This window comes from Rousettus aegyptiacus, unplaced genomic scaffold (genome assembly GCF_014176215.1).
Source record: "Rousettus aegyptiacus isolate mRouAeg1 unplaced genomic scaffold, mRouAeg1.p scaffold_m13_p_11, whole genome shotgun sequence".
Lineage (NCBI taxonomy): Eukaryota > Metazoa > Chordata > Mammalia > Chiroptera > Pteropodidae > Rousettus > Rousettus aegyptiacus.
Window position 1 is genome coordinate 95,280,759 of NW_023416286.1, and position 288,358 is coordinate 95,569,116.

The window sequence follows — 288,358 nt, forward strand, 5'->3', positions numbered from 1 at the left end:
CCACCGTGCTGGGGGAACAGGCTCCACAAAGATGGCGCGCCCCCCGAGGTCACTGCAGGCTTCCCTAGAAATGCGAGCTAATCTGTGCCCCCCCCCCAAAAAAAAATCGGGAGAGTGCTGCGATCGGAGAGTGTGGGTGCCCCCGCTCCCCCCCGGTAAGAGCCCCGAGGGTGCCTTCCCGGCCGGGCTGCCTTCCCCACGTCGGCCAAGGTTTAATGGCTGTGAATGCCCGGGCGATGCACACTCACGTGTGCACACTTGTTTCTCTGAGCATGTTCCGTTAAAGAGGAGGCGCTCTGGTTAACGACATGCGTGCTGAGGAATCTGGACTGGACAGGACTGAATTTCGTAATTTCTGTAGAAACGGTTGAAAAGCAGGTGACCGATGAGCATCCGGGGTGCGGAGACAGACAAAGGCAACACGAAACTCCTATGGTGACAGGCCACGGTAGAGTAGAGAGGCACACGGAATCTGTCCAAGCGTTGAAGGAAGAAAATATGCCAATTTTATGGCCTTGCTTCCAAAAATCATACACGAGGACTGATTATCTGAGGGTAGCGTGAACTTGATACATGAACTTCACAAAGATTAATATATACCGATCTCTCCTCCATGAATATAGATGCAAGTCTTAAAATGTCAGCATATCAAATACAATAACATATGATACTACGCCAGAAATGTAAATATCCCAATCCAAAAGAAAAAAAAGGCTCGATTACACCAGTAATAAATATCTTATTAATGAGATATTAAAAAATTAATACGCAGCTTTGCTGAAAGTATAGGAAAATAGAAGCCTGTGTTCACAAGCATCGGGCTTTTAATTGATACAACTTTTTAGAGAGTGACTGAGAATTATTTACCAAAAAAGAGGCTTTAAAATGCGCATCTGTATTAACCTAGTCGGGGCTTATAATTTATCATGAGGAAAACTAAATAATTTTTACAAACAAAAGTTTCTAAAGCTTCCTGCATTCATTGTCTGTCAAGAGAATATCAAACACTATAAAAATATTTTATAACTTTTTAACTTTTCATTTTAACTCACAATAAAAAGGATGATTACATATTATTTCCCAGCGATTTGTAGGACTTAGCTTCCTTGCACTAACCAAAAAAAGCTATATATTTAAACCTTTTAAGCATGATGTTTATGGAAAAATCCTTCCATTAATCCTTAATAAATCTAACAATTCACATTTGGGAGATATAATTAAATATCTCCCACATATCCAATTAAATAATTAGATATAAATAAAAAAGACTTTTTTTCCACTCCAGAAACGCTCTCCACAAAAGTAGGAAAAAAACCCAAGACAATTGCATTGCTGAATAGGAATTAAGCCGGGATGTGACGTGTGTTGCAGATGATTTGCTGAGGGATTGCAAGGACAGAAAGAAATCGAACTTTTCACGTGGTCAAGGAGATGCAGCCCCTTCCACTCACATTCCCGAGATTAAAACAACAACAACGACAACTCGTCCTCGAGCTGGACATTCGACAGTGCCATCTGCCACACAGTTCATCCTAGATTCACCTGGTAATGGGGGTGACCATCCGCGTTAGCTGAGTGGCCTTATCCAAGGAAAAGTAAACTTCTGACGTCTTTATGACGAGAGGGGGCTTTGCCGCTCGGGCAGTTGCCCCTGGGAGTTAGGTGCCCGCCCTCTGCAGGTGTGGGGTCAGGGGGAGGGGAGCTCTGGCCCCCACCATTGCTAAGAAAGACATCCGGGGGCATCAAAGCCAGAGGCTTATGTAAAGATTCACGTCTCGATGAGGCAGAGAAAGAATTTACAACTCCACATTTTCTAAAGAAAACATTTTAAGGGAGGAGGCCATTCTCTTTCCCAGTTTGTGCCAAAATTACGTTCATTTGTATTCATTCTTACACGAGCTGGTTATTGGTATGCTGTGGACTTTCTTTCTTAGAGGATTTTAAAGGGCCTGACAAATACAGGCTCACATTAGCAACCTTTCCAAATTATTTTTTCTTGGCAAGTTATCTTTTCACATTAATACTAACCTTATCTCCTCTCAAATTAAATTGCAAAGAAGAAACCAGAGATTTAATAGATGTTTTTACATCTCTATGGCCCCGTGAAGAATCAAAAACAGTTTCTGTAATGTATGTTTAATTGTAAAAATCTTATTATTTCCTATTTTAGCTACCCGTACTTCTCAGAAAAGCAGGCCCCAACTTAGAACTATCACTTATTTCAATACGGAGCATCAGATGTGAAGTAAACAATTCTTTAACTGGCTAAAGAACAGGGGTAAAAAAACGTCCAGATCCGAGTCAGCGGAGGGTGGGTAACACCTCGGGACGACCCGAGCACACGTGGCCGCTCACGCGGATCGCCAGTTAAACATGTGTCCGGCAGAGTCTCCCCCTCGCATCCCGGTGGGGCAGAACTCACTACACACGCGGGGCCAGACCAGGCTCAAGCGCTGAGTCTCGAATTCTGCTTTAATTCTAACCGATGCCTAGGTTTGTTCGGCTGTCAAGAAATGAAATGTACGCATCACGGTATTCTCCGTAATGCATTTTAATTACGGCGGCTACTGCATGTTAAGACCTTTCTGGTCGTAAACTTTCGCAGACAGCCAGGCTGTCCCAGCTGCACAGTCGGCATGCAAAGCGGTCGTCCCGATTTTACAGACGAGCAAAGAGGAGGCAGCGTGTCAACAGCGCACGGGCACAAAGCTGTCGTCGCGAATGCAGAAGACGCCGCACAGCCGTCCGCCGAGGCATCGCCGCGCCGGGAGGAAGTCGGGACCGCGACGCCTGGCAGGATGGGCGGCCGTGCCCGGAGAGGCCGTGCCCTCCGAGGCTCGGCGGCGCGAGCGCGGAAGAGGAAACAGGCCGCGCTCACGCTTCGCACGTTCGAATCGTAAATGCAAATCTCGTTCGTCATGTCGCAGGATCGCAGTGGCCGAGCCTCGGTTTCCTGCAAAATCAGAACATTAAGTATTTGCCCCCCTGTCCTTAGGACGAGGGGCTGATCTGAGGATAAAATCCTTTACAGTGCTTTGCAAACTGATCAGGGCTCGGTAAGAGAGCACGTGTTATCACGGACCAAGAGAGAACAATTCCGCTGCCTGATCCAAGACTACAAAAAGCTTAATAAAGCAAACAGAACTGCAATTGAGCTTATTTCCAGCTCAGATTTTTTAAAAAGTAAAACGGCTTTGCAGAGATGTTTTCTCCTCTTCCGTTAGGAAAAGAGCGATAACGGAACAAATCCCTCCTCCTGTCCACGTGTGCGCCACGGCCACGAGAACGTCGGAGTCGAAGGTGAGAGAATGCAGACGATGCTGCCCACCCAACACTCGCTCCCAGCAAGAAGTCCCCGACGCATGTTTCCAAACTCCCAACTCATCGAACACCCCGTCTTTCAAACATCCAGCAGTGTGCTGCACGATGAGCTTTCGGCACGCACCGGGGAGCCTTTCAAAGCCCCCGAATAAACGCGGCTCGTCTGGACGCTTGGATCTCATCCCGTCCGTGGGCCCCCCCCCACCCCCCACCCCCCGGCGTTGGGAAACTTCTCACACGCAGCAGCGGCGAGAACCGCCTGTAACGACCGCCCCGGACTTAATGAGGCGAGGCCTTGCTGGTCCGCGTCCCGGCCCGTCTTCGCCAGCGTTGAAAGACGGTCCCGTCATTCCGGCTTCACCCTAACTTTAACCTGGCGCACACCTGACGTGCCCAGATCACTCAAAGAAATGCGGGCTTTTCAGCTCAGCGCCACATTCGCCCGGATGCTAACACTTCTTTCTGCAACTCACTCTATGTCAGTTTAATATTCACTATTTAAAATAAAACGTTTCCAAACTCTGTCCTTGGTATTTTAATAGCGCCTCTATATTTGCTTGGTTCAAGTTCAGGCAACAGGGTACCTGTACTTCCTGGGGAAGGGGGACTTCATGCAAAAAAAAAAAATCTCGACATGACACACGACGTAAAATAAACACGTCTTACATTCGCGGCTGATCCCGAAGGAATTGAAGGGGAGTCCTCAGAGGCTGGCAACGGCACCGAATCAGGACCACGCAGACAGAAGAAAGCCCCGAGGGTAACAGACACCATGCAAGGCAGCGGCAAAGCTGGGTGTCCGCCCGAGCTGACGGCACCTAAGCTCTTTCGACAAAGGGGAGGCGAGAGGAGCCGGTGTGAGCGCTGCCCGCAGCCCCGGCTCGTCCGGGGTCCGGACACGGCGGGGGGTGGGGGGAGCCCCAAGGCCGGGCCACGAAGCGCCACGTGCCCCTCGGGCACGGCAGCCGGGTGCCTGAAACGCAGGCACCCACGGGAGGCCGGGGTCGCCGTGCGAGGGAGCCCCGAGCGTCCAGACGCCTGCTCAGAGGACGGCCACGCCACTTCGGGTGTCAGACTTGACACGGGACAAAAACCAACTGATAAGGCACAAATAACTAAATGAGACTATGCAATAACATGATGCATGATGAGCGACTACACACGCTAGTAAAATAACACAAAAGTATGAGAAACGGGACTTTATGTGAAATTATGTATCAATTATTGGCTTTTCTTTCCATAAAGGCTAGTGTTTAAAGAACATAATTAGTGATAACAGGACTAATTAGTCTGTGAAAAAAATAAAGCTATATTTTGCAGTATTTCTTTCTCTCCTGATACAGAAATTTGTTTTAACCCTTTAACCTTGTTAGACACTTAAAGTTTGTAAGCTACATTTTGGTATATTCTTTACGTTTAATAACCTAGTAACGATGCTACATTAGTATATTCTTTACATTTAATAACAAAGTAACAATGACGTTTTTCTTTCTGACCCACGATACAGAAGGAAGGTTATTCTGTTTCCGTCAGTAGCAACTCAGGGCCTCTCCTGCCTTTTCTGCGGTCACAGTGAATCCAGACAAACAAACTCAGCTGGACGGAAGTTCCTGTCAAGGGCACTTGTCTGATTCCTGGCGTCGGCGCCCCGCGCCGACACACGCCAAATCCCTCTCATCGAAGCGTGAGTGCCACACACCCAGGAGTGGACTTGACGGAGGCCGTCTCGTTTCCTCGGGGGAATTCGCTTCCGGCGCCCGGGGACGCCCACCCCCCACCCCCCACCCCCCACCCCCCACGTCCACATCCGCAGGCCCGATTTGTCAGCCGGACCTCCGCATCTATAAACTCATCACACAGACTATCCACATCTCGAATGCCAACTGTTTGTGTACGTTCCAAAGCGCATTGGATGTCGTCGGCGGTTAAAAACCTCTTGCCCCAGGGGGAAAAAAAAACGGTTTTAAAACACAGCTGTAACCTGGATCAGAGAAACTGAAGTTGGTTTCCAAGTGTTTTATGGTTTTAAGGAACAAATTTAGATTGTCCTGTTTAACCTGGCTGCCCCTTTCTTGTAAATTTTTTTCAGATCTGAGGTGATGGGAACATTTCCAGGGGCCAAGAGACCATAGAGAGAGGTGGCGATCCCAGAATTACATCGAGGGGTGATCCGGGGGACTTACAGACAGCGGCGTCTTCGGGCAGCAGGGTGGTGAGGCTTGGAGCCCAGGGCGCAGGGCTGACCCAGGCGGCTCGGAGCCCCGTGGCCCGTGCCTGGGAAGAGCTCACGTTCCAGAGCAGCCAGGAGCTTAATGCGCTTACCAATCCAGGTAAGAACATTCGTCTCAGGTGACGCGCGCCCACTCCGCCCGGGGAGAGCCGCTGGCCAGCTGGCCCTACGACGGCAGACGGAGTCAGTCGACTGCAGTCAGTTCGCGTCTTCCTAGAAACCTTACGGTCCTCGGAGATCATCTACCGGTGTTGGAGAAACAGCCTGGGAGTCTGACTTCCGGCCGTGTGGCCGTTTGCACACGCAGTGTGTCGATGCTAGAGGGAGGCATCGGTCGCTCTCCACGCTTTGGTCGCCGACCATCTTTTCTGTGGCCAGCAACCCCGGCGAGCGGCCTGCAGGCTCCGGCATGAGGCCAAAGCTCGTGAAGCGCTTCTGCGCACTCCGAGGAAGCTGCACATGGAGCCGAGCTCTTCAGTGTGAAGGACTCACAGTCACAGGTAAGCAGAACACGCAGCTCTCAGCAGCGCCGTCAGCATGGGTGACGCCACGGCATGGTCACGGGCCGGAGCTTCGCAGACTCGGCAAATCCGGCCGGCCCCCACCATCGCGCCGCCTGCCGAGTGCGCCGAGACCAGCGGGGCTCACCTCGCACGCGAACGGACCGGCCATCCGCGGCTGCGTCGAACCTTCGTGGGCAGCGAGGATCACTTTGAGACGAGTGTTCAGATCCACACGCCTGGGGGAAACCTCCTCTCTCACCGCTGCCTTGGCCTCGCCACGGCGGGACGAGCGCTCGCCGAGCCGGCCGCGTCCGCCCGCGGCGCACGGACCCAGCACCCCTGCAGCCAGGACGCGCCTCGTTCGCCCGCCCCCAGCCCCCCGCGTTTCAGCTGCACCCCCAAACCCAGAAAGGCGGCTTTACTCCGCCTCGTCGCCGCGTCCGTTGGTGACAGGCGCTAATTCGGAACCTCCCACGGTCCAGGCCGCGCCCTCGCCAGCGTCTGCCGCGTGGGACGGGCCGCTGCCCGACGCGCCTCTACATCCCTCCGCGGCCAGGCCCGGGTCCCAGTCCCCCCGCATCCCGGCTGGCACGCTCTGTTCCGGTCACGCGGCTCACGGACCCGGGACCTTCCACCTGCCCCGACAACAGCGCGGGGGTCCAGCCGTCTTGTCCGGTCCCGCCTGGGCCGTGCGGGCGCTGCTACTGTGACCACTGTCATCTGCGCTGTCGTAAAACGTGGCCACAGGAGTTACAGCGGTGAAACCAAACCGCCGTAATCCCAGCGCGAAGCACGGCAGCTCGCCTGCAGACGGGGCAGGGACAGGACGCCACCCCGATGGCCGTCTGTCTCGCTGGGCGCGCCGCGCCTGCGGGTGCCCCGCCAGGCGGACGGTGGGCTGTGGGCGTCAGCGGTCACAGGTAAAGGGCGACAGTGACCACGGAAGAACATGGGGAGAAACTGCGCCCGTCCACCCCACGCAAGATCGCCGTGGCTTCCAGCCCCTGATGTCAGGCTGCCATGAAGGATTCTGCTTTTCCCCGGACTTCCATAGTTGTCACCTCAAACTGGGACCTTGAACATCCTGGGAAGGAATTTCCCAGGACGTGGGATTTACATTTCTAAAACCAAGACAGCTCTGGGAAAACCGGGAAGGGCGATCCCGACTTCCCGCGTGAGTGGAACGCAGTCGGACGTGTCTTGCACAGTTTTCAATGTGTTTGCTACAGTGTGGAGTCCCCGAGCCAACCTCCGACAGCAAAGAATGTGGACGCTTGGTCGGAGGCAGGTCACAATGTTGCAAAACACACCCTCAGGGGGCGCTTCCCAGTCCCTCAGCTTCGCCCCCCGCCCGCCCCCCGCTCTCCCCGGGTCGGGCCCGCCCGCCGCGCCCCTGCCGTCCGGGGGCTTCCGTGCCGCGTCAGGAGGCTGGTGGCGGCTCAGCGGCCACTGCGCTGGGCCATGCTGCTGCCCGTTCACGGGCCCCGACGGGCCGCCGTCTGTCCACCACGTGCCCCTCAACCGCGTTTTCTTCGCTGTCACACGGTCGGAGCAGAAGATCCTAAGAGGCTGTGCGTGTGTCCTCGGAGGGTTACGGGCTGGGACGAAATTCTGACACCTTGCAGGAGGCGGTGGGCGTGGGTCCCCAAATCGAAATCGCAGGACATTTTCCGAACTCTCCCGCCGTCATCTCGGAACAAGCGTATGGCCGACAGAAGCCTCGAGAATTCCGAAAGCGCCTGCCCCTGCCTCTCACCCTCCCGGAGCCTTTCCCAAGCACTCAGGCTCTTCCCCAAGGCTAAACGCCGGCGGATGAACACTGAGGTTTCGGCGTCACAGAGCAGGGCTGCTTCAGTCGGCCTGGGGGGGAAAGTCACCACAAAACACACGCACTCGCAATGTGTCCTCGCCGAGACGGTCTGTATCCGGCTCGGTTACCCCATGACGATGGCCTGGTCAGCTGCGTCCTCTCAAGGGGCACAGCTTGGAAGTCGCACCAGCAGAGACGGCCCAGCAGCGATCAATAGACGAGAGGTCTGAGGAACAGACGGAAGAGACTCCAGCTGGGATGGCTTGTCGACAAGCTTAATAAATCATTAAGTAATTAGTTCACACAGAAAACGTTCGGGTTTTCACGTGTTAATCATTCTCGCCTCGGACTTTGCTGTGGAACCTGCCATGCTTCGGCAATCTGGATGCAGCGCAGAGGTTATGCTGGGAAATATAGGATCCAACGTGCGTCAGGAGAATTTCAAACAGCGAGTCGATACCGTTTTCGCACAGAAATATTTCCAGTGTTTTCTACTGCTGATACGTTTGCGCATTTTGCTGACCACTGTAAATGCGAGTGTTTAAACTATAAGAGTTCAGAGTTCCTTGAATTCTTTCAGAACACAGAACACTATCTTATTTTTCTCACCCTTTTAATTCACCGTGTGTCCAATTTTCAACTGACTCAGGCTTTTCCGAGACCCGGCATTAACGGACAGCAGAGTGATGCCGAGGGCATGTTTTTCTCGTTCTGGGTTTGGCGATGAGATAAAGCACGTGCCCGCTTGGCCGTGCGAGTCGCCTCGGACACGTATGAACGTCACGCATCCGTGTGATCGAGCCCAGCGTGGGCGGAATTACAGCTGCGCAACGAATCGAAGGTTAAAAAAAAACAACAAAACCTTCAAGAAATTAAACGAGGCCAACATCAAAGTGCTTTGTGTGTGAAACCAAGAACAAAGAGAACTATATGAAAATAAAAAAAGTATAACTCGGAAGGTGAGGGTTACCATTAGAAGCCGCACGCCGTGGCATGGGTGTGACTCGCCCGTCTGTGGACGGCGCCTCTGCCCGTCATCCCCCGCTCACGGCCTGGGCCCCTGGCCCTTGCTCGCTGTCATCGCGAAAACCTTCTGATGTCGTTGGCACTGGTGAGCCAGGCCTCGCCCCCCTCTGGCAGGGCCGGCTGGCACTGTGCCGTTCAACTGCTGCCGGGGTCCTGCTCGAAAAATAAAGCCGTCTCTGTTGGACGCATTTTCATAGCCGCTTGGGTAATTTTAATGTGTTTCCTGAGGCATGGGACATTTATGTTGTCAGAACAACAGTTTTATGTGATTTGTACAAGAGCTCTTTATGGCTTTTCAAAATGATTCTAAAAGCCAAAAGGATTTTAGTCCGAGTGATGGGTAAATGGGCCCAGTATGAGAAAGTGACTATCAAGAGAGTATTTTCACTTGTGAATGTAATTATTTTAACTTTGATAAGGTCTAATCTGCTAGTTTTTAAGCAAAAAACTAGAACTGGCCATAAGATTATAGCCTGTAAATAAGTGATACATTTAGAACCTGGAAATAAGCATTGGGGTATAAGACCACATCCCGCCTGAAGCAAACTTGTCATTGTTGACGGGCCCTCACCTGCCTGACTTTGCTGGATCCTCACAGTACCCTGGAGGTGTATTTAGGAAGAAAACATACTTTCATTTTTGTTCCACGGATGAGGAGCCTGAGGTTCTGGTAGGATCGAAACTTGAGCAGAATCCTTACAATCTTTGCTTGAGCTCTCTAGGGTCGCATAGCATGACAATAATTCCATAAATACCCACAATTCTATAGTTCGGAGGGGAGGAAGCTGATCCCTTTCCGCAAGATGATCTTGAGGGAAAAATCACTCGACCCTCCAGAACGAATCTCTCTTTGATAGTTACGAGCAGGCATCGGGGAGAAGCGCCCGGAAGTCGGGGCAAAGCCGTGGAGGGAGACAGATGCTCCTGATTCCAGCTCAGAAGAGTCTTATTCGAGTAGAACTATTATCACCAAGAGTTCGTAAGCTGTAAGAGCGGGCAGGCGATGGGGTGTTTGCTGCGGTCCAAACGTCTGTGTCTTGCACAAACCTCTCTGGTGAAATGTTAAGCCCGAGGTGATGGCGCTTGGAGGTGGGGCCTTCTGCAGGTGACGGGGGGCGGGGGGTGGGGGCTGAGCCCCATGCATGGAGTTCGTGCTCTGGGACACACCTAACACTCCCTCCGCTGCGTGTGCGTCGCTTAGGGCCTCCCCTGGGGAACTGAAACGCCTCCTTCGTTACCCCCACGTGCCACTACAGGCTCGAGTCCACTTCTGGGAGCTCGGTTTTGCTTCCCTGAGTCACTCGACGATTGTCGTACTGGTTAATTTCAGTAGGTTTGTGCATTCGTGTATTGATGTTGTAGGCAAATTCCTCTTCTTGACTTAGTTACATATGTATGTCTTGGCTTTAATTCACCATGATGGTCTTACACAAATTTGGAAAGAAGTGTTTTTCAAATTCCAGAATATTTCTTGTAACTGTTTTCCTTGAAACTGCACTGAAGTTAACTATTTCGAGGGGATAGTGTTCTTTATAACAAAGTCTCTGGTCTATTGCACAAGTATCAGACCATATTGCTTATGATCTTACATCTATTTTCCTCCAGAAAGACTTACATAATTTTCTTCAGATTAATCCTGATTGTCGTTACTGTTATTAGTAGTCTACATAGAAGTATTTAGTTACATTTTTTTTGTTGTTGTTTACTAATTTAGTCATTTATGGTATATAGAAAAGTTACCAAATTTATTTTTTCTTCATTTAATCTAAATACCATACCAAATGCTTTTAAAATTTTTATTTTGAAGATTTTAAAAAATTTTTAAATGTAGACAATCCACTAAACAATAGAGCTTTTTAAAATCTGTCATTCTAACATTATACAGATGTGCGTGTGTAAGCTCTCTCACACAATGTCAAGTAGGAGAAGTATCATAATGTTCCCTTTTCTTGTCTTTAATGGAAATATTTCAAAAAACTTGCTATCATTTAATGTATTTTTTGGTAAATAGATTTGAAAGCTGCCATTTTCATCTATATAAATATGTATAAATTCCTGATGACTTTTACCTAATACATTTTCTGTATCTATTGGAAAAATAATATAATTTTCACCTTCAAAACACTAATGTATGGATTATATTTTTAATTTTCAATTACTAAAAAAAAAACATACTTTTTATGATACATTATTTCATGACACATTATTACGCACTATTTCTATAAAATATACTGTTAGGATCACTTGAATAATTTGTAATATGTATAGATTGTTTTTTGAAGTTTTGGTGAAATGTTCACATGAAACCATCTGAAATTGATGACTGTAGTTACAGCTGAGAGTAAAGGCATGAAGAAGTTAATTTTATTACCATTTTATAATTTTATTAGATATTAATTTAATTTTCTTTGCGACTGTTATGATTTTATATAAAATTATTAGTTTTATTTAAAATAATGCTAAAAAGTTGTTGAAATTGATTAAGGTTTTGTCACATCTCTACCCTTTAGAATGTGTACCTTTGCATTTATACATATTTATCTCCTTTAATTTTCCAGTTTTTCTAGGTATTTATATTTATCCGCTATATTATTTTTTGAACAAATGAACTTCCGGGATCATTGGTTTTTATTATTACTTCTTTGTTTCTTATCTGATCAATTTACCTTGTTTCTTTCTTTCCTTCAATTTGCCTTAGGTCAGGTGTTTCATTGAATTCATAACTCATTGGTCATTAATATTTTTTTCTCCTTGACTGCAACCTTTTAATACCCATTTATGTAATATTTAAACACAATCCTACTTGTTTTTATATGTAGGCTCTTCATTATCATTTTATTCTTTAAAATGCTGTGTTTTAATATTTTTTGAATCCATAATTTATTTAGAAGTCACTTTATTCACATTTCAAGACATGTGGTTTGTGCTATTTTAAATCAATGACTTTTAAATCTATTGCTTTGTGACAAAAAACAAGTTTGTTTTATTGATTCTCGAGATTTGTCCCTCATAAATATCCACAGAAATGACGATATCTTGTTAAATTTATAATTCGGGTTTTCTACATGCATGCTGTTTTGATATACATTTTTCGCTTCTGAGAGAAGTTTCCTGGAACGTTTTCTACCATCTTGTATGTCTGTCAGAGCCGTCTTACAGATTTTCAGATTGCTCTTCATAGTCGTCTTTCCTGCGGTGTGACTTACGCCCCATAAAACGCGCCCCCTTACGCGCGCTCCCCGCGAGCCCTGACAGACGAGTGCGTCGTTGGCCCCCTCTGCTCCCCGCGCCCCGACGGCGGCGGCCCCCGGGCCCCGCGCCTCCAGCCCGAGCGCGGCCCGCCCTCGTGTGCGGGGCGCCGGGCGCACTCGCCGTCACCGTTAACCGCCGCTCCTGCCGCCGCTTCCGCCCGGCGAACCCGGGCGCCGGCCGCGCCTCCGCGTGTGCGTGTGTGCGCGTGTGTGCGCGTGCAGCCCCCCGCACGCGGGTGTGCCGCGTGCTGCTAACTCACCCTTCGGCGGACATTTGGGCTTTCCCCGGTCGTTGGCTGCTGTGAACGGGTATCACGATTATTTCAGAAGACTCTGCCGTTTGGGCCCCGGTCGTCCCGGGAGGCGGGTGGTCACATTTCCCGCGGTGGTTTCGCTGCCGTCCGGCCGTTAGGACAGCGAGCTCGGCACGGGCTCCGACAGGGTCCCGCCCATCCCTTTCCGTGGGCTGATGGTCGCGCCTTTGCCCTGGCCTTTTCCGGTCACCTCCCAGCCCATGGGGGCCTGCAGACGCCCCGGGAGAGAGCCTCGGAAAGCGGAAGCCAGGCCCATCGCAGGTCGGCCGTTCCGAGGTTGAACTGCCGTCTCCACCGCCAGAAGAGAGGTTATTCTGACGATGGCTTTGCTGTTGACATTTATCCTTTTTTCGTTGTTCATTGATTTTGTAAAAAAAACAACCAGAGGCCTCCCCGGGAGCGGGCTGCCACAGAGCACGAGCGGAGTGGCCCCTGCCGCGCACCTCCTTCCCGCCCTCGGTGCACGGGTCGGGCCCGCCGGACACTCCTAAGTCACATGCACCGTGTCACTGGCCTGTGGACGTGCGGATGCATCAGTTAATACCCATCCTCCATTCCTGGTTCTCATGCCTGTGGCCCACCACGGCGAACCCTCTGATGGGGCACGCATGTGTGCAGACGAAATGCGGGATCTTGTAAAATGTGCACTGTTCGGAGTCGGTTCGTTTTTAATTCACGCAAATGGCAGTGTGATAGTTCTCATTCCAGCCCTGTTTTTAACCAGCTCCGTGGTTGTAGCGTCTGATCACATCGCGCTGTGCGCACACAGTCTGTTTATTCTGAGGACCGCCTAGCATTGCCTGTTTTCCATCCCTTTCGATTTATCCAGAGGGACGAAATGAGCCGTTCCCTGCCGCACGAACAACGTGTTGGTAACTGTCCGTACGAACCTTGCCTTCTGCATGCACTTGAGATGATTCGCTGAGCTCTGCACTCAGACCACATGGTCAGGCCGGTGCATTTAATTTGACTATGTACATACGTACTTGATTTGACTAAACCGGGACAGACTGCCCTCTGCGATACGTGTGGCGTAGTTTCAGGTCATCGCCTGAGCGTGGGGCATTCTTCCTCGTCAGCACGTTCGGTCCTGCTCCGACTGATGCTGACATTTGCTCTCGTTTGCATTTCCCTGGATTGAGTTTGTTAATTTCTAAGAGACAGACGGACCAACGCCAACGTGGCTTCCAGACATACGGACTTTCAAACGTCCTATACATCTGTCTAGTGTGTTCGCTCCTTCGAGCCAGTATTTCTAACAATATTACCACATTTCAGTAGTACGGCTCTCAAAAGTCAGGTTAGTTAACATCGTTCTCAACACGGTAAACTAGGAACGGGAATTTTTCTTAAATGGTTTCAGTAAGTTCACGAAACCAGTCGGGAAGAGGTTAAAAGCTACTCTCTGACCACGGAGCTCTGTTCCCAGGCCTCTGTCTCGTGACTGGTTTTGTGTCAGGGCCACAGGAACAGGGTGCAGACCGAGAAGCCGGCAGGTGTGAAGGGATTGGTGAGACACCTTGGGGCAGGTGTGAAGCTCTGTCCTCCTGGGCAGCAAGTGTCGACTGCGGCCTCCCTGATCGGGCTGCAGCGCGGCGTGAGCGCCTCGCACATCGGGCCCGGCGTGGGCCGCCACCGCCCCCGTTCGGCCCTCGGAGTGGACTCGTGCGGCTGATCCGGGCTGTGCCGACGCTCGGTCCTCGGTCACCACGCTCCCTCGCGGCACTAGCGGGTAGAGAGTGCAGATCCGTATGTCCCAGAGATCACAGAAGCGGCATGCTTTGTGCAGACCCATCTTACAAACGAGCACAAAGAGATCGAAGACAGCGATGCCTTGGTCCTGCCCTGTTTGAGAGTCAACGCGACTCTCGCTGCTCTGCGCGATGCCGTGTTACTCATCCTCGTTTAACTCTGAGAAGGAAAAAATCGACTTGTTTGACTAACGCCAGGAAGTGTTTCTCCCTGTCCTTAACGGAATTATGATTTATCTTAACCTGACAGATTTAGGTCTGACCTTCAGCCTTGGAAATGTAGCTGTAATTGTTTTCAGCCCACAGCAGTCTCCAGGACAACGCTCCCCAACGGTGTTTTTTATTGAGCAGCTGCAAGCAATGGCAAAATTCACCTTACACGTGAAACGCCACGATCCGCCCCCCTAGCCACACACAGGCGTATGCACGCGCGCACGCTCACACACACACACGGTCAGCCAGGGCTGGGATAGAATCTGAGGTCTCATGTGGGCAAGGGGCTGCGTCTAGTCTCACTCATACGGTTGTTGGAGGGATCCACGTCTTTTCGGGGGTGCTGGAGTGAGGGCCTTAGCTTCCAGCTAGCCGCTGGCTGGAGTCTGCCCTGAATTCCTCGTCGTGTGTGGCCTGTCTCCACAGAGCGACCTGTTTTCTCAAAGCCAGCAAGGGAGGGAGTCGGGTGGCAAGACGCAAGGGCCAGCCTCACGTCCCACACTTGCGGGAGCGACAACCCACCCCTTTTGAAACCTTCTGCTGGTCACGAACAGCACAGGCCCCGTCCGGGCTCAAGACGCAAGTGGAGATCACATGAGGGCACAGACGTGGGGGGGGGGGGTGAGGGGTCACTGTGCTGTCTGTCAGCCACTAAAGGGACAGCTGAGTGATAAGAAAAATCACGCCTAAGAATCGAGATGACGTACTAAGATACAATCACAACATGCTTTAGATTAGATATAGTTTAACAAATGGTTTGTAATAAAATATCCCTCTTTGAAAACAGAACGTTTCAAATACCCATTTAAACAGTATATTCAATAGTATTCCTGCAATTATATTTCTCTGTTATTCAGCATTAATTTGAACTAACACATATGCAGCATAATGATTATCAATAATTATGAACTGATCCTTTAAGTTGCAAAAGAATTCTTGATTTGTTCAGAAAACAATATTGATTCGTATAGTGTTAGCATGGACTTATTATTATTGAATGATTATCGAAAATTGCCCATTACTAATACCCGATGACACACTAAGCCGTTAAACACACAGTGGGACTTCCTCACCGATCTCGATCTTGAAAATGACACAGAAAAAGTTTGCAGTTAAGGGAGAAAGTGATGTCATTTGTACTTTTCCAATTCCTCTTTCTCAGAAAATCAGCACAAGATAAATCATTTATTACATTAAAAGCCCAAATTAATCGATCTTGTAGTAAGTGTGTGTGTGTGTGTGTGTGTATTCCGATAGCATGTTGGAAAAATATTTTGATTACTCAACTTTTAACTTGTCTTTGCTCACCTGAATAATCGGTATTCTCAATAGATATGGAATTGTTTTTTCTTTTTCAAGCATTTCTCTGGAATGGTAAAACCGCCACTGACCTGTTTCATTGGGACATGTTAAGAACTAGCCCTGCAGAAGAGGGAAGGGCGTAAACGAAGCCGAAGCATTTCTCTGGTTTGCCAAGGCACTGCGGCTCCAGCTCCACAGAAACATGAAAGCAAGCCTCAGAACTCCAGTTTAAGCCCCTCGTCACTCATAATTAGCAAGTCAGTGGGGATCTTGAACTCCTACTTGAAGTGACAAATGTCGAGTGCCATCTAATTTTACATATGAATTCTAGCGATGCCGACAGATGGGGTCCTTCGACTTCCATGCGAATTGCTCCACTTATAATTTATATTAGTTTCACATCCAAAAGTACGAAAACAGAAAGGGCCGACAGACAGGAACGTTCTCTAGAAAAAAGTCACCGGCGAAATGTTTTTATTGTTTGTTATTTTGCTTTAAATCATTCACAAACCAAGAATCTCTAAAATCTCAAATTTAAAATGGTTTGAAGTTTTTTTTGAAGCAGCAGCAGTTAATGATCTATTCTAGCAAACTGATACATCTTTTAAAAACTGACGGCATCCTATAATCTTAGAGCTGGGGTGACACTGGAGATATTTATTCCTCCACCTTAATATTAATGCTAAAGAAACCAAGAGCCAGAACACGCAACGGCCTGAGGTCACACAGGTCATGTATCCCAGAGGCGAGATTGACCCTTTGCATCCGCTTGGAATGTCACAAACGTCTCAAGAGGGAAGGTAAGAGGCTTCCACTTTTAGAAAGTTAAAAACAAATTATCGTCGAGAACAGAGTAAATGCATCTGATACGTCCAGAAACAGTAGGAAAGTCTTTGCATTTGCCATCAGGGGAGGGAAGTTCTATCGCTTATCTGATGTTACTCCGCGCAGTAGGAGGGAGCCACGGGAGATGGAAGCTGCGGGGTCCTTCGAGACTGACACACGGTGGGTGCGTGTGCGGTGTGCGTGCGTGCACGTGTGTGTATGTGCGGGTGTGTGTGCAGGTGTGCGCGCGTGTGTGCGGTGTGCGTGTGTACACACGTGTGTGAAACGCGGCCAGCTCCCTGGAGCTCCCCAGAGCTGCCCAGGCGAAAGTCCAGTTCAGACCCCAACGGCCGGCCCGGCAGCTCCCTCCGCGCTGCCCCCCGGGACGGCGCCCGGGTCCCGAGCTGGGCCAGCAGGTCTGGGCGGAGGGGGGCCGGAGGGGCCGCGCTGGCCGCGTCCTGCCGCCTCGCCACGTGTCGGCTCAGCGGGGCTCTGGGTGCGCGGCGGGGCGCGGGGCGCACTGTCCGCCGCGGGGGGGCGCGGGGCGCACTGTCGGCCGCGGGGGGGCGCGGGGCGCACTGTCGGCCGCGGGGGGGGCGCGGGGCGCACTGTCCGCCGCGGGGGGGCCGCGGGGCGCACTGTCGGCCGCTGGTGTGTGGCGCTTGGACGCAACGTCGGCCGCGGGGGGGCGCGGGGCGCACTGTCGGCCGCGGGGGGGCGCGGGGCGCACTGTCGGCCGCGGGGGGGCGCGGGGCGCACTGTCCGCCGCGGGGGGGCGCGGGGCGCACTGTCCACCGCGGGGGCCCCGCGGCCGCCACTGCCCCGCTCCCCGCCGATTCAAAAATGCACAGTGGCCACGGACTGACCCTTCCGGGCCCAGGGCGATCACGTCATCACCCGGATTCTCTTCGTCCTGCTCTCCACAGCTCGCCCCTCCCTCCCTGGAGAAGTTTCCCTCCACCCTCTGGAGACCCGGCCAGCAGACGCAGACCAACCGGAGGGGGCACGCGGACGGTCCGGGGCCCTCGGGGTTGCCAGGAGACCGGACGGGGGGCCCGGCCGCGCGCAGGGGCCCCGCTCGGCTCAGGCCGCACGTGGGAACCGCCGAGGCGGGGGGCTTCGCGGCCGGGGACTCACGGGGACAGCGGCCCGGGAGGCGAGGGCGGGGTTCGCTCCGAAGCCCTGGGGTCTGGCGGCGGGAGCGTCCCCCGCTCCTGGCACGGGGAGGGGTCGCCTCTCAGGGGATTTGCAGCACATCCGGGGAAGAAGAGCCGGGGGGAAGGTCGGGGCGCCCTTCCTGCTTCCGGCCCCCAGACTCCTTCAGCTTAATAGTCACTACGCCGCTCTGCCGCGTGGTGGGGGTGCCGAGTCCTGAACCCCGTTACTCCCTTCCACCTCGCCCCTTCCTTCCTTCCTTCCTTCCTTCCTTCCTTCCTTCCTTCCTTCCTTCCTTCCTTCCTTCCTTTTTTTCCTTCTTTCCCTTGAAGCTCCCTTTTTTCTTTTTTAATTGTTAAGCAATAATTATTTCTTAGCTTATAAGCTACATGACCTTTGGTTTATTACATATTCGGTCATTGATGACTGTGAGCATTCTACGACTTTTTCAACAATGCGCGGCCATCAGGACTCTCACTCCCCCCAGACACCCTCGGAGTTGGGTGCGGGGCATGCGGTGTGTCCGGGAGACACGCACGTTTCTTTGCGACCGGTCACACGTCCTTGGTGACGGAGGGCAGCAGGACAGGCCACTCCCCAGTCCGGCTCTTGGCGTTAGGATCACTTTCAGCCGATTATGCTGAGAACCCGCAGCTACGGAAGGAGCTCCGGAAACAGAGGAGTCGCCTCTCCCCAAGGACGCTGATTTCTGTGAGATCTCAGTTGTGTGTCTCCTTTTGCGTCAGGAAGAGGAAACGACTCTTACAGGGGGTTGGGGGGGGCGGGTTCCTGCCTTGAGTCTGCTCGGCCACCACGCCCACTGCCGGTCCTCAGCCTGTCACCGGGGCAGGTGCTCTCCCGGTCACCCCGCCGCCGGCTTCCCACCCCCACGCCTCCCGCTCTCGTATCTGTTAGGCTGGCCGGGGCCTGCCTGGAGGCTTCCCAGTTTGACATGGGAATCCGGACATGGGCCACCCTAAAGCCCTGGCGCCACCGCCCTAATCCGGACACTCCCCATGCTGTACCCCACCCCCACATAACCCGATAAAACTACGCCCTCCCGTCCCACCTTCTCCCTCTGGGGACCAGTGAACCTCGCCCGGGAGCGCTCTCCCAATAAGGCTTGCTTTAAAAACCTTACAGTATCCACGTTAAAAGGAAGATGTTTGTTTTCTCTTGTTAAACTGTTTTTTATTACAGGGGTTTCAACCAAGTACTCAGAAGAATAAAGAACAAATTGTTTTTCCCTCCCCACGATAAACCCTTCTCCCCACTGCACGTGGCTACTAGAGGTTCATGTGTCTTTCTTTGAACACGTTTATTACACAGACATGCACACATTCACTTGCACACTCAGACTTGCACACACAGGCCCACATGCATAGACACACACATGCACACACGTGCACACATGTTCACAGACACACATGCATGCACACAGGCACACACAGATACACATGGTGCACGTGCATGCATGCACACGTGCACATGTACATGCTCGCACACATGCACACGTGCACACATGCGTGCGGACACACGCATGCACACAAGTGCACGCGTGTGCACACATGTGCACACCGACACACATGCATGCACACAGGCACACACAGATACATATGGCGCACGTGCATGCTTGCACACATGCACGCACGGGCAGAGACACGTGCACACAGACACACATGTACACACATGCACATACATGCACACACGTGCACGCGTGCACACAGACACACATGCATGCACACAGGCACACACAGATACACACGGCACACGTGCATGCATGCACAGGTGCACATGTACACGCTTGCACACGTGCACACGGACACACATGTACACACATGCACATGCGTGAGCACGTGCACACAGTCGCACACACACACACACGCACGCAATGCTGTTTAAACAGTGCTCTGCAGCCTTCGAGACCGAGCGGGCTACTTTGCCGCACATTGTCTTTCTCACACGTGTTCCTTTACTTCACACTTCTCACAGAAACTGGTGATTATCGGAAAAACTCCTAGATAGAGTGATCCCCTCATAACACTGTCTGGTCATTTAAAATTCTCTTCTTTTTCAAGAACCGTTGCTAATGAGATATCTTAAAGGAATTTCGATTTGCGATGTTTCACAAACAGCCGGCTCCATTCCTGCAGAATTGGTCAGCGGCCCATTTTTCAAACTGCTAACGCAGAGTTAATTAGTTACTGGATTTAGCCGATTTGGGAGCTATCAGCAGAAATCGTCTCACTGTTTTAAGACCTCCTCTGAACTTGCAGACAAATAAATTAGAAACCAAACGTCTTTATGCAATGCGCGCAGCGCACCCCACCCCCGTTCTGTTTTCCAAATAAGCACCCCCCTCCGTTTTTCATTAACGCTATAAAAATAGCGCGTTATTTCGTGGCAGGAGACTCTCCCCCGAGGCCCCGTCACGCCCTGAGCGCGCCTCCGGCTGGCCCGCCGGTCTCGCGGGCCCTGGGCAGAGGCGGGGCGCGCTCGGGGGCTCTGCGCTGCGGACATCCGCGCGGACCTCGTGCTGCAGGAGGCGGCACCTGACGGAGGGAACCGGGGCGCTCAGGCGGCTTCGTTCGCGGGAGGAGAGTCCGTCAGGCCGTGGGGCGCGGGTGGCTCCAGACAGCACAAGGCAGGGGCGCGCCCCGCTCAGCTCGCCTACGGCGGGGCGGCCCGGCGGGTCCTGCGCAGGGTGCGCGGGTCCCCTGACTGAGGGTCTCCGTGCACCTGTGCGTCCTGACTCAGGGTGGGGGGGGGGTCAGGCTGGGGCTGCAAGGGGAGAGGACTTTCCCATCCATTTACAGATCGTTTCTCCTGCAGGTGTGACGAGTGTCCAGAGGCCATTAGACCTACAGGGCATGGTTAATCCGCAGTCTGCCCAGTCGGCCATTTCTGCAGCCCCCCCCCCCCCCCCCACTGCATGTTCCGGATGCTCCCTCGCTTACCCGCACCGAGCCGCCTCGGAGCCGGGGGCCCATCGCAGCCCGCCCGCGCGGGTCTTGGAGGGGTTGTGCCGACTGCCTTGACCAGGCCCCTCCGGTGGCTACCAGAAGCCACCCGCGAGCCAGCCGAGGTGGCCTCCACACAGCCGAGGCAACGTGGCAGGTTTCTTCTCGAGCACACAGAACCGCTGCGGCCCCGAGCACGCGCCAAGCCTCTCCCGTGCGCCCCACATTCTAACGGCCACGTCGGCCAGGCGAACACGCCCGGCTGCGGCCAGTCCGGACACGGAAAACGCCCCGACCACGCACGCGGGGAGGCGCGTTCCCTAATGCACCCGCCGAAGAGTTTGAGGTGGCAGGGTTCGTTTCTGCTTCCAACTCCCGTACCTAAGAAGAACGAACTGCATCGTGTAATCTCATCTTCTCCCGCGGAGGCTAAGCGTGGCTGTTGGCGAGGTGCGGGAAGAGCGGGACGCGCCTTGTGAGCGCGGCGGTGGAGGCGAGAGCGGCGATCGCGGCCCCGTTCGCCGCCTCCTGTCCCCCCCCCTCCCCGGGTCCCCCCCCCAGCACTGGCGAGGCACCTGCCGCCGTGACCGCGGACGCATCTGTTGCTGTGACCACGGACACACCTGATGCCACCTCGGCGCGCACACCCGTTGCCATGGCGTGGACGCACCTGACGCCGTGACCGTGGGCGCACCTGACGCTGCACGGTGGCCGCACCTGACGTCACCTCGGCGCGCGCACCCGTTGCCGTGACCGCGGACGCACCTGACGCCGTGACCGCGGACGCACCTGACGCCGCACGGCAGACGGTACCATGACGCGTCTCCACGCCACAGAACGCGCGCCACCGGCGTGACTGATGAAACTCGGGACTCCGGGTGGTGACGTGTCAGAGCGGGTTCACCCGCTGTCACGAATGTCGCATCTGGAGGGGGTGCTGACAAAGCGAAGGCTGCGTGTCGGGGGGCGCTGGGGGGTATATGGGAAACCTCTCTACGGCTCTGCCTCTCAGTTTTGCTGTGAACCTGTAAAAAAATAACATCTTTAAAAGATATCACATTTATGCGAGTGACACGAGGGCAGCTTCCCGAACATTTTTCCTGAGCTCCGACTTCCAGGTCAGTCTTTTATTACTGTCAAAGTCTCGCGTGTCTGGGGGACAGGCCCCCGCGCACGTGCGCCCTCTGGCTCTGCCGAGTCGCCGCGTCAGGTGCAGAGGAGCTCCGTGAGCCCCCGGCGCCCCGACATCCGGCACGGCACGGTAAACCGAGGAAGGTGGGAAGAGGCGTGGCAGGAGGCGTGTGACAGACCAGCGCCCCCCCCCCCCCCCCCGCCCCAGACAGACGCATCGGGCCCTGGGTTTGGGCGAGGGCGGCCGAGGGCAGCCTGACGCGAAGGCCGAGGGTGGCCAGCCGGTGACCCTGAGGGCGCCTCGCGACCCTCACCCACGCAAGCGAACGCCCTGCCCCGGGGGTGACTGCGGGGTTCAGGCGCATGTCGTGCGGTGAGACCACTACGTTCAGCGCATAGGAGAGCGGATGGGGGTCCATCCGGCTTCCGGACAACAGCTGCTTTCTCACAAGCCGCGGAAAAACGACCCCCTGGGGACCTGGGGACTGAACCTCCGCCGTGCGCTTGGCCGGGCACGCACGTCTTGGCCGGTCCCTGAGAGTTGGGGAATGGTGTCACCATTCACGGGTGAGGCGACTGAGTCACAGACGGCTCCAGTCACCTAGTATTACTGTATAAAGCAGTGGCAACACCTCATAATTCTATGTCTGTCTGTCTGTCTCTCTCTCGTTGATTTTGCCCATAACGCGTTTACTCACGCATACCTACGCCTGCTAAAATGAAGAGATCTGAGAGCAATGCCTGTCTTTCTGTTATAGCTCAGAACAGTAATATTTGTTAGAAACATCATAAAGTTTTCATCATAAAGTGCTCTCTTGAATATTTCAAGTGTTGCAGCAGCCCCATGGTGCGATTTGTGCAGATTTTTATTTCCCTGTTAGATATTTAAAAAATTGAAGTAATCTTTGCCAATGTATATGTTTATTAGAAAAAGGAGCCAGGTTTTGAAAGCTCCATGACCTTTTTGCCTTTCCCACTACCGAAGTTGCTGTTACAGTTAGAACATCTCACTTTGACTTTTCCACATTGCCCTCTGCTTATGGGTCAACCAGATGTCTCTTCTAGATAGATAGATCATAGATAGATAGATAGATAGATAGATAGATAGATAGATAGATAGATAGATAATAAATGGAGAATAGGTAAATCTCGGTGGAAGAATTCCATAAAGTTTGTGCAGCTACTCTTCCCTCGAGGGGTTAAAGTAGAACTCTCTTCCTTACGCGTGGGCTGTGTTTACCGACTTCCTTCTGAAGTGGGTAGAATGGGAAGAGGAGAGAATCCTCCTCCAGTGGTGAACCCCCACAGCGCCGCCTCGGCCAGGGACTGAGTCGGCGTCGACGGCGATAAGCCACCGCGGTGGTCCGTACCCCTGACGCGATGTGACGAAAGGCGCCGTCCCCCTGGGGCCCTCATTCCTCAACGACCACAGTCTCTGCATAACCGTGAGGAAAACTGACAAGTCTCGACTGAGAGACATCCGACCAGCTGTCCTCAACACGGTCAAGGTCGTCAAAACAAAATCCGAGACGCTGTCAGAGCCGAGAAGAGCCTGAGGAGCACGAGAACCAAGCGTAACGTATTGTCCTGTGAGAGACCATCAGGCAAAGACTAAGAGACTCTGAATGCGGTGTGGGCGGTGATTCAGACGTATTGACGATGCTTCAACGGGTGTGACGAATGTGCCACCTAATGCAAGAAGCTGACGCCGGGAGGCCACACGCCACACGCCCCGTGGGGGCTGCGGGCTGGACAGGGCACCCAGGGGCTGTGGGGGGCAGGCCTTGCGGTATGAAGCGGTTGGGGACCCGGTTCCACAGGGAGGCAGGATTGTCCTGTTTGACTTAATCCAGCCTGTCCGGGAAACAGGACCCAGCGCTCAGAGATGAGCAGGGACCACTTGGTCCATTTCATAAGGACGGTCGTGTGGCCAGGGGACTTCCTTTGCAGAAACGCAGAGCAGCGAGGAACTTAGGCCCCTCAAGACCTGCCCTCCCCCCCGAAAATCAAAGCAGCGGGTAATGCTGATTTAGGCTTCGCGACGGTATATATGTGACATCTCTGTTACCTTTACATCGTATGTTCAAACTTCAAATTTCCTTGAAAAACAGTGAGCTGTGATGATCAGGGAGAGCCCAATGTCAGTCCGGGTCGAGCGGAAAGGCTGCCGGGCGCAGGGCGTGGTTGGTGAGAACCCCAGGCCCCGTGGGACTCGGGGCTGCGCCTCGGGGTGTCGGCTCTGGGCCGCTCGCCCCTGCACCCGCCACCGGCCCGGGCCCTGGGGAAGGATGAACGCCCTTCGCCCCCGCCAGGTCAGTTACCAGCGGGGGGACCTGGTCAGGTCCTTTACCCGCCTCAGGCCTGGGCCGCCTGACCCGGGCGCGGGTGCAGCAGCGGCACCAGCGTGCCCGGTGGTGACGAGATTAAAGTCGCAGGCGCCGGGCGCCGCCCCGCATCCGCCACGCGCCCTCCGTTCCTCTCTTCGGGGTGTCTGCGGACTCAACATGAAGCCCAGTCTTCGTACTGACTCTCGAATCGCATCTCACCCGGCGGAACGTTGGTCTATACCCGCCTTTCGGTCCTGTACCCGCGAGTACTTCGCTCGAGCTTGACCCCCGTCCGCGTTTTCAGGGAGTCGCCGCTTCTCCCCCAGACGTCGTCGTCCATCTCTGCGGACCCCGCCTCGCCGCCGGCACCGGCTCCATCCTCTGCGGACTCGGCGCGGGCTTCCGGGCGCCCCCGCCTGCTACCCGCACCACGAGACGCGCCGGGTCCCCAGGGTGCGTCCGCAGCTGCCCACACCCCCGACTCCGCCACCCCGAACCCCTGCCTCCCCCGCCGCCCCCGGCAACGACCGCTGCGCCCCCCGCCCCCGGGCTGCGCCCCCAGCTCCGCTCGGCCGAGGGCTGCGCGGAGGGCGCCCCGGCCCCCAGCGGGCAGGGCCCAGGCGGCCACCTCTCGGCTGCAGGCGGGGACAGTGGCCCCCACGGGCGGCTTCGGGGCCACCCCCACCTTGATTCCGAACCCCAGCCCCACGCTTCGCCCGTCCTTACTCCACGCGCATTACCGCTCTCGCTGTCTGAACGGCTAATGAACTTAATTCATTACACGTCGCGATGCGTCGGTGTAGAATCGCCTAATTAACGAGTTCGATTAACAGAGAAAATCTAGTGTGTCCGAGCCCGCGACGGGTCGGCGGAGGAGGTCAGCACGGGGCCGAAACGGGGGCGACTCGGGGGCCCTACAGCGAGGGCTCGGTCCGGCCGGGGTCGGGGAGGCGCCCCAGCCCTCGTCCCCTACCCTGCCCGCCCGGGGTGGGGGGCCCAGGTCTCCCCGCACAGGGGTGGGGTGTCTCCCCGCACAGTGGAGGGGGCGGGTCTCCCCGCACAGTGGGGGGGCAGGGTCTCCCCGCACAGTGGGGGGGGCGGGGTCTCCCCGCACAGTGGGGTGTGGGGGGCCGGGTCTGCCCACCCGGGGTGGGGGGCTGGGTCTCCCCGCACAGTGGGGAGCCGGGTCTCCCCGCACAGTGGGGGGGGCAGGGTCTCCCCGCACAGGGGCGTGGGGGGCCGGGTCTCCCCGCAGAGGCGGGGGGAGGGGCGGGGTCTGCCCTGAACCGCAGGCGCAGGGGAAACCGCCGCACACAGCGGGTCCCTCGGGAAGCGACGCTCTCCTGGCCTCACTCACGCCGTCTTTACGAACATATGCATGTTTCAGTAGCGGCGCCCGTCAGCCTTCAGCTCCCCAGGCTCCTCTGGCTGTCCTGCAACCGCGCTATTCATTAGGATCCTTGTGCATGGTATAATTTATCCGTTTGTCTTGACTCCTTTACTTCCATGGTCTCTCTCATTTAAGAATCGTGGATAAAATCTTGGTGAGATGTGTGGGACAATCTTTCGATGGCGGCGCCGGCAAAGCCCTGTGTTCCGGACATTCCTGACGGGTCCTCGTCCAGCCCGTGCCCCCTTCCCTGCTCCGGTGTCAGGTCCGTTTGCATCGCGGCCACCGACAGCTCTGCCTGCTCCGGGCCTCCTGTGCGTGGACTCTGCCCGCGCTCCTTTGTTCTGGTCATTCTGGCGCTCGGTCTATTTTCGAAGGCATTTATCCATGCTGTTACGTATATTATAGAGGTTTGTTCTTTTTATTAATGTATAGTGTTTAATTTAGAAATATGCCGCAATGTGTCCAGTCTCCTGCCAGCGGACCCCTGTGTCATTTCTACTTTGGGGGCATTACGAGAAGTGAAATGCACTGAGCAGCACTCTCTGACCCGTCTTTCGGCCACACACACGCCCGGGCCTCCAGCAGCGAGGGCAGAGGGCCGGACTGCGTCCCTGGCTCCCAAAAGACAGCTTTACACTCCTCTAGGTGCTCGAGGCCCACGAAGATCTCTTAGTGAGGTGCATTATACCCACCAATACTTAACACACTAAAAAGTAGATTCCGGTTTTCATTTCGGGGGCACGTACTCAGAAGTGGGGCTGCCGGATCACACGGTCCCTCGTTTCTAATTTTTTGAAGACCTCGTACAGCTTTCCGTGGTGACTCCGCCCTTCCACGCTCCCGCCGACGGCGCCCGGGGCTCCGACTTCTCCAGGTCCTCACGAACGCGCCTTTGTTTGCGGGTGGCAGCCTCATGGCGTGAGGCGGAGTTTCACTGCATTTCTGACTTGCATTCCCTCGATGGCGAGTGAGGTTGAGCATCTTTTCACGTACCTGGCGGCTATCTGCATGTCTTCTTGGGAGAAATGTCTGTGCAAATCTTTTGCTCATGTTTAACCAGATCACATTCCAATAAAAATAGAGAAAAAGTTAAAAGGAGCGCTTCCTTCCCAGAGTTTCCTAACAGCGATGAAGTCGAGTGCGCTCATAATTAAAACGAACAATCGCATTGCAAGCAGGTTTGGAAGTATGGGAGCTGCACAGCAGCTCATCAAAGGAGATGCGCAGCGGCCACCACGGGCTTCCAGAACGCATCGTCCCTCGGTGACCAGAGATTCCCGTGCTGCGCTCAGGCAGCGCGCTCACCGCACAGAGCTCTCCGAGGCGGTTTCACTGCCTGCAATCAGCCGCCTTGAGCTGGGAAGGTGGAAGGTGACAGTTTCAGAGAGCGGTAACTCCTTCTGACTCTGCTGCTGAGTTTGATGGTCGATTTGTGTTGGTCACAGAGGTTAAGTTTCTGTTGTGTGTCTGAGACTAAAAAAATCATTGAATGCTAGAATAATAAGTAATGTGAATCACAGTCGGGCTATGAGCAAGTTACAAATTAGTCAGACTCTAACGCGTTAGAAACTTGTGTTTATTTCAGCGACACAGTTCGCTAGTGGTTGGCTCTGCCCAGTTTCCTTGACCTGTCATTACGCGGTGCCTGTCTTCATCTTCGAAGCTCAAAGACCCGCCTTCTGCAACCCGCAGCGTTCAGAGACGGGAGCCAGACTTTGATAGCAATTCTGTAGCTCTCTAAATATTAGTTTTTATTTCTAGATATTTTTATTTCTACAGTTGTTTGTTTTCTAAGCATGAGTAGTGATACGAAAACTGGGCTTAAGTCATGTTTGCTAAAATCCATTGTAATATATAGCACCTTTGCAAATCCTGCGCATATTTTTAATCCTAACTTCATTTTTGGGGAAATATAATAACCATTTAACTTTAAATTGTACTTCAAAGCACATGAATAAAAGGGTCCACATTTAGACATTGTGCGATTGTACAAAATCTGCTTTTCTAGCTGTGAGGGAGACAGTGGGGGGGAGGGGGAGAGAGCACACGCACGGGCTAACGGCTGTGAGCACGGAGGAAGAGCGGGGCCCCAGGGACCCCGACGGCCTGCAGGAGGTGACAGGCAGGGACCGGGCCTGCGCAGGGAGCGCGGACCCGAGACCCGACAGCTGACGTCTAGACAATGGACTTCCGTCGCTCCCGGCCGCTGAGTCCACGAAGGAGGACACAGACCCGGGCGCGCGCCCCTCGCGCTCGGCCAGTGGGGAGGACGCTTAGAAGGGCCGTTCGGACGGCGCGTGTCGGTCTCCGGGACGCAGGCGACGTGGCCGCTGGCCACCGAGTCACGTGCTCGTGCGGGACTGCAGACAGCTGGCGGCTGGCCACGGCGACCCGAGGCCGGGCCGGGAGCCTGACGGGGCAGGAGCCGACCGCCTGTGAACTTACAGTTACTGTCCGCGAGCCTGGCACGGAGCTCTTGGGGGGGCAGCAGCCACGAGCTCCCCCGAAAACGTCCCCTGAGAGAGCCCCCGCCAGGGGCTGCCGGTGAAAACCCGTCGGCCCCCTGGGTGGGCCCTCGCCCTCGCTGGCCGGCTTCATCCGGAGGCCCCGGCAAGGGCAGGGAGGGGACGTCCGAGCCACCGGCGACGGCGGCCCATGTGGACAGGCGTCGGCACGCAGCGCCCCTGCACCCCTCGCTCTGCGAGGCTAAAACCCCCCCACACCCGGCCGGCTCCTTTCCGGACCCCTATCTAAACACCCCTGAGGGCCAACGTCCCACCGGAACCGACCGGGCGGCTTTCCATCGCAGGGTGTCGGTCTGGGTTCTGGAGCGGAGACGCTTTCACGCAGGAGAGATTTGATACTGCACAGGACCCAGTTTCATCACCTGCCGGAGACCGGTACAGGGCATGACCCCCGAGATCACGCCCCGTCCCGGGGGACGATCTGCAGAGAGGGTTCGCCGAGGCCGCGCAGGGAGGCAAGGCTGCCTGCGCCCCGGTGGACGGCTTGGGCCTGCGACCTGCACTCGGCGTGCGACGGGGGATTTTTTTCTCTGAGTGTCAAAGCACGAGTGGTCTAAGAAAACATTAAAACACGACCACAGCACATTTTTAGTGTTTTGGTAACAAAACATGTACCAATGTTTCGACTCAACGAAAAACTCCAGATTATTTTTCACTTGACGTCAATCAATTATCCCTTTTGGTGCAAATGCAACTAGATATTTGTGTCACCACGAGTCAATAGTAGTTTTTCTATAAAGTGTATCGAATATGTTTTCTTTTAAATTTTCTTGATTTTCTATTATAAATGATATTTCAAATTTGTCAAATGTATCCATCTAAACACTGCTCTTGTCTGAGTTACTTTGCCAGACTTATGAAAGCTTTTCATTCTAATCACTGTTAATATACTTAATTAAATGTATTTGTACCTTTCAAAATGAGACTTCATTGCTAAATATTCAGAAATCACTAATTTTCATAACAACTCACGGAAAGTTTAAACAATTTCTCTAAGAATAAATGAGTACAATTTGTATCAAATTGGAATATATCATACCACCTTCAACCTGGAACAAAATCCAATCAAGGAAAATGAGTCAATAACAAATCAAAGAATTATTCACTAGGTGAGAGGACTCGGTGCCTGATTTTAATAGCCAGTATTGCATTTCTATTGTAAACTATGAATAATGTTAGTACAAATGTTGAAATTCAATGCTTGGGTTTTTCTGATTCTACAAAAAAAAAAAAAAGGTGATAAATTCAGAAACACCCCATTCTACAAGGAGAAGGCGTAAGGGAGAGCTCGACTTTGGACGCTTTTGCTCAAGCAGAGCTTCCACGTCCGTTCAAACTCCCGTTTCCGGCATTCTCCTCGAAGTCTCAGCCGCACCCCATCTCACGCACCCTCCCGGGGCGTGCGGCGCAGGGCGCCTCCAACGTCAGACCCGCTCACACGCTCGTCGAGGGGCAGGGCAGGCGCGGCTGCCGGGCACGGGCGAGGAGCTGCCCGCTGCCCCGCGCCGAGCGAGGCTTCCCGCACGGCTGTCCGCAGCGGGAGCCGCCCGGGCTGCGTGCTGCACTCGGGCAGCGCTGGGCGCACCCAGCTGCTGAGCCCCCGAGAATGATGAGGCTGAGGCAGAGCGAAGCTCTTAGCTTCAGGGATCGTTAGTCAATTTACACGTCAATATCCACGTGTGGCTAGTAACCGTCCAGACGGGGCGGTCACGGCTCAGTCTAGGCTTCGCCCTCACGGGCCTCGGGGACGGTGTTTTCACACTGCCTTTCCTTGGTCAGCTGACACCTGTCTGTGCGCCGTCATGCACACATACTCACGCACACACACTCACACGCACACACATGCACACGCACACTCACGCACGCACACTCACACACACTCACGCGCACACGCACACGTGCACACACGTACACACATGCACACACAAACACACGCGCACACATGCACACACACACGTGCTTTCTCTGATATCGCATCATTTTATCCTAATGTAATGCATTGTTATATTTTAAAGTCTATACTGACCACCCATCATACTCTACTAAAAATTGCTTTTATATTTCAAGAGTCGATAAAGGCTTTAAAATTTTTTTTTAAAGCTGCGAATACAACCTTCTGGATTAAAGTATAAGAGCGTTTGCAGCCTGCCTGTGTTTAGTACAAAGGACCTATGAGGTCTGAGTTTCCCAAACTTGATTCCCTTAAAAACATCCCTGCCTGGGAGATGTAGAAAGTCTTCGTGTCCTGGCAAGTTACTGCCACGCTGCAGTTGGAAGACAGTGCTCGGTGCCCTCCGTGACGGCCCGTGTGAGAGGCCTCCTTGGACTCCGGCACTGTGTTCTCTCTGAGGAACGGGAGGACGTTCCTGTGGCCGTGACCCCGGAAACAGAGCGGGTCCCTCCTTGCGGTTGGGTCGCTAGGGTCAGAACCGAAGGCAAAGGCCACCGTGACGAGCCCGCTCTCTTTCTCGCTTCCTCCCCTTCCAACCTCTGGCTCCTCTGTATTTTCCCCAATTTGTATACCTACTACGGTCAACCTCTTAACTGTGCAAATAGACGGAAAATATCACAAACAGCCCCGTTGCCGTGATGCGGTAAATTCTCGGTTTTTCGGGATGGATCACTCGCGGTAAAGGCACAGGGGTGAGGTGGGCTTGGGCACCCCGACCCTCCCCAGCACACCACACGGCATTTAGCTCTTCCCTCCGCCTGGGTGGCCTTGGCTAACCACCGCTGCTGGACCGAAGGGCGCCGTCTCGAATTTTTCCCGGGACACGGTGACGACTAATTTGCAAACAGATGCACCTAGATGACTTCGGGTGAGTACAATTCTTCTTTGTTCCATTGTGAGCGCACATGCTAATAACGGCCACCTCAGAACATCTCCAATCAAGTCGAAGGGAAACAAAGCGCAGACGCGAGAGGGACTGGGAAGTCGCCCCGCACGCCCAGGGGAGGAGCCAGCGCCCTTTCGCAGAAGGACACGCGGAGAGTCGCAGCGTTCCGGGGCGCAGGGAGCCACCACGTCGCCCACGTCCGCCCCCTCCCGAGGCCGGGGCCACGTTTTAGCTGTGACCCTGCGCGTCACACGACAGCGACAATAAAACGCATGTTCCCGAGGGCGGAACGGCCCGACCGCCGGGAGCCGGCGAGGCCCGTCAGCGGCCGGCGCACTGTGCGCTGTGGACAAGGCAGTTACGACCGTAACCCTGAGCAGAAGGGAAAAGGGAGCAAAGGAAACGGGGCGGGGGAAGAATCACAACCCCTCGGAAGGGCGGCAACGACTTCAGTGTGTCCGACACGATACTGACCATAACGGGAGGCCCCGCCCTGCCCGAGAGGACGCGGCCGGCCGCGCAGGCCCCTACGCGGCACCGAGCACAGCGGGCTGGGCTGGGCTGGGCGCCCAGAGGAGAGGCCCGGATTCGCCGCGCGCGAAGCGAGCCTCGCTGCCTCGCACTGTTTATTGATTTTTCTGCTTTCGGCTTTTTATGCCACTTAGCTAGTACACGGTTAATTATTCTCCGATAGCTTGGGAGCACATGATGATTTATTTTCAAAGAATGCTGACGTATGGTGTGCGTCTAAAGTATAATGTCTTTAGAGTTGATAAAGGAGCATATTTATTCAAAGGTCCAGAGGTTTATAGTCACTCAGCTCCTAATTACCCCACAAACGGATCTTGTGCAATGCGCATTTTTAATCTATCACCGCTGAGGCTAGAGCATAAAACAGTCCAAACTATTTATTTGGCTTTGAACTATGTGTTGAAATGACTTAAAAAAAAAAAAAAAAAGAACGCTCCGATAATACCGATAAAACGCAACGCCTCCCCCCGGACTGCCCTGCCAAAGCCATCGGTTCCGTGTGTCTGGTTTTCGAGACACCCTTCCTTTTCAGGGGTGAGTGTGCTAACCCAAGCCTGCCACTAACGTCACTTAAAGTAATCTGGAAAAACACAGAAAGCACTATTTGTGGCTAATGACTCGTCACTGAGATTTCAAGCACTCACCAGGTTCCGGAAACTGAGCTCGGAAATCCGCGTACGGAACCCACTGGGTTCGGTTTACCTGGTGCTGACGATACAGGTGTGTGTCTACCCAGAGTGCATTCCTCACGCTTTTCATCTTTTGAAGTGTCTCTTTTTGGATCCGGTGTTTGTACAATCGATTCTTCCCACATACAAAATGTCTCTTAACTAACCCCACATCTATAGCGTGGCATTGAGTCGTAGGGCCTCTGGCCGGAGTTATCACACATGCCTGATGCTGTTTCTAACAAGCGCCCGACGCCTCTCCATGAAGAAAGATCGCAGGCGCCTGTCCCCCCGTCGCGGGGCTGGGCGTTTGCTGCTTTCTGCCCAGGCAGACGCGCGCGGGCCCGGCGAGCAGCGCACCTGGCCCCCGAGAGGACCCTTCCCGCGAGGCTGTCGGGAAGGAGGGGGCTGGGCTGGCTGCCGGCTCGCGAAGGCGACTCGGTTCTCCGAGGACAAAGCTCGGCGGGCGGAAGTTCCGGCACGACGCTCGTCGCCGAATCGAGAAACCTTCGCGGCCTCGCTAGTCGCAGCTGCTCGTCGCCTTCCCTCGTCCGGCGGAAAGCGGGGCCCCGGCCCCTCCTTGCCGCACAGCCCCCCGAGGCGCCAGGGCAACGGCCCGGCCCTCACGCTCACGGCAGGTCTCACGCCGCTGCGCGCCCGTCACACTCAGGGGCCCCTCGGGCCGCTGCTGCCTGGGCCCCTCGGCACGGCGAGGCTCTGCCGCGCTCACAGCCCCGATGGCCTCCGCCGCTGCGCGACAAACCCCTCCTCTGCGTCCCACACGCCCCTCGTCTCCCCGAGACGCGACGGAGCAGCAGCCACTGCCCACCGGCCGCGGCCGCTCACGACCTCGGGGACTCCGCGGAGGCAGAGACCCCTCTCCAGCCCCCGCGACAGCGGCCGGCCGGGCCCGCAGCGGCGACACAGGCTCCTCCCAGCGGGGTAGGGGCTCACTGCAGCAGCACCCCCGCCGCTCGGCCCCGGCGCCCCGCCGCAGTCCAGACCTGGGGCCCACGGGCCCCGGCGTCCCTCTCCGTCTGGCCCGGTCTGCCCAGCCTCGCCGGAGTCTGAGCCAAGACGGCCGGGTGTCCGCTCCCTGTGGCGCCGGCTCTGCGGGCCTCGCACGGCCACACGCGATGGCCACGGCCCCCGCTTGCATCTAAAGTGGCTCGGTGCTTCCTTCCGACGCGGAACAGGGCGGCCTCGCCGGCGAGAAGCTCTTTGCAGAGAACGTGAAACACCTAATTCAGCTCTGGCGAGGCCGCAGTCCCCAAGGGCCCCCGTTCCAAGTGGGACAACAACTGTACTACACGCTGGACCCCCCACCCCACCCCACCTCGGGGGCGCCGAGCCGGGAAGAGAAACGGGCCACGGGACGCAGCGCAGAGAAGTCCCGAGCCCGCAGGGAGGGGGAGCCCGAAGGCCGCGGAGCCCAGCTCTGCTCTCGCCGGGCTGTGGAGCGTCGCAGCCTCCTCGGTGATAACGAGACACTCGCCGCCGCCTTTGGGGGAGACCTCCCGTTGCTTGTTCACGTCTGGTTTCATTTCCATGAGAAGCTAGATTTATCGCCGCAAAATAGTCTCGTTTGTTTGCTTTGAGGCAAGAAGTAAACCTTCCACGGGGGATCCTGGAGTGGAACCCCAGTTTGTTGGACTAATACCCCCCTTTCCACGCGACTCCACACCCCGCTCCGCGTGCTTCCGATCCGCAAGGGGACGGGGAGCGGAGCAGGCCGCCCCGACATGCCGCTGGGGGTGTGTGGGACGCAGGGTCCCCACCCCGGCGCAGCGATCATGTCGATCTGCAGACTCTCCAAAAGCGGCCGTGGAGAGCCCGGCTCTCTCTGAACGGCCCTGATCGCCCCGAGGACAGATGCTCCGAGAGGAGCCGGTCGCCGGGAACGTTCGCTGGTGGTTTCATCGACCAAGGAGGACGAACTCTCATCACGGGCGGCGGGACCAGAGGTCGGCGCCTCACGTGGACGCGCTCTATCGCCAGCTGTCCTCCCGGCCAGGCTTCGGGGGCCCACTCGTCTCCCCTAGAAATTCCTTCCCCTCCACGAGGAGCCTGCGGCCCCCTCTGCTCCCCCTACTGAGACGCTAAGCAAGCCTGAATTCTAACCCCCCTCAGGGAGCTACTCATTTGTCCTGGGCGTCTCCCAGGTGTGCGAGAGGTATACCTGTGCCTGTTAACCGACACGTGTCTGCTTTCCTCTTGCTAATCTGTCTCCTACCGCACGGTCTCAGCTAAGAACTCAGAGGGTAGAGAAATAACTGTTTTTCCTCTCTACAAAATAAAGAGAATTTTAAAAATGACAATTATTGGTACCTTTGGAAAATAATCTGACCTTTTGTTTCGATACTGTTTAATGGAATATGAAGTTTAAAGGGGGAAATGATTCTTTCCAATCTGAACCACCCACATTTCATTAACGCACCCACAAACCGATTGCTACGCACAAAGGCTCACTCCTCAGAACACACGGCCCCAGCCTGCAATTCTAAGAGGTGATGAGCTAGGGGGTAGGGGAGAAATGAGAGAGAGAGAGAGGTTTAGAAGGGTAACACTGAAATGTGCTAATAAAAAAGCTGCAAAATTATATTATCGTTTAGCATTTGATGTATAAGATGTAGAGACAATCAACATTCGTAAATACAGCCTCAGAAAGTACTTACCCAGAGAAAAGCTCGCAATGGAAATCGCGTTCTCTGAGGCTAATTGATTTCTCGTTCTCCGTCTCCTGACGCGTCAGAAGGTCATAACGAACAACACACACTGCCCGAGGACGGAGCTGCAGCCGCCATCTGAGTGGGTCTGAGTGACCCCTGGTGTACGACCCGGACGTGGAAGCCCCCACCCACGGGGACTTGGTGCTGAAACACTGCTGGTGAGCACCCGTTTAACATCTAAGTAAAAAACCAACATTTCAAACTCCGAGAGCATGAATTCATCGTCGGTGTTCCTGATTCACATTGTGCAATTTCCATTAAAACATCTAGATACACAAAAAATATGAAAACTGAGAGAGAACCTTAAACTCACTTGGCAGCTCATGCCATCTGGCTTTAGCTTCATCGGTCAATGCGTTTCCCAAAGCCCCCCGCAGGTGCACCCCGGATGCCCGCGGAGGCGATCGCGACACTGTTCTGGTGTTTGCGCACCTGTACTCACCGCACGGGGCTTCCGTCAGGACGCACGCGCGCACACGCACACACACGCACGCACACACGCACGCACACACACACACGCACACCACTCCCGTGAATGCACTCTAGGTCAATTAAAAACAAGTAACATAAATAAAAACCTTTATTAAAACTGCCGCTCAGACAGGGAGACCCTCGCTCGGCTCTGCGTCTTCCCCCGGGCGCTCCCCGTCTGCCTTTCCCCTGCCACGGGAAAAGCCCTCAGGGACGGTGCCTGGGTGCCGTCCACCTGGGCTCGCGGCCACCCGCTTGTGGGCGCCATCGGCCCTCGCAGACCGTTTTCGCCGGCACCACCGAGGCCCTCTGTGTAGCAGGACCAGAGGCCCAGGGACTTTTCTTGCTTTCTCCTGTTACACAAGTTAAACGCGATCACTGTAGAATCTTTAAAACGGGCAGATAAGCCAAATGACAAAAATAAAACTCCCTCGCAATTCTGATTACACGTACTATTAGGTAATTCCCTCTGGCTCATCTAAAACTTAAGGGTGAAGTTCTTTTCTTATTGTTAAATATTTTGTTGCAGCATCATTTTTGATATCAGGGTAATATAGGGACAGGATCCCTCACATTATCAATACCATACTTTTGAAAATACACTTTCTATTTTTTTTTACTATAAACAGCACTATAAGGAACATCGTTGCAGGTGAATAATCACATCTCTGGGTCGCGTTTTTCTTCGTGGACCTCTCATAAATTTTGTTGTAGTTCACTTCTCAGCAGCTCTCAGGAATGGTGGTCGCTCCCCCAGAAACACTCTTCCTCTCATTTTGATAGCCAGGTATGCTTACGTATTTTTTTAATGACTGTTTTTTCTCTTCTATAAATACAGCCTCTACTACCAAACCATATGCAAGGCTGATTCGACATTCAAAAATCAATTACCATAATTATTGACAGGCCAATAAAGAAAAAATCATGTTTTCATATCAGCAGATGCAGAAAAATTAGTTGACAAAACCCAACGCCCATTTAGGATTAAAAAAATAATAACAAAACTCCCAGCCAACTAGATGCAGGAGATAACATCCACAACTTGTTAAAGAACATCTACAAGAAACTCATAGCTAACGTAACACTTAACGGTGAAAATGCGCTGTCTTTTCATGCAGATCAGAAACAAGGCAAGGACGTCCCCTCTCAGACTCTCATTCAACGCAGTATCAAATAGGTTAGCCAACCTGGTAAGAAAAGAAGAGGAAATAAAGAGACGGCCCCGCGGATGGAGGGAATCGAGCTGTCCCTGCGTGCATTGCCTGGCATGGCCGCCCGTGCAGACATCCCCAAGCGCCAACGCGGACCCAGGAAGCCAGGGGCAGCCCAGCGGGGCCGCGAATGCCAGCCAATTGCCGTCCCACACGCCGCAAGTAACGACCGGAATCCGGATGAAAAACACGATGCCATTTAGCTTACTACCCGCGAAATGGAATACTTACGTATAAATCTAACAAAATATACAAAGTCTATATGCAGAGATCTGCAAGACTCCAACGAGAAAAGATCAAAAAGAGCTGACTAAAGGGAGGGCTAATCCATGGGATGGATCGAAAGACTCGGTACTGGGAAGACGGCCATTCTCCTCAGCTTAGTCCTTAGATCCGATGCGGCCCCAATCGAACCGCCAGGCGGTTATTTTGCGGCTATCAACAAACTGATGCTAATGTTTGTGTGGAGAGAAAAGAGACCCAGAATGGCCGAGGCCGTATTGAAGGAGAAGAACGCAGTCAGAGGACCCCGCGCTGACATCGAAACCGACTGCAAAGGTACAGCGATCAAGACAGTGTGACAGCGGCAAAGACGAGAGAAATAGGTCCACGGGACTGAACAGAGGTCCTGGCAGTGACCCGTGCAGATACGGCCGACCGATCTGTGACAGAGAAGCAAAGACAACACGACGGGTGGTCTGAGCCGGTCCTGTCAACAAGCAGGGTTTGAACCACTGGACAATTACATGGAAAAGAAAAAGAAAGAATCTAGACGCAGAACTAACAACTTCGGTAAAAATTACCTCAGAGGCATCGCAGATCTAAACGTAAAGTACACGGTTAAAAACTCCCAGTAGGAAACACTGGAGAAAATACAGGTGACCTTCAGTCTGTCCATGACTTTGAGGTTCACCACCAAAAGCATGAGCCATAAAAAAAAAATTAAATGGTAATAAAACGAATAATTCAATTTAAAATGCAAAGAAAATGTGTGAACAGAGTCTATCGAGGAAGAAACACAGATGGTAAATAGTATCTAGGAAAAGATGATCAACGACTCATTATTCGTGAATAGCAAATTCAGACAATGAGACGTCACCGCGCAGCAGAATGCGGAAGCCCGAGACGCTGCCACACGAAATGCGGGCCAGGAAGTGGAGCAGGAGAAACGCCACCTCGCGCTGTGGAGGGCGAGGCACGGCGGGCCGCTCCGAAGACGGGCCGGCGAGTCCTCGGCGGACGAAACGCCCTCCTGCCGCGGGACCCCGCGCCCCCCCTGCGCCCCCCGCTCAGAGGAGCCGAGACGCACGTCCGCACCGAGCCTGCACGCGGGGCCGGTCATCGCCGAGGGCCGGCGCGCAGCCCGCGGTCCACCCGCCAGCGACACTGCCCAGGGCTGGGTGGACGTGAGCTACGAAGCCGCGCGCACACGTGGAGGAAGCGACTGAGTGACGAAAGCCAGCAGGGAGGGGTCGCGTGCCGCACGATTCCGCCCAAATGACATTCCGGGAAAGAAACGGCTCCAGGGGAAGGACAGACGCCCGCGAGCGGCCTGCGCGGCCCTCGTCCTCGCGACGTCCCGCAGGGGAGAGGCGGCTCACGCCCGGCAGCAGTGGCGTGTCCCACGCGAGCCCCTCGCCGGCCGCAGGAAGCTACGGGACGCGAACCCTCGACACGGGTGGCCGGCCCACGCGCGACCCGCAGGCGACGCCGCGAGCCCCGTTCTGAGGGCGACGGGGCCGGGAGGCGAGGTGACGAGCCGGTCACCGGGCTCGGAGCGCTGTGGCCAGGGGCCGCCATCGCCGCCCGCCCTGGGCGGCTCCTCCGCGCGGCGACCGTGAGCCCAGCACCGGGCGCGAACGCCCAGGCGTCTCCGCAGCGAAGGGCCGCGTTTCTCGACTGCGGCTGCTAAGGAACACGCAGCAAAGGGCTCCGATTTCTGATACTTCAGGGTAAGTATACATATGTGCACACATACGTGTAAAACGTACAACACAGAGGTAACATAGGAGTTACATGTATGTACACATCTATTCGTTTTGTGGCTTTGGGGGTTTTTTGGTTCAGTACTCCACAGAATATCGGCTAATTGATTCACAGACCGACTTCCAGTGCAGAGATAACTGGGTGAAATACCAGAGGTGATTACTTACGTACGTGTACATGTGCGTGTGGGTGTGTGCACACACACACACATACACACCGAGGGGTGGCGGTGAGGGAGGAGCAGCCCAGCATGGATTTCCTAAGCGCCTTGAGATTCAAAAATTCCATTATGGCTTTGACCGACTACTTTTCTTTTGCATGGAATTACAAAATAATCATATTCAAACAAATAGTGTTCTAATGACTATACTTCCGAATGATTTCTTTTATGGTTTTAATACTCATTCGTACCAAGAGCTACGGCTGGCTTGGGAATGGTTTTAATCAAACGCGACGTGAACGGAGGCCGGTGAACGGCGTCACCAGGTGTCCAGGAGGCGGGCAGGGCTGTGGTCGCGGACTCCTGGAGGCCGCATCTCCCACCGCTGCTCTGGCCCACGCTAAGATACCGCTCCGTGCCACCCCATGGGAGTCCTCAGGCCCTCGGTCACTGAGGTCCCTGCAAGGGGACCTCCTGAGCGTTCGCATGCAGGTAACTTATGAGAAACTCTCCTTAGCGCAGGCTCTGGTCCAGCAGGTCTGAGGAGGAGCTTTTGATCCTGCATCTCATAAGGCGCTCCCGGTAGGGCGGACGGGGAAATTTGAACTTTAGGTCCTCGGTGAAAGATGCAGCTTTCCTCCACGTACCTCGAAATTCAGGTTCAACTTGGCGTCCTGTGGTTTATTCCCTAAACTACTCTCCGGTGATGTGGATGCAACTGGACCAGAGACCAGATACTAAAGAGAAACTCTCCAGCCTCCTTCAGAAAATGGGCAGGTAATGCAAATCTGTGAAGCCGCCAGACCTAGTGTATTAGGAAGTCTCGAGTGAATGCCACAGAAAGATGTAACAATAACAACTGTTTACAAACCTGGTAACAGATCCCCAAAATCCATGAGGCAAAATCTGCCAGAGTCAAGAAGACATACTTTATTCAACAACTGTACTTTGATATGTTTATGTTCCCGTATCAGTAATGGATAACACAATAAGATGAGAAATCAGGAAAGATAAAAATGTAGATTGTGAAACTTGATCTAAATCACGCCTACAGAGCACTCGACAAACAGCAGCCCGGGGGGATGCTTTCAAACCACGCACAGAACACCCCCCAGTACAGGTCGTAGGCGGGGCCTCAAAACAAGTCTCGCCAAGTTCAAGATTAGAAGAATAAACAGTCCGGTCTCCAGCTGCAGCAGAATCAAACCAGAACTCAACAACAGTAACTGCAACAACAAACATGGGAAATATCTAAATGTTTAATATTCAAATATCACATTTCCACCCAGTCTACGGATCAAAGAAGTCAGAAGGTAAATTTAAAAATATTTTGCCATGAAATGAAAATAGAACATATCAAAATTTATGGAACGCTGTGAAAGCCATGCTTCGAAGAAGATATACGGTTGTTAAGTCTAATACAAAGAAAAAAGAAAGATCTGAAACAAAGTTTCTTCCATAATTAAGAAGAAAAAAACAAATTAATAGGTCTTATTTGACGTGGTGGTTATATGGGTGCGTCATGCATCAAACTCACTGAAATCTGTATGTAGAGCACATGTATCTTATTCAGTGCAAAATATGCCTCACCACTATTTGTTTAGAAAACACCCACGAAGAGTCTGATGAATGAAGCGCTGACCGTGATGGAGTCGCGGGAGCCGGGGTCACAGCCGGTGACCCGCTCATCAGAGCGGCAGGGACCCCCCCCCGGCACCCTTGATTCTTGCCGCGGGTGCACAGAATCCCTCGTTTTCCCCCCTATTTCTAGCTTGCTGCGTACATTTTATACGGCATCTCTTTTCCTTATCTCGTATCTTGAAGGGTTTTCTTCTTTGTTTTATCTAGATGAGATCCTCATCTTTCAATCAGAAAGTTTTGCTATCAAACGATTTAGATTATGCGACGGAAATTAACCTCAGATTACAAATGCAGGGAAACAGTGAAAATTTACTACGTCTGCAAGTGTCCAAGGCCTGTTTGGGTAGACAGGGGACGTTTGGTTTATCCGGCTGGTGCCTCTCTGGACTCGCTTGGAATATGAGAACGAGTCTGATGAAAACAGCTCCCCTTTATCAAGACGTTTTTATACGGCTGGCGATAAGCTCTGTGCCTGAAAGACTTCATGTCCTTTAGTCCTCCAGGAATTTTTTAATGAATATAATTATATGTCCACATTACAAATTTGGAAAACGAACCTTGGAAAGTCTAACTTTTTTGCCAGCCATAATGCTAGTAAGAGGTTGAACTGAATTTTGGAATCGACTCCCTGTCTCCAAAGCTCATGTTCTAGAAATAATTTAATAAAATAACTCTATGTGATCGCTGTGTCTCTTTTCTACATGCAGCACAACAAAAGTCTTCATCACGTGATTTCTAGAAAGGACGATGGGGCGGGTGGCCCATCACTTTGAAAACACCTTTCGTTAAGGAGCTGAGCCTGGAGCTCCATCCAGGCAAGCGTAAGAATTTGATCCAGGCGCCCCTGGCTATAAAGAGGCCACTCGACATTCGAGGACCGCGCGGCCCCAGGTTCCTGCTGAAGAACAGTGCGGGGTAAGGAGGCGGCGGCCCTGCAAAAGGCTTAAAGAGCTGAGCTCGGCCCCTGAGGAGAACGCAGCGATCCGTGAACCGAAACGCCGCGTGAACACGGAGTCTGCGTGGCGTGCTCACTGCCTCGTGGACGAAACTCCCCGGCCCCGCGTCCCCGGCGGCCCTTGCACACAGCAGGTGCCGATTCCATGTTTTGGGTGAAATAATGAACAAATGAGGCGGCGAGAGAAACGTACAGAAACACGAGGGCGTCCGACTCAGAGCTCGGGGCGCACGGGCGGCGGACCCTCTCCGTGGAGAGGTGCCGTCCCCCGACCTTCACCGAGGGGCTGCGCGTTATCGCCAGGACGCGCCGCCCCGCACCTGTCAGCACTGCCGACGTCCAGAAGGGCGACCAGGGCCCTGGCGGGAGGCTGTGGAGCAGCAGAAGCGCTCGTTGGTCTCCGGGGAAAACGCGGAACTGGAAGGATGCGGCCCGGGCCTCACACGCCGGCACGTCCCGCCCTGCGACTCGGGGACCGAGCGCCCGGCCGCCTCCTCGACAGGCGTGAGAGGGGCTCGCCTCCCCGTGAAACCCCGTGTGCGGATGTTGACAGCGACGCCGCTCGTAATTACTAGAAACGAGAAGCAGTCGAGGTGTTCTACGTCTTCAACCGAATGAATACAGAGGCAGTTACACCCTCGCACAACGCAAAATCACTCGGCAACAATAAAAAAAGGGCCATCGAGCCACGAAAAGCCACACGTGGCAGCTCGAGTCATCCCGCGCGTTAAAGCAGGTCGGTCTGGGAAGGCGACAGCTGCACAAGTCCAGTGGGACACTCTGGAGGGGGACAGGGGAGGTGCGTCCGCGGAGTCCACGGTGCGGAGGGCTGAACCGGCGCCGCGCGGGCGGCTTTCGGGGCGGCTTTTGGGGCGGCGACGTCCTTCTGTACGGCGCCTGCCGCGGCGAGCGGATGACGTCGTTACGCTTTTGTCAAAACTCACGCACCTTCGTAGCCCGAAGTTATCGTGATGGACGCAAAACTTAAAAGAAAAAACCGGGGGGCAGGCGGAGCCTGGGAAGGGAGCAGAGTCCGACGAGAGACCCGGACGCTGTCACGACGGGGGGCGGGGGGGACGACTTCCCGGACGCGGGCAGAGGAAGGGCGTCCGCTGGCGCCACTTGTCCGGGAGACCGGGACCCACGGCGTGGCCCCGAACCCCGTCACTGGCGACACAGTCGTCCCCCCCGGCAGGCGCGTCCGCGGCAGTCGAACAGATGAGTCCGTCAGACGGATGAAGGGAAGCGGGCTGTTTTCTCACACCTGGAGCGTGAGCTCACAGGTGAGCGGGGAGGGGAGGCTGCCCGGGCCCGTGCGTCGGCCTCTGAGGGCCGCAGACACCGTGTGGCCCCACGCCTAGCCTGAGCCAGACACGGAACGCGCCGGAGGCGAGGGGACACCTCGCAGACACCGCGCGGGGACGAGGTCCGTGTCCCAGGGGCGCGGGTGCAGCCGCGAACGCTCCGCACGGCCAGCGCGGGAACGGGCTGAGACAAATAAAGGAGACAAAGCAGCAGCCTGTGACCCGGAGGACAAAACACACACCCCCGAGTCTGAAACGGTGCAGCGAGAGGGCCTGACCGCGCATCAGGGAGGGAAGACAAAGTGCTCACGCGGCAAGCGCCCACGACTCCTCCGTTTGCAAGAAAAGCATGCTGAGCCCTCGCGCACGCTGAGCCCTCGCGCACGCTGAGCCCTGGTGCACGCTGAGCCCTCACGCACGCTGAGCCCTCGCGCACGCTGGGCCCTCGCGCATACTGAGCCCTCGAGCACCCTGAGCCCTCGCGCACGCTGGGCCCTCGCGCATACTGAGCCCTCGAGCAGCAGCTTCTCTCGGGAGGATGGAGCAGACGTGGCCGGCGGAGGAGGAGCTGTGTGGCAGGGACAGGTGCCCGACGGCCCGGCCAGCGGGCCAAGGTCAACGCCAGCAGTGCGAACTCACACCGATCGCACGTTCCCTGGACAGGACGAGGTGAAAACGTCACCTCACCTCTGTGAACTTTATCTCAGAGACCCATCGCCTCGGCCTAATCGTAAGGAAACACCAAGCAAATCCCCATCGACGGAACTTCACGGAATACCTGAGTGGCGCTCCTGACATGGTCCAGGTCATCGAAAACGGGAAGTCTGAGAAGCTGCCAAAGACGTGAGGGGCCGGGAGGCGGGGCACGGGGAGGGGGTCCCCCAACGGGAGCTCGATGGGCAGAGACCTCAGTAAAATGCAGACGCTCGAACCAACGATCTGTCACCCCTGGGTCTTCAACTGGAATGAATATTCCAGAACAACGGAGGACGATGGTAACTGGGGAAGCTGGGTGAGGGGCGTATGGGAACTCTACTTACTGTCTCTGTAATTTTTATGTAAATGTAAAACTGCCCTAAAGTGATGTTTATTTAAATGCACGATCTGTAATTCTTTCCATCGAAAACAAAAACCGATAAGTAGTAAGCGCTAACATTTCCAAAACCCTCACTCTTCCTCCTGTATTTGAGGATCCCATTGGCCGTGGCAAGTGGACTTCTGTCTGTCTGTCTGTCTGTCTGTCTGTTTCTCTCTCTCACACACACAGACACACACACCACAAAATTATCTCAGTGATGTGTGTGATGTTCAGTTAACTGAGTCCAAATCACGTTACCCGCCTAAACGGTTTGCAAACGACAATGTCACATGACTCTGTCAGAATCCCTCCCATGGCCAGCCTTGCAAAACGCACACAGACCCGGGGCCCGGCCACCCCGTCCTCCGGCTTTCGCTGTGACGGAGTCGGGAGGCCCGGGAAGGACGCTGGGTCCACGCTGAGAGATAACGCCTCCTCTTCACAGGACCGAACGGCAGAGAGAATTTCACAGCCCCGACTCCCTGGGTGGATGCGATGCACCGTCGAGAAACGCCCTGGAGCAGGCCAGCTAACGGACAACGTGCTTGCGGGCTGCGTCCGGGCCCTGGCGGCAGCCAGACTCCTGGCGCCCGACCCTGCGGCAGCCCCCCTGAGCTGTCGCGAGAGAAGACAGATGGAGAGGACCCCCCCCCCACCCCGGTCTGGTGTCGCCACTGCGGGGGGCTGAGGAACCAGGGAGCTGCCCGCCCCTTGCGCGGTGCCCCGGCCGGGGACCCTCCCCCGGCCGCCGCCCACGCCCTTGGCTCCTGCCGCTGACTCTGCTCAGAGCAGCCCTGCTCGGCTCGCGGGCCCGCTGCAGGCTGGGCGCCTTGGCAAGCCTCGGGTTAAACGCGGCTTCTGGATTTTAAGCTTGTCCCAATCGCCTCCCAAACCAGACAGAAATACTCCCCACTTTTCCTTCACGAACGGTGCGGACCTGATCCTCGTGCCTCCCACAACTGAGTTCATCACCGTGTTTGACGACCTGCCCCGTCGAACGGCAAGCTCACCAAGGCCGTGGTGCGACGCCACTCATTTGTGTATCCCCGATAAATGACACGCCAAGTCGTGGTTAGATTAACGAAGGGAGGAAATAAACAAACGGGCTTGTCCATCCATGCGCTGGGTTTTCATCTTTATGTTTCTATCTGTTCAAATATTCTTGATAATGAAAGTATTGCCCATAACCGCTTTTAACAGGAGGAAATAAAACGACTTCTCTTTGGCCTTCACACTCATTTCGTCCAGCACATCCCCTTGTTCACCACACACGTGCACAGACGTGCACACATATGCACACGCATGTGCCGACCTCTGAATAAACAAAATGGACTTGCTTCCCTATCTCGGTGATACCGGCATGTAGCAGTAACACCTGCATGCAATAACACCTGTCTTTTTGGATCCAAATCAAGGCCATTTACTTGCTCATTCATCAATTACAGACAGATAGAGATTCTGTCATATTTAATCTGTAGATCTTCTGAATACAGACACATTATTCTGAGTAATGCATCTACTTCAATAAACTACTATTAGACCAATAATTCGGTGTCTCATGCACTTCATGAAATGCGATGTTTTGCACACTTCACATCTTATTCTCAAAACAACAAAAATTACTAAACCAAGTAAGAAGAAAAATATTTTCCATAAATGTTCCATGTATTTCAAATAATATATAATTTTAAAAAGTTTCAATACAACAGAATGATCTGGACTTTTAGATGCTTTAATCTGTTTAACTATTACCAGTATTTTAAAATAAAAATGTCATACAGTACACCTACTATAGTTGATGTAAACTAAAATATGTATAACCTACCGTAATTCATTTTCATTAAATTTTAACTACAAATTATTTTAGATAAATCGATCATCCAAAAAGTCACTAGATTCTAACATTAATACTATCTCTGAACTTAAAAACATGCTAAAACCTGAATAAGATGCTATAACTGTTCATTGAAAACAGAAATAAAGATAAGATTTACTTGACCTCGATGTCACTTTCGCGGCATTTAGAAGGCTGTCTCTGTGAAACTTTAGATATCCTTAGGCCTTCTTACCAGACTCCGGAATGATTAATGATGCATTAAGTGCACAGCCCGTCGAATCCGGCGGCAACACGGCCGCGCGGGAGACACGCGTCCCCCGGGGCCGTGGCACTGCCCGCCGCGTCCGAGGGTCCTGTCACCTGACGTGCAGCGCTGACGTGCCACCGTGGCGAGGGCCGGGACGAAGTCACTGCGCGAGGAGACGCCGGTCCCGGGCAGACGCCCTTGAACGAAGGCGGCGGGACGAAGGCCCCGTCGCCCGCGGAGACGGGGGCCTCGCCGGGAGCCGGCACAGCGCCCGGGGGCGTCACCCGCCCCGTGCCAGACGGGACGCCAGACGGCGCCGCCTGCCCGTGCGCCGTGCCCGGCTACGGGGCGGGAACGGAAGGGCGCCGGGGACTTCAGGAGCGGCTGCACGCGCAGCTGTGAGTGTGAGATCGGGGCGTCCGGCCGGGCCGCACGGCCGTGAGCGCGGCGGAGAATTCCCACGGGCGAGACGGGCCCCCACGCGGCTCGCGGGCGCGGGGCACGGCGAGGACCTGGAGTCCAAAGACGACAACACCTTCGGCTGACGCCGAACAAATAGGTTCATAACTGCTGTAAGACGACCCGGCTCTTACCGTGAGGTGGAATTAGAACGACTCAAAAACAGCAGCAAACCAACCTCCACACTGGTGATGTGCGGACGGGCGGGAAGGCGTGGTTACCAGACAGCCGGGTGCAGAATCGGCTTCGAACCCCTTCCTGTGAAACCCCTTCAAACACGTTAGTCGTGTGTGCGTGTGCGTGTGTGGTGTGTGTTTGCGTGTGTGCATGTGTGTGCGCGTGCGTGTGGGTGGTGTGTGTTTGCGTGTGTGCATGTGTGTGAGCGTGCGTGTGGGCGTGCGTGTGGGCGCGGGCGCGCGTGCACTCCCTGGAGTAATCCTGGAAGGATGCACCTCGGGTGTGTTCATTGTCACTGGCTGGTCAGGAGAGGAAGGAGGCAGCTGATAAAACGCGGAGAGCCCGGCTCAGGCGAGCACCGCCCTCTCCCCTGCTGCCGGAGCGCTCCAGCTCGCGCGCCTTCCCGCAGCTCCCTCCCGCACCTCGCGGCCTCTCCAGCGGCATCTGTTGGCTCCTGGCCCGCCGGCCCACGGCCTAACCTCTGTAGCTGTGCGGGGGTCTCAGGGCTGCGTCAAGGGCTTGTCGCGCACGGTCAGAGCTCGGCCTTTGCATAGCGACCCGCTGAGCGGGCGCTGTCCCCTGCCTACAGCCTCGGGGTGCCCCCCCCCCCCGTCTCTATTCGAGAATCCCATATGGTGCTGATAACGTCACGGTCGGTCGTGGGTTCTGCAGAAACGAGCGACCTGTAAGGCCAGTGGTTCCTCCCCGCCCCACCCGAGTCAGGAGGCGAAGGCATCACGCGCCCCGTGGACGCTGTGCACGTACACGAACTGCAGCACATCCCGCCGGAGCGAGCTCGCGCACGGAGCGGTCAGCCCCACGCGCCCGCTGGCCCAGCGCGCTCCGCCCTCTAGATAAAGTCGTCCGAGCCTCGAATCCCTGGCGGGGGCCGCTTCCTGCCTCGGTTAGCGGAATTAACACTAAATTTGCTTCCTTGATTCTATTTATTTGTATTTTTCCTATTTATCGAACACTATGCAAATAATTCTATTTTAAATAATTAAAATAGACATTACCTAAAAATTTTAAAGTAAGTAAACGAGGGCTATTTTTGCATCACTCAAAGGAGTCACTGATGTTACTTTAAAGTCTCTCGTGTATTCAAATTACTGTTTTGATACTTAAAATTTGAACTATGTAAGGTTTCTCTAGGGAAGATGGATTGGGGATAGATTCTTTTAGGTGAATATGTTTTTTCGGTACTTGAAGATTCACAATTTAAGAACCAAAAAAAAATTAATGATTTAGATGAAAGCCTGCCCCTTTCTAGTCCAAACTACGAACTCTTTATCCTCAGTACAGACATTATTCTCTGTCTGTACTATGATTAAACGATGCCCCTAAAGGCAAGTGTGAAACACACTCGGGCCGCTTGTAACACGACCACCGGCTAAGTGGCTTCTAAATAAAACAGCCATTGCCGTCTGGCCGGTGACTGACAGGGAGCAAAGTCAGTGCCCCCTGCACACGCGTGTGAGCAGCCTCCCTAACTCCCGGACTTCCCCAGCAGGTCCAGGTCCCAGAGATAATGCTCACTCGCTGTTGGTAAATAGGAGTGGCCGAAAGGTTTTAGAATTAGAATAATTTACGCTGAAATGATATCATGCCGCTGTCACGATGCTGCCAGAAATGAGGCGGACACGCAAATATCTGACTCGAGAGAAAATTATTCCCTTCCTCTCCACACATTTTGAAAAAGACTAATTTTCATACTCGGTCCTCAAAACAGAGTACCCAATTATCTCCTTTTCCAAAGAGAGGGAGTTAGCAGATCAAACTTCAAAGGCTCTCTCTTCTAATCTTCTCCAAGGCCGGGTAATTTTGCAACACAAAGACCTCGGGGCTTTCAACTCCTTGAGAGAAGGGAGGCCCCCTCTCTCGACTTAAAAGGTGATTTATCAGGCAAGAAAAAGGAAGTGACCAGGCACTTGTGCCCGCACCCACACGCCCAGCCCGCTGTCTCACCTCCCACGGGGACCTAACCGGCATCAGGCCGGCCCTGACCTCAGCGGCAGGCAACAGGAAACGTTCCACCGATGGTTAAGAACGGCGTAACCGTGACAGCTCCTTGGCGATGCTTTTCTAACTCTCCGTGGTCGCGAAGGAAAGAATCCGAAGGTCACGATCAAACTTATGGGACTCTTGGCACCGATTTTGGCCAGATACTTAGTGACATTTTTACAAAGCACACGGGTAAACGGAGTGGCATGTTGGCGATCGGTTTCTCTTCCTCCTCGCGGAGAGGCAATCGCGGTTGGCGAGACGTAAACTCTCAGGTAGGAGCAGCAGAAATGGGAGTCTGCGTTAGCCGTCGCGCCTCGGAGAATGGGGAGTTGGGCACATTTTATAGAATGATGTTGAACATCAGTTACAGTCTTTTAAAAACTGAATTAACTCCATGCTTAGTCCATGAACTGAGGTGCAGAGCTGACCCGAAGTAAAGCGTTTTCTGAACTCGGCAGAGCGCGCGCGAGCAGTCGTGGCCTCTAGCGACATCCCGCGCTCCGTCCGCCCCCAGACATCTGCCCCGTGAAGCCTGTGACTCACCCCGACAGGTGTGAAGGAGACGTCCTCAAGATGCTTAGTAGGAGCCTCTCTAAATCCTTCTTAATTAACGTCTGATTTCTATCATGAGCCAAAAATTATTTAATTACTTACAACAAAATAAAAGGCTTTTTGAGGATTAAAACTCTACTTTGTAATCATGCCCTTGTCCTTGCTCTTCAAGGTCGTCAATTCGTGGTTCTGTCTTTACAGCAGATGCTGAGTTCACAGATGCAGCGTGAGCGTCTGGCCCTGCTGGTCACAGCCCCGGCTTTGCTCTGGGCTTGGTGTGGGACTCTCCTACACTCCCTTTTCTCCTCAAATGCCCTGCCCGGTTTGGGTGCTAAGGCACATGACCATTTTGTGCATCAGGTGTGGTTCCTAGATCAACTGAGGTGAGAGCTGAAATACAAACATTCGAGCGTGTCGAGACCTGTGTGTGCGTGAGCATCCCCGAAGATCACGGCTCTTTCTGCTTCAGGGGCAAAGAGTATCACAGCGAAACCCTGGGCTTCAGTTATGGGACCGGGCACAGTTTTAAGTCTTGTAAGACAAGCTAGTTCCCATCAATAAGTTCCCTCTCCATTTCCCAGTACTCCTTGCTAGTAAATGAACAGATTGAGCTCAAACAAACAAACAGAAACCACGTAATGATTCCAGAGATCCAGAGATAAAATTAGTCTGGGAAAATCTAGGACAAAATGTCAATTAGATTGAGCATTCTTCTCTTCTCGAATGAACGTCTGGGAGCAGTCCAGAAATATGACTAAATTGTACTTTCCTCTCTTTAAATGTTACGCTGGAGGAAGAGAGAAAGTCTAATAAAACCAGGCTTCCCAGCGGTTTCAGGAGACGGACCCTCAGAACAATTACTGGTTTTCACTGGGGTCGGCTACACTCTCTGCATCTCAAACTTCTCATTCGGCAAGATATTCTCTCTCGAAATTGTTTAAATAATTTTAAACTACACGAAATTTTTTTACTGAGAATTTCTTCTTCCAAAATCTCAAGATAGCCAAATCTACTTTCCCTCGACCTTTTAAATTAATCTGCTACACAGGTCACACTCCACACACAGGTGGTGACCAATGAGTCGTGACCATCCCGCCCTAGGGGGTGTTAGGCGTCTGAAACGGTAATATTGGGGGTCCTCTAGTATTTTTTAAAGTTTAACAAAATTATGTTGCACTTGAAAAGTCATTATCAACCCACTAACATTTCCAATGGCTGATACATACTGCTTAAAAGTTCTGGAAATGTATATGTATTTGATTAAAACGACAAAAAGGTCACTTAAGAAAAAATCATATTCGATAGGTAAAAATTTAGCAAAATATAGGTTTCGAGCGCGCCGAGCCACGTCAGCAAAACCCAGAGCTACCCCCGTGGCCCCGCGAAGAGCCTGCGCTGTGCAATGGGGTGCAGTCCCTTTATTCCGTGAATGTGGCAAATTACGAGCAGTACTTTCCCGATGTAGCATCCGGCTTAACTGTTTGAGGCACCTACTCATAACCTTGCCATGTTACATGCTGACGAACACGTTCCTGTCAGATACCTGTCACTGTCGCAGATAACTGTTGACTCTTTTTTAAGCACTTTGAAATGCCATGAGAAGAATAAGAACTAACAGTAACTTGAGGCTCTCGACAGATTATCGTGCATTTAACTATTTCTGAAGCTGTTCTCCAAACCATCATTCTTCCCATGGATGAACTACCGCAGTTCTTCGAACTGTTAAATGTTGTTACTGGACAAAAAGCTGAGCCCACGGCAGCTCGGTGCCTGGGAGAAGGTGGCTTCGGAGCCGCTCCCTTGGCCATCGCTAGCCTTGGGGACACTCGCCTCTCCTCCCCCCCAGGACAGCTGAAGAGGAACGAGTGTGCCCAAAAGCACCCAGGGAATCGTGACTCCTAAATCGGCTGTTTCTATGCAAAGTGCTTTGGCCTTTTTCTGAGGTACCTTATCAGGACGTCCTAATTAACTTCAATTTGCAAATCATAGTTGACTCTAATTTGCAAATCTTATGTATTAATGTGAGTCAAGAATAGTTAATATTAAGTGTTGACTAATTAGGCTACAAAAGTAACAGAAGAGCCATCAGCTCGGTGTTTATTAACACAAAGAACACCGGGAAACGGCGTGGTCTCAGCGGAACGATGAACGAACGGCTTCACGCACACCGGAGGAGAGCGGAGAAATCCCAAACCCCCATCGGAATAAACCCCCTCAGGAGACTGTTTTGTCTTACGCCCGACACAGGTGCGGTCCGCCAGGCCGGCGCCCGGCGGCATCTCACGACGTGACCACGTCCCGAGGTCGTAGCTCGGGTCTTACTGGTAAGAGGCTGTGGCCCTCTCATTCCTACTAACAAAACGCCCGCGAATGTCCCCCTCTGACACATTTTACACATCTAAACAACGAGGTCGTTTCGAGCGACGGGATCGGCCGTCGTGCATTTGTCATTTACCGATCGCTCGCTCCCCGCGCAGGGCGGGGGTCTGGGCGGCGGACGAGGCCTGCTGGACGGCTCACTGCTGCCTTCCTCCCTCTCCCGGATCACGAAACGCTCGAAGGGCGAGATGCTCTGTTATTCTGCGTTGGACTCCCCCGCGGCCTGGCACGGTTCTGGAGGGGGGCAAACGCACAATAAACGCCTAAGGAAAGGTGAAGAGGGAAGGAGTGGGCGAGGGAGGTACAGACAGAACATTCGGCCAAGGTCCCAGCGACGCCGGGAATTCAGCGGACGACCGTGTGACCCCGCAGGGCGCGCGCCGAGCCCGGCCGCCCTCGTGCGCTCTGTGGGCGTCCGCCACCAGCCCCACCGTGTGCGCGCCGGCCGCAGCCGATGCGCCCTCTGGGGGAGTCGCTGCCCACGGGGAGGCCACGAGCGTGTGGGGTCAGGGGGCACATGGCGAAAATGTGGGCTGATTGGTTGTTTTGGTGTTTCATCGAGGAGTGCAATAATATCTCCCAAACTCTGAAAACTAAACTGTGAAATCGATACATGGGAGATTACTTTGGAAGAGCATCTTGCAGACAAAAATTTTTTTTTCCAGGCAGAAAGAGAAATAATAGTGATCTGAGAGTTACCGAATAGAGAGTACACTTATTCCCTGAGTTCTCTGGAAATTCTGGTAAAAACTGTTTCATTTCTGTATTTCAGATTCCTAGAGAGTGAATCCTGTAGTGTGACACAGGCTAATTTCACGATATTCCCATTGTCAAGAGCTAGTGAAAGATGAATTCAGGAATTAAGAGCAGAACAAAAAAAAAAAATTAATTCATAAGACAGAGACAAGGTGGATATTTTTGGGAAAAAATATTAAGAGTCTTGAAGAAGAAAAGTCACAGCAGTCTCATTTCCTCCGAGGTATCAGAGTCATCGCTCCGACGAAAGGTGAGGAAAGAGAGAGCCCTGCCCCGTGCACGAGGGGCTGAGGCCATAGATTCCGGCAAGGAGGTACCGCTGACCGAGCTGAAAGCACGAGCCTGTGTCTCCTCGACCCCGCTGACACCGCAGTGCGCCTACTTAGCCGAGCACGTGCCGAGCGGCTCAGGACTCGGCAGCAAGAGCATCTCTGCCCTCACGCAGCTCAGGCTCCAGCGGGGAGCGGGGGCCTGCCCCGACGACCGGGGAGAGTGTGCGCAGGAACGACGCCTCGGTTGCGGCAGTTTGAAAAACCGAAATTATTCAGACCATTTCTAGACAAGGCATCTGAGAGATTCTGCAAGATTACGAGCACTGCTGAACACTGAGTGGAAAATTTAGAAAGGGACTGGCCACCCAGGCACAGAGATGCACGCACACGCAGCCCATGTGCACACGCGGCCCATGCACACGCACACGCGGCCCATGCGCACACGCACATGCAGCCCATGCGCACACGCACACGCGGCCCACACACACGCGGCCCACGCGCACACACAGACGCACACACACGCACGCGCAGTCCACGCACACGCGGCCCATGCGCACACGCACATGCAGCCCATGCGCACACGCACACGCGGCCCATGCGCACACGCGGCCCACGCACACGCATGCGCACGCAGGCATCTCAGGAGCAGCGCGTGTGCACCACGTGGCCTGCCGCTTCCTCCCCCGGGGCCCTTAGGGATTTCTGACACTTTACCAAGGGCGCCGCTGCCCCCCCACGCGCCCGGGCGCCACTCGGGACCCTCCCCCGGCCCCTGCCAATGTGACCACGAGACGCAGTGAGCGACGGCCCCGTCACCAGCTTAGAGCCAGATAGAGGAAAAGGTCAGTCTGCACGGTGACCTCAGGGCAGGCAGAGCGAATTGGCAGGCGCGTCAGGATCTGCGCAGAAGGCAGGTGCCGCCGCGTGTCTGGCAAAAGCAGCTCTATCAGAACGGAAACGACGACAGTGTTAACGTCGGCGACGGCCGGCTTCCACTGAGGTCTCCGTGCGTATACCGGAATTTCATTTGACTCTCGCAGTGAGCCTCCGGGCTGGGTCCGCGTTATTAACCCATTCCTAAACACAGAAACGAAATGAGGGCGACCTGCCGCTGCCCGCACGTGCGGGGGGGGGGGGGGCGCCTCGCGGTCGGCGCCTGACTCGGCTGCGGCACACGCTGGCCGAAGCCTCATCGCGCCCTGAACACCGTCGAGAGCAGAGCCCCTCATCTCACTAACGGGACGTGAGTACATGCTGCTCCCTTGATGTGTTTCACGTACCACGGTCACTGTCTTAGGCTGGAGTTTTAACAGATTCCGTTGTGATACACTGTAACCCTCTAAGCCCCATTTAAACAAATTTCTTTTCTCAACACACTTGCCCGCTGTGGGTTTCAGGATCCTGGTCCCCTAGGTTGTTTTGGAACGACGGTCGCGAGCGCGACATTCCTCAGAGCCCAGAGCAGCGACACCCGTCCCCTGGCTGTGTTCGGCGCGCCCGACGAGGCGGGCACCGCCCGACGCACGCGCTGCCTCCGTGGCTGAGGACGGGGTCGCCGGGGCCGGACGCCCACTTTGCTGCCAGGCCACGCCTACCAAACACCTCCAGTCTGGCACTCACAGAGCGATGCTCATTTCACATCTGCTCTATGACGTAATGTTTCAGCGTGACCCTCATTTGACTGTTGTATTATTTTAAATCCTCGTAGAGCTCACGCACGGGTTAGTTTACAATCGATTGACAGGATGCGGCCAAGTGCAGACGAGATCAGAAGAGACCGATCTTCTGCGTTGACGAGGGGACGAGCCCAGAGCTGGACCCCGACATTTCGGCACGTCTGTGGGCAGTGGGTCAGCCCATCCGCTGCCCGTGGACCCCACCCCACCCCCTCACCCCTGCCGCACACATGCGATTCCTTCTCTGTCCTTTTCGGGAAGCTATTTGTTGACTTATCATTGAATGAATAAAAAAAAATATATCGATAGAATGATCTGTGGCATTCAGTTCTGGATCGACACTGTACTACGTGGACTCAGAAAAATCCCTAGTCTGTATCTATACCAGAAACCACTAAAGTATGCTGTCCTCAGTCTAAATGCTTCTGTCACCCCATCGGGCACCCCCCTTCAGAGCTATAACGTGCAGAGAGCCTCGCTGTGATTTCCGGCTGTACGGTTGGAGGCCATCAACGTATTCTGTGAAGAACACAATCTTCGGGCTCCTTAGCACAGAGGCGGGCAGACACACCCTCGTTTTAACTCACTCTACCTGGGTGCCGAAGTCCTCGTTGGTCACCTGGGTTTAAGTGTGATGGTCACGCGCGTTAACTGGCAGGTCGGACGGACAAGTTTGCTCTAATTCATTGTAACTAATACAGTCGGCTTTTAAAGGCCAAATGATCATTTTAAAGGCAGATTATGTTTTTGCCCATATGTGTTCAGGCAAATTACACAGTTCTGGAATACTGAGAGTATGATTTCTTATTCATCTTATACACATCACTCATGAAATGGAAAACGGTTTACATTCTGTCTGTCATATTGGTTCGTTTTTCTATTCTTCCTAAAATAATAGAAGTTACACAATCCTTCCACCATCAGGCTTATGCTGTGTGTGTCCCTAGACCTGGCAGATCTGCCCCAGGTCTCGGGTTACACACCAAGAACCCTCCAGGGCCCCGCGGGCCCCCCTCCTTCGGTCGGGTCACCCTAATATCATTTCTCCTCGCGTGGCCGTTTGCTAACATTTCCTACTCCACCAATTACGGGCCATCGGTAAGTAGTTTGAACCATTTTGTCTCATGTCTTGCATCTCCAGAGTGATTTATATTTCTGAGAGCGAGAGTTGTTAAAAAAAATCAGTGTTCTCTGCACTATTATGTATTTGAGAAGTACTTGACTGATTCCATTAAAATAAATATATGTATGAATTCATAACCTACAGTTTAGTCTTACTCATTCTGAGTATTACTAACTCTCAAGTATGTTTATTCTCACTGATTCACTTGGAGGCATTGAAATAATTATTCATAAAATTAAGAGGTAACTCTAGCCTCTGCGAATCCTTTAAAATGGATCCAATTGCATCTTTGAAATGTTTGTTTCTCTCTCTAGACAATCATGACTCACTTGACAAAAACACGTTTGAGAAACGTGACATTTGCTGCTTTTATCACTGCATGTGCGTCACAGAGCGCTCGGCATGCATGTGGACGGACGGCCCGCTGCCCCTGGACTATAAACCGGCACGGCATGTCACTGGACTGAGGACTAGGTTGTCACACGGTGGCAAGTGTTTGTGTATCTTAACAGAGCGAAGGCGCAGCAAAATTCTGGTATAAAAGATGAAAACTGGGGAGCAGGGGAGTCAGGGAGCTGGGGAGTCGGGGAGCTGGGGAGTCGGGCAGGGCTTCTGCCAGGTCTCGATAAGCAAGTGGGTCCTAATGGAGCTCGCCCCTGGGTGGGCGGTGCGGGGAAGGGCATGTACCTCGGCGGAAGCTGATCCAGGAGAAGGACAGTGGTTCACAGCGAGCAGCCTGCGAGCAGGGTGGCTGTGGCCAACACTCCTTACATCTCCAATCTCACTGGACTCGGGCAGCGTCTGGGGGCGGAGGGCTCGTGCCGGGGGAGGCTGGGGGAGGCGGCCCCGGGCACGGCGACAGATCCAGGCGAGGGCCGTGGGGGGCGGGCACAGAGGAGCCCGCGCGGCTGGCTGCGTGTTCTGTCCCCGAGAGGCACAACGGCAGCAAGGCGGAATGCAGAAGGCCAGGCGGACGGCGATGCCCAGGACCCTGTGGGAAACACGGGCTCTGCCGCGGGGGGCTTCGCAGAGGCCGTGCACCCGAGTCCCGGAGGACGAGCGGGAACGTGGCCAGAGCTGCTGCAGCCGGGCGTGCGGCCGCTGTGCCTGCGCGTCGGGGTGGAGACCCCGGCGCCTCCTCACGGACGCCTCGGCTGGACGCGACCCGCTCGACAGGAGAAAGCTCTCGACGCCCGGGCGGGAGGCAAACGGCCTCCAACGCCATGCGAGCTGCAGACCACTGACCCCGAGGGAACAAGCAGCACGACTCACGCCAAGGGCAACGGGGGAAGGAAACGCGGGCGCCTGACCGGGGCAGCGCGCCTCGCGGGTCGACGGCGACTTCTCGGACAGCGCAAACGACACGGCATCTCCTCCGAGCACAGGGCACTGAAGGCCTGTAGGGGTCACGGCGGCGCTTGTCCCCCGTCCCGTGACCTTGAACGAGTCTTTCGGCTCTAGCTCGGGTTCCAGTCTGCTGGGCGAGGCTCCTGCCCGCCGCCTACCGCCGGGGGGTCCCCGCGACCCAGAAGGGTAACACCCAGCACAACGGGTGGGCGTCGCGGTGGCTCTAATGCCACGCCATCTACTGTCTGTACCCGGGACGTCAGGAAGCCATTCCAAGAGCGCCTCGGAGGGGCGCGGCGGGAAGCGGCCGCCCTGCGCCCCCCGCCCCCCGCCCTCTGCCCTCCGGCCTCCGGCCTCCGCCCCCCGCCCCGGGCCAGGCAGGACAGCGGCGCCAACAGTCCCTGTGACCACGAAAAGAAATCCCCGCGGGGCCCGAGCCAGCGCGGACGCCGGGCCTCGAACGTGCTGCGCGTGGAGGAGACAGAAAATGCCCACGACCCCCAGGCTCTCACACGCAGAGCGGCGGAGAGGAGCCCCGCCGCCTGCCCCGCCTGACGCGGCCGCACGGCTGGCCCCGCCGCGGCCACACGCACGTCACCCGCTTGCAGCGGGAGTTTTCGGCCTGGTGTCCGGAGGAGGCGGTTGGGGCAACGTCCTCAGCCTCGGCTCTGTGGGGAGAGCGGGGAGCCCTCCTCCTGCTTTGCTGTTTAATCCCCCCAAGGCTGACAGCTCCGGCCCCCGCCACCTCCCCACCACCACCGTGGCTGGACGCCCCGCAGGGAAAGCAGCCGCCAGGCAGGGGACCTCTGGCTGAAGGACCGACCGGGTTAGGAGGTGATTTGCTCAGAAGCCTTCTTTCCCGGCTCACTAAAGTCAAACCCTTCCCTCCCCCCGATCGCCTTAAACTGTTTACGCTCTGAAATTCAGATTCGGGGACGGGCAGACAGGAAGCTGCTCCTCCGCCCCGCCCTCCGCAGCCCCCCCCCCAGCTGTCCCCTCTCCAGAGCCTGGCCCAGGGGTCGCCCCCCTCCCCTCACAGCCTGAGCCGGTGGAGGCGGACTTGTCCGTGTGGAAAGGGAGTCCCCGCTGCGCAGGAAAGTGGACGTGGGCTGGGGCCGCCCTCCGCCCCAGCGCAGAGATTAAAGTCGCCGCCAAAGTCCGCACAGCTGAGCATGGCTGGAAAAGGCTGGAAACGTGCGTTTTAAAATCATTTACGAAATAAAGGGAATTCAAGCACATGGGGTTGAGGACGCTGTAGGCCTTTGGGGAACCGGTGCCAGGGCCCCCTCGGATGCCTTTGGCCGCCCTCGGGGAAACCTGCCCCCGGGCCCCGCGGGGGAGGGGCGGCCACGGAACCAGTGCCCCGAAACGACGGGACATAACGTCCGTGCGGGAAGGAAGCGCGGGGCCTCCCGTGGGACCAAGCTGCAGGATGCCTCGGAGCAGCCCGGCTCCGCTGCCTCTCCCCGCGCCGCCCCTCGTCACAGCCGGGCCGGAGGGCTGGCGCCCGGGCACCCCTGCACGTCGGCGTCACCTGCGCCGTGCAACACGACAGCCGTGCCCCCGGTCACACGCCTCCCACCTTCCTGGAGAGCACCGCGCGAATGGACCGAGCACGTCCCTCAGCCTGTCGAGCAGACGGACGCACGGGAAGGCATGCGGTCAGCAGCCCACGGCCACGGGCAGAGCGCAGAGGGCAGTGTGGCTCCAGGGCCCACCCCCCTCGCTTTCCAGGGGTGAGCGGCGGACGGCGGGCCGTGGACGGTCGTGAGCGGGGGAGGGCGGGCCGTGGACGGTCGTGAGCGGGGGAGGGCGGGCCGTGCGGATGGCGCCCGGCCCGCAGGCTGGCCCTGGGCTGTGGCCGAGCCTCTGCTCTCTCGGCCTGTTGCGCTCCGCACTTAGCTGGTGACCCGTCAACGCCGGGGGCGGGTAAAGCGTTCGTGGGTCCATGCGAAGAGGGGCCTCCGTGGTGAGGCTGGCGTCGGAAGGCCAGGCCCAGCAGGTGCCACAGTGCGTGGCGGACCCGACAGGACCCCACAGCGTGAGGAGGGTATTTATTAACCTCAGGGGACCCCACAGCGTGAGGAGGGCATTTATTAACCTCAGGGGACCCCACAGCATGAGGAGAGTATTTATTAACCTCAGGGGACCCCACAGCATGAGGAGGGTATTTATTAATCTCAGGGGACCCCACAGCGTGAGGAGGGTATTTATTAATCACAGGTGCACGACTTTCTACTGCGACATCCGTGTGCCCTATCACACGCTTGCCACCCGAAGTCCGGTCTCCATCACCTTGCGCTTGACCTCCTTTACCCTCTCATTTTAACGACACAGAGAACCTTGGACTATTGGTACAGTGGCTTAAGGGGCAATAAATTAATTTAACCATCTCGACTTGTTCTGATTTAGTATTAGGGTCTAACAATGCATAGCGAACTGGTGGATCAAAAATATTTACACACACACACACACGTGCACACAGGTATTACTGTATGCCCAATCGGCATGGAGAAATGGTATGCTTATCTATCATCTATCTTTCAATCAATCACCTATTTATCTACCTACCTATTATTTATCGACTATAGATGTATCTATTTGGCCGTGGATGTGCAGTTGTATGTACATTACCTGACATGTATGAAGTCTTCAGTGTAGCACGTATAACATACGTGCACCTTATGTTAACACTAAGAAAAAGTAGATAATAGGAAAATATTTAGGAAAAGTCCTTGAAATTTCTGACAATTAGAACACTGGCCATCTCTCATTCGGATTTGGATGACTGGAAGGGGTTGCGTTTGTAAGAAAGAGCACACTCGGCAAGTACGTGATAAATGACAAAGGGTCACTGACAGCGGCAGGTGTTTTTTAAGCTAGTTGCTTCCTTTATTTAAAGTTATTGCATAAAGTCATATTTTATTCTTAGGTGCAGCCTGTTATGAGCTGTAAGTCAAAACGACACGCTGAAAATGTGTCCAAAGGTTAATTACAAATGAATGCTTCCAAAAATATAAGAAATGACCGACTGAAGGTCATCTGTGTGTTTCTATACAGTGGGCTAAAAACGGAGAGGAGGCTAGTCTCGAATTGGAGGGACGCGAATGCAAATCGGGTGACGGCCGTTCGTGAGCCTCCACTTTCCGTCACTGACAACGAGGGCGACGCCTCGACCCCCGCTTTCCAAAAATGGCAAGGAGATTAATTAGTGCTCCCGAAGAATTTATAATGCCGTGGCTCGGGGACAGGTGAAAACCAGCATCTCCCTCCGCAAGCCTTATTTAATTTGAATGACAAAGAAATATACATAGTTGCGTTTTTTTTAACTGTAACTTCTCTTTATAATGACTGAGTAAGTGAAGGATGATTCGGAAACGACTCCGCTGATCTTTTCATTCTCCATGAAAGCAGGTTTTCTCTCCCCTTGCCTTTTAGCCTGGAGAACTCCGATATGCAGCCTGGCTTTCTCTCAGCGGCGAGGGGAAAGCAAGTGTGTCGGAAGGAGTATCAGAAGGAGCCGGAGCCACCGTCGCGTTGAAGGTGGCCGAGCGCCGATCGCAGGCCCTAGCGAGCTGACGTCGAGACTGGGACTCTGCGTCTCCGGGAATCCCACGGTCCGCAGACGTCGGCTGGGCAGGGACGACCCGCAGCCGTGGGACACGGGGCTCCCGGTTCGCCCGGCTTCACGGGGGCCTGAGAAGCCGCGCTGCCCCGGCGCAGGCTGGGCCCCCGCTGCTCCGTGGGGCCACAGTGTGAGGAAGACCGAGGAGGGGAATGCAACGGTGTCCAAGCCGGAGTCCTTCCGATCCACCCCGGGAGCTTTCTAAACACGCAGACTCCTGATGCTGGCCGGCGCCTCCAAATTTCCGGGGGTGCAATCTAACACACACTGTTTCCAGCGCACCTCGACTCACAGGTATAAAAGCCAGCGAGCAACTGGAACCATTTTATTTAGAGCTATTGAGTCAGGGAGCCAAGGGTTGAGTCAAGTCCTCACTGGGTTTCGTGAGCTCGGAGGCTCAGCCTCGGTGCCCGTCTGTGGTCACCTCCTGGATGTGTGCCTGTGGCACCGTGGGGGGCAGCTTTCGCGCTCCCAGAGGACGGCGGCCCCAGAGGAAAGGCATTGGGGGCGGCCAGCCGCCCGAAAGCACAGGCTCCTGAGTCTGTCACCTGCACTGACCACGGGCAGGCCCCAAACCCTCCCGGCCCCCGCGCCTCCCAGAAGGCCAGAGTCGATGACTGCGTGCGAGGCACCTGGGGGAAACGGTACGTTTTAAATGCCACCAATTTTTTTTTTCCCCTAAACCTATGATCAGATGCTATTAAGAGGTTTTAGGTCAATACAAGGATGGCCTTTCGAACAATGTTTTCCTAAAGCAGCATGTTCTCTTTTGATGACCAGTTACTCCACTCCCCAGGGGGACTGGACTACAGGCCGGGCACCCTGTGCATCAGGGTGTTTCCCGTGAGGGCCGGGACTGGAGGGGCAGACAAGGGGCATTTCTAATGGCCCGGAGGGGCGGAGCCTGAGGCCTCTCTTCAAATCCGTGGCCAAGCTGGTCCTCCTCGACCGGCCGGTGTCCTGCTGTCCAGACTCGACTGCTCACAGGACCCCACGCTCCAAACAAAAGCAGGAGGAGAGGACCAGCCCAGCTCGTCCTGGTGACTGGCAGCTGCCCACACTGACTCTAAGACTTCGGAGTAAATACTTCACTGAAACTTAACTGCTACGCATAAGTTTGATTTGCTTAAGCCTTCTACTTGCATCTTAAAATGCAAACAATACTCATGATAATAATAACAAACATAAACGATGCGATTTTACAATACTTTTGAAATAGCGATTTATCACGCAATAAGCCTTTATCCCTATAGGATGTATTTATGGGGTTCTTTCAGAAGCCGAGTACTGAAACTTCTGTGTCCTAGTGATGTCAAAAAAAAAAAAAAAGGAGGAGGAAAATTAGAGGAAGGAAGGAAACTGAAAATAACACACAATTGAAGCTGCATTTTATGGTTTTTTTCCCATCTTGGGTAATATTATAATAATCATTGCTCAATTATAACTTTCCAGTGACATGTTTTGTTTCAGAAACTAGAAAATCAAGAGAAACTAGCTTGAATAATTATAAAAATAAGTGCGCAAATAAAACGACATTTTTTTCTATAAAAGGGAGAATTTTTTTAATGCCCACTGTTCACAAAGAAATAAAAAATGAAAAATCTTACATTGCACTAATAGATATCAAAATTCAAGGGGCTTTTGACAATATGTTTTTAAAAACCTTGTGAACTAGAAATATTTCTTCTAGAATTTATTTAAGGAAATAATAATAGATGTGTACAAAATAATGTTACAAGATAATATTTTAAGTGCTATTAAAAATGAAATGTGCAATAATATTTACTAAAAATTATGGCATATATAGAGAATAGAATGTTATACCTTTATTAATTAATTAAAATAGTAAATGAAATTATTAAATGAACTTAAAATTATCTTGAACTATAAAAATTATTAACGGAAAATGGTTAAATGATATTTTTAGAGGACAAAGCAATCTTCATGACAGAATCTGCTGCATCGACACAGACTGTCAGAACGAATAAATGTAAAGGGAAAATGCACAGAGAAATGCCAACGGAGATGGTCTCTGCCGGGCGTGCTGACCCTTGTGTGTGTTTCCTGAAACGAGCGTGCATTTTACAAGGGGTGCGGAGCCTGCTGCCTGCCTTTGCTCGATGCAGGAGGAGAGTGTCCCTATGTGGCACGTGGCATCTCTAGTCCACATCTGTGCCGTCTGCACCAGTAAGTTCGACCCAGAAAAGGAGCAAACAAAACTGGCTTCGTAACCGCTGCACGTCCCGTTAGCTTCCGACCCGTGAGGTTTCTGACGTGGGCGCCGGTGTCGGCTGCAGCTCTTCCCACTGGAATGCCGGGGCCCCCGAGCGCTCAGCGGCCGCGGGGCACCGGTCATGGCAAGCGCCTTTCAGCCAGCGGGCGCCGACAGACCTTGCGGCAAACGCTCCCAGAACTCCTCCCTCCCTGAGGAACCGAAGTCATCAGGGCCGCGGCCACGTATGCGGCCTGGGCGACACGAGCCAGCGAGATCCTCCTCCCCGGTGGCGGGATCGGGCCTTGTCATCGGTCCCCAGCCCTGGGGCGGACCTCGAGGGAGCCGCCGTGGTCGTGGGGCAGGATGCAGGGGCTCAGACGTCTAGCGACCTCAGCGGCGTGTGTTACGGCGAAGGCGCTAGTGGCCCCGTCTCCCTGGGGACATGCCGGCTGCACAGCCCGAGGCTTCCCACCTGCGAAGCGCCCTCAAAACCTGGGCTCACAGGGAGGCGCAGCCGCCAGCAGCAGCTGCACTGTACGTTTAAATCGTGGTGCGCTCTGGGGCGACCGAGGAAGTGTGTCCAGCACTCGGCATCACGGATACGGGGACATGGGGCCGAGTTTCATAACCCACAGGTCCAATCCGGCCGTGTGGATTTGCCTCGGACTGATACTTCTACTCTGTATCTACGATCCAGGGACAAAACACGAAACTGCTGATTATAATACCAAAATAAATGCCACCAACTCTGACATCGTAGAGATCGTTACGTAGGAAAGTCTGGAGTGGAGAGGAGAGGAAAAGGTTAGAAAGACATTGATTTCTTCTTTTTACTTAGTGATTCTGATGTACACACTCTTAAGTAGATCGAATGAGAAATAAAAAATTAAGTATTTTTAAATAAGAAATATAACCAATGAAATACTAAAAATAATGCCCCAAACCAACCACAGAAAGGGAGAGAGAATTAGGCAGAAGTCGCATAATTTCTGCATTGTTCACTGAGAGTTTTTAGAAGCCATCTAAAATTACTTATAAAGAAATCGAGGTACACACATGGTATACAGAATTGTATTATCAGAAAACAGCAAAACGAAACAAAAATAATTAAAGATGAGACGAGTCAAGAAGAACTAACTTTCGTTTCTGATTATATTGTGATAGCTCTGTGAATTGTAAATCATAGTATTACACTGGTTTTATAATTGTATGTGTAATTTATTACTTATAGGTTATGTGAAAATGTATATTTTATATGTAAATGTAATTTATGATATGGATTAAATTGCGGTAGGGAAACAGCATGGGAGCCGAGAGGGCTCGCGAGACCCGACCTCCCGAGCTCCAGATGCGTGAGCTTTGACAGCGAGAACTGTCCGTGTGAAGGCGGCCGGCAGACGCGCCCCGCGTCTCCGAGGACACCCGGCTCCGCTGGCACACGCTGCGTGGGAGCCGAGTCGGGGAGCCTCGAAGAGGGGCCGCTGGCTTCCAGTCGCCAGGGCGCGGGGGCCGCGGGCCGCCCAGCGCGGCTCCTCACCGCCAGGCGGGCCTGCCCGGCCCCCGCCCCCGCCCCGGCCCCCGCCCCGGCCCCGGCCCCCGCCCCGGCCCCCGCCCCGGCCCCGGCCCCAGCCCCGGCCCCGGCCCCGGCCCCGCCGCAGCCCCGGGCTCCCCACCCCTCCGCCCCAGGCTCGCTCTCGCTTCGCCCACGACTGCCGAGCAGGTCGACGCCGCCGTCCAGACCACAGCACGACGCTCGGCCTTCCCGTCACCTCTCACGTCTCCCCTCGCTCTGCAGGGACGTGATAAACGATAGAAAATGTCACCTTCGTCTGAAGCTCAACCCTCGCGAAGTCCGGCGTCCTGCTGCCCTGGGCCAACGTCAGCGCAGCTGCCCGACCGTCCGGCCCCGAACGCTCGCCTGAGCCTCCGAGAACCCGCGTCCCCCACACCGAAGCCGGCAGCAGGAACATTCCGTAAGCTGCGTCACGACATGAACGCAGCTGATTCTCTTGATTCCCACACTCCCAGGCCTGTCTGAAGGGAACGGCTCCATCCGGGAACTGGATCCTGACCCTCGGGGCCCTCCAGAGCCGGCCGGGACGTCCTGGCAGTAACTCTAACGTCTCTCGTGGGTGGATGGATGGACAGGGTGCTACACAGCTAGATGTGAATCCTGTTTTAGGAATTTATTCATAGCAACACCTAGACTAGTGCTTGACCAGCTATGTGGGTGCCGTGACCTGGTCACAAATACAATGACCTGCTGAAGAATACTGATCCAACAGCATATCCCTCTCTCCCGAGTCAACTTTTCCTCCTAAATAAATGTTTTGACCCTGACATCGTCCTCCATTTACGGTCTCATTTCTCTATCCCCATTTACAGGAAAATCTCTCGACGACTGTAATTCCTTTACCCCTGTTCTTTCTCCCACGTAAGTCGGGCTCTTGTTCCCAACATCACATCCAAACTGCTCTGTGTCGGGATCTCCGGCCCCCCACGCCGGGCAGTCAGAAGGTCGACCTGCAGGCCTCCGGTCGCCTCCCCAGGGCTGACGGCAACTCCCCGCTCTGAACCGCTGTCCTCGGGTCGCCTGACGGCAACTCCCCGCTCTGAACCGCTGTCCTCGGGTCGCCTGACGGCAACTCCCCGCTCTGAACCGCTGTCCTCGGGTCGCCTGACGGCAACTCCCCGCTCTGAACCGCTGTCCTCGGGTCGCCTGACGGCAACTCCCCGCTCTGAACCGCTGTCCTCGGGTCGCCTGCGACCGTCGGGGTGGCCGCTCGGCTTTCCTCCCTCCTTGGCCTGGCCTCTCCTCGTCAGGGTCTCCCACTGACTCCTCATTGACCTGGCTTCTTAATTTGGGGGAGCCTCAGGCCGACGTCCTTGGACCTTTTCACCACAGAAACTGACTCCTTTGAAATGAGCTCATCCAATTGCTTGGCCTTAAAGACCAGTTACATACTGAATGCTCCCAAGCTCACATCTCCAGCCCAGACTCCTCGAGCGCTAGACGTCAGTTAGAAGCCTCAGCAACCGGCAAGTCTCTGCGTCCCGTTTGGATGGAGCCAAAACTGCGGAGTGGCCCTGATCCTCATCTCTGTCTCGTACGTCACATCTGATTCTTCAGCAAATTGTGTCATCGAAGTCATCTCTCAAATGGAGACCGAGGAAGGGTCGAGGGCAGCTTCCCCGTCTGTTCACAGGGAGCACGTGACCACAAGAAATCCTTCAGATCTGAGCCATTGGGAACATTTGCCGCTGCATCGTAGGCGATAAAAATGTCAGGCATTGAAACCAAGCAAAAAAATAGTAAGATAAAACAGGAGTTATAAAAGACGATTTTGATAGAATTGGATACATTTTAATACGAACTGAATCTCAGATAACGTTAAGTTATTAATGATAACTTTTGCTTTGCGGTGTCGGCATTGCGGTTCCGTGGGAGAACGTCCTTTCTGTCTTGAGGGATGCATGCGACATGTCATGGGGTTTACGAGTTACGCTGAGATGATTCGTCCATATGTGTTCTGTGTGTGATGAGTGCACACATGCATGCGAGTGTGTGCATATGAAGAAAGCCAAACGCACATGGAAAGATGTCATGAATACGTGAACATAGGTGGAGGGTATATACAGGAATCATCGTAACATTCTTCTACCTTTTCTAGGTGTTTAATTTTTTTTTCCAAAATAAAGAGTTAGAGGACAATGGGTACAGAATTCAACTATTTCTGGAAACACCATGACCGACCACAACGGTCAAAGGCTTCGCCGGCTCTAGCCGAACGCACAGTAAGAGCCCCCCTCGTCCCTAAATAATCCATTCACGCCAACCGTCTTTCAGAAACATGAACCGCATGATGCGACACCTTTGCTCAGACCCCCCAGCCACGGAGGCCATGTTCACGATCACGAAACCCAGCACGATCTGACCGCCGCCAGCCCCCGGCCGCCTCTGCGACCGAACCTCCTACCGCTAAAGCCACAGTGGTCACCTCCTTCTCCTGGAATACACCTGCCACACTCACTTCGCAGACACTTTGGAAACAGACAAACTGATTCCCCTGGGACATCGGTTACAGCAGATACGTTTTGGGTGACATGTTCTCAGGATCCAATAATAATAGTTGTCAAATCGAGTTTAAACAGGTGTGTTAATAGTTTTCATTACGAGCCTTTCAGGAAAACTCCATTCAGAGAAGTCGTCACGATTCCTGAATTCAATATAGCTGAAAAGTACATGTGGTGTTTTTTGGAAAGACCAGACATTGGGGCCATTAAAACAAAGTTTACGGCGAGCATCTGTGAGCAACATCAGGACCCGCAACCCCCCACCCCTGCCCCTCCCCTCTATATCCACACCCCCCCTAAAATCTGGGGCGTCTGGGCGCCTGGGTTTGCCTCCTCCCGAGCCCTTCTTCACGGTGAATCCAGACCAGCCTAAGGGTGCGGCCTCCGAGAGTGCTAATTACGGCCGTCACTTTAAGCCGCACACACAGATACGGTTTCTAAACTCAAGCACCCTCTCTCCATTCCACAGGCGGGAGGGGGGACTTGTGCATTGAGACTTGACTCAGAGAAACGGCCCGTGTCCGCCTGGCAGATGGGTCGGCGTGCACCGTAACCCCCTCCCACCTCAGGGAGCTTCCCGAGCCTTCTGGAACTGGTCCGGGAACGCCGGCCAGAGTTGGAAGGCTCTGATGTTGTCCGCCACAGATCCTGCCCCTTGGCAGAGAAGTGGCACCTTCTCTGTGGGATGCCAAAGGCCTCCCTGAACTTCTACGCGAAGCCCCCACCATCACGTCATGGAGCCCCACCCTCACGGCACAGGACGAGGCCAACGGAATTGAGATACTCTTCACGAGGCTCATCAAAAAATGTGTAGAGAACTGTTCCCTGGAAAAAACAACTGAATTAGGGCAAATTATACTAAGATGTCCCGACTGGACTTGCCCCTCCGGGAAATGTAAATCTGAGTTATGGCCGTGCCACATCTGACTCGTACTGATATAATCGGTCTGGGGGCCAGCGAGTAGGTGACTCAAGGGTGCTTCAGGACGTTGAGGCTGACGGTGCACCCCCAGACGTCAAAGGGCTCTCACGTGCCTCGGTCTGCCCGTGGCTCCTGACTCCCCGTATCCCCCGAGATACTGGTCCCCCAGCCTCCTCACTCAGTTCTGGAAATTCTCCCGAGTTGGGTTCAAGGTCCAGGGGGAATTACAGCGTCTGAGCTAAAACGAGGAGCTTCCTTCCCTTTAACGAGCAGTACTGTGGGCGTGAGAATTCTCTTCCTGGTAATGACCCAGGTTCCGTGCGGACACTACGCTCGGTGCGGCCGGGACCCACGCGGTTCAACGTGCCCGGATTCCGCGCCCGCGACTCCGCCGGAGGTGGCAGCGCGCGACTTGGAATGGCTCTAGGCACAAAGAGTCGCGCGTTTCTGCATCTTCTTCAGAGATGATTGTGCGATGACAGTTTGATTCTTCAGACCTGCCCAAGGGTAACACTGTCTTGTTGTTACTTTTATTTAAGTAGCAATTTTGCCCGATCATGTGGGTTGGATTCTTTTTTCTGGCAACGCCTGGTCCCTCAACCTTATTTGAGTATCTCTTCCTCTTTCCTTTCCATTTGCCTTTATTTTGAAGGCTTGGGAGAACATGTTTTAAGGAAAACGTACTGAATGAAGGCGTCCGGATCGACTCTATCTCAGAAAAGAAACACAAACGGACGCGGACGTCAAGGTCATTGAAAGGAAACCTCAGTCTTCGGAGCGCATCAGTTCCTCGGTGGAGACTTCCGTTCGGAGCCGCCGAGCGCCGGGGCATCTGTGTCCTGGTCCTTTTAACCTGTGAGAGGGTGAGGAAGGTGACGCTTTCTGCCTTGGCTCACGGACGACACTTCCCTACCAACGCAGCAAATCTATGCAGCGCCACTGAGGAAACCGTTAAGAAATGCTAAAAGCGTCGAAGATAAGGCAAAGCCATGAAACCGAGCCTCGGCCAAGCCAAGAGGACAGGCCACCGCTCCCCCCCGAGGCCCAGCGTCCGGCTCCCGGGACTGTCGGCGGCACCGTGAGAATCCGCTGCCCTCACGGGCGACAGAAACTGACACCGAGCGAGTGCGGCGAGCGCGGCCGGCCGACGGGCCCCCCACCGACCCGAGGTGCCCCGCGCCACGCTTCGGGGCGTCTGCGGCACCCGCATTCGCTGCCTTCCTTCCCTGCCTGTCTGGGCACCAGGGTCAGGAAGCCCAGGGCCCTCGTGCCCGGAACCCCCCTCCAGCAGCGCCCCAGAGGCTGCGGGCCTTCCGGCGGGGCACGGCACCCCCGGAAAGCACCACGCCCTCGCTACTCGGGTCACGCGCAGCGATGTCCGGCTTTCCTCGCGTTCTCGTCCGTCCCGAGGGTTTCTTAAGGACCGACCTCGCTGTCGTCATCAGAATGTGGCCCCTCTCCTGGCCCCCGCCTGACACAGGAAAGGGGGTGAGAAGTAAACCCTCACGCAGGGAACGCACGCATCCACCTGCATCAGCCCCCTGGGCCAGAGGACTTAAGACCCTGCAGTTGCAAATGGTCCTGCACCAGGCGGCAGAAAAAAATTAGAATCTACATTGCCGGCCTCGTATCATATCTGAAACTTGTTTTTCCAAATCAACACGTAGTTGAAGCTATCCAAGTACAAGAAAACAGGACTCTCTGCATGAGAATAGTCAGAAACAACAAACAAAAGAATAAAATCTACCAAAAGATACTGGTTTATCAGTAGGGATTATTAGTAAAATATTCTTGCTATATGAAAATAAATAAAACATGAGCTTAAAAACGATCGAAGGCTATGGCCACGCCACCCTGAAGAAGCCCAATCCCATCTGATCTCCAAAACTACGCAGAGTCAGGCCTGGTTAGTACTTGGATGGGAGACCACCTGGGAAGACCAGGTGCTGTGGGCGTAAAAATTAAAAAATAAAGGGTTGTAAGTTGACAAAGTCCCTGGAATCTGTGAGGTCAACTAAGAGTTGCTACACCTAAAAAAATAATAATAATAAAAAAATAAAAATAAATAAATATCTTAGGGAATAATGATGACATAGCAGGTTAGAAAACTTACAACAATAAATTATTAGAGTAATTAGCATAAAATGACATAGTAGATAGAAACAGAAAATAAAAAATCAAAATACAACCTTAAAAATAAAAACTGAAAAGATGGGGTCAAAACTATATTAGACACAGATAAAGATGAAATTGATGAATTATAAGACACATAAGAAAAAAAATTATCAAGACAGCAAAAGAAAAAAGAAGAAAAAATCCGAGATAGAATTTGAGCGTGCATGTGTGTCTAAATATTTATATGAATGTGCATAAATGTGTGAATGTGTGTGCGTGTGTGTGTGTGTAAAATATCTGACCACAATAACAAAAATCAGGACAGAGATAAATAAAAACCACCTTGAGAAAGGGAGAGCTAGTAAATTAGAAGTTAGTAAGTTAAAAGTACATGCTTGAGAGGAAGTAGTAAAAGTAAAAATAGAGGTTGTAGCTTTTAAAGTAGCAGAGCGAAAATGATGTAAGAATCATTCCAAAGGACAGTGGGCGGGGGGGAGAAATGCAGAACAAGTAAAACTGGATTAAAGCGCCTAACAGTACTACGACTAATGGTGTATTTAAACCCAAACTATCACAAGTAACAGTCAACAGAATAAAAGTTTCAGCTAAATAACAAAAATTCTCAGACTGGATAAAAATATTTCCACCTTCGTGCTGTTTACAAGTGACACATTTAAACAAATATATCCAAAATTGGAGAGTAAACAAAAAAAGAAGAAAAACATCCACATTATGAACGATAACACTATTGCATCTGCAGTAATAGCATTCAAAATTGACTTTAATGCAGTCAGAATGACAGCTATTTCTGCTATAACATATGTATTCCGAAAAGTAAAAGCACTGTGGAAAATCATACAATTAAAAAACACACACACAGAAAACACGGGGCTTACGGCGAAATGGACATGAGGCCAACCAATCATAAACTGGGTCAGCGAAACACACAATAACATTTGAGAATCTAATAAAAGCGGTAGCACATTTTTACACATGTTAAAATATTGAGAATTACATAAAAACTATTATAACTATTAATTTGAAAAAGACAAGATCTGCTTATAGAAATAGACAGTGGAAGAATTACAGTTTGTGAATGGCGTGAGGTGGTGGGAGGGAGGTTATCGAAATTAGAAGAAGAAATGAAAAAAACTCGCCAATGTGGAAGGGCACGGACGGTAGACGGCTGACGTGCGTGTGTGCATGTGTGTGTGTGTGGGGGGGTGTGTGTATGTCTGTGTGTGTTACAGTGTATGTGTGTGTGGTGTGTGCGTTACTGTGTGTGTGGGTGTGTGTGTGTGTCTGTGTGTGTGTCTGTGTGTGTTACTGTGTGTGTGGTGTGTGTGTGTGGTGTGTGTGTCCGTGTTATTGTGTGTGTGGTGTGTGTGTGTGTTATTGTGTGTGTGGTGTGTGTGTGTGTCATTGTGTGTGGTGCGTGTGTCTGTGTGTCTGTGTGTGTTACTGTGTGTGTGGTGTGTGTGTCCGTGTTATTGTGTGTGTGGTGTGTGTGTGTGTTACAGTGTATGTGTGTGTGGTGTGTGTTATTGTGTGTGTTATTGTGTTATTGTGTGTGTTATTGCGTGTGTGTGTCTGTGTGTTACTGTGTGTGTGGTGTGTGTGTGTCTGTGTGTGTTACTGTGTGTGTGTGTGGTGTGTGTGTCTGTGTTATTGTGTGTGTGGTGTGTGTGTGTCTGTGTGTGTTTTTGTGTGTGTGTGTCTGTGTGTGTTACTGTGTATGTGTGTGTGGTGTTTGTTATTGTGTGCGTTATTGTGTGTGTGTGGTGTGTGTGTCTGTGTGTGTTACAGTGTATGTGTGTGTGGTGTGTGTGTTATTGTGTGTGTTATTGCGTGTGTGTGTCTGTGTTACTGTGTGTGTGGTGTGTGTGTGTCTGTGTGTTACTGTGTGTGTGGGTGTGTGTGTGTGTCTGTGTGTGTGTCTGTGTGTGTTATTGTGTGTGTGTGGTGCGTGTGTCTGTGTGTGTTACTGTGTGTGTGGTGTGTGTGTGTGGTGTGTGTGTCCGTGTTATTGTGTGTGTGTGGTGTGTGGTGTGTGTTATTGTGTGTGTTATTGTGTGTGTTATTGTGTGTGTGTGTCTGTGTGTTACTGTGTGTGTGGTGTGTGTGTCTGTGTGTGTTACTGTGTGTGTGTGTGGTGTGTGTGTCTGTGTTATTGTGTGTGTGGTGTGTGTGTGTCTGTGTGTGTTACTGTGTGTGTGTGTCTGTGTGTGTTACTGTGTGTGTGTGTGGTGTTTGTTATTGTGTGCGTTATTGTGTGTGTGTGGTGTGTGTGTCTGTGTGTGTTACTGTGTGTGTGGTGTGTGTGTGTGTGGTGTGTGTGTCCGTGTTATTGTGTGTGTGGTGTGTGTGTGTGTCTGTGTGTGTTACAGTGTATGTGTGTGTGGTGTGTGTGTTATTGTGTGTGTTATTGCGTGTGTGTGTCTGTGTTACTGTGTGTGTGGTGTGTGTGTTATTGTGTGTGTGTGTCTGTGTGTTACCGTTTATGTGTGTGTGTGGTGTGTGTGTGTCTGTGTGTGTTTTTGTGTGTGTGTGTCTGTGTGTGTTACTGTGTGTGTTACAGTGTATGTGTGTGTGGTGTGTGTGTTATTGTGTGTGTGTGCGCCTGTGTGTGTTACTGTGTATGTGTGTGGTGTGTGTGTTATTGTGTGTGTTATTGTGTGTGTGTGTCTGTGTGTTACCGTTTATGTGTGTGTGTGGTGTGTGTGTTATTGTGTGTTATTGTGTGTGTGTGCGTGTGTCTGTGTGTGTTACTGTGGCTTTGCTCAGCTCGGTGCAGTTTTATTCATTCACCCAATGCTTGTCAGGGACAAAAATCACACCAGTAAGAGTGAAATCCGCATTTTCTTCAAATCGTCTGCTAATATATCCATTGTGTTTGAAAATACTCAAGTTCTCAAAACAAGCACTGAAGCAGAACTAACTATGCTATCTCAAAAGAATCACTGCAAATGAAAGAAAGATTACAGTGAGAGATTTTACCACCATTCTCACAGTACTTGGTTTTTAAAAAGACAAAAAAAAAAGAGCTAAGTGTACAGAACACTGAGTCAATATGATTATTGCATATGCCATAATCAAAAGGTATAAAACACCGCAGCCAGGGAATAAACATTCTATTCAAGGACATGGAGACTCTTTAGAAAGATGGACCACATGTTGGGCTGTAAAACGACTATCAACAAATTTCAAAAAGCAGACATTCTACAAGGTATGTTCTCTTGCTATCATGTAATTATGATATGAAATAGATAACTAGACAATATAATAAAATAACTAGAAAATCATCATGTACTTGCAAATTTAGAAATACATTTCTTAATAAGCCATAGGTTAAAGAAGAAATAATTTTCTTCTGATGAAAATATACAAATCAATACTCCTTTCATGCACCAAATAAGTAGAAGACACATAACCTTAAATATATAACATCGGTAATGGAAAAACAGCTAATAAACTAAGTATTCTTATCAAAGTAAGAAAAAATAAATAAACATGAGTGGAAAATAATGAAATAGAAAACAAAACACTATTCAGGGAATAAACAAAGGAGAAATATTTTCAAAGTTGACAAAACTGATGATACTGTCAACAAATAAAATTAGAGGAGGCAAAAGTGAAGTCAGGAATCAAAAAACAGGACATCTTGACACATCCGGCAGATCACACAGAGATAGTGAGATATTATAAGCAACTTTACTTCAAGAAATTTGAATCATTAGAAGTAATCGATTCCTAGAGAAACACAACTCCAAAAACCTCGCTACAGAAGAAAGAGACTCTGAATATTCCTAAAATTATTAACAGAAAGGAGACACCGAAAACCTCCCCCCCCACACACACACAGACACTCGCACCCCCAACGCTGAGCTTCAGGCTCACAGCAGGCGGTTCTGGGGTCGTGAGCAAAGCTTATCTGAAGTGACTTTTAATCAGAGATCTGAAATACTCAGAATCATGTTCAAATGTTAATCAATAGAATGACATTCTATTCCTGGTGAAATAACAAAATATGAAGATAATAAACAGACCTACAGTTAACTTATAAATGTGACATCGGCACAAATCAAAAAGACGACAAACTTTTTCTGGCCCAGACAAGGACAACTTGATTCTAAAGTTTATATGGAGAAGAAAGCATGGGAAAATATCTAGAAAAATCCTAAAGAAAAGCCACGAGACAAGACTTGCCCTACAAGATACATAAACGTACTGCCAAGGCTTCATAATCAAAGCAGATGTGCACTACCTGTAAAAAGAGGCAAACCGGTAGTAGAGAAAAAAAAAAAAAAACAGAAATGGATCAAAATGCACTCGGAAATTCATTGTGTAATACAAGTGGCATCTCAAAGCAGATGTTTGCTGAAACATAATACCGAGTTCATTGCCCACAGCATATACGAAATTCAGCCTCAGAGAGATTAGCTAAATAAACGTAAGACACGAACCTGATTCTGAGGTGGCGACTTCAGTGAAAGCAAGCATTGTGAATGTTCTCAAACCCCCGCATGACAGCGCGCGACCAGAGAGCAAAACGCACAAGGGTAACAGCAGCAGAACGCCCGTCCCGCACTTACTGTAAACGCGCATGAGCAAGTGGGTCCCAGAGCCCCGGAACCCAGCGAGCGAGGGGCGGCCACGGAAGCTGTGACCCCCGCACCGCGTGCGACCCGTGGGCAGGGAGGGGACCAGGCGGCAGGGGCGTCTGGGGGCCCCGAGCGCGCGGGGCCCTAGGACGGCCACGCGACGCGAACAGGAGGCGAGTCGGCCGACTGCGGAGGAAGTCTGCGGTTTTTCTAAGTGAGACTTTGGGGGGAAAATCGTTTAAAAATTAAAAATGTAACACATTTAACTTTGGGTGAAGAACACACAATACAGATATGACGTATTATTGAATTGTATACTTGAAACCTGTACGATTTTATTAACCTATGTCACCCCAATAAAATTAAATAAAGTATTTTCTTCAAAAGAAGGAATAATACAGAACGGCGAGAGAAGAGCCTTCCAGACAGCCGGAGCTGTCACTGGAGGGGCTGAGCTGGCGGCACCGCGACCCTGCTGCTGTGGCCTGCGACCTCCCCGGCTGCCGCGCTCAGCAGGGGCGGGCGGGTCCCAGAGCAGGTGCCGCCGGCACAGGTGGCAGTGAGCGCAGGCGCCCAGCGCAGAGGGCGGCCCCCCGACGGGCTTCCTGCACCGAGGCTGTCTGGGTCTCAAAGTGCCAGATGGTCTCTCTCTAACTTAAGCACAGTACGGAGTGTGCATTAACACGCGTGCGCCTTCTGGCTTTACAGCCCACGAGTCTAAAGCCCTGCCACGCCCAGCTCCTGGGGCCCGAGTGTCAGCCATCATTTCTAAACGGGAAAACAGCTCTGGCTCGGAATTATCCCCCTGAATGGCTCGGCCTTACCTTCCCCTGCGACAACAGACATGTCCCTTCCCCCCTCAGGAGGCCAGGGGCCCAGAATCGCGCTGCCGGTGCTCGCGCTCCCCGCGAAGGCTCCTTCCCGCCTCGCCCCAGCCTCCGGCGGTCGCTGCCTGTCACTCCGACCTCTGTCCCCTGCCACGTGGCCTTTGCCCTTGTGTTCCATCTCCGTGTTTCTGCCTCCAAATCTCTCTCTTCGTAGAGACGCCTGTCATCGGGTTGGGGGCCCGGGGTCTCATTGTTTCACTCCAAATATGAATTTGTTAGTCTAGTCTAAGTCAACATTTCTTACAACATTTCTTGTCATGTTCAGAAAGTATGTTTCTATAATCGACTCCTGACATTTTATTATCGATTCTGCTTCCCACCCACCATCTCTTTCCGGTTTTAAGGGCCCCGACTTTGTCAGGCCCAGTGGGAGGCAGCGTCCCACCTCCCACCATGGAGTAGAAATGGAGATTCCCCCTCGCTCTCTGCCCAGGAGCTGAGACCTGGGACGGAGGACCGGTCCCGCAGATGTCCTCCATGTGGGGCCACAGGTTCGTTGTCCGTGAGAGCAATGGTCTGGCAGCTGTGGTCCACTGGTGTCCGAAGATTTCAGGGCCAGGTGGAGTCTGGGGATGATGCTGGGGCACGGGACAAACACACGTAGGCGCAGCTGGCTGTCACTTGGACGGCACACAACATGTCACAAAAAGGTACCTCGGTAGGACAGCTCAGAGGAAATAATCACTAGGTCCACTGGGAGACTGGAGAGAAAACTTAACAAGGCAGAACATTGAAGAGCAGAATTTTGATAGAGAAGAGAGAATATTTACAAAGCTATTTTCTTAACAGATCCTCAATTTTTTTTTTCTGTTAGGAAAAGTCGCTAGGATATTAAAATTAGCCCAGCAAGCTGCCTACGATATTTGATGACTTGAGTATATCAACTTTTGATACTGATTATCAGAAATTAAACCTTTTTCTTAATACATTTATTAAACATTTTATACTATAGTGTGCCTGTGATTCGAAGGGAAAATAAACACGGAAGGACCGTGAATGCTGAATTCTCTGGATGCTTATATTCCGTTAATTTCAGCTACCTCGGGGACATGTTCAACGTTATCCACTGCTTTTCTGTTCGGGCTCTAGGGACGTGATCCTGGATTGTAATTTTTAAGGATGTGAATGCCCTCATCATTCCTGCATCTCCTCTGGAATCAGGACGCAGCCTTTCCCAGAGTTAAGTACCAATGATCATGTTCACGACAGGTGGGCCATAAAACCCCACGTCTCCCATTAGAAAGAAGAGAGTAAGGTCACAAACTCCAAAACATCATTGATTCTCTCTGCTCCTAGCCGAAGCCAAGCCCAGAGCGCCAGTCAGAACTGCCGCTCTTGAATTTCAATCATCGTTCTTCGCTCCAGCCATCAGGCTCTCGTCGTTAACGGCAATTGCTGAGTCCCGGCATCTGCTTGCTTTGTATTAGGGTAGGGATCCCGATTTGCAATGCGATGCTTCCCCACTGGTTATGCACAGCCATAAGCCGTCCCTCCAAGAGAATTTATCAAAATCACCATTATTTATCACTTATTGTCAAGTATACCATCCCTCACTGCACTGAAGATTTGTTCCAGATGAATAATTCAAACTCTGTAACCCGCATTTTGCATAACTCATAACTGACTACAGTTTTATTTGCTCTTACACTGCGATGATCGTAGCTCACACATGCTCGGCTCACCGCAGGAATTCTGTAACATCGCGAGCTCCCAGGAACCTTGTTTTGTGTGAGGAACCACGAAGTCTGCTGGGATCGATACAGGACTAAAATCAGAGCTCATGACTGACGGAGGGCACCAGACGAGGAAGGGACAGGCAGACGAGCCTCTGGGGCCCCAGGGCCACACGCTCCCACCCAACACGCACGGACGTGGGGTCGCGGGATACGGCCTCGCATCTTCAGGTACCAGCGAACCCGAGGACACCAGGCAGGGGACGACCGGGCAGGGGACCAGAGCAGTGGCGGGGGAATAATGGGGAAAAAGGACAGACAAGGAGGAAACCCCGACGGCAGCAGCAAGCCGGACAGTGGTGCCGAGGCTCCTAGGGCGAACTTCACGTCCTTCTGAACCGACAGGAGGAGCCAGAAAGATCTCGGGCTAAAATCCTAGTGACCGCCGTGGTGCGGAACAGGACGGACGCGGAGGTGCTCGGCGCGCGTGAACGGCCCCGATTCTCAGGGTTATTTAATGTCGCTTACGCTGAGTGTCTCTCCTCTATCAAGTAGTGACAGCAACCGCTATCTTTCCTAAGTCACAAAACACCTAACGATTTAACAAAAGTTGTGTAAGGCACCATCAACCACCCGTGACTCGCATCTTAACGTCACTGATGGGCCCCATGGACTCCGCGGGCAGGTGCCGTCTTCGCGTCCTGGTGGACGCCTCCCCCTGCCGCCCAGGGCGGGCATCCGCTTCGGGTCTGCCCAGCAGCGGCCCAGCCCTCGGGGACGGCCACCTGCTCCCTGCAGAAGCGGTGCGCCCCTCGGCCCGACCCACGGGTCCCGCCCAAGACCTTTACGCTCCAACGGGCTCAGCGTCTCAGCCCTGGCGGGTTGGGGCGGGAGCGAGCACCTGCCCACACAGGAAGCACCTGCCCGCCCCGGAAGCGAGCACCGGCCCGCTCCGGAAGGGAGCCCCTGCCCGCCCCGGAAGTGGGCCCCTGTGCTCCCCGGAAGCAAGCCCCTGCGCGCCCCAGAAGGGAGCCCCTGCCTACACAGGAAGACAGCACCTCCCTGCACAGGAAGCGAGCCCCTGCCCGCACCGGAAGGGAGCCCCTGCCCGCCCCGGAAGCACCCGCCCGCCCAGGAAGCGAGCCCCTGCCCGCCCCGGAAGCCCCCGCCCGCCCAGGAAGCGAGCCCCTGCCCACCCCGGAAGCACCCGTCCGCCCCGGAAGCGGGCCCCTGCGCACCCCGGAAGGGAGCCCCTGCCGCCCCGGAAGCGGGCCCCTGCCCACGCAGCCCATCGCAGCGTCTGCCCTGCCCGCAGCCAAGGAAGACCGCCGGCTGGCCTCCGCGGCGAGGTACGGAGCGGGGGCCTTGGAGACTTGCAGGACGCGGGCTGCACGCCGTGCGCGCGGAGCGGATCCACTGTGGGGAGGGAAGGGTGCTGGCGCTCAGGGCGGGATGAGGAAATCACCTCGACTCTGTGTCATCGAGGGGAGGGTCTGTGTGCATCTGTAAGAAGTTTAACATCATATTTCCTGGTACAATTTATAATTTTCTCTTTAAAAAAAAGATTCTGTATTTTAAATGCAGCTTTTGGTTCATAGCAAAATCGAGGGGAGCGCGCAGGGAGGGTGCAGATGCGTCCGGCGCGAGCCACAGCCCCCCAGACGTGGCTCTACCGAAAATAGGTTAATTCGGTTATTACCATTCAGTATTTACCTCCTCTGAAAATGTAAAGCCCTCACAGATTTGTCTTATCTCCTGCCCTGGTACTTTTCCATACTTTCTGCATTAACAGAAATAAATTATCTTCATAGGACTTTTCAATAACATAAACTAAAAAAAAAAAAAAAATCAAACTTTTTATTTCCGAGCACTGCATTTACTTATCTATGTTTATGCTTCAAGAATTTTCTTCCTCAAAAACTCCCTGAAGAAGTCAAGAACACACCCCGCTGCTTCCTTACGCCCGGTCAGCTGCTGGCCGGACACAGAAGCATCCTAAGCCAGGGCTAACTTAAAAATACGTTCACGGTGTCAGAGTTTATTCTTACACAGTTTAAGCTGGAAAAGATTTTACAAGGAGGTGAGTTAGACTAAAGCTGATACAAAGACCACAGTTGTTCACTACGATTAAAAAGGAAGCACACAATACGCTCTTTCCTTCTTTCCTTTCATTTTGCGTGGCCTTCGCTTCCTTAACATGTCTACGTCTCCCTCAGATTTACCTCAGAGAAGCACTTTTTTATGAAGAAAAACTGGAATCCCTTTCTGAGCATTTTCTTCGTAAATCACAAAAGACTCTTGAAAACTTAAAACAGAATCAACGACCATTTCCTTCGGTTATTGTAAAATTTCTTCAAATTCTGTTTAGATGTCACCTTTACGTCGAAGCCTCTCCCAGACGCTCCGGGACACTGCCCTGCTCGCCACGCAGCATCCACGACCCGAAGCCAGGCTGAGCTGCACTGCCTCGTGGTCCTCACGTGTGCATTTATTCACCACAACCTCCCAGGATAGTTTTGTGTAAAACTACGTCCAAAATCTAACCATATAATAGATTGTCAATCAACACCTGCCAATTGGTTATTCTTTCTATTGACATGCGTATTGAAGATGGCTTTGTCAATTATTGAAAGGCAGCGTACATTTAAAATACAGCAGATAAAACGTTGCTCCCAAGAGAAAAGCCAGGCCTTCTCAGAAGAACGTTTTAGCAGGAAGTTAACAGTAACCTTGGCTGCCAACCTGAAACACTGTGAAATTATAAACCCTACCTCTCCAGGAGAAATTAAGCTGGCATCTTTATATAGCAAGATCCTTCTGGTACTTGTGTTGCTAAATGTATTTCGAGAGTTCATTTCTGCTCTAGTGAAGCCAGATTTCTGGTTCTGATAAGAAAACGCCAGTTTGAACTTTTGTGTAGTTGAATAATACAAGAGGGATGTCAGAAAAACTAAAATCGCGGGAGTGCTGACTCAAGAAGAAAGAGAATGTATGAATAAAACGATGACCCCTGATAAGATTTAAACAGTAATTATATAACACTTCCCACACAGTGTCTGATGGCCTCAAAGATGGATTCAACACAGCAGTATAAGAAACACATAGTTCCCAATTTAGGCGGAATTAAAAGACCCTCCCCCCCCCCACCTTCAATGAGGGAGTTTGGCTATTGTTTGGAAATGCTGAGGGGTTCTGTGGTCAGTTTTTATAAGCACGGAATGACATCCGAAACCCAGGTGTGTCAGATCTTAGCACTCAGAACGTAATTTGATCTGTCTGTGCTCTGAAGGTCTTCTATTTCTTAATCTATCATGAAATGAAAGGAGCAAAACAATGGCTCATGATTATTGTGTAGTTGCTTCTACTTTTATAAACTTTAGGTTTTTTAAATTTGTGAGGTTTTTTTAAGAAAACCATAAATATTATATTTTGATTGTGACTTGTGTTTTTAACATTTTAGAATGCTTTCTTTGTTCTAAGCAGTGCTGTTCAGCTCAAATATAACCTTATTTGATTATAAGATCATGACTTTTACTAATTTACCTTATTTTCTATCACCTAGCTCAATTGATCTAGTCATTAATTTGTATCTGCTTGGTGTGTGTTTGCCCATCCATGATTTTTATCCTTTTTGAGTCACTCTGTTTCAAGTGTCTCATATGACTTCACAGACAGGTTTTTTGATTGTTCTTCATTTGCATTTATATGTTGTTCTTACATTTGTTACGTAATTATTTTCATCTTTGTGTTGTATAGATTTAAAAACTAACCATGCAGACTGTTTCCTCGGGGTATTATGTTTATGAGAACGTGTTCGTGTTTATGTACAGATATATAGATTATGCGTCTATATTTTTCTTGTATGAATAAGAATTTGACTCCACGAGTCAGTCTCCGTTCCCCGCTAGGTGCATCCGGCAACAGCTGCCGTCTCTTATCTCTTTCCAGTGAGACCTGCACTGCTTGTGTTTCTGATTTTTCTATCTGCTTCTTCCTGACCTCCGCCAGCGACAGCTGTACTTCTTCTCAGGGTTTCCCCATCTCTCCCTAGTATTCTGCATTCCTACCTTGTGTTCTTACTTCATACATTCAGAATTAAAGAAAAAAAATTACTAGCATCTTTTAAATTTCTTGTGACGTGCTTAGGCACAATTTATAATTACTTGTTAATATATTTTTCTGGTCAGATTTCTTTCTTTGGCATTGCATAGTTTTCAACACACACACAAAAATACCCCCGCGTATAACCTAGAGAGAATTCTGTGTGTGCGCACCAGAACACATACACGAGACTGCGTGACATCGCGTGTTAGCCATAGAAACAGGAGCATCGGCACCAGGGGCCTGCGGTGGGAGGATGGAAATGGAATCACTCGTGGAGAGAAAGGGTCCCGCCCTGGCTGGAGAAATACCACGCACGGGCCTGGGACCTGGGGGAGCAGGGAACGGGCTCCCGTGACAAAAGGAAGGGGTTTGGAAACGTGCGGGACAAGACGGGGCGTCCTGGCCACACTTCTGAGTGGCAGCGAAGTGATGTGGGTGGGAGAGCTGTCCTCGGGGACAAGCGGACATGGGCAAGGGACAGTAAATACACGGGGCCCTTCAGAAACAGAGGAAAACAAAACCGAACCAATCAGAATAGAAAATCCTTACCCATGCCTCAGTCTCGAATACATAAAACGTTACAAAAGATTTCAAATTACAGAAAACAAAACAAACAAAAACCAGACAGCCTCTACATAAAAAAATTAAAAGGGGGCGCTCGGAGTAGCTGATGCTGAAGAAAACCTCACCGAAATGTCAAACGGAAAAAGCGGAACAGCGCGAGTCACCCTCGCTGGGATTTGGTATCTTTACACAAGCAGTTGCGTATGTCAAACACACACACACGCACGTCCAATCAGAAATTTAAAACCTGAGGCATAAACAGACAAGACAGCAAAATATGAATCGAGAGTCACCTGAACTCAGGAAAGAAATTGAAGGGAAAATCTGTCATGTTTCGAAATAAAAATAAGTTAGAAATTCCCCCAAAGAAAAAGGCAAACGGACGTGGAGAAATACATATCTGAAGGATCGAAGAGGAAGTTGATATAAGAGAGAAGATAAAACCCAGTTATAATCAGAGTCTTCACAGTGCATACAAAACACTGTAAATGACTGTATGAAACGAATCCGTTAAAACTTAAAAAAAATTAAAGAATACAGGAATTTTCGTATTCGCGAAGCATCTACACTGACTTTGAACGCGGCAGGATTCACGCAGGGCTAGTCACTGGCCACGCAGCCCCCGTGTGCCTGGGGCTGAGGCTGTCACTGGATCTCAGCTCTCCCCAGCTCCGATGCTGTTCCAGAAACCCTCAGGGCCCTGCACCGGGGAGCCCCGAGTCACACCTGGGGCGCCTTGAGTCACACCTGGGAAGCCCTGGTTCACACTGGGGAGCCCTGGATCACACCGGGGAGCCCTGAGTCACACCTGAGTCACACCCGGGGCGCCTTGAGTCACACCTGGGAAGCCCTGGTTCACACTGGGGAGCCCTGGATCACACCGGGGAGCCCAGGTCACACCCAGGGAGCCCTGAGTCACACCCGGGGCACCTTGAGTCACACCTGGGGCGCCTTGAGTCACACCTGGGAAGCCCTGGTTCACACTGGGGAGCCCTGGATCACACCGGGGAGCCCAGGTCACACCCAGGGAGCCCTGAGTCACACCCGAGTCACACCCGGGGGCTCACGCGGGTAGTTCCCACACGTCTCAGAGCTCGGCTCCCTGAAGCAAATACAGCCGTGGGCTCCTCTATATTTTGCCTCCATAATTTATGTTTACATATTTGTTTTAATAAATCCTCCAAGGAATCACTTTCGATAAGACACAAAATGCTTAAGTTTAGCTTATCGAATACGACTTTTTCAATTTTGCTCCAAGTCGGCACTTACGTAAGCCAGGGTCCCTTGGGGGGGTCGTCACGGTAAGTGAGGAGAGAGCGCACCTCATGAGGTTTTTACGGAAGGCTGCCTCCTGAGTAAATCTCCCGACATTTTTTAATTCCCCCCCTAACGGCAGGAGTAAACCAGACAGGCGGCTCCCAGTCACAGTTATCCCTGGACTGAAAGATTTCAACATCGTCCCGGAAATCTGTGCACTCGGTCGGCTGAACTGTTAATTATCTCAGCTCCGTTCTCACTAAGGCCCCCAAATTCGTGCACCTGCCCCACGTGCCCCGACCTTAGACAAGGCCAACCACTCCAACTATATCTAGCCAGGCATCAGAGACAAATCGCATGTCTTTGGAGCTACTTTCCTACAGAGTTACGTTTTTTTCCCCTAAGCGTCGCTGTTTTCAGAATCGTCCCTCGAGCCTTCATCGTTCCTGTTTTCCACTTCGAACCACTGCCCGCCTTCACCGCAGGCCAGTTTCTCCCCAGTTCTCGTCAGTCGTCATCCGGCCTCGCTTGGGACCTCGGGGGGACGTGGACGGCTCCCGCCAGGGCGGCGGGCGCCCCTGGCTCTCCCTGCCTCTCCGAGGTTTGCAGGGCCTCGTTCCACAGAGCGGGGCGGCCGCTCCCCAGCACCGAATGCGGTGCTGCAGACACTGAGGGGGCCATAGGCCGTCCCCGCCTGCTCCGGAGAAGCCCATCTGGCGGCGGAACGCGGAGACGGACCCGAAGGCGGAACCTGAACCGCGACGCGGTCCGCGCGCCTCTCCGACCGCGAAGAGGGCGCCTCGCCGGGAAGAGCGTCCCGGGAGGCGGCGCGGGGCCCCGTCCGGCGACCCAGGCGGGGCGGGCTGTGCTGCTGCTGCTGGACGCTGCCCGCCTGTCAGCGCGGCTCGGCCACACGTCCGGCTGCCGGGGCCGCCGCGAGCCGCCCCCAGGCCCAGCAGCACCAGCCGCCGCCTTCGGGGCCGCGCCCGAGGCGGCCGAGGCGCCCCGACTCCGCGCCGCGTGCACACCCCGGGCCCCCGGCTCGGCTCGCGGACGGCCCTGGGGAGAGGCAGCTGGGGCGGCGGGGGGCGCGAGGGGCGGAGACCGGCGGGCGCAGAGACTCCACGTGGAGGGGGAGAGGACGGTGACCTCACGTCACAGTGGCAGACAGACAGACGCCACGTGGATAGAACAAACTCGAACCGTTGGTTTCTGCGTTTACTCACTTATCAGTCCGTCTTACAGCGAATGGACTTTTTTTTCTAAATACACCACATTGATTGTGAACTAATGATGCTGCAGCCGCCTCTGGAGCGACGGCCCCACTGTCCCCGCTGCCGACGAGCAGAGCCCACTCGGGCCAGGCGAGCACCTCAGCCTGCCCGGGCCAGGACTCGCCACAGCCCCGGAAGGCGGGGCCCGGACTCCGGCCTCCGGACCACGGGTCCAATGTCCAGAAGGCCGAGCGGCCGGTGTGCTCAGCTGTTCCCCTAGTCATTCCCAAGGGCGTGAGGTTTAACAGGACTGCGACAGAGCTGGCTGGGCGAGCCCACTGGGCGCAATCTGGAGAGTGTCCAATTTTGAATTTGAGGAAATTTGACAAGTCGTGCTTTTGAAATGGTGCCGAGAATTCTGAGCCGTTGCAGATGCGGGGGTGGGGGGGGGGGTCGGGGGTTGGCAATCAGCGTGGGTTCACCCTGTGCTCAAACTGGTTCCATTAGAGGGCGTTTCGCTTCGGGTCGAAGAACCTATCAATGACATTAATCCGGACTGACTGGAATTCTCCATTTAACTTCCCCTTTTTGAAATGCAGTTGACCACAGGTAACTGAAACCCTTTTTGAAATGCAGTTGACCACAGGTAACTGAAACTATGGAATGTGACCCACACACGAAGAGGGACGACCATATTTGATAAGAGGTTAATACCCAAAATGTCTAACACACTCGTAATCCAAGAGAAAAAAGATTTGTATTTAAAAAAAGAACAGAGAAGCTTCGAATAGACGTTTTCCCAAAGACACACAGATGGCCAGCAGGCACGTAAAAGATGTTCGAGAGTATCAGTCATCAGAGAAATGTAAATCGAAGCCACCCTGGGACGCCCCTTCGCACCTGCCACAACGGCTGTCATCCAAGAGACAAGAGGCGACAAGAGTGGCTGCTGGCGAGGTGCGGAGGAGAGAGACCCCGGGGCACCTGTGGGGGGCTGCACGCTGGTGCGCCCCCATGGAGACAGCCTGGAGGGACCCCCGCGACCCAGCAACGCCCCTTCCGGCGTGTGTCTGAGAACAGGGGCTTGGCGAGGTCTCGGCCCCGCCATGTCCACTGCGAAGTTATCCTGACAGCCAGACGTGGAGGCGCCCCGAGTGGCGAAGGGTTTGAAAAAAATGATGTATACACGATGGAATATTGTTCAGACATAAAACGGAAAAAAATCTGCCATCTGTGACGGCACAGATGGACCTCAGGGACCGGATACGGAGTGAACAAGTCAGGCAGAGAAAGACAGGTACTGTGCGATCTCACGTGTATATGTAACACACACACACGCACACACACTCCTAGACACACGGAACAGGCTGGCGGAGGTGGTGGGTGGGGTTGGGGGAAGTGGGTAAAAGCGGTCGAAATAAACAAGTTCTGGCTATTTTACTTAATAATACCATGTTATATATTTAAAAGTTGCTGAGAGACTAAATCTTGAAAGATCTTATCGCAAGAAAAAAGTCGTAACCGTGTGGAGATGGACGTTAACTAGACTGGTTTTGCTGATCATTCTGCATATATCAAGTCATGTCGTACACATGAATCTAATACAAAGTTATATGTCAATCACATATCAATTCAGAAAAAGTGTAGTTTCTTATTCTCATAATCTTTTACTTAATCTTCTTTGCACATACATGCTACATTCGATCCTGGAGTAACACACTCTGATCATGAATTCCGTGGTTTCTGCAAGAGGTCATGTCCATAGGCAAAGGCTCTCAGCGGAACGCCAGTGTCCCTGACTGTGAGAGACGGCCCCACACATTCTGCTTGCTTTGGGACCTGACATCGCACCGGACACGGGATGGCTCTTCTGTCCGCCACCTAAACGGTGCCCTCAGGGTTTCCGAGGCCGTGTCCAGACCTCCAGGCTCAGTCCCCGTCACATGGATGAGGCTCAGACGCGGTCGCAGAGCAGGGAGGCGGCCACCACCGTGCTCATGACAGCCCGGGCCCTGGAGAAGGACAGTTGTCACCTGCCCAAGGGACCGGGGACCTTTAAAGAATGAGGAAAAGTGTCCTCTAAAGGACAGGGACTGATAGCTGCATTCAGTGCAACGTGTTAAAAGAACATGACAAAAAGGAATTTCAAAGAAAGAAACGAGGACATTAGAAGAGTAATTAAATTTGAGCATAAAGCCCATGACTGACGTTAATAAATAATAGTCGTAAAAATGATTGAAATCAAAATGAAACATTTCTTGGAAGATTAACTAGTGGAACCAGGCCACGCTAAGAGGATGGGGCTGGGCAGGGGGATCATGTGACCTGGGCCCTGACCACGAATGATTCATCTGGAAACCGCTACAAAATTCTCTGTAGAATCACGTGAAGCGTAACACTTCCCCTAGGGCTAGAAGCACAGTCGCCTCCTGAAGGTCCACTCAGAGCTGCAGCAGCGCAGTCCTGCTGGGTTCTGCCGCAGTGACGAACGATCCCCAAGTCGCTGTGGTTCAGAGAACGGAAACCGGTTTCTCACTTGCACTGAGCGGTGACCGCTCTGCGGGAGCCACCGGCCTGGGGGCGGGAGCGGCCCATGCCTCCTGCCCCAGGCGCGGCCTCCCGCAGGGACACTGAGGTGGCTCCCGGCTCCCGGGGCGACCTTCACGCTGCTTTGTGCCCCAGAGGCGATGCCTCCCGTGCCCCGGAGCAGGGGGTCTGGGGGACAAAGGCCCAGGCTGTGGGGCCCGGGGCGGCGGCAGACGCCCTAAGACAATGCCGCCTCCGGCCTGGTGGCGCGCTGAGGCCCCGAGAACGTGAGCTGGGTGTCCTGAGTTCCCATCCCTCAGTACCGACGGACAGGTACCGACGGACAGGTAACTACACGCGCATCAGGCCCGGCGGGAAAGCCGACCCCAGCTGCGTCTCCGCATGACCCCCTCGGGGACGCGAAGGGGCCCCCGCGTTCGCAGCGGGGCGAGGACGCGCGACGGCAGCGGTCCGTGCCCGCAGAGCCGGGAGCCGCAGACGCCGGCACGGAGATGCCGCCCCGCCCCGCCCCGCACGCGCCCCGCCCCGCACGCCCCGCCCCCCGCACACCCCGCCCCGCACGCGCCACGCTCCCCCGCCCCCCCGCACGCCCCGCCCCACCCCGCACGCCCCGCCCCGCCCGCACGCGCCCCTCCCCCCGCACGCCCCGCCCCGCACGCGCCCCGCTCCCCCCAGGGCCGGCGCGGGCCGTCGGCAGCGCGCGTGCGGGGAGCGCGCTCGGCCTCCTTGGCGCGCGCGTGGCCCGCGGTCCGCCCGCCCTCGGGGGCGCGCGAGGACGCGAGGTGCGGGGAGGGCCCCGCGTCCAGACGCCCCCCGCGAGCCCGTGGCGATCCGGGGCGCGGGTCCAGGCGCGGCCAGACCGGTGGCCGCGGGGCCCGGGTCAGGGCGGGGCGGGGGGGCCGCGAGCCCCGCCGAGGCTCGGGCGTCTCGGGCGCGGGGCGGACGGCGGCGGCGGCTTTCACTCTCCCCGAGCCGGGGCGGCCCGGCCCCCGTCCCGAGCAGCGACCGTTTCTCTCAACGCGTCTTTTTCTGAAACGGGCGAGAGACTGACAGTGGGGCGCGCGGGCCGCCCTGGGGCGCCGCCGTGGTTTCGTGCAGGGCCCGCCGCACTTCCAACGCTCGGGGGTGCGCGGGGGCCCGGACGCCGCCCCCCGCTCCGTGCGGCTGCGGAGGCGGCCGCCCAGCACCGCCAGCAGGTGCGCCCCGCCCCCCGGAACCGCCCGGCCCCGTTCGCGCTGCGGCTCCAGGGCTCCGAAAACCCCCTTTACCACGTTCGGCCAGTTGGAAACCAGGAAAAGCAGCGGCGGCTCGAAGCGGTTCGCTCGGGGCGGGGGGCCCTTAGGGGCGGGGGGCCCCTAGGGGCAGAGGGCGCGGAGCGCAGACGTGCAGGGCCCCGGCCCCGAGCGCACAGTGAGCCCCTGGGAGCCAGGGGCCGCCCGATCCCGCCCGCAGCTGGCCTCCGACCGTCGAATTAAGCTCTGGGAAAGGACGTGCTTCGTGCTCTAAAAGGTCAGTTTGCAGCTGGCATTTTGATGGACGCCCGGGGTGAGCGCAAACGCGGGCGTGGCTGGAACCGGCCCGGTGACGCGGGTCCCCTGACTGGGGGACGGACACGCGGCCCCAGGTGTCCCCGGCCCGCGGCCGATCCCTGGTTCTGTCATGAGGTTGCGCTGTGCCCTTTGCGTATGGGTCCCCTGCTCGGAGTTCGAGTCTTCTTGTCTGAAACTGGAGAATTCAATCGGGCGATTCTCGGACTCCACGTTTCCGGAATAAGATCAGAGAAACCTGTTCTCTGGCCTCCCTTGTGCCAAATGCTCTATTTTGTTGCTGCCCACGTGTCATGTGAATTACCGCTCCAAGCCTCCCTGTCAAGGTGCATTTTTATTCTGTTAATGAAGAAAAGGCAGCTCAAACGAGGCAATTTCAGGGTCAAAACTCGAATGTCACTTAACTAAAATTCAGGCTCAAAGATTGGCACCCTTTTTAGGAACCCCAGGTGCTAAAAAAGGCACAGCATTTTAGACGGGGACCACGGGGGAGAGACGGGGGTGGGGAAGGCAACCAACTGTGGGGACGGGGCACGAAAGGCGGTCCTCGACGGGCACTGCAGTGTCCAGGACAGACACGGGTCACTTCGTGAGCAGCAAGAGGCAGAGGCTTAGCAGTCCTGTAGCTGCACAGTCGAAGGAAGGCCCAGGACCTCGGAGGGCCCACGCGGGCTGACGGGGTTCCACAGACGTGAGCGTGAAAGCGCTGGGAAGGGCGAGTGCCGCACAGCCTCCCGGGAGGGGAAGGTGTTCAGTAAGATGCGCTCTGCAAAGGGCAAGTCATCTCGCAGGCGAGCTGAGACAGACCCCACTCTGATTTAAGAACCGGCATGTCCCCGTATCGATGGCCTAAGAACAGCTCACTTACGCGTCACAGCAAAGCGAGGGGTGCACTGCCTGCAGCACGAGGACCCCGAAACCCCCCTTTCCTTTTTCTCTCCCATTTACATCACGGCCTTTACCAGATGCAAAAAGCGTCACAGAAAACTTCTGCTTCCGTTTCTGGCTCCATGAACAGACGTGAGCATCTCCGTAGGACCGGCTAGGTGACATCCACCCACAGAAAACCGGTCACAGCCTCTCTGCGGAAGACGCTCGTGGCTCAGCGGGTAGGAGTAGACAACGGCTCTGAGGAGCAAATAGGAGTGAGATCGAATTGTCGGTTCTGATGTTTCATTTTCATGAAGAATTCTGCATCCGCGTCTCTGCCTCGTGGCGCGAGGGGTCCGCTCCACGGCCTCTGGCTTGAGTGTGGCCACGTCACCTGCCATGGCTGAGGCGCTACTGCTGACGTGATACGAACACAGCCTAAACTGTGCCGGGAGGTCAGGCTGGCGTCACCCTGAGCTGGGCGACGCCCCAGGAGCGGCTGCCCCGCAGCGTGGGCTGCGGAAGGAGCCCCGGGAGCACGGGTCACGGGGCTGGCGGGGCCGGAGCCCGAATCACGGCCGCCGTCGGGTCGGCAGTGCGGCTGCCCCAGGGGAGCCGAAGGCCCGCACGGCCTACACGCCCCAGGGCCGTGGGGAGGGTTTGATACACACCAGGGGAGGACACAGACTGGTACCAGAAGTGGGTGTTGCCGTCAAAATCTACGACACGCGGCACTGGCCTTGGGACGCACTGAAGCGAGTTGAGAGCCTTTGGTCGGCGACGGGAAAGCGGTGTGTGTTGGCAGCGGGGGAAATGTGGGCGAAGTGTCCACTCTGGTCACTGGAAGGTGAAAAATGTGCTGAATGACTAAGTGGCGCAGGACGAGACTGCACGGCGCTGTGTTCTCCGTGAGAGCGAAAGGTTCTGAGTGGCGTTTGATAAGTTCCTGCAAGACGAGATGAGCTCTGAAAAGAAGTGACCTTGTAGGCAAATTTAGAAAGAAAGTCGAGACCCATAGTGATTCCACGACTCTCAAGGCTGAAATGTAAGACGATTTCTTACCGTGCCAGAGTTGTGTGTATTACAATGCAACCTCACGACAAAGACCAAGCTACGGGTGTGGCCCTCGGAGCACATGGCTCAGGCCCCTGGAGGAGGCTCTGCCCAGTGTCAGCCCTGCGGGACCCGAGAGAGTCCCGGGACAGACTCGCAGAGACCAGATATGCCCCAAGGGCCACCATGAGTCTAGAGAAAGGGCAGATCTTCCTGTCCCGTGGTTACTCTTGCAACTATAATCAATCCATCCACCTACCCACCTTCTATCCAATACATACATATGTGCGTAAATAGTGTGAGTGTACATTTGCATAAAATGCTTTCTTTTCTCCCTCGTGTTGATGATAGGTACAATCTCCTTCGCTACTGGTTTTCTTACCCGTATTTAAATGTACACATTGCACGTGGTGTGTTTTATGCCAGACAAGTACAGGGATGTTGTACGATGGTAACGTTTGATCTCCTGGCATCTTTCTGTGTGAAAGTCATTTACTCTAATTTAATAATTTAATACTCGTACGTATGTCCTTAGAACAGACTGGTATTGAAGCTATTTGTAAATTATACTGAAGCGAGCACCACTGGGCTCTTCCTCAGAAGAAGTGTTTGTATGTTTTAAAACCACCACTACCAGGTGCGCAGAAGCATGGACAGTAATTCGGGACCTCTAAACACCCATAAACGGCCCAGCGGAATCTGCGACCTCAGGCCAGGCACACAGCTGTCAAGGTTACTGTCCCTCAGAGAGAATAATAAAGTTAGTTTTATCAATTCATAGGGGCAACTTATTATCGACAAGTTTTTAAAGGTCCACTTCATTTCATACAAAAGGTTAAGTTTCATACAAATGATTAAGTTTCGAGGCATTATAATGACTTAAAGCTCTGGAAAAAAAACGAGTGTGTGAAGGCAAACGTGCGAGTCCCTGGGCATTTATCCCTGCTGAATGACAAGAACTCGCCAAGCGCAGTCCTCTGGAAGTGTTCCCTTGCCTTTTACCATTAAATGTTTCCTGTCAGGTACAGATCACCAGTGAAAGTCGGGTAATTATAGATTGCCAGAACTGAGAAAGATGATTGCCATTTTACTAAAGTAATATAATCTACCTGAGGAGATTTTGATGCCCATCATAAATGTCTCAGATACGAATCACAGAAAATAAGGACCAGGGACTCTCAGGGGAGCAAGCCTGAGCACATTCAGATCACACGTTACGACACACCCGGGTCAAGAGGCTCCTGTCTTAGTGTGGGCGTGAGAATGCAGCGTGAGCGACTCCTTCCTTCCAGCCGCCTGTGGCCGAGGCCACGAAACGTGAAGGGAGCTGAAGCAGCCCGAGGGTCTCGGGTCTCGGGGTGCTACGCTTTCCGCCTCCGCGGGGGGTCAGCTAGATCCGCTCTTCTCCCCAGAATCACACATCGCAACAGAAAATCCACCTGTTTCAATTTTAGATGAGATGTTAAAAAATGGATTTCACTTCTGATTGAAGAATTTTTGGCACTCATTTAAACCTCCAGGTAGCAACCAAAACCACGCAAAGATATCCCACAAATTCAGGCCAGTGCTTTCTAAGAATAAAGGTACCCTAAAGCAATATGTTTTAAATCATCTATTAACTTAAAACAAAAAAAGTCCTGTAATATTGCACAGAAGTTGATATGTTAGTAGTTTCCAGAGATTGAGATGTTATTATAATGAAAACGGCATTACTGAGAGAATTCAGACACACTGGTACACAGACACCCTTATGTGTTTTAGGAGCTAAATCATACATCACCCAAATCAGCCATTTCAGAAACAAAAATAAAGAAAAACTGATGATTATTTTTAATTTTAATTTTTGTTTCTTGCACTTTGTTTACTACATTATTTTTTTGCCTAACCTTTGATAGAAACCCTAGAGCAAAATTACGATCTCAGGGGATTGCTCAAAAATTTACGTAATATATATTTTCATTACTGTTAGAGTAAAACTCCATTTATGTATGGTCTTTATAGCTTCATAATTGTGTTTCCATAAAAATACATTTAAGTTTTCAAATATTATGAACACAATTCTTTTTAGAAATTGTTGCCTATGTTTCATCTTCTGCGTTCAATATAATTGCACCAAAAACAGCTGGCTGGACACACAATGAAAACTGGATATTTCAACAGAGCATATTTAGCGTATGGAACTGCCAAATGGTTTGGGGTCAGCAGAAGATAAGGGGGGTTGGGGTTATCTGGGGAGCGGCACCACCAGGAAGTCGCTGGTTCCCGCGTCGCCTGGTGACTCTGCGGGCGAGAATTTACCCAAAGGAGCTGAAATCTGGGTGAGAGAGAGAGAGAGAGAGAGAGAGAGACCTGCCTACCCTCGCCCGCCAGACGCCGCTGGCGCGAGCCGAGCGGTAGAAACCGCCACGTGGGAGGATGGACGGATGAAGGAAATGCCGTCCCGACACACCGTGGAATATTACTCGGCCTTAAAAAATGAGAGAAGGAACAAAAAGAACAAACTAATCGAAAAAAGACTCACAAATACAGAGAGAGAACATGGAGGCGGCGAGGAGGCCTCGCGCCAGGTGCAATAAGCCGGACGCCGGAGGACTGACGGCACACGGTCCCGTTTACACGTGGCGTCTACGACGGTCAGAGTCGGGGGGGGGGGGTGGATGGAGAGAGGCCAGGGCCTGGGGGCAGGGAGCGGGGGGCGCAGGGTGCGAAGGCTCCGTCACACCCGACAGGCCGAATCTGGAGGTCACCGCCCGGCGCGGTGAGAGCCGGTCGCGGGCTTAAAACCTGCGAACACGTGGGTCGCGTGTTACATCCTCACGAACAAATGAGTCATGGAAACAAAGCGGGTGGAGGAGCCTCTCGGCTCACGGGTGCGTCCGTGGCCCTGACCATGGGCATGGTTTTGCGGGTCTGCACGTATCCCCAGACCCAGACCAGTGTGTATCGAATATGCCTCCACCTGTCTCTGTGCCTGCCTGTCTGTCTCTGTCTGTCTGTCTTATCACTCACTCCATCGCACCTCGGAAAAGTGGTCTTAAAAAAAGGCGCGTTCCCTTTCGTGAAGGAAATTGAAACATCAAAGTCAAGGACAGAAGCAACAGTTGCTGCTACATGAATTAAGAGCATTTGGGCCTTTTTATTATCTAATAAATAACTTTATCCTCAAATAGAAATATTATCACGTAATAAATAATTTTATCCTCCAAAAGGAGGGGAATGCGACGTTCCCTGCTGAGCGTCCGTCGTGAACCAACTTCCCAGACACGGCGACTGTACTGAACAGAAAAGCGACGTGAGCAGCCGCGGCTCACCCAGGGTGGATGACCCGCCCCAGCCGGGAACTCCCGGGACCCAGGCGCCGCCTCCCACCCGTGAAATCCAGAGACGGGAACCCAGTCTTCGTCCTGGCCCTCCGTTACGCCTCCTCCCTGAGCACCGACGTCCCCGTTTGCAGGAAGAACACCGCTACGTGGCGACCGCTCTAATGGAAATGAACTGGCCTGCCTCAGTCAGGAGCGGACCGAATACATTAAAAGGCAGAGTGAGTGTGTGTGTGTGTGTGTGTGTGTGTGTGTGTTCACACACAAGCGCTAGTGCCAATGCGTTCAAACGGGAGACCCGAGATGGGCGACTGGATACCACTAGTCAAATAAGGAATTTGAAAATGTAGATACTGATAAAAAAGCTGCATGCAGAGCTACCATCCTGGGAAACAGGTGTCACACGCACTGTGTCTTGGGAACGTGATCATTTTAGGGCAAAACAGCGCGTGCCAGTCGCTTCCCAGCAGCGAGGACGCTCGCCGGCAGCTCCCTCTGCTCCACGCCCACCGACCTCGAGGAACGGAGGGTCTCACCCCCGGGAACCAAAGCGGAATACTGCTCTTAAGGAAAAATCTCATGATATTGTAATTTTGTGGCTTTGTTTTGTTTTGCTTTTTGTTTTTTTTTTAAAACAAAAAATATAAGTCACGTTTTATATCATCCTCTGGGAATGATGCCTCTGTACATTAGTCCCTCTGAGAAAACGTAAAGTGATTATTAAAAAGCCAGGTTGAATTTAATTGTTTGTAGAAAAACAATGGAAGCTCATGAAATTCACAGAAAATATCACATTCAAAGAAAAAAGAGAGTAAATCAAAGCTAATTTAATGTGAATTCTAAGATCTTGAAACAGTCACTGTTTTCCCTTAACTTTCTTTTGTTAGATATATTTTTTCTTCTCTTAAAAATCAGTAGTAAAGTACATGTAGAGGCGTACCCCATGCATGTTTCTGAAAGTACATGGTAATGCTGTTTGTGTAAATCATATTTCAGGGGCAGAAGAGACATGTTTGAAGCCTCTTTTTAGTTTATCTGTGTAAAACAAAGTTTGTTTTACTATGAGCCACCACTCTCTTATAGTAAGATTTTCTACAGCAGATTTTCCTAAGTGAAAGAGTCAGATGGTATGAGAGAAGCTTAACGTTCCCAAACACGAAAACTGTCTTATCTGCGCTACGATTTTTGAGATTCGTTGACTGTATGTTTGAGCCGTGGACCTTGTTAGCACGGGGCCCCCTTGCGAGAAAAGCAAGACTCGGGAAATGAGAACACACTGGAGGAAACGCAAACGGTTTCATCTAGTAACTGTTGCAATCATAGTAACTGTTGCGATCAAGGCGAAGCTCATAAACCATCAGCTTTGAGAAGAGGTAACGGAAATAATAAATCGATACATTTTCTTCCACAAAGACACCAGCCCCATTCGCCACTTAGGTGTTGTAGAGCTGCACTGTGATTATAAGTTACTTAATGGCTGCTTTTCTACTCTATTTGTTCATTCGTTTATAAAGAAGCAGGGGATTTTAGAGTCACAAGGCACTGAGGAGGAGAAGCATCAAAGATCCCTTAGAATGGAAAACATGAACGGCACTAACGGGCCGGACACCAAAGCCCTTGACCTTGCTCACTGCACTTGCTGCTGCGTCAGTGAAAGAAACAAGGGGGGTGCTGTGAGCCCCACAGGAAACAGCGGGGTGTCCGGTGGCTGAAAGAGTAAATGTCACCATCCTCAAAGAGACAGTAGAGACCCAGGTGTGACCCAACAGGTAGAATGATGAAGTACAAGTAGTCTCAACTAAAAAGATAAAGAGCAGTCCCCGAGCCGTCTCGGAACCAATCGCTTAAGAAAGGAGACAGCCTCCTCGCAGCTCACCAGCAAATAAATCAGGGTCAGAAAGCGCGACTCAGCGTGAGGGAATCTGGCCACGTTAAATTCGGGGAAGCCTCGTTCCAGGCAGGCGGGAGCGAGCGAGGAAGGCGGCCTTGCGGCCCTGGGGACGACGGGCATCCAGCAGCTGGCGACCGCAGAATGTGCAAGCCTTTCCTTCCGTTCCTCCTTGTGATTCTTAATGGCAAGTGTCATAAAGTCAGCAGGACAGATAAGAGGTATAAATGCAGACGGATTAAAAACAGGCCCAGTACTGAGACGGCTGTTTCTGCTCTTTGGGGCTTCAGAAGCTACGAAGAATTTGGACAAAAATAGATGACAAATCATGCAAACGTTTCTAAATCGTGTGCATGTTTATTCAGATCCTTAATAATAATATAACATGCTTAAATTACAAATTATAATTTGCGAAGCATTTTGATGGATTATCTTATAGTTAATAATTGTGTATAATTTTACTGAGGGCTTACTACATGCCAAGTTTCCTGTTTAGCACCTTAGACGCATTAATTCATTTAATTGTAAAAGTGCATGAGGTTGAAATTTTTTAATCATGTCAACTTTTCAAATAAGGATGCTGGATGAGAGACATAACCGTGGACTGCCACGTCCTGGGTCTTGGAACGCGAGGCTGCCTGATGCCCGGCCACAGATGCCCACCTCCATGCCAGCGTTTTCCAAACATAACCCTTTCTCCTTCCTGTTATTCTGTTTTATTTTTATTGACATGCCGAATGAGACCCACTAGGCTAATTTTATGAGCCACTAGTCTGATTCGTTGTTCGAGAAATCCTGCAATAAGCAATATGCTTAACTGTTGAGATGTTGAGGATTGAGGAAATGCTTTCATATATCATATCTCAATTTATTCTCACAACACGGCTTGGAAGAAGATCAAGGAGGTCGGAACACTGGATCCCCACGCCCGCCTGCGCCGGGGCGCCCCAGCTGGTGCCGGAATCAGGACTGAAGGCCGGGCGCTGGCCCAGGATTCTCGTCCCCTCTTCCCCACGCAGGTCCAGCCGCGGCCCCCACCGACCTGGGCCACGGCCCCCGGGGTCTCCAGGGCTCCTTCCCTCCAAGACGCCATTCCGCACAGAGCAGCCTCGGCGACTCGGGCAAACCGGGCTCAAGTCCCGCCAACCCTCGGCTCACAACTCTTCAGCTGGTACAGGCAGGGCATGTCCTGGAAGGCACAGGTGACCTGGCACACAGCACGCGGCCTGTCTCCATCTCTGTCTCTCTGTCTGTCTGTCCGTCTCTGTCTGTCTCCCTCCTCTGCATTTGGTTAGCCGCTTTCCTGGCTGGGGTACGTTTGGGAGAGAACTCATTGTATATAACTGTAATTTAAACTCCCTTGATGTCCAGACGGATGTAACGCGTACTGGGGAGAGGGATGTTGGGAAGCGATTTAGCCTGAGACTCAGGACAGAGCTGGGAAACAGTGCCAAGCCTGGTCGGAAGAGACCGTCTGCATTTTATGGGCCATCTTAGCGCGACAAGAGTGAGGGCTGTGTGTGGAGGCCGGTCCCTCGCCACAGGGCCCGGAAGCGTCCATCGTATGCAGGAAGAAAACATTAGAACTTATCTTCTGCATTTATTTTTTTCCAAATAAAGTGATGCTCGCTGCTTCCCACGTGGGTCGGGCGGGGAGCCAGCGGCGCCTGCAGCCGGCAGAGCCCACACTGTCCCGAGAGGCCGCGGGGCGGCCCCGCCTCGTCCTCGCCTTCAAGGTCCACTGTGCCGAGTGGCAGCGTCTTCCTCGCCCTGCCCAGGCGTCCCAGCACGGCCAGGGCCCACCTGCCCGAGAGCCCAGTCCGGACGGAGCTTCCTGGTCGCTCCAGCACAGGTGCACAGCCCGTCCGCCAGGTGTACCGGGCCCTGCCCTTCAGGCTCCTCCCGTGACCGCGAGCCTCCCCCTCCCCCTCCCCCAGCTTCCTCACTGTCAGCAACGCGTGGGCGCCACGCCCTGCACTACACTCCTCCGTCGGTCTGTCTGTCCGTCTGTCCGCGCGGGCAGAGAGGACACGTCTCCTCTGCCGTTCGCGGAGCCACAGTGCGCCCGCCTGGGCACGGTTCTCGGCACTTTCTCTTATTGCGAGAACAAAGGAAGCCACATTTTATGTGTTGCGAATTGGTAAAAATCGACGCTATGACTTAATTTCCCTGACCTCGCCTGGCTGGGTGGAACACTCTTCAGAGCGCTCTCTGTCTATACTTCACCCGAACTCGGGAACGTATATTTTTTAAGTTCAAATTTTTAAAGATGAAAAAAATCATTTTCTGTGTCTCATTCAAAAAATTTTTTTTCTTTTTCCTTATTTATTTATTTTTAACGTTTTATTTTCCGCCCTCCGCCATCCCCTCTGGTAACCACTAGTCCCCTGTCCACATGCATGAGTCCGTCTGTCTGTCCGGGTCACGTGTCGCTTTTAGGTTTATATCCCACGTAGAAGTGACATGTGACTTCCGACCTTTTCTGTCTGGTTCCTTCGCTCACACGATTATCTCAAGGGCGTCGCCGGAACCGGCGCACGCACCCGCTGTCACATCTAGATGGCCACCCTGAGTGCCGCGTCCACCCGTCCCTTGAAAAGCCGGGGACACGGTGCTGATGATGCGGGGCCTGCCACAGCTCTGCTCCTCTGCCCCCAAGTTCTCCCGCGAACCCCGATCGCTCGCCACCCCGATGGCCATATTACCATCCCCCCCACGGCGGAGAAAACCACTTCCCGCGTTGGCGGAACAGACATTCCCGGGACAGCGGGGCAGCGCGCAGCACGCGGCCCCCAGTGGCACACGCGGCCCCCCGGGAACGGCCCCCCGGCGGCCCCCCGCCCTGCGCCCCGGCCGGCGCCCCGGCTGCTCCGGTGGACGCGCCTCTGGCCTTGCCCGCCCTGGAGCCTCCGGGGGCCACGTCGCCCCTCTCTCCACCGTCTCTACCTCCCTGAACCCCCGCCCCCCGCGCCCCACGTCTTCCCCAGCACAACGCCGCGAAGGCCCCGACACCGCGGAACACCCCCCCCGGACTCCACGCTGAGGTCCAGGCTTCGGGGAGCCAGACCCGCGCATCGGGGCCCCCTCCGGGTGTCACGTCTCTGATAAAGACGTAAACTGAGTCACCAGCGCGCGCCCCCCGAGTTCCCCCGCCCTCGCCCCCCAGGCTGGCCCGGACCAAGGCCCTGGGCTGCGGCCCGGCCCCACCCCCCCACCCTGGTGCGGGGGGCCCCGGGGCGCGACGCTGTGACGGGCCCGGGGGCGGCGCTGGCTGCGCCCCGAGCGGGCGGCCCCGGCCCATTCCCTGCTCCCCCGAACCCGCCCTCCGACCGGCGACCTCGCGCCCGTCTCACCCCTGTCGCTGCGCGTGCGCTCGGGGGGCGCGGCCGCCTGTGCCGCCCGCGTCCTGACCCGCGTCCTGACCCGCGTCCTGACCCGCGGCCGCCCGGGCTGCGGCTCAGGCCCCGGGGGCAGGACCCCCGGCCTGCTGGGGGGCCACGTGGCCCCCGGCACATCCGACTGGGGCGTGCGACGGCCTGACACGTTCCGAGCGCGCCGGGCCCCCCCGGCCAGGTGGGCAGGTGGACCAGGTGGGCCAGGTGGGCCAGGTGGGCAGGTGCCGCTCGGCGTCCGACTCTCCCTTCCGAGGCTGCCCACTCCGGCCCGCCGCGCCGTCCTGACAGCGGCTTGCCAAGATTTAACCTTTAATTAACCGTCGTGACTTTGATAGTTCGTACTTCCCCTGTTATTGCACAGAGGGAGTTGACGCCGCGTGGGGTTTTGTCCGTGGAAACCCGTCTGGAAAGGCTCTCTTACGGTTTAGAGAAATGGGCGGGGCGAGGGGGGCGGGGCGAGGACGACGGGCAGGTGAGCCCCTGCCTCGCGCCCTGCACTCCCCGGCTTCTCCTCTCCGCTGCGCTCCGCTGTCTTGAAGCGAGCGCAGAATCCTCCTGGGTCAAGCCAGGAGTTTTCTGGAAGAGGCTCGAAAGCTCAGCAAGGCGGCAAATACCCACTCGAACACGAATTCGGTCGACTCTTCAAGTGATGGTGACGCAGCAGTGACAACCTTACCACTCACCTGAGTGCTCAGATTTTCTCCTATTTGGAGGAGAGCTTGTTTGCTAATTTGCAAAAGGGCACTTCTCAGAAAATAAGCGATCGCATTTACATAATACCCATGAAAAATAATTTTAAATTGTGTCTCGGATAGAACAAAGTTATAATCATGTTTTGAGAGCCTCGAATCTCTATGAAAACCAATAAAAATAAATGTTGCAGAATAATTAGAAAATAGGACCGTAATTTATAGTCTTTATTTTCCACTGAAATCTAAATTCACTTATTGAATCTAATTGCTCAGCATTATCACCCCGAGCTGTAAAATATTTACAGCAGTCTAGAACGTAGGAAAATTCCACGTCACAAATGTATTTGCTATAGCAGGATTTTTCAGTATCACTGAAATGAAATATTAATGTGTATCTATACTATATATTTATGCATACAATGTATACAGGTATATAACACAATAATACCCCTTGGGGAACCTAAATGTCCAGTATCCAGATCTCTATCCGGATCACAGCAAAGAAAAAAATGAGAAAAGTGGAACTTTTGAATAATTATAACTGATACTACAAAGTGTGTGTACTAAAATGTATATATACTTTGCTAATTGAGAAAGTCTTCATTTGTAGACGCTAATCTGATCCTCTTACATGTAGAATATTCAAAAGAAAAGGCTTAAATTTAATTATTGTCACATAAGCTTTTTGAGGTAGTTGGTCTCACAGAATTTTGCCATGAGCCATTTCCCCCACTTGTTTCTGCGAACTCAAACGAGACGAATACAAACAGGTCCTCTGCAAGGTACGTAAAGGTCAGACTACTGAAGGCGAGAGCTAAAGCCAGCGGGGGCCAGAGAGAAACAGCACGTCTCCGACAGGGAAACTGATTCAAATGGCGGGGCTTCTCCATGGCCGGAAGGCTGAGACATACCCTTAAATCGCCAGTGATAGTATCAGCCCAGAATCTCATGCCCTGCAAAACTACCTTTCCATAATAGGGGTGAAACAGAGACGTTTTTAGGGAACAACTGAGGAGAACCCAGCTAATGAACTCTGCCCTCTAAGAAACGGTGAAGGAAGCTCACCAAGTTAGAGGACAGTGGAGGGAAGAGCAAATCTTCAGGAGCGAATGGGCATCGTTAACGTGATGGGTAAAAATATAAAAATAAAAATGTTTAACACGCATTATACCAAATATGTTAACTACAAACATGTTAATGTGCACATATTGCTTATTAAAATAATTTATATATTATTTAGTGATGCATAATTATTATGTAAAATAAAAACATAAAGATGATTTTATATTCTTAACATATTTAAATACATATACCTTTTAAAAGCAAAAAGGATAATCTTGCTATGGGACTGGGGTGTCTATAAATGTAATAAACCTGATAGCCCTGGCATAGTGAATGACGAGGAACCGTGTTGACTAGGACACACATATAGAAAACACAGAAAACAAACTGTAAAAAGTAACACTAGAACAATGCATGTCAGTAACTCCATTAAATAATAATGAGTATATAATTACATGTGTGTATGTATATAATGCTGTTTTGATTAAAAACAAAGTTGATCACACTGGTTAAAGAGTAAGAACCAACCATACGGTACCTACAAAAAACACATTTTAAATATAAGACATTACGCAAATATATTGCTTGAAAGTAAATGAATAAAAATGTATATTCTTACTTAAACAGTAAGAATAAGAAGGTGGGCCTTATTAATACAGATAAAACAGACTATCATGAACTTAGTATTAACTATAAATGGGCCATTTCTTAATGGTAACATTATCGATCCATCAGGAAGACAGAGCAATCATGAAATATATACTCAAAATAAGAGTTTTGAAATATGTAAAAGGATAAACTTATAGAAAGAAAAGAGGCAGGATCCCACAATCACAGTCGGAGATTTTAACATCCACTCAGCAATTTGTAAGTAAATCAGTAAAGACATAGAAGATATTTAAAAAAGAGAACTATTAACTACCTTAAGCTGACCGTCATGCATAAAGCCCCGCACCTCAGAACTGCGGAACGCAGAACAAACATTATTTTCAAGTGCACGTGTCACAGTCACAAAGACAGACCCATGCAGATGAGCTATAAAATAAGTCTCAGTAAATTCCAACAAACCAAAACCATACAATGTATGTTCTCAGGCAGCAACGCAAGACGGAAATCAATAACAATAAAATAGATAGAAAACCCCTAAATCTTTGGAACTTAAACACTGTACTCCTAAATAATCATTAAAACATCGGCGACTTATAGTCAATAATCCAAAAAAAACAGGATAAAATTATAAGAAAACATTTAACTAGAAAGAAATCAAAAAACAGGAAAACGGGAGCAAAGGCCAGACGACAAAGCATAGAAGTTGTACTGCAAGTGGCTCGTCAGACCGTGCCGTGTCAGGAACAAGGAGACACGTGAACGACCGAAACGGCTACAGCACGGATTGTGAGGCTGGATGAGGAGCAGCGCTCGGCCACCTACGGCCTGCAAAAGACACACTTGGAATATGAGGACACATCTAGTCTAAAGTGAAAGACAAGGAGAAGATACCCCGGGCGAAAACGACGTCTCTGTGAGCTGGATGGAGGAGCTCTGCGAATACCAGGAAAAAGTACACGTATTTCAGGGAACGGAGTATTATCAGGACCACGAAGGTCATTTCACAATGAGGAAGCCGTCAACTCATTTAGCCAGAAGACGTAATGATTCTAGATGTTTAGGCACCAAATGACAGGGTCCTTACGCGGAAGAAAACAAAGAATGCTCGAACACCTCGGCACCCCTCGCTCCCCCAGTAAGGGACAGGACAGCGAACTCACCTCATGAGGCTTCAGGAAACAAACACTGTAACATGCATTTAAAGAGCACTTTACTCGAAAAACGGCAGAGAACACGTTCTCCTCCAATGTACATGAAGCATTTACCACGGCGGAACATGTTCCGGGCTATAAAAAGTCATAATAAAATTGTAAGGATTAAACTCCGATAAAACTTTTTCTTTAAATACAATAGAATTCAATTAGAAATCTATGGCAGAAAAATATCTTGAAAGTATCCAAGTACTTGAAAACTAAACACAGGACAGAAAAATATCATAAATCATTTTGTATCTAATAAAGAAATATATGTTTAAAAACCTTCTCACAAAGAAAACTCCAGGTTTGTGAATTCTGCAGAACATTAGAAAAATAAAATTAATTCTAAGATGCCAGTACTGATAAATGTGTTCATCAAGGTTGTAGGATATAAGATCGATATATAAAATCAATTGAATGTCTGTGTACTAACAACAAAAATTTAGAAACTGAAATTTAAAAATCAATATAATTTACAATAACATCAAATAATAATATTGAGGAAAATTCCAGCAAAAACAATCTATACACTGAAAACTGTAAAACGCTGCAAAGAGAAATTAAGGAAGATAGAAATAAATGAAGATATACGCCATCTTCATGATTTAAAAAGCTCACTATGACTATGATATCAATTTTCTCAAATAAATCTGTGAATTAAATGTAATCAAAATCCTTCACAGGCTTTACATAAAATTTGACAATTTTATAATGAATTTACATGAAAATGCAAATGACACAGATCAGGAAAAAAACCTTGAGTAAAACCAAGTTGAAGGATACGCATTATCTGAATTCCAGTATTACAGACCTACGGGAATAAGACTGTAGAATATTGGTTTTGAGCAGCCCAAACAGATCAATGAAACAGAACAGAGAATCCAAAACTAGGTCCACACATGGTCGGTTGATTTTCAACACAGCTAACGATGGTTTTATCAAACTGCTGGAACTCTGGAATTCACATGTAAAGACCGCCAAGACTTAGACCTCTACATTGTACGTATGTAAAAATTAACTCAAAATTAACCATAGACCTAAGTGTAAAACTTAAAAATACACAATTTCTAGAAGAATGCATAAAAGAACATATTTGTGACCTTGGGGTAAGAACAAATTTCTTAAATGGTTAGTAAAAGCATAAATCTTAAAATATTGGCAATTAAACTTCATCAAAATAAACATATCTTTTGTTCCTCAAAAGATTTCATATGAATATAAAAGAGCAAACTAGAAAAATGGAAAGAAATAGTCTTATAACTCAATAAACAGAATACAGACAACCCGATAAAATGGGCAAAATATTTGAACAGATACTTAAAAACTAGAACATGTGAATGGCTAACAAGCTCATAAAAATGCTCACCATGATGACACGAGGGATACAGACAAGACGCATAATAAAATAGCGATACACACCCACTAAAATGGCTGATTAAAAAGACCAGCGGTAACAAGTGATGGTAAGAACACCGTGCTCTCGAAGGAGGAATTCTTTTGCAATGCTTGCAAAAATTAGAATGATACATCTTTGGCAAACTCTGTAGTGGTTTCTTAAATAATTAAATTTTCACCTATTGTGTGATTCAGTAATTTCATCCCTAGGTATTGAACAACAACAACAAGAAAAAAAAAAACAGAAAATGTTTTCCATGCAAAAATGTGTAGCCAAAAACACTCCCTTAAAAAGATACTTGCACCCCAGCAGTGTTCCTTACAATGGGGAAGACGTGGGAACGACCTGAGTGCCTGTTGATGGGTGAATGGGTAAAGTTGTTGTGTGTGTGTGTGTGAGATTAAGCCATGAAGAATGAGGAAATCCTACCATTTGTAACAACGTGAGCAGAATTTAAATGTATTATGGGTAAGGGAAATACGTCGGGCAGAGAAAGACAAACACGGTATGGTCTCCCTTATATGTGAAATCTAATACAAACAAAGAAAATCCAAACTCATAGGAAAAGAGATCGGGCTTGAACAGAGGGTGGGCAGGGAAAGGGGGGACCTGAAGGAAGGCGGTCAAAAGGGACAAACTCCCCGTCACGAGGCAAAGAGGTCCTAGAGATGCGCAGTACAACACAACTGTACCGACCCTGTCCAGTGAGAGACAGGAAAGCTGCGGAGAGAGAATCCTCCGCATTCTCGTCACGAGGAGAGTGTTTTCTTTTTTTTCTCTTGTGTCTCCATGAGACAATGGGTGTCAGCTGAACTTACGGTGGTAATCGTTCCTCAGTGCATGGTAATCCAACCATCATGCAGTCTGCCTTAAAATTATACAGGGATGGGCGTCGATTATTTCTCAACAAACTGGGAAAAAATTACAGACAAGCGCTCATAACAGCTGTATTCACCATAACCAGGAACTGGAACGAATCCAGATGTCTACTGGCAGGTGACATGGGTACAAGCACACGATGAAATACTACTCAGAGGAACAAACTATACATACACACGACAGCAAGGGTGAATATTAAAAAGAAACTTATGAAACTTATGCCGAACAAAAGCGGCCAGACTTCAGAGAATATCTAACGTATGATTCTATTTATATAAAATGCAGACTAATAAGTTTTGACACGAAGCACATCAGTGGTCGCCTGGAGCCAAGGACAGAGCGGGGGTGAACTGCGAAGGGTCACAGGCATCTGTGGGGGGCTGGGGGGGATGATAGAAATTTTCTGTATCTCAATCATGGTCATAATTTCCTGGGTGTATACAAACTCAAAACTCAAAACTGAATTATTTGTCGTGATGTAAATTACACCTTGATAAAATTGTTTTAGGAAAAGTACAGGTCTCTAAGAAATGGCAGAAATTCCTCCAGAACATGAGCTCAAAGCTGAAATGTCCATTCGCCATGAGAGGCGCCAGAAACGAAGACCACAGAGTCAGACTGCCTGACGCCGATGTGGAGAGGCCTTGGAATCATGAGACGCCAGTTACTTAAAAACAATGTTGAATGTATTAATAAGTAAGATGGTTTAGAAATATAGTTAAGTAGTAGACGATAATCAAAATGATAAAGATCTCAAGAAATAAATAAAATCGAGTTAGAATCTCAATGGAGAGGTTAAACTGCAGGCTAGGTGAGGTAACAGAGTGCACACGGCCACACAGAAAAGCAACGTAGACTGCAACGCAGACAGAAAATGAAATTTAAATACACTGGTGAGAACTGAAAGACTTGAAGGACCCATTCGAGAAGCACGGTCGATGTTAAATCAATTACAGATGAGCTGACAGAATGGGAGGGAGCGATATTTAAGGAAATAACAGCTGAGAATGAAAACATTAGAAAAAAATAAAGTTTCAGACAAATTATACGAAGTTGCAGAAACTAAACATGAAGAGAAAACAAAAGAATAACCTATGAAGAAAAGAATTTCCTACAAAGGAAGAATTTCAAGTCTAATATTAGAAGCTGGGAAAAAAAGTAAAATGATGTTATGAAAGTACCGAAAGAATTTAACTACTGTTTTAGGATTTTCCAGAGAAACAGAACCAGTAAGATATAGATTTATATGTAAGAAGAGACGTGAGAATTGGCTCACGTGATTACAGAGGCCGAGAGGTCCCACATGTCATTCTGTCAAAGCATGCAAGGCCGAAGGTGAGGGCAGGCGTCAGAGGGCGTGAGGGCGCAGGTGCGCCCTTCCTCTGCCTTCGGCTGATCAGATGCCCCCTGCCCCAGAGGGCGCGTTTCGCCCGGTCCACGTGTCCGGCTCGCGATCCCCGTCGGCCCACGAGGGCGGCCTCGACCGTCCGAACTCACCAACACGTCTCCTCCAGGGGCTGGCGCAGACCCCGAGCTTCCGGAGGTGACAAGGAGAAATGCCTTCGGCCGTTCCTCATAAAGACGCGAAGCGCCTGCACGAGAGAGAACGACGCCCCCGCCCCCCGCCAAGGGGCTGCAGGTGCGTTAACGCGGACGCGGCACGGGGCAGCGCGGCGCGCCGGGCCCACCCGCCACCCCCCTGTCTCCGTGGCCCTCCCCGTCCCGACTCCTCCGGAAACTTCCTTCGGGAAGCCGGCTGCCGCCTCCTCTTGTTCCAGCATTCACTGTCGGGAGCCCCCCCCCCCCCCGCTTGCCACGTCCCCCGCACCCAGGAGCGCCCGGGAGACCCCGCGAGAACCGCGAGCGGCTCCGAGCCGCCCTGCGCCGGCCAGCGCCCCAGCCCCGCGAGGCTCCTGACACCGGCTCCGTTTCCACGAGCCGCGTGAACCGGGCATCGATCGCAGCGCCCGTGAATCCAGGGAGAGGGGCACCCACGTCACATCAGGAAAGATACCGAAAAGCACGAACGCCGATGCCAGGAAGTGCCAGGATCGTTAGCGAGCAGGAAGGGAAGCAACTATCCTCCTCCCTCGCAGTCGGACGCTGCTGCGAAGAGTGACGCGATCGGCCTTCGCTGCTCACAAACGCCTCGCACGGGACTCGAGGTTCCTCCCAAGCGGGGCCCACGATGTGACCGTTCCCTGCACGAAGAGGGCGTCTCGCCCCCCTCTGCCGTCCACCTCGGCCGTCACTTCGGCGGGTGCTCCGTGTCTGCGGACGCCGCGGGGTGTCGCAGCCTGCGGACGCGCTGGGGCGCAGAGCAGCGTCGCCCCCTCCTGCGGGACGTTTATCGCCCCGTCCCCACTGCGTTCTTACAGAGTGTCTCGTGCCTAAAGCGACTGGTCCCTGGCTGAAGAAGAAGTGAGAGCCTCCGCTTCTTTGACCATTTGCATTTGCAGGCGTTTTGCTGCGCGTCTCTGGCAGGGCAGGGCTGTCGAGAGCGCGCCCGTGAGCAGACCCGCGCCCCGTTTTCTGCGCAGTGGGCGTCTCGGTCGCCCTCCCAGAAGCGCAGGTCGCCCCTTCGCCGAGCCATCCAGCTTCAGGATCCCACTTCACCGCACAACGACGTCGGCGGGCTCATTCCGCAGCTTTGAGAAAGAAACGCGACCCCTATCAAAAAGCATCGATCTAACCGGATTTCGTGGACTTTCTCACAAGGATGAAAATCAATTTACTTAAAGTCTCTTCGGTATCTTAGAGGAAGCAGGTGCCATGCTGGTGGAGAAACACAGGGTCCGGAGGTGGGCCCTGCGTTTGAGTGCTGAGCATCCCTCTCAGACCTGCATATCAGCGACCTTGCTTTCAGGGAAAATGTACCAAACGTGATAGCCCTAGTGCAAGGTGCCACGTGAGAAGCAGAGGCGAGTGAGGGTGAACTGCCCAAAACCCAGGAATCGCGACGGGTGCCGCTCAGGTCACAGGGGAAGTCACCGCAGGGAGGGAGGGCGGGCAGAGCGTCCGGAGCGGTTTGCTTTCAGCATGTTAGATTATCGGACTGGACAGAACACAGGAGCTGGGAGGTGGCCGAGGCGAAGAGGTCAGGGAAATAAGTTAGAATGGGGAACAGAAGGGAAGACATGCCAGGACGATTAGCTTAGACCGTCATGAGTGGGCATCGAAGACTTCTAAGCAAAGAAATAACATAATCAGAGTCGTGTTCTAGGAAGATTTCGGAAGCACAGAGTGTTTCTCTACATGTGGGATGAATTTAAATTATGTTTAAAGCATTAATGTGCCTAATCCACAAAGATTTGTGGAATGACATTGCGTGACTAGAGGTTTATTTGCAACTATTAATATTTTATATTTGCAGAGTGCTTCATAGTCAAAAAAATAATTTTTATGTGTATTAGCACATTGGAGCTTCAGAATTATCTCATGATGTGGGTGGCATTATCTCCATTTATGAGGAAGAATAAATTTTCAGTCATGACAAGTACTTAGAAAGACACAACCTTCTAAGACTGAATCAAGAAAAATTGGAAAATCTAAATAGACCAATCAGTAGTACGGAAATCGAAACAATCATCCAAAACCAACCATAAAGTAAAAGGACCAGATGGCTTCACCAGTGAATTCTACCAAACATTCAAAGATGTAATACATAGTCTCCTCAAACTCTTCCCAAAAGTCAAAGGGGAGGCAATACTTTCTAACTCATTTTATGAGGCTGTTACTCTGATACTAAAACCTGGTAAAGATAACACAAAAAAGGAAAACTACAGACCGATCTCTCTCATGAGCACAGTTGCAAAAATCCTAAATAAGATACTAGTGAACCAAATACAGCAACATATTAAAAGATTACGTAGCATGATCAGGTGGCTTTCATCCCAGGGGCACAGGGATGTTCAACATATGCAAATCAATTAATGTGATACAACGCAGAAACAAATTTTAAAAAAGAATCATACGATCATATCAATAGTTGCAGAAAAAGCCTTTGACAAGACACAGCATCCATTTATAATCAAAACACTTAACAAAATTGGTATAGAAGTACCTTACATAATAAAGGCCATATATAAAAAACCCTCGGCCAACAATATTTAACAATGAAAATCTAAAATCCTTCCCTCTAAGATCAGGAATAAGACAAGTCTGTTCACTATGGCCACTGTTATTCAATCTAACTTTGGAGGTCCTAGCAAGTGCAATCGGGCAAGAGAAAGATACAAAAGGCGTCCACATAGGAAACGGAGAGGTCAAACTGTCTCTATATTTGTGGATGACGTGATTCTCTCTATAGGAAACCTTAAATATTCCATAAGAACACTCCTAGAAATAAGCAAATACAGTGAAGTTTCTGGATACAAAATCAATGTTCAAAAATCCATAGCGTTCCTATACTCTCATAATGAATTGTCAGAAAAAACAGCAGAAAAAAAATAATTCCTTTTGCAATTGCAACAAAAAGAATAAAATACCTAGGAATACATTTAACGAAACATGTGGAGGACCTATACAATACAAGCTACAAGACCCTATTATAAGAAATCAAAGAAGATACAAAGAAATGGAAAGATATTCTGTGTCCTTGGATTGAAAGAACCGACATTGTTTAAATGACCATATTACCTAAAGTATTATACAGATTTAATGCAATCCCTATCAGAATCCCATCAGCGCTTTCTAAAGAAATAGAACAAAAATCATCAGATTTACATGGAAGCACAAAAGACCCCGAATTGCCAAAGCCAGCCTTAGAAAAAAGAACGAGGCTGGAGGCCTCACTCTGCCCGACTTCAAATTACACTGCAAAGTGACAATAATCAAAAAGGCATGGTATTGGCAGAGAGACAGACACACGGAGCAGTGGAACAGAACCGAGAGTCCAGAAGTGAACCCTTGTTTATACGGCAAATAATTTTTGACAAAAGAGCCAAAAACGTGCAGTGTTTGGCTCTTTCCTTCCTATTGAAAGGAAAGCCTCTTCAACCAACGGTGCTGGGAAAACTGGAAGGCCACCTGCAGAAGAATGAAACTAGACTGTTGTCTGTCACCACACGCCAAAATTAACTGACACAGATTAGGGACCTGAATACAGGACCTGAAACAATAAAGCGCACAGAAGAAAACATGGGAACGAAACTCAAGGACCTGGAACTTAAAGACGACTTTATGAATTTGACCTCAAAGGCAAGGGAAGAAAAATCAAAAATAAATAAGTGGGACTATGGCAAACTAAAAAATTTCTGCACAGCAAAAGAAACTGTCGACAAGGTAAAGAGACAATCATCTGAATGGAAAAATATACTGGCAAGCAACGCCTCCAGTAAGGGCCCAATATCCAAAATAGACAAAACCTCATATAACTCAATAACAACAACAAAAACAATAAAACAATCCAAGTAAGAAATAGACAGGGGACCTGAACGGACATTTCTCCCAAGAAGACATACAAATGGCCAACAAACATATGAAAAGATGCTCAGCATCGCTAGCTGTTAGGGAAATGCAAATCGAAACCACGACGAGATACCATCTCACACCTGTCAGAACGGCTGTGACCAACAGGCCCTCGGGCCTGGAGGCCCTGGAGCTGTGCGTCGCCCGCCGCAGGCTCGGACCCACGGGCGTCCGTCTGCAGACCCGGCCGCGCTGCACACGCTCAAACCGCGGGGGAAGGAACGGTGGGGCTGGCAGGCGCCGCGGCCTCCCCGGAAGCCACTGGTCTGGCGGCGAACTCGGAGCATCTGGAAGCAGCCTGAGTTTCGGAAGGAGCCCCGAGAGGGGCCGGACGTCTCAAACGCCCTGCCGGAAACGCCCTGGCCCCCGGCACACGCGCCCCCGCCGCCTGCGTCCATCGGCCTCCAGCCTGGCGGCCGCCGTGACAGCACGTCGCAGGTCGGCTGGCCGTGGACTGGAGCGGCCGCCTGGATAGTCCGAGCTGACCGCGCGCGCGTCCTCTAAGAGCAGAGCTCTCGGGCTGGTGGCAGAGGGGCAGAGAGCCGGCCTGACCCGCGCCACACGGCCATAAACTGAGAGCGAAGAGGGCGTGTGGAGCTGAGCGCCGCGCCCGGCCCGCAGCCACGGGGAAAACGGGACCTCGGGCCAGCAGAGGCAGGGAACCGACACCCGACGGCCCACGTCGAGAGGGCCCGGCCGCGCCACGGCCGTCGCGTGACGCCGCTGAGCCCACGACACGTTCTCACTCAGGTGCAGAACAGCAGCGCACCTGACGCTGTGAACAGCAGAGAAGCCGAGAGAGCCCGATCGCCTCTCGGACGCCGCCCCGCTGGGCGCGAGCAGACCTGCCGCTGAGACTCGGCTTTCCCGACTCCGACGGCGGCGCCTGTGCTTAGGTGCGGCAGAATCGCTGCTTCCTCTCGCCCTCCGGCGCCGTTCCCCGGGCTGGGCCCCTGGGGCTGCACTTCCCCCAGGGCCTCTGTAATGGGTGATTGTACTGTGATCTTGGCTGGGCCACGAGATGCCCAGGTGCTGGGCCACACACTGCCCTGGGTGTTTCTGCGAGGGTTTCTCGGATGCGACTCACGTGTGAATCTGTGGACCGCGCAGAGCACATGGCTCTCCCTGCCGGGGGGCGGGGGGTAGGGGGGGGGGCCGCGGCCAACCTGCTGAAGGCCGGAAGGGGACAGAAAGACTGTGAGAGGGAACCCCTCCTCCTCCTGCCTCCCAAACTGGGAAATCGACTTTCCTGCCCCGCGACTGCAACGAAAACACCCGCCCTCCCGAGTCCCTGGCTTCCTCACGTCAGACCTCGGGGCGTCCCGGCCTCTGAAATCATGCAAGCCGATCCCTCGTCACGTATGTGTGCGTGGGCGCATGCACACACGCATCCACACACACACACACACACACACACACACACACACCACCCCCCCCCCCACGGGTCCCGGTCCTCGGGGAATCCTGAGAGACTCTCCCTCCGCTCCCGCAGCCTCACTGCCAGCCGCGCCCCGCGGGGCCCTCGTCAGAGGTGGGGGGGCTGCCAGAGCCCTGGGCGCTGGGCGGTGCCGCCAGCTCCTCCCGCCATCGGCCTGCTCCCTCCGGCACCGAGCTGGAGTTTCCGGCGTGCACCTCCGCATCCCGGGGAGGACCCTCCTCGGTCCCCTTTGTGGGGCCAGTCTCCCCCGAGCGTCAGTTTCTGCAGTGATCGCCCTGGTGCCCCTCGCGCTGCTGGCATTCCCTTCCCGGCCCCCCGCACGGGGCAGCCCTCACGTCCCTCACCCTGAGACCACGGCAACTCGGAAGGGCAGGCGTGTTCACCTGAGTGGTTCTCGTTCTTAACAGTGTCTGTCGGCACGTCAGCTTAAGACTGGGGTCATCAAAAAAAAAAAGAATGAAGTGATTTCATTTAAAGTATGCTTTTGCATTTGCCAAGGACCACTCCCCGCACCCCCAAAATCGCAGGTCAGGAGATCACATGGCTGTGAGTGAGAAGAAACTGAGGTTCGGTTCGGCACAGGTGCTGAGCTACAAGTGCAGGTCAAGCGCCAGGAGAAGACGCCAGTCACCTGACCTGCGGCGCGTGCCATCGCGGAGAATTTCCAACGCTCAAAACCAAGATTCCCAGGACCTCCCCCCTCCTGTTTACTGTGTCCTAACGTTTTCTTAAGTTATCCATCTAAAAAATGTCCACCAGCTGACTTCAGAGGATGACTCCAACAGGATGAGACCGAGTCACACTTACTTGCATAGCTTAATTTTCTTCAAAAGTTAGTAACGTGCAGATGAGCTAAAGAAAAATAACTAACTTGCTTTCATCAGCACATTTTACATAACAGCTAATCAAACGGTAGACACTCATTTTCTCCGAACAAAAAGCACTTGCTTCATTAAACAATATGTTGACAGTTAATACGGTAAATTTAAATAACAAATATAAATTTTACGAGCACATTAACTGATAACAGAAGATGCAAAGGAGCAACCTTTTGAAAAGGATGATGGCTTCGTGTCAACAGTTTCTGTCACATTTACTTGAAATACACATGAAAAGAGCACTGTGCTGGATGGATTAGCATAACAATACGACTTCCGTTACTATTAGAATGCCACTCATAACTACACTCACTTATCGAAAGATAAAGAAAGCATGAGCAGCAGATGACGTGGAACTAGATCAAATGACCTGACGCTAACTGAGTAAGCGAAGTAGTCAGAGAGCATTTTAATCCCCAGAGAAGCGTTTCTGTTCAGACGTGAGGGCCGCGGACTCCGCCTCCTCGGGGGAAATTCACACGCCTCGTCTCGAAGACATCTTCCTCTGTGTATCCGCTGCTTCTAGGACAGATTCCTCCTTTTTCACAAGCTAGAAGCACCTTGCCTCGCAATACGATTCCAGGGAAAACTATGCAAAATTTTAAGCGAAATTTCCAGCACGTGAGGCAGTATCAATCTGATTAAAAAATGAAACCATCCGAACAAAATTTGTCACTTATGAAGAGCATCCTACTGGTTTGGTTTTTTGTTTTGTTTTGTTTTTTTCCATTATTCTAATGCCATTGACAGAACTTAGCTAGCACAGAATATTCCATTTTCTTCCTGAGTTCCGAGATGCCTAAATCAGTCAGCGGTCACCTTCTTAGTGGTAAAATTCTTGTACGGGATGGTCTCATTTCTATAACAATGCATGAAATTGCTTTCTGCACATGTCTCGCCCAGTTTCAACAAGCCCCGCCAGCTGCAGTGTCTGAGGGGCCCTAGCCTCAAAGTGCTTTTTCTCCATAGTGGCTTTTATTGAAAAATGGCAAAGTGCAGGCTGGGGTTTCCGACTGATGCTGAGCCACCCGCAGAACAAGCGGAAAGCGGAACTGACAACGCGACCTGTTCTCCCAAAGGCGATCCAGCAGACGGCACCCTCGGCGGGGGAGCACGTCCCAGACAGGACGGGGCGATCCAGCAGACGGCGCCCTCGGCGGGGGAGCCCGTCCCAGACAGGACGGGGCGATCCAGCAGACGGCGCCCTCGGCGGGGGAGCACGTCCCAGACAGGACGGGGCGATCCAGCAGACGGCACCCTCGGCGGGGGAGCACGTCCCAGACAGGACGGGGCGATCCAGCAGACGGCGCCCTCGGCGGGGGAGCACGTCCCAGACAGGACGGGGCGATCCAGCAGACGGCGCCCTCGGCGGGGGAGCCCGTCCCAGACAGGACGGGGCGATCCAGCAGACGGCGCCCTCGGCGGGGGAGCACGTCCCAGACAGGACGGGGCGATCCAGCAGACGGCGCCCTCGGCGGGGGAGCCCGTCCCAGACAGGACGGGAGTGTGGAGGGCGGTGGGCGCCTTGCTCGGGCAGGCAGGGGCGGGGGGCGGCCGTTGAGGACGCCAGGCTGAATCCCGTGATCTGACACGGTTTCGTGACAATCGTCTGCTGTCGGATCGTTTCTATGTTCAAAACTAAACCGAAGTCCCTGAACACAGGCCGTGTAACAGGAAATCCATCGCGCAGGGGTCAAAGCGCAGCGTCCTCACGGCCCGGCTGTGGAAACGGCTTCGGCAGCACGAGAGCTTTCGTGCATCGACAATGGCGTTAACCATCTTTCTTTTAAAATGCCCAGAGGGCTGTTTTATTTATGGTACGACACTTACCGTCTGGAATCTTGCATTCGAGATTTACAATTACTAGATGGTGACATTAAGGGAAGTCGTCTTTTCCTGACTCGTTTTGTGGGCCCGTGATGCTCATTTACAGCGCATGCTGCATGCAACGGAACCTGTTATCTGTTCAAGGAGCTAAAAGTGACTTATGATCTCTCAGCATCGAGCGTCCGAACACAGGTGTGTGTCGCCGCGGTGTCGGGTCGGCCGGGTCGGACGCTCAGGGGTCGCTGGTCTGTCACGAACGATCCCCACTCAGGGGTCTTCTCACGGCACGGCGGCCTTCTCACAAATCTACACACGTGACTCATTCTTCGCGGTTCCCACTGTCTGCGCAAAACGATGGAATTGGCAAGTCTGTGGTTTTTACACATTTCATAGAAAAACATAATTCTTTATCCAAAAAGCAGGAGAGAAATAGCACCACGAAGTATTTATTAAAGACAGTGCATGGAAAGGAAAGGCCGTATAGGAGAAACCGCCACCACCGGAATCCCAGGCGGGCGGCCCACAGAACGTGAGGACCCCCGACCGACGGCTGTGCCCTGCTCGGGGCCAGACACGCCCGGGAAGCAGAGCGCCCGCCCGCTCTCCCCCGAGCCCCGGCGACGCCTAGCGCCCTGCTTTCACGGCGCCCCCGGGCCGGCCGCCCAGCACCCGGCGAGCGCCCTCGGAGCAAAGGCCCGGAAGAAAAGCCTGCTGACTGGAACCACATACCGAAGGCCGGCTAACATGAACGTATAATGTGGGTCATACGACTTGTTTTCTAACATCCTTGGACTAAAAGATAATTTTTAATGATAGGTCATTCTTCATAGGAAAACGTCTGATTTAAGAATGTTATTTAGAAACCTGCTAGCTCCTACAATACACAAATCCTCCCCAAATCTCGGAGGCTGATCACAACAAGATCGTTTCGGGCACACAGGAAGTTCAAAACGGCTGCCCCTGGTGGCTTGGCCGCCACCCGCCCGGTCACGGAAGGGCCCGGGGCTTCTGTGTCACGGACCTGCCCTCCTCCCGGGCCTGGAGTCCTCGCACTCGGCCCGCGGGGGGCAAGAGCCTGCTGGCTAGACGTCCGCGATCAGGCGACCGCCCTAAGGAGGCTGCGTCCTGCACGAGGGGGTGACCGGGGCAAAGGAAAGGGCGCACTGGGCACCGACACGGAGGGGTCCCCCTGCCCCTGCTCGCGATGGCTTGGAGCGCCCCCCCCCCCGTAAAATCTAAAAATATCCCCTGCCAGGCGCCTCGCGAACCGATTCCTGACGCGTTCGCGTGCGTGTGAATCCAGCCCGAAAACACCGCGTGCTCCGTAAGAGACAGTATTTCTCTCTCACGTTGCCCAACGATTTCTTTCTTCAATCTCCATATTTTTTTAAAAAATGGCACACGTTAGCATTGTCGTCCTCATGAGAAAAGGCCGCAGTCGCCGTCCCCAAAGTGCCCCGCGGCGCACGTTTTCAGGGACAGAGACGTCTTTCCTGCGAGGCTCTGCGCGAGCGCGCTCGGTGTCCCCGCAGCAGCGCCGGCCCCCCACCCGCAGCACCCCGCCTGCGTCGGAGCCGGGAGGCCGCCCAGTGCTTCCATCCAAACGCTCCCCGTTCTCGGTCAAGTCAGAGTGACTGCGACTCAGGTCCCGCCGCCGGGCGCGTCCTAACGCTGTCCTCCGGTGACTTAGGAAGCGTCTGAGAGCTGGATCTGCAGCCCGGCAGGTGTCTAGCGAGCCAAGGCCCCCTGGGGGACGCGGCCACGCGCTTCGGAACTCTCTGGAAGCGGCCCAGCGCTCTTCACTGTCACCGTCGCTCGTCCCAGGGGGCCCGGCAGATGGGGCGCACGCCCCGTGGAGCTCTTCGGGCCCGTTCATTCCTTACATCCTCTCCTCACACCCGGCGACTCTCGGCAACCACTCTGGCCCCTTGGCAGCACCAGACAGCACCTTGAATTAAACCAATTCCGCCCACAGGGGTCGAAAGGATTCACGCATGACGCATTTTCAGTATGTCACACGAGACACGAAAGGGAAGAGAGTGCTCCATCGTGTTGAACCAGGGATGTTGAGAATCCGGGAGGAAACCAGCACTATTAACACCCGATAGTATTGTTTTAATCGTATGCGATGTGTACGTGGTGATACTAAACTCCACACGCTATTTCGTCCTCCGGCGAGAATCCGCAGGGAAACGGCGACTCGGATTCTCGACGAGGGCCCGGCGCCTGCTTCCTGCTGGCTGCTTCACGAGCATCCTCCACGCGCTCGCGCTTAGATTCGTTTCCTCCGTGCCACGCGAGCCCCCGCGCGGCCTCCGGGGATGCAGCCCCCCTCGAATGTCCTGAAGTCGCCTCTCCCGCTGGCCCGCGGCTCCCGACACGAACGACGCGCCTCTGAGCCGAGGGCAGAGGGGCCGCATGCCCGCGCCACGCGCTGTGGGCGGGCTGTGTTAATGGACGTTTATGTGCGACGTGATGTGTGCGTGCTGATTTGCCTGGATGACACAGGCTCGGCGCAGAAACTGGACGTTTTGAGTGTAACGAGAACCTGACGACTCTTAGCGACAGAAGGAACAATGTTACTATAGAATCCTAAAACCCACCATAGAAGCACGAACCCTACGGAGAAGCCAAAGATTCCTGGCCACGTTTCTGGTCACAGAACAAACGCAGCCCGTGAGAATGAGGAGGGGGCGCGCCCTGGCACGGGGCCGCGGCGAGGCCACCGCATTTGGAGGTGCTGTTTATCACACACGCGCACAGGTGCTCAACCCCACAGCCGCGTTTCCGTGAATGGCGCCGTCAAGCAGCGTTAACGTCCATTAAACAGATTTTGAGATGTGGGGGATGTCTAGGGATCTTCTACCCAACTCCGCAGAGCACCAGAATGAGGCCGGGCAGGGAGGGGACCACGGGGGTGACAGCTGTGCACTCGGGGGACCCTGGGGCAGGACAGGGCCTGGCCCCTGTGGGCACATGGCAAATCTCGGTGCCTTTCGGTAACGGCCTTGAGGACATTGCGCTAAGTGAAACGAGCCCAGAACTGCATGCTATCACGAATGCGTGGAATCTAGAAGAGAAGCCAAACTTATAAAAACAGTAAAAAAGTGGTGGCCAGGGGCTGAGGGAAATCGGGAGAAGTCAGTACAAACATGAACTTTCAGCCTAAGATGAACCAGGCCTGAGTGTCCAACGCGAAACACAGTGACTGTCGTTTAGGCACCGGACTGTGTAATGAGATTTGCCAAGAAGGTAAAACTTAAATGCTCGCGCGCGCTCTCTCGCTCTCTCTCTCTCTCGCGCTCTCTCTCTCTCTCTCTCACACACACACACACACACACACACACACACACTCTTACAGATTCACTGTGACGGATGCAATGGGTCCTTTTTCACCGATGTTTCACTGCAGGACTCATCGACTCAATTTGAAATTGCAAATGTGGACGTACAGGCATTTAGAGCAGATCACGTCTCTCTTTATTTGATCTGATGAAATTCACCCTCGCTATTCTTCTTATTCTAATGACAGATATCTCAGATATTTGATGGAAATACTTGCACCTGACTGACGGCGAGCCGCGGCGGGCCCCGGGGTGCGGGGTGCGTCCGTGGCAGCGGAGCCGGGGATGGAGACGTCAGTGGGGTGTGAAGGAGCAGACAGGAGTTGGGGGGCCTGGGCCGGGGCGGCAGCGAGGCCAAATCAAACAGGGCCTTAGCTTGTGCCGACCTTGTTAAGAACAGGGATTTTAGTACGAAGGAACTGGGTATTCTCTGGGGTTTTTGGAAAGGTAGTGACATGACCTCTTTTACATTTTAAAAGGTCCCTTGATGTCTGTGTGGGTGACGAACTGTGAGGAAAAAGCAGGATGTGAACCCCGCGACGATGCCGCTGCGTCCCGGCAGATACGATGTGTCTTGGAGAAGGGGGAGGGGTCTCTCGGAAACGGCGTCGCTGAGCTCCGGCCTCCAGACCTGCGAGGAAATTAACTTCTGCTGTTCCCTCCACCCGGCCGGCACTTCGCACGGCAGCCGGAGGGGACCCAGGCCGACGGCGAGCCTTATGGACTTGCCGCGCGTCGGCTGACGGCGGGAAGCGCGACCAGGGGTGGGGTCATTTCACCGCGGCCAGTGGGCAACTCGAACACGAACTGTAGAAATTCCTCCTCTGTCGGCATGCCATGTGGAGTCGATGTAGCATGACACCGATTTTTAAAACCTACGAACTGTTCACACACCTTGCACAGCACCTGACAGACCGAGCAGATAACAACACCAGCAAGGAAGCAGACGACCTGGCAAAGCGCCGTTGACGAACGAGCACGAACTCGTCTCAGGTGCCGTGTGCGACGCAGGGCCTCTGACAGCCACAGGACACACGTTTAGACGCACAGAAAGCGTCAAGAGACAATACCGAAAGACGACGCTTTTCTGCTTCTGGGGAGCGCAGACTGTCGTACATTCAGAGTTACTAGAAAATCATGTAAAATACCACACGCCCCCCCCCCAAATCTCTGCCTAACGGCATGAGAGGAATGCCGGAGACCTGCGCACCTGCGGGCGGCGGGCTCCGAGGCCTGCTGTGCCTCACGTCGGCCCTGGGCATCTGCAGGGCGCGGGTGAGAAGTGGAAGGAGGGGTGGGTGAGGCCGCGGGGGGCCCACGGCCGCGCACCTGAGACCCGCCGGGCGGCCCGCCGGCCCCAGGGAGGGGGCTGGAGGGTCGGGGAGGCGCGGGCACGACCCCGGCCCCTGGCCCCTGCCCCCCGCCCCCAGGCCCCCGCACTCGGCCCCTGCCACCCACCCCCCAATGGTCCACCCCCCATGTCGAGCTGCCCGCGCCGGGCCTGCACCCTGCGGGCATCGCCTCGGGCGGCAGACAGCACTGTCCACTTCCCACGGGGTGCGAGAGGCGAGGCGAGAGCTGCAGCGGGGACCTGCGGGCACCCCGGCTCCCCGACACCCCAGGCCTCGGCTGGAGCACCAGGCCCCGATGGCCCTGCGGCGGGGCGGGGCGGAGACGCACGGCCCTGTCCGCGCCGGAGCCCGCCCTCCCTCCGGCCCGGCCCCGGTTTCCACCCTTGTCTCCAGCGGAGGAGAAAGAGCCGCCTCCGGGGACCCTCCGCGTGACGTACGGACTCCTCCTCATTCAGTAAGAAGGGACGAGCTCCGACCCAACACCCCAAACTGCGCTGTGAACAGACCCGAACTCCGTCACTGGACTTACAGGCAAGGATTTAAAATAACTCTGATGAATGTGCTCGATGCAGAGAAAAGGCGAAAGTTTGGACCGTCTCACAAGAGAATTAGACGTCAACCAAGATAAAAGTTGATTCTTTGAGGAGAAAAAGCACAAAGCTGGCAAACACCCAGCGGGGACGAGTTTAAAGGCAAGTGGAGGAAATACAGATCGCAATATTAGGAACGAAAAGGGACAGATAACCAAAAGTAGTGAAAACATCAAAACTGTAATAATTATGAGCACCTCTATATGTATAATTTAAAAATTTTACTTGAAATAACTAAATTCCACGAAAAAGCCCATTTATAAAACAAGATGTGCAAGAAATGGAAAGTATTGTTGGTTATAACGCTCTTTTAAAAATGAATTTGCAATTAAAAATATTTTCACACAGGGAACCTCAGGCCCGGGCACCTTGGCCAGTGACTTCTCCCAGCAACTGCAGAGCGCGCCCACCCGACCGCAGCCGCTCCTCGGTTTGCAAACGGGAGCTCTGCCCAAAGCACTCCACGGCCACCGACCACCTCGGCAGCTGCAGACGCCGACTTTGCCCCGGGAGTCTGCACGGGAACTCACGGGACCGCAGTCAGCAGGGAGCCACCGGCCTATGCACGCCACGCTCAGGCCCTGAACAGAAACGAGAACAGGCGTCCGGCGCACGCGAGCGCCTCAAGGGGCATGGCGGTAAGTGCAGGTGGGGACCGAGCCTGGCGGAGTCCGTTTCTGCGTTTTCCTCATGAAACGCCTCGCTGAGCCATCGCAGAGCACTGACCGCTCTCTCTCCGTCAAAGACCAACGGGCTTCTCTTTGAAACACCTTTTCCTTGTCTTGAAATGAGACTTAGAACAATAAAACCTCACTGTTTACTTCCACAATAATAGAACATTTCATATTTTATAAGCTATATTTTGAATGGGTGATTTTTAAAATAACTCTAATACAGGATTGCCATACTTGGCAAATAAAACTATAGAATATATATAGAGTTAAATTTGAATTTCTAGTAAACAATGACTAATGTTTTTAGTAGAAGTATGTTCCATACAACATTTGGGGCATACGTATAATACAAAAAAAGCACATTGTTTATACGACATTCGGATTTCCGACGGAGGTTCCCTGCTTTACCGGACAGCCCACTCACGTGAAGCTGCAGTGCCGAGTTCAGACGTCACGGACCTCCGTGCTGACACCACGTGGGCTGCAGCCATGTGCAGGCGCGGACGTAACGTGAGACGCAGATGCAGAACTCCACTGAGTTCTTCCTCTGCTCTGCCCTGAGATTACGATGTCCCCAAACATCTGTCCTTCTAGGTAAATATAACAGCGTAATGGGGCTGAACTGTCAGGCGGCTGAAGCCAAGACCATGCTGGCCGGACTGCGGGAACTCTGCACTCTGAGGTGCGGGGTCCCCCGATTTGTCACAAAGGTCGCCCTGCTGTGTCGACATTCACGGGAGGAGTGACCATGAGCAACCTCGGGGCAATTTCTTCCAAATAAATTCTCTTTCTGTACAGCCTGCAGCTCTTTCTGGTGTTTAATAAAATAATCTGGGTATTTTCCATAATTACATTTTAATTTAATGATGAAAAAGATTATGCTTCGCATAATCCCCGACTCGCAAGGGGGGTACGACAGCTTATCTGCGTCCATCGCTTGCAGACACCTCGTGGCTCAGCAACCCTAAAGGCCTGAGACTAGACGCGATTCCTCCTCCTGGTGGTTCCAACAGTTTTGGCGCCAAAGGGGAGGCCACGGAAAACACGCACTCAGAAACGAGGCACGTGAACGCGAGTGCACTCCTCACGGGCAGGGAAACCGACCGGAGAACAGCTGCATTTCCTGAAGACGGTAAGATAGGGGAAAACAACTCTGATGAAAGATTCTAAAACGAAAGACAGAGGGGAAGGAGGCCAGCGTAAGAAAGGGGAGGAAGACTGTTTTACCCCAGAAAAACAGTTTAGAAGGGCGTGCTTCCTAAGACCGATAAAAACAAAACTCTGTTGAAAAGCGACATATAAAGCCTGAGGCTTTTAGTCAGACACTGCGCTCAGGGGACATGCGTGAAGGTTCCGTGAAACAAGGGAGGGTTCGCACTCAATAGGAGAAAATGTTCGGTTACAGAAACTCGACCTGCATTAGGCCGGGTCGTGATCGGGACACCGCAGAGCATCGAGTCAGTGAGTGGACGACAAGCTCGAGAACCTGCTCCGTTCTCGTGAGGAGGGAAGACAGAGAGTTACACGTAACCCGAGAGAGGGTACGAAGTGGATGTGAAGGACCTGCCGTTGCACGTGATGATAAGTGTTCCTGGGAAAAAGACAGAGTGCCGGAAATAGAAGCGACACTAAGTCCGTGAGGGAGAAAAAATTCCTGCGCTGAGTTCCTGAATCTTCTGGTTGAGCAGCTTTCCGGACGGCTGCGAAAGGGTCCTTAAAGAAGGAGACGTCCAGACCCCGTCACGGGAACGCTTCGCCCTTGGAAGGTAAGGTCTTGTAGACACGGAGTCAAAAAAATTAGATCGAGTCAGAAAGAAAAATTAGGTGGAACTCAGGTGTCTTCTTCCCAACATCAGAAAACTTTACGGAATTGTGAATAGAAAAGTTTATGGCTTAAAATCTTATACTCGGTAATTCATTCGACAAATATTTATTAAGGACAAGTTTATTAATTAAGGCAATAGAAAGGCTTAGAAAGTAAGTCCCCTCCCTTCCTTTGTGGGGTGGCGAGAGATCACACCCTGGGACCCCAAAGACGTGGCAATAGTGGCACAACTGGAAAACAGTCACCCAGACGTACGTCCACTGCCCCCCCCCGCCATCAGGGGACAGCCGTGGACTCCGAGGCACTGGCCCCCCCGCCCTGCCCCCGCCGTCAGGGGGCAGCCGTGGACTCCGAGGCACTGCCCCCTCCCCCGGCCCCCGCCGTCAGGGAGCAGCCGTGGACTCCGAGCCGGCCTCCCTCCCCCGCCCTCTGACCTCGCTCACGGACTGTCCATCTGTCAGTGGCCGTGGGGCATTCTGGGAAGAAGGTGCTGCTCCCAACCTTGCTCCAGGGGGAGCTGGGCACCCCGACCATCCTCGGTCCCCTGGGCAAAGCCACAGCTGCCTCCCGTGCCTACAATCACAGGCGTGGTTACCCACGACGTCCGCCAAGTTTCACCACTGAGTTCGAGTACAGAAAGTTTGCTGAGCACAAACTGTCACTAAATCTGCATTTTTCTGAGTAATTTTACATTACATTTACAATTCAGATTGTAAATATCTTTAAAAAATATTTACATATAAGATACATAATCTAAAATAAAAAACTTCATCCATCTATGATTTCAGAATAATCCATAAAAGCTGGTAGTAGTTTAAAAGAAATAAGTGTAATAATTGCCCTGTAGTTCATGAGGGTGTTGATAAAGTGTGTTTTATTTCTGATATTGATCATTAGAAAACGTAGCTTCGAAAATGCTCTCGACCTTGGCAACGATCACTAACATGATAGCAGCAGTCGGTCCAGCTGCTGTGACTAAAGGCCACAAGCTGGGGGCTTCAACGACAGAAATTCGTTTTCTCCCAGTTCCAGAGGCCGGACGTCCAAGCCCGGGTTCTGAAGGATTCCGTTTCTGGCGGGAGCTCTCTCCGGGCTGGCAACGCGGCCCTCTGCCCGCGCGTGGCCTCTCCTCGGCCAGCTCATGAGCGAGCATTCTGCTGACTCACCCCGCGAGGACAGGAGGCCTTTCGGGTCAGCCCCCCACCCCCACCCCCGCCCGTGACCTCGCTTAACCTTAATTTTCCTACTCCAAGCACAGCCACACTGAGGGCACAGGCTTCAACCTGGGGATTCTGAGCAAACATGCAGTCCACAGCAATGGCGCGCGCGGTCTCCACACTCTGGATAGAGGGAACGAGGGGGGTTACGTGACCGAAGGGCGCAGGAAGCAAGACCGCACGGCAGGCAACGGCCGTGAAGCCGGCTGTCGGCGCAGACTACGGGCCAAACGGGAAAAGCTGCTCCTGCAAGGTCGAGAACCGCAGACCGAATTACTTGGCTTCCTAAATAAGTCAACGCCGAAACAGAACAGCTTACCGAGGTCGAAATAAAACACAGTCAGAAGCCACGTCAAGCCACGATAACCCGAAAAATAATGAGCGGTATTAATAACAGATAGAATTCAAAGTCGAAGTTAAAAAGAGAGATTTTAGCAGGTGTAATCTGCCATGAAGATGTAACAGGATCATAAAACTAATGCAAAAAACATATAGATATAGATACCATAGAAATAGATAATGCAAAATCTGATGTTTTTAAGAAGGAGAACTTGAAAGTCAGGCAGGAAAACTTCACTCGCCCCTTTCACTTTTCTGCATTGTAAGCAAAACACAGAAAACCGACACAATGGTATTTTAATAGATTGTGTTATTTTACAAACCAAATGATCGTGTACCAACGACACTCAAGACAAACAAACGGACATGTGTTTGACTAGCAGGAGAGCTCCGTGGGAGACACAGGTCACGAAATGCTGCATGGAGAATCAATAGCCTCTCTTTATACTGGAAATAACAGTCAGGAAATTATAATGAAAACTATTTCCTGTGCTCCCCCCCCCCAAAAATTCTAAAACACATTGCCAGGAAAACATGCAAACGTGTGTGTGCGCCATGAAGCCAGGTGCGGACCTCAGGGGCTGTCCCGGAGGGCGGTTCAAATCAGTGGAGCGCCCCTAAGGCCAGGAAGCCGATGTGACAAAACTACCGATTCCTCCCAAATTCACTGATAAATTGTACGCTATTCCTTCTGCAGCGCTGTATGTTTGCCTAGGCGGCTTCAACAACAGAAAGCTGTTTGCTCGCGGTTCTGGAGAACAGAGTCCGAGATCCGGGGCGGCAGGCCGGGTCCCCTGAGCCTCTCCTGGGCCGGCGGCCGGCGCCGCCCGGCCGTGTGCCCCACGCCGTCCTCCCTCCACGCCCGGCCGTCCTCGGTGCCTCCCCGCGGGTCGAATGCGTCCTCATGCGCGGATGCCAGCCGCACCGGATCCCGGCCCAGCAAAGGCCTCGTTTAACCCTAGTCACCTCCCTGAAGGCCCGGTCCCCACGTGTGGTCACACTTGAGCCGCTGGGGGTTAGGGCTGCCGCACGTGAATTCTGGGGACACGCGCTGCAGCCGGGGACTGCTGGGTAACGGCCCGGGCCGTCCCCTCTGCCCGCCTGAACACGTGACTGGGCACTGCTCCCCTCGGCCACGGGCGGAAGCGACGTGCCCCGGGCCGGGCCGTCGGACGCGCCGGGCTGTCCCGGCTCTCCGCCGTGGGACCCTGGAGGACTTGTTTTAACGGCAGCATCGCGGAAGGTGCCTGGGTCTCGGGGTCGCCTCTGGGCGGGGTCCCACGCCCACCCGCCTGCGTCGGGCCATGACGGAAACGAGAACTGGCCGGCGTGTTTGTCCAGCCGATGGCGTTTTCCTCCGCCCTGCGACTGCCACGGTGAGACCGGGGGAGGCCACACGGAACATGCCCGGCACGTCGTCCGGAACACGCTCCTCCACGAGCCCTGGCGCGCCCCTCATGGTGCTTAGTGGCAGCGCCCGCTAAGCACTCGACACTGCGCTGAAGATGGGTGCTAATCGGACGCTGATGAAAATACTGAACCTGTAAACATCCGCTACTTGGGAAACACTGTGCTCTGGGCCGTCCGTGCCCCCGATCCACGTGGAAACGAACCCTCCAGCGGCACGCGATGGCACCTGGAGGCGAGGCCTCCGGGAGGTGAGAGGCCACGAGGGCGGAGCCGCGTCATGGGATCCGCGCCCTCAGAGCAGAGGCCCCAGCAGCGCCCACGGCCCTGCCGCCGGGGGACGTCCCGGTGAGCAACGCCGTCCACGCACCGGCCTCGGCGGGCCCGTGCCGCAGGCTCACGGACACCGGCTCCGCAGCACCCCGGCCACCGGAGCCACGAGGCATCGACGTCTGCGCTTCCAGCCACGCGGCCTGAGCCAAGGTGGCGTACGTGACATGGTGACTGTCATCACATCCTACCTTCGGGCAGGATGCGTCCTAAAGAAACCCAGTGACGAAAGGGAAAGACTCTGCCCCACCCAGAGAGCAAAGCCTTTAAACACGGCCCGGAGCGTAGTGATACCGACGTGAATTACTGCCCGAGACGCAGCCGCGCTCCCGCATCACAGCCGGCGACAGGCAAGGTGACCGGGACAGGGCGACAAAGCCCCCCGGGTGGGGGGGCTCCGTGGTGTCACGGTGGCGTTGTGGTAGAGCCCAGCCTCCCGCCAACGTCTGCTTCAGTGCGGCTTATCCTCCAGCTGAAGGGCGAGTAGCTTTAGAACTCTCTGGACGCTTTCACGGGGTGGGGGGAGGGGGGTCAGCAAGGACGCGGCGGCCTCCGGGGCCCCGGGGCGGCGGCTGAGGGCAGGTGCACCGAGCTCGTGATGAAAAGCACCTCCCTCGATGAGCACTGATGGAGACTGTGATGAAAACCTAGCTCCAGACCACTCGCGCATGCCGAGCCTGGGGCATTTTTTGGAAGAAGTAATGCAAGTTCTAAGAAGCCAAACCCTCTGAAACGGATTGGCACAAGCCAAGGACTACGCAGCGGGCAAAGAACAGATCGGAAAAACACAAATTAAAACACATACATAGGAAGCGTTTTCTTAGAGCGGTCGAGGAGTTTCTAATCGCCTCAGTGAGGCCGTCGTAGATCGTGTGCTACGCACAGCCCGTGAGGTGGCTGCACTCTACACAGCACGAGCTTTCGACCCTTGGCAAAACTTCCCCAATCCCAGGGTTTCCTTCCCAAACGCCACACCTGGAGCACGTGTGAACTTGGAGCAGAGCTGGCTGCTGGCACACCCGAAAAGCACACGCGGTTGCGAGCTTGGCAGCTGAAATGCAGTCACAGAGTCGCCGTTCCAACGCCGGCCATCTCCCGGGTGAGCGCTGTGCTCTGTGAGTTACTGCGTGGGTGGAAGGGACGGGTCATTCTGACGATGCTTCGACCCCGGCAGGCGGACGGTGTGATTCTGCTTTTCTTGACAAATGCATCATCTAGTATGGGACAAGGATGCCTGAATGGATAATGTTGGGAACAGCCAACAGACCCGAGGCCATTCGCGCCAACCCACCGATGTTCGGAACCTTCGGCGCCATTCGCCGTGTTCCTGATGATCCTCGGAACATCCGTACCGTGCTCGCTGCCACCCCCGCCCAGCTGAAGCGTATTAAATGCACAGGGCAGGAGCGTCCACGAACCCTGGGCACCTCGGCGGCCGCACTGCCCGGCCTGGCTGGAGGACGGGGCAGGGGCCTCACGCGTGGGCGGAGAGGGGTGGCCTGATGCCGTGGAGTGGAGGGGTCTGCCCACAAAGCCGGGGCTGCCACCCGGTCTGCAGGTCGGACCCCCAGGCCTCGTGCTCAGACCTCTGCGGCGGAAACAGAAATGCTGGGCACAGCCGGTCCTCTGCCCACGGCAGCGGCTGGACGTGTGGCCAGCAGGTGGTGCATCGCAGGCCACTGAGGCCACGTCATGCGGGGGAGCACTGTCCTCCCACAACGGCTGTGGGTTCACGACGCAGACGGCGTCCTCAGCGGGGTGGGCACAGCACAAGGCAACAGTGTCCGGGGACAGTGGCCTGGCCTGCAACGGGGCAGGGAGCCCGCCAGGGTCCTGTGAGGTCCGCAGCGACCCGGAGCACAGCGCCGGCCAGCTCGCGGGGAGCCCTGCGGGCAGGACCAGACCTACGGGGACCTTGTAAGCTGGAGTCCACCAGTGCCACGTTGCTGCCACGGTTTTGTGACACCAACATAATTACCTGCCTACCGTGGACAAGGAAACACGAATGTCGCTTAGAGAAAATAAGTGACAACTACGCTTCCAGGCACCGACTGTGTTCCCCATAGTGATGCCAGTCTGCAATGGCTCTTGCCCTGCGGGCAGCAGAGAGAAATTGCCAGCCACTGCCAGCCAACGCCAGCATGTTCCCGCCACCCCGCCCAGCACCTGGGCCGGCCGCCATCCACCTGCGAGGGAGCCCACCTGGGCAAGAATCAGACTCAAAGTACCTACGCGAGCACGCTGTGAAGGCAGGGTCGACGAAGCCGTTATTCTGAGCCCTTGCTAATAATCGCCTACGAGAGAACACCCCTGGAGCCAAGAACAATTAGGGACGAAGGCGCACGGTGAAAATGTGCAGGGAAAATAAGCAGTTTAAAAGTGAGCTGCATGATTTAGAAGTGTATTAGAAAAAGGAATTATCCCTGTTTAGAAAAATAAAGAAAAGCAGAATCCACAGAAACAGGCAAGAAAGGGCTGCCGCATTATCAAAGAGTCAGGAGAAGGCGCTCGGCTGGGGAGTGGCCTCCGCCGGCCACAGGCGAGGAGCCGGGACAGCTCCGGGGACACTGGCCGGACACAGGGACCTCGCCTCCGCTCTCACTCCGCCTGCCCAAGCCAGCCCGTGGGGATGGACATGGCGTGCCCCTTAAAGGGGAGGGAGACGGGGAGGAAACCGAAAATAACAATGAGGCCTATCGAACAAAGAATCTATAAAATCTATAAAACCGATAATAAAATGGATTCCTTACCAGAAAGGAGTGTCTGAACAATATAGCACTGCTGATGAGACAAACAGATCAGTAACCAAGTTAGAAGATATATACGTCTCACACACACACAAGCACACACACACTGAACCTAAGTAAATAACAAAAAAACATTTCAAATCAGTACGAAAAAAACTTTGATGATGACATTAAGACTAGAAGACTATTGGGAGGAAAATAATATCTGTCATCCAACTGACGTTCGAGAAATGCCAGCTGGGGCACATTTTTAAACCTGAGAAATGAAACAAAAAACTATTAAAAGGGAACAAATAAGCTTTTGTTTGTGGTCACCAGAGGGAAAAGGGGGTCAAATATATGGTGACCAAAGGATATTTGACTTTGGGTGTTGGGCACAGGATCCAATATACAGATGACGTATTGTTGAATTATACACTTGAAACCTATATAATTATATTAACCAATATCACCCCCGGCACATTTAATTTAAAAATAAAAACCACCAAAAAGAGGGAACAAATGTACTTTTTAATACTTTCTGAGAAGTAATTTCTGAGTAAGGCAAACAACTCAGATGCCATGAAAGTGAAGACTGACCATCTGCGACCCGGGAGCAGACGCTCCCTCAGAGACGCGAACCCCGGGGTGCGACTCCGCCGTCCGCTCCCAGCAGGCAACGCGCCCGGCGGCGGCCCGGCAGGTACGGCGAGCGCCCGAGTCCTGCGCATGCGCGGAGGGCGGGTACCTGTGTGGGTCGCCTTGGGTCACCTTAGCGTCCACCGCGCTCGGACGCTCTTCCCCGCCGGGACGAGACGGTGCACGAGAAGCAACGCCGCGTTTCAGGAGCAACTTCAGAGACCGAGGCCTTCGAAGAGGCATCGAAGGTGTTCCCTACTGTGCCCCCCCTTCACTGCGCCTGTCCAGCTCCCCCAAAATCAGACGGCTGCTGGCGGATGACGGCTGACAGCATAAACACAGCCGAGTGAAAGTAGAGCCCAACGGCGGCTACTGCGCCGCCTGTGGCGCCATCACCACGAGAGATCAGCGGATCGGCGCGGCCCCGGCGCGCATGCGCATGGAGCAGCGCGGGCCCCGGCGCGTGCGCGTGGCGGTCGGCGCGGCCCCGGCGCGTGCACGTGGAGCAGCGCGGGCCCCGGCGCGTGCACGTGGAGGTCGGCACGGCCCCGGCGCGCATGCGCATGGAGCAGCGCGGGCCCCGGCGCGTGCACGTGGAGGTCAGCGCAGCTCCGGCGCGTGCGCGTGGAGGTCGGTGCAGCTGGTCTGGCAGGCCTCACGCTTACATGCAGCCAGAGCGAGAGACGTTGGCAGCAGGTCCTCGCTTCGTCGCCAGCCACACGGCCCTCAGCTCCGTGGCGTCTCTGGCCATCCCTGAGAGGAGACCAGCCGCCCATACCCTGATGGCCAGACTACTCGACAGCGTGAGAGTGAACCTGCAGCCGTCCTGTGGACGGTGGTATGATCAGGTTCACCGAGGCATCAATTCTTTCTGGCCCACCAGCAATGCAGTGTTAGATACAAGCGACATGTTTTGGACAGAGTCTGTGCAGGTCGAGGGCGCGTGGATTCAATGCGGGTCACGCGATGTCTTCGCCTCGGCTCCCACACGTACGGGTCCTTTGTGCCCAGCTGAAGAAAGAGAAAAGGACGTGTGCCCCGCTCCTGCGTGGCTCAGCACCGGTGGCTCCACACTGCGGCCACTGTCAGAAGCGGCCCTTGGTGGCGGTGCGCTCAGAGATCTGCTCCGCACGGAGAGGGAACGGGCCCGGACACCTGCTCCGAGGTTGTGGGCCCAGCTTGCGGCTCAGGAGCAGAGCGGGCAAACAGCAAGACTGGGGACAGCACAGGGAAGAGAGTAATGACAGGGGGACAGGCGTGAGCACGTGGGTCTGAGACTCCTGGCCATGGACACCGCCGAGCTCTCACTAGAGACGTTTCTAACCGCTGAGTGGGACGGACCACGTCTCTCCAAGGCACTGGTCCCTCTTCCGGGCCCGTATGGAGCGGGGGCCACGCACCCACGCGCGCGGTCACCCTTGGTGGCAGACACACTGGGCTCCCTGTCACCAGGGCTAATAGAGCAATGTGCAGCCAGATCTCTAGCCAAGTGACCCTTCCTTTCCACGCATAGACACTCTAGGTGATGAAGAGCGACATTCACCGAGGGTCCTCAGAGGGCAGAAGCTTTAGGGAACCCCGCACAGTAAACTTTCTCCCCATGATAGCCACAAAATAATTCTAATGTTAGCAGGAACACAAGTGAGAATAAATATGCATATTCTGATGTCAGTGGGAACATCTACTCTCCCCGGCGAGCCAGCACCAGATCGCTGGGTGCGAACCGGGGGCGGACCAGGAGCCGCCGGCCGGAGCGGAGCTGGACAGCGGCTCCAGCTCTCCACGGTGCGCCGGGGCAGGAAATTCTGAAGGATCGCAGTGCAGATGGAGGGGAAACGCAGCTATGAGCACGGTGTCCGGAGCCGGCATTCTCCCAAGACCGGCTGGAAAGAGCTGCTTTGCCGGGAAGTCTTTGCCGGCCACGGGAAGACGACCTGCTCCACGCTCCACGAGCGTGAGGAAGACTGGCTGCCCGCCTCCTGCGCCCGCCTGCCCCGGGGGCCGGGCTTCCCCTGCAACGGGCAGCCCTGACGGCGGGCCGGCCCGAGGGACGCCGGTGGAAGTGGCGCTTCCGAGGGTCCACGCACGGCCCCCCTGAAATCCCCGCACAATCTCGCGTCAAGCAGCGCGCGCCCGCGCCCGAGGAGAGCAAGCAGCATGACGCGCAGAAAGGACGAGCGACCTGAGGGCCACAGACGCAGACCAGAGCCCCGGACACGCGACACGCGTGTCTGATGCCACGCCGCGCGAGCCGCCGTGCACGTGGGGCTTCGGCTCAGGCCCCACGCGGCTTCCCGCCCCGCGGGCCCATGGGGGCTCACCGCGTCCCCCCGTGTGCTGGGCCCGCGTTCCTCAGACGACAGAGGCAGACCCCTGTCCCACGCGGCTCTGTGGATGGGGCGTAAGCGAACACAACCAACGAGCCCAGGTGTCCACAGGGAAAACTCCGGTGGGGTGTCAAGGGGGCCCCGCGAAGGCCTCGCTGGACAGCACTTCCGGGCAAGGTCTCAGGGGGCGCCGGACGGTCTGGGAGAAGAGTGCTGGCGGGGGACGCGTCTGACCGCGGAAGTGGCAGAGGCGTGAGCGCGGCGCGGGCCAGCAGGGTGGGGACACAGTGAAGCCAGCACCAGGGGCCGGGCGAGGACGTGGACAGCCCTCCGAGTGGCCTGAGGGGTCACTGGCCGACGCTGAGCAAAGCAGCGGCAAAGCGAACTCGCTTCGGGCTGTGGAGGCAGGAGACCAGTGCGGGGTGACTGAAGGGGACGGATGACAGTTTAGCGGGCGGGGCGGGGACGGTGGGCGTCCTCTCCGCCTGGGCGTCCGTCACGGAGCAGCCGCGCGGCAGCGACCACGCAGGGCGGGAAGAAGCCCCCTCGGGGTTCTTATGAAAGCACTGACCTCTCTCAAGGGGGCTCCGCCCTTGTGACTTCATCAAGTCCTTGGTCACCTGATACCACCCCCGTGGGCAGTCAGGTTTCCTCATATGAATTCTGGGGGACACAAATATTCGGGCCACGACAGCGGGGTTCTGGATAAACTGATGAGGATGCACGTTTGCTGAGGATCAGCTGTGGCGAGTTGGGGGGTGTTGGTCAGGAGGACCCCGGGTTTCAGCCAAAGCAACTGGCAAGTGGAGCCATTTCAAAGACACCTTTGGAGATGCCAGACCCAAACCCCGCCAGCTCCCAAAATCATAGGAAATCTTATGACCTGGAAAATGATCTAAGTGATCGCCAAGTTCCGGGAAAAATAATTAAAAAGTTAATTGCAGCCAAACACATCCTAGAAGTTTTTGAATTTCAAGGACATAGGGAAAAAAAGAAACAAACATATTTTAAAAACATCCAGGCATTCACCAAGAACAGTTACTGACAAAGAAAATTCAGACTTCGCTTCAGCTTTGAATACCAGAGGACGACTCAGGCGGATCTAAATCATGGGGTGGGTAACGACATGATCCAAGAATCTGCTACAAACCAAGTGATCTTTTATGCATGAAAAAAAATTCGCAGATACACAAAGAAGGCCTCAGAAAAGATTCCACCCATGAAAACAATAAAAATTACTTGACTACGTACATATAAATTCAGAACAAGGCAGTCATATCATTAATATATACATTAAATAACAATATATTTATTTTTACCTTCTTGGAATCTATAACCAAAAAATCCTAAATGCAAATATTTATAAATACATGGATCACACTGTCATTATCAATAGCGAAAATATAACTGTGAAGAACTTTAATCTCCAAATGCGGGTAATGTTTATGCTGACAGTCTATTTAGCCATTAAAAACTCTAATGGCATAAAATTTTAATACTGTTAGGAAATTGTTTTAATGTAATATTTGGAACAAAGAACAGTGCAAAAATTTATATAAAACATGATACTGTGTGAAAATGTGTAAGATAAAAGTTTTAGAAAGAACCGCCTGCAGATATTAACAGTGACGGCCTCAGCGTGGTGAGATGGTCTCCTTTTCTTCCTCTGTTTTTACTTTTTTCTATTTTCCTCATGTGCCATTTTGTATAACCAGGAAAATAAACAAGTAAAAACGGTAAGGCAACAGTGGGGTACCTCAAAGGATAGAAACAAAGATCAAATACGTGAGCAACAGCAGCTCATGAATATGAAGACTCGGCCCAGAGCAGACGGGAGAACCGGGGGTACAAGGAAGACGACGCTTCAGCACCTGAAAAACCTAGAAGTCGCATGGGCTAACCAGGCCTCGAGGGGAAAAAACAAGCATAAACCGATCCCAAACACCGAAAAAATCCTTCAGTCCGAAGAATAAAGAATGTTCTGCCCTTAGAAAGGGGGGTGGGGGGGCGGGAGGGAGGGATGGATGAAATGGGGGCGATGGGAGAGGGGAGGGAAGCGGCTGCTTTGGGTTTATTATAGAACTTTAGCATGCGGATATCAGGGTATAATCCGTCAAAGAGTCCCTTCAGTTTCTGATTGGAGAACGGCCAGCCAGGAGCACGGGGCGGGCTCCTCCGCGCGCGGCGCGCACCTGAGGCATGTCCCGCACCTGAGGCATGTCCCGCACCTGAGGCGAGCCCCAGCCGGCGGCTCTCGTCCTCGCTGGGTCATAAACCCTCCCGAGCAGCGGCGACCGAGCCCCGCGGTCGTCAGGCTTCCCTCCGTACGTGAGCTGTGCTCCCCCTGCACGTGGACGCCTTCGGGGCCTACTCTGAGTTTCGCCCCCACTCGCTCGGGGTGAGTCTGCCCCTCCCTTCGCGCCCCGCCCCCCCAGCCCCCGCTGGTTTGGCCGTGAGCTCTGCTGTGCCCTCGAGTCCGTCTGGGCACTGGTCACGCCCCCCCACCCCCACCCCCCCCCGCCCCCGTCTCTGTCCCACGCGGTGCAGCCGCGCAGCCCCCGCCTGCTAAGCTCCCCAGCTGCGCTTACAGGTGCGTTTCGAACTCAGCAGGGTGGAGGCTCAACGGTCCCCTTCCTCACACCTGCTCTCTCGTTCATGGGGTGGCAGCTCCGGGAACTGGAAACCCAGATGGCTCCCAGGACATTGCTGTACCCTGCAAGGCCTTAGCACCTAATCACCCCCAAATCCCCAGGGGACCCAGGACACCTGCGAACTGTCCCCAGCCGCTGTCAGCACGGCTTGCCAAGCCTGACCTCACGGAGCCCGACCTCGCCCGGGGGGGGGGGGGGACTCACCACAGACGCCCTGTGCGCCGCACCCCCGCCAGCCCACCGCCACCCACCCAGAGGGACCTTTCAAAGCGTTTCCGAGGGACGACGTCACACTGACATTCGAGCTTCCTCGCGAGGACGTCACGATCGATCGGACCCTCGCAGTCCGCTCGCCTCGGGCCTGGCCCACCCCTCGGCCCCGCCCAGCGGGAGGCGCCGCCACCTCGGACCCGGCTCCCCCCCCCCCCCCGCGCCGCCCTCCCGCGGGGCCACGAGTGTCGCACGGGGTCCCACGAAAGGGCCTCGTCTGCGCGCCGCTTCCTTCCCGCCCCTCGGCCCCGCCCACGCGAAACCGTACACGGGGCGCGGGGCGCACGGCGGCCGGGGCCCTGCTCGCCCCCCGAGGCGTTTGGGGGCGCGGACACCTGCTCGTGTGGCCAGGTGTCTGTCACTGGGCTGGCGACTGCCGAGCGGCGGCAGCCTGGCTTCTGGCCAGGGACTCTCAGGGGCCGTTTCTAATACGGCGGGAAGGAACTCGCGGCCTAAAATCCCACGTGGGCGCCCTGGGGTCGCCTTAATCTAGAAACTACCGACACCCGCCCTTCCTGCCGCGCTCGGCTGCAGCGCTCCAGCGTTCGATGCCCACCGGGCGCCGCTGGAAGCACCTTTCCCGCCAGGCTTTTTTTCCTCTTCACAAAAACCCCATGAAAAAGGACCAGAATTACTGTCCCCGTTTCACCAGTGCGAACACAAGGCGCAGAGCGGGCGGACGAGCGCCCGGGACGCCCGGCCACCGGCCCGCGAGCCGGGGTTCCCGCGCCCCCCGCCGGCTCGCCCCCTCCTGCGTGCAGCTGCAGGGCCGCCGTTTCCGTTGTTTTTATCCACTGTTTCGGCAGCCTTCCTCTCCCGTGGCTGCCCTCCACGCGGCCCAGCTCCACTCCCCTTCCCGGTGGAACGGAACGAGCGGCGCCCTGAAGCTCCGCGCGCGCCCGGCGGCGGCCCCGGCCTCACGGACACCGCCGCCCGCCGCGCTCACCGCCCGGGCCTCTTTTCACGGATCCTCGTCTGTGTTACACACTCTGACATACAATGCTGGATTCCTCTTAGCAAAGGACGAGATATTTCCTGAAAGTACCAAAGTCAGGCCGCCTAATCTTTTTTTAATAAACGGTAGACTTTCTTGTGATTCAATTATAAATTATAGAGGATCTTTTGAAAAACAGAGAAAGTCAACTTTGAAATATTGTAGGAAAACCTGTTTCCCAGAGAATAAGAAAAAACTGAGTGCATTTTGATAAAAGTAAATAAACAACTAGGAAAGATATGAAAATAATTCAAACTTCCAGGACACGTTAAGGTGTCAGTCAGCATTTGATTGACTTTTAAGAGATTTGAGCAAAAGGGTCAATTTTTCACAATAAAGTTCTTGACAAGCACTAACCAAACGACTAAGGGTCGGAGGGAAATGCTGGCCTCAGAACACCGCCGTGGCGACCACGGCTCCTCCCCCGCCACCGCGACTCCTCCCCGGCGCGCGGCGCAGCAGGGCCGAGGCTGTCGCCTGTCACCCGCCACACGCAGCTCTTACCTTTGAGGAGGAGAAGCAGCCGGAGGGGCTGGCCACTCACCTGCACCGAGGTGTCGTCTGCACACGGGCTCAGGGTGCGCTGAGCGTCGCCGGCGGCGGGACGACAGCCCCAGGAGTCCAGGGCGCTGGGGGCGTGAGGATGGCGCAGTGTGAAGATCTCACCCAGCGCCCTTGGAGACAGCAGGGCCCACGGGAAACGAGCTACCAGCGGTCCCGTAACCAGCGGAGGGGCAAATGCAGACCAGAAATCCTCCTCTAGCGCGGGATTCTAGAAACTTCCAGCCACGTACTACGGCGGAGCGGGTAGACCCGAGAAGCAGGTGAGCGTCCCAGGGCTGCGCCCTCGCGGGGCCCGCAGGCTTCATGCACCTGGCGTTAGGGACGCAGCCGGCCGGCAGGAGTCACTGGCGAGGGAGGACGACCCCCTGCATGTCGCACGAGCCACGGCCTTCCACTCGCAGCTTCAGGGGTGAGACCCCCCCGCCGTCACCCGCGCCCCGGCTCACCCACCGCGGGGCCTCCTCGCCGTCTCGCTGCAGGTCCCAGCCCGGCCCCAGCGCTGCTCTGCGTGGCTCTTCCCACAAGCCCTCTTCCCCGGGCAGCTCGCTCCGGGCCACCTGCGAGGCCCCTGCAGGTGGCTCTCGTTAGGGGCGAAGCGCGCGCATCGGCGCTCAGGTGCTGATGGAGCCCGAGTGCGTCTGCGCGTCGGGGATGCAGCGAGCTCAGCCAGTTAACGAACATTCCAGCCGTAAGGATGCGAAGACACCTGGCGCGCTCAGGACCGAGCCCGGGCGCGCGGAACCCGATCTGCCCGCTGCCTGCAGGCCGGTTGGGTGAGATCCGGTGCAGGGCCCGCCTACTGGCGACCCTCGGGGCCCGGGCTCGCCACGGGCTGCGGCCCCCGCTTTAACAATCTGCCCTCTCCAGCCGGGGTCATGGATTCCAGCTGGCCCTCTCCAGCCGGGGTCATGGATTCCAGCTGGCCCTCTCCAGCCGGGGTCATGGATTCCAGCTGGCCCTCTCCAGACGGGGTCATGGATTCCAGCTGGCCCTCTCCAGACGGGGTCGAAGAGTTCGCCTGACGAGTGATTCGGAGAAGGGAGAAGAATGAGACTCGTAAGGAAAATGATCCGCAGGAAAATCGCACGCATAGCCGCACCCGGGGAGTGTGAGGCCACGGGCCGCTCCGGGGGCCGCCAGCGTGAGTCACCTCTGCGCAGCCCTGGACCGAGCGCAGGGCCGCGCGCTTGTCCAGGGTCTGGCCAGCTGGGCGGGGAGCCATCGCCTTCGCGTGGAGGGCGGGGTGGGGTCGCTGTTTCCTATCACAGCCCCTACGGGCTGCGGCTCAGTTCCAGGCCCTCTCCCTGGGGCAGTGCACACAGCCCTTGATCGGCCACCCCGCTGCTCACCATAGCGACCTGGATCTGCTTCCCCTTGATTCTTCCTTTACCCGAAGCAGATCGTAAACCGTCTCATCCTCTTCATCTCCACAGGCCGTTCTGCATTCCCACCGATGGTGTATGAGAATTCCCCTCCCTCCACAACCTCGCCAGCACTGACCGTTTGACTTTTTTTTTTTTTTTGCTTTTAAATTTATTTATTTTAATTAGTTCCAAGTGTACAGTACATTGGTTAGACATTCATATAGTTCACGAAACGATCCCCCTAATTGCGCCTTCTCTCCTCTGGCCCTCCACCTCACCACCGTATTACGGCTGACTGCATCCCCTGTGCCGTGCTCCCCGTCCCCGTGACCATCCTCAGCTACTGGACTGTCCTTCTGTAACCCTCCGTCTCACTTTTTGACGATGGCCTTCCTGACAGGCGTGAGGCGACAGCTCACTGTGGTTTTGATTTGCGTTTCCCTGATGATTAGTGATGTTAAACATCAGTGAGTTTAAATTTGTGGTATATTGCAGTCAAAAGCCATATCCACCAAAGCGGACATCTAATTTTATTTTTGCAGATTAAATAAGTTCGAGCCCCACTGACATAGCATACGTACTCTCTGGTGCAGACCATAATGTTTGCCGTTATCTTCTCAGCAACTGTTCGTGTAAAACACAGTAAAACAAGCATATCTGAGAGACCGAATTGCTCGGCCTTAGCTCTCTCGAAAACAAATATCAACAAATAGAAAAATATCTCCTGATATGAGTATGAGCTCAAAGCCCACTATTATAATAAATTAAATCTACAAAACTATAATCCCATATAGTATAAGAACTAATATTAAGTGAATGCTGAAAACTGAATATTGATGTCTCTTTCCCCAATTATTTCATGATTATCACTAAATTAAAATTTACTAATTATTACATTAATGAACTCTAACATACAGTACAGAACTAAAGGAGGTTAAATACAGAGAAACTCAGTTCTTATGCTCATGTAATTCATGTTTCTAAAGAGGCAGATATAAAAATTTACCTAATAAAATAAAATGGAAAAAAATAAGTGTGATTTGAGTGTTTCAAATCCCATTGGAATTAGATGGGGAAAGGTAACTTAGTACATTTTCTCAAGCACATATTTTTAAAATTCCTTATCTTATTTTTTCTTTAAAAAACCCTCACCTCACACCTGTCATGATGACCATGTTAAAAAAAAAAAAAGGGACAGCAAATTGGAGAGTTTGTGGAGAACTGACGGTGAGTAGGCAAAGTGATTCATGAGATTCGGGATCTGTAGAGGTTCCTCAAAACATTAAAGATAGACCATGTGATCCGGCAATCCCAATTCTGAATATTTATCCGAAAGATTCGAAATCAGGATATCAGAGAGACAGCAACACCCCCATGTCCACTGTGGCACCATTCACGACAGCCGGGCACGGAAACGGCCGCAGTGCCTCCCGACGGACGAGGTAAAACTGGCACATTCACGCACCAGAATGCCATCCGGCCTCCAAACAGCTGAGAGTCTCGCCACGTGCAACAACACGGACGAACTCTGAGGACATCCTGCTGAGTGAACTGAGCCAGCCAGAGGAGGACAAATGATTCCGCGTATAGCCCATGTCTGAAATAGTCAAGCTCATAGAAAGTGCAAAACACTGGTCCCCGGGCGCGGCGGGAGTCGTGCGAGGCGCACGAGCTGGAGATCTGCGGTCAGCGCTGCGCCGACAGTCACCCACCCTGCAGCGGACCCCTAACTCTCTCCCAAGAGAGTGGGCCTCCGGTTAAGTAAATAAGATACAAAGTAAATAAAAGTTAAAAGTCAAAAAACGTTCTCAAGGAAGAGATTATCATTTTAATTTCAGACATTCAGAAAGTTCAAGAGAGTTAACCAAAATCACACAGCTATTAAAGAGCTGAAAACTGAACCAAATTTTATGCAGCCCCAAAGCGTATATTTTCCTGTGCACGAGTCTCCGTAAGGAAGGCTAAGAGTGAGGTCCAGGAAGGCCGGATGTGGACAGTGGATGGGACTCGGGACAGTAGAGTGAGGTGGGCCTTGGGTGCGCTGTGTGTGCGACAGCAGTTTGTGTGTTATGCTACCTAAGAAATCGCAGAGGAAAAACCGTACCGTCTGCACGAGAGTTTTTAGGTAAAGGAAGGCAGCTCATTAACGCCAGGCTAACAAGCAGAGGGCAAATCACAGCAGACCCGGACGCCGACGCGAGAAGCCCTGCTGGTCTTTTGCGACGAGGAGGCCTTCACGGCCTGCGATATGGAGATGTGAAAATGGGGCGTATGCAGGCAGACGTCGCGTGTTTTCAGGATAAAACACGAAGGAGTGAAAACGCAGAAAGCTGTGTGTCCTGGGGGCCACACGATAAAGTCCTGTGTCATAGGAACGGAAAGAAAAGGGAAAAAAATTATAAAAGAAAAATTGCAAATCCTTTATGACTTTTTGAAATCAGGTTGGTGCTAAGATCTGAAAAAAATCGAAGTCTGTTTCTGTTATAGCTATGACGGAAGAGCTTGGAAGGCACTATAAAAAGATGTGAACATCAAATTAAACTCAGGAATATCAATAATACTGCTCACTCTCTGAAAGATTTCAAACGGACTCTGGTGTTTATTCAGTCTGTGTCTGGGAATAAATACTTCCAACCTCGTTCATCGGCATGACCGGATTTGCTGAAACAGGGAGAAAATGAGGCCGGTCCACACCACGTGGGGCTGTCTGTTGGTTCCAGTCGAGAACAAAAGAATAAGGAATTCATAAAATCAGTACTATAGAAGATAAATTTGTGAGAAAACATACTTTCTGTGTAAGAAAATAACGTCTTGGCTGTCAAGCACCTATGATGAATTTAAGACTTAGTAAATAATTTGTAACACCATTGATATTCCTTTTGAAATATTATTCCCAGCACGAAATGATGTATCTGAAAAAGATAACAAGCAAATCCATCTGAAACGTGCAATGGGTATTGGCATCTCCTAATGAATGGCTGCTGTAGCGAGTTTGATAGCACCTCCGACTTGAAATCCCATCAACTCAGGAAAATAATTCTGCTCTAACAGGCAATAGCTGTTAGTCCAAATGTTAAAAATTTAAACAACAAATAATTCATGTTTTAATAATGATGGGTGAAGTGTCTTGAGGTGGTAAATCAAGGAACAATTTCACCTTCGACAATTCGGGAAACACAAATTCATTGCGAAAAAACTGTGAATACCGACAACATGATTGCCAAAAAAATTAACTAAACATGTAAGTGTTGATGTGCTCATTTATCAAACTATTTGCACCAGAGATACAAGGAAGTTAAAAACATGGTCCCTGCCCGCAAGGAACACACGGTCTAGTGAAATGGCACGTCAACAAGCAAGAGCAGAATGAGATTCCGACATGCGCTGTAGCACGGCGGGCCCCGAAGACACGCGAGTGAGGCGAGCCAGTCGCAGAGGCACATGTTCTGGCCAGCGCTCCTCGCACGAGGTATCCAGACCAGCCGGGTCACAGGGACCAAGCGGGAAGTGGTTTCCAGGAGCTGGAGGAGGCGGGAATGGGGACAGAGTTTGGGATTCGGAGCGTGAAAAAGTGTAGAAATGCAGGGTGGTGATTAGCACCCGACACTGTGAATCTACTCAGTGCCACAGAACCTAAAAATAGTTATGTTGCAGGCCTTACCACAATTTTAAAAAATACTAAAAATCATCATAAGCAATTTTAACAGGTTGATATCTTAAACCAGAAATCTTTCCCCATGTTAGAAGTAATTTTTAAAAAGTAGAATGCCGATTTGAATTAAAACATTGTCCCCTTATAAATTATCCTCCTTTTTTAATTATGACTTGAAAATCGGTTAAAGAAACTGAGGATAAATATTAAAGTTATAATCTTAAACTTATATACTTATTTTAAAGAAATGATATATAGTTTATATGTAAACCATATATATTATATGAAATATAACATATATCTTCATATGTAAATATATCAAGTAAATAATCTCCAAATATTTTTGAAACAAAACTAAGGGGAAACAAAACACAGCAGAAAATACGATTTAAATACGATTTAAACACCTTTCAACATTTGCTTTAACACTTAGTTGATTTCTGTCAGAACAGGAGACGCCGAGCGGCTCCTGCAGCGTGAGCGGCCTCGTCTGGTCGTGTGTTGGTCAAAGGGCAGGTAACGTGTTACCTAGCAGAAGCCAGTGAGTGATAGGTACTCTTCTCCTGTGTGAGCCAGTTTAGACAAAAAGAAAGAGAAAAAGAGAAAGGGAAAGAGAAAGAGAAAGAGAAAGAGAAAGGGAAAGGGAAAGGGAAAGGGAAAGAGAAAGAGAAATGAAGGAAGGAAGGAAGGAAGGAAGGAAGGAAGGAAGGAAGGAAGGAAGGAAGGAAGGAAGGAAGGGCAGGCACGTAGGCAGGCAAGGGAGGAAAGAAGGAAGTAGAAAGCCAGAGGCCATTGGGAATAGCAGCGTAGTAAAAACCTCCCCAATCACCTCCTCCCTAAGATCCACTTTATCGAAATGCAAGAAACTAACCAAAGACTTGAAGGTGTGTTTCACATGAAAATACGTTCCACGTTGCCAGTTAGAAAGACGCGTGAGCCAGGACCACAATGGCTTACCAGAATGGCATGCTCACTTTGGAAAACTGGCAGCTACTCAGACAATCACATGTAGAGTTACCATGTGACCCAGCGATTTCACTCCTAGGTATTAGACCAAGAAAACGAAAAGCATATGTCCACCCATAAGCTTGTATGCCTGTATGCTTAATAGCATCATTCATAATAGCCAAAAATTAGAAACTACACACGTGCAATATCATTCGGCCATAATAAGAAATGCTAAGATGTGCATGAACCTTGAAACCATTATGCAAAGTGGGAGAAGCCAGATGCAAAAGGCCATGAATTACTTTTTTTCATTTATTTAAAATATCCAGAATCAGCCAATCCACAAAGACAAAAAGTAGATTGGTTATTACAGGGCCGGGGGCAGGCAAAACGTGAAACGATTTCTGATGGTACGGGTTTGCTTTCCTTTGAGGTGATGAATATGTTCTAGAATCAGATGACGGTGATTGCAGAACATTGTGAACACACTGAAAAGCATATCGCATACTTCTAAATGGGTGGATTTCACGGTGTGTGGATTACACCTTAATCAAAACAAAAGCTTCAGCTGATGTTAATGAGGGTGCCCGGTACTACTGTACAGCTGCTTTTTCAGAAGAAACCCCTGGAGGCGAGAGGGTGGAAGGCGGCCGGAGAGCAGGTGGAAGACCACTGCCCATCGTCCGTAAAGGCCGAGGCCTTCGCTCCAAATTCCAGTGAACGTGTTAAACAGGAACTGGGAAATCTCTGTGAAAATGGCAATTCTCACTTATCTATTCTGGGGCGATTGGGGTGGGGAAAGCTTCAAGAAATGTGCTTACTGTGATGTCTCAGGATATAGTCTAATCTGTTCTTACGTATTTACACAGAGCAAACAAGGAAACAATAATGGCAAACATTTAAATTCATCTGAAAAACAGTGCCCTAGAGTCATTCTCTTCTGAGTCAGAGTGAATGCAAAAGTATACATATCCCCATAAATTTATATACATATAAAATATATATCCCTATAAATTCCAATGTTACTCTCTCACCCGAACCAATTTTAGATTTCATTTTTAATGTATTTTCTTAATATTCTTACCTCCTCACATCCCTTCATGGATCATCTTGATTAACAAAAGAAAGTGAAGAAAATTCTTCCCCAACAAAATTTCTAACGCTTTTTTTTTTAACGTAGTTGTTGTCTTTTGAAAAAAAAAATCAGTTTCCAACACTTTCTACTTGGGAGTTATAAACGTCGATCATTTTTATTGCTTAACACAAAGTGGCGTGTGTCCGTGCTCCATGCGCTACGCGGAGTCTCCATCCTCGCCGGTGCAGACTCGGGGCCCATGAAGACCCGTCCCGCGCGACTCCCTGCGGACGCGGCCCTGCGCGGCGGCCCGCACCGGTTGGAGAATCGGGATGTGGAGGCCCCGGGGCGCGGGCCACGCAGGTGCGCACGCGGCCACCCGGCCGGCCCTGGCCTCGCGCCGGGCCGCCCTGCGCCCGAGCCCCGAGCCCCGACCTCCCGGAGCGCCCAGCGGCGCCGGTCGCCCTGCTGCGCTGCCCGACGTGCAGGAGACCCCGGGGACCCCATTCCCGCCGCCACCCCGGCCCCCACCTCTCCGGGCGCGGGACTCGGGGGCGCCCCCCACCGGGAAAATAAAAACTGGATTCCAAATGTCCGCGGAAAGGCAAAGGCTCTGGAATGCACGAGAAAACTGTGAAGCAGAAGTACAGCATCAGCCGGTACACTGCTCTGGTTCTGACTCACCAGCGAACTACCTAAAGGCCATGTGAGACCGGCACGAAGGCTAAACAAAGAGAACGCAACAGGTGGGCACAGAAATGAACAGACTGATAAATCGCCCCTTGACTTGGAACAGGGCGCAGTGCGATGATCTATTGGATAAATGGCGTTCGAGGAACTCGACAGACTTTAAAAGAAACGAAAGTAAACCTTGAGCCCCACCTCACATGTATGAGAAATTAATTTGAGGTGTATCATTAATCTAAATGTGAGGAATTTAGAAGATTCCAGAAGCAAGCTTTAGAAAATATCTTCATGAACTTGGGGTAGGTTAAATTTTCTTGAAGGACAAACATGTATTAACTGTAATGGAAAAAAAGGATAAATCAGAATTCACTAAAACAAAGAATTTCTGGTCATAGGGAATAAAATACGAGACTGTAATATCAGACTTGGGTTTGAATTTACAATTCGATAATTCCGTGATAGCGAGTGAATTATATAAATTTAATGACCTTCAGTCGCTTACAAGCGAAACAGAGATAAGGCATAGCACAACACGAGGATTCAGCAGGATAATAAATGCATAAAGTTCAGCGCAGTTAACTCCAGCAAACGCCTTCATTGTATTCAGTTTATTATTTTATATATTTGATAAGCCAATGGTCAAAACGGAAAAGCGAGAGTTTGAATAACTCTCACATAAAGCAGGATGTGGTAAGTGATACAAATGTATTACAGACGATTTACAACGGGAGCTGGGTGGACAATAAAGGTCCCCGTCCGGCGAGGGACAACGAGGAGCACTGGACAGATGGAAGGAAGACGCGGCGTCCGAGAGGCTTCGCGGGAGCCAGGTCTTGGGGGGCGGCGGGGTCTGAAGCCACGAGAGCGTCCCGAGCCCCAGGCCCGTACGCTGCGTGTGGCCTGTCAGGAAGACCACACGGGCTCGCGTGTGACGACGGGGGTGAAGTCACCACAGCCCTCGGGACCGAGTGTGCTGTCTACACTGGAGCCGCCACACTGTCCGTGAGCTCGTCAGTCCCTGAGCGCCGTGGACCCGTTGCCCCTCTGCTGCTGACTGGACCCCCGATCATTACCTACTCGTTAGCGTATGCAGGGCAGGTCAGTCTGCTTACTAAGAGCTGGGGAGCCCCGCCAGGCCCAGGACAATGGGCGCCATCCACCTCTGAACCAGCGGAGGCCGAGGGGAGCTGCCCGCTCCCACGGCAGGGGGACAGGGCCCAGCACCCCGCCACCACGACAGCTCCAGCTCGGGACGGCGAGCTCTAGGCTCCCTCACAGCACTGTGCGCCACCAGCCCACGATTCCCCAGGAGGCCAGGGGAGCACCCTGCGTTCCAAGAAAGAGATGCCGGGTGCGCCCTAACTCGCTCCAGAGTGGCTGGAAACCTTACGTCTGAGACCGTCGACTTTTCCAAGGTCTTTGTAGGCACTGACGAGGTGTGGGAGGTGGGAGCGGCCGTCTGGCGGGGTTTAACGGAGGTGGCACGTGCGCAGGTAATGGCGAGGCGACAAGGTAAACGGGAGGGGCTCCTTTTCACTCTGACGACCTTAGAATTAGTCCGCACCTCCTCTGTGCTGAGAACACAATGTTTTGTTTGTTCTAATACGGATATGCAGAAAGTGTAATGAAACTCACAGAGGGACTTCTAGGTGTCACTCCAAGTCACACGTCAAGAAGAGAATGAGGCTACGGCCAGCCCCACCACGCGAGGAAGGGGGTGCTCACCCATCACAGTGTTCACAAGCGCACCAGGGAACCAGGGAGAAGCAGTTAGGAAGATAAAGCTTATTAGAGTTCAAGCCCAGTACACAGCCCACCGCACAGGCAAACTCAGAGCGTCTCCTCAAAGCCGGGATGTGCGCGCCCCAAACCTGCACCTCCATCAACTCTGGCTCCTCACCCCAGCCCCTCCCAACCCCAGGAAGTTGCAGAATACATATGAAGAAAAATGCTTGAGGCTCTGGGAGCCGCTGTGATTCATAGTACTTGGGTGTAAACGTCCTCACTGATGCTAAGGAAGGAGTCCTCAGTCACTCACCCAAAAAGACCCACTGCTCACCCGTCCCCGTTAAACCGCGGATTCCTCCTGGATTCTGGCTGCTGGCATGAGTTTTGCTTGCGCTAACAGTATCTCCAGCCTCTCCTCCTAGGATGTGGAAGTTAGCTTTCTAGCGTTAGTCATGGAATCTGTTCAAGGAGAAGTTTTTTTCCTGCTGGAAGCTAATAACTCATTTAGTGATCTCCATTTCATTAGTGCTTGTGATTGAGCCAACCGGGCAGACTGCCTGTGACCATATGTTCACAGACTGCTGACAAACAGGAAAGAAATTTCTGGAACTCCTCTGCTCTCCTTTATTGCGTTCGGTCTGGATTTACTTGAACCGCTAACACTCGGTTTCCTGCCGAATACTTAAGAAGCCCAGGGACAGGAGTTTGCGCGGCAGGCTCTGCACCGCCCGCCCCCGGCCCCTGGACACGATGCTCCGGGCTGCCGTGGCGAGAGGGCGCGAAGCAGAGGCGGAGGCCCCGCGGCTCGCTCGGTCGGCCGCACCCACTGCGCCCCACCTTCCCCCTGCTCCCACCGGCAGGTGCCAGGCCCGGGGGAAGGACCGGCCTCCGCCCAGGCCCTGCCACGCTCCCGCTGCTCTCCTGAGACTCGGCATCACGCCGCGGCCTCTCCTCGGCGTTAGTGGCGCCCATGGGGTCATCCCTGTGTTTCCAATGAGAAAACAGTCTCAGAGTGTTGGCAAAGCCGCGCGGTTTCATGGGTGATCCTGAAAAGCGGTTATTCTTACCTCCGTGGGAATGACAGACCTGAAGGAGAAGCCGGAGAGCGGCGGCGAGGGCTCCGGGAAAGCGGGCCGGCGGCGGCGAGGAGCTGGGCGGGTCCCGGACGGCCCGAGCGCTGGCAGCGTCGCCTGGCGCCGAACCCGCAACCGAGCCCTGCGCGGCGAAGCCCTGCGGCGCCTTCCTGGGTTCTTGCATTTACTTTATCAGAGCAGAGGATTAGGTGAGATTGGCACGGTTTAGAGCAAAAGGCATGCATCCGACAGATCATCCACGGGTATCTTTCAGAAAATTGAGCAGTTGGGGGGGGCGGGGAATGCAGACATTCAGGAAAGTCACTTCGCGCAGTAGTTGCTTGTTAGTTATCACACAGGTGATACAGACACACACGGACGCACACACATTCATACGGCTCCACTATGTCTTCAGGTTCTTCGTTGGAAACAAGAGACGAATAAGAAAAATGCTTGAATGTGGGAAGAGTATTAGCGCTAGGACTGCGAATGCTCCTATCCCTGTCACAGCGCATACAGGTGCGGAAATTACCTCACGCACGGGAAAAGGCACAGACAGCACGCGGGGTAATCGCCCCGGCTCCGTCTCCACGCGTCTCGCCGCTGGCGCCCCGCATCGCCCGCTCCCGCGGCCCAGGACCCCAAGGCCGCGCTCACGGCGTCCAGCGCTCGCAGTGGACCCGGGTGAGCGCGCGCGCCTGCGCTCCGGCGGCTCGGACCCGGGCACGCGGGGGGGGGGGGGGACGCTCCCCGGCCCGGCCGGCTGCGGCGTCCCAGGCGCCGTGTCCCCCCCACCCCCCACCCCGGCCCGCCGTCCGCAGGTCCAGGCAGCGGCCGGGCAGCTGGCGCGGGACGCCCCGGGGCGCGCGGCGCGGCACAGAGCCGTCTCCGCGGGCAGCGGGGACCCAGGCCCCCCCGCCGCCCCGCGCGTCGGCTGACGCTGGCTCCGGCCCGGACCCGGCCCCCGGCCCCCGGCGCACCCCTTCGCCCTCGCCCAGCGTCGGGGCGCGTGCGGCCCCCGAGCACGCGGCCGCTCTGCCGGCGATGAACGCCTGCTGCCGTGTCTCTTGAACTGCGAGGCTGTTCCGCACCTTCCCGCACCTGGCCCCTCGCCCAGGGGTCGAGCTCCCGGGCAGGCGCACGTCCGCGCACTCGGCCGTCCAGCGGAGAAGCTCGCGCCCCCCGCCGGCTGCCGGCGCCCCGAGCCAGCGCCTCGGAAGCTCTGCCGGGCTCCTGGGTGGGCGCCGTACCTGCCTTGCCTGTGGCTTTGACAATCTTCTCACGCGCATTGTCCATTGACTTCGCATCCCTGCGAATTGCCTAGTATGTAGTTTTTGCCTGCTTTCATTGAATTAATCTTTCTCAGTTGATTTCTGAAAGCTGTTTCTTCTGGTCACAAATATTCGGCAGGTACACATACTGCAAATACCTCCTCTGGGCTGACGCCTGTCTCTGCTCTTCTCTCTTTCTTGATAAGCAGAAGTTTATAGGGTTGTTTTTTTTTTTCTTAATTTCAATGTAGTTGAGTATACCAATGTTTTCCCTTGTTGTTTGTGGAGGTTTTTTGTGTGTTTTTTTTGTGTGTGTGTGTGTTTGTTTGTTTCTTATTTAAGAAATAGGGGTGAAAAAAGTTATTCTTCAATATTTTCTTTCACGCCTGGCTTGGAAGTTGTGAATCCACTTAGAACTGATTTGAGACGAGGCTATGAGATCGCCCCACATCGTTTTCCAGCAACGACGCCTCCTCTTCCACGCCCGCCTGCACCGGGCTCTCTGTCCTGTTCCGCTGGCCTGTTGGCCCGTTTCCGTATCCATCACACGCTGTCTGACCTCCTGCAATGTTAGAATAAGTTCTGTCATCCGGAAAAGCAAGGCTCCCAGTCTGCTCTTTTTCTTCTGAATTGTTTAGGCTATTTCAGGCCTTTTGCTCCTCTATTTTAAAATTTCCTTGTCAAGTTATATTTACAAGCTTATCAGCATTTTAACTGACATTGCATTCAACTTATGAACAATCTGAGGAGCAATACCATCCTTATTATATAAAGATTTCTGTCCATGAATGTTGTATGCGTTCATTAGATTAGCTTTTCAAGAACTTTTTAAAAAGTTTTACAATTTTTCCATATTTTCTAAACATTATTAGAAAAGGGAAATGTAACTGACAGTTGTACATTAATCTTATCTCTAGTAACGTTGCTGAATCACAGGCAGTAAATGTTTCTGTCATCACTGAGAAAATTAATCTCTAATTTTCTGTCAGAAGGCGAAAGGGGCGGAAAGAGGCCTGTGTGTCACTTTGCTCACTCATCTGCTGAGTGGCTTCCTGCGGCTCTGCAGCTGCCGCCTCTGCTCTGGGGTCTGAGCTGAGGTCCCCCTGGGAAAACTCGCTGATGCGGACGGCTTCTCTCTCGCCACGGTGGAATGTGGGCGGCTCGGTGGGCTGTGTTTGTTTTCAGTTTCTTCCCTTCTGTTTTACACGTTTCAGATTCCAATTCCAGTTGTAAGCATTGCAATGCACTTTATTTCTTTCCAAAATATTAAAACTTCAGAAAAGCAAAAGACATAACACTCCTGTTGGGTCGGCCATCTTGTACCATAATTCTAATACTTCTTACAAAAGGTTTTCTAAGTCTTAAAATTAGATAAAAAGATATGTAAACCAAAATTTATAATCCAGAATCCCATCAAGATGCATTTCACAACCACCAACGACTCTCCTTCGAAATCACGTCCATTCGTTCCAGTCACACTGTCAGAGCTGACGAGGGTCGAGGTGATGTTTGCTGCGTTCTGCACCATGCGGAGGAGCTGTGTGCCCCGTCATCTTTCCCTGCCGTGGACGAACAGCAAAGAACAGGACCAAATCTACTGTATTACAGCATCTTGAAACCTTCTATCCAATCGCTAGTCTCCTTGCAAGGAACTCCCAAGGCTTCTTCTCCCTCCTCATTTTTTTTAGGGGGTCGGGAAGCTAGTGGATCATTGAGTGACCATTTGTCAAACTATTTGTTCAATAACGGTATTAAAGAGAGCTATAAATAAAATTGATGAGTGAGATGCGGTATCATTATAACTGTGGTATAAGTAAAAATTTCTGAAACAGGACACAGAAAGTACTAACCATATGGGGTAAATCAGACTATATTAAAAATAAAGAATTCTGCTCAGGACACTTCCAAGCGTAATGAGATGCCACCTCACACTCACCAGAATGGCTGTCTTCGAAAGGGGAGGCCAAGCATTGGCGGGGACGCGGGCAAGGGGACGCGGGCGCCTGGGTGGGCCGCGAGCCGGCGCCTGGCGCAGCCCGGTGCGTTCCTCGCCCCCCGGACGTAGCCACGGCCCTCGCTGCGGCGGGTACGCATGCTTCGCGTGCTGTTTTATAAACTCTCTAGCCACTCATGTTGCATAAAATACTGCGTTATGCATTTTAAATTATGTAAATAAATTTCCGAATGTATCTTTACTGTAGATGAAAGTTCGAAACGGTTTGCTTCAGAACAATGCTTCATACTCTCCTAGGACAGAAATCGCTTGACTTTCATTCTCCGTGTACTCTGAGAGGGAAATTATAATTGCAATGTCCTATTCCGCCTGTCATATTTTATTTCGTAAGCTGCCTAATGTAAGTTCAATCTGGTATCTATGTTTATAATTAATTACATCTCAAAATAGAAATGTCAGCGGAGAATAGAATTTTGCTGTCGTTGAAAGTGTCAGAATTGGCTGGGGTTTCTTGATATCTCCTTATAGTCAATTGAAACTTTTCCTGTTTACGTGAAATCTCAGTAAGAAAAAGAACTGTTTTCTATTTCCTGACTTCAGCAAGAAGGCCGTCACTCTTTTAGCGGACAGCTTGGCAGTGAACAGCTGTCCTTCGTGAAGCTGGGATGGTCCAGCTTTCCCTTCACTGCTGTGGGACAGGCGCCCCGGTGCCGGCCCGGCCGCCAGCCCGAGCAGGCCGCGGGAAAGCCACCTGCACGACCCGAGGCAGGTGGAGGAGCAGCGGGGGCCGGACCAGCGCGGACACCACCCTGTGGGTGCTCAGGGCCGAGAAGCCCGGGAGGCCGCGACAGGGACAGGGTTAAAGACGGGGGTCCAACGAGGGGCCCCGGAGCCCTGTGCCCTCTCGCGTAGCTAGTTCCGCCTCTGGGGCGCAGAAAGGGGCGGCGCGCCTCCAACACGGAAGCCCCGAGAGCTGCGGCACCGGCTTCAGGCCGCGCCTGCCGCCGCCCTCTCGAAACACGAACTTCCACCCTGCGCTCAGGATTCCCGGGCTTTGAGCATTTAATGCATCTTAAACTGCACATAAACAAAAATCTACTCCTGAGGAAATTACTTTTCCTTACATATTTTTACAGGGAAAAGAAAAGTTAGGAATTTTATTTGTATTGAGATGATTTATACCTATGAACACCCACGATTGCATCCATAATCCTGTCTATTTTAAGACATGGCGCGGTAATTTGATTTGCCCTCCGTAGGTATTCCACTTATTATCTAAGAAGAGAAACCCCTAAACTGTCTTAAAATATTGCATTTCTAGGATGTTAAGACATCCTGTCTACATTTAAAGATAATAAAGCACCACTAGAAGCAACTTAACACCTTTTGAAATTCAACAAATCCTCGTATAGTTGTTAACTATGAAATTCGGAGACAAATGAAATTCCTCCTAGAGGTGAACACTTCCAGCCTGGGGCAAAGTCATGTGGAAAACAGCGCACACAGGTCGCGCGAGGCACATACGTTGTCACTGCTTTGGAACTCAATTTTTGTGATTCTCCAGGTATACAAATTATGTACTCTGAATAAAAGCGAGCTGAGAATTATTGTTGCAGCTGTCGAAATTAAATAGAAATAGAAATGTATATTGACAAAAACAGTAAGGTTTCGGGACAGACAAGGAGACACATGGGACCTGAGTCGGAAATTAACCCACATACATACAGGGACTTGGCATATAGTAGAGGTGCCATCGTAGCTCAGTGAGCTTATTAAAAAAAAACAAAACAAAAAAAAAAACTGTGGAACATTTGCTCTTATTATGGCAAAATTCTAAGTGGACCTGTGGGCGTTCATCGCACGCTCCCTTCTCATTCTCTCTCCTGCTCACGGGCACACAGCCCACCGGCCCCCCTCGGCCGCCCCGGCCTTCGGGTGTGGCCTCGGGCCTGCAGTCGGGCCGACGGAAGGTGCCGGAATCAAGGTGCCTGCTTCCCGCCGGACCCGCCCTGCAGTCGCCCCGGCTTCCTGCGCCTCGGGCCACCTCGAAGCCGAGTGTGACCAGCATGGAGCAGAACGAGCCCAGGCCCCCGAGGCAAGTCTTAGGAGATGGCCAAGTGCCAACCGGAAGGAGCCATTTCGAACAAACTCAACGGAGAAACATGTTTACTGTGTTAGGCCGCTGAGGTTCGGGGGCTTTCCGTTAAACAGCGAACCTCGCCTTCCCCATACAGAGCCCCTCTTCGTCACACACACAACGTGGCACCTATGTCGTTATACACGTGAGGCAAAGTACAGGAAAACGTGTTTATGACTTCGAGGAAGGAAGGGATGCTCACGGGAGACAGACGCGCAACGGCAGATCACGAAGACAAACCTCAGCGCCATGCACGTTAAAAAGAAATCTACATGATGAAATGCCCTAGAAGCATCATCGCAAAATAAAGTAACTCAGGGAGACGATATTTACAATGCACACAACTGACAAAAGATTGATATAAAGCAAATTAAAATTCCTATAAATGTTCTTAAACACAGAACCCAATAGAAAAAATGAGCAAAGACTACAAACAGGCAATTCGCAAAAGACTAAAATCTGAGTAGCCAATATAAATATGGAAGAATGGTCAAATTACTACCAAATTATGAGTAATTAAGGAAATCCAAATTAAACCACAGTGACGAGTCTGACAAACATTCCAGGCTGACACCGCGCCTTGCCAGGGGTGAGGTGTTACAGCAGCACCTGCAGATGGCCGGTACCTGTGGGTGGCCCAGCCTTTTACAAGGCAGGTGGGAGCGTCCAGCTCAGGTGCACCTACGAACCCGCGGCAGCCGGCCATCCCCACGCCTACGCACGCAGCCCGGCGAGGTCGCCACGCACGGGCGTATGGACCAGAAAATTTACCGTACGTACATTTATTGTTGCAGAAACTCGGATAACCTTTAAAAAAAATCCATCAATAAATAATACATCAATTTTGAAATGGTCATACAGTTGAATACTGCATCAGAGTCAACATTAGTAAACTAGATGCAAAAGTTTGAACAAGTCTAATATTCAGAGAGAAAAAGCAAACCGAGGAATAGTAAATACAGTAAGATGAGCATTTATAAATTTTAAAAACAGAGAAGTGATCTATTCTGAGTATGGAGACATGCATTCGTCATTAAGTTGAAAATCTTGCATGGACAAGACACAGAATCGCTTTAGTAAATAGGAAAAGGCAATAATGAGATGTGTGTCTGCAATTCTGGCTGGCACCTTTTGATAAAAGCATCTGAAGCAGATAGACCCAAAAATTTTGTTAGAATCCAGATCAGATGTCTGTTGTATTAATTGCTATTATGTTTAGAATGTGTTAAAATTGACATTTTTATTTTAATTTCTAAATTAAAAATCAATTAGAAGTAGAATAAATTAATAAATGGGATAACCAAATTGTAAAAATAACTTATGTTTTAGTCTGTGAACCAATGTCTTTTTTACGAGGACACAAAAGCCTTTGTCCACACTCCCCACTGGGGAAAAAAAAGATCAAAGAGAAAGGAGGAGGGAGGAAGAGGTCTAAAAGAGAGGGGAGGGAGGAAAGAGACATCTGGTTTTAGAAAGATGTACATTTTACGTTAATGAAAAGATGGCAATCCACTGAGAAGAAAACAGTTGCTTCCAAAGTAAATTTTCATATAGAAATATGCTAAAACAAACTAGAACTTTACTGTTAAAATTCCTTGCCTTCGGCGGAGATGTCTCACTTCTTGATAGATCAAACATTTAAGACGCTTTGATCTCATTAATCGTCGTATTTAATCCTCGTAAGAAGCCCACGAGGGAGTGAAGTTGATTCAAGGGACTAAGCGGCTGCTGGTGCCATGGCTGTCGGGGGCCAGGGTCTGGGTGCCGGGCCGCATCTCCCCACCCCTGGTGCGCCCCCCACGCCATCGACCGCAGCGGCACGCAGAGCCACGGCGCGGACCCAGGGAGACCCCTCGTTTCCACACTGGTGACCGGCAGAGCTCGTCACCTCCTCACAGCGGCCACTCCAGTTCTCAACTTCAGATTCCTCCACAGAGAAATAAAAACCTCAGCCCCACTGAAAATCAGACAACAAGGCCCAAACGGAGTTGCTTACGCGAAGCCCACGTCCCCAAACCGAGACTTGACTTCATTAGTTTCAGCTCTGCACAAAACGGAATCTGGACCAGCTGAGGATCACCTGGTCAGGGCACCTGCACGGGAGACCCCGGCCAGCCCCCGGGGTAAAGGGACCCCGCGATAACGACCTGCTTCGTGCCGCTGTGACCTCCCGTCCCCGCCCCCTCCTTCCCGCGTGGCTCTCCGGACCTCCTTCCCATCCGCCGATTGGGTGCTGCCTGTTCAAATCGATTTTCGCTCAGATAAACTCTCAGAATGCTTCCCACGCCTCAGCATCGCTGGTGACAGCTCTGGCATCAGAAAGACACCTGCCCCGCCCGCCCCGTCCCACCTCGGCCCCGGAGCCACCGGGGAGGGCCCCCTGGGCGCCCCTGGGTGCGCTGCTTCCTCCCGCCCCTGGAGGCCGCTGGGTCAGACGCCCTCGGAGCCCAGCTGGACACCGGGCCAGCCTGGCGTCGTTCCGAGTCCAGGGTGAGGCCGCTGATTTAAGGCTCTACATCTAAGAGTCTACACGTAATTAGGTCTCGGTTTGGTGACATGGGCGTCACACAAGCGAGTCCATTTCGGGCCCATCGCCTTGGTCTTGGCAAGCCCCCCCTGCAGCAGACAGTCGGCCTGACCGAGAAACGTCATGGGAACTCGGCGCGAGCACACTGCCCGCTCCCGCCCTGCAGTGCTCGCCGTTTCTGCTCGTCCTCGTGTGGGCGCCACGGGCAGGACGTGGGGTTCCCACCCGGTAGGTTGGTCACCCTCTATTACTCTTGCGACTTCCTAGTCTTTGGGAGATCAGGGCTTCACGGTTCGTGGCCGTGAACATGTGCTTAAAGCCTCCAGAAGGACACGGGCCACCAGGGGGCCTGACTGTCACAAGCAGGATAACTGCCGGTGTCTGACATGCACATGCAGCCAGGGTCCCCCAGACCCAAACCGGCCAGAATCAGGCCAGAGAGAGACCCTGCGGGGGTGAGGGGGGTGGGGGGGGAAGGGGGTTCTCCCTTTCAATGAGGTGGAACGATGGTTATGACTCAAACCATGGCCAGGCACCGGGTCACGTGCCGTCTCAGGGTCCGGCGCCACCTGCCAGAGGTGCGACGGCGGCGTCAGGCGGGAAGAGGCGGTGAGGCCCGCGCCCCGCGGAGCGTGCATCGCTCGGACCCGCGGCCACGGCCCCTCGGCGGGCGGCCTCCACTCCGCCAGCAACCTGTCCCGAGGCCTTTACATCCATGACCACAGGGAGAAGACCCTCCACCCCTTTCCTTGTGCATAAAACGTGCTCCTCGCTGCGTCTGGCCGGGGTACCCGGCTACCGGTCGCTCCTGGCCGCCTGGGGGACGGACGTCAGGAGAAGCCGGCACTCCTGGCATAATCTCCCTAAGGGCAAGCAGAGTGACAGAAACTCGGCTGAAAGAAGAACAAGGAAACGGTCGCTTCGCACTGAGAGACGAGCTGATCTGTAAAATCGATAATACTAATAAAATAAAAAACATGCAGTAGTAGGAGTTGAATGCTCAGTTTTGGGATTTTCCTCTGAATAATTATAACACACACTTATGTGTTTTTCAGAAAATATTAATCTCACTATCGCGTTTCCATCAAGCCCAGAAAATTACATGTATATTCTCAAGGACATAAATTTCTTCCGCATCTATTATTTCTCTGTATCTATATATTACTAAAGAATGATTTAACACTTGGTAAAGTACAACACTTTCTAGTTAAAAGTTCTAATTTTTCCAAGCCTAAGGCTCGCTGCCTTTTTAAATTTATGTCCCATGAAGAGCTCATTGACCATAACTTCGCCTTTTCCAATGAAAAAGTGCTGGCTGGCGCTCTGTCCGTTTTTCAGAACTGTAACTGCTGGAACTCACCAGAACCCGACTCGGGCTCCACGGTCTCCCGCTCCAAGCCTGGGGCTCTCCGGCAGGTGAGACACGAGGTCCCTCCCCCGTCCCCCGGTTGCCCGAAGGCCACGTGGCAGTCATGGGCCCCTCAGCTGTGACCTCGCAGTCCCAGCGAGTGGTGTGGCAGGGTCCCTCCCGTGCCCACTGCACAGAGAACCCGTCAGAGCTGATTCTGGCTTGCGGGTCACAGCCGAGCTCGCAACGAGGCGGCTCTGAAGGGCGGCACAGGTCGGGGGGGGGGGCGGCGGGGTGCAGAAGGGGTCAGAGCTGACAGCAGGATCGAAGCAGAGAGAAGTGTATGGCCCGGGATGGGGGGGGGGTCAATGGGGGGCCGCACGGTGAATGAGGATAAAATTAGTAGATGGTCAAAGTTACATTAGCTGGACGCGGTGGGGTGGGCTGCCGGGCACGAGCGTGTGAGGAAGCGGCACTCACCCGCTGAGCTGGCACCAGAGAAAGGGAGCGACAGCGGCTCCCAGAGCAGGACCGTGGCGTGCTGTGCGAGCGCTGGCCCAGCCGCACTGCCCTCCGCTTGCCCTCCCGCGCCGCCCCCCAACCGCGTGAGCGAGCCGCGCCCCGCCTGACGGTGCTGGGACACGCGGCAGGGCCCTCCCGAACACCCTGCCCTGACCCGAGGCCCCGCAGAGCGTGAGGCCGCAGGGCGAAGACGCCGTCAGCGCCCCAGGGAGCCGGCCCCCTGGCCTTGCACTGCCGGCCTCCGCACGAGCGAGAAACAAGTGTGTGTCGCTTACAAGCCACCCTTTCTGTCGCGTTTTTGTTATACAAGTTCAACCGAAGACAAGAATCCTCCAGAATACATTGAAAGTGGAAGAACTTCCGGTAATCCATTAAAATTATTTAAACTTGAAAAAAGCCCAGCTTGAATGGTGAAAACAAGTGTGGAAAGAAGAGGATATATCTAAGAAAAAAATTAAAGAGGTTTCCCAACTAACCTATACTGAAATAAGTATGAGGTTTAAAACACTTTCACCATTTAAATCGGGGGGAAACTGCAAGTAACAGTTTTATATCCATCATCCCATTAATGGGATAAAGTACTAAATACTTGTTTTTGTTTCTTTTGTTGGGTTTTGGTTTTTGTTTTTTACTACTGGCCAGATGTGAGAACGAGACTATTCTTAAAGCACTTAAGACTGCCTACAAGTTTAACCTTCCTGGCTTTGTTAATACTGCATCAGAAATTCTCTAAGTTACCTAGAAAAATAAGTCTGTTTTTCTCTAACTCATCTACCAAGAATGAGTCTTTTGTGTATGTGTCTTCATTTCTGTTCCGTTTCCAAGAGGTTGCACCTGAGCATTTGTGACTATTCAATCAACACAGGCTGGTGGGTGGGAATTAATAGTATTCTCTCCCTTAAAATCTGAATAAACGGCCCGAAGGACAGCCAGCTCTGGGTTTCACACTCGGATGACAAACCTGCTCCCAGGCGGGACCGTAAAGGAGCACACCCTGTTCTTTCAGCACAGCTTAGGGTGTTTCTTTTCCTTCATTTCACGCCATTCTTTCAATTTGCAGAACCACAACCGTTTCATAGGACAACATAGTAGAATCTTCAACTCTAAAGTCCGGAGAAACGATCATATAAAATATACCTGGCTCTAAGCATTGCTCTAAAATGGTCTGCGATTGCATTTGCACCTGGCCAAGCTCTCAGGCGGGAACCTGAGCGTCATGGTATTTTGCTGCTGAACCCTAATGTAATTTCTAGGTTTGTGCAATTAATTGTTAGGAAACATTTATTTTGTAACTCTGAGGTTCAAATAATATATTAAGAAGCAAATTTGATCCCACCCCTGGTCCCGTCATGCAAAACTTAGGTGACGACCATAGTGGCAGAACCACTCGGGTGCTGATTTGTTCTCCAGCTTCTTTGAGACACGAGCGCATACAGTTTGTCTAAGTTTAAGACGTACCATGTAATGATCTGATGCCCTGTACATCTTGCAAAACGATTACCACATTAGGACTAATTAACACTCCGACTCCTCACATAATTACCGTTTCTTTTCTGTGATGAGGACGCTGAAGACCTAGCCTCTTGGCGGCTTTGAAGTGTGTTACACGGTTCTGTTCACTGTAGGCGCCATGCTGGGCCTGGGGTCCCCGGGGCTGACTGTGCGCCCTCTGACCAACATCGCCCCATTACCCCCCACTCGGCCCACGACACCCAGCCTTCTGCTGCCCTGGGTCCATGAGGCCGGCTTTACAGGGTTCGTAGGTAAGCGACATCACACAGCTTGCCTGTGTCTGTCTGAAGGATTTCACTCAGGATGATGCCCTCGAGGTCCGTCCGCGTGGTCGCAAAGGGCAGGGTCCCGTCTCTCTCACTGCGGAACCGTATTTCGGACCGAGCACGGGCTCCGCGAGGGGGAAGCGGCCCCACAGGGGCGCGTCCTGCGGCTCCGAGTGCGCGCCCTGGGCGCGCGGCTGGGCCGCGAGGTGCGGCGCACGTGCCGGCGCTTGTGCCACCGCCACCGAAGCGCGAAGGTCTCGACCCCTGAGCGCGCCTGACCGTCCCTCTGCCCGCCTCCCGCTCTCCCTCTCCGCGTCCTGGGCGCGGAGGCCGCCGCCCGCTCCGAAGCCCGCGCAGCCCGCAGTGCCGTCCGCCCGGACGGCCCCAGCCCTGGAGGCGGAGGACAGGGGGACTCGCTGGGCAGAGCGGAAGCGTCACCGAGGCGTCGGCGCACAAGAGCGTGAGCCTGTCAACCCCGCCCCTTCGTAAGCAGCTTCCCCGTCAGCGCCCCCAGCTCTGAACTCCCCGTGCCCCAAAAGCTGCCACAGGGCCGCAGGGCGAAGAAATTCCAGGCTTGTAAAAACCGCAGATGCACGATTTAAATAATGTCCCCTGTCGCATTACCAAATTAAAGGACTCTAAACTTTTAATGTCTTCATGCAAAGACCTCTCCTTTCCATAATTCTTGCCCTTCCTGCAAATACGTTAGGTTCACTTAAGCTTTTCTTAATAAAAGGTGTACGTACGAACACATGGACGTTTTCTGCTGTGTTTCCTTGAGCTAGCGTTTTTTGACTCCTGAGTCACAGCGAAATGGCTTTCACTTTTGATCTCCCTTTTAAAAAACTTTCTCGAGACCACTATCAAAACCGAGCCTTCCTTGCTGCAGACCTAAGCCAGAAGTTACAGACGTACATGTGGTATCTCTGCCTCCAATCTGCTTGCCTTGAACCTCTCCTACCCTGCCCCCAAGTCTCCCCCTAAAATATCACGCTAATCAGATCATCGTCCTACCCAGAAGTCTCTGCGGATCCTCTCTGGACACAGAACAAAGATCTTAGAACAGTTCGAAACATTCCAGCGGCCGGGTCTAATACATCTTTTGTGTATTACAGTTACTCGCACACCTGCCTGTAAATTATGAGGAGTGTGAAAACACGCCACACACTGTGCCTAACGAACCCTTAGCATGTGCTCAAGCAACACTTATTGAATTTTATTCTTTCCAGTGTTAAGCTTCGACCTTTTTATTTTGGATAGCTTCAGGCCTTTGTTGGCCCAGCGCACCTCTCTAGTCAATGAGAATAGTCTTCGAGACAAAGTCCATCTATGTCCCGTTGGCAGCTACATACCCAGCCCATCTGTGCCTGACGCCGCAGAGAGCCTGCATAGCATCTGTTAGCCACAGACACCAAGGAGACTCTGTACCCACCTACCCATCAGAATCAGTGAGGCAATTCAGTCAGTTCTATATCCTGCATCCTCCGTCCATGGGCCCACTAACACAAAACCGAAGACACACTATGCTCTCAGTTAACTCCTTACAGTGACTCTGAAACTTTGAAACAATCCATTCCAAGTGCCTCTGAAAACTCAGCTACAAATGGAGAGGACAAATGATGGGTTTATTTCACTCAATGACCTAAAACATTCAGTGAGTCTTCTCTCTAGACCACCTTACGAATCTATATGCTTTGTCTACCATTTTATTTATTCTATTCTAAGATTTATTTCTTGGCCTCTGGGAAGAATAATTTATTCCGGCAACCCAAAATTATTTTACCCTGCAATTCCCAGGAGAAAAATTTCATCTTGATTGTATTTTAGAAAAATTTAATTTTTGATTTTTCATTTATAGTCTAAACTACCACTCCATTCAATAAGTTGTTTTCATTCAAATGTGTACTTGGACTTTGTTTCATATGTCTTGGGAAAAGAACATGTTTGCAGAAAACTTCATTTTATAACATAGCTTGATTAACTAAGACAACATTCTCCGCCACGAGCAGCACTCTTCTTGGTGGGCGGGCTGACCCTGAAGCAGGCAGCACATTGAAACGTAAATCTAAACACCAGTCTAATATCTGAGACTGAGATGATTTGATGAGTTCATATACATATGTATAAGTTTGGTATAAGGAATTTTTAGTAGGCAGGTTCTCCTTGTACTAGATAATCTTTAAAAGGTGACTCAAGCAGATATATGAGTGGTACTTTCATGAATTTTAATCGGTTTTTAATGTCTTCCATTGTTACATAAGTGTTTCGCTGTCTGCTTTGCAGATATACAGATTTTGATGAAGATACAGTAAGCGAAACTCATCTGGAGAGTAATAGTGTATAAAATATCCCAAATTCAGGATAGATTAGCCGCAGTTGAATGGATAAGCCATGTACAAAGCCCGTTCAAAGTCATTTAATATTTAAGCAACAATTAACGGAATAACCAGAAATTAGATGTCTTTAGAAAGGTATTGAGGTCCATCCATGTTAAAACATTAGAAAATGAAAAATAATATGCACTTACTTGCTTCTTAAGCTCTGACACTGGACCATTTCCACAACTCAGAGCATGGAACTCATTGAGACAGTACCAGAATCAAACCTGGAAATCATAACATCCTACCAAAAATGAGATTTAAAGAAATTCCGTCACGTATAATTATATGTGTTTATTCCATTGGGTACAATGGCAGAATGATTTTCCACAGATAGTCAATGATGAATTACTTGTAAGCATGAAATGTGGACAGAGATATGTCTGCCAATAGACAGTTCACCGCTGATGCGCTCCACTTGCTAATAAAAGCATATGTTACCATCCTTTAATGCTTATCATCCCAAACGTTCTCATCGGAGCATCTAAAATTATCCATAAGCTAGTATGAATTCACTATTGAAAAGCAAAATCATGCTCATTTTATAAGACCTAAAAATATGTCTCCCCAAAAACAGCAACCAGGTTGGATTGATCGAATCCATGTAATATATAAGAATTTTAATCTAAAAGTTGGGACTGCTTGAAAGGAAACTGACTCATAGCTAACTTTAAGTCACATTTTGTAACACGTAAGTTCCATGAGTACTGTTGCTCATTGCCAACCCATGCGGACCCTTCCTGTCCTAGAGCTCTCCAAACCTACCTACGTTTTTGAAAATTGTGATCCTTTCCTCTTATATTGTCAGCCAAAGAGTCATAAAGACACAACGGTTCTGTGTCGTCAGCATACACCTTTATCTATAACCTCTCCAGAGCTCCCATGTGAGACGGGACCGAGGGACCGTGGTGGAATTTCAAGTCCGGAAGGATCGCTACAACAGCGTGGCTCTCTTGTCCACGACACCTCATTCTAAGCACGAGACGCGGGTTCCTTGAACGTATTTACTCCTCGCCTGCCCTACTTTTCGTCTTTAAGTATTTCCTATGCTTTTCTTTCTTACCTTTGTAAGAAATCAAAACTGTCCTTTGGAAGCAGAAACTCATTGCTATTCTAAGGTCTGAGAAAGGCCAGGTTCGTGGGTATGGGGGCAGGTGCGTGTGCACAGAGTGCTACGTCCTGTGAAAATCGGCAGGAAATCCATGATGAAAATTTAATTCTAACGGTTATATGCCCAGGGTACTGTGGATTGTGCAGTTCTTCGGGTTAAACAGAACTAAAATCAGAACAGAATACTGTGTCAAGGAGATGGAACCAGCGAGCTGCCATCACGTTAGAAAAAAACAAGACTGACACATTTTGAAACAGAAACGTCCATAGGAAATCATCTAGTGGGTGATACAGCAAATGCCCCTTTTTGCCATAAGGAAAAACTCTGACTATAAAAAAGACTATAGCAAGGTCTTTAACTTATCCACATCTTATCTAACCACCAGCAGAGCAGAAAATGGAACCCAAGCTCTCTTATCTTATGAATTTGTGACACATTTGGGGATCTCAAGTGCTAAAGTGGCCAATAAGTTGGACCCCAGCACGTTAGAGTCCTGCAGCCACTGTTAACAATGACCACAAACGTGGTGACGCAGAGCAACTGAAGAGTGCCCCGCCCTGAGTCAGCACCCCTGCACCCCAGTCAAGGTGTCGGGGGCCGTCCTCCCCGCAGAGGCCCTCGGGGACAACCGTTCCCAGCCCTTCCCGCCCCCCCGCCGCCAGGCTGTCCGGCCGCGGCCGCGCGCCTCAGCCTCCGAGGCCCGCCGAGCCGTCAGCGCGCCCTCCCGCCTCCGGGCCGCCCCGCCTGCATGTGGGGCCGCCTGCCCCTCCCCGACAAGGGTGTGTGTGCTGCATCGGGGCCGTCTGGGCAATCCAGGATAATCTCCCCATCTCGAAATCCTCACGTAATTTTGCCACATCCTCAAAAATGCTTCTTCCAAATAATATGATTTTTCAGCTCGAAGGGATTACGACTTGATATTTGGCGGCAGGGGGGGGGGGGAGATTATTCCGCTGGCTGTTAATTAAATTAATAAGAATTTTAGCCATTTGTAAAATTGGGTGTTGACTTGTCAACTTTTTATCCCAGCATCCTATGACAACTCTAAAACGACATGAAACGTATCAAGAGAACCACAGCAAACAGTTGTCATTTCTGCCTGTGCAACGTCCATCCACCCTTCCGTTTCGCCGGAGCAAGGGCAGCTCCCCAAAAGCGGCCTGTGTCCTAACCTGCAAGCACGTGACGCCGTCCCCACGGCCTCCGCGGGGCCACCGTCCTTGCAGCGAGAGACGCGGCGTCTATGGAAGGGCCTCGTCGACCAGAAAAGCACGTCACGGCCCCCCCTGCGCTGGCGCCGTCGGGTCTCAGAACAGCAGCGACTTGTCGGCAAGACCCACGCGGCTGCATTGTCAAGGAGACGGCTGTGGACGTGGAGGAAGGACAGACTCAGTTACAGCCGATCTGTAGAGAACAGGGGGGTTGAAGTCCCTGTACCCCAGGAGTCGGGGCATATAATAATCCTGAAGTCTATACAGAAAGGCTGGTCAGAGGCGCTGGGGAGAAATGGACGGTGTTTGCAGGCATCAGACCGCTGTTTTGACCATTAAATTTTCCTTTTCAGAAACGATGAGAAAGTCCCACCATGTGAGTGCACTAGGGGGACTCGAGCAGCCCCGCCCCCGAAGCCCCGCCCCCGAGGCCACGCCCCTGCGACCACGCCCCCGAAGCCACCCGAGGCCACGCCCCCTGCAGCCACGCCCCCGGCGCGGGAAGCGCGGCGGCCTCAGGCTCCCCTGTGCCCAGGTGGAGCAGCCCCCGTACCAAGGCTACAGGGTCTGGGGTGAAAATGGCCCAGCATCCCGCGGCCTGTCCAGGTCGCCTCCGTGGGGCCGCCCGGCTGGCGAGCCCGCTGCCGGGTCCCGCCTGACGGTGACGCCCGGTCTCCCCGCCCAGCAGCCGGGGGCTCCGCCTCCGCCCCGGGCGCTCAGCGGGGGGCGGGGGGCGCCCCGCCCCGCATCGCCTCCGCACAGAGGGCCTCGCCCCTTCCGTTGGTTTCTTCCCACCAGCGCTTGAGCGCTTTCGCTGTTCAAGAGTCGTAAAACACTAGGGAAAGGGCGCGCCGGGACCGAACCGTGGCCGCGTACGGCCCTCGCATTGTCAACGACGCAATGCTCGGAGGTCACCACGCCGTGGGGAGGACCAGGCTCCAGGGTCCCCGTCGTCCGTGGCTTCTCACGCCGCCCGGCGTGACATCGCGCCCATCCCGGGAGGGCCGGGGCTCGCGGCAGGACGACGGACGCGGCACACGTCCTCGTCCGTCCGCACGGGGCGCCCCGCTACGCGCGGGGAGTCGTCAGGGGCCCTGCACCCTGGAGCGTGGCTTCCTGTGCGCCCCGTGCGAGGAAAACAGCTGACACGCTTCTGTTCCAGAGAAAGAGCGGACGGAATCCTTCCCAAGGTTAAAACACGACACGGAGGTGGCGCGTGAGAGTTCTGCCGCTTGGAAAGGCCCCGACGGGCGGCGACAGGCCCCCCGAGGCTGCCGGAAAAGCCCCGTGAAGCCACCACGAAATCGCAGCCGGCGGTCCCGGCCCGCGCCGGGGCGCGGGCGGGGCGGACACAGCGGTCAGCGCCGGGGCGCACCCCAGACTCCGAGAGGTCTCCGTGCGGGTTCCGCATGTTCACGACGAACGAGGCCGCACGCCATGCGCGCGCTCCCTGCTCTGCCTGACGAACGGGGTTTTGAATTCTTCTTAACGTATCTTCTCAGCGCGTTTCCTGAGATGTTCGGTCACGCGCCTGTGATTTTTGCTGGTCGGGTTTGGGGAGCGTTTCAAAGTCCGATGCGCCGAGCCTCCAGCGTCTCATCGACCCGCCCCCCCCCCCCCCCCCCCGTGAACATCCGCAGCCAGAATGAACGTTCTCCACACTAACCGTCACGTCACACTGCGCCAACAGCAGGCGGCACAGGAGTGACGGGACTTGGGGGTCTCATCGGAGTCCACGGGGGTTCAGGGGCCACGGGGGGCCCGGCTGGGGAGAGGAAGTTCCACGTGAGCCGCGTTTGCCACGCGCCCCACCTGTCCTCGCTGCTAAGTCTAGCGCCGGGCTCAGCAGGAAGCAGATGATGATGCAAAATCCTGTAAAACGACGCAGTTTGCAGAGAAGACGGCGCGCAGGGGCGGGCAGGGGCGGCACGCCCCCGCCCCGGCCCGCGTGCCCGCCGCGCGAACCATCCGAGGGGTGACAGACGCCTCATCTCAGTTTCCTCACGCGTCCGTCGTAGTCTACGGCTGCTGCTACAGCAAGTAAAAAACCTATGAAACAGCGGCTTGAGGCCACACGACGCTCTTCGTCACTCCAAGCGCTGGAGGTCGGAGCCCAGGGGAGCCCCGCAGCCGAAGGCGCGGCGCCGGCAGCACGGGTCCCGCCACGGACTCCAGGGGGGACCGCCCCGGCTGCGTCCAGCTTCGCGAGGTGGCCTGTCTCCCAGATTTCGAGGCCACCGCGCTCCAGGCTCTTCACCCCTCGGTCATCGCAGCACTTCCTCTGGCTTTGACCCTCCTGTGACCTCAAACAGAGCCCTTCGGATCGCCTTTGGACAGTTCAGGATCATTGACCCCACCCCCAAAATCCTCAGCTTAGCCCCCTCTGCAAAGTCTCTTCCGCCGGATCAGGGAGCACTCTCGCAGTTCTGGAGGTGAGGGTGAGCCAGCCCGAAGGGCGAGGGCATCACGCAGCGTCACCTTCTCTGAGCTCCTGCTGGGGCTCCCCACCGCCTGAACCCAAGCGGCCACGGGGGCGGGGGAGGGGGGCACGCCGGGCACAGACTGGGGTCAAGATGCGGGGCACGCGGACGTCGCCCAGCAGAGATCCTCCACCCAGGGTCTTCCCTACTGAAGCTGGGTGTGTCTGTCGGTGTGGAACGCAACTGGGGCGACTCGACGAGGGATGGGGAGTCGGCCTTGACGGCCTGCTGGCCCCGTCCCGTGCTTTTCAATTCACTTCCATTTCGGAGGGAAAAGCGATGGAATTATTTTTGCACGTTTTCCAAAAATGTGAACTGTCAGCCTTAGTCACACAGTGGCCCCCGCTCCCCACCCACAGTCTTACTTTCTGTGGTTTGTCACCTGTGGTTAACCGCGGCCGGAAAAGAGATGGCAAACTCCAAAAATCAACGGTTCACAAGCGTTAAATTGTGTGTCATTGTGGGTAGCGTGGTGACTTCTCGCGCCACCCCACTGTCCCTCAGGACGAAAATCGTCCACGTCCAGCGCCCCCACACTGCGTGCGAGGCTCAGTGCGATCTTCTGAGGCCACGTTCGCGTGGCTGTCAGCACAGTTCAGCTGCCATTGTTCTATCTTATCACCACTTGCTGCTGTTGATGGGGGACGCTGCCCGATTCATAAAGTAAACTTTACCAAAGGCGTGAACGAATGGGGAGAAACACGGTCGGGCGCGCCTCGGAGACACCCGCGGCCGATCCCAGACCTGCACGGTCGGCCAGTGTCACATGGCGGGGGCTGCGAGCTCTCTCTGCTGGCGAAGGGTCTTGGCTTCGACTTGTGACAAACACCACATCTGTCAAGCGCAGCACAGCAAAGCAGCTCCGTAAACCGAGGTGCGCCTGTACATACAGGGGTTGGCACCGTCACCTGGCGGCCTTGGAACACACCCCCTTCCGATGGGACAACTGCATTTGTCACAGAAATCTCATTTCATCTTGATAATCATATCCCTCAAGGCCACACATACACTCAGTTCAATTCAGCTAAATTTTTATTGGCAACTCACAACTCATCCTGTCCAAGGTGTTTTCAAATCAGGTGAGTGTTTTTTTACACTTTCAGTATTAGATTGTACACTATCCCCAAATGAAAAATAGATGAATGGTTCAAAGTTCACTTACTGAAATAGAGTACAGAGCGAATGATGAGAAGGCCACGCTGAATTCTAGAATGCAACATGACAGACACGTGGCTGTGTTAGTGCTGAGGGTGCACCTGGGGGCACGGGTGGGGGCGAACCACACACGTGCCCACGCTCGCGGTTCTGGAGGCCGGAAGTACAAGGCCGAGGGCTGCTGGGGCCAGTTCCCAGGGAGACCTTGTCGTGGGCCTGCGGTTGGCTGCCCTCTCCCTGCCCCTCACCTGTGTGTGGGCTGGAGAAAGAGCCCGGCTGCCTCTTCGCCCTGTGAAGCCCAGGGCTCACATCTGGGCGCTCATTTAACCTCCTTCGCTCTTGAAAGGCTCCCGTGCAGACTCCACCCCACGGGCAGACCTGCAACACAGGAATTCGTAGGGGAGAGGGACCTAATTCACCCGTAACCACTGCGGACAGCACTTCTGTGGGGGCACAGAATTTGCAATCGTAAGCGGTGGGACCATTTCATCAAAAGTGATTTCCCACAAACAGTTAAAAGAGAGAATGGGAGAATTTAAAAAGTCCAATAATGATTATCCAAAAATTGGACACTAAGGCCCCATTTTCTCCCAGCAGATTAACGGTCGTGAACATTTTCTACAGGGCGGCATGAAGCCACAGGAGCCAAGACCTCCTGCTCTTTTCAAAACAGCATAGTAAACCCTCCGATCAACCAGCTGGAGAAATACAAAACAATGTCCTCCGTCCAAAATGAGCTCTCCATCTAAGAAGAGACCCAAGTCTGAATGCGCTCGCAGGATTGCAGGGCCGTGTGGGGGCAGATACGTCACGTGGGCAGCGACCCCTGGCCCCTGGCCCCTGGCCCCGGGGACCGCGGGCCCCGCACCTGCAGATCTCACGTGCGGGTGGGACACGCACCGCGCGGGAGGCAGGCGCACTCGCCACGGACTGCGGTCAAGTCCACGAAGGAAACAAAGAGGACGACGTGACCGAGCAGCCGAGCGAGGCCCTCTGCACATGGCGGTCGGTAGCGGCCTGTCTGGGGAGGTGACATCTGGAGACACCCGAAGGCGGGCAGAGCTGGCCCCGCGAAGGGCTCAGAAGGGAGCGCGAGCCGGCGTCGCTGTGCGCAGAGCCCGGGCCTCCGAGGACGGGGACGGGGAGGGAGGGAGGGAGGGGCGGCTGGGGCTCGGGGGCTCAGGCCTGGCGTCTGCTCCTGGCTTCTCTTCTCGCGGAGCCACGGCGACGGCATCCGGAGCGTCTCTGGCAGGCGCGCTCCAAGGCGGTCACTGACCGCGGCAACGCGGCGTGGGCCGGGGTGCGTCCCGCCCCGGGGGCCGCGCGCTCGCCGCGTTCGCGGGCGGAACGTGCTGCTGGACGCGGGAGCTGCGGCCGTTCCCGACGCCTGCAGCGAACGGAGCCGGAGGCCGCCGGGCGGCGACCCGCCACCCAGGCCCCGCCTGGTCACGGATGTGGCAAGGCGGAGGCTGCAGAGCCACCAGCCCCTCCCAACGACGTTAAGCAAGGAGAAGCCGTCTCACTGCTGTCGAAAACGTTATTGTATTTCTGTTATTTTAAAATGCCATTTTTAAAATGAATTTACTGTGCAGCACCAATTCTGATAGTTTGAGAAACTGTTCTAAATATAAATGTGTTTTTCAATTAATTAGCGAATGCCTTCTCATCAGTTTTTCCTGTCTCAGACGTACCAATTTGAGACTCTTCGAGCTATGAGAAATTACACGTTTCACGTCATGTCGCAGATCACGTGGTGCTAACAGGGGAAGGACGCCATGTTCCTGTAAGGAAACCAGGGTGATATCTAGGATCTAAGATGTGCTTTGCCCAAAATAAAAGGTCAGAGAAAATGGCAAAGCCACTTTAAGGAGAGATTTGACGATTGTTGGATAGAGATGACGCCTTCCGAAGCAAACGCGGGCACGCTGGTGCCAGGTTTCGCAGGTGAGGCCGGAGGAGGCCGGACGAGGCCTCGAGGGCGTGGGGGGAGTGGGAGGGGCTTGGGGGCCTCGGGGCGTGGGTGGGAAGCTCGCCCAAGGCCTCTGCTGGGCCAGCGGAGCAGACCCACGAGCGAGCCGAGCCCCCGCTGCGTACAGCTGACAGTGAACAGCTCAAGCCAATGTAAGTGGAAAGGGCCCGTTTGCCTTAAAGAGTCAAGGAAGCCTCGAGAAGCCACTGGGAGGGATTCGGCCAGGACACGGTCGGTGCAGGAGCCTGCGGCAGTGCCGGGCGCCGCTGTGGAGACCGCACAGCCCCTGCCCCTGGCCCAGGCAAGGCAGGGGCCGGGACGCCAGCCCCCCCTCCTCAGAGCCGCGCTCTCCGGCACGTGGCTACGCCCCGGTGAGGCCGTGGTTCTCGCAGGCAGGGGTTTTGCCCCCCAGGGGACAGCTGCGCTATCTGAAACCATTTTCGATTGTCACGCCTGGGGGTGGACGCCCAATTACAGACCCTTTTCAGCTCCGACGGAGCCCGAAATACACTCGGTTGAACACAGGCTGAGGCACCGCCACGTCCCCACATGGAGTCTCGAGCAGAAAGTAGAGTCAGCAGGGCAAACGCCGCAGCCCCAAAGGGGGACCCTGTGCAGACGTGCAGGCCAAGCCGGGTGGAGGAGAGGTGTCCTTGCTCAGGGCACCAGAAGCGAGGCTTCCACAGAGCCCGGGAGGAGGAGATGCGCCCCACGAAACGCGCCAGAGAAAACACGTGCTAAAGATCCAGCTGCAAGAACCCGTGGGTGCTGGGAGTTTCCACCGATTGTAACACGTGCTTTGAAAACAGGAAGCCACACAGATCGGTGTGGGAAGAGGATTTCGGGGCGCAGACCCTGGAGGAGGAAGACCCCGCCGCTGCCCGGGAGAGTGAGCCGGCCACGGCGCTTGTCGCCCCAGAGTGCGTGGGCGAGTAGGGCGCACGGCACGTCCTCTGAAGTTCGCCGTGCGCATCTCGTGCTCTCTCCCTGGCAAACGTCGGGGCGTTTTTGATGCCTGTGCATTTCCTGCCGTCGTAAACGTCTAAGTTAAAAGCGAAGCGCCCTGGCGCTGCTGCAGCGCTGCCCAGCGCCCGCTGGCGGCTGGGACCCCGCGGCGGAGTCCAGCAGGGGTCCCGTGCGCCCTCGGGGAACGCCGCCTGGGGCCCCGCGGCGGAGTCCAGCAGGGGCCCCGTGCGCCCCCGGGGAACGCCGCCTGGGGCCCCGCGGCGGAGTCCAGCAGGGGCCCCGTGCGCCCCCGGGGAACGCCGCCTGGGGCCCCGCAGCGGAGTCCAGCAGGGGCCCCGAGCGCCCCCCCCCCCCGGGAACACCACCTCAACGTGCCCCACGGCCTGTTTGGACACGTCTCAGAACACTGCCCCCCTCGTCCTCAGACCCCGGCCCCCAGCAGGCTGGGACACCTCCCAGGTCCCCCGGCTCGCAGCCCACCCTCCCCTGGGGCTCCCCACCGCCTTGGCTATCCCCCTCCTCGTGAAAACTGGTTCTGCTGAAAGTTCTGGGCCAGTCCAGCGACCGTCCTCAGTCTACACGGTCCTGACGCGCCCGCACCGCGGATGGGGAGCCCGTTTCTCCCTTGCTGTGACTCAGCGCTGCTGACTCCCCACCGCCCGGCCTCCGTCGATGGACGGGTCCCCGCAGACAGTCCAAGCCCGAACCCCCAGCCTAGCGGACACAGCCCACGGCGCCTGTGACGTGCGCTACCGACCCCAATCCGGGGGCAGAGCCCCGCCCCGCAGCCCAGCCTGAGCCTTCGAGCAAACGCCCGCTGCTCTGTGAGTGAACTGCCTCCCAGGCTCGGGTCTGAGAAAAGAAACAGCGAACGATGCACGAAAACCCGGAGGAACGCCCTGGAGAGTTCGGAGAATTGGTACTCAGAAGCACCCCGCAGCTTCGCACCCTCCCTCAGGCCACCCGGGGACCGTTAATAGCGTGAAGAATTTAGGTGCCAGCGAGAGGTCGCGGTGTCGGGAGGCTCAGCGTGAACCGTCCTTGCAAAGGGACCTGAGCTCGCAGCCAGGCAGCTTCGAACATCGCTCCGCAGGGACAGCGCGGGGTTTTAGAAGAACTGTGTTTGTGCCTTAAAGTAAATTCCCGTCACGGAAGCCAGGCTCTGCTGCAATCACCCAGCCTTCGAGGACACGCAGCTCGTCGGGCATTTCCGTCCTGAACTGCCTTCCCTTCAGCACGCCATTTTGTTTTCTCTGATTACACTGATTTTTAGCAAACTGCAGGGCCTGTCTGCGCTGATGTTTCAGACGCGAACGGCAGAACCCCTCGGTGGAAGGGAGAAGACGGGCGCGCGTGCCCCAGCGAGCTGCGGCCGTCCGCGGCAGGGAGGCGGCGTGGCACCCGAAGGCCGCCCCACGCCCGGCGTCCTGAGCGACTCGCGGCCACCGCAGAGGGCCCTCGCGGCCCTTCTCGCTCCGGCGTCCTCGCTCTCCCTGCCGGAAACCAGGTAAAAGTCAAGGGATGAATCCATAGTTACGATTTCGAGGTTATGCTTCCCAGGGTGATCAGGCGACAGACCAAAGACTGTTTTAAATCAAACTACCGACTGCCTCAGGGAACAGCCTACGCCGTCCACCGAGGATGCCTGCTCTCCACAAACACGACGTTCGTGACCCGTCTCCCGGCCACCCCCGAACGGATCGCTGCGTCCGACACCGACGCCCACGGCACTGGCCCTGCCTCCGTCCAGCCGGCACCTCGGCCTTGCCGCAGACCGTTGTTCCCGCAGACGCCACGGCGCAGCCACCCTAACGTCACCGGCTCCTGCACACAGCATCGTCTGTTTAAAAACCCTCAACGAGTATCTACTGGGCACCAAATCTCTGCAGAGCACAGCGCTAGAGCCGCGACAATGCAGTGATGAGAATCAATACGGCCCCTGCCCTCGCGGAGCTCACAGCACCCTGCACGGGGGCTCCTGGGGCTTCGCGCCCGCAACACGTGCTTCCCCTCCCTGCCCCGTGTGCTCCCAGCGGCCACCCCCGTTCCCTCGGACCCCCAGACAGGAGACCAGGAGCGGGTGCTGGCCTGCTGTCTCCCCACACCCCGGCGGTCGCCGGAGGCCCCTCCCCACAGGCTCTGGGCCCGGGCTACCTGCCACTGGACGCACGCGGTGGCCCCAAGCGGCTCCCCCGGTGCCTGAGTCCAGAGTCGCATCGTCAGACAGAGAAGCAGCCCCCAGCTTTCTCCCTGACGCCCTGACGCCCTGACGCCCTCCTCCACGGCAGGTGACAGAGGACCGCTCCGCACCTGGGGAGGGGGGACAAACCCTTCCACCCGTGAGCAAGCCCGTGTGTCCAGCTTGGAGCTGCGGAAGGCTGGCTTCCACTGCAGCCCATGTCACGCCTGCGTGATGCGCTCTCCGGCCTCCCCTTTCCGAGTTCTCACCTTTTCTCAGTGGCAGACAGGACAGCCTGGAAAAGATTTTTTTTTTTTTTCAGTTTTAGGCAACAGATAACGGCTGGAATGGACTTGCACAGGCACTTCTCCACACCGTGGGGCCTGCCTGCTCCGCCGTGCACACGCACTCACACACTTACACCCCTGACCCTAACCCCGCCCCCCGTCCTGACACAGTTTCCACGGTGACGGTGTCTGGTCTAGGGCAGGAAGCACCGCCGATGCCTGCAGGACCGGCTCCCAGCTCAGCCCCGGCCGGTCTGGCTCACGCCCGTTCGGCCAGCAGCCCCGACCCCTCCCGATGCTCGCCGACTCCTGTCCCTCCCGCAGGGAGCACACGGGCCCTCACCCCCAGCTCCCCTTCCTCCTCAGGCAACCCCTCCACTGACGCGTGGGGCCACTCGTGCCGTGGACCTGAGGGGACTGTCCCGGCCGCTGCCCCCTCCACGAGGTTATTCCCGTCAGCCCACGGTGATGCTGCGTTCCCTCCCATCTTGAAAAGCAGACGAAACCCGTCCCTTCCCCTGCCCCTGGCCACAGCCCTCTGCTCAAAGCACCTGGAGCACGTCGACTAGTCTCCCCCTGGAATTCCGCCTCGTCTCTCTGAACCCCTTCCCCATCGGGCACCCTCTTCCAGCGCCTCCATGGGACTGTCGCCCCTCACAGACGTAAGAAAAGGCCACAGAAGTGGCTTGCTCGCCCCTTCCTGGACGTAACCGAGAGGTCCCTCCCCACCACGCCAGGTGCGGCAAACAGCAGAAAGGAAACGGGGGAAGGAGGAGAAATGACGGCCTCTCCCCACGGCCCCCAGGCGGCGAGGGACGAGGCCGGAACAGGAAGTCGGCTCTCCTGACTTGCTCTCCAACCTGTGCTCTGTGACCTGCAGCGCCTTCGAGCCATAGAGCTAATTACCGAGCCCGGTAATTACGTTCCTGCTCCTCAAGTTTCAATTACGTAAGGTGTCATTTCTCCAAGTCGAGTTTCTGCTGATCATAAACAGAGCTCTTGCTGCTGATAAATAAAACTCTTAATACTCTAGACTTGAAGTGAGAGGCGATCTCATCTCCTCGCGACGTGGAGAGCCCTGGAGCGCGACGTCACTCCCTCCCCTCCCCCACACGGGGCGCACCTGCAGATCGTGCGGCTTGCTCCTGTGGGAACTGGGCCCTGGGGCGCCTTCGAAATCAATCCGCAACTCTTAGGAGTTCGCTTTTATTGTCATCATTTCAAAATACATCTAGTGCTTGCAGACACTTGAGTCGATGTATAAGTAAAAATTCAATCCACTCTAAGAGCAGAAGAATAAAACGCCCCCTGAGATGGAGTAGAACGACAGGCAGAAAGGTGTGCAGAATAAACAGGGTCCTAGGAGGCAAAGAGGATTCGACGTGGCCACGTGTAGCTGCAGAGAGGTGCAGAAGCGCACGGTGCTCTGGGAGGGGGTTCGCGGAGAAAGCCTGACCCCGTCCACTCCCCCGGCTCCCACCCGGACTTCGGGCAGCCCGACCGGCACCACCGCTGCGGGGGAGGTGCGCTCTGCAGTTGCCATAGTGACCTTCCTTTCCATCTTGGCTTCTCGCTTTTTCCAGTTCATCGTCAGTGAGTTGCTTGTCTCTCCTCTTTATCAACTTTCTAACTCTTCTTCAATTATTTCTAAATTTGAGATAAAATCCCAGCTGTGTTGTTCGGGCTTCTACACACATTAACAAAATCACTTCCTGTCATAAACCACTGGCTCATTGTGATGAGCTTTATTAAATAGCTACCATCCAGAGCTTGCTTTAATGAGCAGTTAACACCCCCAAGTAGGCCGTGTGCATGTGCGTGTGTGTGTGTCTGCGTGTGTGTGCGTCTGCGTGTGTCTGTGTGTCTCTGTGCGTCTGGCTGTGTGTGCGTGTGTGTGTCTGCATGTCTCTGTATGTGTGTCTGCGTGTCTGTCTGTGTGTGTCTGAGTGTGTCTGTGTCTGCGTGTGCGTGTGCGTCTGCGTGTGTGTGCGTCTGCGTGTCTGTCTGCGTGTGTCTGTGTGTCTGTCTGCGTGGCTTTGCATGTGTTTCTGCATGTCTGTCTGTGTGTGTCTGCGTGTGTCTGCATGTCTCTGTGCGTCTGGCTGTGTGTCTGTGTGTGTCTGCGTGTCTGTGTGTGTCTGCGTGTCTGTGTGTGTCTCTGCATGTGTGTCTGCGTGTCTGTGTGTGTCTGTGTCTGTGTGTGTCTGTGTGTCTCTATGCGTCTGTCTGCGTGTCTCTGCATGTGTGTCTGCGTGTCTGTGTGTGTCTGTGTCTGTGTGTGTCTGTGTGTCTCTATGCGTCTGTCTGCGTGTCTCTGCATGTGTGTCTGCGTGTCTCTGCATGTGTGTCTGTGTGTCTGTCTGCGTGTCTGTCTGTGTCTGTGTGTCTCTGTGCGTCTGTCTGCGTGTCTTTGCATGTGTGTCTGCGTGTCTGTGTGTGTCTGCGTGTCTGTCTGTGTGTGTCTGTGTGTGTCTCTGTGCGTCTGGCTGTGTGTCTGTGTGTGTGTGTGTGTCTGTGTGTGTCTGCGTGTGTCTGTGAGTGTCTCTGTGCATCCAGCTGCGTGTGTGTGTCTGTATGTGTGTATGTGTATCTATGCGTGTGTCTGTGTGTCCGTGTGTGTCTGCATGTCTCTGCATGTGTGTCTGCGTGTGTCTGTGAGTCTCTGTGCATCTGGCTGTGTGTGTGTGTGTGTATCTGCGTGTCTGTCTGCGTGTGTCTGTGTGAGTCTCTGTGCATGTGTGTGTGTCTGTATGTGTGTATATGTATCTGTGCGTGTGTCTGCGTGTCTGCGTGTGTCTGTGAGTCTCTGTGCGTCTGGCTGCGTATGTGTGTGTGCGTGTGTGCATGTGCACACAAGTGCGTGAAAGAGGCAAGAGCGACTGACTGAGACCCAAGGGAGGCTCACGGCAGGTAAGAGTCCTGAAAACAGTCTCCGGCCGCATGACCAGCTTGGTTCTCGGGGTCCTTCATTCCCTGGGGCCCCCGGACTGACACATCGACTGGTGACCAGCGAGGCTGAACATACTCGTTTAGAATACAGTTTCTGCTAAATATTTTTCATGCATGTGCGACAGCAGTTCATGCATTTGTAAAAGTAAAATCTTATTTTTTTAGAGCAGTTGTAGGTTCACGGCAAAATTGAGGGGCTAGTTCAGAGATTTCCCCCATAGCAGGCCCCCGGGCCGCACAGCGGGAGGTGAGCGGCGGGCGGAGCCTCGTCCGGGTCTGCAGCCGCGCCGCCGCCTCGGGCCCACCTCAGGTCCTCAGGCGCTAGGTTCTAACACGAGCGCCGGTCCCTGGGGCCGCCTCACGCCCCTGCCCCCACATACGCCACCTCCACTGCCAACTTCTCCCCCGGAGGGGACGACTCACACACCTACGGTGACACGCCGTCGGCACCCGGAGCCCACGGCCCGCACCGCGAGTGTGGACACGTCGGCACCCGGAGCCCACGGCCCGCACCGCGAGTGTGGACACGTCGGCACCCGGAGCCCACGGCCCGCACCGCGAGTGTGGACAGATACGTCATGGCACGTTCCCGCCGTCACGGTCTCAACGCAGAGTAGCTCCGCCGCCCTGAAATTCTCCCGTGCTCAGCCTGTCTGTGTCCTTGCCCTGCTCCGTTTATATATTTAAAACAAACAAACAAACAAACAAACAAGTTTTCTCCATGAGCGCAATGGCACAATGACCGTCTGTATGCTGGCTCGGGATAGTAAAGAGAAAGTTAAACTTTCCCCCTTAATGTCAGCAAAGACGGCTTCTCTGGTCTTCGCTCTATCGCCCTGCAGAGCCCATCGAACTCCTCCCCAGGACTCGGCCAGTCGAGCACCATCTACCAAGCCGGGCCCTGGGCCTCCACGCGGAACAGGACGCAGAGGCCGGGCGCTCCCTCGCCTCTGACTGTCTTGCAGGCTGGGTGGGGCCGGAGACAGAGGCCGTGGACGGTGCCCCGGCAGACTGCGAAACGGCCAGAGCTTGATCAGTGCTCCGTTATCCAGGAAAAGCAGTAGGGCCTCCCCCGGCCTGCCGGTGCCAGTGCAGGGGGCCCCGCGCCGAAGCCGTGCGAAAGCCACAAGGACACATTCTGAGGCGTCGGATTAGGAACTACACCCATCGGTGGTCGTCTGCAACGGATAAATCCTCTGACGTCACCTCCGTATCAACAGAGGAGGTGGACACAAAGGTCCCACGGCGAAAGCCACATTCATCCAACCCATCGACAGAAACTTACTGACCGCCTACTTCTTGCCGGGAAATAGTCCAGGCTCCTGGCGGTGCGGCCAAAGCGGCCGCGTAAGCAGACCCTCCTCCTGGATTCTGACTGGTACCGTGTGAACTGCTGCTGGCCATCGGAGCCACACGCCCGTCACCGCTGGCTACCATCGCCCCTCTCCCAGGACCCGGGAAAGGAGCCAGTGTTTCCCGCGGGCAGACGCGACGGCCACGTGGAAAGACCCAAAAAATCTCAGCGCAGATGCTTCCGACGAGCTCTCGCGTTTGACCGGGAGGGAGGCTGGCTGGCTGCTTCGGTGCGTCCCCGAGGGTCATCGGGGTCACTGGACCTCGTTCGTGAACGGAAAGGGCCTTTCACCAAGAGGCCGATACTGAGGACGGTGATTCTGGCGTCACCGCAGATGACCTGCTGGCCGTGGGAGAGCGCCCCAAAAGCCGGCCTCGACGGCGAGACGTGAGGAGGGGCAGCCCCGGCCTCGGGCGTCCTGGAATGCCGGCTGCTGGAGGCGCCTGAGCACGGCCCCGGCCGCCTCAGAGAGGACGCGCTGCGCTTCGGAGAGGCCGCGGGACGGCCGAGCCCCGGGGGCTGCCGGGGGAGACCGGGCTCCCTGCCCTGGACGGCCGGCGCCAGAGAAACCAGAAAGCGTTCAGAGCAGACGGCAGGAAATCGGGAGGCCGCACCCGGGGGAGGGTGCGTCGCGTCAGGTCTGCGGGGGAGCTGGGGCGCAGGGGGTCGCGGCAGACGCCGCCGGCACCTCCTCCGCTGGGAGCGAGACGCTCAGCGTGCGTCACGGCGAGACGCTCAGCGTGCGTCACGGCGAGACGCTCGGCGTGCGTCACGGCGAGACGCTCGGCGTGCGTCACAGCGAGACGCTCAGCGTGCGTCACGGCGAGACGCTCAGCGTGCGTCACGGCGCGTCACCGTGAGGCGCCTTCGTCCCCACCACAGGGCCCTGTCACCGTCGCCACAAGCTGCCACAGACGCAGACGTCCGAGACGCGGCTCACGGGACTAATGAGGGTGTCGGCAGGGCTCTCTCCCTCCAGCAGCTCCCGGAGGGCCTGCCTCTTGCCTTCTCCAGGTCCTGGAAGGGCGGCCCCTGCGTCCCCTGGCTCCCCCTGCACCCCGATCTCTGCTTCTGCCGTTTCAATGCCCCCCTCTTCTGTCCTAGAATCTCCTTCTGCCTGCCCCTTACGCGACACTTGTGACTCCATATGGGGCCCACCCCGTTATCCAGGACCACCTCCCCCACTCGAACCCCTTAATTTGATCACCTCCACCAAGTCTCCTTTTCCATCTAAGGTCTCCGATCCCGAGGATTCGGACCGGGGTTCCTTTGGGGGCTGTTGGTCAGCCTGGAACATCCACCCCGCGAGTGAGCTACGGCTCCCTAGGTGTTAAATGATTTCTCGCGAAAGTCGGCTGGGATTTTGATGCACCTGCTGACTCAGTGATGGTTCTCTGTGCCCCGAGCGGTCACGCCAGCCTCTGCTGGGCCTGGCATTCTGTTATCGAGACCCAAAGACATTTTTGAATGCCTTCCATTGCATCGCCTGGTGGGTGGCAGACAAATTTTTGCACATATATCCAAGAAGAAAAAGTTCTATTAGACTGTGAATGCTTTAAATTTGGGGAGAAGGATCCGCACATCGGTTGATTGTCGCTTTACAATAAACTTTGAAAGCGAGTCGCTCTCCCGCAGAGAAATGTTCTCTCGTTACATTCCAAAAGTCTATATTTCTCCTCTTTGAACGCACAGTAAGTTTTCATTCAGTGCTGCATTAAAGCATACACTTTTCAAGACGTTTTAAGGCAACAACCTGGAATCCTAATTTAAGTTCGAATTCAGTCGCACGCAGTGCTACCGAGGGGATGACTGGGCCAGGGGACAGTCAGACAAGCAGGTGCCTCTCGCGCACCATCAGCCTCCCAGGTGCAGACCCGGCGACGATGTCATCAAAATTAATTCTCTGCCCGGAAGCCAGTGTGTTTCTTTTGATTTTTGATTGTAAAATGCCTCCCAATTACCGAAACTTCAAAACGTGAACTGGTGATCATCTCAAAAGTGAAACAGGGCCCCCCGGGCAGGGTGGGGCTGCTCCCTCCCCTGTCACTCATGAAGACACACCCAGCCCAGGCTGGCCTGGCTTTTGCCACTGGCCCTTGTCGTACGGCCCCTACGGTAAGGGTGGCCTGGCTTCAGAGTCAGTCAAGTCGCTCTGCCAAAAGTCATTTCCAGAAAATCTTGCTAATTCTAAATTCCTGTCTGAATAGATCTGATCATATATTTTTTCTCGCATTACATATTACAAAGTCAAAAAGTCCCTTCCATCTGCATTGAACATTACCTTTGAGCAGTAAAAATGTCACAATTTCCTCAGCACCATAAATATCGCACAGTATTCTATGTTAAAATTCAACCCCATGATGTAGGATTTAGACTAATGTATTTCGTGTCCCTAGGAAAACCGTCTCTATACTTGTTATAGGGTTATTCAGTGACCACAAGGAAAGCGTTTCGTGACGACATGCCTTACAGTCACTCATTTATCCATGCATTCATTCTTCATCTAACGAACACCTGCCTCATAAACACCCCTTCCAGGCTCGGTTCTCGAGAAAGGAGCAGGTATTCCCAGCCCAGGGGGGAAGAAAATCGTGCAGTGAGGTGATGCCACCGAGACACGTTCGGCCGATGGGGCACGTTGGACCCAGCGATTTACGCCGTCTGGAGAAGTCGCTGAAATGTTTCAGAAGAAACATTTTAACTGGGTCTTTTAAAATGAACATGAAGTTATCAAACTGACACAAGACATTAACGTGTTGTGTATGTGCATGTCTGGTGTGTGTGCATGCATGTGTGTGCATATGTGCGCATTTGTGCGTGTCCATGTGTGCATGTGTGTGCATGTGCACATGTGTGCGCACGAGTGCATGTGTGTGCGTGTGTGCCTGTGTGTGCACGTGCATGTGTGCGAACGTGTGCGTGTATGTGCACGTGTGTGTGTGCATGTGTGCATGTGTCCATGAGTGCATGTGTGTCCATGCGTATGTGTGCATGTGTGTGTGCATCTGTGCATGTGTGTGCACGAGTGCATGTGTGTGCATGTGTGCATGTGTGCACATGTGTGCATGTGCGTGTGCGTGTGTGCGCATGCGTGTGTGCGGAGTTCCGTCGCCGCCACCCCACACCCAGGTGCTCGCACACGGGATGAAGGACGAGCATGAGCGCTTTCCTCAGGAGAGTGCGGTCGGTACTCACGACACCATGTGCCCTGCGCCAGGGACACTCAGCCCACGGCTCGCCGACCACCGTCCCGGGCAGGACGTTGTCTACACGCATCACGAGCGGGATCTGGGCACGGCTGGCAGCCTCTCGCACTGCACTGAAACCCACGGGAGCCGTGGGGTGGCGTCCAGGAGGCTGGGACGGTCACGCGCCCTCCCCACGGGAAAGTCGCTCGTCTCCGGCCTGTCCTTTGCCTCCGCCCTGTCTCCCTCGCCCACTCGTTAAAGGCCCAGCTTTTGTCTCTCGAGATTTCCCACGGGTACCTCCCCGCCGTATGGGCGTTCCCGCCACGCGACTCCTTTGGGTTCTGATGGCTCATCTCGGTCTCCTCCTCGATCGTCCTGCAGGAACTCAAGGACAAAGCTCAGGATTCGAGGACACATTAATGAACCCTTTCCCGGCCCCGAGCCCCGTCCCCAGCAGCTCCCTGTCATGCTCCTCAGCGTCCGCTGACGTGGTGGCCACTCTCCACGCGGGAGGCCACCTTTCCCTGAACGGCCTCTCGGCAGTTTCCGCAGGGACAAGAGGAGCTGAGATGTTGAGGGTCCCGCCCTGGTCGTCACTGACGGCAACTGGCACATGCGGAAACTGGGCCGGAATCCGGGGTTCTGGCCTCGACAGTCTCTGCGCCGCGACGTTTTGACACTTGTTAAAGTCTCTGAAGAGAATGATCACATTCTTCCTTTCCATTTCCACAACCTGTGGCCCCTCCTCAGCCCCGTCGCCGCAAACTCCTCCGGGCTAGAGACCCTGCCGCGCTGCCCATCCCCCTCCCACCCCGACGGCGCTCACACAGCGTCGGGCGCAGAGAGAGTGCTTGATGCATGTGAAGCTGAAACTCTCCAAAGCACTTCCCGACTTCTGGCTCCGAGAGAGCCGGCGGTTTTCCAGGCGGGAGGCCCAGGGCCCCGGCGGTGCCCTTGTTCAGGCGGGAAGAGGGCGCCCCGGCCTCTGTGTGGGTGCCGGCCGGGCTCGGAGCGCCGCTGGCCAGCTTGGTCCACGAGCCGCCGCCATCGTCACTGCGGCCCCTCCCCCTCCCAGCAGCCACCGACACCTCCTCCAAACTCCTGCCGACGCTCGCGAGGGACCCGAGTCTTCTGGTCCCATCTAACGCAAACTTTGCAAATGGCAACAAGTAAATGGCCTTTGCGGGAATCAGGAAGGAAGACGGCCCCGCGGCTGCGGCCATCCGCTCCCGCCCCCGTACGAGCCGTGGCAGTGCGGCGGGCTGGACGTGCGTCCCTCGGAGCCCTGCGCGACGCGGCGGCATCTGGAGGTGAGACCTTTGGGGGCGGAGCCTCGCGAATGGGATTCGTGACCAGAAGACACTTGAGAGAGAGGATCTCGCGCTGCCACGTGACAACACGTGGCGCCACGTGGCAACGGGGAAAGAAGGCCACCCGTAAGGACGAGGCCTGCTGACACCTGGATCTTGGGTTTCCTGCCTCTAGACCTAGGAGGAAGAGAGGCTGGTGATCGAAGCCGCTCGGTCTGCGGCACTGATTTTTCATAGCAGCTCAGCTGCGTGAGACAGTGCGCAATAAGGCGGCCGTGCTAAGGTCAGCAGGCACGGCACGGGTGACGGTGACGCTCGAGGGCGGACCACGGAGCGCAGTAGTCCCTGCAGATGCCCCGTCGAGGGACGCTGGAGTCTGGGAATTCTGAGGTGTCACGTCAGAGACAAGCGGAAGCAAGCAGAGGCTGCGCTCGTGACTCTCGAGGGACTTGCCTGCTCAGAGGGCTCCAGCGGTGGCGGGCCACAGGCAGGCCATTTGGGGCGAGTCTCTCTCCTCTGGGTCTCCAAATGTCAAGGGAGAACGTCACGCCACTTGCGTCCAGGCTCCTGTAGCCCTTCCGGTTTCGGGCTCCCGTCTCTGGCCAGGCCGTGGCAGATGTTTTTAATGAGGTGACCTTTGGGTCACCAAGAGGCAAAAACTGAGTTTTACACTTCTTTTTATTCCCTACTAAATGTTACACCCAAACAATACTTAGCTTTATAACCAGAAACCCTTCATCTCTGCCCAAGGGCGGGAAAACTCGGTTGCTTCTGCTGGCGGTGATGGCTATGTGCCCTGCGGTCCAGCGTGGCCTCTGAGGAGTGCGCAAGTCACTCCCGGCTCAGGGGGCGTGCGGATCCTTTCATTACCTTTCCAGGGCAGAGATCGGAGCTACGGGTCACACACACCCACGGCCTCCCCAGAGCTTAATCCCTTTAGATTCCTCAGGAGCTAAGTCTACCCGCGAAATCCCGTTAAACCTTAAACAACGGGACAAGCCTCCCTACACAGGCTGAGGACGCAGGCGGACAATAGGCGCATTCCCAGAACGGGAACGCCGGGAGCCTCCGGCAGACGGGTAAGTGATGACAGCGGTGCCGAGTATGCGGGGCTTTCTCGCCTGGGAAGCGTGGGTTACAGACTGGACGCCCCGTTCCCAGAAGAAGCAAAGAAAATGTTTCAATGTTGAGCGCATCTTAGGCCCTGAAATCCACCTAGAAGGTTTTCTGAAGGGTTCCCACAAGATCTTCTACGATTTCACTGGTACAAGAAACCACAATAAATACGCATACGAAGATGCACTGATTGAAAATATATTCCGTTTAACATTTTCACAGAAAATAATACTTAGCAAGCCACGACCCTGAGAAACGGAACCTGAGCAACGGCTGGGGATCGATGAGGCCTGTGGAGGGGCGTGTCACCAGGCCGTCCTCCGCGTGTGAACTGCGAGACCTTCCGCGCGACGGGGGCCCTGAGGTCGGCCACAGGCTCGCAGCCTCGCTCGGTGAGAATCTGGTTCCAGGGCGTTAATGCACGAGTGGGGAGCAATTACGGTGACTATCACCACCGCTCACCTCGGAGGGGGAGAAGGAAGCTCGATGCACGTTTGCACTTCGAAACTTTTACGCTACCATTTCTTGACGGAGATGATTTTGGCTATGAACAATACATTTTCTTGCTGGAAAACATCCCTCCCCTATGGAACAATGTCTGAAGGGAAAAAAAAAAAGAAAAAACTAGCTGTGTTGAAACTGATTGTTCCTTGGTGACACATGTCAGGTTTAATTAATACAGATTTGGCCCAAGAGCATGTGTGTTCTCTATATCGTTGTAATGCACCTCAAGCCTAAAGAAAATCGTACTATCTCAAGCAACACTGGATCTCACATTTTACTGACATCGGAATCCCCTGGAACCTCGTTAAAACACAGATTGCTGACCCGTCTTGCAAAGTTTCTGATCCAGTAGCAACGGGGGTGAAGCCTGAGGGTCTGCATTTCTCTCGAGTGCCCAGGCGACACGCTGCGGCTTGTCCAGGGACCGCGACGTGAGAAGCACTGACGGTGGCTCTGCGCCCGGCTCAGGGCTGGGGAGCCGAGCGCTGGCCCCGCGTCCCTCTGTCTCCGAGTCCTGTGAGCCTCCTCAGCTGGGCATGTTTGTCCTCCCCCAGGGAGAGGGGACCCTCGCGGGCTCCTTAGACCAAGATCCTGGGGCTGGTCCGCTGCCTCGCCCCATGAAACCGTCACCACATTACTTGGGGCTTATTAAGCATGATGCGAACAGCCCGTGTGCAGCCGGCCATCTGCTCTCCAAGTCCAAAGGGAACTGTTTCCAAGAAGTGTGCCAGATCACTACCGAACTTTTACGTCTCGGTTTCCAAAAATTATACAAAACTACGTCTTTTCTTCCACCTGCTCATCCGTATTTAAATTATCCTAGAAATATAATGTGGGAACTTCAAAACACACTCAGAAATCCTGCAGATGTTCCCTGCTCTGCCCCCCTTCCCATCCGTTAACAGTCATTAGGTTTTAAGTAGATTACAAGTTGAGTTATTTACTCAAGTCCTTCCCTCTTGGTATTTGGAAAATAACCGAGTAGTTCCAATAGCCAATCAATACCTTCCTACCTCAGAATCGTTCACCACAACAAACTCTATTCGTGTATCTAAATTCTCCACTGGCAGAGAGCAGCTCGGATCTTCCCTATCAGTTAGGTCTCTATTACTAAAAATTTTTTTAAAACAGTTTTTAGGAGGTTAGGAAGAATGGTGTAGTCGGCTGGGCATTCCAAACCAGATCAAGCCAAGTTTCCAACCCACCGAGTTGATACAAAATTTGGACAAGTTGCTGATGCCAAATTAGGTTTGGAGGCTGTTTTGTCAGAGCTCCCTATGAGCCAGACCACGAAGCGTACAGACGAAAGTGTCCCCAACACGGGCCAGAGGACAATCAACCCGGCAGAGGCCGGGCTGTGCTCGCGACAACTGAACTCTGCGAGCGACCTGGTCGTCGAGTTGAGCACAAGTGGGACCGAGCGCTGCCACACGGCCCAGGCCGCAGGAGCTGACGGCCGGAAGGGAAGGGGCCGCAGCCAGACCCCGGCAGGCATCAGGAGACGAGCCCAGCGCGACCCGCGCGGCCACGGCCCAGAGCCCTGCGGAGCCTCAGGCTGCCGAGGCTCGGCAGCCACAGCCGCTGTCCCCAGCCGCTCCTCACGGCCGCCCCTCTCACACCTACCCCCTAAGCCAGCGCCGTCCTCAGGCTCTGTCCTTGGCGCTTGCTTCACCGGACACTGTCTGGCTGTCTTTATCGCCAGATGGTAGTCACCACTTATTTCCAGTCCTGACCTTGAGCTTGAGCTCAAGACTCAAGTATCACACGGCCCACGGCCTCTCCCCACAGAGGTCCCAGCAGCGCAGCCCACTCGGCAGGGACAAGAGGGCGCTCGCCTCCCCCCCCCCCGCCCGCGCCGGCTCTGCGCATCTCGTGACCCGAGTGAACGAAACCGGCCGTGCTGCGGCCCCCGCGTCCCCCCCCTCCCCCGCACCAGCGGGGTCCCTTCTGCCGCCCCCCCCCTTACCCGCACTCCTGCCACGACGTCCCCCGACGCCCTCTGCTGGCCACACCTGGCCCCGCATCACCGCCCCGGCCGCTCTCCGCGGCCCGATGGCCTCCGGGGCCGGGGGGTACCGCCCCGGGGCACAGCCAGTCCCGGGGCACAGCCAGTCCCGGGGCACAGCCAGTCCCGGGGCACAGCCAGCCGCGGGGCACAGCCAGCCGCGGGGCACAGCCAGCCGCGGGGCACAGCCAGCCGCGGGGCACAGCCAGCCGCGGGGCACAGCCAGTCCCGGGGCACAGCCAGTCCCGGGGCACAGCCAGCCGCGGGGCACAGCCAGCCGCGTCCCGACGTCCTCACAGCTCGTTCTCTGTTGCTTCGCAGAACGAAGCCCGGACCTCGGCGCACGCAGCTGCCCGTCATCCGGGCTCGGTCTCCCCGCCCCCCACTCCACCTCCCCACCCCCCCCCCCCCCGCCCCCCCACTCGCAGACTCGGCGCCACCTAGAGACCCGAAACACAGGGACCTGAGCAGGCCGTTCACGTAAAAGGAAACGGAAACCAATGCAACTGCAATTAACAAAAAAGAACATTTAAAACAAGCCGAGATTATGCTCGCATTGCCCAAGCTGGCGACGAGGCACGAGCGGCCTCACGTGCTGCTGGGGGCAGGGGCGGGGGCGGGGGCGGGGGGGGGGGGTGGCGGCCTCGGCGCACCCGTTGGGGCGGAACCGGCGAACCCCGGCCTCCCCGCAGCCGCCCCGGCTTGACCGACGGCCCCGGCGAGCGGCCTCTTCCGCGGCCCCCCACTGACCCGGCTAACGCGCCCCCTGTCCAGACGCGCCGCCGCCGGGGCACAGCGCGACCCCCACCCTAAGAGACAGCGCCTCTTTCACCGCCCCTGGGACCCGGGCTGGCTTTGCGGCTCTCTGTGGCTGACAGAAGACTGTCATGTGCCAGTTTTGAGACCAGAGCCCGGAAAGTCTCCCGGCTTCTGCTATCTGAACCCTGCCGTCTGCCCTGGAGCAAGCCGAAGCCGGCCCGCAGGAGGCTGCTGGGCTCACAGACCGCTGCCTCCCCAGCTGACTGCCATCGGGCCCCCAGAGACGTGAGACCACGCCAGACACCCGCCAGGCCAGCCAGAGCCCAGCCGCCCGGGAGCCGCCTGCAGACGCTGACCAAGCCCCGCGCCTCTCGAGGCAGCGCTGCCGTGTGAGTGGGTGCACCCAGCGGACCCGCGCCTTATAATTAACAAGAAATGCTGAATGCTTATAGTTTAAGCCCGCAGAGCAGAGCGCAGAAACTCGGGCCGCGTTTCCACGGCGCATGGGCCAAAACGCCCCAGCGTGGGGAAAAGCTTTAGAATGATGTTCACGGCACGCTGCTGCCGTGTAAAAAATATAAATCACAAAAGGACAAGTGGGTGTTTCACTCAATGTACAAAATAAGTTATTGACAAGATCAAACTAAAATTCTTGGTGGCCTCTTGGAAAATGGTACCCCGAGTGACTAGGAGCAAGAGTTATGAAGAGAATTTGTATTGTATTTTTTTTCCTGGCATGTGAACACTGACCCAGGTTACTGTGTTACCTGTTTGAAAAGTAAGTAGTTTTTTAAAGTGGCCCAAAAGGCTTTGTACTTGCCCACAGATGGGCTTTTGCCAGCACAGTTATCGCTACCTGGATATGACCCAGGATTCTGTTGAGGGCGTTTGGTTAGTAGAGAGTTTGGTCCACGCCGCAAGCACAGCCATCGTCAGGGCGCGTGAGGACTCCGCGTCTGACCTTTGACCCACTGCTCTCTCCCGCTGGCAGGAGGACTGGAGAGAAACAGGGGCGTCTCTGAGAACGGGGAATTCGGGTCAAGGGGAATTCGGTTCAAAGCGATTTCCTTACAGAACGAACGTTTAATGATAAAGACATTGTTGCCACATTATCTTTTTGGTTGTGAAGAAATGGAAATAACTTACATCCTTAATGATAAGAGGAAGGTTAGATAAATCACACACGCCCAGAGGATGTGCGGTTATTCTCGTGGAAGATTTTTAACACTGTGCAAACACTTGGATTATGCCATTATGTCAACCAGAAAAAACAAAGGTGCGAACTTTATTAAATAAAGCATCAAACATGTTTTTAAAAATGTCCTTGAAGAAACAAGAGGAAGGTCTAAAAGGAAATATATCAACGTAGTAAGAGTATTTATGTGTATTCATTTCTCCTCTTCCCACTTTTCATTATCATCTATTTTTTAATACTGTGCGCACAATTACTTTTTAAATGAATATATTTAATAAAAATACCAAACATGTACTACTTGCCAACAATCTATTATGTGTGATTGGAGGATATAGAATAAAGAAGTGAATACGGAATAAAATTAATCCTAATAACCAAGATTTGCTGAGTACTCTAACAAACAACCTCTACATGTGAACACAGTGCGGGCTTCCGCTCGCCCACTCACAGTCCAGCGTGGTGGGCAGGGCTTCCGGCAGGGCCTCGTGGGGGCGGCTGTGACGTCCCGGCCGGAAGTCACCCGCGCCGCGGTGGCCAGAGCTCAGCTCACAGCCACGTCCACAGCAGGGAAGACAGCGCAGTGCATGGGGCTGTGGGCCTCGGAGAGAGAAGCTGCAGGCTCCGTGGGCGGCTGGCCGGTCTCCGTCACAGTCACCAGACAGGCACGTGGAGGGGGAGGATTTTGAGCCATTTCTTAAAAGCTGGAAATGACGCCAAGTGGAAAAATTAACAGTCAACCACCTAAGCTGGATAACTGGCATGACACACGCAGAAAAAGATAATTACATAAATCGGTTTTCCAAGGGCCGGAAAAAGAAAAAGAGCCATCGGAAGGCCAGCTCCACGTTTCGGACTTTCCATCGGAGTCGGGAAAACCGGCTTCAGACTCGCCCAGGGCTGCACCGCGCTCTCGACCCTGCCTCTCCCTCCCCGTGGTCAGCAAATCAGGGACCAGAGCTCAGTGACCTCGTGTGTGTGGGCAGCGAAGGCGGTCGTGTCAAACTTGCACACCTGTACAGTGTCAGTAAAACACACGGCACGCAGTCAGCACACGGGAGTGTTGGAGAATGGCTTCATCAGCCAGTAATTACAAACCGATTGTAGTTATGGTGCATGGATTGACACAAATCTAGTTACCATGTGTTTAACCAAAAGAACTTAGTATTTCTGAGTTCTGATCACTTCTAAGCATGACATACAGCCAGCCTCACAGGAAGAGAACATTCTCGTGAGTTCTTAGTCCCGTTCGCAATGTCGAAAGCGCCCACAGGCCAGAGAGCGAGAGAGACCCATCCGGCTGCAACGTCGGCCGTTTTAACTTGGGTCGTCAGGTAACCGTGACCCCTGTTACCGAAGATTTCTGTTTCTGCTGATGCTTCATTCTGCCCACTTGGAGAGGCTGCGCTGTGGGGATCCAAGTGTCTCAGCCTCCGCTGAAGGACAGTCACTACTCCACCCCACCCCCTGGGCCTACTCTATCCGGGACGCCGAGGCACGCTGGGCAGCCGAGATGCAAAGGACCTCGCCCAGAGGTCAGCGCCTTTAACACGGCGAAGGCGGCAGGTCGGCGAGTGTTCTCACGGGTCACCCAGCCTGAGGGGGCCGGGCAGCATTCTCTTCGCTTCCTCTAAGCACGGCGTTTACAAAGCTACACCAGCCCCGTGTGTGAGCCCCAAAGACGGAGACACGCGGAGTAAGGGAAGCCGCAGGGAAGCAGGAGTGGCGCCGTACGCAGCCTGGACAGCGCTCCGCGTGAGGGAGCTGTGCGCAGGAGGTGCCCAGGGCCCGAGCGCCTGAAGGCCCCGGAGCTGTGCGCGGAGGGTGCCCAGGGCCCGAGCGCCTGAAGGCCCCGGAGCTGTGCGCGGAGGGTGCCCAGGGCCCGAGCGCCTGAAGGCCCCGGAGCTGTGCGCGGGAGGTGCCCGGGGCCTGAGCGCCTGAAGGCCCCGGAGCTGTGCGCTGGCGGTGCCCAGGGCCCGAGCGCCTGAAGGCCCCGGAGCTGTGCGCTGGCGGTGCCCAGGGCCCGAGCGCCTGAAGGCCCCGGAGCTGTGCGCGGGCGGTGCCCAGGGCCCGAGCGCCTGAAGGCCCCGGAGCTGTGCGCGGAGGGTGCCCAGGGCCCGAGCGCCTGAAGGCCCCGGAGCTGTGCGCGGGAGGTGCCCGGGGCCTGAGCGCCTGAAGGCCCCGGAGCTGTGCGCTGGCGGTGCCCAGGGCCCGAGCGCCTGAAGGCCCCTTCCAGACGCCAGGGCCTAAGTGAGTCTCCTGCCTCATCGCCCTGTTCATCCGCTGGGTACAGGGAAAATTCCCACCAGCGGATGACGTTGCACGTGAGAGGAACCCTCCTAGTACCTGACCCTGCCGAGCACGCGCCCGCTGCCGACGGAAGCAGCGCCCAGGCCCGGCGCCCCGCAGGCCGTGGGCGAGCCGGCTCCTTCGCAGGAACAAAGCGCGTGTCCGGGACGGGGAGCTGCGGCCCCCAGCGATCTGGTTTCAGGGTTTCACGCTGCAACGTTCCCACCTTTGCCCCTGCAGTGACGTGCAAAGCCAGCTGAGCCTTCGCTGCGCGGCCTCGCACGCCAAGGTCGAGTCCTCAGTGTCCCGAACCTGCTTCCACAGCGGGAACCGCGCTGGCGAGGGGGGCCTGCTGCGGGGGCCGTGCTGGGAGCTGGGGTGACGGAGACCGCCGGCGACAGAGGGGACGAGGCTTCCGGAGGGAAGGGAGTGAGGCGCGAGGGCCAGCGGGGGCCAGCGGGGGCCAGCGGGGGCCAGCGGGGGCCAGCGGGGGCCAGCAGGGGCCGCGCTGCTGTGCGAGGGGTCGGCCCGCCGCTCCTGGCCCTGCGTGCCCGCGCCTCCCCGCCCGCCTCGCATGTCCTTCTGCCCGGCGCGGCGGATACTGCCGTCACCTCCCCAGGACGGCTGCAGCAGAGAAAGGGGCAGCCACCGGAGGGCGACCGACGGCCAGGCGGCCTGGCTCCAGGGCCCGCCCTCGCGGAGGGCATCGACCGCCCCCTCTCCCGCCCGGGGGCAGTGTATCAGTTAACGTCCCTCACCGTGTGTCATGTGGTTTGCTCAGAATTGAATTAGAAAAGATAAAAAGCCTAGTGGGAAACCTGGAGTGATATCCGCCGCACACAAGCACAAGCGAGGTGCAGTGGGCGTGTCGAACGCTGGACTGAAGCAGCAGTTGGGCCTGAGAAAGCCTCTGTCTCATCGTCATCGTCGTCATCATCATCGTCGTCGTCATCGTCATCGAATACATTTCCTACGTGTTCCCATGCAGCTTGCTGAGCTTTCCTCTAAGCACTGTGTGTACATCGACGCATCTCATCTTCCGAAGTGCCCTGGGAGGCAGCTTACGGATCCGCACAGTGCTGTTTAACCAACGAACCCGCGAGCGCGGGACGACTCAAACAGCAGAGGCTCGCTGCCTGCTCACGCACAACCCTTGCTGGGTGTTCCCATGGTGGGTGGCTCTCTTCCAGGTGGTGACTTGGGGACCCAGGCTCCTTCCACCTTGCGGCCCTGCCAGGTCGCTGCTCGTCTGCCTTACGTGGACAGAAGGAGGAACTGGCATGTGGGACCTCGGGACTGGTACACGCACCTTTTTTTCATTTTTCTCTCCTTCACTCACTCCCACGGCCGCATCCAGCTCAAAGGGAGGCTGGAAACACGGTCAACTGTCTGCCCAGCGACACGTAACCAGAGGAACCAACGCCGATCTTTGCCGCGAGTTAGGTCAGCGTCGGCCCCATTTCAGAGCCCAGGAAAGTGAGAAGCAGCCGCTAAAATGGCTCACTCGAGGCACGGGCTGGAGAGCGGCAGGGCCAGGACCCCGACCCAGGCCGTGCGGCTCGGGCCTCTGCTGCTCGCCGGCACGCTCATCGCCGCCTCTCGGAGGTGCGACGACCCGAACCGCGACCGTCCCCCTGCGGCGGGCAGGCTTCAGCGGGAGCGGCGGGGGAGCAGCCCCGCTCCGCCCGCCAGCCGCACGTCCCCTGGGCCTTCCCCCCGCCCCCCGCCAGCATCCGACCCACGGCTCCGTGGGTTCCTGTGCGCGACGCTCGTGCCAAGGGCCCCGCCAACACTGTGGAATCGGGTTCTCGGTGCTGAATGCTGAATTCCGAATTCCCAAAATCAGACCACGGGCCGCGCAGCGGCGGCAGGGACCACGGCGCTCGCGTGACAGGGCCCCGCCCCAGTCGATCCCTGCCGCCCTGATGAACGAGCGGGCTACAGCACTCTCCACTGGAACGCGGAAGTGTCAAAGATGCTTTGTCGATTCTAAATCCTTTTTCCTGGCTCTGAAACAAAATACGTTTATGTTTTGAGGATTTTTTTTTCTCGTGACCGTTTTGGTCCCATTTCTCTTCTAACACTGGGATCCACTTTGAGTTAATATTTTAAAACGATGACAAGTCTCATAAAGGAACCAAGTATTCCTTAAGAAAAAGCTGCTCAGTGTCAACAGCACGTCCCGGTGCTCGGTCATGACTCTCCCCTCCCAGGACGCGCTCGCTCAGGGCTCAGCAGCCTCCCTGAGCCGCTGCCCTCGGCTCACCCGCAGGGCGAGCTCTGTCCAGGCCCTGCTGAGCCAGCCCGGGGCGGCACGCGAACGGCTCCGGGCCCCACGCCAGGCAGAGCTCTCTGGGTCCGCAGAGTGTCCCCAGCCTCCTCTCTCCGGGCCCATGGACCTGCACCCCAGGGCCGCAGTGGCCTGGGGCCTCCGCGCTTCCCACTGCAGCCCTGCACTGACCCCACCATCTAACGCACGTTTCTGTCACTCGCTCTAAGCCGAGCAGCACCCACAGTGCCAGAGTTCATTCAACCGCGGGCGGACACCGTCTCTGCTTCGGAAGAGGCCACAGCGGGGTGGAGGGGACACAGGGCGGTGTGGGCGGCGGGGAGACCTCGCCCGGGGCAGGGGCGGGGCTCGCAGGGAGCGGCACCAACGGCACCGGAGGGAGGGGCTGAACCGGCCTCGGAACCGGGCACCGGCACCCCGTACAGCGTCGGGGGGTCAGCCAGGCCGAGGGGCGAGTGCGTGAGCGTCTGTGGGAGTGCGTGCGTGTGTGTGAGTCTGAGAATGAGTGTGAATGTACGAGTATGTGTGCGAGTGGACACGTTAGTGTGAACGTGAGCGTGTATGAGTGTGTGAGAATGTGTACATGTATGTATGTATGAGTGTGTGTGAATGTGTGTGTGTGAGCAAGTGAGTGTGACTGAGCGAGTGTGTGGGTGTATGTGTACACGTGTGAGTATATGTGAGTGCGTGAGCAAGTGTGTGTGACAGTCTGTGAGCGAGCATGTGTGTGGATGTGTGTGCACATGGGTGTGTTTGTGTGAATGTGTATATGTAGATCTGTGTGCGTCTGTGTGTGTGTATGAATGTATGTGTGTGTCTGTGCATGTGTGTGTGTGAATGTGTGTATGTGCATGTAAATGTGTGAGCATGAGCGTGTGTGCATATGTATGAATGTGAGTGTGTGTGTGCTTGTGTATGCGTGAATGCGAGTGTTGTGAATGTGAGTGTGTGAGTGTGTGTGAGTATGTGTGACGGCTGTGAATGTGTGTGTGTGTCCACGTGTGTGACAAGGCACTCGGCCGGGGCAGGGGGTGCAGGACGAGAGGCCACACGTGCGCGGCAGGCAGGCGGGCACTCAGGGCAAAGGCTGAGCGCCGGCGCGGCCCGGGGGGCACTGCAGAGCCCCAGGGGACTCGGCGACGGCAGGGGGACGGCCAGAGCGGCGGAGAGGCCGGCCCGCACGGAGGAAGTGGCCACATTTGCGTAGCGGGACTGGACCTGGCACAAGCTCTGCGACCCGCTTCAGGAGGAAGCTCCTCAAGGGCGTTGGGGGCCGCCTTGGGGTCACGCTGAGAAGCGGGCAAGATGCAGACCCCCAGTCACCCGCAGTCGCCCTCATCAGCCCCATCTGGCCCCCTGACCAGAGACATGGCGCCTGCTGAGGGACCCTGATGCATCGTGCACTGCCCACGCAGCGGACTTACGCCCTGCCTTGGTCACCACACGGGGCGCAGACCCCTACTCCGCCCAGCAGGCCGGGCGCAGAGCCAGGGGTCCCAGCAGGGACACACCTGGCCTGGCCCCTCCCATCCGGCCCCTGCTGCCGGGCCCACAGTGCGCCCCACGGGTGCGGGACTAGGACCCGGGCCTTGCGTAGCAGCGGGAAGCGAGTCAAGGAGTCCAGAGCCCCGGGAAGCCCACTTGGACCATGCTCACCGGAACCACTCCCCTTCCTGGGCACAGCAGACCGCATCCCTCGGCCTCCTTGTTACTCAGGCGCAGCCACGTACTCTGAGGACGGGCAACAGAAGAAGAGGGGAAGGGAGGCGCACCGACCCCGCGACCCCGCGACCCCGCGACCCCGCACGCTGCCTCCCTCCCCATCGCGCGATGCAGGCACCACGGCGACCCGGCAGCGCGTTTGAAGATGGGAGGCCACGAGGTGGGAGCAGCTGGGTCCCTGAGTTCCCGAAGGCTGGAGGAGAGCCGCCGGCCCTGGGCACCCCCAGTAAGGGTTACGTGCGAGCCCCCACTGCCCGTGTTCGAGCCAGCACATTTTCATGGGTTTGCTCCTTACAGCGTTATGTGAACCGATACGCTACCTCCTGAGACTTCCTGAGGATGGATTAATCTACGCGTGACAGTCGGAGGAAAGCTTGGCAAGCAGCAAACACCTACGAGAGATCTGTTGTTTTTTTTTAAGAGACACAGGGGTCTCATTCCAACGGGATAATGAAAGCGATTGGAACAAGTTGTGAAACAGGCTCTCCATGCATCCCGTCTGTGTGTGGCCAGAGATCTGAGTTTTACTAAGAAATCAAGCATCATTCATTCGGCAATCGGCAAGCCCGATGAGCACGGATTGTCTGCCGGACCCTGGCGTCGCCGGTAAGAAAGCTCTGTCGCTTGAAGCGTGGTCCTCAGACAAGCAGCATAGACACCATCTCAGAACCCCGAGAAAAACAGCAGACTCTCGGGCCCCCTCCCAGACGCACTGAGTCTGCTTTTCAACAGGATCCCCAAGCAACGAACGTGCATTAACATTTCAGAAGCGTCACAGCAAAAGGACGCAGTCCTTGACATCACTCTCCATCCGTGGAAAGAGAAAGATTGATTAACTCTGGCGGTGAAAGTCAGAAAAGACTTTACAGATAAAGGGTTTTTGTTTGTGTTTTCGTTTCTTAAATCTGGACCTCAAGAGATAAGTAGGCGTTGGCCGGGTAGAAAAACAGCTCGGGCCACTGTGCCAGGAGGAGCGGACCTTGCTCCCTGGGGCTGTTTGTGGGCCGACTGCGAAGTCAGAACTAGAATCACAATTTCAAATTCAAGTACAGAAAGAAGTCACCCGGAGACCTCCCAAGTCAGAGCACTTTGCAGCGTGGTCTCTTGCACACCAGAGTCTAGGCTTGCGGCAGGAGCCGCGTCTTGCTCGCAATTACTGCTCAGGATGTCCCCAACTGGAGGTGGCGCCATTTCCATGGGGTCATGGCGGAGGTGCCCTTAGGAGGCACACAGCCCCTTTACTCCTGTACCCGTAGTCCCTGAGTCCCTGCAGGAGACACGCTGTCACCTGCCTCATGCCCGTGGACCCTGAGCACACAGGGAAGGCTTGCGTCAGCTGGCAGGGCTGAGTCACAGCGCGGTGGCGCCGAGCTCGCCAGGTGAGCACGGCCGCGACGCCCCTGCCCGGGAGGGCTGAGAGACGGCGGATCGAAGTGGGCCCCCTGCGCTTACTCAAGGCAAAACACAGCATCGTCCTCCTGAGGCAAAACAGATAGAGATACAGCAACATCCAAACGATTCAGTGTAGTATAGAAACAGCGTTTTAAAGCTGCAACCCGCAAATGTTTACAAGTGAACCGGGCCTCGAGAGCGCAGGGCACCCTCCGGGGCAGAGCGCGGCTCGCTCTGCGGTGTCGCCGCATTCGCACAAGCACGCGCTGTGTCCTCGGCTTCGTTTTCTCGGTGAAGACACGAAATTGGAGGGTCCAGCCTTACTTAAGGAAAACAGGGCATATTCCCTGTGGGAAATGTGTTCATTATGTATAAAGCAAAGGGGTGTGTGTGTGTGTGTGTGTGTGTGTCTATCATTGTTAAAGTTGAATAATGGAACATCATTCAGCCTTAAAAAGAGAAGGAAATCCCGCCATTCTCAACAACATGGATGAGTCCGGAGAGCATGACGCTGAGTGAACTAGGTCGGACTCAGAAGCAGAAACACTGCGTGAGCTCACGCGCGGCATCTAAGGCGGTCCGCCGCACAGAAGCGGCTGCCGGGCCGGGGAGACGTCGCGGGTCAAGGGGCACGAAGCTCCCACTGCGCAGGCGGCAGGGGGCGGGTCTGCGGGCGCCGTGGGCCGCGCGGCGATCACAGTCAGCCACGCCGTGCGTAACACTGTGCATCGGCTACGACGGCAGACCTCGGGTTAAATTCTACGCACACACGTGCACACGAGGATAGCTGTAATGGCACATATATCGATGTAAACGTGTTTCAAAATCTTAAGCTGTATGCCTCAAATATATACAATTTTTACATGTGAAAGGTATCCCAAAAAGTCGTTAAAAAAAAAAGAAAGGGAACGTCGCCATCTGGCCCCTGAGCCTGCCTAAACGCCGTGTTTCGTAAGCGCAGACTTGCAAGCACGAGCCCGGGGGCTGTGCACTGCTCCGTGCCCACGGGAGGGGGTCCTCCGTGCCCCGGCCCCGGTGCGAGGCTGCGCATGTGCCCGATTGGACACTGCATACGGCCTGCGGGCAAACCGAGCTGGTTAAGCAAGCGCTGCGTTGCCCTGGCTCCAGAGGTGACAGCCCCCCAGCCCTGCTCGCCCGCCCTTCCTCCTGGGCCCGTAAATAGGCTCTTCTCTTAATGAAAGGATTTGTGATTTAAAATTTCATTTTGCCTTCCCCTCAATATACCATTTCCACACGAGCTCCGGGAATACAGAACCGGAAAGCGAGAGCCATCTCGAGCCTCTTCTCTCCAGCCAGCCGCCCCTCCCTGGGAAAACAGTGCCCTCCAGCACTCATCCAAGTAATGACCCGGGAGAGGGAGCTCGGCGGGGAAAGGGAGGCCATTCCCATTATTACTTCCCCATATTAAATAATAAATATTTAACATGATAAAGTTAAAGCATATGAGATGACAAATGAGCCAAAAAAGAAAAAAGAGAGAAGCAAAGAAATGAAGAACCACCTGCTCCTCAGGGAGGCGTTTCTAATCAAAACGGTGAAATAATTTCGTCATCCCATTAGCGTTTTCTTTAAGCTTTAGCTGAGAATGAATTTCTCCCGGCGGGTTTACCCTGAGATCTGCTCTAACGTGGAATCTTCGATGCTTGGCTCCAAGCAGACCACAGCCTTGCAGACAGAAGCCAAGGTTTACAAAAGAACGTATGTAACCCAACAGTGTTTACGAGCTCTGATGAGCAAGTCCGGACTCTAATTCTTCTTAATGCCCCAATTTTCTCTGCCATAAAGGGAATTCATACTGTGGTGAGCGGGCCGTCTACATGCAGAAATCACGAACAGAACAATAACACTGTTCCTGGCAGATAGCATCAGGGAAAGGACGACGCTAGCCCAACAGGAAATGCCGAGCTGATTTTTCAAGCGATTCTCTTAAAACTTCTAAACTATTTCGGTGGTTATTGTAATGAAGTTAGTTTCAACTCCTCTTTATGCCCTGGACCACAAGATAGATTGGGACCTTACATTTGCACGGACAGCTCGCCACTAACGCCCGCTGTCTGAAGAGACGCGGGTCGGCCGTCTTAGAGATTCGGTCTGAAGAGCCCAGATTCTGTTGCCCAAAATCAATCTTCCCAACCGTTTACCTGAAACCCCGCCCCGCAGGGCCCTTGGTCTGTAGGGGAGAAGCCTGAAGACCCGTAAGCCGTTCAGAGGGGACGGCGGGGCTTCCGTTTCTCAGCCCTCACGCGTCCCGGCATCGTGTGTGGCGAGTAAGCACGTAACTGAGCCTACCCGGCCGTCCAGTGAGGAACACCGAACCACGCTCATCTCCAAATGACGTGCCAGCCTCGCGGGGGGCGCGGCACGTGCGCTGAGGCCGACGGCTGAGGAGCCAGGGCCCAGGGCTCCACCTGCTCCCGCACTACGCGGTCCACCAGAGGCTCAGGCTCAGGACCGACCCGGCCTCAGCCCTGACCCGGGGCGGTCGAGGGTCCGCGGCACTGGGCCGGCGTGCTGGGGCCGGATGTAGACCGTGAAGGGGTGGAGGCCGGGCCGGCCCCTCAGGGAGCCCAGCCGGCGTCACAGTGACCACGCGCGGGGGCCGCGCCTTCTCTGCTCACGGCTTCCCCAGCGACGGTAAAGTGGCTTAGTGCCCCTGAACGGGAAGAAGGAATAGGCAAAAGGAATACGAGAGAAGGTGCGAAAGCCACTACCACTCACGACCAGTTTCTGGGAACCGGATTAACGCCCAGGGCCGCAGCTTACGGGCCACTTCCCGCCTCCCCGGATGCCCAAGAAATCCCAGGCAAAGCCTTCCCGTTCGCTAACTAAACGTCTGTCTAGCCTCCTAAGGTCAAAAGGCTGCTGGTTTTAGCTATTAAATGAGAGCATTCCATGAGAACAGGTTTCAGTGGATTCTGAAGGGTCTTCCTAAAACATCTGCACAGCCAGGGAAAAGCTGGGGTCCGAGACAGTCTGTGGAAACCTCAGACTGAGCGGGCCGGCGCCTCCAGGCGTGGAAGGGACCGGGAGGAACGAGCCAGCTGCTCCCCGGCATTCGGATTACCCCTCAGCGTCTGGAGAAAGGGGCTGGCGAGGAGCTGCAGATCGGTGCGTCGTGCCACTGGCTGTCCCCGAGGAGTGCTCTGACACCGGCTGGGAAAGCCGGGGGGTACGAGTTTCCCCTGAATTCTGTAAGGGCTGCTCGCTGACGCAGTCTAACGGGCTCTGTGACCGAGCACGAGAGGTCCCTTTTGGCTGCATGGTGCTCTATGTCCACATTCAAAAACCTGAAATTCTAAGACCCTTCAAAGTACCAGATAATTTCTAGCAACGTAGTATTATGAAATTTTAAAGTTTCAGATGATAAGTTAGAAAGAGAAGGAAATTGTATTTTATTATCTACTCTGTGTCTAGGTGCTTGGCTCTCTCATTCAAGGTTTCAGTTTCCATGGAAACAGCCTGTGAGACCATCTATGGTTATCAGAAAGATTGCATTTAATATCCCCCATTTCTATCAAAGAAATTGCAACCAACAGAAGTGTTTAAAAACCCTAATCTTTAAGATTAGATTAATAGTTATTAAAAGCCTTTGACCCCTAATAGATAGATGAGGAAGACTCGGAGATCAAAAAAAAAAAAAAAAAAAAAAGTCATACATTTAGCCAATATGAAGGAACGTACCACAGCTTCTAGACAGCGAGTCAAAATCTAAGGGTGGAAAGGAAAAGCAGACAGACTGCCTGCCAGACCCTGACACTGTGCAGACTGTGACCGAACAACAAAACGCTGAGAAATGTCGGCTCAGGAACTGTGGCGGGAAAGACCCCCAGATGTACAGAACGACGGAACGCCGCCATCCCTCAAGCTAGCGACTTCGGGCAACTGTGCCAGAACCAGAGCTTGCAGGAGTGAGCAGGGACTCTGCGCTGGTGGTCGCCGTTTAGAGGGGGCCTGACAAGTCCTCGCAAGTACCGAATTCTTTGATTTAATTCTTCTGCCTGCGCAAGAAAATTTTAACTGTAAAAACTCGTTATGTTTTAACAGAAATACATACCTAGTAACATTATTTTTAATTGCAGACTACTAGGGGGAAATGAATATTCGAAAGCAAAGAAATGGTTAAATAAACATGGCTACAACCCCGTACTGTAACCCTGAACTGTACTTAGTGACAAAGACTCTCCTTGGCCCAACGCGGCCAGCTTCCTCTGACCTCTTTTCAGACTTGGCCGCATCCTGGGGCACGTCTGCAAAAGCCCGGCTTTATCCAGGTCAGTGTCTCCAGAATCCTCACCCTCACTGTCTGGTCAGCTCCTCGTCCCCGTCCCCTGGCTGCCTTCGGCAAGAACCCCGATAAGTCAGTTGAGCAAGGATAACCCCGACCCCTCGGTAACTTCCCGGCCAGCGGCCCTGCCCTGCCCTCCCCCCTCCCCTCCCCTCCCCTCCCCTCCGCTCCCTCCCTCCCCTCCCCTCCGCTCCCCTCCCCTCCCCTCCGCTCCGCTCCCCTCCCCTCCGCTCCCTCCCCTCCCCTCCCCTCCGCTCCCCTCCCCTCCCCTCCCCTCCCCTCCCCTCCGCTCCGCTCCTCCTCCCCTCCGCTCCCCTCCCCTCCCTCCGCTCCCCTCCCCTCCCCTCCTCTCCCCTCCCCTCCCCTCCGCTCCCCTCCCCTCCCCCTCCCCTCCGCTCCCCTCCCCTCCCCCTCCGCTCCCCTCCCCTCCCCTCCGCTCCCTCCCCTCCCCCTCCCCTCCCCCTCCCCTCCGCTCTGCTCCCCCATCCCCCCTCCCCTCCCCTCCCCTCCTCTCCCCTCGGCTGCAGCCCGCCTTTCCCGCTCGCGCCCACTCGTGCTCCGAGCTGAGCCGCGCCTGTCCTTCCTGCGGCAAAAGCGCGCGGGGCAGCCCCTACGCTTACCGCTTACCGCACTAATCCTAATAAAGCCTGCCTCACTGTTCACGCGAGTGCCACGAATAACTTCTTTCTTCAACAACAGCCATTAAAATAACATTCATGAATGTTATGAAAGTAAATGGGAAATTCATATTTGTGTCAAACCTAAGGAGAAGTAATGTGTGCACAGTTGGACGGTTACCATAAAAATGTTTGCATTTAGATAAAGACTGAAAATTAGTATTCTGAGATATCAACCAACAGTGGTCTTGTTTTCATGGTAAAATCGTGACACGTTTTTCCTCCTTCCACTTCTCTGCATTTTCAAATTTCATAAATACATTATCGCTTTTAATCGCCCCACAAAACAAAGAAGACAGGATTTCTGCCAGCACACGCTTTTTATCCCTTCGGATTCTTCAGTGCAAAACGGCCAAGGAGAACATTAGATCTATAAATTAGAAAGGCTTGCTTTCTGGATAAAGAAACTGAAGAGAGGAAGAATATACATAAAGTTTAAGCACAGATTTACAGTTCTTCTCAGGAAGGAGATGCGGCATTACCTTTTAAGACAAGGTGGCTGGGAAGGGCTCAGGGTCACTAAGACTCCGTCACCCAGAAAGACCTTGCAGATTTCAGGCGCACGTGAGGTCATCCGAAGCACTCTGCACCAAGGTCAGTTTGGAAAACTCCTTATCCTTAGCAGGTGGTGCGCCGCGGCTGTGGAACAATTGCCTCAGCAAGAGTTAGGACATCTGCTTTTCCTGTGACCACAACGGAGCAGCCAGGCGTAGGCTCCACCCTCACAGTGGCCTTGCTCCCTTCTTCAGGTGGCCTCTCCAGCTCCTGCTGTTATGTTCCACGTTTACGAGGCTGCTGCGGGTGAAGTCATCTGGAAATGTCCCACTTTTTATTCTCTTTGACCAACCACGTTTTGAGCCTTCTTCCTAGGTTGGGAGAATTCTCTTCATAATGAACCCGGGGGGGGGGGTGCAGACAATGATGCGCTCTGGCTTCCACTGCCTCCCTTGCAGCTAGGACGCAGGTGTTGACTGAGGCAATGCCGCTCAGACGCATCTAGTCCAGACGTTGAATCTGGAGCAAGAGATGGACAAACGGGTGATGGAGGACAGGGAGCTCCCTCTGGAGGGGCAGCAGCTGGAGCGCCCGGGCCAGCAGGACCAGGGGCCGGCCGGGAGCTCCAGCCCCCGCACCAGCGACACCGGCAGTTAAGGAGGACCGGCATCGGAAGCTTCCTGGGGGCGGCAGCGGCATGTCCCGCAGAGCAGTCCGATGGCCTGATCTGGGGCGTGCGTCTCCCCAGCCCGATTCTCTAGACCTCCCGGCACCTACGCCGCCCATCCGATATCCTTAGGAATAACATTGCCCCTTTTTTCCTTGAAAATGCCAGAATTGAGTGCATTGCCTATAACCAAAAACAACAAATGATGCAAATAATCGATAAGTAGTATTTTTCTTCTAAAATGCGATATTAGTAGGTTAATCTTTTTTTTAAAAAAAAAAACTCATGCTTTTAATATCTCATAATTCCAAACACATGCTTAGACAGAGATTAGCTATAAAATATGAATTTAAGACATAGTGCTACCCTGGTTTCAACCTAATTATTTCTTAAGCTCTTTATTAAACTAACAAGTATTTTGCTAATATTAAAGAATCAGTAATAAATTCAACTAAGATTACTATTTACTATGATTTGATTTTCGTTTCAATAGAGGACATTTTGAATGCTGTAGGATTTTTAACAGCACTGACTTTTTAAACTATAAAAGACAATTCTGTTGACAAGATACTAAGAGTCTAGAATATTAATATATATAGTTAAGAAAAGTTCATGAGCTAACGTCCAAATTATTTCTGACATTCGACAAAATTCTAATAGTAATGTTTTGGCAGGAAAGAAAGGTTTTTCAGTCTCGGAAGAGCAAATTACTGCTCATGTAGTCTCTCTTATTGCCTAAGTCAGTGAATTGCCTAAATTATGTAAATTAAATAACATTAAATTGTCTGCTCAAATGTGTATTCTAGACTCATACTTCTAGGTTTTAAATAAAGAGTCAGAGTATATCCTTCGAAAAATAAGTAAATCACTCCACTAGGAATGTTAGATGTACATTACTATAACTTGCAAGAGACCTGAACTATGAAAAGATGCTTTCCTAGAAAACAATCGAACCAGAGTAATCTGAGAACTCGAGGCAGCAAATGAGGCAGGCTGGGGGAGCGTGACCAGAATGTCGTGCACAGCGCAGCCCTGGACTCCGGTAAAAGCGGGCTTTTCCTTCCTGATGCCGACTGACCACGGGCAGAATAACCGGAACATGTAAACATGCTGCGATTTCGTGATTTATGATAAATCGCCCCCAATCCTTGCCCCCGAACAGGTGACAGGAGCCGCAAGGTGAAAGCAGAGATGCTGTTACTCATGACCGGCCCCTCTCAGACACACCCGAGTCCACGTCAATGAGCAGATTTTTGGGAAGGCCCTAGATGGGGCTGGTTGCCAGGGGAACCAATCTTGTAACTAGAGGGTGGAGACTTTGAGCCTCACCCTATTCCCACCCCTCAAGGGCCCAGACGACTTAATCCACTGTGCCGACCTAATGAAGCCCCATAGAAATCCCGGCGCTGGAGGTCGCAGGGGCTCCTGGGCTGGCGACCACGCACTGGAAGGGGGCTCTCCACGAGAGGGCACGGCTGCCTCGCACCTCCTCCATCTGGTTGTTCCTGAGCTAGATCCTGTCCTAAGCTGGTGATCTAGTAGGTAAGTTTTTTTTCCTGATTTCTGTGGGTCGCTCCAGCAAAGCAATGAAGCCCAAGGAGGGTGTCATAGGATCCGACTCACAGCCATTAGGGCAGAAGCGCATGTGACAGTCGTAGCTCGTGCCTGGTGTCCGAAGCGGGGAGGGGGCGATCTTGTGAGGCTGAGCCCCAGAGCTGTGGGATCTGACGCTGTCACCAGGCAGATAGTGTCAAAACTGAACTGAAGTGTAAGACACCCAGCTGGCATTGCAGAATTGCTTGGTGTGTGGAAAACCCACACGTTTGGAATACAGAGTATTCCATGAATAGACAGAAAACAGAGCAGTTTTTTCAAACACATATACACACGAACACTCACATACACACCACACCCTACGTGCCCACAGGCAAATCAACGACCGCGCTGGCAAGCTCTCACAGCTACCGAAGGCGTACGAGTAAATCGAGACGAGCGAGCGCCACTGGCATCCGCACTGTGCACCCAACGAAACGACCTGAGAAAATGTGTACATGACGAAAAGAATCCTCTCCCTGGCGAGGACTTGGATGGGAGGCCACCCAGGAAGACCAGGTGCTGCAGGCGTAAAAAATTAAAAAATTAAAAAAATAAGGATGGCGAGCTGACACGTTCCTTGCCAGTTACCCATCGGTCACCTGACCCTCTCGCCTTCGTCCCGACATCAAACCCTCTCGTTTCTCTAAATGTATTACACGTGATCATTCATATTGTTTTATAACTGCGTTATCCGAAGTCTCGTGGGTCTGATTCTGCTGCCTGTCATTTCCATTCTCACTTGTAGTGACCTGTTTTTCTTTTTTTTTATTTACCGTGAGCTCATATGGCTTAGAAAGTTATTTTGGGAAATTCACTGAGGCCAGAGCAGGAGAGGGGCTCTCCACAGAGATTTCGAATTTGCGTCTACCATGCACCTGGAGGTTTATTAGCCTGAGACAAATCCGAGCACAAATCGAGGTTCGATGAGCACTGAGGTCGCGTGTCGGGGGGCCGCACGCACAGGTGTAGGAGTGAGCTCATCGCGGGAGGATCTTCCGTTTCTACCGAACGGTAAGACTCAGACACACGAAGGGCTTGCTCGCCCGTGCTCCGAGGGGGCAGCGCCGCGTGGCGTCCGTCGGTCAGGGGCCCCTAGTTAAACTGCTGCCTTGGGTGAGCCCAGGCTTGGGCTCCTGTTCCAGGTGCCACGCCTCCCTTGTCCATGAAAAGAACCACGTCATCTAAGTTCACCGGTTGCTCCCAAGGCAAAAGCAGGCATCGCCGCTCTGACAATCTGCCTGAGTTCTCAATTTTCTCATTATTTTCGGCGTCTAGGAGTCATTATTTCCCTGCTGGAACGTAGATCATTTTTTCCTCTCTTACTCAGCAATCCTAGTTGTTTTGAGTGGGAGGGTCAGTCGAGTTATCTAATTATCAGTCTGCTATAAATATAGGTTTTCATTCTTTCCTTCTTTCAATAAACATTTTAAACATCTATTATTTGGAATGCAATTACAAGGACTGACATAGGAACATAAATACAATATATTTATATCCACCCCCAAGGAGTTTAGAGAAAAGTGAGGCATGAAAATAAGTCAATGCTACGATAATGAACGCTCCAATATCGTACAACTGGTGCGGCACAGATAGGAGTGTGGGGACTCGGGGCGCAGGGAGGGCGTGCGCCTCTGGTTGGGAGTGGGCGCAGGGGGGGCACGGGCTCGGCCCGCGCCGAACACTGCGGCGCCCCCCGGCCACGAGCGCCTGCCTCTCGCTCTCCGGCCCAGACGGGCTGCGCGTGGCGGGGCTCGGCGCGGAGGTGCGGCGTCCGCGCCGGTCTGTGCCGCATGCGTCTCGCCCCTGCGGGACCAGCCGCCACGTGCCCTCACGCCGCTGCTCGGCCCTCTCAGCACGGCCAGGCAGGCACAGCGCGTCCCACGCCCCGTGGTCGGAGGCTCCACGCTCACACACTGTCACTTCCGCCCACATTCTGCGGCCGAAGCGAGTGACCTGGCCGTGATCTGCACTGTAAGACCAGGAAACACACCCTCCCCAGGAGCAGCGGAGCAGTGAAAAAGGGTGACTGTTTGCTGAAGAAGAGTCCAATCTCATAATAAGGGCTTTGGAGATTAATATTTAAATGTAGCTTTAAAAGAGGGTGGAAATTCAGGAGACAGTTTATTCAGGAAAAAAAAAAACAAGAGCAAATATAAAACAGACGCATGAGTGGGCTTGATGAAGCCACCATGATCATACCACCATCCATGCAAGGCTGGCAGGGGCTACCGCGAAAGAGAGTTTCCAGTGACGAGCACCGAGTGTTTTAACAAGCTTTATCCGCTATGTAGCAAGAAGCCATTGAAGGGTTTCCAGCCAGAATGATACAGTCAGATGGGCATTTTACTGAGATCATGCTAAAATCTCATCAGATAAACTGATACTGCAAACAGGCATGTATGGAAAAGATCCAAGGGTCTTTGGTAGTAAGAATACTTAAGTAACGCTGAAATCAAGAGCTCTTTAGGAGGCAGATCGATAAGCTGATAAAAGTAGTTTTAGCAGTGTCTGGTACAAAAGAAGTCCTCACTAAATAGGAGTTACTATTAACGGCAGTAATGAGGCCTGGGAAGTAATTATGTGCGGAGGCGGAGTGGCAAAATGAGGACAAGGGAGGGACGTGAGATGCCTGTCAAGGATCTCATCTGAATAGCCAGATCGACTATGCGCCACTGTCATATGAACCAGAGGAGGGAGAATAAGTTTGTAAAGGGAAAAATGATTACGTAGGTAGTGGACATGTTATTAACATACACAAAAAACCCTCAAAGCTACTAGAGACATTTTAAATGAGCAACAGTGAGACTGGCAGCTGACTTTTCAGGAGAAGTAATGGAAGCAGAAAAAGATAATGGAATATCACCTTCAAGACGCTGAAGACCAACAATACCCGCCACCCTAAAATTCTATGCCCGGCACAATTATACTTCAAGAATTCAGGCAAAATAAGAACCAGGAGACCAGCAAAATTATGTTCATACCTGCATTGTTCAAAATAGCTCATACTAAACCAACCACAAGACTTATGAACAATAAGATGAATAAATTATGGTGCATACACACGGCAAGCTACTGCACAGCTGCGGCTCTCAAAGTTTGGAGCCCATAACAACTGTGTCGGTATCACCTGGGGACTTTTAGAAAAAGAAATTCTTAGTCCTCTCTCCAGACTTTATGAAATCTGAAACTTTGGGGGTACAGGCCAGCAATGCACGATTTAACAACTCTAAACATGGAAAAACTACAAATTCATATAACAACGTGACTGAATACTCAAAGCATAATGTCGAAAGAGGCCTGAATTACAGAATTCAAACTATATACTTCATTTACACAATGATTTAAAAATAAATAGATGGAATTCAACTAAATTGTTCAGAGATACAAATTGAGAGTAAAACTATTTTTAAAAAAAGTATATGTTTAACATAAAATGAAATAGTAATTATCTCCTGGGAAAGTAATAAAGTGTTTGGATTAGGAAAAACCATTCGGGGGAATTCTAGGTGCTGACCGCGTTCCATTTCCTGGCGCAGGCGGCGCTTACATCGCTGTTCGCGCTACACTCACTTGCGAGAACGGAGCTGTCGCCGTGCTCCCAGGAAGCCCAGGGTCTCGCCGTTGCTCCTTCGGGCGCAGGACGCCCGGGGCCAGCGTGTCTTTGCCGAGCAGCAGCTTCTTCAGCAACACCGTCGGCTCGAACCGGAGACAGGCTGGTCCCACGTGGAGTTGCTTCGCCTGGTAAGTTGTGCCATGAGCGGGGTGCGGAACGGGTCTCCCGGGGCTGCTCGCGCCTCGCCCCGCCCGCCCGACGCCCGGCCCCGCTGGGAGCACGTGGCTGCGGGCGAAGACCCCGCGAAGCGTGGCGAGCTGCCCGAGGTGGCGGCCCTCGCGTCCGGCGGCCCCCACGGCGCCCCGAGCAGCGCCCCGTGGGGGCGGGATGACGCCCGGGCCCCCCGTGACCCGGCGACGTGGCGTCCTCTGGCATGTCCTCCTCGGCCCCGTCTTCTCTTCCCTCCGCCTTCGCCACCGCCGGTGACAGTGAGTTTATCGAAGATGCGCTCGCATGGCCGTGCCCCCTCCGCGGACCTCCCGCTCAGGCCCAGGACGCCGCCTCGGCCCGGCGCCAGCGCGGGGCGCCGGGGCTCCGTCGTCAAGAGGTCGGCGCGGAGCTTCCACCACGTGCATCTAAAATCCGAATTTGGATTCCTCGGTCTCTCCACTTACTCACCAGCCTCTCACACGTGGCGGTCCCCTTGACAAAGGGCCCATCTGTGTAAGGCTTCGAGGGAACAAACAGGATGTGAAGCCAGATGGCGGTGGATGGGAAGAGAAGGGGGGACAGGCCGCAGACTCTCCAGGGGTCGGCTCGCCACGGGGGGCGGGGGGGGGGGGAGGGAGTGGCCAGTGGGCGCCGGCTGCGTGACAGGGGAGAGGCCCAGGCGTGCGACCCGGGGAGGTGAGCGCCTGGCCCGCGAGTCTCGGGAAAGGGACACGGTTGCTGGGGGAGACGCGTTCAAATGCCCTTGCTTTAATGGAATTCCGCTTTCAGTTCTAGGAGAATGAGGCTATAAATCACTTCTCGAATTAAAAATAACAATGAAGAGACAGCGGCTGCGTGTGTGAAGGCCGCCGTCCCTGACAGGCCGCGAGGCCACCCTGAGAGACGTCCCCTTCTCTGTCCCCAGGACGACGTGTGTCCTCACCCAGCCGGGGTGGAGAGCCCGGGGAGACGCCGCCGGGGAAGGCGGCCCTGTGGGAGCGTTCTGTCCCGGCCCGTTTCCTCTGCGCCGGCGGTCACGGCACCCCAAGCCCCCGGGCGGCCTGGGTCCCGAGACCGCACTCCTCAAGAGGCTCGGTGGCGCGTCCCGGGGCCAGGCCCCAGCCCTGCCACCAGCTGCCCTCCTGCCGCTCCCCGTGTGGCGCTGCAAGTCTGCAGGGAGCTCCTTCTGGAATGATCCCCCGTCTCTCCCCACGTGGAACATCCCAAGCTTGTTCTTTGTGTTTGTCTGTTTGTTTGTTTGTTTGGTGAGGGGCTTTTTTTTATGGATCTGAGTTGCGGCCACTCTCAAGCTGTGCCCCTCCCCCGCCAGTGATAAGGGACAGGGCAACTGCGTTTAACGCGGTGGACGTGTAGCTTCTCCATCGGTCAGGACGCAGGGGAGGACCCCCTGACGTGCCCGGCACCGAACTGGGGCCGTGAGGCCCCGCCTGCACGCTGTGGGAGGGCGCGAAGGGCGGGCCGGCCTTCGCAGGTTGGGTGTTCACACTCGGACTCTGTGGTCAGTCTCAAATCCCCAGCCACCCTGCTGGTCCACTGCGTCAGCGTGGCCAGGTTACTGGTCTCTCCACTGACTTCCCCACCGAGGAAACGCAGGTAACGAACAGCACCAGCCCCCCTCTGCGGTGGCTAAGTGCGATGGAGAGAGTCTAGCGCCTCCACGGTGACCAGCACATGATATGCGCCCCACTAACAGCAGCCGTTGACCCAAACGCATGGACGAGAGGCCACGGCAAACTCGGCTTCCAGAGGGTCACGGCAGGAAGCCCGCTTCCACACGAAAAAAAGACTTCCACTGGTCGCCAGAAAGTCACGGCATACATTTCGCCTTATTTCAACGACCCAACCATGTCCTGCTTGGAAAACGCGAACCCGAGTTTGGAACCGTGAGCGGGCAGTGACTTAGATAAGTGAGCCGGCAGTCGCCCCAAGCCACGTGTCCATAGCGGGCTCCCTCGGCTCCCCGCGCCACGCCCGCCACCTCCCTGAGCTCCGCAGTCCTGAGACCAGAGCGGGGGGGCGACAGGGAGAATCAGGGACGCGTGTGGCGGGCCCGGCGGGCGGCGGCCAGGGTCCTGGAGCGCGGGGCGTCTGGCGGCCTGCGGGGCCGCGTTGCTGCCGCCGCGAAGCCGCCCCTCCGGCCTCTCCCCGCCTCCCGTTCCGCCATCCCGGCGGGTGGCGGTTCTCAGGCGTCGCTGGGCAGTTCATCTGAGGCGTCTATCCACAGGCGGACTCCCGGACCCCGCCCTCAGGAGCTCCTCGCTGGGTCGAAGCGATCCGCGTGGCCCGCGTGGCGGATGAACGCCACGCCTGCCGCAGGGCTCAGCCCTGAGACGCGTTCCTGCAGGCACCCCCCGTGCTGGCACCTCCTACGGCCTGTGCGGCTGCCGCCCACGCTCCCCGCCACGTCTGTCCTGGACGCGCCTTTCCATTTCGCTTTTCTTTTTTGTTTTTGCTTTTTGTTTTTTTCTTTTTGCAGTTAGCTAAAAAATAACCCACAGAATCAGAAACAGGTGTGCTACGCCAACAAGGGATTACCTTTCTGACAATGAAAGCCAGTGTGGCCACTGCAGAAGGCGACGAGCTGGCGGGTCCTGGGCTCAGCTGCAGCGATGGGTGGAAGCCGGCCAGGCGCGGGGGCCACCGGCAGCTGGGGCCTCAGCAGACCTTCCGCGTGGAGAGGAGCAGTCGTGTTCTAGAAGATCTCCACTCACGTGGTGAGTGCACCCGTTTCCTCCCCCGACCCCAGTGTGAGCGGAAAGGGCTCGGCCGGGAACGGCAGACACGGGGCTCGGGCCCTGGGGGTGCAGGGCCTACATCTGGTGAGGGCGCTTGCCACACCCCTCCTGCTCAGAGCTGCAGGAGGCAACCTCGGAGCTGCAGCTGGCAAAGCGCAGACTCTCGCAGGCCGGCCTACCAGAAGCCGCGTCTGGGGTCAGCCCGGGCGGCTGTCCTGCGGGGGCGCGACCCCCTCGGAGCAGTGGTCACTTCCAGGTCTCGCAGCCCCAGCTGCTCCTTGCAGCTCCCTGCGGCCTCCGGTGTCTGTTGCCCCCTCCAACAGCTCCCTTGGGGTCGTGAAAGCTTCTGACCTCCCTCCCAGCACAAACTTTAAAGGCGGCGGCGGCTGCGAACCGGGGCCCCCGGAAAACAGGCGATCGATGCGAGCGATTGCTGTAATTACCCAGGACAGCCCTGCAGCGAGTTCCTCATAGTGACCTAGCAACTCACGAAAATGTAAAATTTTTTTGCAATTTTCAGTTTTAGATTGGGAACAGCCTATTAGTCACTGCAACTTGACAGGGAGAGGTCGGTCTGGGTTGCAGGATGGCTCGGGCATGCCACGTTCCCCAGCTCCCTCAGGGGAAGTCTGCTCAAGGGAATTTTAAGAGCGGCCTTTTCGTGAAGACGGGAAGTCATACAAGAGCAGCGTGTCTGGTGACAGGAGAAGTGCCATCGTGCTCAGCCGGGTGACACAGGGCGGTGCAGGAGCAGGAGCTCGGGTGCGTCTGCCAGACGCTGGCAGGTCCTCGCTCCTTCCTCCTGCCCACACGGAGCCCAGTCTACGCCTTGGCGCCTTGTCATCAGGAAGAAGCCGGTTCCGACGGGAAGTCCCACAGCAAGAATCGACCACTGTTTCCATCTGAAAGAATTAGTACCTGCAGGAACCCAAACTCAGTGGGCACTGCCTCGAAGATCTTCAGACTACGGGAGCTATTAACTTAATTCATTAAAAAATATACTGAGCACACGCCAAACTAGGGGAAGGCAGGCACATTCCAGACCTCATTACGACTACAGGTCAGCGAGGAAGAAAAGCACATTTACTCGCTATGCCCATCAACAGAGTAAAATGAATGCATATTTGGAGGAGCAAAATTGTGTGATAGACACACTGAGAAAGATTTGTCCAAGTTGCATTTTAGCAAACCTACTGCGTGCCAAGTTCTATACTTCACAACAGGAAAGAAACACGAATCTGAAACATGACCTTGACCTCTGAGGTCGTTCAATCTCCCTGGGAAGACAGATGTTTAATAAATTACAATCCAATGTGATCGTAGTAAGGAAGCCTGAAGAAGCCCACACGGCAGGGAAGGAGATTCAGAGCACCTGCGGATCCCTCCGTGGGACCTGGAGAAGCGGCCTCGGAGGAGCGGGGAAGGCTGACTGAGCAGCCGCCGCGCTGCGGGCGCATCTCAGGCCGCGGAGGGGATCTGAACTGAGATCCCCGTGCCGTCGGCTACGGCACCCGTGAGAGGGTTCAGCTCTTCAGAGCTTAATTGGAGTCTTTCTTTATTCAATATCCCTGATAATTAGCTTTGGTTCCCTGAACCAAGTTTATCCTCTCCTGGCAAATAAATGCAAAGGTTAACATACTATTTTCTCTTATTCTCGCTCTGTTGTCAGAAGAAATAGCTCATACCTACTTTGTACAGGTCGGCTCCACAGAATACACGCAGAGGGCATTGCTTCAGGGGCTGGTGGAGGCTGCCACCCTTGGAACGCACTCATGCAATGAAGAGGAAACGCGCAAATGGACAATACCAGCACCCCCGCCTTGTCGGAACGCGCAGACAGGAGTTGAGTACATTTGCTTTCAATGTCATCTGCCGCATGGCTGAGGAGTGGAAGCGGCCGGCATGACAGCTGACAGCTGTAATGAGGACGATTCTGAGTCAGCAGGTCAGAAAAAGACAAAAACTGTTCTCATGGTTAGGGCTTTCAGTATCAACACCGATCTTGAACCTGGAGGTAGCTCTTCAGACTTTGCGTGTAGGCAGAAGGCAACTTCCCGCGCTGAGCAGCTCGTAAAACGAGCCCTAGCTCTCCGTCGTCTTCTCTTGACGGGTTTTCCTTTTGCTTCGACAAATGCCCAGTCTTGCTGACTCATGTCCAGGAGAAACGCTTCACTCGTAAAAGCTCACGCCGATACATCTTTCTCGACGTGACACAAGCGGAGATGCATGAGCCGCTGACGGGCAGGAGGCGTGGTCACACATCCGTTACTTTGCGTTTTCTCCTGTCATGGGTTTGTGTGCAATGTGAGGAATGTTCCTCTTATTTTTATCTTCCTTGTTTGAATACTAATTCTTTTTGTTTTTCAATGAAGCACCATAAGTGTCTTAATTACAAAAGTAACGCATGTTTATTGCCAAGTACTAACAACAACAAAAAAAGAGCAGGAATCAGGCACTATGGAGAAACGGCTGATTCCAGGGCTGATGTGGATGCGCACAGGATACACTGTCGACCCAGAAAGTCAGGCCGTACTCAAAATGATGATGAGGCCACACAGGATACACTGTCGACCCAGAAAGTCAGGCCGTACTCAAAATGATGATGAGGCCACATCCAAAATGACACTGGAGCCAGCATGAAGGGGTTGCCGCTGGCCGGCCTCATCTGACAATCTGAATAAGGACATAATGGTACTGCTGCAGAAAACAGGAGTCCATGAGTCTACGCTGATGTAGTTACTGAGAAATACATGGGGAGAGGAGAATGCTTTTCTTACTCCACCTGTGAAATTCAGCTGCTAAATGTGGGTGTGGCCACTGTCCTAACAATTCAGCAGGAGAACATCGGTGATGCTAGAGAACTTCAGTATTCCGTGCTGTCAAAACACCTTCCTGCAGCAAACATAACTTTGCAATGGAGAAACTTAGCAGCAGGTACCTCCTTACTCAAATGGTCGCAGTCAACTCCACCTGTGAGGGCACACGTCACAGCCGCCCGGCCTCTGATAAGGCGCATGAAAACGCAGTCATTTCTGTGACATTCCTGCCCCAACTGCATGACCTGAATCTCTTCATCAGACCCAAGCTAAGGGACATTCTGCACGGCAAGGGACCTGTGATCTACAAAAGCATCAAGGCTGCGAAAGTCAAGACAGACAGAAGGCATCTGGCCAGAGGGGAACTAAAGAGAGAGGACAGCTGAACGCGACATGTGGGGCTGGATTGGGCCCTCACGCCAGGGAGGACACTGTTCGACAGCAGTGACACCCGACTGGGGCCTGCAGGTCACACGCTGTACGACGAGACCAGTGGCCAGCCCCTGCCTGCGGCGGGTGCATCGGAGCACAGGCCCCCCTGCAGGAAACACCTCCGAAGCGGCGCCGCCGACAGGCGCCCTGTTGCAACGCGCCCCCACACTGCTCAGAAGGGACGCTCTCGGACCCGCCCAGCATCCCAGCATCGTGTCTGCAACCAGGGGCTCACTTCACAATAAAACAACAGAAGACAGCTGAGGACACTCAAATATGTAAACAGTAAGCTGGCAGAGCCGAGGAGGGAAATTAAGAAGGGAAAAAAATGTGTTACAAATTTGAAAAGCTTATCTGTTCCAGAATGTAGAATTGATGCTGTTTAAAATTAGGTTGATGATGTTAAGACTTAAAGAAAAGTCATGCATAAAGCAGTGAAAAATCGAATAGATGAAACAAATACAAAAAAGAATTGTGTGTAGGACAATCAATAGAGACCCAATATGGTCAAGATTCTTTCTGATAAAGGAAATACAAGAAAGGTTACACACACACACAAATCGGTTATACGGAAATTTTCCAGAAAAGGACACATGAATCTGTAGACAAAAAAAAAAAAAAAAAAAAGACATCCCAGATTCCCCGTGAAATTTATAAATAATGCATTGCTTAATTCAAGGAGAAAGACAAATCCCTAAGCATGCTGACATAATGACAAATCACCAGCTATTCAAGGGAAATCTCAGCCTCAGGTACCAACACGGCTGGATTTCACAAGAGAATAAAAATATGCTTATGCTATAGTAATTTTTAAAAAATGGTTTGCAAGTATTCTCTGCCAATTCAGTAAGTTGTCATTTATTTGTAAAGAAAAAGAAAGTAGTCTCACATATTTAAGCACTGAGCATCTACAACTTTCTTAGACTTTATAGGGAATATGCACTTGAAGACTGTGCCAGAGTCTGCTTGTTTTCGCCCCAATATAATATCCTCCCTTCTTTCTTAGTGACAGGATCCCTATTTCCAGCCAAGCACACGACCATGCAGGTTACAAACAACACTTTCCAACTTTCCTTTCATCGAGCTGTGGCCACGTTGACCAAATTTTGGCCCAAAGACCGTAAGTGTTGTGTTCTGCTTCTGGAAGTGCTTGGGGGTGGGGGTGGGGGTGGGGGGCCCTCTCCTCTCTTCCTTCTTGCCAGAGGCAGAGTGCCAGCAGCCTGGGGCGCCGAGGACCTCAAGAAGCCAGTCTCTCAGCCCTGGCCTGGCTACCGCCAGGCTTCCCATGAGAGAGAGACATGCGTCCCTATCTTAATTAAGCCTCTGTTATTTTCTGATTTCATACACCTGCCATGAAATCTAATTCTAAATGACACCAATAAACACTAAAGGCAAATCAAAGATTAAATCACACATGAGGAAATCATTTGTAAAAGAAATTGTAGTAAACATTAAATTCAATTAAACAGAATAAGTCAAAATAGTTGGGGTAAATAGAGTTAAGATGCCATTACATGCCATTATAATTCTTCCAATAAAAGAAATAGTGCTGCATATGTAATTTGGTGATTATGGATTGGGATAAAGTCCACACTATGTCAGCAAATGGATGTCACAGATAGATAAATGAGGGTGAGAGAGAAGTGGATAAGTAAAATGTGCTGATTCGCTCCTCTGTCGCGGGAGAAATCAATATAGTCAGTTTCACTTATAAAACTCATGAATTGAGAAATAAGGGGTTGAGAGTATTACTTAATACGTTTGTGCCCGTTAGAATTAGGCTTGGCTGAGAGTGAAAGAAAACCGCAATTACAGCGACTTAGCGAATGTAGAGGTTTGTTTTTCTGTCACACAAAACAAAGCCGAAGCCGGGGAGCCCGGGGCCAGTATGGTTACTTCAACTCAGCATAAGAAATGTGGGCTGATTCTGTCTTTGCTTTTTCAGCTTTGACACGCAGTAGCCATCAAGGTTGCCTCATGTTCGTAAGATGGCTATTGGGGCTCCAGCCAACGTATCTTCTTCCAGACAGAAAAAAGAGAGAGAGAAAATGGAAGAAACGCTCATCTAAGTTGTCTTCTATCTCAATTCTCACGCGTAAGTTAGAGAAAAAATGGAGAATGTAGTCTTCGAGCCAAGCATATGGTTGCCCCCAATGCAAAGAGGGAGATGAAGACGGATGCTGGGCGGGCACCTGGGGGCCTCCGCCCGCCCCCCCCAAGGGAGTGTAACAGCCTGTGTGATGACTGTCTCCCGCTAAACGCGTGAAAGAGAAGCACAAAATTCAGAAGACTCTTGAGCAAAGTACGAACACACGGTGTTTCTTGTTGTTACACGATGTTAAAAAAAAAAAAAAGATGCACTGCTGGGTGTTATGGGTTGAACGGTGTCCCACGAAAGCCCCTGTGTTGAAGTTGCAACCCCCGGTACTCCCTAACGACACTCTGGGCGCAGGACTGTCGCAGAGGCGATCGGTTAGGACGCGGCCCCGCTGAAGCCATGCAGGCCGCGAATCCATCACGACCGGTGTCGCCATAGCAACGGGGCGATGGGACGCACGCACGTGGAGAGCAAGCCGCGTGCGGATGAAGGCGGACCTGGGGCGACACCAGCCGGATGAGCCGCAGACGGCCCGCCGAGCCCCAGAAGCCAGGAGAAGCCCCCCTCCCAGAAGGAAGCGGCCTGGCCCACACCCCGCCCGCGGACGTCCGCCCAGAGCTGCGCACGCGCGGTGCCGTCGCTGAAGCCCCTGACGGCGGCCGAGCAGACTCACACCGGGGATGACGGCTTCTCCTTTTACCAACTTCTCCACGGTTGGACTACCTTTAAAAGACAATTCGTATATTCTATAAGGGAAGAGACAATAAAGATTTTCCATAATTAAAACGAATGAGGCAATTTCTACCTTTTGTTTCGTTCTGCAGTTTTACCTATGGTAGGGATGACTACTTTCAAATTTTTGAGTAAAGCTTAACAGTAAAGCTCTCTAGACGTGAAACTTTTTGGAGAGGCATCTTTCTGAGTACACTTTGCAGTTCTGTCTCAGTGCCCTAGTCAACTTTCATTTTTCAGTTTTAGCAAATTACGGTCATCTATACTTTTCTAAGAAAAAAGTTTAAATTAAAAGATGGAGGTGGTGACCACAGGTTTCAATCTTCCCAAATGCACACGTAAAAAGAGAGCGAGTAATGAGTTATCAAAGCTTTATGGTTAATGTTTACAACAAAACTAGGTGATAAAGGGTCTCCACTAACCCTAAATTATTTGTGGTTGAAGACACATCACCTGTAATCACGAAACAGGCATATTATCAACATTCATGTGGGAGAGGAAAGAAAAAAGAGGAAATCCGTGGGAACAAGAAACCTCCCAAATAGTCAACAGGTATCTGTAGGAAAGGAGGGGCTCCAGACCAAGAGCAGCAGGTAGAACTAGGAAGCGTCTGCCCGTGTTGGGGCGGGGGGGGGGGGCGGGAAGGTGAGCAGGGGAGCCGCTGAGGACCATCCAAGGGAGCTGGACCAGTGCCGCACCAGTGAGCTCTCAACTGACGCGGTCCCATACCAGGGAGGAACTGCCGGAAACGGAATCAGAATCGAAAGGACATGGAAAACACAATGAAGTAAAGAGTGGGTCCAGGTAAGAGAGGGAAAGGGAGAGCCGGGGAGTCTCAGAAGGCACACTGCCATGTTTCATTTGTCTGCTTGTCTTTGTTTTTTTAAGTACTATAAAGATAAAACAGGAGAGGGAATTTTGTGAAGTTATAAACACTATCTCCACAAAGCTTTTTTCTAAAAATTAAGAAAAACAAATTTCACACAAACACATACACATACACACAAACTAAGAACAGAAAGGTAGCACAGAGAAATGTACCAAAAGTAACATACAAAATAACTTGACCCAAAAAAATGAGAATAAGAAGCAGAATAAAATCCTTACAGTGAAAATACAGTGGAAGTCACACACACACACACACACTATTTCAAACCATCAAAACATTTAAGAAAAATATAAGACATGAAAGAAACAACATGAGAGTTAGAAAGGCTCAGAAGTGAGATAATGATAGAACTCAAGAAAAAAACTGGAGGAAAAAGTCATTTTAGAAATGAAGATTAGACTAGAAATAACACACAGTCGCACACACGAGAAAAACAGGCAACACTTTAAGAGAAATAGGTCAGAGAAAGCTTTTAATTATAAAACAAAATGAACGAAGATAAAAACTATTTCAAAAAAGTAAAAAATATTAAAGATAGATATTAAAGATTCAAAATATGTTTTATAAGAGTCCTTAAAGAAGAAAATTAAAGGGGACATACAACACGAACCATCATTCGGAACTTTTCTAAAATAAAAAATATTTGACACCACATATTTAAAGAGCACAGAGTATGTATTAATATCAATGCAGAATAACCAACACCAAGATATTTACTATTAAAAGTATTTCATTTAATAAAAAAGAAAAAATCTGTTAGGCATCCAGGTGAAAAGAGCATTTAACTTATTAGGAAAATAAAATTAGATTCTCTTCAGACATTTCTACACCAATGCTTTATGCCTGAAGAGAAAAATAAAATACTGGTTAGGACTGTCAAGAAAGAAAACGTGAGCCTAGAACTTCATAGACAGCAAATTTGATCTTCAAGCATAACATATGTTTCAATAGTTCGGAGACTACTTACTGCTCCTAATAAAACGTCCCTGGGAATCTACTAGAGAACAAGTTTCAGACAAAGAAAATGACTAGAGAGCGGTTGACATAAGCCCTTGGGGTTAGGTTAAGCATGCAGTTACTTGAAGAAACAAGATTCAATGGGAATCAAAAGAAAGAAATGGTACTACATAGCGGCTATCCGATCTGACAAAATAGATGTAGGACAAGCATGCCAAACACGAGGGGATGAAGATAGCATATATTTTTCTTCTGTTTCAGGAGGCCACAAGTTATGGCACAGGGCCAGCTGCCTGTCTTTGTAAATAAAGTTTTATTGGTACACAGCTAATGCCCATTCAATTACGTTTTGTCTACGGCTGCTTTCGTAGGACCAGGGCAGAACAGAATAGTTGCATCAGACATGCTATGGCCTGCACGCTTAAAACATTCAATTTCAAAAAGCTACCTCTTTTTAAAAAAATCTTCTGATGTCTGCCCTACATCCTTGAAAACCAGAATTCTCCAGGCAGAAAAAAAGGAGATACAAAGGTAATGTAAGTGCTCAAAGAGAAAGACTGCTGTCCCAAATTTGAATTGTAAATATTGGCAGAAATTCCTGGGGTGCTTAATCTTTTCATGTGAATGTAGTTCTGTTGTCTGAAAAGGCTGAAAACCAATGACCACACCAGCAGCAAGGAGCACCCCTGGCAACCAGATCCCATTTAAAATGTCATTTCCCAGTTAAAACAAAACATGGGCTTCTTAAAAAGACATGGCAGTCTGAGGCAGGCAAGGTGCAGGATGAGTCTTCCCATTCTCTTGAATTGTCTTTTTCAGGGCAGAAGCTTTCAATTTTAATGAAGCCAAGCTGAGCGATTCTTTCTTTCTCAGATCAAGCTTTTGCTGTTGTATCTGAAAAGTCATACTGACTCTCTTTTCGCGGACACTGATAATCCATAAATTGGATTACCTTTCTGGTGGTCCACGTCATAAATTTTCATTGTCTTAGTCTCAGTTTTGTTCATTTGCTTTTTGGGTACGCCTGCAATGTTTCTTCTGATTCCTCAGCATGACGTCCTCTTCCTGTGCTGTCGATGTTTTTCTTTTGGATCTCTGGTGTACAGAACCAAATGAATCATGGTCTTCGGTGCCACTCTCCGCATCCGTCCAAGTATGGCACATTGTGTGTGTGCATGTGTGCAGCATTTTATATGTGTATGTAACTGATTAACTACTTAATAGTAGGCCAAGCAGGTATAAAGCCTCTACTCAAAATGAAAACCAGGACGTTGGTAAGAGCCCCCACCTGGCCATACCGTTGCCACCAGCATTCTGCCTGCCGTCCCCCCCGCCCCCGTGCCTCTCCCCAGCCAGAGCAATCCTGCATCTGTTTTTATTATTCTCTTCTTTCCCTTTTATGTATTTTTTAATGCATACGGCATCTGGTCTTCCTAGGTGTCTCTCATCCGAGTAATGACCAGGCCCGACCTTGCTTAGGTTCCAAGATCAGACACGCTCAGGCTTGTTCAGGGTGGCGTGGCTGTAGGCCCTTTCACATGTTTGTATTGCACCTGTATCTACTTTATTGTTTTTTATAAGTTTTTCAGCCCCTGTATTATCATCGCCAAGGAAAAAAAATGAGAGTCCCTGATTCAACAGCATCATAAAGCACAAACATCTGTAAGGTGCTCACTGAGAAAGACAGGATAATTATATTTCAGTCAATGAGCTGACATGAAATTACTTGAAACTCAGTTTGCGTACACACACACTGACACACACACACACACACACACACACACACACACACACCAGTATCTAGTTCACTACCGGGCGCATAGGAAACGGCTAATGTTATAAATTAGGGAGGAATTTTACACAGGTCCCCCAGCCAGGAAGGCTCCAACAATACTGGAATTTAACTCTTGTGTTATACAAATGTGTAAGAATATACAAGTTTGGCTTTTTGTTTGTTTGTCTGTTTGTTTGTTTGTTTGTTTGTTTTAGTAACCCAGTACCCTTAATACCTGATCATTGATGCAGGAATGTTAATAAAAGGAGCCATCTGTTTGAGAGGGCCTTTTATCTTGAATTTTCGGGAAAAGAATATCTGTATAATTTTTGTATTTTTTATAAAAATAAGCCTTAAACCTGAAACGACATAATTTACTTATTGTTCCTTTGCGAATGATCATACTGGAAAATTAACAAATCAAGGAGGAAAAAAGGCGTTTGCCGCGGCCCGGTGGCGGGGCAGAGGTTGCTCTCTCAGCACTGCCACCTTCAGGTTCCCTCGGCACCGTGTGCTCGGGGCGGGGATGTGGGGTCTGGCTGGCTGGCTGTGCCGGAAAGCACTAATCTCCTGGCGGCGTCTGGGCATCCCCGCGATTGCAGCTGGCTGGGTTCGGGCTCAGTGCATTACTCTTGCTTATGTTTCTGCAGTCTCCTGCAAAGGACAGTTCAATTGCGCATTTCACTCCTCTGGAGTTCCAGGGAAGGCCCCTGTCCAAAGCATCCACCCCGGGCCAGGGCACACACACTGTCCTCCGGATGCACAGTGACCATCAATGAACACAGCTGTAACACGGTCCCCTACAGATTGCTCTTACCATCTCGTGTTTCGTGATACAGTCGATGGTTTGCACGGTCAATGTGTAACCAGAGGGGACCAGCTTCTGGATCCTGGCCATATTCCCCAACGGTGAAAAAGCCTGACTCTGACAAGACGAAGGTCTGTCGTGTACACACGTTACCACGGAAATGTGGGATGAGAAGCCAAACCCGCAGTCGCCCTCGGCGGAGAGCATGACGCCCTTGCTCTGGCCGGAGCCTCAGCCGTCGTGCTGGAAGCCGTCTCAAGGAGCTCGAACGGCCACACTTACAGGAACGGCTTCAGGTTTCTTTTCCAAGGGCCGCTGCCTGAGTTTCTCTGTTGAAATTTTGTATTATTCATCTCTTTTCAGACTTTTCCCCATTTAGCACATTCACATTATTGCCTTATTCCTTGCACCCCACGATGCTCATATTAATAGGAATACACTTCTGCCCTTAGTTCGTGTAGAAACTGGCCAGCTGGCTACCCGCTGCTGCTTGGTGGGCAGCACACAAAAACGTCCTTCGCCCGCACTCCCCTGCGCATTGGGGGGTCAGAAATTTTCATCATTACAGTAGCGTTCTTTTGGCATTTGGAGATGGCCTTAAATACCAAAGTCTACTTGTAAAACTGCACTCAGCCTCGGGGAGCGCGGCGTGACGAAGCCACGCGGAGGCAGGCCGCCCCCGGCGCCCCGTGCCACGCGCACTGCCTGCGCTTGCGCACTGGCCCGGTCCGCGCTCTGCCGGCGCAGCGCGCCGCGTCCCTCGCCCGCAGAGCTGCCTCCGCCCCTCCGAGCTGCGCCCTGCAGGACCCTCTCTCTCTCATGGACGCGTAGCTCTGATGGGGCCTCTGATGGCTCCGGCTAAGTGGCGACGGGGCCAGGAGGGAGACGGACGGGCATCGCAGCCCTGCGCGAGGCCGGCTTTCTGCAGCAGCGCCGCCTTCGCGCCCCTGCGCACACACGCGTCCCCAGCGCCGCCGCTCGCTGCGTTCGCTGTCCTTAGCAAGCGATGCACACGTGACGTGACGCATGTTCTGTCATGATGTGGCTAGGAAATGATTTCTTTCTCCATCTTGTCAAAAGCGTCTGGCCGCACGAGCGCGGCCACTGGCGCAGCGACGAGCGTTTTGTGCTTAGAGTGTCAACTGAAAAATGCAAGCCCAACGGTCCAGGGTGCATTTATCTCCGCCAGCGTCTCACGACACCCACAGGGAAGAGAAGCGTTAGAGCACGGTAGTGCTTTGGTGACGGAGAGCATGTGGCGAGGGGAGCCGGGGGTGGCCGTGGAGGGGATGCGGCGTAAGAGTGCACGTGACCTCTGCCCTAGAAAAAAGGCGGAGTGAAGCGCCGAAGTCTCAGAGCAGCTGCACTGGAAAGCGCCAGCCGTTAGGACGCGCCGGCAGCGGGGGAGGGGGAGGGGCAGGCTGCTCGGTCCGGGCTCGGTCCCGGGCTCGGTCCGCGCTCCGAGAGGCCGAATCGGCCCACACCAGCGCCGGCGGCAGGAGCCGCCAGAGCTCTGCGAACCTGGCGCGGCCGGCGAGCGCTGGGCTGCGAGGCCGCACTGGACGAGGCTCAGGTGTCCACTCCAGGCTCTTCCTCAGATGCCCGCACCCGATGTGGACCCTGAAGGCGGCTCTGCACATGCACTGAGCGTCCCTCTGGCCAAGCGACCCCGGCTGGCGCAGCCCGTCGGCCTCTCCCCCCTCCCCCGGGGCGTGGTGGGGTGTCAGTCAACGCTGGCTGGATAAACTAACGACTGGCTCTAGCTGCAGAGCAGGAAGGAAATGTGCCACTTTGTCACAGAGACTGGGGAGAGCGTCGCCGCTGAGCCGCGCCGCGCGTTCCCTGGATCGGGTGGAGCCAGCCCTCAGGATCCGGCTCCTCTGCAGCCGCCCCCGCTCCCTGCTGGAGCCACTGCCCAGCTCGCCCCCTCTCCGTCCCTCTGACACGCCTCCCCTCATCCCTTCATCGTGCTTCCTGTCCTTTGCAAACTCATTCTCTCCGCCATCCTCCCCCAAAGCCTCAGACACTGGGAACCCCCCGACCCCCGAACGTCATCACCAGAGGCTGGGGACACCTTTCGTCTGTGGCCAGTTTGAAATGGGACTGGAAGTTAACGGTGAAACCAAGATCCGTCAGCAGCTCGTGTCTCTGCTGAGCTGGTCAGTTCTCCCGACCCCCCCGCCACCCCGCTTCTCAGGCTACAGGGCTCAGCATTTGACGCCCACTTCCCAGCCACGCACAGACGCGACTGAGAGTTTGGGGTTTTGTTCCGCTTTCCTTTTGTCAGTGACTTTAACTTTACTCCTGTTGAGATGCAAATCCCTTCAGTTTGCCTGGCTCAGTCAAAGTCATTCCTACTCAGTGCCATTCCTCACCCCACTCGAATTGCGACATTTGGCAGTTTCGAAACTTTCAAACCAGTTTATGTTCCTTTCCTGAATAACCTCATGCTTCTAATTACCAGAAACTTTAAACACATGATTTTTTACCTCTAGGTCACAATGAGGTTAAAAATGCTACCTCAGAACAGTTCAGAACAAAGTGCCACGCGGCAAACAAACCCCGGTCGCGACCCCGTGCTGGCGGCAGTGCCTGGGCTGGCCCCCGTCTCTCTGCCGGGCAGCTTCGTCGGGGCGGGGGCCGGTCCCTGGGCCGAGCGGAGCCTGCTGCTGCCCGCAGCGCAGGGGCAGCACCGGGGCTCAGACCCTGCGGCCTTCGAGAAGTCGCCCTGACCTCTGTGCCGCAGCGCAGAACTGAGGCGCTCTGACGGTCACCTCCGACGCCAAACCGAGCTTTTAGTCCGACGTCACATGGAACAGCTCTTTCGGCCCATCTGCGGTGGGAGCCGTGGCAATGTATTTCACACGCAGTAACTCGGCGGGAACGCGGGCCGGGGGGAGACAGCGTCAGAGACTCAACACCTCCGTCTGCAAAATGCAGGTACCACCGAGATGCCCACTCTGATCGGCGTGGAGTGCCAACAGGCCGGAAACGTGGTCCCCTCCCGTGCGTGACGGCCAGTCAGTGCGCCACTGGCAGCGACGGGGCTCAGGGTCTGACTGCAGACAGCTGACGACAGGGAGGAACGATCACTGCCCCCAAGGGGCCCGCGGCAGGGGAAAGCCAGCAAGGTGGCAATCGGTGCCCAGGTGCTGACGCCTCCGACAGGTGACAGCCATGAGGACGGAAAGGACACCCTCGGCCAAGAGCGGGAATCTTCAACGAGGGAAGGAAAGCGGCAGAGCAGTGGGAAGAGGGCGCGGGCACGGCCCGACAGCGTTCGGGGGCTCTAGAAGGTTCTCAGGAGCGGGAGGGAAAGTGGTTCCGACGCTGCACTGGGAGAAGGGCGCTCCAGGACCCGGGGTGACAGCGTCAGAGCCTCCGGCTGCCACGGCTCCGAGGCAGCGTCCGCGAGAGCCAGCCGGGTCTCAGTCAGCGGTGCGTGAGGAACTCAGGACGGAGCTGAAGACAGAGAGCCTGCCAGTCGAGGCGTGGGGTCACGGGGAGGGCACAAACCAGGAGTGAGGGGACAAACGCGGTCTGGAACGTTCCATGGAGTCGGGTGTGAGGCTTGGACTTCCGGGGCTGACGGAGGTGAGCCGGGCTGGGGGATGAGGGGACTGGCCCCCAGAGTCTCTTAGAGAAAATCAGGCCAACAGGTCAAGCGCTGGTCCTTTGTAGACACGGGACTAACCAAGGAAAAGGAAAACGCCTCGGTTCCTCACTGGGTGATGGCTGCGGAGGTAGCTTTCAGAATTCCAGGATCTAGACAATACCTGGTTAATTTTAACGGGATGTAATTCCGTTTACTTCCTGCTCCTGTCACCCTTACCGTTTGGTCTCTGGTACTGAGTCATCTGTCTTTTCATTGCACCACTAGGTACCTGCAGGCCCTGGGTGTCTGTACTCTAAGCAGGAGGGGCGGGGGGGGGGGGGGCTGGCGACCTGGACAGCGTGGAGACGCCTGCCTTCTCTCACTGCGCGTGACGTTTCCGAGGTGCGTTCGCATCGAAGCGGGCGTCAGTACTTCCTTCCTTTGTCTGGCTGGATAATACCCATTGCGTGAGTATCACTTATCCATTTTATTTATCTATTCATCAGCTAATGGGCTTTTGGGGTGTTTCTACCACTGGCCACAGGTCAACATCGTTCTGAAACTGGTTGTGGTGACAGGTGCACAACTGTGTGAATGTTCTAAAGGACACTGAGCCACACACTTGAAATGAGCAAACAGCGTGGAACATGAATTCTATCTCGATAAAGTTGTCACCTATAAGAGGCAGTGGCAGAGTTGTGCACTGGTGTGTTATACGTACACATATACTTTAAAAATTGTCGTTCTTTCATGATGTTCTGACAACTTAAAAAACAACCTCCACCACCAAAACACCTCTCGGGCTGGAATGAGAGGCCTCTCCTGGGCCAGGCTGGTCCCCGGGGCCTGGCCCACGAGGAGCGAGGCTTTCATGTGAAAACTGCCGGCCAGAGCCCGGCTTTCCCGTACTCGTCTGCACAGCCCGGGGACGGCATCCCTCTGCTTCAGTCACCCCTGGGCTGGGCGCCCCTGAAGCTGTCCAAACGCCCAGGCCTGCGCTGTGAGCCTGCCCTGCCCTGCCTGTCCCCCGGAACCCCGCGAGGGTCTAGCCTCAGCTTGGCCCTCACCCTGCCCGTCCTGCTGGCCCCGGGACGGCGAGAGCGGTAAGCCCTGCCTCCCCAGCCCGTCTCCGCTTCCTCCTGGGGCCGCACCAGCTCCCCCCATACACACCCAGCACCTACGTTCCCAGGACCCAGGATGTCAAGCAGCGCAAAGATGAGGCACCAATCAGAGCTGGCAGGCCGTGGGGGTGATGGGGGCGGACTTCTCAGGAGAGACAGCGCTGCACTCTGTCTGCCGAACGAGCAGGGGACGGCCAGGCGGGGAAGCTGGCCGGGGAGGGTGTGCCACGGACCGCGCAAGGACACAAACAGCAGGTCGCCGGCCGGCAGCGACACAGCCTGGACGTGGCTCAAGGAGCTCTGGCAGTGCATAGAGCGGGGGTGGCGAGCTGCTGTGCTCGGGCGGCTCCGGGAAGACCACTCCACACAGGGTCAGGCCGCAGGCAGGGAGGCCAGAGAGGAGGCTGCCCGATAATGCCGAAATCCAGGAAACGGGGAGCAGGGGACACGCGTGGGCGTCACGTCGCCCTGCGATCCAGAGACGGAAAGCTCGGGCCGCGGCGGCGAGCACGCCCCCTTCAGTGAAAAGGCCACTGAGCCGTCTTCCTCTGAGTCACACAGATGGGTAGACTGGAAGCCACCTCTCCAGGCGCAAAGCGAGAAAGGCCGGCGCGCGGAAGGGGTCATCTCGGCGTCGGCGCGGACGCACTTTGTGTCTTGCACATTAAAGAACGCCAGGACGTCCCGCCGCATCTGCCCTAACCTCTTCTGTATCGTAGCGATGGGCATCGCACCCGAATGGCTGTTTTGGTAAAAGATGTGGTTCTGTCCCAACCCGATCATGCGCATGTAGGGTGCGAATTCCTCATGTGATTACTGACACTTACGATACCTCCTAGTCTAGCAGCAAGGAGGAGTTATGATGCACGGTTTCTGTGTGATAGTATTATTTTTTTTATCACTTCTTGGCCTTTTGGCTAAGATCAAGTATATATACATTTTAGAGGAAGAAGAGAAAAAGAAATAGAAAGCAATAAAAATAGCAGGGTATTTTAAATGTCACTGTGAAAATGGATAGAAAAAAAGATAAGACCTTGTCCCTACACCAAGCTCAGAATTTTGATTCGACTGAAATCCAACACAAAATGAAGCTATTAAAGTCACAAAGAGCTTAAGAAAGAGGGGCTCACAGATAACGACAGACCCACCCTCCTGTCGCTGAGTTGGGTCATTAGACTGAAGTGCAACTATGTCCCCCCCCTTCCCCACAAGACCAGCCCCCTCCTCAGTGACCAGGCTTATCTGACATAAGTCATTTTCAGCTTATCTATGTGGGCTGCTGCTTGGAATCACCCACTGTCAGAATCCGAAAGGGCCAAGTTGTTAGAGTAGACACTTAGCAAATTCCTGAAAATTCCCTATTCTGCTTAAAAACCCATTTTACATGCACGCTCACACCCTCGGCAGAGTCGCAGGACAGTCGGTCAGATGATCCCTGCCCACTGCACGCTCAGCGGGGTTCCTTCCTGCAGATGAAGGGCGGAGAGCTAAGTGGTCTCCAGCGAGTCAGGCGGGGCTCGAACGCAGAGGCGCCACAGGCTGAGCAGGGCCTGGGGCCCGCCCGCCCACACCGGCGGCAGGCCCGCTGCCACCGGAAGTCATCCTGCCGCTAGGCCGGGGGCAGAGGCCTCCTTTGCGGAGCCTGGAGCTTGTGTGTGCAGTGTGGATTACAGGACGCAAACTCACAAACACAAAATCGAGTGCAGGGCCCGGGGGCGGGGGTGGGCGCCGCGCCTGCGCACGCATGACGTGACTGACTCGCGCGCTGCCTCCCAGCAGCGATTCCGTTCACCGGGCCCGACTGCTGCTCGTGCTGAGCACGACGGCTTACAGGCGTGAGCTCCAGGACACCCTGGTCAGGCCCACGGTGGTTCGCGGCGATGCCTGCGGGTCGGAGGGGCCGTAGGCTGGGCGTCTCTGAGCTCCCCCTGCCCGCGCCTTCCCCGCACGCCAGGCAGGACGTCCTCGATGACCGCTCGTGTCAAGAGCGCAAGTCCCGCTTCGTAAATGTTCACCCGACGCCTGCTCGCGCCGCTCTCCCCGTGTCCCAGCGGACAAAGCTACGTCGTGCCGGGCTCGGACGCAGCGCTGCAGGGGCTGAAGCCTGGCTGGAACGACCCACCCTGGTCCCCCTCAGGCCGAGATGGGAGCCCGAACTCCTGTCCCGTCCGGTATCAGGCTTGCTGTCCACTAAGTGTCAGCTCCAGGCCCCGACGTGGGAGAGACTCTTCAGCGTCTCTTGATCCAGAAACCCCTGACCTAAAAAGAGTCATTAACCCAGCAGCGCCCACGAAACTGACGGGGATACAGGGTGGCCACGAGGAGTGGAGGCCTGGCATTGCTGGCCGCGAGCAGTCCCGGAATCCAGCCACACCCACATTGTCAGGCAGTGTCCCCTAGCACCCAGCGGCATTGAAAATAAAAGTTAAAAAATCACCACGGTGACTTAAAAGCCCATGATTTATCATTTGCAGTCCGCAACACGGGCCGGGCTGGGTGGAGCGGCTCCTTTGCTGGTCTCGTCTGGGTCCGCTGTGCAGCTGCAGCCTGGGCTCAGCTGGGCCAGTTGAGCCGGGCAGCATCATCGCTTGTGTGCTGTGTGGCCGGAGCCCCCGGACAGGCCGACTTCTTCCTGTCAGGCTGGGTTCCACCAGGGCCAACTCCAAAGAATGAGCGCTCTGTCCAGCCTCTGTGTGACATTCACTCATGTCCCACGGGCCAGAGCCACTCAGCAGGCCGAGAGTCAGTGTCAGGGAGGACGCTGGCCCCGAGGGCTTGATTCGTGGAGGGCGCCACTGTGACCACCTTCCAGCCACCCGTGTGAGAACCTCCGAGCACCCCCCTCCGCCCCCCGCCCCACGCCAGACCACCTGCCCGTCTGAGGAGAGCTGACAGCAAGTCAGGGGGCGACGAGGGGCACGCGGAGCCGCAGCGGGAGCGGGGCCCGCGGACACGGGCCTGGGCGGTCAGGACTGCACGGAGCCTGGAGCGGGGACGGCAGGCCTGGATGAGCGACGGGGAGCTGAAAGCTCTCGCAGGCGGTCCCCGAGAAGCTGCACGGAGGAGGACAAGGCAGGTGGTGTCTAAGCCGCGAATAAAGTCCCACGGGAACCTCCGGGGAACAAAGGGGACGCCAGAGCCTGGGGCAGGTCGCCTGTGTGTGCCTTCGGAGGAGATGGGACTCACGCTCCGGTCTTCCAGCCACAGCCAGAGAACGGGAATGACGCCAGAACCACTGGCTCTAGGCGCGGTCCCCACTAACGAGGTCAGGGCCCCGGAGCCAGGCGTGAGCTGGATGCGTCCAGGGGATGGGACTGAGCACGAGCCCTGCCTGCGGAACCGGCGCCGACTCCTGCCAGGCAGGTAACAGGCCACAGTGATTACGTCACTTTACTTACATCCACGAATTAGGGTGGTGAAACTAGTTTCCTCATTCAAATGTTTTCTGCATTTTTAACTAGCGGTTTTCAGTCACTAGTCTCACCAGCTTCCGGGTTCTCTTGTCTCCAAGGACACTTCCCTTTCCTGTGGTTACTTAAATCGGTATTGAGTGACGGTAGACAATTTGTCCCTCCAGCTTCAGCAACCTGATCTTCTACACTGCCAAGGACAGTGAGGCGCTGTGTCGGCCTGAGGGGCCACCACAGGCAGGGGGAACGGCTCAGGGCAGGGAGGTGCGCGCCGAGCTGGGGCGCACGCAGGAGGCCCCAGGAGCGCGTAGCGGGACACAGAGCCCGGCTGGGGAGGCCCAGGGAACCTCCCAGAGGACGGGACCTTGCTTGGGAATGCGAGGCAGATGCGTCAGGGCCAACACGTTCCAGGCAGGGCGCTTCTTAAACCCTTTCTGAAATAAATGAGGGCACGAACGCAAGCACCCACGTGCGGCCAGCGTACGCGGCCTGAGAGCAGGCCGCCTCCCGCGGGCGAGTCAGCGCCGCAGGAAAACCGAACCACACGTGCACCAGGGGAGCTGACAGAAGAAGCGGGGGGGGGGGGCAGCGAGCGCCACACCGAGGACCCTCCCCTTTGCACACGCTCAGGCCACAGAGCGGCCCAGGCAGATGCGCATGCTGGAGCCTGGGGCAGTCGCTCTGCAACGGATTAGTGGCCGGGGGGGGGGGGGGGGGGCTAGGCGGGGGCAGCTGGAAAGAGGGAGCAGAAACGGGGCCGGTCCAGGCTGCTGGCCCGGGTTCCTGGCCCGGGTGAGGTCCCAGGCACCAGCCGCACTGCAGGAGACACGCTGCGCTGCACTTGGTGCGAACGTGCACTCGATGTGGACCTTTTCCAAGCTGTACATTTGAAGAGTCCAAGATACAAAAGGCTCTACACCCTCTTCTTCTCCACGTCTCAGCCTGCACCCGATTTTCCCATTTCCTCCACTCTAACTCCAAATTACTGCTATTTCGTTGACCACCCCGAGGCACAGGCTCCCTCAGAGCAAGCTGCTGCCTGCCTCTGAACCCGACGGGCGGCGTGCCTTTAGGTCGCCCGACAGGAGAGGCCGCCCCCAGCCACCCCCTTCACCTCCAACAGCGAGAACACAGGCTCGACAAACCCAACACACAACGAAGAAGCCCCTCGGAGGCCGGGCTGGCGGCTCTGTGCGGGCGTTGCTGCCACTGGGCTGTCTGCAAACGCCCCTCCGACAAGCTGTGACGTCCCCACTGACGAAGGCTGTGTCTGAAGGCAAGCTTCCTTGGTCAGCACCTCCCCGCCCAGCGGGAGGTACGCTGCAGGATGCGGGGACCGAAGAACAAGTCACGCGACAACGACACGGCTGCAGGCGATTCTCCCTCAGCCAGGGTCGTCAACGCGGGCGGCACGGGGAGGGGAGACGGGCCGAAACCACAGTGCACACAAAATAAAACTCCCGCCGGTTACTGCTGTTTGCAGGGACGGCTTAACTCTAGTTAGGACGACAGGGACCTAAGGTGAGTCACCTCCCCGAAGGACTCAAGCTTACTTCCCCCCTCCTAGAGCTTTTGCCTCCAGAGTCTACACTCTGCTTCTCAGCTCAAGCTAACGGTGTGGCCACTCTCCAGGCCGCTAACTTTACTGACCCCCGCTGACCCGGCCACAGGGGTCCATGCAGAGATCTGAGGCCCCTCCTGCCTTATGCTGGGACAGCGGGAGTCCGCGGAAGACACGTCCGGCCCTGAAGAGACTGCGACTGTGCAGAATCGCATGTGGCTGGACGTCAGGAAGCTCCCAGGTGGGTCTCTCACCACCTGCTCCAGGCACGGGGGGGCCTGCGGGGAAGTGGCACACTGTGGCCTGGAGAGATGCTGGGGTTTGGACAGAGACACAGGAGAGAAGGATCCCAGACAGCGTTAAGGCGGGCGCTAGCTTAGAAGGTGGGGACCCCAGGGCTCAGGGCCACAGGAGGCTGGCGGAGCGCAGGCGGGCCCACCTGCACGGGGAACGCGCGGCCTGGCCCAGAACAGCCCCGACGGCCAGAGGAAGTGCCTCAGGCCTCGCGTCCCTTCTCTCATCAAATGCCAGTCTGAAAAAGGGTTGAGAGCGGGGACTCCACAGATATCTGTGCCCCCGTGTTCAGAACTACAGCATTCACGGTAGCCAAAAAGGCAGAAGCAACCCTAGTCGCCCACTGCCAGGTAAGTGGATAAATAAAATCGATATGAACTGGAGTGCTCCAGAGAAATGTAGTCAACTAACCTAGAGAGGTACAGATAGAGATATAGGTAGATGTGATACAGACGTAAAGATGTATACGTGATATAAACATAGACATGACAGAGGTATGATATAGACGTAGACGATAAAGAGCTACAAATAGATATGACATAGATATGATAGAGATGGAGATGGGTAACAGATACAGATTCAGAAGCAGCGACCTATTACAGGAACTGGCTCACGGAGGTGAGTGGTCCCACACTCCGCCATCTGAAGCTGGAGACGCCGCAGGGCCAGTGGTCTAGTTCCATCTCTGGCTAAGGCCCGAGAACCAGGAGCACTGAAGCCCACGGTCAGGAGAGGACGGCTGCCCCGCTCAGCAGGGACAGCGGATTTGCTCTCTGTTCTATTCGGGCCTGAACGGGTCGGGCGGGCCCGCACTCAGTGGGGGAGGTGATCCTCCCTCAGCCCACTGACTCGGTCCCTCGCAGAGACGCCCTCACAGACACAGCGGGATGCCTGCCAGCAGGGCGGCCCCGGAGGGCACGCTCCTGTGCTCTGCTCTGCCGTGCTCCGTCTTTCGCGGGCTGAGGACAGAACCCGCATTCTTTGCTTCCTCCGGAACCTGTCTTGGCGCCTCGGGTGAAGATGCTCAGGAGGCTCAGGCGAGCCCCTTGGCCGCCTGTGGGTCGCTCAGCACATTCCCAAGCAGCCCGGGTCTCTGTGAGGACAAGGGAACAAGCTGAGTGTGACAGGGTCTGACAGGGAAAGGGAGGACTCCAGTAGGATGTGGAGATCGACTGACCGGCCACCTCCCTCATTGCCAAGGTCAGTCCGCTGGCAGACTCCTGCCTCCATCCTGAGCTGGGACCGCAGAACAGACGCCCTCTCTCTTTCGAGGGCCCGCACGACTGCTCTCGAAGGCCCCTTCCTTTCACCTTCTCGGCCCGCTTACTCCCGACATGCTCCGCCACGTGTCCGCTGGGTCTGGGCCTCCCCTGCCGAGGTCCACTCGCTGCTGTCTCTGCCAAAGCAGCGTCCTTCGACAGCACACCCCCTCACACCGGACCCTGTGCACAAACCATGTTTCTCTGCTCTCGACGGTTCGAATCGCAGCTCTGTACAGGGGAGCGGAACCGGCTCACAGAGGGGATAAAGAAGTCGAAAGGCGTGGAACAAGACAGCAAAAATCAAGGGAAAAAACCAGAGCAATTGACTGGTCCTAAGATGAAGCAGGCCTAAGAAAGGGTCTCAACAATTAGGATGGAAAAGAGAAAAAAAGAGCCAAAGGCAGAAAAAACTGTTCTCGGCAACAGAACCAACGGCACACCCTGTTCTCAGGGCCCAGCCAGGCACAGGCCCGCCTGGCCATCCCGCCCTTCGTGTGGTTGACCTTGACTGTCTCAGAAGAAAGCCAGCTTCCAGGTGAAATGTCAGTGGTGCCGGCCCTAGCGCGGGTGTGCTGCAGTCTGATGACGCGAGAGGAGAATTTTTTAAAAATCGAACAGTTATGTAGCTATTTCATGGTGCCAGGAACTGTCCTTATTTTGCAAATACTGCTTGTTAAATTTCGTGACCACTGTATGAAGCGGGTGCTATTATTACCCCACTTATGGAAACCACAGCACGGGACTTAAGTGACCTGAGCAAGGTCACTCAATAAGTAAGTCGATGGCAGACAGTCTGGGCCCAGCCCACACCTCTAACCACAATAATGCTGCATACAGCTTTGCAGTTTGGGCTAAAAAAAACTTGCTATGTAAACTGCAGACATATAGTATCAAAATAGTTTATTGTCACCAAAAGGAAAATATACTAAATATTAAGAATGCAATTTGGAGGCTAATGTCTTTGAATCGCATATTTGAAGTTATATTATCCAGTTTCTTAGGCAACAGATGAAAGCAACTTGAATAGCCCAATGTCATGTAAGCTTTCAGAATATTTTGCTTTATGGTTTTATCACAGTTGCTTTTTTCTCCCTATGAATACAACAGAGGCCTTCAAAATAAATTGCCCTCAAATAAGCAATGCAATATGTTCTGATCTTTTAAGAAATCTTTACCCAATTCTGTGATGTATCTAAAGATATAGAATATTGTAGAATATGAGGTGACTTATGGTACACTTCAATGAAACTTACTAATTAACATTATTTGCATAAAAACACCCGAACAGCCTGGAAACAAAGCATCGTGTTATCTTAAAGCAACAGCAGCCATCAGAACAGTCAAGGTGGAACCAGGCCGGGACCAACGATTCCTCGGCAACATCGCCTTGTGCTGCGCCGCTGCTGAGCTGCAGGGACAGACACCATGCTTCAGGGGGCGTAGCAGGAAAGACTTGAAGATTATCTAGCTAGAAACCCTGAGATTTGAGGAGCATGTTAGCGGTGTGAAGGTCAAACCATAAAATTTCAATTGAGTCCGTTAGATTCATTTGCCTTATATTACTTCCTCTTGTTATCAAGAACTGCAAGTCACTGAGTTTCCCTGTGTGCAGACAAGTGTTTGGACAGCGCTCCCTCCTTATCCACAGGGGACATGTTGCAAAACCCCCAGGATGCCTGAAACCACAAACAGTACCAAACCAAATACATACTATGTTTTTTTTCCTATACATACATTCCTACGGTAAAGTTTGATTTATAAATTAGGCACGGTAAGAGATTAGCAACAATAAATACAATGATTATAACAATATACTATTATGTCAAAGTATAATAAGGGTGACTTGAACACAAGCACCGAGCTACCAGGGCAGCGATCTGATCACCGCGGGGGGCCCTGGGTGACTGCCGGGCAGGGCGTGTCTACAGCATGGAGACGCTGGGCAGGGGATGGTTCCTGTCTTGGGCTGGTGGGAGCAAGATTTCATCATGCTACTCAGAACAGCGTGCAAATTGCAACTGAGGGATTATTTATTTCTGGAATTTTCTATTTAATATTCTCAGACCCACGGGTAACTGAAACCACAGAAAGTGAAACCTCAGAAGAGGCGGTCAGCTCCAAAACAAGACTAGCGACAGCAACTGAATTTAATTAAGCCTGCACCATGGAATCTCAGAGCTGGTGTTGGCTTCTACGAGTAAGAAGTGGAGAGTGTTCTGGAGAGAGACGACGCAGGAGGAGGAGAAGCTGCAGTTTTATCGAACACGGATGAAAATGAGAGGCGCTGGAGCTGAGGGGGCCTCAGGCCCATCTGCTTCGATCTCTTCATTCCACAGCTGTGAAAGGACAGCTCCCGAGAAGTGACGTAGTTTCCTGTAGTCAAATTCCAGGTGGCTGTCCTAGGACGGGGACCTCCTGCCATCCAGCCACCATGCCACGTGCCTCACGAGAAAAATGATCATCCAAACTATTTCCTGCCTGGCGTACAAATTAGATTTTCTAACGAAGTAATTCTGCACGGAGGTTCAGTGCAGAACCTCTTGGCGGACTGCTCACGGAGGCAATACTGATGATCGCATCCGCCCAGGAGACTGCCTCAGCCTGTAGAGGCTCAGGACACAAACTTTTCAGAGGAGACATCCTGTGAAACTTCCCGGTGCGCTTCCAGCAGCATCCGCACACAGCGGCGCAGCCCCTGGCCTACGGGCGGGGCGGCCGCCTGCGGAGACAGGGAGGCGCTGCGTCTCCTCCGGGACAGACTCCCGTCTATGCGCGTGCCGGCCTGGTGCCGCCAGCCGCTGGCCGGCCAGCCATTAGTCCTTCAGCAGCATTGATCTGGAGGCAGCGCTCCACATTTCAGACGAGCCCTAAACGCAGTTTCTGGAGCTGCGCCTTGAAAGGTTGCCTGAAGCTCGTAACAACAGGGAAATTACTGCTTGCTTTCTCTTCTTTTCACAGGACATGTGCCGTGCTATCTCCGCAACAATACCCCAATGCCCCTCACACGTCTGGGAGAGGAATTTTGAAACAGCGAGCAATTTTCAGGCAAAATCTGCCCAAATTGAAGCATTTCTCTCTGCTCTGATCTCATTTGCTCAACACAAGATATGTTAAGTGAACTGACATAAGCCTTAAAGAATACCTTAAGTTAGATTTCGCCTTTTCCCTTCAGGGAACACCGCCCGTAACTAAAAAGCTGTGAACCCGACCGCACCCCCTTACAGAGTGTGAGAAAACAGCAACCAGCCGCCTGCTCCGAGAACGGTTCCCCTTGGCTCTGATCTGTCACTGCTGGCTCTCCCCTCGCCCGCGGTCCGTCAGAGCCGCTGTGCAGGCCGCGTGGGCATCCTCTGCAGCGAGCTTCCACCTCCGCACAGACTCCGCCTCCCTGGACCAAGGAGGCGGGTCTGACGCAGAGCCCCGCCCCCTACGTGAAAGTCCCGAGCTGTTTTATAACTACCGCCTGTGTGACTATTAATACCAGGCGGGTGTCACTGTCCCCGCTTTATAAAAGACTAGAGGCATGTAAGGGGAGAGGCCTGTCAGACTGCTCATGGATACTCTAGGGCCACCAGCAGCGACAGCTGGGGACAGGGCTAAGGCCGAGCTCCGGCGGCCCAGCTCCTGGCCCCACCGCCAGGGCTGTCAAGTGAGGTGGACACACCCTTGTGAAAAACTGCAATATTCTATTTAAATCATACTCCAAATGCTACTCTTCATATTATTTTTAACGTTTCTTTCTTTTCCTTTTTTCCTAGTTTTATCGAGGTATAACTGGCGAATAGGAATTGTACATATTTGGGTGGCACAAAGTGATTTTTTTAAGGATGTACAATGTGGTGATTTAACATACATTTACGCTGAGGAATGATTACTACAATCAAGTTAAGTAAGACGTCCCGCACCCCACATAGTTACCGCGTGTGCGTGTGCTGGAAACACTTACGATCTACTCTTGGCAACTTTCCAGTACACGACACAGCAGGATCGCGATGCTACAGTCACGATGCTGCACGTGAGGCCCTGGGGCTGGCTCATCTCGTAACGGGAAACGTGTCCCCTTTGACCACGTCTCGTCATGTCTTCCCTTCTGCCCCCCCCTCCCCGACCCTCCAGTAACCTCTCTTCCGCTCTCTGATTCTACGAGTCTGGCTTTTCTAGATTCCACTGTAAGTGAAATCACACAGTATTTGTTTTTCTCTGTGTGGCTTATTTCACGCAGCACAATTTCCCCCGGGGTCATCCATGCTGTCACAAACCAAAGGATTTCCCTCTTTTTTATGACTGAATATTCCTGTGTGTGTGTGTTCCGGTTTGCTTGTCCACTCGTCTGCTGACAGACTCTCAGGCTGTTTCCATGTCGTGGCTGCTGAGAATCCTGCAGTGAACACAGAGCACTGTTGTCTGGAGAGGGATCTCATTTCCTCTGGCTGCACACCCACAAGTAGCATTGCTAGACACATGGTAGCTCTATTTTTAATTTTTTAAGGAACTTCATATTGTTTTCCATAGTGACTGCACCAATTTACAGTCCCATCGACAGCGCATAAGGAGCTCTTAAACGGCGCCCAGGCCCCCCTGGGGTCTGAGCCCCGCCTCGCCTTACCTGTGTGAGGGACGAGGCCCCAGCTGCACGAGGGCGCCACCCTGCCTGCATGTTCCAGTCCCGCCTCCCCCGAGTCTCATGCACCCCTCACGCCTCTCGGATGTCATGGCCTCAGAGCTGCCTGCCAGACGTGTGACCTCTTTGCTCGCCATACTGCGATATGCTTTCCCTTCACAGCCATGGTCGCAGTGTACACACACGTCTTACGGTTATTTTTATATCAAACACACACGCCCTAAATCTGTAAGCTCCAAGAGGACAAGGGCCGTCGGCACTGTGTCCCACTCCGCGCCCGAGGAATCACACAGTGCCTGATAATTAGTAGATGCTCAACTGACATTTTTGATGCTGAATGAACGGTTAACCTATCCTGACTGATGACAGGAGAGAAGAGAGAATTTCAAAATGAGTCTTCCTTTTAAAGATCTCTTTTTAATAGTTTATAATGTTTGCCCATTTTTGTCATTTAGATTTTAATTCTTTATGACTAGATTCCACACAAAGATGTTTCTTTTGAAGCTAGGAGAAGGAAAAAAGAAAGAAAGAAAGAATCCTTAATGTTTGTATTTTGTGAAATTTGAAATGGTACAGAGTGTCCAAAACAACTTCTGATTTCAAGTTCATTCACTTCAAAGAGAAGTTCATTTATAAAACATCGTATCTCTGGTCACTCACTGAATATTTACAAGCACCAATCACTTTACTAGAATAGAAGTTAAGGCAAGAAAATAACTGCGACAACAAAATAAAAGATGAGGTGAGTGCGCAGAGCTGCTCCCCGTTTCTGCCGACCGTCCCCTTCTTGCACCTCAGTGCCCCACGCGCAGGGCACAGTCAGCAGGAAGCCCCGTGTCCCGGCGCCTCATTCCAGAATCTTTTAAACTCAGGCTTGAACGCTACAAGAAAAGTGACACATCTCACAGGGAGAACTCGTAGAAAACACAAAACGCACACAGCCCACTTTGGGCCAAACCTGCAAGTTTCGGAGAGTTTTGAGAAAGAGGAAGAGTGATACAGTATAATCACTGAAGGCAAATGAGCAAATTATTAAAACATTCCCATCTTGTTAAAATGTATTAACACCAGAGAAAAAAACAGTTTCACGTGTCCTGTGTCCTGGAGATTAAGTCAACATTATTTTGCACTAAATACATGTATATATATTTATGCTAGAGGGAAGAGGAAGACATTTACAGCTTTCTTTAAGTGATGCAACAGGCTCCAGGCAGAAACCCCAAGAACAGGAGTTGAGGATTTGCCTTGCGCGGAGGCACCTGCAGAGACCAGGCAGCGTCCGGCCTTTTCGGTGAAAACTGGCGCTCAGGTCGTGGCCCGGGACAGATCCCTGGCCGTCCGTCCGGGGAACGTGAGCTCGTCGACGCGGGGGCAGCAGCGCAGAGCTGCCGGCACCACCGTGACTCATCAGCTCTCTGTGGTCTCCTGCGCATGGCGCGCAAACCCGCGCACCTCCCCCAAACGTCTGCCAGATTCCAGGACGTGGGCCGCAGATGCCACCTGCAGGGCTGGGAAGCCAGCTCAGTGCCGCCGGCCCAGCAGTGGGACATTATGCTGCGATGGCAGCGAGCGGCATTCAGCAGCAGCAGGAGGGTGAGACCCCGGCGGTGCCCTGAGGGAGCCGCCGCGTCCTCATGGAGGCGACCCAGCCCGGGCTGACGGGAGACGCCCGAGCCAGACAAAGGTGAGACCGGTCGCTCCGGAAGGCCCTGGGAACCCACGGCAACCCCGGAATTGTCCGGGAAGCGTGACATCGGAGGCCCTGTGGAGTTGGTGGCGGAGCTTGAAAGCCTCCTCCAACTCGGAGCCAGGGCTGAGCGTCACGATCAGAAGCCCGGCTTGGCAGAAGCCTTCACAGAATGAGCTGCTGATCTCGGTCAGAGCTAAGCAGTAGGCCTGCCATTCTCAAAACTACCAAGGGAAACCAAAAAACGCCAGAATTAAACCAATCTTTGAAAATGTACCTTTTCCATCTATTCATTCATCTAGCCAGCCATACGTTCGCAAACATCTATTTGACGCCTATTGTGTACTTAAGCCCTGGATACCCAGAAAACTATTAGACCAGAAAAGGGTTCCCTTGGGAATTACAAAGAGTAATTGCAATCAACCCTCAATTACTCTTTATAATTAGCCCATAAATTCTCAGTCTGAAAATAATCCTCACCTAGTCTATTGAATTCAGCAAGTGGTCTTCCCCAATTGGGTTTTTTATTTTATTTTTTTTACTGCCTAGAATGCTTTCTTCGGCTTCCCACTCATCTGCCAGATGTCCGAAGCCTTCCTACCCTCACCCCTCATTCTGCTGGTGGTGCCGTGAACACCATGCCCCCGTACCCTACACGCCATCACCTGTTTGTAATCTGTCCCCTCTGCTGACCCTAGAGACCTTTCCAGTGGTGACTCAGCCCCACGGTTCTGTGTACGTCTAACTCTCTGCTGGCGTACAGCAGATATTAATAGATAATTGAGTTCACTCATGATAGTTCTGGGCAACAAAGTCATTTGACTGGTGCGTTTTCTCTGACTGCTGAAATTGCTAAAACCAAAGGGAAGTCGCCAAGGGCAGGGAATAAAATGCAAGCCGGGCCTGCGGGTGCCCTGGACGTGAAGCGGCCACACAAACAGGACACGTGGAGAGTGCGTCCCACATGCGGCGGCCCTCGGGGACGACCGCACCTTTGCGGACGAGAGTGTTTGATGACGGGTGCTGTCTGCAGAGGGAGGAAGGTGAGGGGTGAGAAGGCAGAGTGAGACGGGCAGAGCGCCCCGCGGGCTGTGTGTGGACAGCGGGGCGGCTGGGGGGTGAGGGGGGGCCGCCAGTCTTCGCGCGTGCTTGGAGGGAGGCGGCACCCACTGTGTCCATCCCTCAGTCGTCCTCCTCCATCCTCGCCAAGATAACGTTAGGCGTGATCGCCAGGAACACGGCTCACCTAGGAAATGGAACCTCGGAAGGTAGAGTCAACCCAGCACGGCCACATCAGCGTCAAAGGCAGAGGCGCACTGGGTCACGCCGTAAACACTCTCACGCCCTCACTCATGTTCTTGTCCTTTTCCTCCTTCCCCCTCCCCCTCCTCCTTCCTTCCTCCCTCCCTCCCTCTCTCTCTCTCTCTCTCACACACACACACACACACACACACACACACACACTCCTCCTCCTATTGGGAAGCTTACTCTTCTCGTGGCTTAAATTTACAAAATTGGCTCGAATCCCTCCCCACCAAAAAAGCCTCTAATTTATTATTTAAAAGAGAGGAAGAACAGAGAAGCAGGAGAGAGAACACTTTTGGAAGCAGAAAAACAGAGGGAGGGACTGAGCTAGCGGATGCCCGACGCCAGAAAGCTGACTCCTCCGCCGGCGTGTGGCCGGCCAGGCGGCGGCCGACCTCCCGCAGAAGCCTGCCAAGGGCGCGGGGTGCGTGGCCCCGAGCTTCCCTGCAGCTCGTCTGCCCTGACTGTGCAGATCTCGTTCCTGCCCCACCAGGAAGCGTGCGGGGCCACACCGCAGGCATTCCACCTTCGACACTGCCACGGGAAGCAAGCGGCGCCCTGTGGATGCACCCAACTTCCCGCAGAGGGGGCGCCCTGACGCTGCCCACTGTGTCTCGAAAGCACTCAAGGTGCTCGCCCAAGGACACGATGACCCGTGACTGGGTGCAAAGGGCAGCGAGCGGGCTGTGCGGCTTCCGGGCTGTGAAGCACGGCGTCAACGCGGAGGGCGCAGCCCCCAGGCCACCTTCTGCCCCGAGCCCCTCGCCCAAGGCCCCACCGAGTTATCTCGTAAGAGAAGATGGAGGAAGAGACAGGACTTCAGACCCCCGGGCCCCTGAGGGCAGAGATCAGTCGGCCTCTCTTTTCCCCACCCTGGTGAGGCAAAAAGCAAGCGCGGCGCATCCTTTCCCCGTGTGAGCTGAAGCAGCCCTCTCATTACTGACTTCCATTGCGTGAAGAGCCCGGCATTCTTTATGCAGAGACGGTGAGCAGTGAAGCAAACCTCAGGATGTCCTGCTGCACTTGGACAACATGAGAAAGCGGTATTTCCTTTTTCATTTTCCTTTTCACATCCACGAGCCCTTCCCAGGACCGAAGCTTCAGTGGGTCAGGAGGAAACACAGTGGCTTCCTGGAGCTCAGGGGCACAGCTCAGCCTTCTCTTGCTGCTGTGCAAAATGCATGAGGTAATTACACCCTCGGCCTCTGAAACAGTAGGAAGGTAATAACCTGCAATACGGCTAATTCAGAGGCCGCCCGATCTGGTGGTTAAGGACGCACTTCTCATTCGCTCAACGCTCAGTGGCTGGTGCGGCCCTCAGACGCAGCTCGGACGGCAGCCCAGGCACCGGCTGGCACGGCGCTCCTCTCACGTGGCGTCTCAAGCATGTAACAGCACGCTTGTTCTTCCTGGACTCGAGGCACTTCTCCATCAAGGTCAGAGGCAGAGGGCAAGTGGTAGAGGAGAAAAAAGAATATTCTATAACTTTCATTGCTTTTATTTCTGCAAGAGATGGGAAAGAGCTTCTCATAAGGAGAAATAATGTCGGGTAGACAGTACTTGCCCACTATGGAATCAACAGACCCACTTGGGGACCTCTGTGGCTGAGCCGTCATTAGTCGCAAAGGTAAGCCATCTTTTTGTACAGGCAGGAAAGTAGACGAAATGGAAGGCAGGGGGGCCTGGCGGCAAAATGCCTCTGATTGCCCGGCTAAGTCAGTCTCCTGCAAACAGAAGCAGCCACATTTCGCATTTCGGCTCGACGCGGCACACCTCCACTGCACGCCAGCGTGTGCCGAGGCTGCGCTGGGGCCTGCAGCGGCTAACCAGATGCATCGACTTGCCAGGATAAAGGACGCCCAGAGAGCGGGTGACACGTGATCTCTGGGCGTGTCTGGGAGGGCGCTACCTTAATGGATCACCACTTAAGGTGGCGCCCCAGGGGGTGGGCATCCTGTAACACTTGGCGCTCCCTCCCCACCCCCCAATAAAAAAGAGAGGGAGGAAGGGCTAGGTCGTTCTCTCTGCGTGGGCTGAGACGTCCAGCTTCTCCTGGTTCTCAGGCCTTCATGCACAGACAGGGACTAACGCCATCATCCCCCGAGTCTCAGGCCTTCAGACTCAGACCGAGCTACACCACCAGGCTCCCAGGGCCCCCAGCTTGCAGATGGCAGGTCGTGAGACTCTCAGCCTCTATAATCACATGAGCCAATCCCTGCAATAAACCTCCTCATATCCATCTCTACACATCCTGTCAACTCTGGTTCCCTGGGAACCTGGCTAGGACAGGGCTACAGAGCCCAAGAGGTACAACGTAGGAGCTTTGCACTTGCCTATGATAGGCCCGGACGCAAACCCAACGACCTTGGTAAATGTGTCGTGGAAGAGACTTATGCAGGGTCCCATGGTGACGGGCACCCACCTAGGGTGTGAGGTTTGGTTAATACACCGAAGAGCCACGCCGTAACAGGGCTGAAAGTGTCCAGCTGAGGGTTTCAGGGGGCAGGGCTGTCTGACCCATCTGTGTCCCAGCAGGTGAGCCAAGCCCTGACAGCATTGATGGGGCTGGGCTGTATCAAAGCGAACCAGACTGAGAGGTCTGGCCGCTTCACCGTGACTAAAGAACAGATCTGTCGGCTGAGCAAAAGCTAAGCATGATATCTGTTACATATACCATGCAACACGATGGTATGCGAGTGTCACACACATGACTCTACACGCAGTGCAAGCTAACGCAGCATGTGACTTTGCATTCGTTACGTGCGTTCTCCACGCGGCACCTTTCTCGCTGACACGGGAAGGGTTCCCTGCTTGGCGTGCCGAGATGCACAAGGATCCGGGTGGAAAAGGCAGAAGGGATCTTTGGAGACCGCTGCACAGAAGCGCGACAGGGCAGGCAGACTCTTGTGTCCTGTTCCCGCCCACGGCGTGCGAAGTGAGTGTCCCCCGGTCAGGAGGGAGCATGGGGGTTCAGAGACGCTCGCGTGCCGCGCCATGGACCCTTTCCCGGCCTCCTGTAGGAAGGGCTGCGGCGCTGACGGGGGGGGGGGGGGGGGGAGGTGCTCTCCGCAGCGATGTTACGGACCCGCCAGTCAGAGCTACACTCCCTCCCCGTCTAGACGCGCCCCAAGAAAGGACAGCGCAAGCGGCTGCGGCGACAATTGAGACATAAATCTTGTGGAGCGGTGCCGGCTCTTCTCCACACCACTCGAGTCGTCCGGAGCGTGTCACACCTGACCCGGCGCCTGCTCCAGGAGCAGCTTGTGTGTGTCTTCGTCAGAGGCAGGATTAAGTTTGCTGTGCGGAAAATGAGCTGAGGCCTGCAGAGCCGTGCCGGGTAAACACACGGGACTGCTACCTGACCGAGCCCACAGGGTCAGAAACGCGGGGAAGGCGCCGCTGCCGCGAGCGTCCACTCTCCTCTCCTGGAGCTGCAAATCCCATTACACCCTGCGATGAACACGGAATCGGCTGAACGGCTGGATCTACGGTGATCTTATTTACCCAGCTCTCTTCAAATTCCATACTCTCAGAGGATAATCAAATTCCTCTTGAGTGGCCTAACACTCTAGTGAACTTCAGAAGAAAGAAAAATAATTGTCTGAAGCATGCTCCTCAAAGGTGTTAAGAATGTAACATCTGTGTGTACACATAGGGACAGTCAGCCCTCCGTATATCCATGGGTTCTTTATCTGTGGGTGCAACAAACTGAGGGTTGAAAATATTTAAGAAAAATTAAAATGTTACTTTGTTGCTGATGTGTACTATGCAGTTAGGCCTGCGATGGTTTTCTTTTCACTATTCCCTACCCAAAAGAGTGTAACAACTGTTCATATAACATTTACATTGTATCAGGTATTATAAGCCACCTGGAAGAGCTGGAAAGTATGCGGAGCACGTGAGCGGGTTACGTGTGCACACTACACCATCCACTACGAAGCACTGGCGCAGACTTCAGTGTCCGCGGGGGTCCTGGGACGAGGCCCCCGCCTGTACAGGGCACAGCCGTTTACTGGCCCAGCGAGTCGGGCTGACCACCTCCAGCACCAACGGGGCTGTCTCGAGTCAACTTGCCTGCTTGCCCAGGCGTCTCCTTTGGAGTCTCGCAATGTCATTCTTTGCCACTCTTGAAGCTGAGACTCTCCCCTGATAGCAGATGAGGTATGAGAGCAGGGACCTCCCATGGGGCCCAGTCACAGCCAGATGACATTTGGTGTTAAAGCCATCCTAGAGCTGTCTGAAAGAGAATTCGCGATGAGACTTCAAGGCACGACGGGAGAGGTCTGAGCAGGAAAAGGCTGGGCTGGGGGAGGAATGGGAGACGGGGCCAGGCCCGGGGACAGAGCTCTGCACTCCTCTGATCCTTGGCAATTCTGCGATCCTCAGCCATGATGAAAACTCGGAGTTGGGCTTTGGGAGAGAATCACAGAATCCCTGGGATGAGAAGCTGGCAGGAAATTTGAGGCCGAACTGCTGCTCTGTAGACACTTTTCTGTACTTCAAAAGGCATGCGCTGTCTGATTTGCATAGCTCTGCATTCGTGATGTGATCGGAAGTGTGGGCGGGTGGGAGGAGCAGCCCTCTCCTATACCAACAGCTATAACAGCGTGAATCCAGCTTGTTTGGAATAAATTACTACGACCATAAGTGGAATAATTTACACATATGATTTGTCTAAATCTTTCATCTAAATCAGCTAGACTTCAATAATGTTACTTGGGTAGCGACTCTCCTTAGAGAACGTAATTTATTGGATCCCAGGTAAACAGAAATTTGCAAATGCAACTGAGCAATGATTTTGAGTGTGTGTTGACTCAAGGATCCGCATAATATACAATTGTAACATTCATAAAGAAAATACATCTCATATGCCACATTTTATATTATCTAGGACTCCACACATTGTAAGGCACATGACTACCAAAAACAAAAGAAAATGCTAATTACATTGACCTAATTTGGTCTCATCATTTAGAACACTTCCACACGGGCCTCAAACTCATCAAAAACTCTCCTCTGTTTGTTCGTTTCTGTTAATTTGCCGACTGGCTGGTTTACTTAGTTTTACTGGGCCCTCCACAGAGTTCTACACACACGGTGCAGCGTTGCTCACAGCAGACGGGCCATATCACGGGATGGACACCCTGACTTTAGGGGGGACTGCCACACTCGTCCCCAGGTTCCCCCCACGCTGCTGACCGATCCGCTCGGCAAGGTCTGATGGTCTAGAATGTATCAGGAGAGGATTTTTAGAGGACAAAAATAAGGGAGACATTTGAAATGGCAACGTAATTGAACACATATGGCGCCAATTAACACACAGATGGCAATGACAGGCGGGACAGTTACGGCCGTGGTCGCGCGCGCAGGCGAGAACCGCCGTGTCGTGGCTGGTGCCCGGCCGACAACAACGCTGAGATGTCACTGGTCATGAGAGGCATCAGGGCTCTGAAGTCCGGCCCCACTCGCCCGCTCCTGCCCTCACGCAGACCCGCCCAACTAAGCCAGAGTTATTCTTCGCCAAGCTGCCACCCGCAAGCCCAGCAGCCGGCTCTCTCCTCAGCTTATTTGATACACGCGATCACTTTCTCCTCCTGGACGCATTTTTCTGCACTCAGCCTCCTAGACCCCATGAACCTTCGATTTCCCTCCTGACGCGAGAACCACGTGTTTTCAACCACCGTTCTTACCTCCTCCCCTGTCCTCGCCCCCCGATGACGTGGCCCTGATCTTGGCCGCAGTCCTCTCTCCGCTCTGCGCTCCCCCCACTAGCGAGAGCCTCCATTTCCAACCCTTTAAGTCCTACCATTGTTTAAAGGTTTGTGTCCCCTGGATTCACATGCTGAGATCCTAACCCCCAGGGTGATGGTGTCAGGAGGTGGGGACTTGAGGAGTCTTCTAGTTCGTGAGGCTGAAGCCTTCACGGTGGAGTTACGGTCCTGAAGATAGGGACCCCAGGGAGCTCCTCTCCCCTTCTGCCGGGTGAGGACACAGTGAACCAGAAAGCAGGTCCTTGCAAGACACCAGCTTTGCCAGCACCGTGACCATGGACTTCCAGCTTCCAGAACTGTGAGGATAGATTTCTGTTATTTATAAGCTGCCCTGTTTACGGGATTTTTTTTTTGTGATAGCAGCTCAAATGGATGAAGACAGGCACCTGCTGTATGCTGACCACACCCCAGTCCACCTCTTCCGTCTGGACGTCTCCCCCGAGCGCCAGACTCACACATCCAGCTGCGCATTCAAGATCTCCAGGTGGCTAATTGACGTTTCGCTCAACGCTGACCCCTGATCTCTTCCAAAGTCTATCCCGCTCAACTTCCCCACCTGCGTTCACAGCAACCGCGCTTTGCTTCTCCTTGGGGTCACCCGGAGTCCTCTGCTTTCCCTACATTCCACATCTAGTCCAGCAGTTAGTCTCATGGGCTCTCTTTTTAAAGAATATCCGGAATTGTCCGCTCGTCGCCTCCATTCCCACCCCTCCCTGCCGTGGTCACTGCCACCCCCGCCCCCGCCCCAGAGCGCATTCGCAGCACAGCCACCACGTAGACTGAGTCGCACCACAGCCTCTCAGCTCAGAGCTGCACCTTCACTCACAGTGAGAGCCGGAGCCCTGGCGGCGGGGCCCTGAACGACCCGGCCCCCCTCCGCGTCCGCCCTGTTCCCTGAATGCTTTTCTCCGTGCTCTGCCGCAGCCACACCAGCCGCCTCCACGGCCTGCAGCGCTCCCCCTCCAGATCTGCCTGAGAAAACCTCCTTCCCACCTTCGTGTCTTTCAGAGGCACGCCCTGACCGCTGTTAGGCCTGCGGCCACCCCCCCCCACCCCTCCCCAGCTCCTCCAGCCCCCAAGCCTGCTCCACCCAAGAGGGCACAGCACCTAACCCCCTAACCCCTCCGGCACACGGTGCAGTTCACCTTGTATTAAGTTCATTGTTTGTTACGTCTTCCTTACAGGCTGCAAATTCCCAAACATCAAATATCTCTGTCTGCTTGGGTCACTGATGAAGAAGAGCATCCGGCACGCAGGAAGTGCTCCCCAGATGGTGGAGGGGGACCTACAGGAAGTGAGGGTTCTAAGCAAGGCTGAGCTGGCAGGTGTGAGGTACCAAGAGATGAAGCTGTATGCAGCAGAAGCAGGCTACCGTGCGAACTTGCAGCTAGGACTACAGACGGCGAGGAGGAGCAGGCCCAGAACCCACGGGGACATCATGGCTGCAGTGTCAGAGCAGGGCTCTTCGGGGAGCCCCTCCCGCCCTGCGCCCCATTTGCATGCAGCTCACTACAGTCCCGAGTCTAGGGGACGGGCTCAAAAATGATTTTAATTTCTCCATTTAACTTGACTTCATCCATTGGAACAGGCTGTCTTCTTGTAATAAACAAGTTAATCATTGAAAAATTATCTTAAATAGGACAAAAGCGAAGAAACAGTCGAATGACCTCCGAGTTTGCTGTGTCAGACGCTGTTCGGCACCACTCGAGAATGTGAAAAGCCACAACGGCCACGATGCTGTCTTTCAAATGAGTTACTCGGATTCAGGGAATGTATACTAATGGATCTCTAGCCACTTAGAAAATTAACGTGAAATACTTGTATGCACTTAGCGTCCTTTCTAAAAGGAAAAAAACACAGAGCTACGGTTTTTCATTCTCAGGTGAACAGCTGTAGAAGAATAAAGTCTCAGCGTGCGCAGGTGCGGGGAGCAACGCTCCGAATCGCGGCCGCGGCTGCTGTGCGCGCCCCCGCGCCACAGCGAAGGAAGCTGCCCGTGCAAAACGCGCCATCGGCAGGGCACGGCAGGCCCCAGGCCGAGAGGAGCCATCCTGAATCTCTGGATTATAATTTAGCTGAAAGTGTTTAAAATAACGATACTTTAGTGGATTTATTTTTTTCTGTCTTGCAAAGGAAAAAATCAGAGCGGAATCTGTTGAAAGCCTCTTTGAGGCCTGGCCACGAAGCATCTCACGGAGCAGGGGAGTCCCTGAGCTGTCTGCGAGACGGCGAAGCAGGCGCCACTCCCAGGCCCGACTCCTTGCTCTTCTTCCCTGTCAGATTAGAAACGCGAAGCAATCGAGTCCCTTAGAAGGACTCAAGTTCACCTGTTTTTATATTGTATATGCACTGAGGTTTGTGATATTATTTACAAGGTTTACGGGGGACGGGGCATAAAATGTAGTCTACATTGATCGAAGCTATCACAGCCCACCAAAATTTATCTTGGGTCAGACAGAAGAAAACCGCGATCGCGCGTGGGTGAATGTCTTTATTTTCAATTTTACGGGGCCCGGTTGAATGGATTCTGTCTGCGATGCAGCCGTAACGGCCTGTTCTGAGAACCGAGTTTCTTGAAAGCAAAGTTTAAGGACCTATCAAACGTAATTCGCTCTTGTCCTGTCCCCTGACTTTCCCACGAGGACAGCCACTTCCGCAAGGCAGTGTTTCTGAACGTGAGTCCCAAGAACGCTAAGTATTCTGCTCGTGCGAACTACAACGGCGCAACAAATTAAATCTGGGAAACGGCGCGCACCACACTCCCTCTTGGAAATTTATAATCCATAGCAACATACTTAAGGGCTCTATTTACTGTTTAATAAATTTGAAAATCTTTGAAAACGTATCTAATATATTTTGGAAAATTTTCCAAAGTGTATTAAATGGGCAAACAATTCTGTTGAGCACAGCTGGAGAAGGCTGCCTCCCGCCTGCGGCTCCCAAGCCCTGCTCGGCGTGAGGCCGAGGCCCTGGAGCACCCCCCGCCGAGAGCCCGCGCCCCGCAGCCCGCGCCCCGCCGAATCGCGTGTGCGCCAGTGTCTCTCCCTGCTTCGGACTCAGCGTGCGCCCCTCTGCCCTGCTGAAGCCTGCGCGTCGAATGGCACCTGGCCCTCTCCACTGCTATCTGTCACCTGCAGGGAGGGGACACGGTCCTCGGTTCTGCGGCACCAAAGGGCACACTCAGGCCAACTGCCCTGTGTTGGCCACTGGGAGAAACCCACTGGCTACGAAGGACAGAAGCTCACCTTTCTGTCCTTTCTCCATGTGGATAAGTGTCAGAACGCACTGTTTTCCTTGGTGACAGATCCCAGAATGCAGCAGGCAACAGCAGTCCAAATTCTACTCCTTGTGATAAGCAACGAGTGCCACTTGCCTGACAAACACACTGGGAAAGCTGCTCTAAATAGTGTCTGCTGCTTGTCTTTCTTCTAAATATGCTCAATGGCAGGTGTGATGTGTTTATAGGGCTGTGGGGGAACGACGGCGAGGTGGGCTAAGCTTCAGCAGAGGGTGACCACCACAGTGAGCATGAAGCATGGTCAAGGGAGGCCACACCTTGCTTTCGCTTATACGTGGAATCTAAAAGAAAGTAAGTTCAATTCCTAGCCACAGAGTGGAATGGGGAGTGGGGAGATGAAGTGTGGCTGGTAAAGGCACGAACTCTCAGTGACAGGATGGATGAGGTCCGAGGACCTCCTGTGCAGCACGTGCCCGGGGCTGGTGGCGCTCTGTGCTGCACAACGGGAAAGTGCTAAGAGCGTAAGATTTCGATTAATTATAGACCCCGTTCATGCACGTGTGGCAGTAGGGCTGTTTTCTAATCATCCAAAATAAGGACTAGTTACGTTGTGATTGAGTTGTGGCTTTGCATTAGTAATTTATTCCACAGAGATAAATGGATGGTGGCAATTAGGAGTGACTAAGGTACGATTTAGTAAGTGTCTTGATCTTTCCCAAGAATCTAATTGCTCAGATTAGTCTGTCATCTCTGACAGCTGTATGTAACACCAACAATTTACATTTCTCTCTCGGCAGCTACAACACGGGGCACGAACCGGGGTGCCCTTCACCATCTCATTCACCCGCGGCAGACGTATGTGCACAGTGTTTTTTTGTTTTTTTATAAAAGGTCGTTGTAGTTTCTCTGGCTATTTTTATAAAATTGCAGTGATTAGTTAGGAGTGTGCTTTATTTTTATCATTGCTGTAAAGTACGTTTTTAACAAAATTGGAGTACCTCTCAGAAAGGCAAACAAAGAACCGCCCCTGCCCCTGCCCCCGCAGGTGCCCAGCCATTCATGCAGAAGAGGGTGTAGCCTCATCCGCTACCCTCTGGAAGCTCGGCACCCGACTTGCCCGCTCTACTGAACTGGGAGCATTTTTGACAACTGGTCCCTGGCGGCCAGGGGACCCAGGTGATGGCGCGGCAGGGCCAACCAGCGGAGCAGAGTCCCCGCCGGGCGGCTGTGCTTGGGGGGCGGGCGCGCCACAGACGCAAGCAGCTTCATTCGTTCGGTGACCCGGTCACCCGCGCGCGCGCGCGCTAACGGGCCTGAAGCGGTCACCCTTCCTGCTGCCCGCCTGTGGGTGCTGCTGGCACGCCGCGAAAGGGCAGCTGCGCGGGCTCGCATGTAGCCGGGGTTTAGTGCGACCTGCGTATGCGTCAGCAGGTGTGTTAGGTTATTAGGCTGTTGCTGACCGTCCTGATGGAGAAACGGCCTGCAGAAGCCTCCCACCACCCGCCTGCCTATTCTCCTGGCCATGGCACACAGACGTGACGGGCCAGAGGTCGGAGGAGGGACACGGCACGAGATGCGCTTACACGGAATGCTTCCTGTGTGCCCGGCGCTGGAGCTGCCACAGAAACGAAACGGGGTTTGCCGTGCGCGGACGGAGCCTGAAGCCAATCTGTGGGACACCCTTTTAATCACCAGATATGTAAACGTGTAACTGGAAAAGTCAGTTCTCATAGGTGTCTAGTCACAGCGAAGGTCCCTTAGGTCAGAAAGAGACTCGATAACGTGGTATATATAATTAAAAATACATCACACATTTTTTAATGTTTTTGATGGGATTCACAAAAAATAAAACCTAGTCAAACTGCGTAAGGCACAAACCTGTAACAATGCTACAGATAAGAACGTCTGTGTGTGAAGTCTTTTACTTCAGATCTTGCAGTTTACCATGTTTGACAATTGGGTGCCATCTAATGCATCTTGTCTAGGTGAAGTCTGGCGGTTCCAGATGCAAAGACACTCAACATTTGCCACCAAAAGTATTAAACCATCTATAGGAACAAACACTTAGAATCTCCTTGATTATGCCTTAATCAATGTTATCTAACATTTATATTTTACATATTAGAAAATCAATTCTACAGAATGTTTCAAAGTGACTGGTCATACCAAAATTCAGACATACTAGGAAATAAGTACCTTCAATTCACCAAATTATTTAAGACTGCTCATTGCTTAGGAAAATTGGAACTTCTTGATATATTAAAGTGCAGGCAAAAAGGAAGTTGGTATAGGCTTTTCCCAGATTTGAAAAAATTCCTAAAAATTTTATAACATAGTTACAAACTATGAAGCTGGAAGAAACTTAGATAAACTATAAATAATAAAATCTAAATTTTGATCAGTTATTTTAGAAAAAATATCTAGTTCTCCTATTATAAAATCATTTTCATATAAAGGGCCTACCAGACGTGATGCATAAATTGTGGGGAAAAGTGCTACAGAAGTCTGTGAGGCAATTAATAGGAACATTACGGTATTTTTATGGGTTGTGCAATGTTTGTGATATTTGTCGCCTTTTTAAAATTTGAAATTTGTTTTTATTCCTTTTTCATTTAAATATTCAATTTCACTTTAATTTTAATTTTTGCGTTCTTTTTCTTAAAGAAGTTTTTCCCAACTATAATGAGCTTTAGGTCCCATAAAATGGTGGATCTACCTGGAAACTCTCATTAAAGCGCACGAGACAATGCCTCGTTCGTTCACTGCACAACTTGTTGAGTGCCCCCCCACCGAGCTCTGTTCCAGGCACTGTCACTCTGTAGCAACTGGAAACCCCCGGCCCTGGTTCCATCCCGGCGTCAGCACCCCAACACCAGATGACAGGGTGCTGAAGCAGAGAGCAGCCCCACAAGCACGATCACGCCTCGGGGGGAGAGGATGCTGGGTGCGCAGAGGAGGACGGTGGGGCAGCAGGGGAGGCTGAGGGAGGCGGAGAGCCTGTAGGGAGGATGCGGGTGTCTGGGAAGGTCGCTGAGAAGCAGCGGCTGAGCAGGCAGACAGCCGCCTTGGGGTCCCCTTGGGTGGAAAGGGGCTGAGAGGGACAGAGGATCCCTCCAGCCAGAGCAGGGACTGAGTGCAGACAAGGGCAGCCTGAGCACAGGGAGCCTAGTGTGGCTGACCGCAGTGTGCCCGGGGCAGGCAGGTGAGGCAGCGAGCAAAACACCTGGCGTGGTGGGAGGCGGGACTCCTGAGGGGGGAGGCACATTTAATTCCTATTCTTTTTAAAAAGGACTGAAGCAGATATGGCAAACTAGGAGCACGGGTCAATCTGAATATGTAAGATGCTCGGGCATCTTTTTTATGTTCTCCATACTTCTATGTGTTTATAATAGTTCTTAAAGATATTTTTAGCTTTCCTGTGTATATATTAGAGAGTGAGAAAGACTGAAAGTGTCATATCAGCCTCATGTGAAGAAAGCGCAGATAAACATCCTTGGAGATTGGGTTCAATGTAACAGATGGGGAAACTGAGGCCAAGAGAAGTGAAGCCACATGCCTGAGCTTCCCAAGCAAAGCACAGTCACGGCAAGGCCAGGATGCAGAGCCAAGAAAAGGCCATGTTTAATCTTTCTTGAAACATGTTTCATTTTGAACTATTTTGGTCATTTCCACAAAAACACTCTGAAAGTTATCTATTTTCCTGTTTTACCTTTAGGGTGAAGAGAGTCACTGGCAACACATGAGATTACACTCTAGAATTACCATAGTCCTATTTTCAATACGATTTACATGTGAAGATTTACAGGTCGTAAATCACATGCGACTGTGTAGGATAAATTGTTACCATATGGTTAGGGCATTGCCGGAGTATGAATTTTTTGTTGTTCTTAATTACATCATAAAGTGTTGAAAACAAGCTTTCTGTACACACTTAATGTGTTAGCTAACTTGTTTTTTGCAGCACTAAAAGAACCCTGGTAAATTCATTCTAATTATTCATACCCCAGGGCTATTGCTAAATACATATTTAAAATTAACTATAAGCTTGCTCACCCTGAGAGAAAAAAATTCTAATAAAATAGCACAGATGCATTTATAACGAATTTCTGAGTTAACTCAAAGGTAATTAAAAACTATTCCAAAAACAGTTCGCTGTCATTTCACAAAATTCAGCTTCATCTATCTAGAACATTTAATCAAATTTTATTTTTTCATGAAGTCATGGCATATAAAATTGAGGAATTAATGAAAGTTAATTTAGAGTAAGATGATATTGCAGCAAAAAATATTAAAATATCCTCATTAATAAAATGCTAATATAAAGGCTTAAACTTCTATAATAAATAGCAGCTCAATATCAACTAATTTTAATGGCTTTCAATATATAACAGAAGATAATGCACCATCAAAAAAATATTCAAACCTACCCTAGTGTTTCAACCAGAAACTGTTTCATGAACCAGTACAAATAAACTTTCTTAAGAGGTCATAAATAAATAGTTCACGCTCATCCTTGGCAGGCCAACTCGCTCAGTATGTTTTTGATATGACCGACATTCAATAAATGGCTAAATTTTTTAACATTATATAGTGTAATAAAGCACAGTTTCTTAGGAACCATGATGTTCAATTAACTTATGACCCTATTTCTGATAGTAATTGAATATGTAGATGTATTACAAAATAGGTATCACGATATGCGCAGCTAAGAGGATAAAGTTTCTTCAATAAATAGTTCTTGGTTATATACACATCCAAAATGGAAAAACAAAAACACCTGTATGACACCACTCCCAAAAGTTACTTTAGATTTTAAATCTAAACGTGAAATGCTAAAGAGTAAAGCTACAAAGAACATAGGAAATCACTATTTTCCTGATCTTGCGATAAAGATTATACAAAACATCAACAAAGGAAAAGCACAAAATAAACTTATAATTAGACTGCGGTAAGAACTTCTGTTCACGAAAAGAGCAGAGGTGAGCCACGGTGTGGGGGGAACATCTGTGGCCTGCTCCACCCACAGCAGGATGGTGTCAGAATATAGTGAGAACTCCTCAAAATCAACTGGAAAAAGACAGACAACCCTGCATAAAAGTGGACAAGAGAATTAATGAAGAAGAACTTCACACACTGAGAATACCCAAGAGACGGTAAATGTATAAAAAGGGGTTCAATGTCCGCAGTAATCAGCACCATGAACAGCAGACAATACCGAGGGGAGGCAAGCACGCGGGGCGCTGGAAACCTTCGTGGGTGGGAAACCCGTAAGGTCACAGGTGCACTAAGTTTAGAGACGAGGAAAGGGATGCTCACAGCCCCGCGCCCCCTAAGAGCCCGGGGTCGGAGACAACCCAAATCGTCAACAGTCGAGAAACGAATAAACTGCAGACAGCAAGGAAACCGGGTTAACCTCAGCTACACAGAGCACGGGCGAGTCTCACAAAAGTGTTTTTGAGTGAAAGGAGGTGGATTCAAAGAATATGTGCTGCATTAGTCAATTTGTATAAACTCGAAAAGCAGGCCGAGCACTCAGGACAGTGGCCACCCCTGAGGAGGAGAGAGGGTGCCGGCTGAGAGGCGGCGGGGTGGGGGGAGGGGGCTGAGGGGCTGCCGCATCTGCTCCCTGACCGCTGCGGCCATGCAGTAAGTGTGTCCTCTACGGCAACGTATCAAGCTGCACTATCGTGCTGTGCGTTTTGAGTGTGGACACTGGAGGTCGGTTAAGAATGCTTTGAAAAAAGAGCGCCTGGCTCCTGCACTTGGAGCCTCTGCATTTTTCTCTACCCAGCAACCAGTGACTGCATGACCATGTGGGACCATGAACACATCTTCTGGGCAGAACAGAGACACGAGCTGGGAAGAGTCAAGACCGCTGAGGCCAGCACACCCTCCCGGAGTGGCTGTCTCTGGATTTTTACTGACGGCGACAGACATTTTTACCTGGCTCACGACACCGCAGTTCTGGTCACCCGTACACAAATCCTGTCTGCTCAGAGAACCAGGCCACAGAGCCAAGCTCACAGATGCCCACCAACTCACAGTGAGTCTCGCCCTACTATGGGTGAACTGCTCTTGAAAGACCGTGTCGAAGAAAAAGCCCTCAAACCCATTTGTGTAAAAATAAATACTGGGGCACCGCCAAAGAAAAAAAAAAAAAAAAAACTAATTTCGATTGTTCTGCTTTGTTATGCCTTAACAATTGAACGGTGTTTTACGGTATTGGTTTTCTCTTTTTCAGCCATGGCGGCTGTTGCTTCATAAAAGTGGAATGCAACCTTTCCTTACGTCCCACGTGATCTACTCACTCCCACATGTTAATACTTGGCACACGATTCTTCCTGAATACGCAGATATTTCTCAGTACTTTGCTCGGTTTTTCCCTTGACAATTTCAGGGTATACTTAGTGTCATCTGGAATATTTTACATGGATATAAAGAAAGGGAACAGAAAGAAATGTCATGTAAAGATGTGATTCACTAGCTGAAAACACCATTTCTTCAGCAAGGGGTCACTTAATATGTCTCACAGAGGGATATTATGGTCACATAGTCACACAACATAATGCAGACATTCAAGGCAATAGCTGTCCACCGGGATGAGAAGCCCAAAGACGAGCCTTTAACTGGGGACATCCGAGCGCAGGCATGCTTCCTCTGGGAAGCGCACGGCAAACCATTTGCTAACCCTCCGTTTTCTAATTTTCATCTAACTCTTTGAGTTCCTTAGCTGCCACCCTTGGCAGGCAGAAACTCACCAAAATATTTTACTTTTTTGCGCATCTTCCTGCAATATTTGAGGGGTTTTTTTTGGGGGGGGGGGTTCTCCATCTCCTTCACCACTTTGGCCCTCCCTGGTCTTCACCCCTGTTGGGGAGGACCCCCAAGTACAACATGTATCTCAGATGAGCAATGAGAGGGTGTTACGGATGCAATGTTTGTGTCCTCCTCAAAATTCATAAGTTGAAGCCCCACCCCCGATGTGGTAATTTGGAAAGGTGGGGTCTTTGGGAGGTTATTGGGGTTAAATGAGGTCATGAAATGGGGAAGAGACATCCAGAGTTCCCTCTCTCCACTATGTGAGGACACAGAGAAAAGGCTCTGCCAACAAGCCGGAAAGGTCTTAACCTGGAACTAGATCAGCCACACCTTGACCTTGGGCTTCCGGCCTCCAGAACTGTGGGAAACAAATGTCTACTGCCTAAGCCATCCAGCCTGTAGTATTTTGTTATTACAGCCAGAACTGACTAAGACACAGGAGATTAATACTTGCTTGAGGAGGGTTAGAAGTCTGGAAAATACAGTGATTTGATAAATACAGGACTCCTTATTCAGGGCCACAAGGAGCAAGATGCAGCCAGTCCCTCAGTGAGGACGGTGGAGCTAGAAAAGTGAGCCACAGGCGCTGGGTACCTGCGAGGCACGGGGAGGGCAGGAACCCTGAAAACACACTGCCCTGCTGCCCTGTCCAGCATGCAACAGCCCTTCCAGGCGAGTCCTTTGTCAGATACCACTTCCAGGAGAGCCTCGCCTCTGGACAAAGATACTGGAGCAGCTCACAGACTGTAGATGCACTCTGGCCAAAAATGTTATATAAAGATTAAGTATGTGACAAAAATTTGCAGCAACATCAGCTAATTGCAAAGCTGAGGAAGAGAAAGCAATTAAAGTCAGAGATGAGCCAGCAAGTACCTCACTTACTTGTGAGCACGGACCATCCCCCCATCTGCAGCCCTTCCCTCCCCGGGGGATAAAAAGGTGCCGAACTCTGAAGTGCGTGTGCCACGTTTGGGGTGTCATTTTCTGTGACTGATACAGGTGGCCCATTTCATCTGGCTCAAAGGAGACCAAGCAATAAAAAGCTATTTTCTTGGTGTTTTTTCAAAAATTGCTTTTACAATTAAAATACCCTAACGAGAGTATTTCCTCCTCTGAGCATGGTTTTAAAAGAAAACGATGATGAACCTGACCCAGACGGGCAATCTGCAGGCGTGACTTACGACCCGAGGTCATGAAGGCATCGCAGACACACTACCCTCCGAGTCCACGGTCCCTCCTGGGCTATGGGCACACGCGCTCGAACATACATTTGAAAATTTGAGGATACTCAGAAATGCCGCAGAGGTTGGTAAGGGAGAGGAAGCTGCCACCGTAGACTGTCTCTGTTTCTATGCATCTATTTTTTGCTGTTTTGGGGGTTTATGTTGTTTTTAATCTGCATGCATCTAGACGTGTTGAATCAAAAAGTTACCGTCACATCAGCAAGACAGCATGTAACGCAGAGCTTCCCACCGTGACTGGGGGAGGGTCTTGCTGGAGGTCCTGCCGGCTTCCCGCTCCTTGTTTCAAAACTCAGGGGGGAAGGCACCGACAGGCATGGCTCCCGAGGGCAGGGGCGCCAACGCTGGGTCTCTGCACGCGGTGGTCATTCTGGAGAAAACGACCTATGTGCTGTGGGTTCAATTTTCCCTCTTCGGAAAGCCCTAACCTGCAACACCTCAGCACGTGACCTTATTTGGAAATAAATCATTGGAGATGAAAGCGGTTAAGATGAGGTCATAATGGAATAACATGCGCACCTCACCAATATGGCAGGTGTCCTTCAAGAAGAGAGTCACGTGAAGACACAGAGACACAGGGAGAACGCCATGAGAACGCGAAGGCAGAGATGGGGTGAAGCTTCTAGAAGCCAAGGAACACCAAAGACAGCCAGCAAGCCCCCAGAAGCTGGGGAGGGACCTGGAGCAGTTTCTCCCTCACAGAAAGAACCGGCCCTGCCGACACCCCGACCTTGGGCGTCCAGCCTCCAGGACTGTCGTTTAAGCCCCCAGCTCATGGTACATCATTGTAGCCCGAGCAGATAATATACTACGTAAGGCAAATTCTCCTTCTCCTGCGACGCAGTGGGCTTCGGCATCCGAGGTGTGTTAAGAGCATGCAAGGCCCCCCGCCACACCGAGGCCACCCTGGAAGACTGGAAAGGGCCCTGGCCTAGCGTGACGAGACCTGGATTGGGACCCTGCTTATGTGACCTGGAGCTTGGAGTCCTCCCGAGAGCTGGTAACATCTGCTGAGTCAACCTCGCGTGGTTCCCAGGAGAATCAAACAGCTCCGTGAGAAAGTGCCCCTAACGGAGCATGCTGAGCAAACACACACAGAGCAGCTGTTAATCCGCCGTGTGTCGAGCACTGACCGGCCCTGTCATCGTGCCATCACACGCCAATTTTCAAAAAAAAAACCGCTGCTTTTTTTTAATTCTATGCATTAATTAATTTATTTGCTTATGGAATAATTACTCGTTTAGGTCCTACCAGAAGCCGAGGCATCGGGGATCCAGGAAAGACACTGTCCCCACCCATTACAGACCTCACGTCCGAAGCGGATAAATATCTGCCGTGTCTCTGGAGACGCACTCCGACCACACAAGTCACTGACACAGGACCCCGCGCCGGGCTGACGTCGACCGGGCAGGTATCAGTCTCAGCAACACCATGACAGTGATGAGTCGACTCTTGGGACGACAGAACTCACAATGCCACTGAGAGTCTTGGTAATGAAAAAGGAGAATGTGGAGAATTTGAATCCCCGTCAGTGTGACGGTGTGGGGGCTGAATCTCTCCGGTGTCCAGGCAGCCTAGCTTCTGAGGAAGGGGTAACAGAGAATAGAGCTGTGAGCAGGTGCTCGGGCCTCAGGAGGCAGAGAAGGTCACTCATCTGAGGCGTGCCTTATAAGACTGTATGGACTGCAGGTTTGTGTCCCCAAATTAGTCTGTGGGAGTCCTAATCCCACTGTGCTGATGTGAGGGGGTGGGGCACTCGGGAGGTGACTAGTACATGAGTGTGGAGCCCTCGTGGCAGGCTTCGTCCGCAGAGAGCTCCCTCGCCCGTGGGAACGAGGAAGGCGGCCACGGTCCACACTGGAAGGGGCTTCTCGGCAGAGCACAGCCGGGCTGCAGTCCGCTCCGACCTCTGCCTCCGGGATGCTGAGAAATAAGCCGCCCGCTCGTGCGGCTTCGTTATGTTGTCCAGACTGACTGAGACGAAGACATTCGTCGTTGCAAAGCTGTGACAGGTGCCCTTGTCCTCACCTGGGCTAAGCTCCCCAAGCCAGAGAGACAGGAATCAGACACACGCACGTGCATCCGATGACAAGCTGGGTCCACTGGGGATTCTGCCAGTTCCGCAGTGTGCTTCTCCGAAATGCCAACTAATATCACAGAAACTTTTACGGGGCTGTCGCATGGGCTATGATTAGTTGTCACAGGCTATCCAACTAAGGGAGATTAGGCAGTCTTCCCTGAGGAAGGGACTGGAGCTGAGCTATGAGGACAAGTAAGTGTTTAAAAGGCAAATGGGACAGAGGTCTCCAAGTGTGGGGCCGGGGTGTGGAGAGGAACTATGGGGAGGGGCTGGAAGAAGCCAGTGGCTACAGAAAGTAGAAAGAACGAGGGGAGCCCGGTGGCCGTGTGAGGCCGTGTTGGCAAGTTCAGAATGCCGAGAGGAAAATGATAAACGAAATGCGATTATCTGCCAAGTGTCCTCCATGACGCTTTGTGGGCAGAACGATGCCCTAACTGATAAGAACGAGGGCCACATGTTCTCTCTTGTCACCCCTGGGTGGTGTCCACATAATAGCTAAAATTCTGACACTCTTTCTAAGAAACGTGCTTTCCTAGGTAACATTTCTTTCCAACAAAAATTCACAAAATCTTATGTAAAATGTAACATGATGTCTAACGGCTGCACTTGTTTCCCACAGTCTGAAAGTCGACACCCCAGTTTCGAAAAGTACGCTGGGGTGTGCGGATGAGGTTCACAAAACTACCAAACCCACGCCCACGAGGAACTGCACACGCCAGCGGTGTGTGTGCACACACAGGTGCACACAGTCGGACGTATGTGAAGATGGAATGAGAATAGTAAATCTCCAGGAAAACAAATCATTGCTTTACAAACTATATTCAAATAAATGTGTTTTCTCTTCTCGATACCTCATAAAATGATTCAAAGGCTAATATTTTTAACTTTACACATATTCTAGATGCTTCTATTGACCTTTAGTGATAGCAAAGGAGAAAAAAAAATGTGAGCAGAAAGAAGAATGAGGGTGCCATCATTTTCTTTTTGTTTCTGTTTTCGAAGTGGTAGGCACGTCTCACATGGCTACAGCTCTACCGGGTCTCCTGATACAAGCCTCACTTCGTGGCCGCCTCCAACATCACGTCCCGCTCAACATCCTTGGAAGCTAAAGGTGAAAACCTGTCAACTCAACCCCGCAGAGCAGCTCTTCCCCTGACATCTCCCGAAGGCGGCAGAATACAGGGGGAGCTGGAGAACAGAGGCGGGAGGGGCCAGACCACACAGCAAGACGTGCGCGTCAGTTCCCAGCGAGGCGGGTCTTCGCTGAGCCCCCCGAGTCTTCTCTGCCAGGTAATATCTGTGCACAGACCCAGAACCGTCCCAGGGATTTTCAGTGTCCCACGGCTGAGGCCATCTCCCCCACTGCCAGAATCTTTCTCTGACTAATCCCTGTAGGACCCGGCGAACAGCCGTCAGCATTGCGTGCACACGCAGAACGTCCAGGTTTGCTAGGCACATCTGTATTTTAATAATGGAAGGACAAGAAAGCTGACCCCACACGCCTCTTGGCCTGAACTCCACAGGCACGTCGGAAAGGGCAAACGCCACATCACCTTGACCGTGAACACTGTGGTTCCAGCTGGAATCCTAGGTGTGTGATCCCTCCATTGTTTTTTAACCACGTAACTAAAAATGAGATTAGACTAGATAAGGTAGCAACGACCTTGATGGGGAGCTCCACGTGACAGTTACGTTTCATGGATGTGGACTAGGTATGCAGGTCCACGTTCCATCCTGAATGTGAACTCACACAGGGCCACTCAACCGTAGAAGGAATAGAAGCAGTTAAAGAACACTGACCCCCAGAGGGGCCAGCGACTTGAAAACCGGAACTAGAAACGGAGGCCGGAGACGCCGGATGCATCCCAGCTGAACACTGTGATGAAGCCCTGTCTCTAATTCAGTGTTTTTTGTCGGTTAAAAATGATAACACTGTATTCGCGGCTGTGGTGTAGCATCTTAAACAGTGACAAACAGGACACGGCCATGAGCACACTGCACACAGCTCGTCCTAGTCCCTTCTACCCATTTATGAGTGAAGACAATGATCGACGGCAACCCACAATTAAAAGAAATACAAAATGTGGAACTGGACGATATGAAAGTCTGCACGAGCCTCAAAACCTGTCAAATTTCCCTCTGGATTTCCAAATGGACTGAGTGAGACTTAGCTCTCACTTCGCAGGACTTCAGCAAGGACAGTGCCAGGAACACTGACACTCACCTACTGAGCTTCCAGCTAGTTGGGGTTAAGCATCTCTCCTCCAGGGCTGGAGAAGCCAAAAGTGACGGCAAAGTAAAATGAGCCATGTAACGAAAATCGCTGACAATTGCTGCTTTGTCTGCTTTCTACGCTATCTCCCGGTGAGCCATCCTCCACAGAGAAGCAAGAGAGCGCATCTCTCTAGATATAAATCAGGTCCTGTCAGTGGCCTGCTTAAAATGCTCTGCCAGCTCCACTCTGATTAAATAAACAGTTCCCACACCAGGGGATCCTGACCTGGGGCCATGGGTCGTGAACTCAGGTAGGACCGGTCCACCTCAATTAGGAGACACTGCCTCGGCTTGAAATCTGGCATTTCTGTCTGTGCTGCTTCATACTAAATGTCAACTTGACTAGGATGCAGGGTGCCCAGGTAGTGGGTAAATGTGATTCTGAGTGTGAGGTTCCGGTCCTTGGCCGGATAGGAACCAAGCCGCACAGCAGGAGGTGAGAGGCGGGCGAGCGAGCGAAGCCTCATCTGTATCTGCAGCCGCTCCCCAGCGCCAGCATCACCGCCTCAGCTCCACCTCAGATCATCAAGCATTAGATTCTCATAGGAGCACCAGTCCCTGGTGCCACAAAGGCTGGGGACTGCTGAGCAAAGAATACCTCCCTCCCCAATGTGGGTGGGCCCGTCCAACCCACTGAGGGCCTGAATGGAACACGAAAGTGATGGAAGGAAGAATTCACCTCTCTGCCTGGTTGTGCGACCTGGGTCGTCTCCTGCCCTCGAACTGGAACTAGCACCATCAGCTCTTGGGTCCCCAGCTTTCAGACAGTCGATCATGGGGGCCTCTTGGCCTCCATAGTCACATGAGCCAGTTCCTTGTTTTATAGATCGATGATAGATAGGTAGGTGGGTAAGTAGAGAATCAATCTTCTATTGGTTCTGTTTCTCCAGAGAACCCTAATACTCCTTCAATTATTAACATAGGCAGCACAACAAGTAGCTCGAGCAGCACCTATGACTTATACACTAATAAAAATCATGGATATGTTGACACAATGTTAACTTGTTGCTGATATCCTGAAATAATGTTTACCCTCATCTCTACTTTAAAATTATAATAATTATGAGGCCAACTTGTAAATCTGGTTAATTAATATGTCAACGAAGCACACAGTCTACTGTAACGCATATTTGTTTTTACATTTTGATAAATGCATTTCATTATAATCAGTCTCCTTTGGAACCCTGTCTTTTATTTTATGCTCTTAAAAAACTTTATTCTGGGAAGGGATCCACAGGCACTGTCCGACCACCAAGGGGACCCCAGCACTAAAGCCTGCAGGAACGCCTGCCCTCGGTGGCCCTGGCCCCATCTCACGCTGCTGGTCCTCGTTGTCCACATCCAGCCACTAACCTCCTTATCATCCCCAAACCTGCCAACTCATCGCCCCTCAGAGCTGTGGGCTTTCCCTGCGCTCTGCCTGGGGGTGCTCCTTGCCAGGCTTCCAGTTAGTTCCTTCTCATCGAAGGGGCTCAGCTCAACATCTCCTCTGCAGGAAAACCTTGCCCCGCTCCCCAAGTTATCGGGGCTGGCCCTCTTTTCTGTCACTGACCAGAGAGTAAACATTCGAGGCTTGAGGCCACTGCTCTGTGCCGCAAGCTCTCACCCGCGCAGGAAGACAGCAGCCGCCAGCACGTGGCGGCGATCCCGCCGACACTCTGCCTGAAGAGGCTCCAGGCCGGACTGCGGACGCCTGCTCTGCACCTGGGCCCAAGTCCTTCAGAGCTGCTCACAGTCTAAGATGATCTGCTGTATGTCTAGGTGTACCAGATGCCTCCCCACCTGGAGCAAATCTTCCATTTTTGAGCAGGGCCTTGGACTCTGTTCTCCTGCTCAGTGTTCAGCAGCTAAAATGCTGACGGCTGTTTGTTGAATGAAGAAAAAAAACTGATATGATACTACTCCGATCCCAAGAGAGCAGACTGTGGTTTATATATTTTTCCATTTATATATATGTGTATAGGGAAAAACTTGAAAGTTTCTGTAGCTTAGTATAATGTACCTTATGTAATAATACAGCAGAACAAATGCCCAGGGATTTCTCCAGAGTAATTTCCCTCAGAATCACATTTATCAGAATTCAAAATGTTACTTTGCAAGGATAGTTGATCTCTAACACATAAAAAAGCCACTGAATTGCTGATGTGAAGGCAAATCAAAAATTCAGGAATCTCCACAGCTATTTCTTTTGTAGTTCTCCCTTTTATTTAAAGTCTCGATATCAAATGTTAAAACTTAACTTGATTCAATTTTGCTAAGTGGCAGGCAAGATGACCCAGTGAGATGCAAAGAATAACTAACTCTCATGCTGATGGCATCCGATGAACTGACAGAATTAGGAAATGCTAATTTCCAAAGTCCCAGAACAATGGCTGTAATCAGAATCTCATTTCAGGGCTCTCTGACCCACCACTTATTCAACATGGATTTTCAAAAAGATATTTAGTTTGCTCATCAATGAAAATATCCTCAAAATTATGCCCGTTTCTTCATTCAAGTGGGAAGTTATTCTATTAGTTATAAATTTGGTTATGAGAAGTGAATGAAGTATCATCTTTACTCTCATATTTTAACATGTATATAATTTAAAGTAAGAGGTTTTATAAGGATCTGTTTAAATAATCAAATGTAACCCTAGCAAATACCACAATAAATAATCTTACATGTAGGAAATGCCTACCAAGAATAATAACATCTTACATAGTTACCAATTTATCAAGTGTTTATCTTTTAAATTTTGCAACAATCCTGTGACATAATCAAGGCACGAATTATTGTATCCACTTTATGGATGATAAAACTGAGACTCCATTAAGGGAGTTTAGCTGAAGTCACACTTTACTGGGCAAGAGCTGCTCAGAGCCCAGGTCTGCTGGACCTTTCCGGACCATGCAACCTCAGCCGACAGCTCTGTCCCAATGGTCACTGGGTGCAGAGTCACAGAGAAGGTTCAGCACCAAGCAACTCAGTGTTGGTACAAATCAAATGAACCCCGGGGGTTCTTATTTTTTAATTATTTTCGGAAAAGACCATCAAACATTCACAACAACTAACGCAGAGCAGACTGACTGGGGAAATAACACAATATCTGGGTAAATAATAGAAAAGTATCTGAAAACATCTCCCAAATATTTTAAATATTTCAAAATAGAACAAACACTTCTGAATAACACCTGGGTCAAGGAAGAGATCGAAGAAATTACAAAATATTTCTAATTACCTGAAAAATCAAAATACAACATATTAAATTTTATGGAACACAATAAAATAAATGCTTAGAGGAAATCTACAGAATTAAATTATAATGTAAAAAAAAAAAAAAGCAAGCCCTCAAATCAATGATGTAAGCTTCTGCCTTAAGAAACTAGAAACAAAAGAGCAAATTAAACCCAAAGAAATCAGAAAGGAGGAAATAGTTGAGCCAAAATAAATGAAATAAAAAAGCAAGAGAGAAAAGTCAATGAAACCAAGAGCTGATTCTTTAAAAAGTTCAATAAAATTAATTAATTTATAGCCAGACTGATAAGAGAGAAAGAGAGAGGGAGGAAAAGGGAAAAAGAGAAAACATAAATTACCAATATCAGGAATGAAAAGAAACATTACTACAGACCCATTGAACATTAAAGGATAATAAGGGAATATTATGAAAATGTTATACCAATTGCGACGACGTGCATGAAATGGAGAAATTCCTTGAAAGACACAAACTACCAACTCTCACTCAGAAAGAAATACCTACATTTGCTAAAGAAATTAAAATGTTAGAACAAAAAAACTTCGAGACCAGATGATTTCACTGGTAAATTCCTCCAAACATTTAATAAAGAAATAATAACAATTCTGCACACTTGTTCCTAGAATACAAAACACTTTAACTCATTATATAAGACTGGGATTACCCTGATATCAAAATCAAACAAAGATGTTGCAAGAAAAAAACTGCAGACCATAAACATAACCATGTAAATTCTTAACAAAACATTAGCAAATAAATATATATTGCTTACTATATATTGTATACAAAAGAAAAACACATCATGGCCAAGTGATATTTATCGCAAATACAAAATGTTTGTCTGATATTTGAAAATCAATCAATATAATTTATATCTGCAGACTAAATCTGAAAAAAATATATGATTATCTTATAATTGTGAAAAAGGCAAATTTTGATCTCCACTGATGATTAGAAACTCTCAGAAAGCTAGGAATTTAAGAGAACTTCCTCAGAGCTCTGTTATATTTTGTTCTCTGTTATGCCTTTTTGCTCAAAGCAGTCACAAGCCCACCCAGACGCAGGAGAAAGGGACGCAAGCATCTTGACGGCAGGAGTGTCAATAATTTCCAGCTAAAAATCACAGACGTCTTCTGGCAACAAACTACTGAAATTTCTTTCACACACAAAATCCATGCACTGCCCTCCCTCTAGGTACCAAATTTCGGCAGAAGAGTAAAACGGAAGCGGCAGTGCGGGGTTCAACTTCTGAGACGCTGACGCCCTCACCGCGCTCGCTGCAACACCTGTGCCTGAGCCCCGAGTAGTGCTCTAAGAACTCCAGGGCCCTGAGGCCGCCATGCTGTGAGGAGTTCAAAGCCACATCAGGCACCTTAGCTGACGGCTCAGCTGAGGTCGCAGATACCGTGAAGCAGAAACGAGCCACAACACTACCACGTCTGAATCCTAACTTGCAGAATTCATAAGCATATAAAATGCTGGTGTCTGACGTCACCACATTTGGAGGTATTTACGACGCAGCAGTGGATAACTGGAAAAAGCTGTAACCAGAACACTACTATTGCTTTGCCTGTATTTCCTTCCTCTCTAGCTGAAAAGCGTCAGCAATTCTTTCTACCAATACAAAGTTGGCCAATACACATTCAAAATATTCAGGATTCTCAAAATTTTAAGCTCTTGTACTCTTCAGAGAAACACAAAAATTTCACATCCTTCTTTAACAACTTTATTCTAAAAACCCGGGAAGGGTACAAAGAATTACTTTCCATTTTTACCCACATACCTGTCTAGATCCTAATTTGTTCTTCTACCAATGACGTCAATAACTGATCTTTCATGACATGTCAATCGTAATTATTGATCCAAAAAAAAATTGACCTTTGTCTCTACTACAGTATGTACATTTCCAAAAACCCAGTGAGGAATATCATTCAACTTTTTAAAATCATATGACAATGTTTTAATTTGCTAGTATCCCAAAAACCATAACCCATAATTCTGACTACTTATAGGCAGTTATCTATGCTCTACTATATAAAATTATCAAAGAAACAAAGACATGTAAGTAAACCGTAAGTGTAATTATAAAATTTTCCTGTAGAAACTCGTCCAAATCCTCCCAACTCTTTTCTTAATCACCTCGGAGTCCTCGAAGACAGTACGGATGGGCCCTATATCAGTGAACTCATCTGCAACATCGTCGTGTTTTTTTTTTTTCACTCATGATCTTTGCATCCTCTTTTTATGCCAATGTCTTTTTCATTCGAGGTTGAAAAATGCTATGGGGTCTTTGTTGTCCTTGTGAAGTATAAAAGATACTTCCAGGCTTCTAAAAAAGAGACTCTTGGTAACAATCAGGCAGCTTGCCTTAGAATTCTTTAATCAGCTCAGAGAGTTAGTCACTTGGTGACTGTCCCTAAAGTAGGCACACTATGCATATATCATTAGAATAAATCTTATTTTCTTCAAAAATGAATACTGATGAGAAAAAATGTTATTCAGACATCTTAATTAACGCATCCCAAAGCTGCCATCTGAGCACTATCACCTGGTAGGAAATTCTCTGAGGCTGGAGAGCAACCCAACTTAAGTCTAGATAGGTCTAAGAGCATATATAAAATACAGGTGACTGTACACACACACGCGCGCGCACGCGCACATGCGCACACATGCACACACACGCAGGGGCGTAGTTTTGAAATACCAACCAGAGGATTATTACTTTTCCATCATTTAAAGCAGACAATGAGGCTGAGGGTTATTGCAGAGAAGACCAAAGACAAAAGAGCATGAAGTCAAGTTCCTGGCCGTGACTGTCATATTATGGGGGACTCCCCCTTTCTCTCCATCACCAGCATCCCCCAAATTTTCTCCCTCTAGAGCTGCACTAGAACTCCTCTGAAATCCTAGTTACTCTATTAGGCATTTATTTAGCAAATGTTGATTGAGGGCCTACTACGTGCCTCCCCAAGCGCGTAACATTGGAGCAACAGCGTGAAGGAGATGAGAGAGGGGGAAAGGACCCCAGTGTCCCTGGAGGAACGTGCGCAAAGGCGGGGAGCAAGAGGTGAGGGCAGAGAATTAAGAGGACACCAGGTCTCATAAGGAAGGCCTTGCAAGTTTGGCTTTTATTCTGAGAGAGACCAGAAGCCATTAAAAACTCCTGAGCCAAAAACGAGAACACCTGAAGGGAAGGACAGGTGCGGGATGAAGCTAGGGGACCAACTGGAAAATCCCTGAAAGAGATGGTGGCGGTTCATAGCAGGCTGAGGACAGAGGGGACGAGGAGGGAGGTGGTGAGACTGGCAGGATGTGCTGTCGGATCGGACAGGAGGCCTGTGCACCCGGAAAGGTGAGGAGGCACCTTTTCCTCCATTTCCCGGGAAGAATAGAAACCCAGACGAACGCATTTAAGGGGGAAGATCAAGAAATTAACAGCTTTTGGGTAACTGTCAAACACCATTTCCCTTACAAAAATGAGTAAGTAAGTAAGTAAAGGGTGGCGCCTGGAATTTCATGAAGGTCTTTGATTACATTAAAGGGCCCTATCCCTCACGCCCCATGACACGAAGAACCAGCAAGAAAACTTTTTAAATAAGGAAGTGGTGAAAAGATGATTCCTCCATCCAGAGTAAGCATGCAGGTGGGGAATCTTTTTTTCTTCATCTTGAAGTTCTATCCCAAGAAACCCTTTTATAGGTACAAACCTATCTCCCCCAAGTGAGCAGTGCCACGACGTCCTCCTTGTTTGAGGTCTGTGTACCTTGCAAAAGGGTGTGTGTGGACGTGTGTCTGCGCACGTGCGAGAGGACATAAAGGAATCGCTGTTCTTTTGAGGACATATATGTTGTACACCTGAGAATCAAAGCATTCTTGAAAGCCACTTAGGCGTTGTTCACAGCCTCGCATTTGCTCATTACAGCAGAGTCAACAGCGGCAATGCGTCAGTGACGGCACAAGCAGTTCTCGTCATGAAATACATTAATCACACTCCCTCTGCTGCATAGGGAAGTGAAAACGTGATTTGAAAGATGAAACCCACCGACTGACCCTCACTCCTTTTTCCCATCAGTCATCTAACGCTAAGTTTAATGGCCTGCGAGACATTCTCTAAGAGTATGGGAAAGTTATGGGATGCGATCAATACTTCTTTCCCCATTTCCCCGTCCCCTTCAAGGTAACTTATGAATTTCTCTCTGTATACCGCATACTCTTCTTCCTCCAAGGGCTCAATGACAGGAAGAGAAATGCTTACCAGTGTCAGGTTTTATGCTGCCATAACTTACTGTCCAATCAAGAAGTGACTTTAAAAGTGGCCTGCTTAAAGAAATGGCTCCTAGCAGGAAGGTGTTACTATTATGCGGGACTTCGGCCCCTGCCTGGAATTCTATGAATTGGATATGAGGCCACGGGCTACTTTATTTCTAATTTGAAAGCATGCAACAGCCAAAGTTACTGGAGGCAATTATAAAGTCTTGGTCCTAGCACAGGGAGTCCTTTCGAATTGACCTGTTCAGAAAGCTCATGTTCCCTGCAGTACAGCGAGCGGAGGAAATAATGAAGCACTGCCCCATAAAACACTTTGACAAATACTTGGTTTAACAAGCCGCGTCAGCAGGGTTGAGCGTATGAGTCTGGTCACCCTCCATGGGTACCTAGAGCTACTAGTGAAGGTGACCGAATGACAAGGAACTATCTCTGTGCCATGAACCATGAAAGATCTCTACCAGCAATGCCCATTCACGGCAGGGCACTCACTGTTCGGCAGAGCAGAATGGTCTTCGGCCTTTGCCCCACCGGAGAATCCGATGCAAGCCCCCACGCCCGGCCAGGCGTTCGCCGAGAGCTTCGCCTGGAAGCCGCCACGTCTTCACTGGCATCAGTTCTAAGCACAGCCAGCTCGGCACGGACAGGGACGCTGCCAGCTCGCTCTTTGCCTCCTCCAGAGAGGCTGGGAACACGTCTTCATGCCTGGTACACGTTGAGTAAACATTTGCTGACCTGATCTAAGTCATCAATAAGCAGTGCATGAGTCAGGGTTTTCCAGAGAAACATAAGCAACGAGAGACGACAGAAGGACAGAGGACAGATGGCAGACGGGAGGTAGGATCGGTGCATGAGTGGATGGGTGGGGGGATGGATGGATGGACAGACGGATGGAACTGGCTCAGGCTGACTGAAGCCGTCAGCGAGCTGCCCAACCACGACCACTGCCTGTGAGCAAAGCCCGGAGAGTGAGGCCTCAAGAGTCACGTTTAGGATTCCAGACCTCACCCAAGTCCGACGACGAGTGAGAGCTGCCGAGAGGTTTTAAGCAGGAGGAAACATGATCAGATTGGCGTTTCACAAAGACACCTCCTGCGGCACAGTGAAGAACAGGCTGGAGTGGGGAGGGGCTGGTCCGAGAGTCCAGGCAAGTCAGGACACCTACAGCAGGAGCCACCTCCTGCGGAGACCCTCAAACGTGCCTGGAATTGATTCTTCAGATTTCCACGCAGGGTTAATAGCCTAGTGAAAATTACAGCACCTGATCCACCAACTTGAAGTCCATTTCCACACCCATCCGGGCGAAGCGTGTTCCTATTTCAAACAAAGAGGTGCCATCAATGCCCAGGCAGGTGACAGTGCTACTGGCTAGAGGTGCGCAGGGTTCAAGGACACGTCCAGGACGGGAGCGGCGCGGCCCGGCACCGAGTCAAAATGCAGGTCCCTCCTGTCTCCCCAGGAACCACATCCCCCTACTCCAGAGGGCCCCGTTCATGCCCACACTCTCAGTGAGTCTGGGAGCCCGTGCAAAACTCATTTCTGGTTCAATGAATTTGTGCTCAAATGCTACCCTGGGCCCTTTTTTCCCTTTATCATTTCTGGGCAATTGAAATTTACCATGGTGATCACTTTGGAACGTCAAATGTTCTCCATCTTATTCCTACGTGTGTTTGCAACGATGCCGGCAGCCCCCTTCCATGTGCTCGCCCCGAGTTCGCAGGCGGAGCTGACCTCTGCTGCTCTTCTCTATGTCCCTGCATCATTTCCTTTTGGGGAACCCCTACCCTACTGCTCTTCCCTGTGGTTCAAGGGGGCCTGACCACACTCCCACAGGTCCAGGGGTCGTTAGCCCATGACCCGGGCCTGGCTGGTGAGCCTACTCGCCATAGTGGTTGTTCAGAGATGGGCAGCTGACCAAAGCTTGGCCAATGAGAGTCATCCCTGGGATTTCTAGAGACACTCAGAGATTTTGCAGGATATTTTAATACTGAAAAATTGTGGAGCTGAAATCCATATCCTAATCTACTTAGCTGCCTTCTCTACCAGGCGACATCCCCAGGTGAACAACACATTCTAACTCCAGCCTGTTCCCTAACATGGCTTCAGTCTGGGGCGAGGGGTATCGAGAAGGTCAGACTCGGGTTCATGAGAGCGGTGAGAGCGGATTGCGGGAAGTCTTGAGTGTGCTTCATCCTTAAGCGATCTGTACCCCGAGAGGTTTCGAAGCAGGGGGTTGGCAGGACCAGATCTTCATCACACCCGGTGAGCTTGCAGTAGGAAGGAACACCTTCGAATGGGGACGGGGAGGACAGGTGTACAACCCAAGCACCTGGATCAGTCCGCACTGCCACCAGGTGGTCCTCAGAGCCACAGTGCATCCCTGTCACTTTGAGCAGGCGGGAGGCAGAACAAGGAGTGGCCTGAGCAGTTAAGAGGCTTTGCCCAAGGTTCAAGGGAATCCTGGTGAAACCCTGAGCGAGGTGGTGGGCATGGAAACAGAAAATGCTGCGTCTCCTCCCATGAGCCCCCGGCCCCTCCACCACAGGGCCAGACCTCCCAGCATGTCCCAGGGACCCCGAGCCTCTGAAGGCGTAACTGGGCTCCGCTTCTTGCTCCAACTCCTTGCTTTCTTTGGCAGATTTCAAGCAGAAAGGCATTTCTTCAGGAAACGGCACTGAGACTCCTCCGCCTTCGAAAGGGAACAGCGCGCTCCTCACACCCTTAGGTGTCTTCCTCCCAGTGGGCTGTAGAGTCATTGCCCCCCAAGGCCCATCCAAGGGATATTACACTGGGTTTAATTCCATATTTTTAAAAATTACCAATTTTGAAAATCCTGAAAGATATAAATGTACCACAAAAAAGCAGACGTTTCCACTCTTCTTATAAACAAAAACCCCTAAGACATACACGACAACCCCCACCATGACATAAAGCCTTGATGTGATATTAGTCATTGCAGTACTGCATCTCGAATCCAATGAACAGACTGAGGCATCCATTTTGGATATAAAACCATTTAACACGATTTGACAACACCAGGCCTCAGCAACTAATTAATTTTGTTACAACCCACCAATCAATAAGCACAAAACTGACACTAACTGATGATGACATCACGCCTCCATGGCCACTGATGTGCTTTGACACTGAAATTGCTAGAATGGCTTGTGGCCCTAAGTGACTGTCTGCACCGAGGTCAACAAAAGAGCCGAATGCAGGAGGACAGCACCCGGCTGGAGTCCGTCCTCCGTCCACCCTGTTTGCTCTGGTAACCATGTCCCTCCTACCCACGTCCCCGCTGCCGACCACTGTGTTGCAGCCGGTTCAGACCGTCGCTCACTTCGTCGGCTCGGAATTTTTCCATGGAGCTCGATGCAGAGGGGAGCACGTGAGACGTGGCTGACACACGTTGGCGCCAAGGCCCCCTCTCTTGTCCCACGCTCCCAAAATTCATCTGAGGGAGGCTTTGCAGAGCAAGGGAGGAATGCAGAAGGATGCAGCAGGGAAGAAGGGGGCAGAGTGTGCAGGTGCTCGAGTGAGAGGCAGCAGGCCAGGCCGAGAAGTGAACTTCACCCACCCAGACCCTGTGGGGACCCACCATCCCATTCGTAAGGGACTGAGGGGACATTCCGATCTGCAAAGCGGCCAGAAATCGCGTTTGCGCTATGCTTCGGAAGAGCAAATTCTGGAGGCAGCTCTAAGTGGGAAAGCATGGCGTAGGTTCTGCAGCAACCCAAAGGAGCACGAACACCTTAGGCTGTCAGAACCACAAATGTGACCTCTGAACTTAGACTATGCTATTTCACAATGCGTTTGCTGTTAAAATTGTCAGTTAACAGGATCCATCGAGGGGCTCAGAATCACCAGGGCTTCCGCCCGGCTCCCCAGGCCTGCTCTGAGGGTGGGTCTCTCCACCTTTACTTCCCCGCCAGGGGACACATTCCTCAAGGGCAGGGACAAACCCTCTTCATCGTTACAACTCCCTATCTCCACTCCTCACTTCTAGCCCGATGAACCCCCACCCAGCTCACAACGTGGAGCTTTTACAAGACACTTACTAAGGATATGTCATTTGAGTTGTCTCGAAAACTAAAAATTGCAGCCCCAATGTTTACTTGGCGAAGTGTGGCAAGTTTGGCAGGAGAGAAAATGCGCAGTGTAGATGAATTATTATAAACCATTGTTAGTTTTCCAGTTCGGTTCGTGAACTGTTGAGCCCACACTGTAGCTGCAGTAGCTTTGCGATGCCTTTGACATATTCCAATTCAATCAAAGTAAATAAAATGTATGTAAAACAGTTGTTCTTCAATGCCGTTAAGTAAAAATGATCAAATTAGAAACCGATTCAGACGAAGGATGACTTTTGTGAAGATTTGTAAGTCTTAAAGAGACTATTATATTTAAATCATTTATAAGTTCCTGACCTTCCTTTACATATGCGTATCGCACTATGTACTAAACCTATCAGCCAGGAAGAGAGGCACTTTTTAGACAGATATGGGGTGGAGAAAAAGAGAGAGATAAGTTTCAGAAACAAGTGGGTAAGAGCTAGAGGAGAATTTGAGGGAGAAAGCAGACAGAAGATGTTGAATAAGAACATGTGAAGGAGTGACTGAGTTAGAACTGATCGCACCTTGAGCTCTCCCGGAGAGAGGGGTCGTTGTGTGGAGTCCTGGGGGTGGGGTGGAAATGGGTAGAGAGCATGTCCCCATGCCAATGATCAGCTGCACGCAGAGCCCTGAAGAGGCAAGGGCAGCCAAGGAGAACGGGCCACCACTTGGAGGTGGAGATGGGTAAAGAGCATGTCCTGGCCTTGGGCCTCCAAAGGATGTGGGGAGGGGAATGTCCAACTCGTAGGATGGCAGTGAACATCCTCCTCCCTCCTCCCACCCCCCCCCCCCAAAATTCTGTAGTTAGTAGCCTTTCTTCACTCTTGGCTTAGGTGGTTCAGGTGGGGCCAAGCCTCTGACACCAGGAATGAGCACGTGACCCAGGCCTAGCCAATCAGAGCCCTCTATTTCCCGGGCCGCACGAGGATTGGTCCAGGAATGGGGCGGAGGCCCACGCCCTCGCCACTGCCAGGCATCTCTCAACCATTTGTGGGGTTACGCGGGACAGGCGTTCTCTTCTGCTGAAGCCAGTTTGGGGTGATATAAACTCACAACTTAGAAACCATGAAGGGATAACATGCCAGAAAATAAAGGTAACCCAGGGGGAAGAGGGGCCAGTCCTGATCACATGTCTGTTTGCTCTGCCAGACCTAGGTACACCTAAATATAGCCGAGCATGGCAACAAATTCTTTTCTCTGCTTGTGATCACTTGACTTGGTATTCTTTTATTTATAGTCAAATTGTCTTACTAACGTAAGAACATTCAGACCGTGGATGTCCATAATGAGAAGGATATCTATAAGACAAATGAAGTCCATAAAGGGAAGAAGTCTAAACTGAGGACCACCTAATACACGTTGGACACACAGAAGAGATTCTCAGTAGATGGTGACGGAATGAAGTAAACGTGAGGAGAAGGGACATAAAGATTTCAAAATGGAGAGCGGAAATCTGTTCCTGGTTTTAAGAAGACGGAAAGGAATTACTTAGAAATTAATCTCTATTCACTTGAAAGTGAATGTCAATGACAGATTTCTAGGTTATAACAGAGCAGCAGAGCAAGGAAGGACATGAGGGTGCTCTGCCACGGAGATGGCCAGTTTCTTAAGGGCCCAGCCCAGGTTCTGGTCACCCGAGGACCCTCAGCCCAAGGCTTATCACACAGTTAGTGCCCGTTTCAACAGGACCTTCCTCCCCTTTCGGAGATGAATAACTCCGACCATCTCCAAGTGCCGGTGGGTCCCTGAGCTAGTCCTTCGAGCACTTTCCTTGCACAGGGACCTTAACCCTTTCCATGATACTACTGGCCAGATGAAGACCCAGTCTTCTGCATGATAGCAAATGCATTCTCAATGTCACCAACAACTTCCAGTTTGAAAATCCCAAGAAACCGAGAAACTTCAAGTGTGAGGCGGTCACTAGTCCTCCATCCTCGACACACTCTCAATGTCTGTGCACTCTTCTGCTTTCAACAGCAGTGAAATTCTCTGCCAGGCCAAAGCGAAGCCTAACACTGTAGATGTAGTGTAAAGGGACACCCAGTCACTTGTGTCATGACCCCGTACCAAGGCACATTCAGAAGAGTTTTGTTGTTGTTTTGTTTTCACTTAAGAAACTGGGGTAAAACACATTCTCGCCCTAGATAGCATGCAAAAATGTTTCGCTTTTAATATTCCAATAACATCACCTTTCCTCCACACCCTAACCCCACCCGCGAGCCCCATAAAATGATCCCTGAACTTGGGTTTTTAGGTGAAATTATACTCTCACGGTCAAATAGGCAAAAATGTGTTACATTTAGGTTTCTGATGCCAATGAGTCAGTATTATAGTTTCTGTCTAGGAAAAAGTCTCTGGGTTGGCAATTTGGGTACATATTTTTAAACTGTGTGAATAGGGCATATGATTTCTTAAAGAATTCATTAATTCCGAAAGAGTAATTCTTAAAGAAACATTTTCGTTATTAAGAGGTTTGCAAACCACCAGTAAAGCATGGCAGATTGAACACATGCGTTAACTCTGTAGTTTCTTCCTGAAATCCCAATATAATAGAACAGTAAGTAAATATCAAAAAATATGCATCAATTCTCACTTGCAGAAAAGCAGGAGGAGATGGCAGCAATAAAACTACGGCAGCTGGGAAGCTGCTTGTACCCTGACACTCACCAGGGGGTTACTGAGAACAGCCTGCTTCCCTTTGCCTCGGAAGTGAGGTGAGGGCATGGCTGAAATCAGGATTGGCTGAAAGTCGCCGGAGGAGCAGTGAGACCCCACCGTCCTTCCTGTCCAGACGACTGGCCCTGTGTTTTGTGCAGGGAACACAGCAGAGTCCTGCTGTATTCCAGGCCAGAAACAGGGCTGAGGGGAAGCTAGCCTCCTGAACCCGAGAAACCCTGCGCCCCCGGCCTCCGGGTCACGCACCCTGCAGGGTGCTGAGGGCTGTGTCCCTCCAGTGATGGTGAGCTTAAGGGAAGAGACTACAGAACTAAACGATTAGGAAGAAAGATCCAGAGAAGCCGTTTATCACAGCCTCATCAGAGCACCTTCACGTCGTAAAGCCCCGCCTGCCTCGCTCAGACATTCCAGCCAGCTGTTCAATATTTCACTCCGATCGAAGACTACCATATACAAGAAAACTTGTAATACAAAAGACAGACATTACGATCTCAGGGGAAGCATCCGGGAATCATAAAATCACGACAGAAGAGACTTCTGTTTCTATTCTACAAGTAGCTTGTAGCTGGAACGAACAACAGCAAATCTGCATAAAATTTTTTATGCTGCTTAAAGACGTTGAGAGAAACCAGTATCTCGAAGGGCCAAAGGTTAAGGAAAAACGGAAACGTGTTAAGGGAAAACCAGCATCATGGTCTGTTTTCCTCTGAAACAGGCTTCAGTGCGCAAGCGCCTCAGCAAAGGGAGGCCGAGGACGCCAGTGGCCGGGGCGGCTCAGGGCTGGCCGCGGTCTCCCAGAAGCTCCGAGAGGGGAGGGACACAGGTAGCGCGTTCGCTCTGATGCCCCTCAAGGCGGAGGAGCTAAGTGGCAATCAGTAACGGAAAGGCTACAGAGCAGAACGGAATGTCCTCAGCCCTGTGCGCGGGGAAAACAAATCAAATCGAGTTCGAGGCCGGCACAGGAAGGCCGGCGCTGGGCGGCGCCCTGGCAGTGGGGGCAAGGAGGGAACTGATCCGCTCTCTCGAGGATCCAAACACCCTCTGATCACCTCAGCCCTGAAGGGGACAAGCGAGCCGCCACTCCTCCGAGCCCCAGAAGCACCGAAGTCCTCCAGCAAGGAAGATGACGTCCCCTAAGGCTCTTCCTTTTTTCCAATCCAGTATCTTGCATTTAGTAAAACTTATTAAAAATCAAGAAAAAGTAGGTAAGAGAAACAGATGTACAGTTATTAAATACGGATTTTTTTAAATGACTGTGATTAATATATTCAGTGAAATAAATGACAGGGAGACTTTTGCCACAGAAGAAAGATTCATTTTTAGGAACGAAATAAAAATTCTAGTGCTCAAAATGTAATAGTTGAAATAAAGAATTAAGAAAAGTTTAAGAACAGAAAAGACACAGTAGAAGAGAACACTAGTAAAAGTAAAGTAGATTAAATACCCTCAGTAAACTTAGGAAGATTCAAAGACAACACATAGGGACAAAAGCATCATTTACGATAGGCTCCAAAAAGCCAAATATACATATTTTAATTTCTAAAATAACCGCCGGGATGATGATACAAGCATGTAAAAATAACTAGCTAATGGAGAAAGTAGACTAATAAAATGCATATTATTATTGCTAATTCATATTGCTAAACCCCAGAGCACCTTAGAAATTGAAGGCATGCAGAAAGCACCTAGTAAGTGAAGGTGAAGGTGTGGCTGAGACCAGGTTTCCAAATTCAGAACAGTAACAGTGAGAAGAGTAACAACCAAAAAACAGATGGAACAAATAGAATACAGATAGTAATATGGCACATTGATATCAAAAACCTGAATATATCAATCAGTGCATTTAATGTAAATGACCAAAGCAGTAATTTCAATAAATATAAAGGTACTGAATTCTCCAATGAAAGGAAAAAGATTAGTAGACTCTGTTTTTAAAAACCACTATCTTATGCTTCTGTATTTAAATATAAAAAATTTAGTATACTGCCATGTCACCCTGAACACGCCCGATCTCATCTCATCTCGGAAGCTAAGAAGGACTCGGGCTGGCTAGTACTGAGATGGGAAACCATCAGGTGCTGTAGGCTTTTAAAAAAATTTTTTTTAAATAAATAAATATGAAAAATTAAAGTATACAAAGCTGTTGGCAGTAAAATGATTTAAGGTATCATCCAAACATTAACCGAGAGAGGGCAAGTATAGCTATACTACTATCAAACAAATTAGACTTAAGGTAGAAACGTTAATGGAAATAAAAAAGGATATTTCAAGATTTAAAAAGAATAAATCCTCCAGAGAGATAAAATCATTTTTAATAACTTATACCTGACAACATAGCTCCAGAAGCCGAAAAAATAAAAGCTCACAAACAGACTGGTGAGTTTAATGATCTTTTCTCAATAAATGATAGAAAAGTCAGACAAAAAGAAACAGATATGAAATATCGGACTACACAATTAACGAATTCGGCCTAATCTACACGTACTGAACATTGCACTTAATAACTGCAGAATGTATATGCTTATAAAATGCACATAGATTTACAAAATTGATGATATTATGAGTCATAAAACAAGACTCAAAATATCAAGAGTCTGAATGACACAATGTCTGTCCTTTGCAGTGAAATTAGCCTAGACATCATTAACAAAAAGATAATTGAACAAATTCTCAGAAGTTTCAGGTTAAGCAGTTATTCTCTATATGTCCAATGAGTCAAGGAAAAAATTTACAACAGAAATTGGAAAATATTTTAATCTAATAACAAAAATATGGTACTTCAGAACTAAGGTAGAATGCAGCTAAAGTCACTTTGAAAAGTTATTGCCTTAAAATGTACATTTGATAAAAGAGGAAAGCTGAAAAATCAGTGATCAAAGTATTTATCACAAGAAGTCTAAAAGACAGAAAAATTAAACCCAAAGATATTTGAAATAAATAATAAATGTAAGAGCATAAATAATGAAATAAATAATTTTTGTAGTATAGAAAAATCACATAAGCCAAGAATTTACTTTCTGAAAAGACCAATTAACTGATAAGCCCTGGTAATTTTCATCCGAATAGAGAGGAATGAGTAAATACAAGTAATAGAAATGAAAAGATACATACCACTTAAAATCTTAGAGATATTAAAGAGATACTAAGAGGTTGTTATAAACAACTTTATACCATTGAATTAGAAATTTTAAATAAAATGAACTAATTCTTTTAAAAAATACAAGTTATCAAAAATGACACAAGAAGAAACAGAAAAGTCAAGGACTACTATATTAATTCAAAGAATTTGACTTATAATTTTAAATCTTCCTCAAAAGACAATTGCAGACCCAAGTCCAATGGCTTCACCGGTTTATTCTTCTCACTATTTTTTAAGAAATAATATCAATCTTACATATTACAGAAGAAAAAAAAGTCGAGAGCCAACTCTTTTGATGAGGCCAACATAACTGAATTGTAAAACCTAATGAAGACAATTAGAGAAAGAAAAATTACAGACCAATGATATTCACGAACATAGGTGTAACATAATAAAGTAATAATGAATCAGATCCAGCAATATATAATAATGATAACACATAAAAATGAAGTTGCATCTATTCCAGGAATGTAAGATCGAGTTAAGATTAGAAATGATTGATGAAATTCTCCATATTAAAAGAATAAAGGAATAAATATCACAGTTGGAGATTTCACCACCCTCTATCAGAACTGAACATACAGAAATCTACAAGATCCATCAGGAGAAAATCAGAAAGGACAAGTTAAGACACCATCGATCAACTGCATATAATAAACATCCACAGACTGCTTCATCCAACAACAGAAAACATGTTCTTCTCAAGTCCACGTGGAACATTTACTAAGACCAACTGCATTCTGGGTCATAAAACATGCAAATTTAACATAATAAAGGAGAAAAGGAAATAATCATCAGCACAGAAGTGCTGCAGGTGACAATGGTAGTGACACCTACTCCACAGCTAAAAATGCATTTGAAAACCGCTGCCCTAGAAATCACGAGCATCTGTCCAACAACCCGGTGCAGCTCCTTCCCTGGGCAGTTTTACCCCCGGAACTGATCACTGTTATCTGATGACAAGACCCCTCTGCCACCTTCCTGCCACGACCATTCAATCGCTTTTTGAAGAATGTTAACTGATGGAGCATGAGAGTTGGAGTCAGAGACTTGGGAAAGTCACACAGCCTCTCCAAGTTAAGATTCCTTGTCAATAAAAGGGAGAAATCAGTGCCTTCCTGTTACATTGCAGGACTGGAAGATGCCTAAGTACGAAGCACCATGCAAGTGCTAATTGTTTTTATCTTCCGAAATGTAAACAGAACGATCACTGGTGAAAGAAACTGGGTTTCATTCTGAATACAAACTCTTTATTAACGGCTATTTTTATCTATTTTACATCTGGAAATTAAAAGTGGTTACTTTCTACGGTGAAAACTGGATAACAGATAATATGAACGAAAACAACAAAGTGAACTGAGCACTCATGCCCCTAAGTCATTTAAGACCTCGAATCCCCTCCCTCCAAAAACACCACTGTCCCCTCAGCCCCGCCTCCAGCTCTGTAACTGCTTTATTACCTCCTTCTACTTTGCTTGTGCAGGAGGCCGCAGCAGAGAGAGGCAGGACCATACAGAAGAGGTTAGGCTTCAGAATGGACCCACCTGGTTCGAACCCCTGCTCCACCTGATAGGGTGATCTCACGTAAGCCATTTGGTTGCAAAAAGCCTATTCATAAATGTGAGGATATGAAAACTAATCTCACAGAATTTTTGTAAAAATTATCCAAGAGTAGGTATAAGATAAGCTTCGTGTGGTGCCTGGCAAACAGTAAGCACCTTGTAAAAAGTATCCATTTATCATTATCATCATAAGAACAATTATTTCCTGAGAGACCAGATTTTTCTGAGATAAATAAGATAGTGTAGATACAGATTGTACTGAGCTGGAAGAGTGTAAAACATTTTGAGGCCATGGTCATCCAGATGCCCCTAATGCGCTTTTTGCACTTCTAACAAAGATTTGCTGTAACGGATTTGAACAACATTTTCCTAAGTTTTCTAGGTGATTTATAACTAGGTCATTTTCTTACAACTGCTCAGGTAGAACTGAAAGTTAAGAGAGTACAATATCCACTTAATTATCAAATGACTGAGGTAATTACCATTAGCAGTCTCCACAGTGCTGATGAATTTATCAGATCCCAGGGAAGCAGGCTTCACGCGGGATCCTGGGGTCTGTCCACCCCGACTTTTCTTTTTGAGAACAACCCCTCCTCCACTCCATAGTCTTAGTGGGACTGTGCACTATCAGGCTGTCAACAAAAATTCCAAAAGAGGTGCGGAAAGGGTCAACTTTACTCATGAGAACAGCTGCATAATGGGGAAGTACAGCCTCCAATGGAAGCTCAAAGTGCATTCTGGAGCTCATAAAGGCAAAAGCCACAGGCTGGATCAAAGGAAAACGTGCTTGTTGGCTACTTTCATGGTGTTATGGCTAATTCAAAGAGGATTGGTCGGGTCAGGGCAAGGGGCACATGTTGGATCCATATACGAATCCGGATACAAATCCACATACACAGAAATATCCCCACACACGTTAATGGGCCCAGCTGAGAGGAAGCTGCACTCCCCACCCTTGACGTAAAAGGAGAGCCAGCCAGCAAGGGCACAATGAGAGCCCCTTACAAGACTGTCCCCAAGGGAAGGGTGTTACACACTGCCCAGGCCAGAGGGGTCAGCAGACAGAATATTTAAAGATCAAAGCTGGTTGACTCAGGTGGCAGGAGCATCGTTTAGGAGGTTGAAAGTTCAGCGGCTTTTCCCAAAATGCAAAGTGCCTGAGAAGTACCTGTCAGCAACAGCCGCTAGACTCTGGGTATGAACTTGGGTCTAGCTACGAGATGTCTATTTTGACAGATATGTTTCATCTTGGGGTTCGCGAGGCCCTCCCATACCCACCCTAGCAAAACCATGATGCAGCCTGATCAAGCAACACCCTCCACCTCCCTGGCAAAGCTGAGCACGTGGTCTCAGCACAGTCCTTAGGGTCTTTTTGGGGATTTGCCGTACAGATTCTAGGGAAAAGAGTGGCTTTCCCCTCCTGGGAGAATAAGTTTGGGATTTCCAGTGGTGAGTAGTCATCTTTCCCATCATGCGAACACAATATGCCTGAGGGTGACGCCAAGAAATGAAACCGAGCTGAGATAAAGAGAGACAGAAGCCCAAAGACATTGTTTAAGCATCTGGAACAAGTCACACCTAAAATTCATCATATGCATCCCATACCCCATACTAAGTTTCATGAGCAAATATTACCTTTTCTATTCAAGCTACTTCAATTTCTATCACCTCTAACCAAAAGTCTAATCGATTTACTCATTGAATCAAACATTTTCCAGAATATTCATTGTCTCTCAAAAAACTTTCATTCTTCTCATCTATATATAGTTGTCCCAAAAAATATTTCCACCGAAATGTTTGGAAGATCTACAGAAAGATAAGGTTAGAATCTTTTATTTTTCAGTTTGTAGGGATTGTTTCTCTTCAAGATAAGGTCATCCTGATGGTGGCATAACTTTGTATCTACTTCTACATAAAATTTTTTATTGTGTGTCATAGACAACTCTGCAGAAGCACATAAATATTAAATAGCAATAGTGAATTTAAAATTTTCAAGTGGGTTGTTATTTAAGAATCACTCAAAAGCTAGCAAAAGGAATATCACATTTTCAACGAGTCTTCAAATTCTTATCTGAAAATGTACAACAAATGCATTCGGAGGAAGAAATGGCTTTGTCCCACTCCCTAAAGTATTGTACTCGAAAAAGTAATCCCCAGAGGACTCCACAACCATTCTATTCCTGAGGAATTAGAATGCCCAAAGAGCTAGTTGAAAAATTGAATTCGACTTTGATTCAATTAAGTTATAGCTCAAAGACGACTGATACCTGAGATGCATATCTGATCCTGATTTATAGATTTAACCATCTTTGTGACTATCTATGTGCAGGGTGAAAATATTTCTTTCGTCATTAGAAATGTGATGTCTGCTTGTGATAAAAATAAAAGAACAACACATAAACTTATGAAATAGGAAATACAACTATCGACCCCTCATTTGAGCCCCATTCCTCCACGATAACCACTGGATTAATATCCACTCCCTTAAATACTGTTATTTTAACTCAGTCACGTAGACGCTGGTAATATGCAACAGAAAATTTGTACCTCTGATTTAAAGAACATACAGGAGGTCTAAAACCAGCAGAAAACGCAACTACTATCTCAACACGATCTATGTAATAGCCAAGAATCACTTGTCAATAGGAGTGAATAGAGGCTGACTGTACAATGAGGCAGCTTTGCAGCGTCCCTTAGGATGGTTACTAACACGTGTCCTGGTGAGGAATAGAAAGTGGGCTGCTGTCCAGTCCATCTCTAGGGGAAACAAATGCCACACTCTCTGTGAGTATCGCAGAAGTGACTCTGTGACTAAGTTAAGAGCTGGGGGAAAGTGAGAGAAGCACAGTTTCGCGAGTCCATCCACTCCTACCGGAAAGGTGACCTTGACTCGACCTTGAAAGAGCAGGAGAATGCAAAGTAAGTGTGGGCAACCCAGAAGCCCTGCAGGCGGTTACTGACTTGGAAAAGCTATGTGAAGTGGTGATTTGCTGAACATCTGCTGGAGGAAGAGGTTCCAGCTCACTGGAACTTCGCTCACTGACGCTTGAATGAGTCCCAGAAAAACAGGAGTCTGTGCACCGTCACGCAGGCAAAACGGAACCACATACAAAAGATGCTGCCGCACCGATAGCCACTCACTGCTCGCCGTCGACCGCGTGAGGTTCCTCTTTCTTCATGTAGCCCATACAAAGGGAAGCAGGCGCCACCAAGTCAGGCATCCCATATCTTACCTATGACAGGTCCGTGTGACTTGACGAGAAACAGAGCCCTGACCCCCCTTCTTCGAAGCCCGGGCACGGTAATACTAACACGCAAATCTACTTCTCGACACAATGTCCATTAACTGAAGCAAAACAGCGTGCAGGCACGAGCGTGTGTCACAGAGCTGCAGTGTAACACGTTTCTGAACCACATCTCAATGTCCGAAATGCAAAGCTCCAACTTCACCAAGTTTGCTGACCTGTGCTCCCCGAACGAAAACATCTTAGTTGATCACAGTATCTTTGTATCCATGGCTTCACCCACCAACTGCAGTAGGTAATATAATGGAGAGACTTCAGGGTTTCTATAGATATATCATCAGCACATCATTTCCTGCCCTAAGAATGTTGATTTCTCTCCCTCACACATCCAAGACATTAACTGGTTCTGTATTCCAAAAAAATAAAGGTGAAGGCAAAGACGGCTTACCGAAGTATGAGTCTCCAGCAAGCCCGTCCGCCATACTGGTTACGTGTGACGCTGCCACCACCACTCCCGGAAGGACGCGGGGTCCGTAACTGTCTTCCAGCCAGGTCTAAAAGGAAGAAGACAATTTTTTTTTTTTTTTGCTTACTGTTGGGCTCCATTATCAGCTAAGCTGGCCTGATTATTTTGTCTTCAGTCAGTAGCTGTTCTTTGTGCAGCAGATCTGCTGACAGAAATTGTTTTATTCCTTTCCTAAAATGCTTCTTGTTTTTCTAATTTTTTTTTTTAACCTTTACACAGACAACCACAGCACATGAAACATTTCTTGACTAAAGAATACCATTTATAAATCTGGAGAGAGACAGTGAATTTTGGCAGAGGTTAAACAGCCCGACAGATCACTACTGTTCCTCTAAGGACACATTTTCATGCTCATCACAAACGGGACCATTCGCCTCCCCGTCCATCTCCTTCTCATGGAACTGAATGTGGCAGGAAAGACAATGAAAAGTTACTGACAGCTGGGGTCAGGAGAATCACTCTAGCAATCAAATTCACGACGCAGAATGAGGTTCCCGCGCCTCCTTAAGTCAGATTCAGATTATCCCATTTTGTATTCTGCTCATATTTGCATAACATCTTTACACATAGTCTGTTGCTCATTCTTTTAAGCATCAGCTGGCTCTTCTAGAATCTGTGTCAGGACCTCGGCTACCAAACATTAAAAAGGTGGCCTCTGTCTGCTGTGACTGCCGTACGGCAGGAGGCTTGCATCGCTCGACATTCAGCCTGGCCTGGCTTAGGGCCTGAACTCTGGCCACGAGGGCCACTGACCCCGCAGGGGCAAAAGCACTGATCTGGAGTCAAAGCGACGTGGGTTAAATGTTGATCTCTGACTTGCATTAGTTGTTTGACCTTCCCCAAGTCACTCGATGCTTCAGGTCCACCTTTTCTCACCCATTAAATTGGAGACAGTAATAACATACAGGATTCTGAAGTCACGCAGGACGACGTACGTGGAGGGTGCACACTGCGAGAATGGCATCATCCTAGGAATCAATACTCGTGAATTGAGATAGAAGGCGGTGTGTTTCGGCTGACGGTGGAGGTTTTTACACAGCGGGGAAGCAGAGGAAGATGGAAGGAAGACAGGGATGGAGAACGGGATGGGATGTCCACTGGGCCGCCCGAAGCCTGGAAAGGCCAGTAGCCCCACACACCCAGTGTCCACCTGAGACCGAGACCCCGCTGCCTGGGAATCAGAGCTCACGAGGAGGCAGCACTGTCGCAGAGGGCGCGTGTAAAATAAGCAGGGCCCAACGCCTGTCTCAAAAAGTCGCAAGCCAAGGACATTCCCACAGGGGCAAAGCAGAAGAATTTGAGCAGATGCGTGTTCACATGTGAGACAACCAGAGGACTCTTACTGTTGTTACTCTGGGTTGGCAGGTGAGGCCAATGGGTCAATGGGATGTAGGTACTTAAATATATATAATCTCATTTGCACTCACTAACTGGTGGGGCCTGGGGAGGTCAAAGCTGCAACTCCATATAAAATATTTAGGTTACAATTACACAGAAGAGAAATTCACAGATTCTTTCTATCCTCTCACAAGAGTCTTCCTTGGCCCTGGGGGCAAGCGGTTCCCAAACATGGCAGATACAGGGGAACGCATCAGGAAACTGTCAGCACAAACCAGTGTCGGGGAGCACCATCTGGAACACTCCCGACATGTACGCTCTCTGTAATCCCGCCACAGTACCAGCCGCGAGCCACATCTACCCAGGATAACTCCAGCAGCGTGTCAGATCGTGGCTGGGGAAAGCACGCACTCCAAGTTCTTATGCAGAAGAGAGCTTTGTGAATGAGACGCAGGGAAACGAGAGGGCTGCTACCCATAAGGAGATTACTCAGATTAACCCCATGCACCTTAATATCAAAGTTCAGAAAATGTGTTCACCGTGCCCGAGAGGTGCTCACTCGTCACTGTGAAAACGTCGTGTGTGCACATAGCACTTTTCACGGAAAAGGCCATTGCCTTAGCTCGAAAGTCAGAACGGCTTCCTTCTCGTTGCTATCTACAGTGCATTGTAATGATTCTAATCATTTTCCACAAAAGTGTGCTTGGGGTAATTCTGTTGCTGGGATTTGTGAATCAAATTGGCACAATCTGTATGGTATCGAAGCCCTGTATGCTATCACGAAAAGTATCCCAGGGGGGAAAAATTGGCAAATTGGGTACATTCAAAAGTAACAAAAGCAGCTGAGCCCCATTTAGCCCTGGCCAGTTGTGAGTTGTTCTTTTTCATTGTCTAGGGTTTCCTGTGACTAGCGTCAGAAGTTAATGCAAGTTCTGAGGATGAATTGACATTTGGTGATGACGACATAAAACCAGAAGCATAAGGCTAATGGGAAATTCATCTTTTACTAAAGGAAAACTCTGTTGCACTGTTGTGTAATATCAGGTTCATCGGCAGCAGTTCTATCTCCAGAAGACAAGTCTTCAGGACACTCCCCAGTGTTACGCCTACCACACAGCAGAACATTCCACCCTCTTCGTCAGCACGGCGTTTGTGGTCAAGAAACATCAGTTCAGCTGGGAGTGAACTGATGCCATCTGGCCACAGAGATATCAGACTAATAAAACAAATGTTTTATTTTTTTCTAAATACGATCAGCTAAACCCATAAAGCAGATGATAAATATATAACTAAGAATTTAGTAATAAAAAAATATAAGCAAACAAACCTCAGTATACACAGACATATCTAAAACCATGCATTCTCAAGCCATCTTTTCTATATCCGAATTCTTTACTACCACGTCCCTTACCTCGCCTTTGGTTAAATATTCAGGGGTAACAGCAATAGAGCAATAGTCTGTATTGTTCAGAGTTCCTCAGAGAAACAGAACCAATAGGATGGAGATTATATGTAGATATGTAGATAGATAGATAGATAGACAGACAGACAGACAGATATACATACAAACAGAGAAAGAGAAAGGAGTGACTGGCTCATGTGACTGTGGAAGCAGCCAGGAAGTGCTAGGATGTGCCATCTGCCAGCCGGAGCCCCAGGACAGCAGGTGGTAGTCCCAGTCTAAGGCAGGCCTGAGGACGATAAGCCATGTTTTAAGCCCCCATCTGAGAGCAGAAGACGGATGCTCCAACTCTCCCCTCCGCCAATGTTCGCTCTACCCAAGTCCTCAGCAGATTGAACAAGGCCGGCACATTGAGGAAGGCTATCTGCTTTACTCTATCTGCCGATTTGTGGGTTCAAATCCCAGCTCCAACACTTATAAGCAGAGCAAGTTACTTAATGTCTTTAAGCCCCGAATTCTCCAGCTATCACATGGTGATAACTATCCTTGCCTCAAGAATTTGTGTGCATGTTAAATGAACTGATGTGTGAACACATGAGTATCCCTGGTATACTGGAGACCCCCTCATCAGCGGGAGATTTGTATTCGATATTCTAGTGTTCTTCCGGCTCCAAGACTCTGTTTCTCCTCTAATTCAGATATATCATGCGCTAAACGGGTTCTCTGTCCCACCCACAACAGTGGGAGACGGCAAAATAGAAGCCAGAGTTGTGAGGCCATTACCCTGAGCAGAGCAGATGTCAGGCTCAGTCAATGGTCCAAGACACAGAACCCAGAGCCAGTCACAGTCGAAGATGGAGGCCACTGGGCGGGAGCCCACCAGGAAGAGGTCCGTGGGCAGGGCTGAGCGCAGAAGCAAGCAGGGACTCACCCACGGTGAGCAGGAATGGTTCTAGAACCATCAGCTAACAGGGTCCAGTGGCACCTCTGTCCAGGGGACTACCCCAAACAAGGAGGTGCCCCTCTACAGGCTCATCCAAAACGGGATCGCGGCTCCCTTAACCCGCTACCCAACAAAACCCAACCACAGTTCATACTCAGAAAATCTAAGCTCAAAGCAACTGACCTACAAGCAACCTTTCGGTCTTAAACCATTTTAAATTGAAGATTACGCCAATATAAAATCCAGTCTGCTTAACTAAGAAGCTAAAAGTCATTGTTTTCTAGAGGTCAGAAATAAATTAAAAGCCAACATATTTACAGTTATTTTCCATTTGCAGAAAAGATAAATGGAATTATTTTAGACAACTTGGCTATATGCTCCACCAAAGAAAAAAATGTCCTTTAGTATAACATATTTCTCAAGGCAAAAGAAAATACAAAGAGTTGAAAAACAATCTCTATTGTTTTCTAAAAATATAGCCTGCTATTAGCCTCCATTAGGATACTTCCTCTGCTTTTTAATATATATTATCTATTCAAATTAATCTGGATTAAATGCAATATTACAAATTAATTTTTAATTCACAGGTATTAAAGCCTTACCAAATATAGTGAGTTTCACTTATAAACAGCAATAAAATCAAAATTTTCTTTTGGACACTTAGTTTATTAACTAAAGTCATCACATTTTAATTTTTTTTTTTGCTCATCCTAGACTTACAAGACTATCCCAGACTACAAGCAAACAGAGAAACAAACATGATCCTGTTTTTGTATCTTCTGTAAAATAAGACTGAAATAGAATGCTGTTTGTGACCACAGGGCTACGTGTAGACTGTTTCTCCTCACCAAAGCTGATTCTCCATGAACTTTCCAATTTAGCTCCATGACATTGTCAATGGGACAGTTGTCAAACTTCCAGATATAATATTTGTGGAATGTTTCTTGCGCTATCACTAGTTTCTCAGTGAGAATGCAGGCACTTCTAGAAACTGAAAACTTTCTCCAGTAACACCCACTGTGGACTTCTGAACTCCAGGTCCATAGGAGCATAAATCTGTGTTCCTTAATGCCACTAAGCTTGTGGTAATTCGTACATCAGCAAAAAGATACTATCATGGCATCTGAGAATCCAAGGACTCTGGCTGGGCAGGAACCCCTGAGAACATGGGCTGAGGAGCAACCACGTTTCCCACCACCCTCCATGCCTGACACACCGTGAGGCATGGAGAACCCTGCTCAGCACCTGCAGCTGCTCTGGCACGGGCCGTCCCCAGGCCTTGCAGGGACAGACTCACCCCATTTGTACCAAGGACTTTTGTCAACTGGTTAGCGCCTAACGTGTGCCCAAGTATAACTATGTGAACCCTAGCTAGCTCCCTCCTTCGATGGTCTCTGTCAAAAAACATGTATTAATCTTCAGCCACGCACATGACCCTGTGTTTGGTAATGCAAGGGAGATGAGATGGGTAAGTCCTAGACGTCACCTGCAAAGAACTTAAGGTTTCATAGGCGAGAAAGGTCACAAGCCAAATAACCACAGTGCAAGGCAGACATCGCCAGCAGGAAGTGAAGAATAAGAGTTTAAAACATTCAAGAAAAGCATTACTGGTGCTTACTGTAGACCACACACCCCAAAAATAGGTGACCATGAATTCCAGCTGAGAGAGTCAAGGCTGATTTGGAGAAAGGAAGTAGAAATTGAGCTGGATGTTAAAGAACGGGAGGATTACTTATCAGAAAATGAGAGAAAAAGAGCATTTTGTGCAACACCTGCACAGAAAGAGACAGCATCAGAAGAGGACAGCGTGGCACACGGACGAGGAATGTGCAGGGGCTTTTCAGGTCCGGGAGCGCAGAGGTCTTTGTCTGACTGGTCCATCGCTTACTGTGGACTGACTGTATGTCTGTGTTCCCCAAAACTGTCGAATCCTAACTCCGAGATGATGGTGTTTGGAAGTGAGGCCTTTTTGGAGGTGATTAGACCACAAGGATGGAGCCCTTGTACTCGGGATCAGTGTCCTCTCAAGGGACCCCAGAGAGCCAGCTCTACCGTTGTACCATGTGACCTGGCAGTGAAGACAGCCATCTCTGAGGAAGCAGAGTCCCCTCCACACACCAAACCTGCAGCGCCTGACCGTGGACCCTGAGAAATCCAGGTCTGTCGGTGAAGAGCCACCTGGTCTATGGCATTTTTATTATAGCGGCCTGAGCAGACTAAGACGCGCTCTGCTCCGTGTGCCTAGGACCATACCCGGCAACAGTTAGCTCTCAAGAAATATTTATAGAATGAGGGAAGGGAGGCGGGGAGGAGGGAGGAAGAGGAGATGAGAAGATCCACGCGAGGATGGCAGATAGAAACTGCAGAGCCACAAGTCATGGAACTATACCAGATATACGCTCTTCGGAGGGACTCGGTGTCCAATGCCACACACCCTGCTTGGGAATCCAGAAGTGTGAGCCTGACCGCGAGGAGCAGAAGGTCACGTATACCCAGTCCAGGGCCCGACACGACGCTACATCTTCAGGGTTTCAAGTCTAGTCATCAAGTAATTGCCCGGCCCCAAACCCTAGGAAGTGAGTGGCCCCATTGACAGGTGATAAACTGAGGCACACAGGAGGGTAAGTCACTGGCCAAGTGGGCACCGACTGCAGAGCCAGAGCCCAAATGCTGCCTTGGACCTCAGAGCCAGCGGTCGGTACCGAGGAGACCACTGTCCCTCTCTGCGACGCGCCCCCCTGTCCCTGCCATTTGCTGGTTGACCCGCTCACCCCGTCTCGCGCTTTCAGTGCTTTTCTTCCCCGCCCCCCTCGATCCACTCTCTTCTCACTGCAAACACAGGGGACAGACCTCTGCAAAACACATGCGCCCAACTGCAACACAGGCCCAGCTCCAGGGTGCCCGCCCAAACACCAGCACAGTGACTTTGTGCCCAGGCAGGTCCTGTGGGCTCTCCAGTCACCAGTGAATGCTCACCAAGACAAGTTCTCTTCCTTTGCCTGTTCATTAGTCAATTTTTAAAATAACACGTAATATCAGTAAACGAGTAGGAAAGGACTACACCACGCTTTGCTGCGGGGGCTCCAAGCTGGTGGACATTTCCGAAGCGACAGCTGGGCATTAAGGCTACAAAACAGTAAACAGTGATCAAACTCTCTGATGTTCTCTATCAAATTTCTGAGAATTTTCCCTAAGAAAATAAGCAAAGCTACACAAGCCAGAGTGACCATATCAACATTTTTTTATAATAGCAAAAAAATTAAAATCAATCTAAATATTCAACGATAAGAATGATGTGACTCTATGTTAACGACATAGGGATATGCAGTCATTTTTAAGCAAAAAAAAATCAATATCCAGAGTCACACAAACAGTTGCTCAATTTTGAATAGAAAATACATTCAGAGACACATTCTGAACTGTATACTCGTGTGTGTGTATATATATGTATGTATATATGTGTGTGTATATACACACACACACACACACGAGGTTTTCACCTGTATGGATCTCTACAGAACCCACACAATGCATGTCTTATTAACAGTTATTTCCAGCAAAACACCTGGCACATGATAAACACTCAATATTAGTGGACTGTTTAATGCGGAGTGGGCTTTTTTCCCTTTATCATCTTGTTGCTTCTATTCTCCTAAGAAACTGTTTTCTTTTGTAGCCAGAAAATCAGAAGATGATAAAAATGTGTCCGGATGTGCCTCTCAGTCCCCTCGCATCCGCTTCCTTCTGCTCCTGCCTCGTGCAAACAGGAATGGGTCTGGGAGCCAGCCTCTGCTGAGGCTGAACTGTGTCCATCTCCAGGGGGCCGTGGCTTTGGTGAGCATGCGGAAATAAAAGGAAGACGCTGAGCGCCAGCGTCTGATCTTCCCACACGCCCACCTCCCTGGAAGCTGGCTTCCCTTTGATGTAAGTGGCAGCTGTGCACTTGGATCAGCCTGAGAGGCACCAGGCAAAGGGCCTCTTTGTTCTCTCTCCCTGACA